At 39.3% G+C, this 288,358-nt stretch overlaps 1 protein-coding gene and 1 long non-coding RNA gene across 6 annotated transcripts; both read left to right on the plus strand.

The window, feature by feature from the left end:
* Positions 1-6,678: 6,678 nt before the first annotated feature.
* Positions 6,679-240,403, plus strand: LOC137250051 (glucose-induced degradation protein 4 homolog). 5 transcript variants are annotated; one of them, XM_067782279.1, is made up of 4 exons: positions 6,679-6,949; positions 9,687-9,849; positions 100,317-100,484; positions 239,950-240,403. In XM_067782279.1, exons 2-4 carry the CDS (start codon positions 9,706-9,708, stop codon positions 240,244-240,246), a joined length of 609 nt encoding a protein of 202 aa, XP_067638380.1. In that variant the 5' UTR covers positions 6,679-6,949; positions 9,687-9,705; the 3' UTR covers positions 240,247-240,403. The 5 variants fall into 5 exon arrangements, with proteins under 5 accessions (XP_067638380.1, XP_067638378.1, XP_067638381.1 ...); XM_067782277.1 differs by having other exon boundaries at positions 6,679-6,945; XM_067782280.1 differs by having other exon boundaries at positions 6,681-6,836.
* Positions 240,404-246,900: 6,497 nt separating this feature from the next.
* On the plus strand, positions 246,901-250,604 carry LOC137248058 (uncharacterized). The gene is made up of 3 exons (XR_010952040.1): positions 246,901-247,314; positions 249,866-250,208; positions 250,295-250,604. It is a non-coding gene; the product is annotated as an uncharacterized lncRNA (long non-coding RNA).
* Positions 250,605-288,358: the final 37,754 nt, after the last annotated feature.

Here is a 288,358-nt window from a genome sequence, read left to right on the forward strand (position 1 = left end):
GCAAATTTAGCAAATTTCTATAGCACTCTCACTTACAATTTACACATCTTTCAAAACTTTTATGCTCATAAATACCTATATAAATTGGCAACGATACACTTAAATTTCATTTTAGTATATTTCACATATAATTCTTGCATTGTTTTTACTTAATTTAAATGTTTTTATTAAATAAATCGCGCTTTTGTAGCAACATTCACATTTATGTATGTATATATTTTATCGATGACTTTACAAAGCTTTGCTGCCACATCAACAAAGAAAAAACAAATATTAATATTAACGTGCCACCTTTCAGTTAATAAAGAAAAAGGAAAATATATATTTTTACTACTATGCGTGGCTACCGCCACGGTTATACCACGCACCCGGACTTGGCATGGCGTAGCCCAGGGTTATTTTAAATAAGCGCGGCCGAAGGCCGCCTACGCGGAAAGGTGTTCTACGCAGAATTACTGTGCATGGCGCAGCCGGTGTTGGATCGGCTAACATAACAATAAACATAAGAGTTATAAGGTAATATGCAGAAGGACATCACCGTGGCGGTAGCCACGGTTATACCACACACCCGGACTTGGCATGGCGTAGCCCAGGGTTATTTTAAATTTATTTATTTAGCATTCTTAATGAGCAGACATGAAAACCTTTTGCACATTTTTCGAGCAGGAAAATTGTGGTAAAACATTTTAAAAAATTAATAAAAAGTTGTGCAAAATAAAGTGTTTTGTTCGCGCTTCACAAAATGTAACAAATAATGTAATAATACGGTATTGAATTCCTAATATAATAGGAGTTAACTTTGAGAAAAAAGACTCAAATAAATTTATTTAATAAACAAATTTAAACACATACATATACTAATAAACGGTGAAGTAAATCGAAATAAGGCAAAAGCAAAATGGGTATGTGCGCGAAATGCAATCACTCTATAAGAGGAGAGACAGGTATACGATGCGAGGGTGTGTGTAATAAAGTGTACCATTTAAGCCTTGCATGTGCAGGTGTTGATAAATATTGTGTTAAAATGTTTGAGGAAAAACCTATGGCACGATTTATGTGTGATGAATGTGTTACATATATTCAGAATGTAGACTTGGTGCTACAATAAATGCAAATGAGTGTGAAGAAAAACAATACAATATTAAATGAGTATAAATATGAGTTTGAAGAGGTGATGAAGAAAAGCCAAAATGAAATAAAGGCTTTATTGGAAGCTGTAGAGGGTCGATATACTCAAAGAGTAGCAACTATGGAAAGATCACAAAAGCTGTTTGAGAAAAAAATTGGTGAGATAAAAAGCTTATATGAAATGATAGAAGAAGTGAAAAATAAAACTGAAATAATCGGTAAAGACAATGAAAAGGTATGTAACGAAATAAAGAAAATTAGTAGTAATAATAAGGAAAAAGGGCTGTCATATGCAGAAGTAATGAAAAATAATAATAAAAAAGATGAAAACAAAAGCAAAGTTACTACAGTGCCTGAATTAAAGAAACGTAATCCTATTATTGTTAAACCGAAAGTAAAACAATCGTGTGAAAAAACCAAGAAAGATTTAAACAATAAAATTAATCCTAAGGAACTAAAGATAACAGATATTAAAGCTGGTAATAATGGTATTATGGTGATCGATAGTGTTGATGAAAATGAAAGAGACAAAATAAAAGAAATAATGGACAAAGAAATTAGCAATGAATATGAGATAAAGATACCTCGTGAATATAAACCAAGACTATTTATAACAGGTATGCAATTTGAAAAGAATGGTGATGAATTAACTGAATGTCTACGAAAACAAAATAAATGCTTTGAACAGGGTGAAGTAAAAATTATTAAGCAATATAATGTTAAAGTTAGTCACAAAAATTATTATAATGCAATAGTTGAGGTGGATGTGGAAATATTCACTGAAGCGTTAAAATTAGATAAACTGAATATAGGATGGGAAAGGTGCAAAGTATACGATGGTGTTGATATAACAATGTGTTTTAAATGTAAAGGATACAACCATAAAGCTAGTGAATGCAATAATGAAGATGTTTGTAGCAAATGCTTGGGTAAACATAAACCCATGGAGTGCAAGGAACAACCAAAAAACATGTGCATAAATTGTATTAGGGCTAATGAGAAATTAAATCTAGGGCTTGATACCAATCACCCTTGCAATAGCAGACATTGCCCTGTCTACTTAAAACACTTAAATGTAAAAAAACAAAGGCTAGGATACTAGCAACTAACAATCAGGCCACTGGCTCACCTGGAACATGCTAATGTTATGCAACGTAGAGTATCAAAGTACCAAAAACGATCCACAAAGGACATCAACAATGACTTTAAATGCATCTATTTAAACATAAATAGCCTAGTAGCTAACAAATCAGAGTTGGAAGTGTTGGCGGAAGTTCATAGACCAGGCATCATACTGTGCTCTGAAACTTGTACAACCAAAGATATTATAGACAATGAATTAAAAATAGCAACCTATAAAATGATAAGATGTGATTCCCACAGTAGGCACACAGGAGGTGTGTTAGTTTATGTACATAGTACAATTGCTGTTAAAGTAATCTATAATGATAACATAAATGAAAACGTTTGGTGCATTGTAATAAAACTGAAGAAGGTTGATAAAAAGTGGCAGATTGGAGTTCTGTACCACTCGCCGAGCACTAGTGATGCAGCTTTTGTTGAATACCTAAATGAAATTCTAATTGATAAATATGAAAAAAGTAACCATAATATAGTAGTCGGTGATTTTAATATTAACATGAACTGCATTTCGACATATAGTACTAAATTAAATGAGATATTTGCTGTGATGGGGATGAGCCAAAAAATAGAATTTAATACGCGAATCACAGATACAAGTGAATCGAAAATTGATCTATTATTTTCAAACTCGGATGAAATTCTCTGTAATAATTTGCAGGAATACAAAATATCTGATCATGAAACTATAAAATTTAATATTAAAACGTCCAAAGTATACAAGATGAGACTGACCAAAAAAATCATAGCATGGGACAAATATAATAGTGATATTTTAATAAGCGTCCTTAGATCATTTAACTTCAACTTTACTATAAACTTATCAATTGATGTAAAAGTCGAATTAATTAATAATATAATGATTCAGGCTATGGAAAGTTTAACCTACGAGAAAGAAGTGCATATTAAGTTAATGAATAAATGGTATGATAGAGAATTGGCACAAATGAATAAATATAAATACAATATGTACACGCGTGCGTTACAAACTGGAGAGTGGGATGAATATAAAAATATAAATAGGTCTTACAAAAAATTAGTCAAATTGAAAAAAATAAAGTATATGGAGAATAAAATCATTTTGAATGAATATAATGCTAAAGAAATGTGGAAATATCTCAAACAAACGGTTAACCAAACTAAAGATAACGAAGGGATAAAAAAGGTGATACTGGATGGCATACTGGTTGAAAACGAAACCGATCTGGCGAATGGTCTAAATAGATTTTTTGTAAACAGTGTGATTGAAATTAATAATAACATCGAAACCTGTCAAGTAGCACTAGAGGATACACAAGTCCATTCAAAATTAAAGTTTGCTGAAATTACCACCGATGATGTTATTAATATCTTAACAGACTTTAAATATAAAATAGGTGGAAGAAAACTGCTATCCGAAGGTGTACTAAAAGATTGTATATCGTATACCGGATATTTCTATGCTCAAATAATTAATAACAGCTTAGAAGATGGTGTAGTACCTGAAATGTGGAAAACGTCAACAATAATACCTGTGGAAAAAGTTAAAAAGACAATGCAACCTGAAGAACTTAGACCCATAAATACCCTGCCAAGTGATGCTAAAATTCTCGAAGTCGTTGTTAAGAATCAGTTGGTGAATCATCTTGAAGTAAATAATATATTAGTCTACCAACAGTCAGGATTTAGGAAAAAACACTCCTGTGAGACAGCGCTGAACTTGGTGATATCTGATTGGAAAGAAGAGCTAAACAACAAAAAAGTAGTGGTTTCAGTTTTCCTTGACCTCAAAAGAGCTTTTGAAACGGTGGATAGAGAGATATTAATAAAAAAAATGCAGCGGATTGGCATAACTGATATTGAACTTAAATGGTTCCGCAACTATTTGAAGCAGAGAAAGCAGAAAACAGTTATAAATGCTGTGACGTCGGATGAATTAGAGGTACCCATAGGGTTACCTCAAGGCTCAGTATTGGCACCTATATTATTTCTTATATACATAAATGACATAGTCAATGCTATCGAAGGTTGTGAAATTAGACTTTTTGCGGATGATGCATTAATTATGATAAGTGAAAATAATATTAATACTGCACTCGCCAAAATGCAACATGAAATAAATAACTTGTATAAATGGTTGTGTGGTAATAGACTGAAACTAAACATAAATAAAACTAAATATATGATAATAACAAGGAGGAATATCAATGAGGAGGATATAGCCGAGCTAAAAATAAATGATGAAATCATACAAAGAGTTAACAGTATAAAATACTTAGGAATAATAATTGATAATAAACTCAAATTTGAAGATCATATAAATTATACAATTAAAAAAGCTGCTAATAAAATAGGAGTGATGCAGAGAACAACGAAATTCATTCAGAAAAAGTACAAAATAATCTTATATAAATCAGTTATAGAACCGCACTTCGTGTACTGCCCGTCCATTCTATTCATAATATCGGATAAAGAAGTAGACAAGCTCCAAAAGCTTCAAAATAGATGCATGAGATTTATTCTTCAGAAACCTAGAGATACACGAACGGCTGACATGTTGAAGACTTTAGACTGGTTAAGTGTGAAACAAAAGATTTTTTTCCACTCCATGAAATTCATATTTAATATTAAACATGGAAATGTACCTGAGTATTTAAATAAAAATATAGCATTAGTTGAGCAAACTCACAACATAAATACGAGGAGCAAACATAATTTCAAATTGCCGTTTTTTAGAACTGAAATTGATCAACAGAACATTTTCTACAAGGGTCTGAAAAGTTACAATGAACTGCCTATGGATATAAAAAGTTGCAACCAAATAACAGTATTTAAAACAAAATTATATGAATATTGTAAAACCTTAGCTATAAGATAAAAAATTGTAATATTTTCAAATTTACGAATTAGGCTTCTGGCCGTAATAAATAAATAATCTAATCTAATCTAATAAGCGCGGCCAAAGGCCGCCTACGCGGAAAGGTGTTCTACGCAGAATTACTGTGCATGGCGCAGCCGGTGTTGGATCGGATAACATAACAATAAACATAAGAGTTATAAGGTAATATGCGGAAGGACATCACCGTGGCGGTAGCCACGGTTATACCACGCACCCGGACTTGGCATGGCCTAGCCCAGGGTTATTTTAAATAAGCGCGGCCGAAGGCCGCCTACGCGGAAAGGTGTTCTACGCAGAATTACTGTGCATGGCGCAGCCGGTTTTGGATCGGCTAACATAACAATAAACATAAGAGTTATAAGGTAATATGCGGAAGGACATCACCGTGGCGGTAGCCACGGTTATACCACACACCCGGACTTGGCATGGCGTAGCCCAGGGTTATTTTAAATAAGCGCGGCCGAAGGCCGCCTACGCGGAAAGGTGTTCTACGCAGAATTACTGTGCATGGCGCAGCCGGTGTTGGATCGGCTAACATAACAATAAACATAAGAGTTATAAGGTAATATGCGGAAGGACATCACCGTGGCGGTAGCCACGGTTATACCACACACCCGGACTTGGCATGGCGTAGCCCAGGGTTATTTTAAATAAGCGCGGCCGAAGGCCGCCTACGCGGAAAGGTGTTCTTCGCAGAATTACTGTGCATGGCGCAGCCGTTGTTGGATCGGCTAACATAACAATAAACATAAGAGTTATAAGGTAATATCAGCTTGTTCACGAATGCAAAAAAGAGCTTTTTCAAATTTTTGGTAAATAAAGACTAGAAAAGTTAAAGATATATATACATCAGATGAAAGATATTTTTATAATTTATTTTTCGATTCTGCACTTGTTCCGTTTTTTAGATGTGGCAGCACAGCTTTGTAATGTCATCAATAAAATATATATATACATAAATGTGAATGTTGCTACAAAAGCGCGATTGATTTAATAAAAACTTTTATATTAAGTAAAAACAATGCAAGAATTATATGTGAAATATACTGAAATGAAATTTAAGTGTATCGTTGCCAATTTATATAGATATTTATGTGCATAATGGTTTTGAAAGATGTGTAAATTGTAACTGAAAGTGCTATAGAAATTTGCTAAATTTGCAAACTTTAACATCAAATAACTCGTAAACTATAAGTCTGCGCACTTTAAGTTATATATATTTGTGATCGGGAGAACTCCCTCTTTCATTTGATACCAAGTTTAACCCCGAACTCGGGGGGTGCTATTCTAAAATTTTCCCCAAAATATTCCCCCAGCTGTTTTTTATGAGCAATTTTTACGTAATTTTCCTTTAGTTCTTGTTTTTCTCTCTTTCTTTCATTCGCTTTAGTAGTCAAGCGTGATGTAGGTGCGCAGAACGAAGCAATTTTGAAGTCGTGAATGCATAATCTTCAAACGTGATTTGTGATCCCAGAAAGTATCGCCATAAAACATCGGGCATATGGTATCGGTATCGAGGCGCAAAAGTATCGAAAAGTCGAAGTATCGTGTGTCTAGTACTTAAGGAAAGTATCAGATTATTTTTGAGGGTAAAGAAACGAGAAAAGTATTTGATGTAGAGTCGCGCGTGTAAAATTGCCTATCAATTAATGCCAATGATCAATATTAAAAATTTACGAAATCCATAGAAGTATATTTGTACCCCTTACAATAGTATACAACAAATAAAAAAAATTGGTAACGTTTTACAAGACGGTGCACGACCTAATTTTTATCAAAAAGATGCGTTTCGACCTCCGGTTGGTAATTGTTTACTTTCGCTCACAACTGCTAAAACCCGACCAAAAATATCGGGAGAAGTGTCAAAAGACGCGTTTTGATCCCAGCCCCACGAATCCTAGAGTGGAAATTCAAAATTTTATTTCTGTCAAATGTTATTTCCAAAAAAACGAAAAATAGACATGAGATAGTAGATTTTATGAAGGGGCACAACGTCCGCATTGCTGCGATTCAAGAAATTAAACTCACTGCAAGATCTGCATTGCAGACCTATTCTGGGTATAATGTCCACAGAAAAGATCGCGTGAGGGAAATGGAGGCGGCCTCGCATTTATCATACACCACTGTGCAATATCCTATATTTGATCCCGACATCGACCGCAGGGACAGTGTCTTAGAACGTCTAGGTTTATCTGTCCGGTCGGGCGATGCAAACCTAGAAATCATCAACATCTACATCCCTCCTGCCACCTGTTGCCCCAGTGGATTCCAACCTAATATCAGTGCCTTACTCACTGACAACAATCGCATCATCTTAGGCGATTTCAATGCCCATCACGATCTATGGCATTCAAACTTGCGGGTTGTTGTTGTTGTTGTTGTTGGTGTTGTTGTTGTTGTGGTTGGTGTTGTTGTTGTTGTGGTTGGTGTTGTTGTGGTTGGTGTTGTTGTTGTTTTGGTTGGTGTTGTTGTTGTTGTGGTTGGTGTTGTTGTTGTTGTGGTTGGTGTTGTTGTTGTTGTGGTTGGTGTTGTTGTGGTTGGTGTTGTTGTTGTTGTGGTTGGTGTTGTTGTTGTTGTGGTTGTTGGTGTTGTTGTTGTTGACAGTAGGGGTGAGATGTTGGCGGATCAAATAGAAGAAACGACGTTCTGCACAATAAACGGAGACGCCTCCAAACGTATGGAAGGAAGCTGTCACAGTTCGACGGATATTTCAATCGTGAGCGCAGAACCCGTAAACTGCGTCAACTGGCAGCCGATGGTAACATTGGCATCCGACCACCTGCCTATACCTATTTCGCTCGAGCGTTCCGCCGACTTCATCGTCACAGAAAAACGCACTTTCATTAACTTTAAAAAAGGAAAGTGGGACGAATACAAATCCTTTTCAGCAACCGCTTTCTGCCCTCCCTATCCCAAGTGATGCCCGCCAAGGGGAGCGTGCTTTCCGCAAGGTCACTGAATCCGCCTCGGCTGTTTTCATTCCCGCCGGTAGAATTCCCGCAATTCGGCCCCACTTCATGCGGAGGCAGTAAGTTTAGCGTGAGAACGTGACCTTATAAGACAGCTCGATCCCGGCGACCCCCAAATACGGGATATAAACCAACGCATCAGATGGCTTGTGGATGAACACAAGCAGGCGAAATGGGAGGAGCACCTAAGCGGTTGTAACCTCTCTGCGGGCGTAGGTAAACTTTGGTCCACCGTAAAGTCCCTATCGAATCCGTCCCTAAAAAGGAAAGTGGGACGAATACAAATCCTTTTCAGCAACCGCTTTCTGCCCTCCCTATCCCAAGTGATGCCAGCCAAGGGGAGCGTGCTTTCCGCAAGGTCACTGAATCCGCCTCGGCTGTTTTCATTCCCGCCGGTAGAATACCCGCAATTCGGCCCCACTTCATGCGGAGGCAGTAAGTTTAGCGTGAGAACGTGACCTTATAAGACAGCTCGATCCCGGCGACCCCCAAATACGGGATATAAACCAACGCATCAGATGGCTTGTGGATGAACACAAGCAGGCGAAATGGGAGGAGCACCTAAGCGGTTGTAACCTCTCTGCGGGCGTAGGTAAACTTTGGTCCACCGTAAAGTCCCTATCGAATCCTAGCCTTTGGCGATAAAGTGCTGTCGGATGCGAAAAAATGCGCGAGCGCTTTCTGTCGACAATATATAATGCATTCTACGGTCGACAAAGATAGACGGAGGGCCAACAGACACGCACATAAAGATAAATTCAGCGCTTCCCCAATTACCCTCACCGCCAAAGAGGTTGGGGATGCCATCAGTCATTCTAAACCATCCAAAGCAGTGGGCCCAGACGGCTTAGCCATGATGATGCTTAAAAGCCTAGGGAAAAACGGTTTCAAATATTTAGCACATGTCTTCAACCTGTATCTTTCCACCTTTGTCATATCCGAAAAATGGAATATGGCCAAGGTGGTCCCGCTACTAGGTCCTGGGAAACCAGCTAACATTGGAGAGTCATATCGCCCGATATCTCTCCTATCGCCAGTAGCAAAGATGCTTGATGCCATTTTGCTCCCCTACTTCAAAGCAAATTTTCGGTGAATCCAGTACTCAAAGAACAATACCCTGAACTTGCGGAAGAGGAACGCACACTCCCCAGGGAAACGCGAGTCATCCTGGCTCAACTTCGTTCTGGATACTGTAACCGGTAAAATCTTAAATATCCAGAATCAACCCCGACATACAAAATGTGTGCCCCGCTTGCAATGTGTCCCCACATGACACCAACCATCTCTTTAATTGTAATGTGGAATCAACGCCTCTAACACCCCTTTCATTATGGTCCACCCCTGTTAAAACAGCAAGTTTCCTTGGACTTCCGTTAGAGAAACGGGGGGTGGGATCCATAGTATTTTTGCGCTGAAAACCTTCTGCATTGGCGGCCTTTAAAACTTTTGCTTTCGGATTCTAAAAACGGAGATCGAGACGCGTCTCTTGGTACCAGCTCTGATAATTTTTGATAAAAATAAGGCGGTGTGCCGTCTTGTAAAACGTTACCAAAATTTATGTTTGTTTATAGACATCAAACTTTCGAAAAAATGCCGGTCAATTGTACGATGACACCTCTTCCATCTAATTCCACACAAGATGGAGTTCGTGAGACCATGTTGTATAGTGGTTCAAAGTTTAAAGGATTTCAAAAGTCTCAAGGCAATTCATATGACGTTGAAGTGGTTTTACAGGTAATTAATTTGGCTGCGATATAGTTACGCACCCCCCAGAACGGGGTCGAACTTGATATCAAATAAAGGAGGGAGTTCCCCTGATCAGAACAATATAAATTTTAAGGTGCGCAAATTTATAGCTTTATAGTTATTTTGTCAGAATTTGGCAAACTTTTAAAGAAAATTTAACTTAACTTAGAATCCTTTTCCTATATGTATACATATATAAGTATGTATATATGTGTGCTTCGCTCCATTCAATAGGTGACCAATCACAAATTGTCATCAATGTCCTCTAACGGGAGTCCAAGGAAACTTGCTGTTTCAACAAGGGATGATCATAATGAGAGGGGTGTTAGAGGCGTTGGTTCCACAATATAGTTGAAGAGATGGTTGGTGCCATGTGGGGACACATTACAAGCAGGAAATATATTTAGTATGTCGGGGTTGATTCTGGGTAGGTCAGAGTTTAACCTGTTGCAGTATCCAGGTCGAAGTTGAGCTAAAGTGACGCGCGTTTCCCTAGGAAGATTGCGTTCCTCCTCTGCTAGTTTTGGGTATTGTTTTTTAAGTACTGGATTCACCGGGCTACTCCTGGCATAGAGCTCCGACGCCTCTGTGGATTTTACTGAGAACATGCTTGTGCTTTTTAGCTTCATACGGCTGTGTTCTCAGATGCCGCATTTCCTCATAATGCTAACGGAGATGACAACAACAACATCACAAAATGTCATCAATGTCCTCTAACGGGAGTCCGAGGAAACTTGCTGTTTCAACAGGGCTGGACCATAATCAGAGAGGTGCTAGAGGCGTTAGTTCCACATTACAATGGAAGAGATGGTTGGTGTCATGTGGGGACACGTTGCAAGCAGGGCATACATTTTGTATGTCGGGGTTGATTCTGGATAGGTAAGAGTTTAACCTGTTACAGTATCCAGAGTGAATCAGTTGGTCAATCATCTTGAAGTAAATAATATATTAGTCTACCAACAGTCAGGATTTAGGAAAAAACACTCCTGTGAGACAGCGCTGAACTTGGTGATATCTGATTGGAAAGAAGAGCTAAACAACAAAAAAGTAGTGGTTTCAGTTTTCCTTGACCTCAAAAGAGCTTTTGAAACGGTGGATAGAGAGATATTAATAAAAAAAATGCAGCGGATTGGCATAACTGATATTGAACTTAAATGGTTCCGCAACTATTTGAAGCAGAGAAAGCAGAAAACAGTTATAAATGCTGTGACGTCGGATGAATTAGAGGTACCCATAGGGTTACCTCAAGGCTCAGTATTGGCACCTATATTATTTCTTATATACATAAATGACATAGTCAATGCTATCGAAGGTTGTGAAATTAGACTTTTTGCGGATGATGCATTAATTATGATAAGTGAAAATAATATTAATACTGCACTCGCCAAAATGCAACATGAAATAAATAACTTATATAAATGGTTGTGTGGTAATAGACTGAAACTAAACATAAATAAAACTAAATATATGATAATAACAAGGAGGAATATCAATGAGGAGGATATAGCCGAGCTAAAAATAAATGATGAAATCATACAAAGAGTTAACAGTATAAAATACTTAGGAATAATAATTGATAATAAACTCAAATTTGAAGATCATATAAATTATACAATTAAAAAAGCTGCTAATAAAATAGGAGTGATGCAGAGAACAACGAAATTCATTCAGAAAAAGTACAAAATAATCTTATATAAATCAGTTATAGAACCGCACTTCGTGTACTGCCCGTCCATTCTATTCATAATATCGGATAAAGAAGTAGACAAGCTCCAAAAGCTTCAAAATAGATGCATGAGATTTATTCTTCAGAAACCTAGAGATACACGAACGGCTGACATGTTGAAGACTTTAGACTGGTTAAGTGTGAAACAAATGATTTTTTTCCACTCCATGAAATTCATATTTAATATTAAACATGGAAATGTACCTGAGTATTTAAATAAAAATATAGCATTAGTTGAGCAAACTCACAACATAAATACGAGGAGCAAACATAATTTCAAATTGCCGTTTTTTAGAACTGAAATTGATCAACAGAACATTTTCTACAAGGGTCTGAAAAGTTACAATGAACTGCCTATGGATATAAAAAGTTGCAACCAAATAACAGTATTTAAAACAAAATTATATGAATATTGTAAAACCTTAGCTATAAGATAAAAAACTGTAATATTTTCAAATTTACGAATTAGGCTTCTGGCCGTAATAAATAAATAATCTAATCTAATCTATTCTAATCTAATCTAGAAGTTGGGTTAGAGTGACTCGCGTTTCGCTAGGGTGTGTGCGTTCCTCTTCCGCAAGTTCAGGGCATTGTTCTTTGTGTACTGGATTCACCGGGCAATTCCTGACATAGAGGTCCGACGCCTGTTTATGGAGTTAACCAAGGACCTGCTTATATTTTTTGGCTTCGTACGGCCGTGTTCTCAGGTGCCGTATTCCTCATAGTGCTTACGGAGGTGACTCCTTAAGCCCCTGGGCGGTGTTGGCTCATCGATTAGATGTCTGTTGGGATGCCCAGGTTTCTGGGTATTCAACAGAAACTGTTTGGTTAGCATTTCATATCTTTCCCTTATTGGGAGTATTCTCGCCTCATTATGTGGATGGTGCTCTGGAGACATAAGGAGACAACCCGTTGCGGTTCTGAGGACAGTATTTTGGCAGGCATGTAGCTTCTTCCAGTGGGTAATCTTTAGGCTTGGCGACGATATCAGGGACGCGTAGCATACAATCGGGTGGCCAATTGCTTTGTAAGTGGTAATGAGCGTTTCTTTATCTTTTCCCCAAGTACTGCCAGCAAAAGATTTGAGGATTTTATTACAGCTCTGGATTTTCGATACAATTGCGGTTGTATGCTCACCAAAATGTAGATCCTGATCGGACGTCACACCCAAGATTTTGGGGTGTAAGACAGTCGGTAGCGTAGTGCCATTGACGTGGACGTTCAAAATGGTCGACATTTGGGACGTCCATGTTGTAAATAAGGTCGCCGGTGATAATGTCAGGTTTCGCTAGGTGAAGAAACTGGAGAGATCGGGGAGGTAGCCATTTATTTTGTTGCATAGCTCATCGATCTGTGGGCCTGGGCCTGTGACCATTATTGTGCAGTCATCGGAGTAGGAAACGATAGTAACTCCTTCTGTTGGCCAAGGTAGCTTAGATATGTAGAAATTAAAGAAAAGTGGCGATACGACACCACCCCTTGTTTAATGTTTCTTTGGTTTTGATGTTTCGTTTCGGAACTGCACCGATGCCTGCCGTCCACCCAGATAATTTGTGGTCCACCTTTTAAGACTTGGGGGAAGGGTAGACCCTTCCAGGTCTTGCAGTAACGTGCCATGGTTGACCTTATCAAAAGCTTTTGATAGGTCTAGCGCAACGAGTACTATTCTATGATGGGGGTTTTGATTTAAACAGCAATTTATCTGGGTGCTAATGGCATTTAGCGCGGGGGTAGTGTTGTGCAGTTCTCTGAAGCCATGCTGATGAGAGGCTAGTGGCAAATTTGCCGTGCAATGGGGCAGTAAAATGGCTTCAAGCGTGTTGGCTACTGGCGATAGGAGATATATCGGGCGATATGACTTCTATGTTAGCTGGTTTCCCAGGCTTTAGTAGCGGGACCACCTTGGCCATTGTCCATTTTTCGGTTATGACAAAGGTGGAAAGAGACAGGTTGAAGACATGTGCTTAGTATTTGAAACCTCCTTTCCCTAGGCTCTTAAGCATCGGCATGGCTATGCCGTCAGGGCCCACCGCTTTAGATGGTTTAGCTTGACCGAAGGCATCCTCAACCTCTTTGGCGGTGATGGTAATTGGGACGCGTTGAATTTATGTTTGTGCGCGTGTCTGTTGGCCCTCAGTCTAGTTTTGGCCACCGCAGAATGCATTATATGTTGTCGGCAAAAGGCGCTCGCGCATTTTTTCAAATCCGACAACACTTTATCGCCAAATGCGATGGAAATTTTCTCGTTGTGCTTGGACGGATTCGATAGGGACTTCACGGTGGACCAAAGCTCACCCACACCGGCAGATAGGTTACAGCTTCTTAGATGCTCCTCCCATTTCGCCAGCTTGTGTTCATGTTGTTGTTGTTGTAGCAGTGCTTCGCCCCGCCTAACAGCCGCGACCGATCACAAATTGTCATCAATTTCCTCTAAAGGGAGTCCAAGGCAACTTGCTGTTTCAACAGAGGGGGAACATAATTTATTTATTTATTTATTTATTTATGGTTGGTGTCATGTGGGGACACATTGCAAGTGGGGCATACATTTTGTATGTCGGGGTTGATTCTGGATAGGTAAGAGTTTAACCTGTTACAGTATCCAGAACGAAATTGAGCAAGAGTGACACGCGTTTCCCTGGGGAGTATGCGTTCCTCTTCCACAAGTTTTGGGTACTTTTATTTCAGTACTGGATTCACCGGGCAATTCCTGACATAAAGGTCCGACGCCTGTTTGTGGAGTTCACCAAGGACCTGCTTGTGTTTTTTTGCTTCATACGGCTGGGTTCTCAGGTGCCGTATTTCCTCAAAATGCTTACGGAGATGACTCCTTAAGCCCCTAGGCGGTGTGGGTCATCAATCAGATGTCTGTTTGGATGCCCAGGTTTCTAGGTATTCAGCAGGAACTGTTTGGTTAGCATCTCATTTCTCTCCTTGATGGGGAGTATTCTCGCCTCATTATGTAGATGGTGTTCTGGGGACATAAGAAGGCATCCTGTGGCGATTCTGAGAGCATTATTTTGGCAGGCCTGTAGCTTCTTCCAGTGGGTAATTTTTAGGCTTGGCGACCATATGGGTGACGCGTAGCACGTAAACGGCTGGCCAATTGCTTTGTATGTAGTAATGAGCGTTTCTTTATCTTTTCCCCAGGTACTGCCAGCAAGGGAGTTGAGGATTTTATTACGGCTCTGGATTTTCGGAACAATTGCGGCTGCGTGCTCACCAAAATGTAGATCCTGATCAAACGTCACACCCAAGATTTTGGGGTGTAGGACAGTCGGTAGCGTAGTGCTATCGACGTGGATGTTCAAAATGGTAGACATTTGGGACTTCCATGTTGTAAATAAGGTCGCGGAAGATGTAGTCGGCGATAATGCCAGGTTTCGCGAGGCGAAAAAACTGGAGAGATCAGGGAGGTAGCCGTTTATTCTGTTGCATAGCTCATCGATCTGTGGGCCTAGGCCTGTGGCCATTATTGTGCAGTCGTCGGCGTATGAAACGATAGTGACTCCTTCTGGTGGTGAAGGTAGCTTAGATATGTAGAAATTAAACAAAAGAGGGGATAGGACACCACCCTGTGGCACCCCTTGTTTAATTCTTCTTGGTTTTGATGTTTCGTATCTAAATTGCACCGATGCCTGCCGACCACCCAGATAATTTGCGGTCCACCTTTTAAGACATGGGGGAAGGGTAGACCCTTCCAGGTCTTGCAGTAACGTGCCATGGTTGACCGTATCCAAAGCTTTTGATAAGTCTAGCGCTACGAGTAATGTTCTATGGTGGGTGTTTTGATTTAAACCGCAATTTATCTGGGTGCTGATGGCATTTGGCGCGGTGGTGGTGCTATAGAGTTTTCTGAAGCCATGCTGATGAGAGGCTAGCTGCAAATTTGCTTGGAAGTAGGGGAGCAAAATGGCTTCAAGCGTCTTTGCTACTGGCGATAGGAGAGATATCGGACGATACGACTCTCCTATGTTAGCTGGTTTCCCAGGCTTTAGTAGCGGGACCACCTTGGCCATTTTCCATTTTTCGGGTATGACAAAGGTGGAAAGAGACAGGTTGAAGACATGTGCTAAGTATTTGAAACCTCCTTTCCCTAGGCTTTTAAGCATCGGCAGGGCTATGCCGTCTGGGCCCGCTGCTTTGGATGGTTTAGCGTGACCAATGGCATCTTCAACCTCTCTGGCGGTGATGGTAATTGGTGACGCGCTGAATTTATGTTTATGTGCGTGTCTGTTGGCCCTCCGTCTATCTTTGTCGACCGTAGAATGCTTACATATTGACGGCAGAAAGCGCTCGCCAATTTTTTCGAATCCGACAGCACTTTATCGCCGAAGTCGATGGAAACTTTGTCATTGTGCTTAGACGGATTCGATAGGGACTTTACGGTGGACCAAAGTTTACCCACACCGGCAGAGAGGTTACAACCTCTTAGGTGCTCCTCCCATTTCGCCCGCTTGTGTTCATCCACAAGCAATCTGATGCGTTGGTTTATATCCCTTATTTGGGGATCGCCTGTGTCGAGCTGTCTTATAAGGTCACATTCTCTCGCTAAATTTGCGGCCTCCGCCGGGAAGTGGGGCCGAATTTCGGGAATTCTCCCGGCGGGAATGAAAAGTGCCGAGGCGGATTCAATGACCTTGCGGAAAGCATGCTCCCCTTGGCGGGCATCAGTCGGGATAGGGAGGGCAGCAAAGATTGTCTAAAAAGATTTGTATTCCTCCCACTTTCCTTTTTTAAAGTTTATGAAAGTGCGTTTTTCTGTAACGATGAAGTCGGCGGTACGCTCGAACACTTCCCAAGGCTGTCGGTTCTATGTACTGGAGCGACTCGGGACTTTTCCCGACAAAGGACTGTCATTTCAGTGTGACCCCATTTAATTTGTTGCGTGCCTCCCACAAATTGTCATCCTCCCAGCAGCTCCTTGCAGCAGGACTGCTCCATATTCTCTTACTCCGGGAAGGCATCGAATCCAATCCGGGTCCGTCTCCTGACCCGGTCCTGAGAAATGGTTTTGCTGTATCTGCTGGAACAGAATCTTTTTAGGACGGTCATACTCTGTTCAGTGTGTCACGTGCAAGGGATGGTTGCATCGGACAGGTTGTTCTGGGCTTGATCCCAAAACCCGAAGGCCACGTAACTTTTATAAATCTTTTGTGGCTCCTTGCTGTTCACGCCCAAGGGCGTCCCGTAGTCTACGCCTAAGCGCCCCACTACCTCCCAGCAGCCCCGCTGCTCAGCAAGCCACAACAAGTACCCGCTGCTGCTCGCGCCCCACGGCGCCAACAATTCAAACAGCTGCTACCACTCATAAGTAGGTACTACCTTCGTAGTAGAGTCGGTAGCAATGCTGAGCATCAGCCCCTGCCCCCGTCTTCTCCCCCCACCCTCTTTTCCGACAGCAATCGTGCAGGTCAGGGAAACAGACTCCCTACCTCCGTTTGCACCGTTTGTCAGCACAGAATATATAGGTTTGCGACATCCGCCCAATGCAGCTCCTGCCTTGGGTGGTGCCACTTTCCTAGATGTTCTGGTCTCCGCGACGGCAACCCCCTGGCGGGTTTCATCTCGCCACGTTGCCAGGTCGCAAACCCAAATCATCCGGGTACCCCAATGCTTGCCCAGGGACGCCCAGTCCCAGGGCCACAACAGCAATTGCGTCCTGGCCTTCCACAACCCAGGCGTAGTCACCCGTCACTTACCCCAGAGTGGCGGCGTCTCCCCTTATGCAGAGAGAGAGAGATAGTCGATTTCATGAAGCGGCACAACATCCGCATTGCTGCGATTCAAGAGACTAAACTCACAGCAAGATCTGCATTGCAGACCTGCTCTGGGTATAATGTCCACAGGAAAGACTGCGAGAGCGGAAATGGAGGCGGCCTCGTGTTTATCATACACCACTCTGTGCAATATTATATATTTGATCCTGGCATCGACCGGGTTTTGGGATCAAGCCCAGAACAACCTGTCCGATGCAACCATCCCTTGCACGAGACACACTGAACAGAGTATGACCGTCCTAAAAAGATTATTTTCCGGCAGATGCAGCAAAACCATTTCTCAGGACCGGGGTCAGGAGACGGACCCGGATTGGATTCGATGCCTTCGCGGAGTAAGAGAATATGGAGCAGTCCTGCTGCAAGGAGCTGCTGGGAGGATGACAATTTGTGGGAGGCACGCAACAAATTAAATGGGGTCACACTGAAATGACAGTCCTTGGTCGGCAAAAATACCGAGTCGCTCCGGTACATAGAACCGACTGCCTTGGGAAGCGTTCTTCCCCCTCTTTTCCGGCAGCAATTGTGTAGGTCAGGGAAACAGACTGTTGTGGCCCTGGGACGAGACGTCCTTGGTAGGCATTGGGGTACACGGTGTATTTTGGTATGCGGCCTGGCAACATGGCGCAATGAAACCCGTCGGGGGGTTGCCGTCGCGGAGACCAGAACATCTAGGAAAGTGGCACCGTCCATGGCAGGAGCTGCATTGGGCGGATGTCGCAAACATATATGTTCTGTGCTGGCAAACGGTGCAAAGGGAGGTAGGGACAAAGAGTCTGTGTAGGTCAGGGAAACAGACTCTTAGTCCCTACCTCCCTTTGCACCGTTTGCCAGCACAGGGCATATACGTTTGCGACATCCGCCCAATGCAGCTCCTGCCATCGACGGTGCCACTTTGCTAGATGTTCTGGTCTCCGCGACGGCAACCCCCGACGGGTTTCATTGCGCCATGTTGCCAGGCCGCATACCCAAATACACCGGGTACCCCAATGCTTACCCAAGGACGTCCAGTCCCAGGGCCACAACGGCAGTCGCGTCGTGGCCTTTCACAACCCAAGCGTAGTCACCCGTCGCTTACTCTCAGAGTGACGACGTCTCCCCCTATGCACTTCAGAATTCTGCAGTGAAACTGTAATGGATTAACTGGGAAGATCACGGAGATAGTCGATTTCATGAAGCGGCACAACATCCGCATTGCTGCGATTCTAGAGACTAAACTCACAGCAAGATCTGCACTGCAAACCTGTTCTGGTTATAATGTCCACAGAAAAGATCGCATGAGCGGAAATGGAGGCGGCCTCGCGTTTATCATACACCACTCTGTGTAATATTATATATTTGATCCTGGCATCGACCGCAGGGACAATGTCTTAGAACGTCAAGGCCTATCTGTCCGGTCAGGCGATGCAAACCTAGAAATCATCAACATCTACATCCCTCCTGCCACTTGTTGCCCCAGTGGATACCGCCCTAATATTAGCGCCTTACTCACTGGCAACAATCGCATTATCTTAGGCGATTTCAATGCCCATCACGATCTATGGCATTCAAACTTGCGGGTGGACAGTAGGGGTGAGATGTTAGCGGATCAAATGGAAGAAACGACGTTCTGTGCAATAAAAGGAGACGCCCCCACACGTATGGTAGGAAGCTGTCACAGTTCGCTGGATATTTCAATCGTGAGCACAGAACTCGTAAACTGCGTCAACTGGCAGCCGATGATAACATTGGCATCCGACCACCTGCCTATACTTATTTCGCACGAGCGTACCGCCGACTTCATCGTCACAGAAAAACGCACTTTCAAAAACTTTAGAAAAAGGAAAGTGGGACGAATACAATTCCTTTACAGACAACCGCTTTGCTGCCCTCACTATGCCAACTGATGCTCGCCAAGGGGAGCGTGCTTTCCGCAAGGTCATTGAATCCGCCTCGGCTCGTTTCATTCGCGCCGGTAGAACTCCCGAAATTCGGCCCCACTTCCCGGCAGAGGCCGCAAGTTTAGAGAGAGAACGTGACCTTATAAGACAGCTCGATCCCGGCGACCCCCAAATAAGGGATGTAAACCAACGCATCAGATTGCTTGTGGATGAACACAAACGGGCGAAATGGGAGGAGCACCTAAGCGGTTGTAACCTCTCTGCCGGTGTAGGTAAACTTTGATCCACTGTAAAGTCCCTATCGAATCCGTCTAGGCACAATGACAAAGTTTCCATGGCCTTTGGCGACAAAGTGCTGTCGGATGCGAAAAATGGCGCGAGCGCTTTCTACCGACAATACATAATGCATTCTACTGTCGACAAAAATAGACGGAGGGCCAACAGACACGCACGTAAACATAAGTTAGCGCGTCACCAACTACCATCACCGCCAACGAGGTTGAGGATGCCACTGGTGATGCTAAACCATCCAAAGCAGTGGGCCCAGACGGTATAGCCATGCCGATGCTTAAAAGCCTAGGGAAAGAGGGTTTCAAATATTTAGCACATGTCTTCAACCTGTCTCTTTCCACCTTTGTCATTCCCGAAAAATGGAAAATGGCCAAGGTGGTCCCGCTACTAAAGCCTGGGAAACCAGCTAACATTGGAGAGGCATATCGCCCGATATATCTCCTATCGCCAGTAGCCAACACGCTTGAAGCCATTTTACTGCCCCATTGCAAGGCAAATTTGCCACTAGCCTCTCATCAGCATGGCTTCAGTAAACTGCACAGCACTACCATCGCGCTAAATGCCATTAACACCCAGATAAATTGCGGTTTAAATCAAAACCCCCGCCATAGAACTCGTTGCGCTAGACCTATCAAAAGCTTTTGATACGGTCAACCATGGCACGTTACTGCGAGACCTGGAACTCCTCTTGTTGCGCCCTCCTTTAACGTAGGCCTGTAGGCAGCGTCTTCGATTGCAACGCGTTATTCTTCATCGTACCAGTTGTTTTTCCATGGCCGCCGGTAACCAATTTTTTTCTCGGCAGTACAAAGTGCTTTTGAGATATGCTCCCACTGGTCCTGCATTCCGTCAGGCTGAGTGGTGCTCTCAGAGAGCAGGGGGCCTACTCTGTATTGCGATGCGAAAATAAATTGCGATGCGAAAGGTGATTGGAACTCTGTAGCGCTATCGCATCGCTAACAATGCCGCTTTTTTATTTTTCGCAAATTTTTTGCCTGAGTATGCATCACTGACCAAACGTCAAAGAAAAAGAACGAAACAAGGCGATTACAATTTCAGCAAACGATTAATTTTTGTTGAACAAATTAAAAAATGGATTCTGTAGCATTATGGGACGATTTAAATGAAGAAAGGATTGATAGGAGGGTTATAAGAGACAACTCCAACATTATGAGCCTCAGCGATCAAAGGTAATTTAAACGTTACAAAATTACTCATATACTATTGCTTTATGTTCTATTCATTATTTTTGTGCAGAATTTTCGGCTTAATAAGGAAGCCTTTTTGCATGTGCTAAATAGCATTAAAAGTGAGTTGAAAACTCCACGGAGAGCAACGGCAGTTCCTGAAATAATCAGCCCTATTCTGCATTTCGACTTGGATTGGATTTTTTTTCGATTTGGCAATTTTGGTATTCTGTGTTCCAATCTCTTTCGATCCAACTTCGAATAGTTCGATTTTGTGTATTCTGCATTTCGATCGTAGTTCCGTTTTTCTAAGTTGCAAATTTGTTGGCGGAAAAATATTTTATTTTTATTTTTTTATTAATTTATTACAGAATTTTAACAAAAATGCAAGTAAAACTTGTTAAGAAACGTAAAAGGCTTGATGATTTTTTTTATATGTTTCCAGATCAAAAAAAACATATCGATGTCGAAGTCCTTGGACGTATTTGTCCCGCAAAAGTATCTAACACATACTTGAAAGCATCCTTATTAGGTCGTGATATATCGTAACGTGAAACTACAATACATCTTGCAATACACTTTTTTCATTGACGTTTTACTTCAGCCGTCTTTCGCAATCTGCCGCCTATTTTCGACGTCACTTCGTTTTTGCCTCCAACACGATAGCATATTTAATTCCGCTAAAATTCTTTTATTTATTATATTAATATTATTATAAATTGTAAACCAATAAAATAATCAACAATAAAGTAATATAGTGAAGTCACAACATCTGGCGACGAGAAAAAATCACAATGGCTGAGGGAATAAAGGAATTGCTAGAACAGCAGAAAACGTTCTTCATAGATGTGCTAGGAGCACAACGATCGTGGATGGAGTCACAGCTTGATATTCAAAGGAAAGAGTTCCAAAATATGGAATATAAAGCCGCAGCAACAGCGGGCACGCCAGGCTCCATTAAGCCGTCGATAGCAGATAACACTCATATCGCCGTACCAGCATTTGCACCATTTAACCGCGAGAAGCAGCAGTGGGAGTCATATGTTGCGCAGCTGACTCAACACTTCACGGCATATAAAGTCGTCGACGTTGATCAAAAAAAGGCATTTTTTTCTTTCGTGGATTGGCGGCGAAGCATTTGAACTGTTGGTTAAATTATTCGGCAGCATAGATGTGCAGTCGAAATCGTATGACGAGCTTATAGGAAAACTAACCTCACATTTTAAAGCAAAAGTGCATGTGCTCGCATCTCGGTATGAATTATTTAAGCTAAAAATTAAAACTAATCAAAAATATTCAGAGTGGCTAGCTGAGTTGCGCGGAGTGGCTCGTAATTGTAAATACTGTAACGAATTTGCTGCAAATCGTCTTATTTGCAATCCTCTGCTAAGTTCGAATCACTAAACTGTTGAATAAATAACTCCAATTTGTAATAATGCAAAATGGCCTTTATTAAAGTACTTCACAATAACAAACTGTGAAACGAATAACTTGCTTAATAACCACATTGATTGATAGCTCAATGAAACTCTACTATTCAAAATAATACTGCTATTGCTCGCTAGATATCGTCTTAATCAAACTGCTTAACAACTCGAATCAAACTGAATTACTTCTTACTCGCCTGCTCCGCTTTTATAGTTTCCGCTGCATACTTCTAGGCTCTTCTATTTCCAGAAGTTACTAGTTAGTTCGGCTACAAAATTGCCAGCCACAACTACGTGCACAAATTATTGCTCTCTCTATTGTGACAACTCAGATAAGATATATGCATGTGTTTGTGCATTGCCGCTCCGCTGCTCGTATACGTACATATGTGTAGACGCAATTATTTATTCGTTTATGTAGATACATAATGATTGAATTATTTATGTGAATGTTTGTAGTTTACAGTCTCTCGCGCATGCATAGGCGTATAAGTAAATGCATCTGTGTGTGACATCTTTCGGCTGCCTTATATATGTGTATACATGATTTGATTATTGACGTAAATACTGCTTATCGTGGCCTTGGCATCGCCTTAGTGATGGTATAACTTAGTGCTGTTAATATCCGTGACACTGCCCTCCACCTAAGTCTGATCGTCCCGGTCAGACAAATCTCTCGATCTAAACGCTGCTAATCTCTCCAAATGAACCACTTTCATTTTGGTTCGTGGTTTGTATGCGGTACACTACATCGTTGATCCGTTTTACAACTTTGTATGGGCCTTCCCAGTTACACTGCAATTTCGGGGACAAACCTTTTTTTCGTTGTGGGTTGTATAGCAGCACCAAATCTCCTTCCTGAAACCCTTCCGAATTAATTGCTTTATCGTACCTCGCTTTCATCTTGTCACTCATAATCTTTGCTCGTTGCCTTACCAGATCGTGTATCTCTCTCAGCTCTTCTTCCAAGACACCAGTGGATTTCTTGACATTCCTCTCCGCATCGGCATCTATCCCATACTTCAAATCAGCTGGCAGTCGAAGGTCATTGCCAAAAATTACCTTTGCGGGAGTTTGGCCCGTTGTGTCATGTACTGCCGATCGGTAGGCCATCAAGAATAATGATATGTGTGTATCCCAGTCCTTATGGTACTTGTCTACTACTTTCCTTAAATGCTCCTCCAATGTTCTATTGAAGCGTTCCACCATACCATCGGACTGAGGAAGCAATGCAGTTGTCCGTGTTTTTCGAATGCCCAACTTCTTGCACATTTCTTGGAACACAGCTGATTCAAAATTTCTGCCTTGGTCAGAATGTAACTCCATTGGTACACCATACCTTGCAACCCATTCGTTTTTAACCACTTCTGCTATTGTTTCTGCTTCTTGGTTTGGGATTGGGTATACCTCTGGCCATTTACTGAAATAATCCATAACCACCAGTACGTATTTGTTTCCGCGGTTGCTAGTAGGAAATGGACCTGCGACATCTATGGCGATCCTTTCAAATGGTGCACCTGAAATATACTGCTTCATCTGGCCATGACTTCGGGTTTTGGGCCCTTTCGCTCTGTTGCATACCTCGCAGTTGGCAATCCACTCGGTGACCGACTGACGGCAACCAACCCAATATAAGCTCTGCTTAATTTTCACAAGTGTCTTCGTGATTCCAAGATGACCTCCACTTGGACCATTGTGCAGCTCGCTGAGCACGTCAGGAATCCTCTTCCTGGGAACGACTACCAGTTTCTTCTTGCATTGACCATCTTCACTCTCCCATACTCGATGCAAGCAACCGGATATCAATTCTAAACTGTTCCACTGTGCCCAATATGACTTCGCAATGGGACTCTCTGCTGACATCTCCTCTCTGCTTGGTCTTTCGTTTCGTTCGAGCCCTTGCATAACATGTGACAGATCTGTATCTTCTAGCTGACACTTTCTTAGTTGTTCCTTTGGAATTTATTCAACAATTCCTCTTCTGACACCAATTGTAACGAATTTGCTGCAAATCCTCTTATTTGCAATCCTCTGCTAAGTTCGAACACTAAACTGTTGAATAAATAACTCCAATTTGTAATAATGCAAAATGGCCTTTATTAAAGTACTTCACAATAACAAACTGTGAAACGAATAGCTTGCTTAATAACGACACTGATTGATAGCTCAATGAAACTCTACTATTCAAAATAATACTGCTATTGCTCGCTAGATATCGTCTTAATCAAACTGCTTGACAACTCGAATCAAACTGAATTACTTCTTACTCGCCTGCTCCGCTTTTATAGTTTCCGCTGCATACTTCTAGGCTCTTCTATTTCCAGAAGTTACTAGTTAGTTCGGCTACAAAATTGCCAGCCACAACTACGTGCACAAATTATTGCTCTCTCTATTGTGACAACTCAGATAAGATATATGCATGTGTTTGTGCATTTCCGCTCCGCTGCTCGTATACGTACATATGTGTAGACGCAATTATTTATTCGTTTATGTAGATACATAATGATTGAATTATTTATGTGAATGTTTGTAGTTTACAGTCCCTCGCGCATACATAGGCGTATAAGTAAATGCATCTGTGTGTGACATCTTTCGGCTGCCTTATATATGTGTATACACGATTTGATTATTGACGTAAATACTGCTTATCGTGGCCTTGGCATCGCCTTAGTGATGGTATAACTTAGTGCTGTTAATATCCGTGACAATACGTATGCCACAATAAGGAATGCAATGAAGAATTTGTGGACGATCATCAGAGACATAATTACTTTAAATACACCTCATGAACAAGTGAGAACGTCAGCGCTCCAAAAGTTGGAGCCAACACTTGAAGATATTATGTTGATAGCCGAAGCATTTGAAGCAGCGCAAACCGTCAAGAAGCAGGTATCGGCTGAAAATGAAACGAAAAACGAAATCTTCCAATTAAAACCATCGCAAACGCAAACACAAACTCATAACAGTCAGTAATATCAGTCTTGTTCTGGATGAGGAACACATCATACATGCCGTATAATTTTTTTTTATGTATTGGTGTAAAAATTAAATTGTATATCTCTAAGCATAAAAGTATTAATCGCACTTTTATTGACCATTTATACAAATTTTCACATATTTCATAAGACCATTAGGCAAGCTCGTCACTTCAATTTGTATCAACAACCAAAGGCATCACATACTTAAATGATGAATGTAAATATGTTACAAGCATGTTACCCGTTACATAATGATAGTGAAAATAGAGCTAAAAGATTTTTAATGCTTGTCTTCTGGTCATATTTCATTGTAGTCCAACCAAGTTGTCCACCCTTCCCTATTTTATTGATATTTTTTATGCGAACTCATAGAAGTGTACCCAATGAACAATAGAATTGGTAACGTGCAATTACGCAAAAGCTCGACTGGTCCACTTAGTGTCGTCTTAAGGCAGAAGTTTCAGCCATCGTGAAAGCCGCAGCTAGGTTAGGGACACACAATGTCGGCAAAGAAATCTTAATTTTCAGCGACAGCCAGGCTGCCATAAAATCTCTTGGCTCCTACTCGTTCAATTCTGAACTAGCACTAAACTGTCGCCGATCTCTTCAAGAGATGGCCCAACAGAACCGTGTACACCTCACATAGGGTCACGAGGAAAACTGCATTGCAGATGAGCTCGCTAGGCTGGGTACAACCACGCAGATTCCTCCAGACAAAGAACGCTTAGGTATGCACCTTACAACATGCAAGCTAATGCTAAAAGAACACATCCACCTTCAAGCCGACGAAAATTTAGGAAGGCGCAATGCCGTAAATGTAAGCACTTTGGTCATATAGCGCCTGTCTGCAAAACTGGGTCGAAGGTAAATGCCATACCCAAGCAGCGAAGCGGTAGGCAACAAAGTATAAAAAAGTCGAAGAAAAGTCAAAACGGTGTTTTAGCAATTAATCAAGTCAACCCCCTTGGAAATGCAGTAAACAAAGTTAATCGTAAATTTATGGTTGAATTAAAAGTGAGTGGCACAACTTTACAATTTCAGCTCGACTCCGGAGCAACCTGTTATGTTATCGGAAAACAGGGCTACAAGAAACTACATAGTCCTCAATTGTTGCCATGTAATCAAAGTTACCTCACTACATACGGTGGTGGGCACGTAAAAGTTCTAGGGACTATCAATGTTATGCTTCAACGAGGAAAATTTGAAAGAATGGCTCAGATTATTGTCACAAATGTAGAGGAAAACGGCGAGATCTTAGGTACGGACCTTATAGAGGAGCTATGGTTGTGCACATGCCAAGCACACGTTAGAGCCCTAACTTTAAATTCTTCTGACGAACTTGTTAAAAAGTTCCCAACCGTTTTCACTGAATCGCTTGGTCACTGTAATTTTTTTAAAGCGCAACTACAGCTAAAGCCAAATGCTGTACCTAGATATTTTAAAGCACGCCCCTTGCCATTTTCGCCGCTGGAGCTTTTCAAAACCGAAGCACAGCGTTTAGTAGATAAGGGTATCTGGAAGCCAATAAATTTTAGCAACTGGGCAGCACCCATTGTAGTAGTACCTAAAGCAAATGGATGCATACGAATTTGCGGTGACTTCAAAGCTTTGAATGCACAACTAGATATCGACCAATGCCCAATTCCACGTATTGAGGAATTATTCCAATCATTGCGCGGAAGTCAATTCTTTGCCAAAATAGATTTGTCCGACGCATACCTTCAAATAGAAATGGACGACGCTTCGAAGAAACTTACGGTAGTCAACACACCAGCCGGTCTCTTCGAGTACCAACGACTGCCTTTTGGTATAGCTAGCGCGCCAGCCATATTTCAGCGGCTTCTATAGCAAGTAATTGTCAATATTCCCATGTGCGTTAACTATCTAGATGACATAATAATAGGAGGAAGATCGGTCGAGGACCTTAATTTAAATATGGAGCAGGCATTAAAACGCCTGGAGAAAAACGGATTTACGTGTAAGTAAACCAAATGCAGTTTTATGTAAAGTGATGTAGAATAATACCTCGGATTCGTCATTAATTCTAATAGAATAAGCCCCACCACCTCAAAAATTGCAGCAATAAAGGAGTTGCCACGGCCAAGCAACATTAAAGAGTTGCAGGCATTTTTAGGTAAGATTAATTATTACAACAAGTTTATTAAAAATTTTGCACAACTAGCAGCGCCACTTAATAAACTGCGCCGCATAAAGGCAATATTTAAGTGGGGAAAAGAGCAAGAGGAAGGATACGTGGAGTTGAAGAGACAATTATCAACTGATCCATTACTTTCTCATTTTGATGACAAATTACCTATTGTCCTTGCGACAGACGCGTCATCACATGGCATTGGCGCCGTCTTGTCTCACCGTCTCCCTGACGGCTCAGAAAAGCCAGTGGCTTTTGCTTCTAAAACTTTAGACGTGCATCAAAAGCGTTACAGCCAAATTGAGAAAGAGGCGCTTTCGATTATTTTTGGGGTAAACAAGTTTCACCAGTACCTTTATGGCCGATCGTTTACGCTGCTAACAGATCATAAGCCATTGGTAACAATATTCAGCCCGGATAAACAGCTACCGGTTCTAACGATTCAACGACTTCAAAGTTGGGCCCTTATTCTTATGGCATACAGTTATAAAATTCAATACAGAGCCACTGATAAACATAGCAATGCATATGCGCTATCACGCTTACCTAAAGGCCCCGATATAGCCTTTGATGAAGAAAATCTATGTTTTCAATTGGGAATTCAGCAACAACTAGAGGAATTTCCGCTAAATGCTTCATACCTTCGCAAGCTAACTCATCGCGATGCAGTCCTTAAAAGAGTAGGCAAGTTTATAGTAGAGGGATGGCCGGAAAAGCTCTCAAAAGCCGACGTGGCCTTGCAGCCATATTTTACACGCCGATTTTCTCTGAGCATCGAAATGGGGATTATCGTTTTGCAAACAAATTACAGTCGCGTCGTAGTACCAGAATGTGTCAGGGCTGCTGTTTTAGACCTGCTGCATGAGGGACATTGGGGTGTTACCCGCATGAAGCAGATGGCTCGTAGACACTGTTGGTGGCTTCATTTAGATTCAGATATTGAATAGCGCGTATCCGATTGCAAACCCTGTCAGGAAAATAGTGCTTCTCCAGCACGAGAATTCTCTTCGTGGCCTACTGCAGATCGACCCTGGCAGCGCATCCATTTAGACTTTGCTGGCCCCTTCTTAGACTCGATGTGGCTACTGTGTGTAGACGCATACTCTAAATTCCCGTTTGTTGTAAGGATGCAAAGCATAACAACCAATGCGACTATAGAAGCTTTAAACTCAATTTTCGCACTGGAAGGTTTTCCAGAAACAATCGTCTCGGATAATGGGCGACAGTTCACTTCCTCAACATTTAATGAATTTTGCAAACACCGTGGAATTAAGCACCTTACCACTGCTCCACTTCATCCAGCATCAAATGGTGAAGCCGAGAGATTTGTGCGAACTTTTAAGCAAAGTCTTAAGAAAGCTATAGCTGAGGGTAGAAACAAAACTGATGGCTTTATAACGTTCTTAACCACTTTTAGAGCTTCGCCAAATCCAACCACCAGTAAATCGCCAGCTCAGCTTTTACATGGGCGACAACCAAGAGGATTGCTAACGCTACTTCATCCGTCCCCAGATAATAATATTAGAGAGTGTAGTTCATCAGCAGTATTTGATACATTAGACTTGGTTTGGGTGAAGAACTTCGCCAGGGGTCTACCTTGGATCCCAGGGACCATTACTTCCAAATGTGGAAGTGTCATGTACAAAGTAGAGACTGATCAAGGCGTACTGAGGAGACACAAAAATCAAATTAAAGCCCGAAAAGCGAATGAAAGATTTGTCTCCGTAACTAAAGAACAGTCTAGTTCAGATGAAGTACCAATACGCCGATCAACCCGTATCAGGCAACGCAAAGGAACTCAAAAATAACTACGGAGGAGATGATATGTCCTAACAACTACAATACTTTACCCGTATTTCGCAACCTGCCGCCTATTTTCGACGTCACTTCGTTTTTGCCTCCATCACGATAGCATATTTAATTCCGCTAAAATTTTTTTTTTATTATATTAATAATTTTATAAATTGTAAACCAATAAAATAATCAACAATAAAGTAATATAGTTCTTACAATTCGTCACTCATCTCAAATGGATTACACAAATCTCGCAATATTTGCCTCTCCATTCTCGCCTGGCCATTTTCGTATGCGTTGCTTTCCAACTCCACAAATAATGCCGCGGCTATTGATTCCATTATAATAGACAGCTATAATTTGTGTCTGTTCGTTGGGTCCAGTTATATGCCAAAGCAAGCTGCCGGAGTAGAGGAAGTTGAAGCGAAAATGTAAACAATCCTTGCGGAAAGAATAAATAAATCTTCAGAAAGTATTTTAGGCCACTGCAATGAAATTAGCATCCATAAAATTCAGAAAATGGCAACTATATTCGTGCGGGAATCCGTTTTAACAAAACTTGGTGGCTACGGCAGGGAATTGGCCAAAAGATCGACAAAAACACACTTACAATTATGAAAGCACTTCACTCAAAAAAATATAACACTGCGGCAATATATTCTGTTCCTTTTTTTTGTACAAAATGGCTTAGATAATAAAATATAAACGTTTTTCAATGTTTTTTACAAATTTTCTTTAATTTATTTTGTTCCAATGTTCACACATTCCGTACAAACAGCTGATTTCGAAAAATCATTTGCTCTTCCTCTACTCGGTACGATTCCGTCGTAATGCAGAATACCCAACTTCGATTTAAGCGGAGCGTAGAACGGGAACCTAAACGAAATGCAGAATATGGGTGAATAAAAGTCTCTACAACGTTGAAGTTGTTTTCACGTTGGGTGTTTTAAGTAACCCTTTGGCCAAATCTGGGTGTATTGGCATGAAGTCCACTAGGATTTCAAATTGTTGCTTTTGTGTTTTGAGTTATCCTATATATTTTTAAAAGAATGTACAATGAATATAAAGATATCAATTTATAAAATCATCAATTAATACTTACATATTTGAACAATGCGAATGCCTATTACTTGTAGCAAGAAAAATGCGAAAATGAATGCTGTTTGACATTCGCTTTCGCTATACAGAGTGCTGGCAATGCAAAGGGATAAAAATTGCGAATGGGCAAAATGTGAATGCGAAAGTCAAAATATGCATGCGAATGTCAAGATACAGAGTACCGATTTTGCCGATTTCGCGTATTTTTTCTTTCGCATCGCAATACAGAGTAGGCCCCCAGGTGTGAGAGTTGAGTTGCGAAATCATTGTCAGTCTGTTGCGATTGCAGTCTTTCGACGTTTAGTTTTCCTTGTCTCTTTTGTTCCTTGGTTTTAGCCGCGCACAGGCGTGTGCGTATTTTGGCTGCGACGAGATAATGGTCCGAGTCGATGTTAGGTCCTCGGATCGTGTGCACATCTAAAACGCTGGAGGCATGCCGTCCGTCTATCACAATGTGGTCGATCTGATTGCGAGTATTTCGATCGGGGGACAGCATGAACCTCGTGCTGGATATGACCATGTTTCGACCACCGGTAAAATCAATCAGCCTTAGTCCATTAAGAGAAGTTTAATTGTGTAGGTTGAACTTTCCGAATGTGGGGCCAAAAACACCTTCCTTGCCCACCCTGGCGTTAAAGTCGCCAAGCACGACTTTTATATCATGGCCGGGGGCAGCGCACGGTGGGGTATTTGATCAATTTAGCTGGCCAAAAGTAGATTTTTCGAAATATTCCAATTTTTTTAAATATTTTCCCTGGGGTTCCGAGATGTCCACTGAATAGTATACATGTTAGCACGACGCACGCCAAATAGTAAAGCAAGAAGACACTTGTTGCACAAGCTGGTAAACAAAATTCCATAACGAAACATAACACCACGAAAATAACTAAGAATGCAGCAAGCGGTGAGAAATGCATCGTCAACATTTCAACCAAGTCATAACATCACGAAAATAAGCAGAAATGCAGCAAGCGGTGGGAAGCGCATCGTCAGCGAATTCACAAAGCGGCAACAGCAGCGCAGTCGGTAGAGCGGCGACAAAATAAGTTAGTTGTAAGAAAATAATATTTGTAAAAGTTAGTTCTATTTCTGACATTGAGTAATAAAGGAGCCATAGCTCCCAATAAAAACATTTTTTTTCAACTAAATAACCTTTAGTAATTTAACTGGCGCCCGAGCAGGGACCAGCGCGAGTGTCGGAAAGTAGTAGTGCCTGAAAATCAAAAAGTAAGGCCACGCGAGTGACGTATATAAAAAAAAAAAAAAAACGTTAAAAGTGCCTGAAAAATAACAAGTAAGGCCACGCGTCTACAGCGGCACCGGGAAGTGGAATAAGCAGTACGACCGAGGTACCCAAGTACCAGGAGGGAAAAGGGCGAACACCGAAGCGGCGAAAACCCCACATCCAGCGTTGGACATGATACTAGCGTAAGATTAAATAGCAATAAGTAAATAATTGAAAACAAAAATAATAATAACAATTGAAGGAAAAAGAGAAAAAGAAATTATTATGAAAAGTAGATCTAATTGTTCTTTGTGAAAGAAAAGAAAAATTAAAAGAGAAATTAGCATACAAATCCATAAAATCAAAGATAAAAATCTACACAGAAATCATTGCGAGAAAGTAAATTGAGTTGCGCTTGTGAAACAAAAAAGAAAAGGGAATTATTGTGAAAAGTAAATTTAATTGCTTTTTGTGAAAGAAAAATTAACTAGAAATTAGGAAACAAATCCATAAAATCTAAAGAAAATATTATACAGAAATCATTGTGAAAAGTAAACAGAGTTGTGCCTTGTGAAATAAAAGAAGAACTAAAAGAAATTAGCAATCAAATATAAAAAAAAAAAAAAAATCTTTAGGAAAATGCCAGGATCCGCGGAGGAACTCGTTGATCAATTGAACCAACTTAGGTTGGAATACGGAAATACCCGTCAGGGAAATCTTCCCGTCTCTAATACGACGGAATTAGAATCAGCAGCTATAGAAGCCTTAGATAGAATGAATAGGACTTCCCCTAATGATTTGCCACCAGACCATAGTGTTACATTAAATGCGCAAAATATAAACGATCTAGATAGGGTACCAGATATGGTAAAATGCCTTAGAGAATTCTCAGGACGACCAGGAGAATTTAGCTCCTGGAGAAAAAGTGTCGACAGAATATTAAAAGCATATGAATCTTTGAAAGACACACCTAAATATTTCGCCATACCACATACAATCAGACACAAAATTGTCGGCGATGCCGACACGGCTCTCGAATCCTATAGTACTCCACTAGAATGGACGCATATTAGAAAGTGCCTTATGATGCACTATTCCGACAAGAGAGATATTGGTACTTTAGAATACCAAATGACCACACTGGCCCAGCGCCACGATGATATTTCTACCTTCTATCAGAAGGTCTATCAACATCTTTCACTAATCCTTGACAAAATTTCCTGTCTCGACTTGGGCGAAGAGTCCATCAGAGCCATGACAAACTCCTACAGAGAGAAAGCTCTGGATACGTTTATTCGCGGACTTAATGGAGACCTACCCCGTCTCCTCAGTATCCGTGAACCAACCACCCTGCCACAGGCATTGCACCTGTGTCAAAAACTTGATAACATGTCCTTCCGAATGAACCACGCGAACACTGTGAATAGATCAATTATCAATGGACCGCAACGACTACCACGAAATACCACAAATTATAACAATAACAGACCCTTCTATCCCGAGCTGACTTATTCCTTAGCACCAAAACCTAGGTTTGCACCGAGGTTGCAACAGTTTAATCGACAACCAAATAGGTACCCAAATAATCCATTCATTCCACAGACAAATCGTCCTAGCAACTACAATTACCCCGGATATGACCAAGGATTCCGCACGGGATACTACGGCCAAACCAATTATCCCCAGTATAACCCAAATTTCCGTTCGAACCCAACAGGATACAACAATCAAAATAATTACTCCAATAGTAACAGAAATAATCTACCACCAAAACCACCAGTACCAATGGACGTAGACCAGTCCATACATTCCAGGCAGGTCAACTATCAAAACCGGCCGCAGAATAACCAAAACAACTTCGCGCAGAAGCGTCCCCTTTCTACCCAACATCCTCACGCACCAAATAAAATGCAAAGAACTTTTTACGCCAATACGGACTACACTAAACCGGATGAATACTACGATCAGGTAGATCCTCACCAAATCTACGAGGATAATCCCGTCCTAACTAATTATGGAAATGAAAATCAACCAGACCACATACCAAAAAGTAACCTTTATTTAATCACAAACAATAATCCGGCCCTGAACGGGCAGGATTGCACCGAACTAGATACTATTCATTTTTTAGACTAACTCCATCTTCACTCCCCTATTACGAGTTCATTGCTAGGAGCGGAGATGGACTAGACTTTCTAATAGATACCGGCTCGAATAAAAATTACATACAATCCTCGAGGATAAGAAATCCAATTCCTAATGAGCATACTTTTAAAGTTAACTCTGTCGCAGGAGACATAGAGATCACTCACCACACGTACGTGGATATTTTTGGACACGGCGTAGGCAAAATTAAATTTTTCATTTTACCAACATTAAACTCCTTTCACGGAATAATAGGTAACGACACGCTCAAACAACTGCAAGCAACAATCCACACTGATAAAAATATGATGACAATTTTCGAAAATATAGTTATCCCTCTAAAACAAAGGGTGTCACAAGAAGTGAATAATGTAGGAATAAAAATACCACATCTTTCTGCCGAAATTCAATCAAAAATTAATGGCATAATTGGGAAATGTCCCAATCTGTTCTCGGATCCCGACGAAAAACTAACATATACTACTTTAGTAAAGGGCGAAATCCGCACTACCAGCGACACACCCGTATATTCCAAGCCTTATCCTTATCCAATGGCGCTTAAAGAGGAAATAGAAAGGCAAATAGAGGAACTCCTAGATAACGGGATAATTAGGAGATCAAAATCCCCCTATAACTCACCAGTCTGGATAGTCGACAAAAAGTTGGACGCCTCTGGTAAAAAGAAATACCGGATGGTGATCGACTATCGAAAGCTCAATTCAATTACAATCCCCGATAAGTACCCTATACCAGAAATAAATGAGGTTCTTGCAAACCTCGGAAATAATTCACTATTTACCGTTGTTGATTTTAAAAGCGGATTTCATCAGATTCCACTTCGTGAGTCCGATATCGAGAAAACGACATTTTCCGTAAACAACGGAAAGTACGAATTTCTCCGATTGCCATTTGGGCTTAAGAATGCCCCTTCCACATTTCAACGGGCACTGGATGATATCCTCCGGCAACATATCGGTGTAAGATGTTACGTCTACATCGATGATGTAATAATATTTTGGAAAAACGAAGAGGAACACTTAAAAAATATTGAATTAGTGTTCAGAACCCTAGAGAGTGCAAACATGAAAATACAGCTAGACAAGTGCGAGTTTGCCAAACAGGAAGTAGAATTCCTGGGGTACGTTGTTACCCCGGAAGGAATAAAAACAAACCCAAAAAAGGTAGAAGCCATAGTTAATATGCCTCCTCCTAAAAATCTTAAGGAACTTCGTTCGTTCCTTGGCATGGCAGGCTATTATAGAAGATTTATTCAGGACTTTGCCAAGATCGCCAAGCCACTTACGGCCATTTTGCGAGGCGAATTTGGAAATATTTCCAAAAACGCATCAAGGAAGCAATTCATTACCCTAGATCAGGAAGCATTAAATGCATTCGACAAAATAAAAAACACCCTTACTTCACCGGACATCGTTCTGTCCCATCCGAATTTTGAAAAGGACTTCGAACTGACCACGTACGCATCCGACTTCGCAATAGGCGCCGTACTATCACAAAATAAAAAACCCGTAACATACATATCCAGAACCCTCAACAAAACTGAAGAATCTTATGCAACCAATGAGAAGGAGATGCTGGCCATTATATGGTCCTTAAGCTCCTTAAGGAACTACTTGTACGGGTCAAGAAAAGTAAATATATTTACCGACCACCAACCGCTTACATACGCTTTAAGTACAAGGAATACGAATAGCAAAATGAAACGATGGAAAGCAATCCTGGAGGAATATAATTACGAACTGAAGTATAAACCAGGGTACTCCAACTTGGTCGCAGACGCCTTATCAAGGATACCTCCCCAAATAAATTCCCTCACTCCCACAATCCACAGTGACGAGAGCTCAAGCCATAACCTCATACCATGTACAGAGGCCCCAATAAACGTTTTTAAAAATCAAATATTTTTCAAGCAAGACGAAACATCTTCATATCAATTTAAAATAATATTTCCAACAATCCATCGTCACATAATTACAGAACCCCAATATGACAATCAAATTCTCACTACGCACCTAAAACGATACCTTAACTCCTCCGTCATCAACGGAATCAACACAGATGAAAGGATAATGGGCATGATCCAAAACATCTATCCACTACATTTTAGTAACTATAAGATACGCTATACCCAAAAACTAGTTGACGACATTACCAACGAACAGGACCAGGAAAACACCATTTTAGACATCCATAAACGCGCACACAGAAATGCAGTTGAAAACAAAGTACAAATTCTGGAAAAAAGCTATTTCCCAGGAATGCTCAGCAAAATAAAAAGAATTGTAACTATTTGCACAACTTGCAAAGAAAACAAATACGAACGCCATCCCAACCAACCCAAAATTGGCGAGACGCCATTACCCACATATCCCGGACACACGGTCCACATAGACATTTTTTTAACAGAAGGTAAAGTAATTATGACTGCCCTGGACAAATTTACGAAATACGCACAAACAAGGAAGCTTGCAAGCAGGGCAATAGTAGACGTTAGAGGTCCTTTAAGAGACTTGATTTTCTATTTCGGAGTGCCAAAACTGATTGTAATCGACAACGAACCTTCATTGAATTCTAGTTCAATTAAATTTATGATGACGGACGAGTTGGGAATAGAAGTTTTTACAACACCACCATACAAAAGCCAGGCAAACGGGCAAGTAGAAAGGTTCCATTCTACTCTGGTGGAAATAATGCGTTGCCTCAAAGAGAATGGAGGACACAGGAACTTTGATGAGCTCCTAGAAAGAGCTGTGTCGGAATACAATCATACTATCCATTCTGTGACTAAAAAGAGGCCAGTAGATTTATATTTCGGTAGAAACGTTACGTTTACTCCAGAAGATATAGAAAGAAGTAGGCAAAGTAACTTAGAGAAACTGGCACTTAAACAGAGAAAGGACATAGAATACCACAACAGAAAGAAACATAACGTAAAATCATATTTACCAGGTCAAATCATTTACGTCAAGAAAAACAGGAGGTTAGGGACTAAATTAAGTAAGCCATATACTAAGGAAATAGTTAAGGAGGATCGAAATAGTACAGTAATTACCGAAAAAGGACAAATAGTACACAAAAGTAGGATACGCAACTAATTAAACGATGTGTAAAACTTCTTCTTTGCAGATTTTTCATACCGCTCTGCTTAGCAGAGGTACAAATACTCGACTACTCTAACTCCCAACTTGTAACAATAGAAAAAGGAACAGCCAAACTACAGACCGGAACATTTAGAATAATACACGAAATCGACATTGACAAATACAACGAAATCCTGGAGCATATAGAACTGAAAACACAAGCAGAAGAACTCTATAAAAATCCCAATTATCCCTTCTTACCCCTTCTCATATCACAAATTAAGGCTCATCTAAATAATCTAAAAATAGAAGGAAGATCGAAAAGGTCACTAAATTTCATAGGTAGTGCGTGGAAATGGATCGCAGGAAATCCAGACCACGAGGATCATGAAATAGTTTTGAATAAATTAAATAACGTCCTTGAAAATAATAACAATCAGGTTATTATTAACAAACTAACAATAAAAAAGATAAATGAAATTACAAATATTACAAACAATATTACCAAGGAATTGCAAAATGACAAAGGCAGGGAAATAGAAGCATTTTTGAAATTGAAATACAAATTAGAAATTTTAAAGGAAGAAATCATAAATATAGCATATGCAATTCATTGGGCTAAAGCCAATATAGTAAACTCATATATTATGTCAAGTGAAGAAGTAGACATTGCCAAACAGATTTTCGAAAAAGATAATATTCCGTTTATAAATTTGGATGAAGCTTTAGAATTTTCACAAATTAAAATAGCAACAAATGGCAAAATTATCATTTATATCATAAGTCTACCCACGGTAGAAGAACAAACTTGTAAAACAATAGACATTAGAGCAATAAAGAAAAACAATAAGATTAATAAAATAAATTTCGAATCAATACTTACCTGTGAAAGAAACCTTTATGGCATACAAAAAGAATGTAAACAATACAACTCAATTCAAATATGTTCAAAAAATAATTTATTAGATTTAAGTAGGGACTATTGTATAAGTAATCTCCTAAACAGCCGCTTGCCGAACTGCACAGTGACCAACAGTCAACACATACCGGAAGTTGAAGCACTCTCACCAGACATCCTATTTTTGAACGGCTTTAAAGGAGAAATCGTAATAAACGAAGAAACTACATCCCTTAACGGCACATTTATAATACACTACAACAACGCTACAATTATAATCAACGGGAAAAAATTTTCCAATACAGAAAAGAGCACAAGCAAGCCCCTACCCGCTATACTTCAGCCATTTTCAGAATCAAATAGAACCGAAGAAATATTGTCACTACAAATGCTAAAGCAGATAAACATAAATAACACCAAACTAATAGAATACACAAAATCTGCAAATCATTTCAACTATGCTACTAATATCAGTATCGCACTGGTAGCTATAATCATTATTATATCCATTACAAGGTCAAGATTACCCCCCAAAAAGGTCAACCAGCAGCAGCCCATCGAACTGACAGAGGCTGCAATAGAGGGGCTAAATCAAATATTTCCAAAACCCAGCACCTCAAACGCGGACGTTTGAATTTCAGGGGGGGAGCTGTTAGCACGACGCACGCCAAATAGTAAAGCAAGAAGACACTTGTTGCACAAGCTGGTAAACAAAATTCCATAACGAAACATAACACCACGAAAATAACTAAGAATGCAGCAAGCGGTGAGAAATGCATCGTCAACATTTCAACCAAGTCATAACATCACGAAAATAAGCAGAAATGCAGCAAGCGGTGGGAAGCGCATCGTCAGCGAATTCACAAAGCGGCAACAGCAGCGCAGTCGGTAGAGCGGCGACAAAATAAGTTAGTTGTAAGAAAATAATATTTGTAAAAGTTAGTTCTATTTCTGACATTGAGTAATAAAGGAGCCATAGCTCCCAATAAAAACATTTTTTTTCAACTAAATAACCTTTAGTAATTTAACTTACATACCCCAAAACCCATCTGCAACGTCAACGGAGCTAACCGCGCACACCTAAAGTTGTATACAAATTGTGTGCAGTTCGATGTATTTTTGGATTAAAAAGCAATATACAGTTCTATCCTAAATACTTGTTCACTTGTTTAGCCTTAATCAAATCTAGTTAAATTTTCTGTTAGGACAGGTAAATGTGTCTTTAATTCATATGTTAGATTTTTTATTCCGCATATTTTAACTGAGTTATTTTACTTTTAATGCTACTACTTTTCAATATTAAATTTTTTAAAACCCTTGCAAACAAAAAGATATATCTTTTTTTCATGGCATATCATGTCAGTAATTTTTTGACAATGCATTACCTAATGTTTGTTTCAAAGTTTAATACCAAAAGCGGCTGCGCATACCCGCGAATTTTTGAGTGGTGATCAATTTTGTAAGAGACTGATACCCCTTGTGAAAACATTCTCATTGGCAACACCTAGGGAAAAGTCTTAAAATGTAATACTATATCGATGTACCAAATTTGACTCAAATCTAAAAATGAGGCGAGGTGGCAACCCTTAGTGGTAGCCCTACTCACAGTGTCAATAGAAAAGCGGAGTAAAATACCTTTCGTTTGATACCCATATTGACATACAAATCTAATGCCAAAAAATAATCCCGGGTCCCTCCGAAACCGGGGCATCGATCCAAGTAATTCTGCGCGGAACACCGTGAATTTACTGTCAAAAATTTCTTTTCATAACAATGAACTTTTTTAACAGAAATAACTGCTGTTTTAGTTTTGGCCAGCTAGATTGATCTAATACCCCACCGTGCAGCGCTCTTATGTGCGTTCTAATTGTTCATAAAAAGCGTCCTTCACCTCATCGCCTTTCTCCTCTGTCGGTGCATGGGCGCAGATGAATGATATATTAAAACATTTTGCTTTTATTCGGATAGCTGCGAGACGTTCGGCCACAGGCGTGAACGCCAATACTTGTCGACAAAGTCTCTCTCCCACCGCGAATCCGGCGCCGAAACTGCTCTTATTTGTATGGCCACAACAATACATGTCACAATTTTTAATCTTATTTCTTCCTTGCTTCGTCCAACGCATTTCTTGGATGGCGATGATGTCAGATTTTACTTTGACGAGGAAATCAACCAGGCGGGCATCTGCACCAATCCCATTCAGGGAGCGGACGTTCCAGGTGCATTCACTTAATTCGTTGTCCTTCAAACGTTTGCCATGGTGTTGTTGTTGTTGTATTAACACTGCTTCGCCCAATTCAATGGGCACGACCACTCACAAATTGTCATCTAACGGGAGCCCAAGGAACTGGCTGTTTCAGCAGGGGCGGACCATAGGGAGATAGGTGTTAGAGATGTAGGTTCCACATTACAATTGAAAAGATGGTTGGTATCATGTGGGGACACATCACATGCAGGACATACATTACGTATGTCGGGGTTGATTCTGGTCAAGTAAGAGTTTAACCTGTTACAGTATCCAGAACGAAGTTGGGCCAGGGTGACTCGTGTCTCCCTTGGTAGTGTGCTTTCTTCTTCTGCAAGGGTGGGATATTGCATATTAAGAACGGGATTCACCGGGCGCGTCCTGGCGAAGGCGTTTACCGATTATGTGTGGATTTGGCTAAGGGTCTGCTTATGCTTGCCCAAACGGCTGTGTTGGCAGGTGCCGGATCTCGTCATAGTGCTTTAGGATGCCCTGGTTTGTGACAATTAAGCAAGAATTGTTCGTTCAGCATTTCGTTGTGCTCTTTAATATTGAACTCTTTGGCCTCACTATGTAAATGGTGTTCGGGGGTCATAAGGAGACATCCGGTGCCAGTTCTGATTGACAGGCCTATAGCCTTTTCCAGTGTGTATTTTTAAGACCAGCCGACCAGACTGGTGACGCGTAGCTCATGAGCGGCCGGCCAATTGCTTTGTACGTGGTCAGCAACGTTCCTTTATCTTTTCCCCTTGTGCTGCCGGCAAGCGACTTGAGGATTTTGTTGCGACTTTGTACATTAGAAACAATCTCGGTGGCATGAGCCTTGAAGGTTAGACTATTATCGAACGTTACCCCTAATATTTTTGGGTGACTGACAGTCGGTAGTGTGACACCATCAACGCGTACGTCCAATATTTGCGACATCTGTTCTTTCCCCGTCGTAAACATGGTGGCTGTGGATTTTGTCGGTGATAATGACAAGTTCCGCGAGGTGAAGAAACCGGAAAGATCGGGGAGATAGCTGTTTATTTCAGAAACTAATTCATAAATTGAAGGGCCAGGTCCTGTAGCCATAATCGTGCAGTCGTCAGCATAGGAAATGATTGTAATTCCTTCTGGCGGGAAGGGAGTTTTGATATGTAAAAATTAGACAGAAGCGGGGATATGACACCACCCTGTGGAACCCCTGTTTAATTTTTCTAGGTTTAGAAATTTCGTTCCTACATTGAACCGGCGGCTGCCGACTAGTCCATCTTTTTAGACAAGTGGGAAGGTGTGAGCTTTCTATGTCTTGGAGTAGCGTGCCGTGGTTGACTGTATCAAAAGCTTTTGCCAGGTCAAGTGTCAAGAGCACCGTCCTATGATGGGGTTTTTGCTCATTTAATCCGTAATAATTCTGTGTGTTAATGGCATTGAGCGCGGTGGTGGTGCTGTGCATTTTACGGAAGCCATTTGATGCGTGGCTAGGTGAAGATTTGCCGTGAAATGAGGGATCAGAACGGTTTCCAATGTCTTAGCTACTGGCGAAATGAGTGATATCGGTGAATAAGACCCGCCTTCGTTAGCTGTTTTGCCTGGCTTTAGTAGTGGGATTATCTTTACCATTTTCCATTTTACGGGAATAACGAAGGATTCCAGGGACAGGTTGAAAACAAGTGTGAAGTATTTTGTTCCCTCATCGCAAAGGAGTTTAAACATTGGCATGGTTATTCCGTCGGGGCCTATCGACTTGGAGGGCTTGGCCTTACGGATGACTGCTTCAACCTCTGTGCGCGTGATGGTAATGGGTGGGACGTCGTATTTATGTTTATGAGCTCGTCTGTTACCATGACGTCTGGCTTTGTCTACAGAAGAATGCATTATAAATTGTCGGCAAAAGCCGCTCGCACATTTCTTCGAATCAGGCAAAGTTTTGTCACCGAAGGCTATAGATACTTTATCGTTGTGTTTAGTTGGATTAGACAAGGATTTGACGGTTGACCACAACTTACCAACACCCGTAGAGAGGTTGCAGTTCGATAGATGATCCTCCCATTTGGTGCGCTTATGTTGATATACCAGCCGCTTGATATCCAAGTTAAGATTTCTTATAAGGGGGTCTCTAGGGTTGAGGTGTCTCGCAAGGTCACGTTCTCTTGCTAAATTTGCGGCTACGGCCGGGAAATGCGATATGATTTCAGGTATTCTACCGGCCGGGATGAAGCGTGTAGAAGCTGAAGCTATGACCTTGCCGAACGCACGCTCACCTTGCCGGACATCAGTCGAAACAGGAAGAGCAGCAAAAGATTGATTTGTAAAGGTCGTGTAGTCTTCCCTAATGAAAGTCCGTTTTTCAGAGGTGTTAAAAATGGCAGGCCGCTCAATTGAAAGGAGTATGGGCAGGTGATCAGAAGCTAAAGTAAGGATCGGTTGCCATTCAACGCAATTTATGAGCCCTGTACTGACGATTGAGATGTCAGGTGAGCTGTGGCAATTACCTGCAATTCTGGTGGGGGCATCGCCGTTTATCGTGCAGAAAGTCGTATTGTCTATTTGTTCTGCTAGCTGCCTGCCTCAGCTGTCGCCTGGCAAGCTGGAATGCCAGTGATCGTGGTGAGCGTTGAAATCGCCAAGAATAAGACGGGTTTCGCCACAGAGTAGCGTACTGATATCAAGGCGATAGCCACTTGGACAGCATGTGGCAGGGGGAATATAGATGTTAGTTATTTCTAAGTCAACATCGCCTGACCGGATAGTTATGCCTTGACTTTCTAAGGTATTATCCCTGCGGCTGATGTTAGCTTGAAATAGACTATATGCATGCGCGGTTCCATGGTGGGGGGGCTTTTTTTGTATTGACTGTAATGAAGTATTTAATACTAATCTACATACTAGTTTCTTATCATAAAACGGATTTTCACTAATTTTTAATTTTTCTTGCTTTTTTTCGTTTTGGGGGGAAGGCGGGGACATTTGTTTTAAATATATATCACAATAACGTAAAAAAGCAAGACAAATTCAAAATTAGTAAAAATCCGTTGTGTGATGATAACCTACTATGTATTATATACTTCATTACAGTTAATACCAAAAAAAAGTTAACCCCCCTGGAACCGCGCATGCTTTATTGCACGGTGTGATGAGTGATAAAGGCAAGGCCACCACCATTACCCCTTGTGCGATCTTGCCTATGAATTTTGTAGCCATCGCATGTTCGGAGGTCCTATCTGACAGTTAGCTTTGTGTCTTGAATTGCGGCTATACGGATATTATTTGTATTCATGTAGTCAAATATATCTGCGATCTTGCCAGTTAAACCGTTCCAATTGAGCTGTAGAATTCTGAAGTGCAATGGGGGGGAGGGGGGACAGTCGTCACTTTGGGAGTCTGAGATGGGTGAAGGTGCCTTGAATGATATAGGCTTTTTCGAGTGTGCTGTCCGATTGCTCCTGGTGTACCTGGTGTCAGTGAGTTGGTACTAGTCTTTTGACAGCAAGGTGGAACGAATGTACCGGTGGGACGGTTGCCGCTTGTAAGCCCAGAGCATCTATGAAAGTGGCATAGGACAAGGCATGAACTGCATTGGACCGATGCCGCGATCGTAAATATGGGGGGGGGGGGGGCAGTCGTCACTTTGGGAGTCTGAGATGGGTGAAGGTGCCTTGAATGATATAGGCTTTTTCGAGTGTGCTGTCGGATTGCTGCTTTGTGTATTGAATTGCGGCTATACGGATATTATTTTTATTCATGTAGTCAACTATATCTGCGATCTTGCCAGTTAAACCGTTTCAATTGAGTTGTAGAATTCTGAAGTGCATCGGGGAGGGGGGGCGGGGGAGGGGGGTGAAGGCGCCTCGAAGGATATAGGCTTTTTCGAGTGAGCTGTCCGATTGCTCCTGGTGTACCTGGTGTCAGTGAGTTGGTACTAGTCTTTTGGCAGCAAGGTGGAACGAATGTACCGGTGGGACGGTTGCCGCTTGTAAGCCCAGAGCATCTATGAAAGTGGCATAGGACAAGGCATGAACTGCATTGGACCGATGCCGCGATCGTAAATACTCTAAGCTGGCATACGGAACACACGTAGGGGAGAGGGGGGGGGGGGGGGGCAAGGAGTTGATGACTCCTTCTTACGCGAGTACGAGGAGGGAGGGGAGAGACGGGGGTAAAACTTGGTGCTCGGCATTGCTACTATCCATACTACGGAGATTGTAGTGATGGGTTGTAGCGGCTGCGTTAGGTGAAAGCGCTATTTGGCGCGAGCAACAGCGGGCGGTTGATGTGGACTGCTGAGCAGCGTCGCTGCTAGAAGGTGGCGTAGGTACGTTTGAGAGCGAACCGCGGGACGTCCTTGGACCTGAACAGCAGGGAGCCACAAAGGTTTTATAGACATTTTGTGAGCGATGCACGTTGGGTTCTAATCCAGAACAGCCCGAACGATGCAACAATCTTTCACACGTGACACACTGGCAAGAGTATGACCCGCAGCCTGGGATCGGGGCTAGGGTCAATGCCTTCCCGGAGCAGGAGGGGTATGGAGCAGTCCAGCTGCAAGGAGCTGCTCCGAGGATGACAATTTGCGGGATGGACGCAACAAATTAAATGGGGTTACACTGAAATAACAGCGGTCGGGAAAAAAATCCCGAGTCGCTCCGGTACGAAGAACCGGCTGCCGTGGGAAGGGCGTTTGCCATGGTCGTCATCAGTAAAGGGGTTTCTTTTTATCCGAAGCTTGCTGTTGCTTTTCATTGGAGTGTGGTTATCGTCTGTCCACCACGAGGTGCAGCTGCAAGCGAGCGTCTGTCTTTTATTAAGCGGCTCGCTATATAGACGTGCAAATAATATTATCACCCCCACTGAGCGGGTTGTGCGCTGGGCTTGGGACCCGCCACGTCAAACCAAGGTTACTTCTATGTACAATTACTAAAATTCAAAAAAAATACTCAAATAAAAAAGGTTATTTACAATTCAAATATATTAATCATATGATGGATAATGTCAGTTTAATCTTTCCTACCACCCTAATGTGTTATCCTACTAAAACCTATCTTAAAATCTAAAGATATGGAATTCAAACAAATTTATTTAATGTATACAATCCAAGACAGGGAAAAATAAATAAATGCAAAACCCTAATACCTGACCTACCGCGAATGCAGAAGTAAATAAAAAAATAAAGTATATATCTAAGAAAAGTAGGTCATCAAAAAAACTATATGAAAAAAAGTTATGCAAATATATATAAAAAAGTGTATGTACGTAAAATTGTATGTAGATATGAATTCATCTGTGGACATATGTACATATGTTCGTTGTTGCTGTACTTTGCTAATTCCTACTCTATTTTTTTCAAGATTAGGAATCTTAACCACTATACATATGTACATACGTATATTATCATTCGAGATGCACTCACCAATCTCTCGTTCTTCAACGGCGCCACTGCAGTTGAGTGGTTTTGCTGAAAATGCTGAAAAAATACTCTTTAACATGCATACATACGCTCACAGTAGCCACCCTCAGTGAGTCAGCCGAGATCACTCGCTAGCGATCTTTGGTAATGAGTACTTTGGTAGTAATAATTCTACCAACGTGATGGTAAAACGTAAAAATATTAAAAAAATGTATATTCAACAAAAAAAAAGATTCTTGGTGCTGAAGGCAGCCTATCATACGCAATATCGGTGTGCGGATAGTAAAGAGGTATGTGCCGGAATTATTATTGTAATCTTTTTTCAATAATCAATAAATAAAAATAAACAAAAATTCAAAATTCGACAATTTTTAGTTAAGACTACCCTACGTAGCCAAAAAAAGGGAAACATGTGCAAAAAAAATGTGTATGTGGTAAGGAATGATATCAAAAGATAAAGAAAAATAAAATAAAAAAAAAAAAATAAAAAAAGAAGAAAATTAATAAACGAAAGGAAAAAAAGGTGGAAGCAAAAGTGTCACCATATGGTGTTGCAGTGGAACTCAGAATTTTATATCTGAACAAAAAAATGCTTGGTCCCTGAAATAGAATGCCTCCCTTTTGCTCGTTTCCTACCAAAATTATGTCCCTTATAACAACACTTAAATAACAAATGTAATAATATATGAAAAAAAAAATGTATAAAAATAATAATATAATCGAGCGTGACGCCGGAACAGCTCCTCCCTCCGCCGGTGTTTGTTGTTGTTTGTGTTACCAAAGTATCTGAACTAGCACAAAAATGAATAAATGTTGCTGGCAACTTTGTTGTGGTTGTTGCTGCCGTCTTTCTTTATTGTAGTTGCTCGCGTTGTCCGCTTTACCCAAAATCGTCTTATATCTTTTTGTTGAATGTGGTGCCGTGGCTGTTGTTGTTGCGGCCCAATGCCGCCGGTGAAATACAACTTAGTGTGGTGATTGTGGATAGTGAATAGGTGTGTGAATTGTTGTTCGGCGGTATGTCGCCAAGATAAAAAAAAATATGCAATGGCTGTAGTTGGCGTTGTGCCGCCAGTCTAACAAAAATGATGCAATTGTTGCCGGGCGGTATGTCGCCAAGATAAAAATGTATACTCGTTGTTAAGGGTGTTGCGCCGCCAATATAACAAAGATGGTGTAGTTGTTGTTGAGCGGTGTGTCGCCAATATAATATAGTTGTTGTTGGGCAGTATGTCGCCAATATGAATAATTTGTTGTTGTTGTTGGTGTGGTGTGCGCCGGTACATAAAAATGTAGTGTAGTGCTTGTGGATGCGTGGTAATTGTTGTTGGGCGGTATGTAGCCAAGATGGTTTAGTTGTTGTTGGGTGATATGTCGCCAATATGATGAATTTGTTGTTGGCGTTGCGCGGCCAATGTAACAGAGAAGGTGTAGTTGTTGCCGGGCGGTATGTCGCTAATGACCGTGCCGGTCTTTTCCAAGAAAAATACATAAATTGTGTCCTGAAATTAAATATGACAGAAAATCTATTTAGAAAATTCAATTAATTTAATTTTAATTTAATTAATTAATTATGTCTGCATGGTCATATACCCTGCATACATATATTTTTATGTATGTAGGGGTGTATATGTTCATACAAGTTTTCTTTTGGATTGCTTGGGAGATAGACCAGGTTGAAGACCCAGCTCCCGTCAAGCATGCCTGGAAAACAAGTTTTACGTGCTCTTAACTCTTGCAAAATCTTCTTGCAGAAAACTGCTTCCCGCCCTTTAATTGTATCGCGGAAACTTTTCGACGCGCACAAATTTTTCTAACAACAAGTCAATTCGCGCACTACAAAATTTATTAACTCTTTCACTTGCGATTAAAAGCGCGCACTTCACTTTCGATTATCACTACTCACTTGCACTTGACTTGCACTGGGCACTGTTGAAACAAGACTATTATACTCACCGCCGTGGTAAGGAACGCTACCCAGAAACGGAAAATTTTTACCATTACATGCCAAACTTTCTTTTCGGCTTTCCCGTATTTTCCTTCCATACAATCATGCACTCATACATTCACACGCTTACCGCTCCACCAAACCAACACTTACACAGATACATTTGCTTCGTGCCTTGACCGCTCACAGTGATGCATTCACACGCTCATAACCTTGTACCAATACACATCTACATACATACCAGAACAAAACAAACTCATAGGTGAATGACATTCGTCAATTTTGCTAGGCTGTTAGCGACATGGTGACTGCTGATAATAACACGATGCCAATGCGCAACATTTTACTCTCGTAGCAACATTGTGTTCCTTTTAGACACAATGTTGTCATTACGCGAAGTTGTTAATTAGTTGCATCATTGTAGCCGAGACACGAAGCTAGATACTACACACAGGTACACGCTACCATTTCATTCAAGCCAGTATGGAGGACAGGCTGTCGTTACAATTGCTAGTGGTTTATTAGGGTTTATGGTACAATAATAATAGTGGTGATTGAGAGCCCTTCGTTCGTTAAGCTTGGCTTGGTGTTGTTTAAAACTGAATCTCGAGAAATTCTATCTCTCCACGATTGTGCTTGTGATTGTTGGGGTCTTGCAGGCAGACCTCTCTGCAGTGTCAGCTTTTTCGTTTCCAGTTATGCGTGTGTGGTCCTGGTACCCAGAAGAGCTTGGTATGGGAAAACTGGTGCAGAATGTCTCGGGTGGCGTTTATTGTATTCCAGTTGGTGTTGTTTTTTACAGCTTCTATGACTGAAATACTGTCGTTGAATATTATGGCTTTTTTCTTGCTGTTTTGAGCTATTTTCAAGGGCTTCGAGAATTCCAGCGGCCTCGACCGTAAATATCGATGCTGTGGGCTGCATTATGTGATATGGTAGGCGATTTCGTATTATCCTTTTGAGGCATCTGTGAAGTTGGGTGACGTATTGGGATAGTTTTTCTTTTAATAATTGTACATATACGGTGTTGGGGGTGTCGTCTTTTTTGTGTGTTTGTAATGGTTGATACTTTTCATGTAGTGTTTGTAGGTATCATTTATGTTGTAGTGATTTTTCGTGAATTATGTTGAGTATTGGCTGGTGGGACTTTTGGCATGTTTTTTATATGCCGTTTCCGGTTATTCTTTCCTCTAATGATGGGAGTCCTGATTCGGTTAACATGTTTACAGGGGTAGTGACGAAGGCGTATATGCTGCTCCTGACCGCTTGGTGTTATAGTAGTTTGATGATGTTTAGAGTGGTTTTTGGGCTGTTTTCCGTATAGAAGTAGCCCACGAGTGTTTTGCCTAAATATATTAGGGTGCTGATGTGGGTAAAGTTTTTTCCTGCTAGATACCGGATTAAGTTGATTCTAGTCGTGAGTGACTTTTTTATGTATGTGCAGTGGTTGTTCCATTTGTAGTTTTTGCTAAACATTATGCAAGAATTTTTAGTTTTCCGACGTAAGGTATGCAATGAGATTTTATTGTCACATCTGCTGGGTTGCAGTTGTGCTTTCCGGCAGATGTGTAGAATTCCGCATTTAGAAAAAGTTAATGTTTGCGGCCGCTGTGTTTACCCAGTTGCAAATTTCGTTTAAACACGTTGCTGAATAATGTGTTGTTGTCACTATTATTATTTCTTTTTGCTAGTATATATAAGTCGTCTGCGTATATGCAGTGATCTAAAAGCATGTATTTGTGAATAATGTACTTTAATATTTAACTCCCAATCCCCCAGGATTTTAGAGTGATAGAGCTTTGGAAGAGTAAAAGTCGATGTGGACAAGTTGTAGCATTACCTAAAATGCGCTTCACTTTCAATGCATTTTTTATGCATATCTACATATTGACCACACATTCAAGTCATAGCTACCCACATAAATTATTTTGAACTCAGCGGGAGTTCAACATCATATATATATGCCGACACACAAGGCACATATCTGTTTACATTTGTCAACCCTACTTGTCAACTCGTCTTGCATGACTGATCGACATTGCCGGTTTGTCAATGTGACTGCCAACATATTTATATGTACATAATTACATGTGTCCGTAAATAGGTCACTGTAATAATAATATGCTGACTTGGCATACATACACTAGGAATGTAGATACTTTTAGTTTGTAAGTATTAGTGTAAACTCACATTAGTCATGTAAGAATTCTCTATAAAAGAGAAAGGAATTTCTAATAAAAATTCAATTGATTGTTCACAACCAAACAACAAAGTTCTTTTTCCTTCGTGTTTATACTTCATGGCGATCCTGCCAGCCTGATCATCAATTAGCTGGAAATTTGCTAACAAGCAAAGCTTGCTAAAAAAAAAGATCTAGCTAACCAGAGATCCAGCCAAGTTTTTCTTTTCTCGCGAAGATAAAATTAATTAGATCTTGCCAGATCCTGCTAAAGATCTGAAAGGTCCTGCAATACTAAAAGTAAAGATTAATCAATATCCTGAAATCCTGAAAAAGGTGGTAAAATTTTACAAACTAATCGGGGGGCTAGAGGAGATTGGATGAGCCCATCAGTACATCCACAAATTATTTAGCGTGCTACTACAAAAACGGATGTCCCAAAATAAATAAGTACCAACATTTTTGAGGTCCTATAAAATTAACATGAAACCTGAAACATGACTGGCAGCATACAAGCATAAGGCGAAGTGGATGGAATAAGCGGACCTTGATTGACATGATATGGGTATCAAGCAGCAACATTCTGAAGGATTACACAAATGGCAGCATGACTGGCAGCAATTATTTTTAGAGTAAATAAGTACGTATAATTAGAAAAAATTTGGCGGCCTCACGGACGCTTAACCAAGAGCAAAAAATTTTGTTTTTGCTTAGGAATTGTTTTTGGAAAACTAGGACTTGTGTTTAGTTAGGAGAAAAGTTGAGAAAAATATATTAACATGTTGCATGTTGTATTCAAATGGGACCAGTATAACTTATTTACTGATATCTGGGGCAACCTCAAACCGTGGACTTGCCAGGTCCTAGCTTGGCAGGATCGTGGCAATTCCTCGATGAAAAGTCAAATTTCGGCGAAAATATGTTGCATAGTGTATTCAAATAAAATATTCAAATTTCTATCCTGGAAGAAACCCTTGGCAAGTCGGTTCAAAGAAGGAGCAGTTGCACCAAAATGTGTTGCATAGTGTATTCAAATAAAATATTAAAATTATAAAAGCTGGCAACCCCCCGACCCCAAAAGTACCGACTTGCCACCTCCTATCTTGGAAGAAACTCTTGGCAAGTCGGTTCAAAGGACACGGTATGCTTGACCTATGCTTTATTCCGATGTCATACTATCTCGGTTTTTTTGCGGATTCCTTCTTTGTGAGTTAAATTAAGCTCAGCAATAAAAGTGTACGAAAATTACCCTAACGCTTTTTGAGAAAATTGCATTTTAGTGCATCATCATGTAATATGAATTACACTGTTAGGCAGTGAAAATATTATTTTGACGAGATATACCTCATTTCGTTGGTCTAGTCGAGCACATAACAACTGCATACTTAGGGTTTCTAATAGACCCTCAAATTTTGGAGTTAGGGATCAAAACCCCTTTTTCATAGGTTGATTCATATAATATTCTACAAACACAACAACAGTGTACAAACTGTTAATATGTAAAATGTATATATATGACTTGTACATAATGAAATGTGCAACTTATTCTTTGCACTGAATCAGCCCAATTAATTGTTTAATTTAATTTATTTATTATTACGGCTGTTTAGGCCTAAAACTTAAACTACTAAGTACGATTCATTATTATATTATTTATTTCTATTGAATATGCTCTTGGAATGCCATGTGATTCCGATCAGCATATTTACTGGCGTGACAAACGGACGAGTCTGGGAGCAAGTCATTTAAGGAAGGTTGGAAAGGACGCGTTTCCAATCCTCCAGTGCTCCCAGCTTAAGGCAACAAAATTTGGAACTTATATTTTTCAATTCTATTTGTATTTTAAGCTGTCGGAATGTATTGGTCTCCGATCAACACAGCTAAACATGTCTTTGGATGTTGGAAATTGAAAATAAAGTGTACCCAATCACCCTTCAACTTTGTTTAGTAAATACGCTGTCGGAGTGCATGAAGATTCCGATCAGCACAGCTCAAAATATAATGGGAGGTTGAAAAGAACGTGTTTCCAATCCACCTTGCTCCAACTTTTGTTTGACCTTATTTTGGTTACACATCATATAATTTTATTGTTATATTAATGCTGTCGGAATGCGAGTGATTCCGATCAGCAACAGTAAATATAGGCTGAAAACACCGAATTCCAGCGAAATTAGTTGTTGGGACTGTCTGGAGTTACAGGTGGCGACTGATTTTCTTTTCCTTATATTTTTCAATTATATTTATATTTTAAGCTGTCGGAATGTATTGGTCTCCGATCAACACAGCTAAACATGTCTTTGGATGTTGGAAATTGAAAATAAAGTGTACCCAATCACCCCTCAACTTTGTTTAGTAAATACGCTGTCGGAGTGCATGAAGATTCCGATCAGCACAGCTCAAAATATAATGGGAGGTTGAAAAGAACGTGTTTCCAACCCCCCCTGCTCCAACTTTTGTTTGACCTTATTTTGGTTACACATCATATAATTTTATTGTTATATTAATGCTGTCGGAATTCGAGTGATTCCGATCAGCAACAGTAAATATAGGCTGAAAACACCGAATTCCAGCGAAATTAGTTGTTGGGACTGTCTGGAGTTACAGGTGGCGACTGATTTTCTTTTCCTTAGGGCCGGGTGCATTGTATTTTGCTGCTACCAATATTACCATTCCCTTTTCGCGCTCCAGTATAGGTGTATCATGTAAAAAATAAAAGAAAAAAAAAACGTTATCTTTATCTTATTGGAAGGGTTTTACAATGCTCCAATAAACTTTTTTTAAAAGTATTGGATTTATTACTACTTTTTATGTGATTAGGAACTTCATTGAAATATTTCAGGCCCTTATAAAATATATTTTGCTTGTCCACTTCTGTTTTGAAAAGAGGTAATTTAAATTATTGTTTTCTCTGATTACGTATGAATGTTCATCATTTACATATATAAGCTTTTCGCTGAGGTATGTTGGTAATTTACCGTGCTTAATATTAAATACAAATTTCATACTGTGGTAGAATATGAGCTTTTTATACTCAACCATTTTAGTGCTTCTATCATGTTATTAATGGGAGTATCATACCTCATGTTTAATATAAATCTCATAGCTTTATTTTGCATAACTTCTAGCTTATCTACCTGAGTTACATTGGCTATAAAGAATATTGTGGGACAATATATGAAATGCGGCTCTATGATGGATTTATACACTTTCAGTTTGTATTTTCTACTGATAAATTTGCATTACCTCTTCCAAAAACCAATTTTCTTGCCTATTTTGGCAACTATATAATCAATATGATCATTAAATTTTAATTTATTATCAATCTGAACCCCTAAGTACTTGAAAGTTTTAACTTCGTTAATGTTTGAGTTCATTATTTTTAGCTCGATATTACAAGATTCCTTATTCATCGCTCTAGATATGACCATAAAATGGGTTTTATTAACATTAAGTTTAAGCTTATTGTTACAAAGCCACCTGTATAGGGTGTTCAAGTCTTCCTGCATTTTGCTCCTAGCTAACATGATATCAATTTCACTTACTTCGAGAAATGCGTCATCCGCAAATAGCCCTATTTTACTATTACGCTAGGCTGATTTAAAAATAAAAATTTCAACTCTTATTGAAGTATTCAAACGTGGAGCGTTTGGTGTAAAGCGCACAAAAAATAAATTAGCTAGATCACCGGTGGACCTTACCCTTGAACCAACCATCGATGCTAATGCAGCGAACACTTGAACAGGTATAACCCACTTCACAAATTAGATTTCAGGCAGGCAACGATGGGCTCTTAGCCACAGTATGCGAACTAAAGTATTATCTCATGTATTCCAACAGGCCGTACTTACAAACAGTGATGATATTCATATGCTTTGCAAAAGAGTCGAATCTAAAAAGAACGAAATAATCTCGAAAGCATAATTTCGGTTGTGAAGAAGTTAACAAATCCAAATCAAATAATCACAAGGACGTTCTCTTCAATATCTAGTGGTAGAGCAGCTTCGTCTGAAGTTGCAGACTTCCTTCTAAACGTCGTGTCACTGGGGGAAAAAAAGAAGGTAATGTTTCAGCGGCCCTGGTAGTTTTGAAAAACCGAATAAGCGGAATATAATTTCCAATTTTTCCTCTCAGTGTGCAAAAAAGAAAATGTGCAGTAAAGATGGAGCAAAGCGGCTTTGCTTAAGATGGAAAGAGATGTTTTTGGAAGGCTTTTGGGTATAGCTGCGAAAAAAAGTAGATATTGAATTTTGTCTCACTTTTCCACTAGCTCCAGTACCTCCAGCATTATTTCAGTATTCGGGAGAAATGAATCGTACCGAAAAATCAGCGTTGGCAAAACTTTTGACATCTCGCGCCAACCCAGTGTGTCCCCTTCTGTTAATGTGGATATATATATATCACCTTGGAGCCTCACTCCCACAAACATGCGGAAAGTTGGCCGAATCCATCTTGCAAAGAGTATGTAGTACTTCGTCAACAGAAATACATCTAGTCTTCGACAGATACTTTCATCCATCTATCAAAGATCTTCAAAGACAGACGCATAAAGAATTTTACGTTCCATTCACTATACGTGGTCCGCTTCAACCACGTCCAAATTACTTTGTAGGTAGCTTGAAAACTTTTCGTTTTAAAGAGTGCTTTGTGAGATTCTTAGCAACTCATTGGGAGAATGGCGAAATCGCGGTTGTTCTTCCAGACAAGAAAGTTTTCATAACAGTTGAGGAGCAGTGTTTTTCGTTTTCCGTTTCAGACAACCACGTTGTTAAAAAAGTGGAAGGAAATTCAGAATGCCAGCAGGAAGAGGTAGATAATTGGCGGACACTGATGTTCTGATTATTTTACTAAGTAATTTATACAAAGTTCCTGACAAGTAAATTTGGCTAGCTTGTCTTCAATCAAGGAATCGCAACCTAGATGAAGAGTGCAATCATTGTTCGGAACTAGCGTCCATCCTTGGTTATACATTGTGCTTAGCTCTGCCAGCATGTCATGCTTTCACTGGATGTGATTATACGTCGTCGTTTTTTAATCGAGGGAAAGCGAGGCCTTTTAAAATTTTGGAAGGTAATAAACTTTTTCAACAAGCGTTCGCTTCTCTGACTGATTCAACCGATATATGTGATGAAAAAAAGATGGAAGTGTGAAAGATGGTAATGTGAAATGCTGCGTCAGTGTCAACAATGCATGGTTACAAATTTTCCAAAGGATGTACGGAACAACAAAAGATAATGAAAAATGTATGAAGAAAATTAAGGGCTTTGACTCAAGTACTATTCCACCATGCTGGAAATCCCTTAAGCAAAAATTATTAAGGACAGCTTTCGTCAGTTCCATGTGGCTAAACGCGACTGAGTCAACTTGTGTTAAGTTTCCTGCGGAATAATGTGGTTGATTTAATGATCACGGAATTTTTAAACCACGCTGGTTCGACGGTGAATCGGTAGCTCTTGATGTTGATGAGGTGTTGAGATTTTCTATAAACAGTTCAGAATAAAATGTGGAGACTGAAGACTTCGATGAAATAGTGTTGGCCGGAGATGAATCTGATATAGAATAAGTACTTTTTGCACAGTTAAAATAAAATAATGTAAATATATTCACTTTGAGCTAAATGAAACTAAAAAATATTTCAAAAAAACGTGCATTATGGTGCTCCTTATTTCGCAAATGTGACCTTTATTGGTATTGCAGCTCGCTAGGCGAAAAATTTGTTTCATATGCATATAACTATACAACAAAGGCGCAGACTAATGTAAACATTTTTTTTTAATTTATGATTACAGCCATTTTGATTATTTCATTATGTTTGAAATATGCATTAATAAATAATCTCTAAACCGTATGCGAATATAATCCTTAGTATTAAATCCTTTTGAAATAGTGCAAACAACTGTGAAGTTAAAACCTGCACATTTTTTTCATGCCTTCAGATCGGTAAAAGATGTAACATATAGTGAACCACCTTTGAACCGACTTGCCAAGGGTTTCTTCCAGGATAGGAGGTGGCAAGTCGGTACTCTTCGGTCGGGGCGTTGCCCGCTTTTATAATTTGAATATTTTATTTGAATACACTATGCAACATATTTTGGTGCAACTGCTCCTTCTTTGAACCGACTTGCCAAGGGTTTCTTCCAGGATAGGAGGTGGCCAGTCGGTACTTTGGGGTCGGGGCGTTGCCAACTCTCATAATTTGAACATTTTATTTGAATACACTATGCAACATATTTTCGCCGAAAATTGACTTTTCATCGACGAATTACCACGATCCTGCCAAGCTAGGATCTGGCAAGTCCACGGTTTGAAGTTGCCCCAAATACCAGTAAATGAGTTATACTGGTCCCATTTGAATACAACATGCAACATGTTTTTTGCAGTGGGCTCCTGGACTAAATAGCAAATCAAGAATTTTCATAATTTCTTTGAATGCTCTTGATATCTTTGAGGACAAAGATAGTCATGAAGCAATAGAAAATTCTTGGACGGTGGAAATATGTAAAACACTAAATACTAAAAAACCAGCCAATAATAACAACAAAAATGAAGAAAAGTCACAAAGAGCTCCGTAATATATATATATATATATATATATAAAGCGCTATATAAATTTGCAAAAATAAGACTAGTCGCTCTCTTTTTCATCTTAGGATAGAAAAATGTTAGCGTAGAAAATTTTTAAGCCCCCAGATTGTTGAGGAAGTTATTGACTTAGGTCAATATTCGACCATGCTGATCTAGGACTTGAAAATAAGAAAAAACACAGTTGTCCTGAGGGAAAAATTGGTGAATAATAATAGAATATATACTGCAGTAGGCAAATAAAAAAAATATTAATAATAAAAGGTACCCAAGTTCTCTAAGATCTAAGATTGCACTAACCCTAGAGGGTAGTGAAAGTGACAGATCCCGGTAAAAATTAAATAATTCTTCATAAATATCATGACGATTCTGCCTTGGTGGCAGCACAGAAATCGCATGACATATAAGATCAAAAACATTGCTGGAAAATACAACGAATATAAAAAGAATATTTAAAAATATGAAAATTTTTGAATCCGCTCTACCTTCCTTTTTACCCATTAGTTGAACTACTTCTAATACATAAATAGTATTTATTAAATACCCTGCTCTTCCATCAATTACAGCTCCCAAATTTTCTGGATAGTTACATATTACTCCTTTTATATGATCTAAGTTTTCAAATGGAAAGATACAACAATAAAAAATATTGTTTAATAAAAATAGTTAAAGTAAGGAAATATAAACCATTTATATTTATTAGAAATAAAAAAAGTTTGGGAGGCCTCAGTTAGGAAAACCTCGCCTTTTGGAGACTTCATAATTTTAGATAATAGGACCCCTTACGCTCATAATTTAGATAATAAATATAAAGGACATTGTAAAGTTAAAAGTATTGATAAAAACAACAGCTTTACGTTAATACCACATAAAATAGGAAATAGTGATAGGACCAATAAAAATAAGGACATAATAATTCATAAGAATAGACTTTAAACCGATATAAAATCTTTTGTAATAACAAAAGCAAAAAAAAAAAAACAAACAACCTCACCATAAGCACCCCACTTTACTCATAATAATATATATGCACACAAGCCAAAGAAAAAAACCAAAACCAAAAACTGCATAAACAAACTCATTACTTTCAATATCAAGTTACCACTATGCAATAAATTACAATAGAATACGAAAAACAATTAAAATTCTTTAAAATCAAGCAAACCTTAAGTGGGTCATTAAGTCGCTTGAATAGTCATATACAATTGTCTTCAATTATATACGACTATTCCTAAGGCGGATGGTGTAGCATTACCTAAAAAGCGCTTCACTTTCAATGCACTTTTTATGCATATACACATATTGACCACACACATTCAAGTCATAGCGACCCACATAAATTATTTTGAACTCAGCGCGAGTTCAACATCATACATACATGCCGACACACAAGGCACATATCTGTTTACATTTGTTGTTGTTGTTGTAGCAGTGCGTCGCCCCACCGAATAATTGCGACCGATCACAAATTGTCATCAATATCCTCTAACGGGAGTCCAAGGAAACTTGCCGTTTCAACAGGGGTGGACCATAATGAAAGGGGTGTTAAAGGCGTTTGTTCCAAATTACAATTAAAGAGATGGTTGGTGTCATGTGGGGACACATTGCAAGTGGGCCATACATTTTGTACGTCGGGGTTGATTCTGGATAGGTAAGAGTTTAACCTGTTACAGTATCCAGATCGAAGTTGAGCTAGAGTGACTCGCGTTTCCCTGGGGAGTATGCGTTCCTCTTCCGCAAGTTTTGGGTACTGTTCTTTGAGTACTGGATTCACCGGGCAATTCCTGGCATAAAGGTCCGACGCCTGTTTGTGGAGTTCACTGAGGACCTGCTTGTCTTTTTTTGCTTCATACGGCTGAGTTCTCAGGTGCCGTATTTCTTCATAATGCTTACGGAGATGACTCCTTAAGCCCCTGTTGGGATGCCCAGGTTTCTGGGTATTCAACAGGAACTGTTTGGTTAGCATCTCATTTCTCTCCCTGATGGGGAGTATTCTTGCCTCATTATGTAGATGCTGTTATGGGGACATAAGAAGATAGCTCGTGGCGGTTCTGAGAGCAGTATTTTGGCAGGCCTGTAGCTTCTTCCAGGGAGTAGTTTTTAGGCTTGGAGATCATAGGTGATTGAAGCCACAGCCGTTCTAGTTAAAAATGTAAAAGAAATTAATAGAGGAGGAATAGTTCTGGAATGTAAAAATAAAGCTACTTGCGAGCAAGTGCATCAAAAAATTAAAGAGAATATAGGAAAAGATAATGAAGTTCAAAAGCCAAAAGAGAAAAAAGAAATAAAGAAGATTTTTAAAGTGGTAGGGTTAACTGAAAAAATTAGTAGCGAGCGTATTATTGAATGCTTAAAGAAGCAAAATGACGAGTGCTTAGGAAAAGAGTTGAAAGTCCTGAAAGTGTATGAGAATAGAACCAGCAGAGCGGAAAGCTTCATTGTTTTAGTAGAAACAGACGCTGAAACTTATGAGGCTATTCTGAAAAAGCAAAGAGTAAATATCGAATGGGATACATGTTTGGTGTTTGAACATGAGATGTTTTAAATTTTTGGGTTATAGGCACAAGTCAAGCGAATGCACCAATAAAAGAGCATGTGGTAAATATGCAGGAAATCATGATACGAATGAATGTAGCTCTGAAGTTGTTAAATGTGTAAATTGTTGCGAACTAGTACAGAAAAAAGTAATTGACGTTGATGTGAACCATTCAGCATTTAGTCTGGATTGTCCAGCATTTAAAAAATATTTAAGTGCCAAAAACAGGACAAGAGTGTAGCAACGATTCCTAAAGGAATTTAGTTGTATTTATTTAAATGTAAGCAGTATCACAGCCAACAAGGGTGAGCTGGAGAAAGTAGTCGAAACTTCGATGCCACACTTAATTTTATGTTCGGAGACGTGTGTGACTGAAGATATTACAAATCAAGAACTGCAAATAAAATAATATAGTCTGATTAGGTGTAACTCTCATAGTAGACACACCGGAGGTGTCATAATCTATGCCCATAAATCAATTGAGTTTAACACTAAGATTAATTACTCTTGCGACAGGAATATTTGGTTTCTACTATTAGAAGTCCAAAACATCACTCCAAAATATCAAATAGTTGTTACATATCATTCGCCAAACTCGAGTGATGCAGATTTTATTGGGTATCTTAGCGAAATATTAAACAGCCATTACCAGGATGACGGATCACGAAACTATATCTTTTACAATAAACCTTGAAAAATCTTTAAGAATGCGCTTAAAAAGTATATTGTGTCTTGGGAAAATTATTCAAGTGAAAATCTAGTTCACCTTTTAAGTACCTATAACTACTCTGAATTCTCACAGTTAGAGCTTAATAATAAAGTCACATTTTAACAGCTATATTGACAAATGCTATGAATACTCTCACTTATCCTAAAGAAATAAGGGTTAAATTAATGAACAAATGGTACGATAGTGAGTTAGCTAATCTAAAATCTCAATTGGTGACACAATTTACACAGCTGAACGTGAAATTGCTCAATCGTTAAACAATTATTTTATAGACAGCATCACAGAAATCAATTCAAAAATAGAAGTTGTTGATAGGGAGTTTCCCACAGGCCAAACAATTACAAACAGTTTTAAGTTTGTTGAAATAGATACGGATGAAATAATAAGAATTGGCAGAAGTCTTAAATATAAAATAGGCGGAAATAATCTTCTAGCGGAAGGAGTCATAAAAGATGCGATAATTAATATATTTTGGGGGTTTTTTTACATGCAAATAATCAACGAGAGTTTGAAAAATGGGGTGTTTCCAGAATCGAATCTAGAATCGAACCAAATATTAATCCCGCAACAATCTGGCTTTAGGAGAAAGCACTCTTGCGAAAGTGCTCTAAATCTAGTCATTGCCCGTTGGAAAGAAGAGCTGAATTGCAACAAATACATCATAGCTGTTTTCTTGGATCTCAAACGAGCGTTTGAGACAGTAGATCAAAACTTGCTTCTAAAAAAGCTACCTAATATAGGTATAAGTGGTACTGAACTGAAATGGTTCGAAAGTTTCACAAAGAGTCGTAAACAAAGAACTGTAGTTGGTTCGTCAGCATCTAAAGATAAGAACATTACGATTGGACTGCCACAAGGATCATTATTAGCGCCTATATTATTTAATATATATATAAATGATATTTCAAATTGTATAAAGTATTGTGATATCAATCTTTTCACGGATGATACATTAATTAATAATGATAAGCGGTGGAAATGTGAGCGAGATGGCTGCAAAGCTACAATGATTTGGATGAAATATATAAGTGGCTGTGTTAGAACAAACTTAAACTTAATATAAGCAAAACAAAATTGATGGTCATATCGAGAAGAAATTTGCATGTAAATGACCTTAATAACATAAATATAAACCATCAAACATAGAAAGAGTATCAACTATTAAATATCTGGGTATTAAAATCGATGAAAAATTAAGTTTTAATGATCATGTCGATTACACCATCAGCAAAATTGCAACAAATGTATATTTTATGCAACGCACTTGCAAATTTCTAAAGAGGAAGTACAAAATAATGGTATACAGAGCAATAATTGAAACTCTATTAAATTATTGTCCAAACACATTTTTATAATGAATGATAGCCAAATTTACAAATTGCAAAAGCAACAAAATCGAGAAATGAGATTCATTCTTCGTATGCGCTATGACACGCCCATCAGGGACATGTTGTCGGCTCTTAACTGGTTAAGTGTTAAACAACAACATTGTAGATGGTACCCTACCAGACTACTTAACGGTCAATATAAAGTATGGCAATGATATACACAACATAGACACTCGTAGAAGAAATGATTTTAAATTACCTGCGTTCAGATGTGAGTCAGATAAATCTAATCTTTATTACAAAGGGCTAAAATGTTTTAATGAATCACCAAATAACATTAAGCAATGCAATAGCCTAACTAAATTTAAAACAAATTTGTTTGAATATTGTAAAAATATTTTTACTTCTTAGATTACAGCAAAGAGTTTATATCATATTTATAAATAATTTTTCCTCTCCCTCTCTGCAGTTATAAATATTTTTTCCCCTCTTCATTTATGTTTTACTTTTGTTTCCGTTTACTTTTAAAACTTATTATGAGTGCCTATAGGCTTAATTTACTTGTAATTAGTTTTAAGCCTATCTAGAAATTTGTTTTGATCTAGACTCAATAGAGTCGTAATAAATAAATAAATAAATAAATAAATATAGGGGACGAGTATCATGCAATCGGCTGGTCAATTGCTTTGTAAGTGGTAATGAGCGTTTATTTATTTTTACCCCATGTACTGCTAGCAAGAGATTTGAGGATTTTATTACGGCTCTGGCTTTTCGGTACAATTGCGGCTGCCTGCTCACCAAAACGTAGATCCTGATCGAGCGTCACACCCAAGATTTTGGGGTGTTAGACAGTCGGTAGCGTAGTGCCATTGACGTGGACGTTCAAAGCGGTCGACATTTGGGACGTCCATGTTGTAAATAAGGTCGCCGATGATTTAGTCGGTGATAATGTTAGGTTTCGCGTGGCGAAAAAACTGGAGAGATCAGGGAGGTAGCCGTTTAGTTTGTTACAAAGCTCATCGATCTGTGGCCATTGTTGTGCAGTCATCGGCATAGGAAACGATAGTGACTCCTTCTGGTGGGGAAGGTAGTTTTGATATGTAGAAGGTAAACAGAAGTGGGGATAGGACAGCACCCTGCGGAACCCCTTGTTTAATTCTTCTTGGTTTGGATGTTGCGTTCCTGAATTGCACCGATGCTTTCCGACCAGACAGATAATTTGAGGTCCACCTTTTAAGACATAGGGGGAGGGTAGACCCTTCCAGGTCTTGCAGTAACGTGTCATGGTTGACCGTATCAAAAGCTTTTGACAGGTCTAACGCAGCGAGTACTGTCCTATTGTAGGGGTTTTGATTTAAACCGCAATTTATCTGAATGCTAATGGCATTTAGCGCGGCGGTTCTGCTATGTAGTTTTCTGAAGCCATGCTGATGATAAGCTAGTTGCAAATTTGCTTTAAAGTAGGGAAGCAGAATGGCTTCAAGTGTCTTGGCTACTGGCGATGGCCATTTTCAAATTTTCGGGGAAGACAAAGGTGGAAAGGGACAGGTTGAATAAATGTGCTAAATATTTGAATACCTCTTTACCTAGGTTTTTAAGCATTGGCATGGCTATGCCGTCTGGGCCCACTGTTTTAGATGATTTAGCATGACCGATGGCATCCTCAACCTCTCTGGCGGTGATGGTAATTGGGGACGCGCTGTCTAACTCTGTCAACCGTAGAATGCATTATATATTGTCGGCAAAACGCGCTCGCGCATTTTTTCGCATCCGACAGCACTTTATCGCCAAAGACGATGGAAATTTGTTCATTTTGCTTAGACGGATATGGACTTTACGGTGGACCAAACCTTACCCACACCGGCAGAGAGGTTACAATTCCTTAAATGCTCCTCCAATTTCGCCCGCTTGTGTTCATCCCCAAGCAGTTTGATGCGTTGGTTTATAACCCTTATTTGGGGGTCGCCGGAATCGAGCTGTCTCATAAGGACACGTTCTCTCGCCAAATTTGTGCCTTCCGCCGGAAACCGAGGCCAGATTTCTGGAATTCTCTTGGCGAGAATCAGTCGGGTAGGGAGGGCAGCAAAGCGATTGTCTGTAAAGGATTTGTACCCATCCCACTTTCCTTTTTATAAGCTTTTATTTACTTTCACTTGGCTGTTGTTTGTAATCAAATCTTGCAAGTTAAATTTGATACACTTCCCGGTGTCCCATTGAGCTGAAATTTTGCACACATGTATAACTCCGATGACAATGCAATATTACTTTGCGATAATTCGATAAATTAATCGATAACAGAGTTATCGGTAAAGATTTGTGTTCACAAGGGAATAAAAGCCTAAATCTTTTGTTGAGAGGGATGGTGAATAACCTACAGCGGCTCAAGAACGAGGTAACTTCGCTGTGTTTGTGTATACAACGAACGTAGAAGTTAGGCTGTTATCGCCCAATGTTGCATACTTTTCTGGGCGCTTGATTTTGTTTTACAGATTTAACCCACAAAGCAGGGATCTGCAATAAGTAGTTGTAAAATGAACGCGACATAGGCAATTCGTATCAGTAATTTGGTTGAGAGTCTTTTTCATCCTGACACCGCGTTAGCGTTGAACGCGAAAGATTTGACAACCGAAGATGCTGATATCCGAAGCGAAGCCACTTTTGGCAAACACATACGATATGTTTTCTCGAAAATCTGTATATTCATATGTATGTATGTATGTATTTAAATACGCATATTGTCACTTGCGAAGCGAATGAAAATTTTGTCGAATTTCGCGGTCTCGAATTGCGAGATGCGAATCGCTAGCGAATTCGCAAAAAAAAGTCGAATGAGTGACGAAGATGAATTTGTCGAATTGCCACAAGCGAAAAAATCATATTCGCTTCGCCAAATCTGTCAAAATTTGTCGAATGCTTATTTTGTTCGCGCTTGAAAATAGAAAAGGACGCATTGGCATTTATTTGAATGTTTTCAATTGAAAAAAGTAAATAAATTGAATAAATAAATAAAAGTGAGTAATTCATTAAATTAAATTGAGTTATTTATTGGTTTGAATAAATGAAGTTTTCAGAATGAGAAGAACAACGCCGCAGCAATTCCAAAAGCTGGTCGAGCTGATGGAAAAAAATCCAGACGTCGCCAGAGGCATGGGGAATTTTGGAGAGACCAGGAGGAGCATGGCAGAATTGTGGGACCATTTCGCCACGGATCTTAACTCCATAGGTCCTCCAATACGTAACGGGCGCGAGTGGAACAAGGTAAGAAGAATATACCTGCGCGAATAATACAAAAGTATACATCGCAGAATCGTGGCATCGTAGCATCGTACGGTTACTGACTGGAGTTACTTTTGATACTTAAGGCTGATTTACACGAGTCGAATTAGTGATGGTTTTTTTGACTCCCAACTCAATTCAAACATCATATACAAGTAGGCACTTTGTTTGAGAAAATTTACCAGGAAATCGACTCGAGTAAAGCAGCTTTACCTGCTAATGTATCTACTCGGGTATGTTACTGGCATTGTGAAGGGTGCAGAGATGGGCCCTAGGTTTGGTTAGATCCTAGCTCCGAGCCACCACCTACTATTTTTCTGATAATACCCGATAAGATACTTGACCAGTTAGTTTCAAAAGTAACCGTACGATATCACGATGCAAGTTTCCAAAGTAACCGACAACGTGATAATTGTCAGAAGCTTTACTTAGTTATATACCCGAACCATCGTATCCGTGCAGGCCTCTAGTAGTAACTGAATTGTATTCTGCGTGTCAGTTCATACTTACCAATATATTTGTCCTAGGTTTGGTTAGATTATAAGTTGGAGCTTAAAAAAAAAGGTTTCTACAAACCGCAGCGAGACCGTAGCCACTGGAGGAGGACCGTACGCCCAGCGAAGTTTATCTGCGCTAGAGAGATCCGTGGATGAGCTACTGAACCTCCAAGAAGCCGCCAACCCGACAGGACAGTCGTTTGGAACCAATAATCCGGGTGATAACGGGCGTGGAAGCAATATTCCGGGTAATAACGGAAAAAAGATCAACGTTATAAAACATTTTTAACTTTATTTATTACTATTTAATAAACTTGTTTTTTACATTTCTGTTTGTGCACAAATAAATAATAAAAACAAATGACAGAAACGTCAAATTCGGATGAACTAATTAAATTTGTTTGAATGGCAACGACACATTGCAGTCGAATAAGTTCATTCGCCACTCACAATGCAAATTTGATGTGAATTCGCCAATCTGTTCGACTCGCCAAATATATTCGCTTCGCAAGTGACAATATGCGTAAAAGTTTTGTTGTTGCAAGAACACGTGAACATGTGTATGCAATTATATACAAATTCATTTGAATGCGTTGAACAAAGCATGGGGCGCATTCCAAAAGCACAACTGCTGGCGAAGTTAATTAGTGATAACTTCTTGGAACGCACAGTTGCAAGTTTACGATAAATTTGTGAGCATAAAAATTGGCGGCTCTATTCACTCAACGTTTTTATCGATTGACTGTTGACAGTTGGCTCAACGTATCTTCAAAAGCACAATTTCTTTCACTCAGCTGATAACTGATTATTAGCAAGATCAATTAATTGATGGAACACAAAAAAAAAAAAGATCAGATTGATGTTAATAATATAATACACTCAGACATTAGCAAAACAGGAGGTCTTCTAAAAGAACTAGAAACAGTGGCGGATTTACGGGGCGGTTCGGGTTCAAACCCCCTTTTCTTATTTACATGTTCGAAAGCATTTGGATTCACCATCTGAAAAAATAAGATAAATAAGAAATATAGCATACAAATTTTGTAGGTAATCATCAAAATTGTACCCACCTCAAGTGCATCAAACACGTTTTTAAAATTCTGATCATGGACTCTCCTTCTTCACATTTTGACTTCCATTGCAAACTCAGTTTTGGAACAATTGTTACGTGGCTGACTGTCTGGGTGGTGAGGAGCGGCAGCAAGCAGGTATGCTTGCATCCCAGGCTAGCTCATCGTCGGGGGTATTTCCCCACCGTCCTCACCCGCAGCAACATGAACAAAAAGGGTTCATATCTGCAAATGTGTTGGAAAGAAAAGCTGAAACAGATAGAAATGGACGTGAAGTTATAGAGGGGAAGCATAAAGATGAAGGCCTGTCCTGTCAGGTGGAGTCTACCCTCCCTCTGCAGTGCAACTTGCACCGCACCATTGGCACTGTGTTGACTCCTATCTACTTACAGTGCCCCCAAACCTGAGACTAGTCTGTACCCTGTCACTCAGTCATTTTCGCTAAACACTCACCTTCACCTAACCTTTCCCGCACAAGCGCAGCTCCAACACCAAACTTAAAACTATAGCCCTGCATTATGAAAAGATCTAAAATTTTCATCCAAACATAATTCTTATAATTTATTTACAAAGTTTTTGGTTTACAAATTATCAACTAACACCCTACTACTAGTTCAGCAATTTCTAAAAAAAAAAACTTTAAATTCAGAATTTAATACAAAATACTTTGACAAGAATTTCAAAATGCTTAACTAGGATCAACTTCTAAAGTACCTTTTTACTCAAAGTAACAATAAAAAAATTACTAAAACTTAATGCTAAACTTTATTACTAATTACCATAAAAATTCATGAGTGCAAGAAGAAGTAGATACATTTCAAATTCTATTCAATACAAAATACCTACGACTAATAGAAAAAGTGTCTGAACTCAAATAAAAAAATTAAAATTTGTGGGGCCACCCTAATGCACTATTATTACTAGAAGCTAATTCTAAATCCTAAAGATACAAATTCAAAATTTCTTAAACCAGTATATAATATAAGCTTAATAAACAGACTAAACAAAAAACAAAACCCTAATCCCGGACCTACCGTAAATGGACAAATACAAAGAAGTAGAGAAGAACTAAAAAGCAACTGAACTTGCAAGGAAATAAGTAAAATATGTATGTTTGTATAATTGTCGTAATTATGTATGGACATATATTCTAACCTTGTTTCTTCTTTCTTTAATGATCTTCTGTTTTCTCAAGATCCATAAACCGATCTCAATACATCTTCATACATATGTAAAACTATAGCCCTGCATTATGAAAGGATCTAAAATTTTCATCCAAACATAATTCTTATAATTTATTTACAAAGTTTTTGGTTTACCAATTATCAACTAACACCCTACTACTAGTTCTGCAATTTCTGAAAAAAATAAAACCTTAAACTCAGAGTGTAATACAAAATACTTTGACAAGGATTTCAAAATGGTTAACTAGGATCAACTTCTAAAGTACCTATTTACTCAAAGTAACAATAAAAAAATTGCTCAAACTTAATGCAAAACTTTATTACTAATTATCATTAAAAATTCATAAGAGTGCAAGAAGAAGTAGATACATTTCAAATTCAATTCAATACAAAATACCTATGACTAATAGAAAAAGTGTCTGAACTCAAATAAAAACTAAAATTTATGGGGCCATCCTAATTCACTGTAATTACTAGGAGCTAATTCTAAATCCTAAAGATACAAATTCAAAATTTCTTAAACCAGTATATAATATAAGCTTAAAAAAAAGAGGAAACAAAAAACAAAACCCTAATCCCTGACCTACCGTAAATGGACACATACAAGGAAGTAGAGAAGAGCTAAAAAGCAACTGAACTTGCAAGGAAATAAGTAAAATATGTATGTTTGTATAATTGTCGTAATTATGTATGGACATATATTCTAACCTTGTTTCTTCTTTCTTTACTGATCTTCTGTTTTATCAAAATCCATAAATAGATCTCAATACATGTTCATACATATGTACGTTGATATAAACATAAATACCAAATTCTTTGATTGCACTCACCGGTCTCTCGTACTCCAACGGCGCCGCTGCAGTTGAGTAGATACCTGTGCTGAAAGGGAAAAAAAGACTCAAACATACATTTGTCACTCAATGACTTAGCAAGATCACTCGATGGTGATCTTGGAGAATCGTTTAGTTGATAGTATGAAATCTATGCACGGGATGAACCATGTGCTAATTTTTCTTTTGATTGTTAGGACAGGAAAAAAATGTATATCTGTGTTCAGTCTTAAAAATTAGTTTTAATTACAAGAGGACCTATTTGGAAGAAGTATTCTCGCAAATATCTCCGTGTGGCAACAAGAAAAGAAAAAAGGCGTAGGTAGAAAAAAACTAATTGCAAAAAAAGCAAAGACAAATTCAAAATTTTAGGTTTTTGAGTTAGCCGCTTGGCAAACAAAAGTAAAAACCATGCGCTGAAGAATAAACGTGGGAAGCGTATCCCCATAAGAAGAGTAATTAAAAATTATCGTAATAATCTGTGGGGTAAGACAAAATAATAAGAAACCAAAAGAACTTCGTAATAATGAATAGGTGGAAGAAAAAAACAAAATTAAACTGAAAGTGAAAGGAACTAAGTAATTGGCAAAAAGGGAAATTGAAATTAAAGTGAAACTAGGAGAAATTTAAAGAAAAATGTTTGAACCGAATTAGAAATGTTTCCTTATGCCCTAACCCTTTCGTATTAAACTATTAATCTAAATATTTAAAAACGGTAATTTTTACAAATTAGAAAAAATAAAAAAAAAAACTATCAAAAATTGCTTCGCCCGGGGTTGTTGAGATGTTGCTGAAATGTACTCCTTGGTGGAATGCTTTGTATGTTGTTGTTGCTGCTACTACGAACTTGTGCAGTGTTAGTTTTGCCTGTATCTGTTGCTAGCGGTCGCTAACAGTATTTTTGTTGTTGCTGTCATTAATGCTCTGAACTTACGTGGTAGCTGTGTGTTTCTGGATCCGTGTTAAATGTGTTGTTTTTGCTATCTATGTTGCCAAGAAAAATATAGTGTTGTCGACGTGTCGTCTTACCACCGTGTTTTTGTTGTTTTTGACGTATTGTTAGCATAAATTCCTCGATGTTGTTGTTTCCAAGTTGTGTCTTCGTACAACCAAAGACAGTGTCCAGTGTGTTGTTTTGAGGTGATCTGCGAAAATTCAAAAAGCAAACTTATTAAAACAATAAAAAAACTGATGTTACAAAAAAACTGATATTACAAACGTGTGTCCATATGTTTGTTTCTTGTTTGCACGGTTTATGTTCACGCCTCCATACAGAGATATGTATGTAGGTGAGCATATAAACCATGCAAACAAGAAACAAACATATGGACACACGTTTGTAATATCAGTTTTTTTGTAACATCAGTTTTTTTTATTCTTTTAATAAGTTTGCTTTTTGAATTTTCGCAGATCACCTCAAAACAACACACTGGACACTGTCTTTGGTTGTACGAAGACACAACTTGGAAACAACAACATCGAGGCTTTTGGCTTGCTTGACAACTTGGCTATGTGGAAGCCAAGTTCCCAGTGGGCACGCCAGATGATAAAAATCGTGGCTAGACTTACCAAGAGTATTCCGGGTGTGAGTCTGAGTAATAGCCCGCTTGGCTGTTGATAGAATTGCCTTCCTTGGTTTTTGGTACGTTTCGCGAGACTTTGCGGCGCGCATAACACTGTCTTTAGGAACAGAAACCCTTAACTTGCGATTTTATTCGCGCACTTCACTTGAAAGCTTAAATTTTTCTTTTCTTTTTTTTCACTCGTGGTTAGCGAACTGGCACTTTTACTGGACACTGATTCAACCAAACTTTGGCCCGTTGTCTAACCTTCTGCCTTTTTATCTCTACCGGCGTGGTAAGGAAAGTTACCCAAAACGGATTGTTTTAACACATACATGCCACCTACTTTCGGCTTTCCCGTACTTTCCTTTATTCATTCACACAACCATACATTCGCACATTTGTACGTTCACACAAAATAACACCTACACAGATAGATCGTATCTTGGCCGCAATGCTGCTACGCCATCAGCAATGTTGCTACGTTGTCTACTCCAGACACAATGTTGCCATTGTGCTGTTGCGCCAGTCATTGCAACATTGCGGCCAACACTCGAATCTGGACACAAAACACATAAACACATAGACACCTAGACACGTAGACACATATACATGATGCCACTCATTCAAGCCAGTATGGAGACAGGCTGTCGTTACAGGCTCGCAACCGCCGATGGTGCCTGCACCATGGAGCGTGTGCGTAAAAAAATTCATACGCAGGCTGCAACATTTTGTTTCCCGTCCAACGTGTGGTCTCGACCCACGACTCAATGCTGGGCTTAATTTTATTGTTAGCGCTTGTTCTATTGCTACATCTACATACTACGCCACTGGGTCACTTCTACTCCTTATACCGTACATAACATATATCACAGATGGAATCTAAAATCTAGAATAATTAAAAAGAATAAAATATCACAGATAATAAAACTTAATAAAAACTTAACTTAACTTAATAAAATAAAATATCACTGGTAATAAAAAATATGCAAAATAAATAAATAAATAAAAAAATCGAATGCAAAAATAATCAAATAAATAAAAAAGTCAAGAAAAATAAAAATAATTTAATAAAATAATCACATACGTCAATAAATAAATAAATAAAATACGTCGATAAATAAATAAATAATATAGAACAAGAGTACTAGCACTACAAAAAACATTAAACTATTTTGCAAAAATATCTTTAGCGTGGTATACACCGATCTTTTTCCCATTGCTATCGCCAAGTTCATACATTGAGTTTCCTATAACGTTTAAAACAATACATCTTACTTGTTTTGGAGCTAATTTAGCGTTGTAATTTTCGGCTTGGGAACTTTGTTTGAAGTTTCGGCGATATACCACTTGCCCAATATTAAACTTCACATCTCTACTTCTAGTTTCATATACCTTTTGGCTTCTTTCATGGGCCAACTTCAGCTCTTTCATGATTTTGTCTCTGATGAGCTGCATTCTATCGCTGGATGCTTCTATTTCGCAATCAGCGTCCTTAACCGCCGCCAGCTTTCGGTATATCTCATACGATGCAGCATGCTGTATCATAGGCATCCGAAAGTGGCAAAATAAGGTGACATGTTGATTGCGGAGTGTGTAACGCTGTGGAGCGCAAATGCAGCATCGCTGATGCATTTGTCCCAATTCTTTTGATTGTCCTTTATGAAGGATCTAATTATTTGTAATACTGATCGGTTAACTCTCTCCGCAGCGTTACCCTGTGGCGAATAGAATGCAGTTTTTATGTATTTTGTACCATATTTTTCCAAAAATGTATTAAAAAGTTCTGACACAAACTGTTTTCCATTGTCCGAATGGACATATTCGGGCACGCCGAATATATGAAACACCTCCCTCTCTAAAAATTTGATGACTTCAGCTGAAGTGGCCCTCCTCATCGGTTTTAAAGACACAAACTGCGAAAAACGATCTAAACACACAAAGACATTAGCATCACTATAACGTGGATAAAATAAAAATCAAATCAAATAAAATCAATAAACAAACGTTGGAAGGGTCGCTCTGTGAGCTTTTGTTTGCCCATCAGATCTGTTTGTAGACATTTTGTGTTTTATTAATTCTGCAAGTTTCGCAATCTTTTATATGAGCGCATACATCTGTGACCATTCCTGGCCAGTAATATTTCTGACGTGTTCGGGATAGCGTCTGGTGTATGCCACCATGACCAGCGGACGGTGAGCTGTGAGCCGACCCTACCAGCCCCGGTCGCAATTCCGACGGTACCCAGAGCTTCCAGGTCTGGTCCGCTAGAAGATCGTCTCCGCTGTCGAATTGCGTCCGTTTATAAACGTAACCGTCCGATATGCATAAATCTGGTAACTTGTCTTTATTCTCGGTCACCGTCTTTTTCAACTCCTTATACTCCTCCGACTCGAAACACGGTGACTCGAGACACACGTCTATGGCCCTATTGTTCGTCAGTATTTCGGCCATGTGCATTCGTGATAGTGTGTCGGGAACCACGTTTGCGCACCTTTTCGATGTTGGATATCGAAATCATAACCCTGGAGTTTCAAACTCCGCCTTGCCAATCTCCCAGAAAGATCTTTCTTATTCATGAGCCATTTGAGGCTGGCATGATCAGTTATGAAGGTGAACGGGGTTCCCTCCACGTAAGGTAGGAATCTCTTGACACTCACGATGGCGGCGTAGCATTCAAGTTCCGTAATGCTATAATTTTTCTGCGCCTTATTTAATTTTGCCGAAACGTAGGCAATAGGTCTTTCGTTCTGGTCATCGTCCAACTGAAACAAAAACTTTCCCACTCCGTCAGTTGATGCATCATATTGAATATAATATTTTCTGTTGAAAACAGGGTGTTTAAGCACTGGTGCAGAAATCAACCTTTGCTTTGAAATTTCAAAAGAATTCATCGCTTCGTCAGTCATGGAGAATTTCTTAATTTTGTCCTTTTTGAGGTAGTCGTGCAGCGGAGCTGCAATTGTCGCATAGTCCTGTATGAAACTTCGGTACCAGCCCGACATACCCAGGAACCGTCGTAGTTGCTTCGGGGTTTTCGGAACTGGAAAGTCCCACACAGCTACCACTTTATTGGCGTCTGTTCTAATGCAACCATCCCCGACTACGTACCCTAGATATCGAACTTCTTTGAAACAGATCTTGCTATTTTCTACATTAATAGTTAACTTAGCCTCACGAAGACACCGAGCGACCTCTTTCAACAAACACATATGAGACTCGAAATCTACCGAACACACTAACAAATCTTCCAAATAAACAAAAGCACATTCACGTAAAGCGGCCGGAATGACCTTGTCCATTAGACGACACATTCGTTGTGCTGCATTGCACAACCCAAAAGGCATGACAGTAAATTGGTAAAGGGGTCGGCCAGGGACAGTGACGGCAGTCTTTTCACGTGATGTCCTCTCGAGGGGAATCTGCCAGAAAGCATCCTTCAAGTCGATTGCGGAAATATATCTCGTGTTTTGTAGGCGGCTCAAAATTCCCTCAATATGTGGTAAGGGATATGCATCATTTATGGTTCCTTCATTCACTTTGCGGGCATCTAGGCAAAGCCGATTCTTCGTTCCTTTAATAACCAGTGATACGGGGGAATTCCAACTACTGTTGGAATCCTCGATGACTCCCATGTCCAACATTCGGTCTAACTCTGCGTATATGAGTTTTTGTATGGCCGGCGAAATTGGATAATGGCGTTGCTTGACCGGCAGATTCTCGCCTAACACCTCGATCATGTGCTCCTCTTTATCTGTCAGGCCTAACCCCAATACCGCGAAAGACGGGAACTGGGCCTTCACACGCTCCAACACATGGTTTTGTTCCGTCGTCAAAACGTGTTGGACTGCGTCAAAAGAGAAGTCGCCCACGGCGGGCACGAGCTCCGCCACACTGGCAGCATTCACACTCCCATTCAAACCTTTACTCACAACACTCATACGGAATGCCTGCCAAAAGCCTATACCTAAATAAACTTGTTGTTGTAGACCTGGCACTATCAAAAATTCTAATTCTTCCGTCGAATTATCCCACACAACCCTAAATAAACTTGTTGTTGTAGACCTGGCACTATCAAAAATTCTTCCGTCGAATTATCCCACACAACCGGTAACTTTATTACTCCTACCACGGCGGTTTCCTCCCCGTTCGCGGTTCGGATATTTTGGCCCTTGATTGGAACAATCAAGGCCTCTTTACCGCATAGAAGTGCCGCTGAGCCTTTTCCTAAGCAGCTGACACTCGCCCCTGAGTCCAAGAGAGCCAGGACCTCGTGAGCTCCTATATTAGTTTTAGCAGAAAACCTGTTATCACCTTTCACGGTGACTATGGTTGAAACAATTTCCTTTTCTCCCTCATCTTTTCTATTTTCTGGAAATTTCTCTTCTTCCTATCCTTGTTCATCGACTCACAAAATATTCTTCGCCTAGCTTCCTCATATTCTAATTTTCGTTGGTGTAAGCTCTTCATTTCCTGCCTTTCGGTCACCTTTCCCACTACTTTAATTACATTCTCCTTCTTTTCCCTCTCCAAAATCTTTACTGATGGGTTGCCGGGTTGCGTGTCTCCTGGCTGGAGTCCCCGGTAACCTCCGCCAGGTTTCCCTGCTTGGGCTTAAAAACACAAACGGACGAATCATTACCACAAGCAAAACAGACAATATTGTGGAACGAGGACGAACATTTATTTGGTTTTTGTGTTTCTGCCGGGTTTTTCACGATGTGATCCACCGGCATACCGCACTAAAAACACAACATTAAATGGAAGGGTGATGCACAAAATGAATTGACGGTAGACGTGGACGTAGGCGGATTAACAGAGGGACTAGCACTACTAGGATTGACTGTGGTTTGGTGTTGGGGTGGGCGTTGAGGCTTTCTATCTTTCTCCCTTCCAGTATATCGGGCTGTTCAAACCCTATCTCATTAACTGCTCTGGACGGGCTCTTATTTTCCTTAATGCATTTTTCCGCTCTCTTGCACTCAGCTTTGAGCTCCGCCAACGAGTCCATTTCAATGGCGAAGGTCAGGTTGGCTAGGTACGGTTTAAGATATCCCCTAATTATGCCAACCAATTCCCTCTCAGGGATTTTCTTCCGCAAACAGAACGTCATGTTGTGGACTTCGGCATAAAAGTCGTCGAAAGCTTCCGCGGGCAGCTGTTTCCTCTCCATTATTTCGCGGATTATTTCATAGTCGGACTCGGCAGACTTGAAGTGGCTTAGCATCTCAGCCTTCAGCTCATGATAGCCGAAGTCGGGCTCGTCCGCATGGTCCTCGAGGACCTGCCAGTACCACTTCAAGGCACCGCCGGAAACCAGACTATGCAAGTCCGTGAAGAGCTGGAAGAAGGAAATATTATGCTGCTCGCGCATCCTCTCCACCCTGAAGATGAAGCTTTCGACGCTTATGCCTTTACTGGTCCCATCGAATTTGATGTGCCACTTTTCTAAATCTAACTTTTTCCACCTTGGGGGGTTACCACTATCTCTCTCGGTAGTCCGCTTGGCAATCGGAGTACCGCCGCGAGCAGTAGTCCCCCCCCCCCCCCCCCTCTGGTTCTGGGGCTCGGGGGTGGATGCCACAGCGGACCGGTGTCCCACCGCGTGACTGGATGCCTCCATCTCTGCCACGCGACCACCAAGATGAGCGACATTGGTCTAGATGCTTCGCACTTCACCCGCCATTTGCACCACCAAACCTTGTTGTTGCGCCATCATCGCCATCATGCGGCTCAGCTGTTCAACATTGGTTGCATGCATTTAGGCCGCCGTGAACCATTGCTGGTGCGTTTCGTGATGGAACATCGCCCCCTGTGCATCCACGTTCTCGCTATCGGACATTTGGCACACCCAATCGATTTTCTGTGAGAAGTTGAAACTGTCCCCCGTCTCGTTAAACGACACTCCGTTCGCGAAAGAGACCCTAAGCGAACGTTCAGGGCCAAACGAACCGAAAATCCGCGACGCACACCTATTTAAATAGTCCGTAGGCACAAAGTGTATGGCCCGCGAAATCCCTGTGTCGATTTGTGTGAAAAGAGAACCAGCAATCTGGTTATCAAGAGCCATGGCACGACTCCTCGTAACACGCCTATTGGAATCTAAAATTCCCAATCCCCCAAAAGGTATTTCCTCGGTATGTTTGTCCTGGCCTTGGTCAGACATTCACTGTCTGCAGCGGCAACAACTTTTAACCAAGAATCAAAAAAAAAAAAAAAAAAAACCCATGAACAATCGAAAAATAAAAAGAGCGAACTAGAGATTTAGTCCCGGACACCCTAATACCTCCAAGGACACGATATCTCGACCGCAACCCCAAATGGTGAAAAAAAGAAAAAAAAAAGAAATTATGCGAAAAAGAGAAAAATGAGACGCAAAGAAAATATTCCGATAAAAACAATCTGTTTGTATTTGCAGATCCAAATAATAAAAAAGTAAATAAAAGATCAATAATTATTGATTATAATAGGTCCAAATTCACCCAAAACCCAATAAAAAAATATATAAATAAAAGATATTAAATAATAGATATAAAAAATACAATATATGTATGTATATAAAAATTCAATCCAATTATTAAGTAATATGTTTGTGTGTATGTATGTATGTATATGGTAATTCAAGTAATTTGTGGGTTTATGCGTATGAAGGAAAAAAAAACTTACACGTTAATATCAAAAACAAAAATTTTGAAGTATATAAAAAAAATTGATTAAAACTGAAGTTAAATTCAGGGGCTATGTGCGTGTGTGTGTGTGAGAATTCAAACAATGTGTGTTTGGGTGTAATTATATTATGTATATGATAATCGAAACAATAGAAACTTAAGCCTTACAAAAGTGAGAATTCGAATTATATGTTGGCTTGTGTGTGTATGAGTAGCAAGAAAAACTTTTTTATTATTGTATTTTTTTTTATAATTTTTTTTTTTTTTAGCCTTAAATGTTTAGTATCCAACCCAAAAAATATGACCCAAAACCAAAAACAAAATAACTCAGATATCAAAAATTAAATGCAAATAACATTTTGATACCTAGTGATCTAGGTTTGACGATTTATGGGTCTGACCCAGAATCCAAAAAAAATACCTCAGGGATAAAACTGAAAACAAAATTAAACTATAACTAAAACTAAACCCAAACAATATGTTTGTGTGTGTGAACTAGTTAGATGTAGACGTTGTATGAGTTGATTAGCAGGAAAAGTCTATAAAAAAATTAAAAAAATTGAGATTGCAACCAAAAAAAGGTAAACGAAACAGTCTGTATGGATGAATACAACCAAGTAAACCAATAAAAAAAAAACTAATGGAAAAAATATTAAGATTACTTGAAACCAAAATTCAAACCTTATTTTTGTGGTTGTCTCACCCTAAGTATGTATGTTCGTGGTGATCGAAACCATTAAAGGCTACTATGAAATAAACTAAGAAAGTATTAAGTGTGGCTCAAAACCCCAAAATAAAAGCAACGCAAATGTTAGTATTTTTAACGATAATCGAAATATGCATCGAATGCAATTTACATCCAAACAAAAAAAAACATTTTTAAATTTTCGAAAAAAACGCAATTCAAACAAAATGTTTGGAAATAAGCCTACTAAGAAATAATCAATAAAAAAAATCGTTAATAACTTCGAAACTTCAAAAATATTAAATTTGATATTTGAAATAAAAAGTTAACAAATGAAATTTAATGTATTTGTATTGGTGTCTGTGGTGCTGCCTTGGCGAAGCTTCAGCGAAAGTGGTTAGTCCGTTTCTATGTATTTGAAGTCTGGTCAATCGTGCAGTCCGTGGAAGTGTGGCACTTCACGTTCAAGAACTTATTCCTAAGTGTGGATGTCACACATCCTACTCATAAATATCGTGGCGACGACTGCAAACCTCACTTACCAGGAATGCTGGATTCCCGGTAAGGTAGCTTGAACAGCTCGCCACGATCTCCTACCTAAGTCCGTCGCTAGCTAAGTCTCATGCCAGTTACCACTTTGTCGAACTGTTGAAGTTCAACAAAGGAACCCTGACATGGACACTCATGATGACTCTTGTCGATCAGGTGAACCCAATCGGCGTTGCCATCATGACTGTCCCTGTCCTGTCAAAAGACGGAAATAAGGATTGGGTTTGGAAGGGTAAAAAGAATTTAAGAAAAAAAAATTGGAAAATCTAAAGAAGGAAAGGTTGAAAAAAATTAAGGAATTTAAAAATGACAAATACGAAATAATTAACTAAGTTAAAAATGGGAAATTTAACATAAGAGATAATTAATTAACGTGGAAATAAAAACTTGATCGGGCTATTAACGTTGAGAATGCCAACGCTTAGAAGTGAAAGAAACTAAAAAGAATTAAAGCGGATTAATGTAGATCAAAAAAAAAAAAAAAAAAACAAACTTAAAAAAATTAACTACAAATTTAAAAATGACTAAAAAAAATAACTAAATGGCAAAACAAAAAAGCTAAAAAGATTATCGGGATATTTCCGTTGGGCGCCATTTCTACGTGGCTGACTGTCTGGGTGGTGAGGAGCGGCGGTAAGCAGGTATGCTTGCATCCCAGGCTAGCTCGTCGTCTTGGGCGGAGTATTTCACCACCGTCCTCATCCGCAGCAACATGAACAAAAAGGGTTCATACCTGCATATGTGTTGGAAAGAAAAACTGAAACAGATAGAAATAGACGTGAAGTTATAGAGGGTAAGCATAAGGGGCAGAAAAAGATGAAGGCCTGTCCTGTCAGGTGGAGTCTACCCTCCCTCTGCAGTGCAACTTGCACCGCACCGTGGGCACTGTGTTGACTCCTATCTACTTACAGTGCCCCCAAACCTGACACTAGTCTGTACACTGTCACTCAGTCATTTTCCCTAAACACTCACCTTCACCTAACCTTTCCACGCACAAGCGCAGCACCAACACCAAACTTAAAACTTTAGCCCTGCATTATGAAAACATCTACAATTTTCATCCAAACATAATTCTTATAATTTATTTACAAAGTTTTTGGTTATAAATTATCAACTAACACCCTACTACTAGTTCAGCAATTTCTAAAAAAAAACTTTAAACTCCGAGTTTAATACAAAATACTTTGACAAGGATTTCAAAATGCTTAACTAGGATCAACTTCTAAAGTACCTATTTTCTCAAAGCAACAATAAAAAAATTGCTCAAACTTAATGCTAAACTTTATTACTAATTAACATTAAAAATTCATGAGAGTGCAAGAAGAAGTAGATACATTTCAAATTCAATTCAATACAAAATACCTATGACTAATAGAAAAAGTGTTTGAACTCAAATAAAAAACTTAAATTTATGGGGCCACCCTAATGCACTATTATTACTAGGAGCTAATTCTAAATCCTAAAGATACAAACTCAAAATTTATTAAACCAGTATATCATATAAGCTTTAAAAAAAGAGGAAACAAAAAAAACAAAATCCTAATCCCTGACCTACCGTAAATGGACAAATACAAGGAAGTAGAGAAGAACTAAAAAGCAGCTGAACTTGCAAGGAAATAAGTAAAATATGTATGTTTGTATAATTGTCGTAATTATGTATGGACATATATTCTAACCTTGTTTCTTCTTTCTTTACTGATCTTCTGTTTTCTCAAGATCCATAAATCGATCTCAATAAATGTTCGTACATATGTACGTTGATATAAACATAAATACCAAATTATTTAATTGCACTCACCGGTCTCTCGTACTCCAACGGCGCCGCTGCAGTTGAGTAGATACCTGTGCTGAAAGAGAAAAAAAGACTCAAACATACATTTGTCACTCAATTACTCGGCAAGATCACTCGATGGTCATCTTGGAGAATCGTTTAGTTGGTAGTATGAAATCTAGGCCCGGGATGAACCATGTGCTAATTTTTCTTTTGATTGTTAGGACAGGAAAAAAATTTATATCTGTGTTCAGTGTTAAAAATTAGTGTTAATTACAAGAGGACCTATTTGGAAGAAGTATTCTCGCAAATATCTCCGTGTGGCAACAAGGAAAGAAAAAAAGCGTAGGTATAAAAAAACTAATTACAAAAAAAAGGAAAGACAAATTCAAAATTTTAGGTTTTTAAGTTAGCCGCTTGGCAAACAAAAGTAAAAACCATGCGCTGAAGAATAAACGTGGGAAGCGTATCCCGATAAGAAGAGTAATTAAAAATTATCGTAATAATCTGTGGGGTGAGACAAAATAATAAGAAACCAAAAGAACTTCGTAATAATGAATAGGTGGAAAGAAAAAAACAAAATTTAACTGAAAGTGAAAGGAACTTAATTGGCAAAAAGGGAGATTGAAATTAAAGTGAAACTAGGAGAAATTTAAAGAAAAATGTTTAAACCGAATTAGAAATGTTTCCTTATGCCCTCACCCTTTCGTATTAAACTATTAATCTAAAAATTAAAAAAAGTTAATTTTTACAAATTATAAAAAATATAAAAAAACTATCAAAAAGTGGCTCCAAATCTCATGTTACTGCGCCCGGGGTTGTTGAGATGTTGCTGAAATCTACTCCTTGGTGGAATGTTTTGCATGTTGTTGCTGCTACCAACGAACTTGTGCAGTGTTAATTTTGCCTGTATCTGTTGCTAGCAGTCGCCAACAGTATTGTTGTTGTTGCTTCTGCTTTGGATTCAGCAGATCGGTATTGGCCGTCATTAATGCCCTGAACTTACGTGGTAGCTGTGTGTTTCTGGATCCGTGTTAAATGTGCTGTTTTTGCTATCTATGATGCCAAGAAAAATATAGTGTTTCGACGTGTCGTCTTACCACCGTGTTCTTGTGTTTGACGTATTGTTAGCATAAATTCCTCAATGTTGTTGTTGCCAAGTTGTGTCTTCGTACAACAGGGTCCAGTGTGTTGTTTTGAGGTGATCTGCGAAAATTCAAAAAGCAAACTTATTAAAACAATAAAAAAACTGATGTTACAAAAAAAACTGATCTTGCAAACGTGTGTACGTATGTTTGTTGTTTGCATGGTTTATATGCTCACCTAAATACATCTCTCTGTATGGAGGCGTGAACATAAACCTGCAATTTTGCTTTTGGCTTGCTTGAAAACATGGCTATGTGGAAGCCAAGTTCCCAGTGGGCACGTCAGATGATAAAAATCGTGGCTAGACTTACCAAGAGTATTCCGGTTGTGAGTCTGAGTAATAGACCGCTTGACTGTTGATGGGATTGCCTTCCTTGGTTTTTGGTACGTATTGCGAAACTTTGCGGCGCGCACAACACTGTTTTTAGGAACAGAAACCCTTAACTTGCGAATTTATTCGCGCACTTCACTTCAAAACTTAAAATTTTCTTTTCTTTTTTTTCACTCGCGCTTAGCGAACTGGCACTTTCACTGGACACTAGTTCAACCAAACGTTGGCCTTTTTCTGTTGCATAGAGAGCTGCTTCGGCCGTTTTTGGTAATTGTTGTGTATTAATAAGTAAAACGCACCAACTTGACATCTAAACTTCGTTTTATTTAGTAAGAGTATTATAGTTCATAGGTATGATTACAAGAAGTGGTAACGAAACAAGAGAGAGTATAGTGCGTTTGTATATACATGTGTATGTAGCATATGTAATGTTCGTAAACTGAGTTGCCATTAACACATAATATATAATACCCAATACGCTCCCCCTTAGTTTTGCTTATATAAAATAGAATTTTAAAATATTTAAATAGAAATATTAAAAATGTACATTATATTTTGTTTGATTGTAATTCATGTATTGCTTAAATATGTAAATGCTTTTTAAACTTAGAAGAGTAAGTAATTAGATTAAATGTTAGTTGGATATGTACAACTTATTCTTGAGGTTTCACGACCTTGCCTGCTATCCTAGGTCTTAATTCTATTTTTGATCGCGTAACATGCTCGTCCGGATCATGTGCACTACCCTCAGCAAGGTTATCTGGATGACTGGATGAAGTGTGTGGTTCACCTACGCTTTCGCGCATTTCATTGTAAACGTTATGATTTCCCGTATTTTCTTGTGAAGAATTATTATCTCTTATTTGGTTCAAGTGTCTTTTTATTTCTCTATCATTGTGTACAATGATACAACTATATGATCGTGGATCCATTTGTTTGTTAATTTTTGCTGGAATCCAGCTCGTTTTATTTGGATTTCTGTAGTCGCGTATTAAAACATTTTGCCCTTTTTGAAAGTGCTCTTCCCGTTTGCCTTTGTAGTTTTGTTCGCTTTCAATTTGTTTTTTGATAATCTGTTTTTGAACTAGCGGGGGTTTCAAAAGATCGAAACGAGACTTTAAAGGTCGCGAGAGAAATAATTTTGCAGGAGATTCTCCCGTAGTTGTGTGAATTGTGTTTCGATAATCGAATAAAAACTTATTTAAAATGAATTCAGTGTCTGAGTGTTTTCTTTTTTCTAGACTTGCATATAGTGATTTTTTTAAATTCTTTACAAATATTTCAGCTTGGTCGTTGGTTGCCGGATGGCCAGGAGCTGTGAAGATGTGGTTAATGTTATTTGTTTTCAAAAATGACTTAAATTCGTCAAAAGTAAATTGACGACCATTGTCTGTGACTAGCGTGTCGACAATACCATAGCGAGCAAAAGTCTCTCTCATTTTTCCAATGACAAAGCTCGACGTTAAATCTTTTGTTTGATAAACTTCAGCCCATTTGGTGAAGGAGTCAATAATGATCAAAAAGTGAAAGTCTTTTATTGGTCCAGCACAATCAGCATGAATTCGACTCCACGGAGAGTTAGTTGGCTTCCACGAAATTAAGGAGCTTTTTTCTGGACTCGCTTGCAACTTTTGGCATGGGAGACAATTCTTTATTACATGTTCGATATCAGAGTTTATGTTTGGTCACCAGACATACGATCTGGCGAGAGCCTTCGTTTTCACGATGCCCATATGTGAGGCATGAAGCTCGTTTAATATATGAACTCGAAATTTTTCAGGTATAACGACTCTATATCCCCATAAAATACAGTCATATTCAACAGTTAGTTCGTTAATTTTATCCTTGAAAGGAATAAATTTTGCTCCAGTCAAATTGTTGACTTCGCCATGAAGAATAGCATGGGATACCTTGGAAAGTATTGGATCTTTTCTAGTTTCCCTACCAACGCTTTTAAAATTGATGTTCAAATAGTTCGAATTTTCAATAAAATTGACATAGGAATTTTCGAAACAGTCTTGTTGAATTGTCGCTTGCGGTATGCGAGACAAGCTATCAGCGTCGTTGGAAGTGCCCTTGACGTACGTAATCGTGTAATTGAACCCTGAAAGTATGAACGCCCACCGCTGCATTCGGGCAGCTGCCATTGCTGGCAAACCTTTATGTTCGCCAAGGATTGTCACTAACGGCTTATGGTCGGTTTTTAAAATGAAATGGTTTCCTAGTAAATATTGTCGCAATTTTGTCACGCAATATACGATGGCAAGAGCCTCTTTTTCAAGCGTGCTATAATTTCGTTCACTTTTAGAAAGAGATCTCGAAACAAATGCAATAGGTTTTACAGAACCATCTGAAAATTTGTGGGAAAGTACGTCCGCGACTGCACTATTACTAGCATCAGTTGAAAGAACTAAAGGCAAGTCGACATTAAAGTGAACCAGCACCTGGTCCGAAGTAATTTCTTTTTTTATTAATTCGTATGCTGCTTGACATTCATTTGTCCATTTAAATTGCACATTTTTTTGCAATAAATTATATAAAGGGCTTACTTTTTTTGCGAAATTTTCGACAAACTTTGAATAATGATTGACCATTCCTAAAAATGCCTTGACCTCTGAAACGTTCCCTGGAACAGGAGCATTTAGGACGCTCAATATCCTTTCACTTGTTTTGCTTAGGCCATGCTTATCTATATTAAAACCTAGATAGGATATTTTAGATTGAAAAAAGGCGCAGTTTTTTAAATTAGGTTTTAAATTTGAAGCTTTGAATTTTTTTAAAACTGCTCTTAAATTTTGTATGTGCTCATGAAAAGTTTTCCCCGTGAGAGTAATATCGTCTTGGTATGTGACAACATTTGGGATTTCTCGCAATAAATTTTCAATAGTCTTTTGAAAAATGGCTGCTGCTGGCTTTATACCAAATGCGCTTGACTCTCAACGTACCTATATGTGTGCTCAACGCACATAAAAGTTGTGAATCGTCATCCAAAGCTAATTGGTTGTACGTATTTGATAAATCTAATTTGGTGAAAAGTTCACCACCCTCTAGTGATGCAAATATTTCATCAATGCGCGGAAGTGGATATTTATAGTCACATAAATATTTATTTATGGTAGCCTTGTAGTCTCCGCATATTCTAAGTGTGCCGTCTGGCTTTGGGACGGGAACAAGTGGCGTTCCCCAATCAGAGTTATCCACGAGTTCTAAAACGTCGCCCTTGATTAACTCCCGTAATTTTTTCTCTACCTCTTCTTTCCAAGCTATTGGCAAAGGTCGAGGCTTGCAAAAAATCGGTTTTGCATCTTTCATTAGTTCTAGTCTTACTTTCTGACCGCTGAATTTTCCAATTTCTTCTCTAAAAACCCCGCAAAACTCACTTTTAAGCTGCTCTAATATGATTGTATGTTTTTCTTCAGTTGACACAAGGTTGATTTGAGTTAATTCAAAATTGAAAGCTCGCAGAAATGATCTACCTAGCAGTGGAGGGCTTTTAGTGTCTGATACGACTACAGAAATCTTTTTTGTAATACCGCGACATGTAATGGGTGTAGTAAATTTTCCACATAATTTTATTTGCTTACCATTATAGTCCACGTATGGAATCGAACATGGAAAAAGTTTTTCGTTTTTGCATAACTCCTTATACAGAGATTTAGGAAAAAGTGTACATGACGCTCCGGTGTCACACACCACATCCATTCTCCTCCCTCTGACCTCCACTGATAGGGAATACACACCATTCGGGTCGCTCGTGTTAACGCTGAAAATAGAAAAATTAAATGACTCGTCAGTGTGGCTTTGATCAATTTTATCTGAATCAGACACATAATTTACAGCCCTTTTCGATTTAGATCTGCATACCGAAGCTAAGTGTCCTACTTTGGAACATTTGTAACATGTGCTGTCTTTAAATTTGCAGTCCTTTGCCTCGTGATTCTTCCATCCGCAACGAAAACACTTTCGTTTCTTTTCGTCCTTAATTTTACTGCTGCTACCATTTTTATTCTTGCTTACTGTTGTACGTGTATTGTTGTTTTTTGTCGGGTATTTTTTTACCAAATTCACACTCGATCCAGTAGTAGAATCAGCAGTATTGAGTTTTCTTCACTGATGCGGTCAAAAATTTTATCTGGTAAGCTGATCACGAATTGATCTAGTACAAAAGTTTCAAAATGTGTACCGAATTGACATTTTGCCGCTAATCTCTTCACTCTTGCAAACCACTGAGAAACGGTTTCATCATCCGTTTTTCGTGCTTGATGGAAAATCTTCCGTTCTCGAAAAATAATTGTTGGTGGAGTATAATTCGCTTCCAATATTTCACACAGCTCTTTGTATGTTTTTGTTGCTGGAGATAACGGTGTGCATAAATCGTATAAAAAACTGTACTTTGCAGCACCAATTGATTTTAATAAAATGCGTTTTTTTGCGTTTTCTTCTACACAATTTATCTCAGCAAGATGATTTTGGGTCTCCTAAGCATTATCTAAGCGAGGATAGGCGTTTTTTTCACGCGCAAACGAAACGTATACGCGTGTAAAAAAACACGGCTAATAAACAAAGTGGGAAATATACTGCCTATGCAATACGGCCGCTAAGATGCTGGTTGCGGCTTTGACCTAAAATCTAAAACGTTTTTGGGACGTTTTTATTGTTTCGTTTAATATACAACGTGAAACTTTCCGATTCAGTCAAGTTGCATTTAAATAATAATAAACCAATTTGAAATAAGAGAAAATATAGTAAAATAAAATAAGAAATAAAATAAATTAGCATAAAAGGTAATATAAAAAATGTTATGTTATATTTTTATAACCTTTTTTTGTTCAGTATAAGACGTACTTTATCTAAAATTAGGATTAAATCTGCAAATGCAAAAACATTTTCGGGAAAATTTGTCATTAATTGTTATAAATAAATTAGTTTCAACAAAAGTTAACTCATTATTTGAGATTTCATGTTTTTTAAAGTAGCGTTACAATAGTACGACCCCCACTGTAACCCTTTCTCCTACGCCTGAGTGTATACATACATAGCACATTAACAGGTAGCCGACATCAGCAGTTACATACCAATGCATGCGAATAGCATTGAGCGATAACAATAATTTGCACACGGCACGCCAACATCAGCAGCCACATACCAACGCATGCGAATAGCATTTGGTGATACCAATAATTTGCACACGGCACGCCAACTCACAGCAGTATAAAAGAGGACGAATTGGCTGTTGTCATTTCATTCCTCGCAGGTCCCTCTACCGCTGCCACTGAGACAGCACCCGTATCGGAAGCCCCCCGCAACAGCCGCCATTGGAAACCCCCTCCGAGAAGGTAATCACGTGGAACGGTTGTCCTGACACCCCGCCCTGACCGCACCACTGGTACGCGCTCCGTTGTCTCTTTGTTGTTGTCGCTACCCTACCGCCGTTGCGCTGCTACCGTCAGTTGTCGCTATCCTACCGCCGTTGCGCTGCTACCGTCAGTTGTCGCTATCCTACCGCCATTGCGCCGCTGCTACCGTCAGCCGCTCGCTATCCTACCGCCGTTGCGCCGCTGCTACGACGACCGTCAGCCGCCCGCTATCCTACCGCCGTTGCGCCGCTGCTACGACAACCGTCAGCCGCCCGCTATTCGACCGCCGTTGCGCCGCTGCTACGACAACCGTCAGCCGTCCGCTATCCTACCGCCGTTGCGCCGCTGCTGCGACGACCGTTAGCCGCCGCTACTTTATCACCGTCCGTCCAGTTCGCTGGTGCCGTCACTACGTCCATGCCGCTACATCCATCCGTCCGCTTATACTGTCCGCCGTCCAGCCGCCGTTCTAATCCCGCCGCTGCGCACATACCGCTGTGCCAATTCGTCCGCTAATACTGTCCGCCGTCCAGCCGCCGTGCTACTCCTGCCACTGCGCCCATACCACTGTACCAATCCGTCCGCTAATACTGTCCGCCGTTCTGCCGCCGTTCTGATCCCGCCGCCGCTCCCGGACCACCGTACCGACCCCGCCGCTATTACTACGCCTGTTAGCCGCCGCTCGCCACCCTCCCCTGCCATCTTTGTACGGAAAGCTGCTACCCTCACTACCCTTCAAGCCGTGTGTGTGTGTGTGTATTCGTCATTAACACATAACTACTGTGTTCTTATTAAGTGGGGGTTTGTGGGACCTCTACTTGACCCTGGATTGACTGAGTGCTACCTCAGCCTACGACAAAAGCCACCTCATAGTTTTTTTGAAAACAACTAAAATAAAAAACAAAGAATCTGTTAAATAAAGACTTATGTATTTACGTGTAAGTGAAATTTGCCACAAAAAATGGGCCGGTCAAAAATTAATTATATTTAAGATTTTTTGGTACGCTACAAATTATTCTGGAACACATTTTTTAGGATTTTGGTAGAGGCTATTATAGGTAAGTGGCAACAATGGGAAACCATGTTTTAATCTTTCACCGTGTGGCGTGTACGCTTATGTAGGTTTGTGTCTTAGAGCACTTACATAATTGGTCCAAAGATGGCGCGCTTTTCTGCAAGAAAGTAAATATCGATATTTGGAGAGATTGTTGGATTTACAAAAACCTTATTCTATTAATTATAAACAAATAGAGTAATATGAGCAAATGAAATTTGCCGTCCCTAACCTTAGTCAGGCTTGGAAAGCATGGTCTCAAAAATTTAAGAATTACATAACTGCGTGTAATTTAGATGCGGAAGAAGATTCGCGAAAAATAGCAATTTTATTACATTTACTGGGTGATGAGGGCATCAAAATTTTCAACACATTTACGTAAAATTTAAGTTATGATCAAGTACTTGAAAAGTTCAACCTGCATTTCAAGCCAAAAAAGAATTTAATTTTTCAGCGCTATAAATTCCTTTCGTCACGTCAAAAAGCAGCTGAAACAATTGACTGCTTTCTAACTAACTTAAAGGAGAATGTCAAAGCATGCGAATACAATACTGACGAGTCTGAGATGGTCCGTGATGTGTTTATAATCGGATTATGCGATGACAAATTGCGCATGAAGCTTTTGGACATTGAAAATTTAACACTAGCGAAAGCTCAATCAAAGTCAAGCCAAGGAGATGTCCAGCCAAAAAGAAGTAGTCCATGAAGATGCAGTGAATATGGTAAGGAAATATACTGGAAAATCGAAGCAGCAAAATGAAAGTCGACGTACACCAAGGCCAACAACGGCAACGTCAAACCAGAAAAATATCGGGAAAAGTGAAAGCCAAAGTACGTGTCAAAGATGTGGTCAGCAGCATAGATCCAAATGCCCAGCACTAGGTAAAACATGCTTTAATTGTCAGGGTTCAAATCACTTCTCAAAATTCTGTAAAAAGAAAAAGATTAATTCCATTGCTTTAGGAAAAACAAAGAACAGTTTAGACGAGTTTGATAGTTCAGAAACAGAAAATTTTTTCATTGGCACTTTGAGTGTAAATATTAATAGCGTACATAGTTAAAACGCCAGTTTTACTAAAGAAATAGTTGTTAATAATAGAAAAATTCAATGTGAGATGGATACGGGTGCGGAAGCAAATGTAATGTCTCTTAATACATTAAAACAAATAAATCACAATAATTGCATTGAAATGAGTAAGACAAACGGTTTTCTTACTGCATTCGGTGGATCAAAGGTACCCATTATAGGAAAATGTAAAATTAATGCTACATTAGGCAATATATTAGCATCGTTTGAATTCATCATAATTAAAGAAAATGTCAGAGCTATTATAGGTAAAAATGACCTTATGAAATATGGTCTTATACAAATAAAACAGGCGAATATAGATACAGAACATTACCTTAAAACAAGCATAGATAAAGAGTACCAAAGTATATTTGAAGATCTCGTCACATAAATAGAAAGCCAATACATTTAAAAGTAAATGAGAACATTACGCCAGTTATAGATGCACCTCGTAAAATTCCGTATATGTTGCAAGACAGATTAAGAAAAGAGTTATTAAAAATGGAGACTGCTGAAGTCATTGAGAAGGTCACTGAACCAACAGACTGGATAAATTCAATAATTGTTGTGGAAAAACCAAACAAATCATTGCGCGTGTGTCTTGACCCAAGAAATCTAAATAAAGCATTAAAACGAGAGCACTATCCACTACCTGAGTTGGAGTTTATTAAATCCAAACTAATGGGTGCTAAGTACTTTTCTGCCCTAGATGCAAGTAACGGCTTTTGGATGTTAAAACTAGACGAACCAAGCTCTTACCTGTGTACATTTCAAAAGCCATTCGGAAGATATCGGTTTAAAAGAATGCCGTATGGTGTTAATGTGGCACCTGAAATTTTCCACCGGGAAATGTCAGAAATTTTTTCTGACTGTGACGTCATAACTTATATAGACGACATACTTGTGTATGGTAAAACAGTGAAGGAGCATAACAAAAAGTTACAAATGGTTTTAGAGAGGTGTAAGTTAGCAAACATAAAATTAAACGAAAATAAATGTCACATCGAAAAAGAGTATAACAATATCATGTGATTCGTCACAATTCGCCGTAGGAGCAGTCCTTATGCAAGATAATAAGCCGATAGCATTCGCCTCTAAAACACTAACTGAGACCCAACAAAACTACGCGCAGATAGAAAAAGAGTTATATGCAATTGTATATGCAGTGTCCAAATTTCATAAATTCGTGTATGGTCAAGATGTCGTTGTTGAAAGCGATCATAAACCTCTCATTCCGTTGTTTAAAAAACCGATAAGGTCAGTTCCTCCTCGTTTGCAGAGAATGCTACTTTCACTTCAATCGTATAATTTAAATGTGATCTATAAGCCCGGTAGAGAATTAGTCGTTGCAGACGCCCTGTCTAGAGCACCTTTAAATAAAACAGAAGAATATTTGATAGATAAAAAGATTCAAATACACGTAGGCATGTTTAAATGCAATTTAGCAATGTCCGGTACACTTCTTAACCTCGATAAGCGGAGTCGAAGTGTGACTCAGAGATAAAAACAATCAAAAAATTTATTAAAGAGGGATGGCCTGAACATAAAAGGCATGTACCCGATGACATACAGAAGTTTTGGAACTTTCGTTATGAATTCCACGAGATAAATGACGTTGTTTTCAAAAATGGGGCTATTTTTGTTCCCAAAGTGTTACAACAAAAAATGCTTCAATACATTCATGATGGTCATTTTGGAGTAGAAAAATGTAAAAGCCGAGCCAGAGGTCTGATTTACTGGCCAAATATAATTTACGATATTGAGAGATATATTGCCCAGTGCACAGTATGTCAACAATATCAAAATTCAAAGCCAAAGCAGATTCTCATGCCACATGATCTACCAGATTTACCTTTCGAAAAAGTCGGAACCGACATTTTTGAATGGCGGAAGAATCTTTACATACTTGTCGTTGATTATTATTCCAAATTTGTCGAAATCTCCAAAATTGCATCTACTAGTGCAGATAACGTAATCCCCCAGCTAAAACAGATTTTCGCTCGACATGGCATTCCTAAAACCTTAGTATCAGACAGGGGACCTCCTTTCAATTCAGCAAACTTTGAAAATTGTATGTCACAGTGGCAAATAGAGCACATTAAAAGCAGTCCGAACTATCCGCAGTCCAATGGATTAGCGGAAAGATCAATAAACACCATAAAAAAGATGTTAACTGTCATGAGTCAGGAACAGATCCATATTTAGGCCTACTAAGCCTTAGGACAAATACATTCCTAAAATATTCCCCTGCACAACTTTTAATGTCAAGGAACTTACGTACAAGGATTCCCAGCTCAGTACTTGAGCTTTATCCTAAAGTTGTGGATAAGAATGCGTATCGTGACCACCATAAATACTATACAATGAAAATGAAAGCATATTATAACAAAACTGCCACTAGTCGCAAAGAGTTTGAAAATAACATTCCCATATTTTTTAAAAAATCTACGAACGACAAAAGATGGGAGAAGGGACGAGTTGTTGAGGTATCGAAAGAGCCGAGATCAGTTATAGTAGTAGATAGTAATGGCAAAAGATTTAGGCGAAATGAGATCCACGTTAGGCCCGACACCTCCGAAAGCAGTGAGAACACCGGATCATTAAAAAGGAACACCTTCACCGCTCCCATGAAATTGAGATCAGGGCGACACATAAGAAAATAGCGTAGCTTAATTTGCATAAGAATATAATGTAATAACTTTGTTATGTAGATGAATTATTAAACCACTACGTAGCTTTTAAGACAAAAAAAAAAAAAATAATAAATAAATAAATAAAATAACAACAGCACAAAAAAGGGGAGAGATGAAATAAATATGTAAATAAAATATCTAAAAGGGGGCGTGTTGTATACATATTAAATAATGTACTTCTAATATTACTATATTACTAATAAGTATAATCTGGCTACCTTAACGAAACATGAATTGTCATAACTATAACATTTATTATATCTGGCAACCTTAATATGAATTTCAATAAAGATTGTCATTGTGTGGAACAAGTGATAACTAAAACACTACCTAAGTCCGTCGCTAGCTAAGTGTCATGCCAGTTACCACTTTGTCGAGCTGTTGAAGTTCAACAAAGGTACCCTGACATGGACACTCGGCTAATCACTATCCTCTGGTTATGATGACACTTGTCGATCAGGTGAACCCAATTGGCGTTGCCATCATGACTGTCCCTGTCCTGTCAAAAGACGGAAATAAGTATTGGGTTTGGAAGGGTAAAAAGAATTTAAGAAAAAAAAAATTGGAAAATCTAAGGAAGGAAAGGTTGAAAAAAATTAAGAAATTCAAAAATAGCAAATACGAAATAATTAACTAAAATAAAAATGGGAAATTTAACATAAGAGATAATTAATTATCGTGGAAATAAAAACTTGATCGGGCTATTAACGTTGAGAATACCAACGCTAAAAACTGAAAGAAAATTTTGGAAACTAAAAAGAATTAAAGCGGATTAATGTAGATAAAAAAAAAAAACAAACTGAAAAAATTAACTACAAATTAAAAAAATTACTAAAAAAAAAATAACTAAATTGCAAGACAAAAAAACTAAAAAGATTATCGGGCTATTGCCGCTGGGCGCCATTGTTACGAGGCTGACTGTTTGGATGGCGAGGAGCGCCGACAAGCAGGTATGCTTGCATCCCCTGCTAGGTCGTCGTCTTGGGCGGAGTATTTCACCACCGTCCTCACCCGCAGCAACATGAACAAAAAGGGCTCATACCTGCATATGTGTTGGAAAGAAAAGCTGAAACAGATAGAAATAGACGTGAAGTTATAGAGGGGAAGCATAAGGGGCAGAAAAAGATGAAGGCCTGTCCTGTCAGGTGGAGTCTACCCTCCCTCTGCAGTGCAACTTGCACCGCACCGTGGGCACTATGTTGACTCCTATCTACTTACAGTGCCCCCAAACCTGACACTAGTCTGTACCCTGTCACTCAGTCATTTTCCCTAAACACTCACCTTCACCTAACCTTTCCACGCACAAGCGCAGCACCTACACCAAACTTAAAACTTTAGCCCACAGTTTCGATTTATATCCGTCAATATTGACGTGGCCGATTCATTCTTGGATGACTAATCTGGAGAAGGCAGCCCTCCCGGCGCGTTTGCTAAAACCAATGTCTAATATCACTATCAGCAGCATACGTCAACAGTTGTACGCTCTTAGCATTAGGTTTAAAAAATTACATGAAAGACAATGGCCTTGTCTGAAGCATTACCGAACTCGTGGTGTTGCGCAGCATCATTTGGCAGAGCCTTGTTAACACACAGATGATGGTGGGGACTGGTCGATGAGTAGCGAGGAGTCCCTAAAGTTTTTACTGTACAATCATTTTCCCGATGTCCCAGTTGCGCAGGGATCTTCGCCTGTCAATGATTTGTGAGTGGGATGTTACTTTTAATTAGTACTCAAACTCCTTGCTTTCATACGTATTTATGGTGTGGTTGGTGAAGTAAGCTATGCAGTTGTTTGGTGGTATTGGGGTGAAGCCAGTGCGGCAGTGGTTTCCTGCATTGATATTAGTTGTGGTTGATGTTCTTTTCTGAAAAGCTCAAGGTAAATACTGTTGTTAATGAAACCGTTCATGTTCCCTTGCAAAATATTGAATTTACTTAGGATGCGTATTTTTTGTATTAGCTTATTTATTCGTTACTAGGCGTTTATGAATATAAACTAGTTTATGGGGATGTGGTTGGGTTTGTTTTATTTGTGTTTTTGTTATGGTTTCCGGTACTGTTTTGTTGTTGGAGAAGGATGTTTATTATGGTTGTTTTTGGTATTTTCTCGGAGTTGGATTTAGAGGGTGAAGCTGGGCGTTTTAGATGATCGACGGTAGTTGTTGTCTTGTTAGCATTGATTGACGTTGTTGTTTTTAGCATGATATTGTTGGATGTTCTTTCGGAATATTTTGTTGTGGTGGCATATGAGCTTTTGGATGTGTCATTGGATGGATTATTTAAGTTGTATTTTTTGAAAGCTTCTCCTAGTGTGCATTTGTGGATAGTTTTGATTTGTAGCACTTCTTTCATTTGGTTGAGACTCGGGCAGTTTTTGTCGGATGATGGCTGAGCCTATCCGCATTTGGCGCATATATGTCGAGTGCAATTACTCGGTTGGTGTGAAGGTAGGTTGCAACCATCGCAGGTTGCGGCGAAGGAACAGCGGGTTTTTGTATGTCCTAAGCGTTGCCACTTGCGACAGCGCATTGGGTTGGGGTAATATGGTCTGACCTTGACTTTGTACTGACATCGAGGTTTTTGGGAGATGATAGAGGTCGAAAGAGAGAACCATTTTGCCTGTGAGCGTAGTTTTACCATCTTATGTGGTGGTGAGTTTATAAGCGTTTGATACTCTTTGGTTTTGAGTTCTTGTACAATCTCTTCTTACTTATTTATTTATTTAATTTATAGGTTTTGGTTTTTAAAAATTTTTCGGCGACCCTTTCTTTTCTGGCTAGGACAAGCAGGGAACCATATCTCAGTTGCTTGATGCTATCGACATGCGTTGATATTGCGTTAATACATTTTTTTTTATAAATGGGCTGAGTTTTGAAAACCGATTATCAGGTGAGGGAAGTTTTAAGTATTTAGGATGGATAAAGGATGTTTTCTTATGGGTAAGGTCGGGAAAGGAAGTGGCGTAGTCACTTTGATCACTTAGAATAGAAAATCTGTTCGCGCCTCTGCCCGGAGGCTCAGTGGGCATTTTGTTGTTTACTTTCCTACGCTTGTGATTGGTGGAAATAGTGGAATGATATATAGCGAACGGTAAGGTAAAAGAAAAAATAGTAGGTAATCACGTTACGTCACGCACTTAGTTAAACGTCTGTACACAACGGGTGCTCCGCCTATCACACCTAATGTCCTGCGTCGTAGTCCCCGGCAAAGCAATATAAAAAGTTTTGGAAAGGTTTTTTTTCAATTAGGAAAACGTTTTTCTTAGCAGGGCCGTCCCTGGGCAGTGGTTTGGCAAACACTCCGATATCACTCCTTTCGCCAGTAACGAAGACATTGGGCACCGTTTTCTCCATCACTTCATAGCAAATCTTCGCCTAGCCACGCACCAACATGGCTTCCGCAAAATCACAGCACCGCCACCACAGCCGAGGCTCTGGCGACACCACGTTCCTCATGGAACTATGGGGTGGGGAGGGGGGTATGGCCTAGAAGGTTTAATGTGGTCATATAAATCGTTCCCGAGATGGTCGGGCTAGTACCTTAATAGTGCTTTGTTACCGGAAGGTACCGGACCTATATCCGGCAAAGGACCATCAACATCGATAAAACACCCCAAAGCCTTCGGTGAGTGTCTTTATCGTTAATTCAACAAAAACAACAATACCACCACAGCCCTAAATGCCATAACTGCCCAGATACGTTACGGACTAAATCAGGAATAACCCCATCATAGCACGGTGCTCGTGGCACTTGACCTTTCAAAAGCTTTCGACACAGTCAACCGCGGCACGTTACTCGAAAACATAGAAGGCTCACACCTTCCCCTTGTCTAAAAAGATGGACCGCAAATTATCTGAATGGTCGGCAAGCGTCGGTTCAATTTAGGAGCGAAATCCCAAAACCTAGGAAAATTAAACAGGGGTTACCACAAGGGGGTTTCCTATCCCCGCTTCTGTTTAATTTATACATATCAAAACTCCCTCCCCCATCAGAAGAACTTACAATCATATCCGATGCTGACGACTGCATGATTATGACACCAGGACCTGGCCTTTTAACTGATGAATTAGCTTCTAAAATAAACAGCTATCTCCCCGATCATTCTAGTTTCTCGCGCAACCTGCCATTTTCATCGACAAAATCAACGGTCACTCTGCTTACGACGTGGAGGGAACAGATGTCGCAAATATTGGACGTTCACGTCGATGGTGTCACACTACCGACTGTCAGTCACCCAAAGATCTTAGGGGTAACGTTCGATAATACTCTGACCTTCAAGGCGCATGTCACCGAAATTGTATCTAAAGTACAAAGCCGCAAGAAAATCTTCAAGTCGCTTGCCGTCATCCTTTGGGGAAGCGATACAGAAACGTTGATAACCACGTACAAAGCAATTGGCCGGCGGCTCATGAGATACGCGTCACCAGTTTGGTCGCCTGGTCTTAAAGACACATACTGGAAAAGGCTGCAGGCCTGTCAAAATGCTGCTATCAGAGCTGCCACCGGATGTCTCCTTATGACCCCCGAACACCACCTACATATTGAGGGCAAAGTGCTCAACATTAGAGAGCAGAACGAAATGCTGCTGAACCGGCAGTTTTTACTAAATTGTCATAAACCAGGACGGCCTACCAAACAACTGCTTGATCCAGCCCCGCCTCCACGGGGTTAACAAAACATCTCAATAAGCACTATGACGAGGTCCGGCACCTGCCAGCACAGCTGTTTGATTGACAAGCATAAGCAGGCCCTAAGCCAAATCCACACAGAATCGTTAAACGCTTTTGCCAGAACGCGCCCAGTGAACCCTGTTATTAATATGCAATATCCTACCCAATAACCTACTCCTGAAGAAGAAGGCCCACTATAAGAGGGACGCGAGGCACTCTGGCTCAACTTCGTTCTGGATACTGTAACAGGTTAAACTCCTTCTTGTCTAGAATCAACCCCGAAATACTTAATGCATGTCCTGCATTCGATGTGTCTCCGTACGACACCAACCATCTTTTCAGTTGTAATGTGGAAACTACGCCTCTAACACCAGTCTCCCTATGATCCGCCCCTGCTGAAACAGCCAGTTTCCTGGAACTCCCGTTAGAGGACTTTGATGACAATTTTTGAGTGGTCGTTCCCATTGAATGGGGCGAAGAACTGTTACACGTTACTGCTAGACTTGGAAGGGATCTCCCTTCTTCCAAGTCTCCCAACGTGGACCGCAAATTATCTGTTTGGCAAGCATCGGTGCGATTCAAGAACAGAACATCTTAACCCGGGGTAGTTTCCTATCTCCGCTTTTATTTAAGTTCTACTTATCGAAGCTGCATTCGCAACCAGAATGAGTCAACATGTATACTACGCCGATGACTGCACAATAATGGCCACAGGACCCGGCCCACAAATCCATATGCTACGTTATAAAATAAACAGCTATCTCTCTGCTTCCTCCCTGCTCATCGGCGACCTTATTTACAACTTGGACACTGCAAATGTCGCCAATATTGGACATCCACGTCCATTACGCTACCCACTGTACTGTGTGTGACGTTCGATCACGATCTACATGTCGGCAAGCATGCAACCGCAATTAAACCTAAAATCCAGAACCGTAATAAAATTTTCAAATCTCTTGCTGGAAGCACTTTGGGTAAAGACAAAGAGACGCTCATTAGCACCTACAAAGCAATTGGCTGGCCGCTTGCACGTTACGCGCCCCCGATATGGTCGCCAAGCCTAAAGGTTACTCACTGGACGGAAATACAGGCCTGCCAAAACACTGATCTCACACGGGCTGTCTTCCTATGCCCCCAGAACACCACTTACGCAATGAGGCGAGAGTACTCCCCATTAGGGAGAGACATGAAATGCTGAGCAAATATTTTCTGTTGAATAACAAGAAACCTGGGCATCCGAACAGACATCTGATTCAAGAGGCCACACCCAGGGGCTTAAAAAATAATCTCCGCAAGCATTATGGGGAAATACGGCACCCGAAAAGACAGCAATATAAAGAAAAAACACAAACAAGTCCTCAGTGATATTCACAAAAATGCGTTGGACCTCTATGCCAGGAATTACCTGGCGAACCCAGTCCTTAAAGAAAACTACCCTGAACTCGCAGAAGAGGAACGCACTCTCCCTAGGGAGACGCGCGTCCCTCTAGTTCAACTTCGATCTGGATACTGTAACAGGTTAAAATCTTACCTATCCCGAATCAACCCCTACATACGTAATGTATGTCCTGCTTGCAATGTTTCCCCACATGACACCAACCATCTCTTTAATTGCAATTTGGAACCAACGCCTCTAACACCCCTCTCACTCTGGTCCACCCCTGTTGAAAGTGCAAGTTTCACGGGACTCCCGTTAGATGATATTGATGACAATTTGAGAATGGTCACGCCTATTGCATGGAACAAAACAGTGCTACAACAACATCAAGTGCGAGTGGGCCTCCATTTCCGCTCTCGAAATCTTTTCTGTGGACGTTGTATCTAGAACAGGCCTTCAAAGCATATCTTGCCGCGAGTTTAGTATCTTGGATCATATCAATGCGGCATGGCACACTGGCAAGAGTGTGAAAAAGATTCTTTTCCGACACGCGCAGCAAAACCATATCTCTTGACCGGGATCAGGTACTGTCCCCAGATTGGGTTCGATACTTGCTGGGAGGATGAAAAATTGTGGTAGGGACGCAACAAATGGGATAACACTGATATGACAGCCCTTGGGACACATTTTTTTCACCCTTTTTCGGGTTTTTTCATTTTTGATGCAATCTCTATGCACTAATAAGCAGACTGCACCAAACCTGACATGCATCAGAATTGAAAGTTAATTATATGAGCATGCGTTTTATTAAATATCTTCAAAACTGACTGAGTTATTCAAATTTTCACGAAATAAAAATTTAAAAAAAAAAAAATACAGAATTGTTTAAAGACGGCTGAGAAATGTTTACTTGGCAATTGTTGTCTAATAGGACTGTAAAAAAAAATACAAAATTGTTTAAAAACGACTCAGAAATGTGTACTTGGCAATTGTTGTGTTGTTGTTGTTGTAGCGATAAGGTTGCTCGCCGAAGGCTTTGGGAGTGTTATCGATATGATGGTCCTTTGCCGGATACAGATCCGGTACAATCCAGTAACACAGCACCATTAAGCCCGACCATCTCGAGAACAATTTATATGGCCGCATTAAACCTTCAGGCCATCCTTTCCCCCGCTCTTAGCATTAGGTTTAAGAAATTACATGAAAGACAATGGCCTTGTCTGAAGCATTACGGAAATCGAGGTGTTGCGCAGCATCATTTGGCAGATGATGGTGGGACTGGTCGATGAGTAGCGAGGAGTCCCTAAAGCTTTTACTGGACAATCATTTTCCCGATGTCCCAGTTGCGCAGGGATCTTCGCTTGCATGGTCGGCGGTCGTTGGCCATGCAGAAGTGCCTGCCATTCCAATACGGGAAAGTCAAATAACCTGGGCTATAGGGTCGTTCAAGCCCTATAAGTCTCCGGGCCGGATGGAATCATTCCTGCGCAACTTCAAAAGTCTTTGGGGATTTCCTGCCGCTGGTTGGCTATCATCTACACTAACTGCCTCAAGCCTAACTATATCTCGATGTCTCGGCACACGGTTAGGGTTATTTTCATTCCGAAAGCCGGCAGAAGCTCTCATGTATCACGTAAGGATTTCAGGCCAATCAGTCTCTCGTCGTTTCTTCTTAAGACGTTTGAGCGGTTGATTGACCTGTACCTACGGGAAAGGATACCTCGGGGGTTACTCTCGGCTTCCCAGAATGCGTACTGCAAGGGCAGATCGACGGAAACGGCTCTCCATTCGATTGTAAAGCAAATAGGGGGTTCCTAGAACACAAAGGGTATGCACTGGGTGCCTTCATATACATCGAGGGGTGCTTTTAACAATGTCTTACCGGGAGCAATCGAAAGATCTATGTTGGGTTTAGGAGTCGAGGCGGCTCTGGTTGAATTTATTAGCAAACTTCTTTGGGGCAGAATTGTCGCAGTGGTGTGGGGAGGGGCCATAATTAAGAGGAAGGTGTGCAGGGGCACGCAACAGGAGGGTGTCCTATCTCCTCTGCTCTGGGGTGTGGTAGTCAACGAGCTTCTTGTGGAGCTGGATGCCAATGCTTGTCGGATGGTTGGCTATGCAGATGATCCCGCTATCCTAGACAGAGGCAAATTTCTGGGCACCCTGCGCGATGTTCTGCAGGGCTACCTGGATACTGTGGGTAGGTGGGCCGAATCATGTGGATTGGCGGTCAACCCGGGAAAAACGGAATTCGTTCTTTTTACAAGGAGATATAAGATGCCCGATTTCAGAACTCCCTCTATTGTCAAGAGCTAAATGTAAGCCGCAAGTTTAAGTTGGCTGATCACTGCAGTGTATTCCAAGCGGAAGTTGCTGCGATTATAGATGCGGTGGATGGAATGCTATCCAGTGCTACTACGGTTAGGGAATTTAACATCTATTGTGATAGCCAAGCGGCTACCAAGGCCTTGAGCTCAACTGCAGTGCGATCGAGGGTGGTCTGGGAGTGCCTGACCTCGCTTGCGATTGCATCGAATTATTTTACAATTAAGATTATCTGGGTCCCGGGCCATAGGTATATCCCGGGTAACTGTCAAGCGGATCTCTTAGCCCGCATCGGTACAACTGAACCGGATGAAGATGGCTGTAGGGATTTCGGGATTCCGCTGGCCACCTGTGGATTGCTCCTCAATAGCTGGGCCTCCAGTCAGCTCAGCAAAGGTTGGGCGGACACCACGTCTTGCAGGGTAGCAATATCTTTCTGGCCGAAAGTGGATGGGAGGGGGTCTGCTGAAATAATTGGGTTCACTAAGGCTCACCTATCAATGGTCATTGGCGTTTTGACAGGGCACTGCCCCATGGGTATCCATGCGGTACGTCTCAATATACTGGAAACTCCATCCTGCTGCAGCTGTATGGAGGATGATGAGGTGGAATCACCAAATCACTTTATACTTGATTGCCCAGAACTAGGCGAAAGTACTTCGGTCGCGACTCACTTGGATCTCCCGAGGATTTATCCAAAGTTGAGATCGGTATCATTCGGAGCTTTATCGTTGCTACCCAACGATTCTCTAAGTAGCTAGATCTAAGTCACCGTTATTTTTGATGTCTGTGGTATCACAAAGGACCTTCGTGTTATCCAAGTAAGCTATCCTTATCAGGGCAGCTAGCACCTAACCTAACCTAAATTCAGGCATAGCAGCATACAAGCAACTTCCCGTCAAAGGCTGATTTGAAGTCGACACGGTTTGGCGGATCGGCTTTGTTGTGGATTGGGCAGACACCATTCCGCGCTCTAGATCCATGGGGAACTTGGGGTCACCATAGCCTCGGTTGCTAAGGAAACATGGTTCGCCACGGGTAGATGAGGTTGAAAATTGGGTTGGAGAAGGTATAAATTGCTCTGGCAATTGTTTTCTAATAGGACTGTAACTATGAAGTTCTCAACATTTTAAGCTTATAAGATCCGGAAAGAAACTAAGAATCGGTTTATAACCAACAAAGTTACGCGTTCGTAAGGGTCCAATCGTACGAAAATCCGTTTTTTTACCCGTAACTCACGATGTGCAGGTGTCCAGGAAAATCTGTCTGCACTCATTCTTAAATCTACCAGATCTAATAAAAAAACGGTACCACTTCCTCAGGTGATCGTGTTCACAGACGGACGTACATGTCTAAATGAATTTATTTTTTCATTGTTATCATCTTGGCATTCGGAAGTCTATATTTAAATGGATTAGTTCAGTGGTGCACAACGCCAGCGGAGCTTTGAATACAAACGCAACTTTTAGAAGTGTGTGTTAACAGGGAGAATGTTTGAGCATAGAAGTCCCACGTGAGATGCCCTCTGTCGAAGCGCTCTCACCACATGTTGGTGAACGCCGAATAGTTTCCCGATGGTCTCGAGTGCACCACTGGTCTGGTTTATGCCGCTACAAGCTACCTTTATGCAAATAAAGTTAATATACTGACCTCTGTACAGCTGGATATAGAAATTGTTAGAAAGTGTAAACAAAAATAATAATTATATATATTTTCTTGTAATCCTTTCATTTTAGCATATAGATCTTCAAAATTCTTTTCTATGTGGATACCTAAAAATTAATGGGTTAACTTTCGAGTTTCCGACGCTAACTACATTTTTTGATGGAGAAATCATATCCAAGAAATATCCATTTTTAACAAGAAAGTGGGAGGCCGATGAGGACGTGGACAAAGGTCACTGGGTAAGAAAAACTAATGCTTCATTTTACGTGGCAAATATACTTTGGGTAAAAGTCTAGAACAGTGGTCAACTGCTAACACGCATCCACAAACAGTGGGAGGGGTGTCAAAAGACGTGCGCACTATACGAAATATCGACTCGGACCACTACCTTTTGGCAGCCAAGAAGATCCGTACACGACTCTGTACAGCGAAGCAATTCCGAGCAGTGCTAAAACTTTTTGTACGATGAGGAATGTCGTGCTGCCTATAGGCGTTTGCTGCCTATAGGACCACGCTCCGTGCGGGCGCGGCAACGCACGGTATATTAGAGAAGGAAAAAACATGAGGCCGAACGGCATGAGTGCGAGGAGCTTTAGATGCTGGCTGATAGGAATAACGCCAGAAAATTCTTCTAAGAAATCCGGCGGGCGACGGCAGGTTCAAGATCGAGGCAGATTCCTGCAGCAATGACAATGGCAACCTGGTAACTAATTTCCCAGGGGGTTAGGGCATAGAATATACCTGCGAAAGGTATGCCTGTCGTAAGAGGCGACTTAACTACCAAATTGATTCAAGGGGTTGTGTAGCACAACCCTTTCAAGGGGTTGCCACAGCAATTTATACCTTCTCCAACCCAATTTTCAACCTCACATACACGTGGCGAACCCTGTTTCCTTAGCAACCGAGGCTATGGTGACCCCAAGTTCCCCATGGATCTAGAGCGCGGGATGGTCTCTGCCCAATCCACAAGAAAGGCGATGCTCCAACCGTGTCGACTTCAAATCAGCCTTTGACGAGAAGTTGCTTGTATGCTGCTATGTCTGAATTTAAGTTCACTGCGAAGTTAACAAGGCTCTGCCAAATGATGTTGCGCAACACCACGAGTTCCGTAATGCTTCAGACAAGGCCATTGTCTTTCTTGTAATTTCTTAAACCTAATGCTAAGAGCGTACAACTGTTGACGTATGCTGCTGATAGTGATATTAGACATTGGTTTTAGCAAACGCGCCGGGAGGGCTGCCTTCGTCCAAGAATGAATCGGCCACGTCAATATTGACGGATATAAATCGAAACTGTGACGGACTTTGCCTATATGGGCATCAGCATTAACATCGAAAACAATGTAATCTTCGAAATCAAACATACATACATTAATCGTAATCACCGCATTTTTCAAACTACGATCCTAAACATTTTACGATTACAATTACTGTAATCGTAACATTTATGAAAATCTTTGTTTTTAGTAGATTCAGAAACATTGCAATTGCCCGCATCAGTGTCTGTGACACTTTCAATAAGTCTTTTTATTACAAAGTTATATGTATCTTGCTCAATATGCTTGGGTTCCCCTTTATTCCTGGTATTGGACCATCTCATTTAAATATCAGGGGACGACACTGCAGCTGTAATCGCATACTCGGAATTTGGTGTCAGCATAAATAAAAGTTGAACCTCTCTCTTAGATTAATATCCATTTGTTGTGCTACGTCTTTAACAAATTGATTTTTTTTCCTCCTCTAACTTCTTAAGTTTACCGCTTATAGACACCAAAGATGGTTGTTGTTGTAGCAGTGCTTTGCCCCATCCAGTAGGCTCGACCGATAACCAATTGCCATCAATATCCTCTAACGGGAGTCCTAGGAATAATGCAGTTTCAACAGGGGTGGACTATAGTGAGAGGGGTGTTGGAGACGTTGGGTCCACATTGCAATTGAAGAAATGGTTGGTATCATGTGGGGACACATCGCGTGCAGGACATACATGTTGGTATGTCGGGGTTGATTCCGGATAGGCAAGCGTTTAACCTCTTAGTGCTTACGAATATGACCTCTTGAGCCCCTGGGGGTGTGGCCTCATTAATAAGATGTCTGTTGGGATGCCCAGGTTTCTGGGTATTCAATAGAAACTGTTTGTTCAGCATTTAATTTCTCTCCCTAATGGGGAGTACTCTCGCCTCATTGTGTGGATGGTGTTCTGGTAGCGGTTCTGAGAATCGGGAAGGACCTCTCCGAGCCGTTCGAAACTAAACGAGGTTACAGACGGGGTGATCCAATATCGTGCGATTTCTTTAATAGCTGCAGAAATTGGAACAATTTTCCATAAGAGCGTGCAACTACTGGCATTTGCTGATGACATTGATATCATCGGCCTGCACATCTGCGCCGTTAGTTCTGCTTTCTCCAATCTGGAAAAAGCGGCAAAGATGGGATTGATGGTGAACAAAACGAAAGAGTAAAAGACTTCGATTATATGGGAACCAGCATTAACACTAACAAAACATCAGCTCTGAAATCAACCGAAGAATCACTCTTGCCAATAAATGGACTAAGTAGGCAATTGAAAAGTAAACTCCTCTCTCGGAAAACGAAAGTCATGCTCTACAAGTCACTTATCGTACCTGTCCTGCTATATGGTGCAGAAGCATGGACCATGACAACATCGGATGAAGAGACTCCGGGAGTTTTCGAGAGAAAAGTTCTTCGGCGATGGCGAATACCGAAGAATATTTAATGATGAGCTGTACGAGCTTTACGCAGACATCAAGATAGTTCAGCGAATTAAAACGCAGCGGCTACGCTGGATAGGCCATGTTATGCGAATGAAAGATGACGCTCCGACTAGGAACGAACTTTTATTTGGAACCCACCCATGGAAGCAGAGGAAGGGGGTGGCCCCACTCCACTAGAAGGACCAGGTGGAAACGATCTAAACTCCTTTCGTGTGACCAATTGGCGGCAGTTGCCAGAGAGTAGAAGCTGGCGCGTCATGTTGGACGGCTATAACCGTTTAAGCGGTTAAGCACCAATTAAGTAAGTAAGTTGGGATGCTTTCTCCGTGAGTTACAAAATTGGAGGTCCCGCAATTGGATCCTGGTATTCTAGTACCGCATGTCGTGCACCTAGCGGTTGTTATTAACTTGTTCGGTGAATCAGTAGCATTCTTTAATTCTTGGGATTAGGGAAAAAACCGAGTACATACAAATATTAATAAAAAAATCGGTATACTCAACCGAAATAGATATGTGGTTGTCTCTAGAAAATTTGCTGCCGTATCCTTTCCGTCCGATGGCTCCATTCTAAACAGAAAATATCTGGCGACCTATGAGGGTTTTCCACTAATCGTGGAAGAATGTCCTATATGATTGCGAGGTTCTGTCCCCTACCACTCGGGCAACAGGTAAATGTGTATTATTTCAAGGTCAAAATTGCCTGACCAGAAGGTTATTTCTTGACATTCTAAGTTTTTTTACCTTCGATGTGAAGGTTAAACAGATTTTACGGCCCAGTAGACATACATATGTACGAACGATTCGTATATATTTTACTTTCAGAAATTTTTTTCCTAATTAACATAAGAACGTCTTATACAAGGTATGCACTGTCGTATATATGATTTTAAAATATCTTCTAAGGTATATGAATATGTGAAGTGTTTCATATTCAGCAATCCCAAGTGACTTGTGATTTTTGAAATTTATCCCATTCTAAAAAAAAAAAGACTCGATGTCCTAGTCCTTATTACAAATTAAAGTTGACCTTCCACTACATCTTCCCACAGAAAAAATGAATAATATTATGTAACGACGGCCTTTGAAACTAAAACGATGAGGGTAATTTGCTACGATTTAAGCGTCACTAATACGATGACGTTAATATGCTACGTGGTATTCTGATTGCCTCTTACGATCGGTAATACATACCGCGGGTATATTATTGGCCCCTAAACCGCACGGGGGAATACGAGAGAAAGTGAGAAAATATGTGGAGAAGTAAAATAATAGTGGGCAATAAACAGTGCTACCAAACTTTCAAGTGATTGCCCGATTTACCGCCTATTGACAGCCGAGATAACAAACGGAAACTGTTACAGCATCCAGATCGAAGTTGAGCTAGAGTGACGCGCTTTTCCCTAGGGAGAGTGCGTTCTCCTCTGCTAGTTCTGGGTATATTTCTTTGCGTACCGGATTTGCCGGGCAATTCCTGACGTAGAGGTCCGACGCCTGTTTGTGGGTTTCACTGAGGACCTGCTTGTGCTTTTTTGATGGTGATCTGACCGTGGACCCTATTCCAAACAACCCTATTCCTAACGTTCCTGCGCCCCAAATGTTGAAATTTATTAATTTAGACTCCCCAAGTCCCCTTGCAGTAGAAGCTTCATCATTCAAAACACCTTCAACGAAACCTGCACCCTAGAAAAACCTTGATCCTAAGAGCAGCTATCAAGCGCCTGAGACTGACTCTAGGAAATTGGTTGTTGTCCCCCACAAAAAATCAGCTTTCGTGTCAAGGTTTAAAAAGGACACAACTGGAGAGGGTTTAAAATCATACGTTTTGTCCAAAATTAAAGAATTGATATATTGGCATAACATTTTGAAACGATATGAAATAGCTCCTTTTGGCCACCCGCGGCTTTTGTTCCTGAATTCGAATATAGGCTGAACTCAAATATTCCGAACGTAGCACAACTTCCTTCTACCAGTACTGATCCAAAAAACTGAATAAAAACATGCCTTAAATATACTTTATCAGAATGCCACAGGCTTAAACACCAAATCTACTGATCTCTTTTTAAAATCATTTCACTGTAGCTATGATATTATTGCTTTTACCGAAACTTGGCTTACGCCCCATGTCCTTTATTTTGAGATTTCCAGGAGTGACTAATAAGTATAAAGAAATGACCTCATGGACAGGGCTCGAATCGTAACATACCATCACGGATCGGCAACCATACGAAAGAAAATTACGTTATACGTCAAACGTATAAAAAAATGGGATTATAACATAGGATAGCAAACGGAACTTAATTTATTTTCAATTCACAATAAATTTTACGATCCACATTAGGTTGGATTGTATTTTTAGCTCACAATAGATTTTGAACTGTGAAATTGGTTGCCAAAAATATAAAAAATAAAATAAGTAACTGCGATAGATCCAATTTTATTGGTTTGTTTTTAATAGCGACCCTTTGGACTTATCGAACAAAGCGCAAGCATATCATTTATGTATTATTTCTTTGTAACAAAAAAATTTGCAAGTAAAAGTCTAGAGCAGGAGTCGACTGCTAATAAGCTACCAAAAATATCGAGAGAGGTGTCTATAAATTCCAAAAAAAACATAGAAAGCAAATAATTTTCGTATGTATTTTGTATGGAACGAACAAAGTGACTTTAGCTACTATGCTTATAACTGAAGAGCGCCTAGACCGATGTCGATGATTCACACCAATTGTTAATGATTATGACCAAAAGAATTAATCAGAAAAAAAATATCATAAATTAGCGAACATACTAAAAGGAAACTTAATTTCAAAGAAATTATTTCAATTTCTGTTGACAATGAATGGCAATTTGTCAAATAGTATGCAATTCTTGCGGTATGGCATTAGAGTTTACCGAATCCAAGTTTCAATTCTCCTGGCTTTTATCAGGACAATCAATAAATCTTAGAACCAATCGTTGAGTGTGGTCTGAATATGGGAAGTTAATGTTTTTCACACGGTCAACTATATTTCTCATGTTCGTATGTCGGAAAAAATTTGCTTTGATTGTTTTAAGAACTAAGAAAAGAGTGAAAAATATCGTTTATAACATGCATATTGCTTCATTATGAAAAAAATTACAAAATCGACACGGCCGCAACCCTACTCTGAAATTACCTTGAACGTTGGCATATAGTTGTCTCTTATTATATTGGTAGCTTCAAACGAAGTCATTCGGAAACTTGAATTGTACATTTGTATATTGGCTAGAAAATGTCTTGATTCCGCTGTTGAACCACAAATTAGTGTTGCTAATGGTTCTGGTGGGCATTGCAATTCCTCTAGCCGAACTTTTCCTGAGGCGCAACACATTCCAGGCGTTTTGCTTTTAAATTTTAGTGCACCGCGAACTATAATCGATATCGTTGTTATATTGAAATACGGCACCACTCAAAGGAATATTAATGTTGCGTCGACCTGGACGTGACCTGGCATATCGTTCCCTGTCAATGGCATTGTGATGCACTCGTTGTTCGTCTGATCGACGTTCTCTTTCGTTGGATCTATTTTGTGTTCTCCGCGACCGACGTCCAATAGTGCTACTTGCCTTGGAAGGCATTTTGTAATTCACTCCACTTTTCACGAAAACTAACAGCCCAAAACTTAAAAAAAAGATTGGTTGAATAAATGCTCTTTGCTATCACACCACTTTTCACTAAAAGAAACTCGTATGTAGCAGTACAAAAACTTTAAGAGTGACCTTGTAAATAAATTCTATCTTTTAGCACACCACTTTTCTCTAAAATAAATAAACACGTTTGTAGAAGCAGGAAAACTTTAAGAGTGACTTCGTGAAATAAATTTTATTTACTATTGCAAAAAGTAAAGCGCAATTAAAAATTTGTAATTTTAAATATTTCTATGTACATATGTATGTATGTCTTTGAATGAGTTTTCTTAATTTTAAATCGCAGGCGTCTACCTGCGGAACAGATAAAACCGAAAATATTCATACAACAAAATTGTTTGGAAACAATTTTGAAATTTGAAATATTTAATGTACATATACATAAGTAATTTGGAGGAAATTTCTTATTGTAAATTAAGTATACGAAATAAAAAAAAGTGCGGAAAAGGCAAAAAATATGTTTGTTCAATAGGAAAATGGATAGGGATAGGGATGGGGATAGGGATTTACCTTATATATCGCCTTACCAATTTTCAGTATTCTAACATTAATACTTCCATAGATATTGAGTATGAAATATCCTATTTGTATGGGAGGTACCACGCCCCCTTTTCCGATTTCAGAAAGGGATAAAATAAGGATAGATACTTACCTTATATAACGCCTTTCCAAATTTCAGTAGTCTAGCATTAACACTTCCAAAGATATTGAGTATGAAATATCCCATTTGTATGGGAGGTGCCACGTCCCCTTTTCAGATTTCAAAAAGGGATAAAAATAAGGATATATACTTACTTTATATAGTTACCTTATGTAGTCTAGGATTAATAGTTACATAGATATTGAGTATGAAAGATCCCATTTGTATGGGAGGTGCCACGCCCCTTTTCCGATTTCAAAAAGGGATAGGGACTTACCTTACATAACGCCTTACCAAATTTCAGCAGTCTAGCATTAACACTTGCAAAGATCTTGAGTATGAAAGATCCCATTTGTAAGGGAGGTGCCACGCCTCCTTTTCCGATTTCAAAAAAAAGTACATAAGAACCATGCGGGGTAGGCCGGGTCGATTTGTGGGGAGGCAAAAAATCGCCCATTGCTCTGTGAAAATCATATTCTAAGGATCAAAATAAGAAACTTTGCCGGAGGAACCATACCTCTAAAACGAATTCTGATGTCCCCCAATTTGGGTCGAACTTTTGGGTAGGGGCAAATTTTGAAAAATCCCACTTTGACCCATTTAGAGTGCTCCAATCGAGTCCGACCCACCGTTGCCAGTGGCACACCCCCTGGAACCCCCTGGGGGTTCACCATACAAACATTTCAAAAAATCGCCGGTTTTGCACTTTACATGAAAAAATCAGCTAAATGGCTATGTGGTAATAAGGCCAATTGACATTATGGCCGTTGACCTTATGTCACCACACCATCACATTAATGCATTGTCATCGAGCCTTGATAGGTGTGCAAAGTTGCAATCAAACTTATCGCCATTCAAAGTGGTGATAAGGCCAATTGACCTTATGGCCGTTGACCTTATGTCACAACACCATCACATTAATGCATTGTCATCGAGCCTTGATAGGTGTGCAAAGCTACAATCAAACTTATCGCCATTCAAAGTGGTGATAAGGCCAATTGACCTTATGACCGTTGACCTTATGTCACCACACCATCACATTAATGCATTTCATTGGTCCTTGATACGTATGCAAAGTTTCAAATTAATCAGACTTCTAGAAACCGGTGAATATTAAGCTCAAAGATTCCGTTACATACAGGCCAAACCAATAAAAGCGTGTTAAAAATGAATTTAACTTAGTAATAGAAAAGAAATTAAAAAAATTATTAGAAATTAGCGTTTTTACAACCCTTTTAAAACCAAGGCATCACTGTGATGCATTTGCATGTCGTAAACATAGTTGTGTGGGTTTTTTTTTCAACCGTTTTAAAAAATGAAGGTTCACTGTGACACAATTGCATATCGTAAAATTGCTTGTGTTGTTTTTTTTATGCCACCACAAGACACAGCAGGTAGAATTGAAATTACTATTTCATTCTTATTACCTCGTCGTGTGGTGACATAAGGTCAACGGCCATAAGGTCAATTGGCCTTATCACCACTTTGAATGGCGATAAGTTTGATTGCAACTTTGCACACCTATCAAGGCTCGATGACAATGCATTAATGTGATGGTGTGGTGACATAAGGTCAACGGCCATAAGGTCAATTGGCCTTATTACCACATAGCCATTTAGCTGATTTTTTCATGTAAAGTGCAAAACCGGCGATTTTTTGAAATGTTTGTATGGGGAACCCCCAGGGGGGTTCCAGGGGGTGTGCCACTGGCAACGGTGGGTCGGGCCTCCAAAGTTAGTGGAGGTCGGTCATAATTTGGACACGATTGGAGCACTCTAAATGGGTCAAATTGGGATTTTTAAAAATGTGCCCCTACCCAAAAGTGGGACCCAAATTGGGGGACATCAGAATTCGTTTTAGAGGTATGGTTCCTTCGGCAAAGTTTCTTATTTTGATCCCTAGAATATGATTTTCACAGAGCAATGAGCGATTTTTAAATCGACCCGCCCTAATGCGGGGCCATGTACCTGACCTGTGTGTAAGTTTGGTTAAAAACCGTCCACGCGTTTGAGGGTCAAGCGGCGACAGGAAAAAAGTGTTTACTTTTTATAATATGGATAGATTCAATATATATGCGATTACTTTAATTATATTTTCTATTTCATATAAGTAAAGATACATGACTACAATATAATTTAAATTGATTACGCGTTTTGACCGAACATATACCCGCCGTTGAAACCCTCCAGATTTTAAGAATCTTCGCTGAGAGGCGAAGTAGCGACCTTATGAATTGGCCTACGAAATGATCCCTTTGACGTTTTCAGTTGTACTACCTGAACTAAACCATCAGCGCCAGGTATATTTTGGGTTACACGTGCAATCATCCACTGCTGTGGTGGAAGATTGTCTTCGTGAACTATAATCAATTGCCCGACCTTTACGTAGTGGCGCCTCCATATTTCCCCAAATCGTTGTTTTAAGTAAGTTACACGCTGCCAGCTAGTTAGATAATATATATTCTTGCATTCAACTGTATCTGCTGGTAACGACTTTAAAGAGCACCCAATGAGCAAGTGCGCTTGTGTAATCGCTTCCCCATAATTTGGATCTTTTGACAAATATATGGTTGGACGGGAGTTAAGTATGGATTCCACCTCAATTAAAACTGTTTGAATCTCTTCATATATTAGGTTCGCATATGCCGCATTTTTAACTAAGAGCGTTTTGGTGGATTTGACGGCCGCCTCCGAGAACCCTCCAAAGTGCGGAGCGCGAGGAGGAATGAAGCGAAATTCAAACCCTGTTTGGCTCGAATAGGTCAAAACTTCGTCAAGTGATGTTTTAGTGAAGAATTTTTGGCGAAATTCGGTAAGCCTTGATTGAGCTCCAAAAAAATTGATTGCATTATCGCAATACAAACGTAGCGGTATGCCACGTCTACTGACGAATCGTTTGAGAGAAAGCAAAAAGCCGTTAGTGGACAAGTCGGAGACAAGCTCGAGGTGAACGGCCTTCGACGAAAAGCATGCATATATAGCTGCACACGTCTTGGAGGGCTGTTTACCCCGAATACGATATGAAGTAAAAAATGGGCCGCAAAAGTCAACACCACTTATGAAGAATGGACGATGAGCCTTCAACATATCTGCCGGCAGATCACCCATTACTTGATTCAATAACTTAGTTTTGTAGAAGAAACAATGTGTGAAATTCCTTACAATTTTACGTACGATTTCTCTTGCGTTCACGACCCAAACTCGTTGTCGAACTAGGCTTATAAGAATCTTCGGCCCAGCGTGAAGATTTCTTTTGTGAAGATACCATAGGTAAAGTTGGATGAAGCGATGCGTTTTGGGAAGAATAGCAGAAAATTTTGCATCATATGAAATTGGGGCCTTTTCTAAGCGTCCCCCTACTTGTAATAACTTTGCCGTCAAGATACATTTTTAGTAAAAACTGTGAAAGTTTGGCAAGACTTCCCTTAACTGGCTGATCGTTGGAATTACTTGATATTTCTTCCTTAAATTCAAGTCCTTGTATTTCAGATATAATTATCCAAAATGTTCTATCCAATTCTGATATGGATAAGTGTAAGATGTCCGATGCTGTTTGTTTTCTGTTTGCGGGACATTTATTAAAAATCCCGAATATGTATGAAAGTATGCGTAGAATTAGGTAGTAAGATGCATAGCGATTAATTATGTCGTGTATGATGTTTCCAACGGTGCCACTGTCACTACAAACACATATTAATACAACTTGTTTTCTTTTTTCTAATTCGCCAGAATTCGACATATGTAGCTCGCCTTGATTGGGCCGTTCCCTTGAATCCTTCAGGAGATAGCGGACCCTGTAAACCAAATAGTATTTTATAGGTCCGCCGCGCTGCATCCCCGAGATACTATGTCTGCGGGGTTCTCCTTTGATGTAACATGTCACGAAATATCATTGCAATCTTCTTGCAGCTCGGATACTCTATTATCAACGAAGCCGTTCAATGACGAGAAGTGCATCTTGGGCCATTGTAGGACAATTTTTGAGTCCGTCCAAAAATTTAGCTTTTGTTTGTATCTTGATAATTTGTGCGATATCCGTTTCCAAGTTTTATTGAGTATTACTGCAGCGCATAGCTCTAGCCTTGGAAGTGATTGTGCTTTTATTGGAGCCACATTTGATTTTGCTGTTAAAAGAGAGCTTTTGTATATACCATTTACGTTTGCCCGCATATATAAGGAGCAACCATATGCTCTTTGCGACGCGTCTGCGAAACCATGAATTTCGATAATGTTAGAGTTGGAAGCATGAACATAGCGTGGTACTTTTATATCGTTGATTTTTGCCAAGTCCGCTATTATGAGATTCCACATGTCGAGAAGATTGGGTGATAAAGGTTGATCCCAATCAAGATTTTGAATCCACATTTCTTGCAATAAAAATTTGCAACGAATGATTATAGGACTAATAAGGCCAAGCAAGTTGTAAATTCGAGATATAATCGATAATACAGAACGCTTCGATGGTGCATCGGGTGTTTGCAGATCAAATTGAACGCAGAAAATATCATCTTTCATAACCATAGCCCCAAGGCTTTTGCTATATCTTCTTCACCAGTTTGTAGTAATTTTTTACTGGTGCCCTCAGCAACTATATCTGCATTATTACTGTTCTATTTTGCTAATTCAAGTCCAGACGTAGCCAATATGTTTATAATTTCATTTTTCTTCCGTAAAAGCTCGGATGTCAGCTCCAGTCAACAAGTCATCTACATACAAATCCTCACGTAGAATCTGTGACCCGACGGAAAATTTTTCATTATAAATTTCCGAGATATAAAATAACGAGCGTATGGCCAGAAATGGTGCAGATGCCATTGTAGCCAACAATTTAAGGTCAAATATTTAAATCAGCTACCCTGTAACAAAAATAGTGTAAATGTTTATCAACACATAAAAAAGCATTTTCAATTCTTGCTGACATAGCCATTCACACGATTTAATACAGGTGTGTGTACAACACACAACCAAACAAATTTGCATTCAAGCAAATTTGCGAACGCTGCATTTCCCACAGAAGTCACAACTCAACACGGTGTGTAGGTGCATATTTTGTATCAAGTTGTATGTAGGTATGTAAGTATGTATGCTTAAGGTAAATATGTATGTGAGTATGTATGCTTAAATATAAATATGTATGTAAGAATATGTTAGAATAATTTTGTATAAATAAGCTGACAACATTTGAATAAAAGAGCAATTAAGCATTGAGCTTTGATCCCTCACAACGCAGTCTATTTTATTTAAAACCTTTTACATGGCGATCCTGCATATGATTCTTCTGGCTGATTTTTCAGCCTAATTTCATAGCTGGCAAGGACTTTACTGGCTGATTACAGCCTAAGCTTTATAAAAGGAACAAAGAGTGAAGCTATAAAACGAGTTTTTTACTCTAAATTTTATCCTTGAAGAAGAAAAGCAAAAAGGAGCTGATCAAACGAAATCTACTGAAAGCTAATTTGAATAAATTTGGAGCATTCAAAAATGACGCTATTTAGCAATTTTTATTATAATTTACGGGCTTTATAATCGAACTGATGCAGGGCAGTGGATATGACCAATTTGGAGTACTCAAAGATGATGCCATTTAGCAATTTTTATGACAATTTACGGGCTTTATAATCGAAATGATGCTGGAGAAGTGGATATGACCAGTAAAAATATTGATATTACCTTGGAAGGAACAAAAGAACCACATTCGGAATAAACAACAAGACTGGCAGCATAATAAGTATAACCATAATAAATATAATTACCTTAATTTTGAAATAGTTTTAACATTTTAGACATAATTTCTAAGCAGGAAAAATATTCGGGCAACCTAACGGCTGCCTATTAACAAGCAAAAATTCAAATTTCTGCTGTAAATACCTTTTTTTTTGCTAAATTTTGAGATATGTTCCAAACAAAAAAAAAAAAAAAGAGAACATACAAAGTCAAAGCCAATTTGATCAAATTTTGGAAAGATTAGTTAAACTAAATCTGAAGTTCCAAGAAGGTGAAAACAAAACACCTGAAATACCCAAGCAAGGCCCTAGGCCAATAACAATCGTGGAATATAGACAAAGAAATAAGATTCAAAAAATTGAGGAACCTAAAGTTCCAAAACCGGTAAAATTGAAAAAAAAAAGAGGAGGAAAGCAATTTGCCATTCGAAAAACAATAGCCAAGATTTATGAAAAAATTAATTTAAGCACAAATCAGGCAGAAAAAATTAAACTAAAACAAGAAATCAAGGAATTAAGGAAAAATAATTATCAAAATAAAAACCAAACCCAGCAATGTAAACATTAGGGTGTTGAAAAAAAAATAAAATTTTGTAAAATTATGGAAAGATCAAGAAAAATTAAAAGTTATGTAAAAGACCCACTTGAGGACCTTAAAAATGAAATTAAAATTGTAGATGAGAGGAAAAAAGTCTAGTATGGTTGAAAAAATTGTGGAAACTTATTGATATGCCTGGGGAACCAACAATATGGAATGTAAGAAACCCACTAGCAACAACACCCGAAGAATTATATAGGTACGAAGTCAAATTTATGGGAAGAACTGATTAATATATTGAAAAAAAAAAAAATAAAAAATTTTTTAATAAAGAAAAAAAAAAAAAAAACAAAAAAAAAAAATTTTGTTTGTCTTCATATTTTTTTACGATGGGAAGCCAAGAATCAAAAAAAGAAAAACCAACGGCAAACGTTGCAAACTTAGTCCAAGTAGTAGATCATACTGAGGCACTAGATACTATCAAAATCATTCTTCTAATAATCTGCGTAGTCAGTTGCATCAGTTTGTTTCTGAAACTCTACTCAACCCATAATAAATTCCTAAAAAAAACGATATACCAGCCGCGCAGACGGTTTAGATAAGGTTTAACTAAATTTTAACTACCATCCCCAATGGGCAAATGGGAAGATACCGTTAAACTACTTATAGAAGAAAAAACATAGGAGAAAAATCTTACAAATATATTAATAAAAATACAAAAGTAAAGGCAGAAACAGTAGTAAAGCATCTTAAAATAATAGTTGAAGGATTTAACAAAATAGGAAAAACACTTCAACAGTTGAATGGTACACTAGACGGCAATCGAAAGGACCAAGCATATCAAATTTTTTCCAGCGCTAGAGACAAATTGGTGTCCTCACTGGCAAGATATGATATAGAATTCAAAGTACCAACAAGTTTCAAGAAGAAAATAGAAATAGACTGTAGCACATTACTTCTGGAGTCAGCCTCCGATTTAGAAGAGGAACCAGAAATAGAACAAAAATTAAAAGAAGAAAAACAGGAAATTTTAACAGAGACATCAAACTCACAAACTGAAATAAACAAAATGTCACAAACAAGTCGAATTTTTAAAGACTGGTTCATCAGTTTTGCCAGAATTCGATGGTAAAGCTAAAAACTTTAATAGCTTTCTGGATGCTTTAGATATCTTAGACCAAATTAAGGATACCCATGAAGCTATAGCGGTTTCAATGATAAAAACCAAGCTGAAAGGAACAGCCAGAAACCTAATAAACACTGAAAGCACAATCGAAGCAATAAGACAAAAATTAAAAACAGCAATTAAAGGTGAATCAGTTGAAGTTTTAACAGCAAAACTCCTGAATATCCAACAGCGCAGTAAAACTGCAAATCAATACACTGCTGAAATTGAAAAGCTCACAAAATCGTTGGAAGGAGCATACATATCCGACGGACTAACACTAGAGTTAGCAGCCAAGTACGCTTCACAATCAGCTGTGAAAGCTATGTGTAAAAACTGCTCCAACGATAAAGTAAAAACAATTATGCAAGCTGGAACGTTCACAACAATGAACGAAGCCATATCAGAATTTATTAACAGTTGCACGGAAGTAACTGGAAATACAAATTCACTACTACATATTCGCCAAAAAAATTCCAATTTCCGAGAAAACTTCCGCAGGAGTTACCAAAACAATAATTATAGAGGAAATTATAGACTTTCTTTCAATACGTATAATAATAATAATAATAACAATAATAATAATAATAATAATAACAGACAAAATAACCAAAGACCTGGTCGAAATTTCGGATCGCGAGGAAATACCCGCAATAACACCAGAAATGTCCGAAATGTTACACAACAGGAAAGCAAACAAACTCCACCTCAATAAATTACAAATTATATATTTTCAGTTTACATCTTAATAGCTACATATCTTCCAGAACAACTCTAACTCTGAATGATTCCATATCAACCCTCCTAATCGATACGGGAGCGGATATTTAAATAATAAAAAAGGGGCAGATTGACAGTAATATCACGATAAATAATTCTCAAAAAACAGATCCAAGAGGAATTGGTCAAGGAATAACAAGCACTATTGGCACGGTTAAAGCAGATTTAAAAGATGATTACTTATTAATTAGACACAAATTTCACGTAGTAGAAGACACTTTCCCAATCCCATGTGATGGAATATTAGGATTAGATTTCATTAAAAATATAATTGCATTTTGGATTATCAAACAGAAGATGACACTCTAATACTGCGACCATATGACTACCCAGAAAACATAATAATTCAGATAACTTACAAACAACAATCAATAGTATTTCCATTCCCGCACGATCAGAAGTAGTTCGACAAATTCACATATAAAATAAAAATTCAGATTTATTAATCCCACCACAAGAATTGTCTGAAGGTATTTTTATTGCAAACACACTAGCAAATTCACAACAAACATTTGTTAGAATTATAAATACAACAAATAAAAATGCAACACTGCAAGATTTTAATATACGTACAGAAGACTTGAATGATTATACAATATTTAAAAATAAAAAACTCGAAAATGAGGCCAACAATAGGGAAAAATTAGAAAGATTAAATAAAAATTTTCCAAAAATTGCAAATAAATCACTTAATGCATTATGTGCAGATTTCATTGACATTTTTTCATTGGAAACAGAACCAATTACTACTAATAATTTTTACAAACAAAAACTGCATATGAAAGACAACAACCCAGTCTACGTAAAAAATTATAGAATACCAGAAGCTCATAAGAGTGAAATTAATAAACAAGTAAACGAATTAGTTAAAGATGACATAATAGAACCTTCAATTTCAGAATTCAATAGTCCAATTTTTTTAGTACCGAAAAAATCACTACCGATTAACCAAGGAAAAATATGGAGAATGGTTGTAGATTACAGACAGGTAAATAAAAAATTCACCGCAGATAAATTCCCTTTACCAATAATTGATGACATACTAGATCAATTAGGAAGAGCTAAATATTTTTCATGCTTAGATTTAATGTCTGGATTTCACCAGATTGAACTCAGCGAAGAGTCAAGAGATATCACATCCTTTACAGCAGATAATGGTTCTTATCGTTTTAAAAGACTACCGTATGGCCTTAACGTAGCACCGAACTCATTCCACAGAATGATGACATTGGCATTTGCATGCTTAAAACCTTCACAAGCGGATAATGGTACTTATCGTTTTAAAAGACTACCGTATGGCCTTAAAGTAGCACCGAACTCATTCCACAGAATGATGACATTGGCATTTGCAGGCTTAAAACCTTCACAAACATTCTTATACATGGACGTTTTAGTCGTATTAGGATGCTCCAAAAATCATATGATTAAAAATTTACGAGATGTTTTCGCAACTTGTAGAAAATATAATTTAAAATGACATCCGGATAAATGCTTATTTTTCAACCAAGAAGTAACTTACCTTGGTCATAAATGCACAAGCAAAGGAATTTTGCCAGACCCCAATAAATTCGAAATTGTTAAAAATTTCCCAACACCTAAAAATGCGGATGAGGCGAAAAGATTCGTTGCATTTTGCAATTATTACAGAAGATTTATCTCAAATTTTGCAGAATATTCTAGAATAATAAGAAGACTTTGCAAGAAAAATGTAGTTTTCGACTGGACAGAGGATTGCAAAAAATCCTTTGAAAGCTGCGTTAATAAGCCCTAATATCCTACAATATCCCGATTTCAATAAACAATTTTGTATAACAACTGACGCAAGTGGATATGCTTGCGGGGCAGTATTAAGCCAAGAGTATGAAGGAAAACAATTACCAATTGCCTATGCATTAAGATCATTTACTAAAGGAGAAATTAATGAAGCAACAATTGAGAAAGAATTAGCAGCCATTCATTGGGACATAACATATTTTAGACCATACGTTTACGGTATAAAATGTTTGGTCAAAGCAGACCACAGACCCCTAGCATTCCTATTTTCGATGAAAAATCCGTCATCAAAATTAACTCGAATCAGATTAGATCTGGAAGAATATGATTTCGATGTGGAGTATATCGCAGGTAAAGAAAATTATGTATTCGACGCATTATCACGCATAGATATTAAAGACCTGAAACAAATATCGGTAGAAGCGTGTTAAATATTAAAAGTTACGACTAGATCGGAAACTAAGAAAAATTATAACAATAAAGATTCCAGTAGTAAAAATGAAGAAATAAAAAGTCACAAAGAGAACCCAATAATATTTGAAGAGCTAAATAAATGTGAAGTAAAGAGACTAGTCAAGCTCGTTTTCGCTCCTCCGAAATTACGTTTCAAAAAAGGAAAGACAATTTGTAGCGAAATTAATATAAAAAATCTAATTGTTGAGGCGAAGATTGATTTAGCTCAATTCTTTGCCAGGCTTCTAAAAGAAGCCGGCAATTTAGGAATTAGAAAAATACAGTTGTCCTTAGGAGACAAATTGTTTAAAGATAATTATGCCCGGGTAGACACATTTAAAGAAATTGGTACCAAAGTTCTCAAAAATCTAATTATAGCATTAACTGCAGAAGTTATGCACGTGGCAAATAATGAAAAAATTAAAGAAATTCTTCACAAATTTCATGACGATCCTGTTTTTGGTGGCCACCCAGGAATAAATCGCATGACAAATAAAATAAAACAAAAATACTATTGGAAAGGAATGAAAAACGAAATCAGAAAATATATCAAAAAATGCACTCATTGCAATAAAAATAAAATAATAAAAAACTTGAAAGAACCTATGATTATAATATAACCGAAACGCCCACAAAAGCGTTCGACACAGTACAAATAGATACGATAGGCCCTCTTCCCAGGTCGGAAAATGAAAATGAATATGCAGTTACTATGTATTAAAAAAAATAATAATAATAAATGTAAGGCGCGATAACCTCCGAAGAGATCTAAGGCCGAGCTTCTCTTCCAATTTGCGTCGTGCTCCTTTTTATTTTCCCTACAAATTGGCCGGACGGGACTTAAATGTTTTATGCCGACTCCGAACGGCATCTGCAAGGCATCTGAGTTTTCACTGAGAGCTTTTCATGGCAGAAAATACACCCGGAGCGCTTGCCAAACACTGCCGAGGGGCGACCCCGCTTAGAAAAATTTTCTTCTAATTGAAAAATCTTATTTCTAAAATTTTGATATTGCTTTGCCCGGGGTGTGATACCAATACCCAGCTGCAATACCGATACCCAGCAAAGACGCAAAAACAATAGCCAAAGCGATATTCGAAAATTTTATCCTAGTTTATGGTTGCATGAAAACAATTACAACAGATACGGGAAGCGAATATAAAAATAGCTTATTTGAAGAATTATGCAAACTTCTAAAAATAAACCATAAAACGTCAACACCTTACCACCATCAAACTTTAGGCACAGTTGAACGTAGTCATAGAACATTCAATGAATATGTACGTTCCTACATATCCATTGACAAAAATGATTGGGATGGATATCTTAAATATTTTGCGTATTGTTACAATACTACCCCATCTACGGTTCATAATTATTGTCCATACGAATTAGTATTTGCAATAAAACCCCAGACTTACGAATTTTTAAGAGAAAACACAGTAAGCCCATTATACAATTATGAGGCTTACGACAAAGAAATTAAGTATTGGTTACAAATAGCGCAAGATAGAGTATAGAAATTAGTAAAACAGGCTAAAGAAAAACAAAAGATTAGTTATGATAGAAATATTCACTATAAGGAAATAAATATAGGAGATGTATTGTTAGTAAAAAATGAATCAGGACATAAGTTAGATAATAGATATAAAGGGCCCTTTAGAGTAGAAAATATCTACAGAAACAATAACTTTACTCTAATTCCATATAAAGTAGAAAATATCGATAGTAAAAATAATGACACTTTAATCCCATCTAGAATAGGAAAGGAGGATGAGCAAAAATTTCCCAGTAACATAGAGAATAGCAATATCATAAATAATAAGAAAATAATAATTCACAAAAATAGACTTAAATTAATAGAATAAGTAAATTTTCAACCTACAAACATAAAATACAAAATATAGAATTAATTTATACTAGAATGCTCATGCATTCTCCAAATGCATAAGCATTCTAAGAAAAAGGGAGATGTAGTGTAAACAGCCAACAATTTAAGGTCAAATATTTAAATCAGCTACCCTGTAACAAAAATAGTCTAAATGTTCATCAACACATAAAGAAGCATTTTCAATTCTTGCTGACATAGCCATTCACACGATTTAATACAGGTGTGTGTACAACACACAACCAAACAAATTTGCATTCAAGAAAATTTGCGAACGTTGCATTTCCCAAAGTAGTCACAACTCAACACAGGTGTGTAGGTACATATTTTTTATCAAGTTGTATGTAGGTATGTAAGTATGTATGCTTAAGGTAAATATGTATGTAAGTATGAATGCTTAAATGTAAATATGTATGTAAGAATATGTTGGAAGAATAGACAACATTTGAATAAAAGAGCAATTAAGCATTGAGCTTTGATCACTCACAATTTATTTAATTTTTTAATTTTCAATTTTATTTCAAACCTTTTACACCATACCATATTTTACCGTATTTAGTTGGTATACTAGTAAGGGATCATTTATTTCTTTTCTCCATAATATTAGTTGGAACATTTTATCATCTTTGTTTATCAAAAACTGCCTATACATTTTTCTTATATCAACAGTTAAAGCAAAACGCTGAAAGCGTTAAGAGATCGATTTGACGAAGTATGAGCAGATGCATCAAATACATTTCGCATTTTTGTAGTGGAGCTTTGTGTTCGAAGTAGATACACATGGTGTGGAATAAAATAATGGATCGTTTTGCAAGAGAAGTTTCTCAAAGGTGACATGTGGCTTAAAGCGAGGTATTCTTCCATAAAATCGACATACATGTTTTTCAAAAACTGTGACCGTTCACAGTCCCTTTCTTCCGGCGACAACTTATCTTTTGGCTGCGAGACCTCTTCAATTTCCCAGAATCGTTTTAAGTTGGTATCTATTTTAGAAAACGACGGAGACCCTACCACTACATTGCAAGTTCGGGTTAGGTTTTTAGAGGTTGCCTCGAACTTCCCTCCGACAATCCAACCGAAAACTGTATTCAGGAATCCTAAGCTCACCTTCCATCAAGTAACAAACTAAAAAATATCCCGGTACTTATAAGTATGTCTATTCGCTGAGGTTTGTAGAACAATGGATCTGCAAGTTCTATGTTTGGCGGAAGCTGCCAAGCGAATACATCGATATTTTTAGCTGGTTGTTTTGCAGAAATAGATTTTGTGATGTGGAAAATTGAAGAACATTCGAAGTCTGTCACACGAGACCTTGTGGTTGCGTTTACTTTTAATTTCAGCAATTCCGGAAACCTCTTGAATATCTTTGTTCCATTTAAGCTGCAGGCGTTTGGCAGTTTCCTCAGTAATAAAGTTGATTTCAGAACATGAGTCCAATAGTGCACGTACTGGCTGCAACTTACCATATTTGTCCTTAATAAAAATTACAGCAGTGGGAATTATTGAACGTTTATGCATGTATGTAATTAACGAAATAAGTGTGCTCTCAAATGGTTTGCCTTACGCTCCAGACATTATCCGGAGAAATGAAGAGGGTTGATCAGGTGACGATGAAGCGGATTTGATATGTAAATGCGTTTGATGTGATGCTTTACAAACATGGCAACGTGATTTTGATTGGCATTTAGATACTAAGTGTCCCTTACGTAGGCAATTTATACAAAGCGAAGACCGCTTGACGAAAGCGAAACGCTCAGACACTGGTAAGTTCAGAAATTGTAAGCAATCGGTAATTGTGTGTTCATTGGTCTGGCAATAACTGCACTTGCCTTGGAGTTGGTGTGAACGAGTGTGATTGCCTTGTAACGTAGCAAAATGCTACGTCACAATAACCTACTCACAGCCCTAACATTAAATATATACATACCCTAACACTAAATTTATACATACCCTACGTTCGCCTTGCATAGCGAACAACCATCCGCACATAATATGCCAATGAAATATACATACCCTACGATCGCCTTGCACAGCGAACAACCACCCGCATATGGTATGCCAAGTACCAACAGCAAACAACCGTCCGCACATAATATGCCATTTAAATATACATACCGTACGATCGCCTTGCACAGCGAACAACCACTCGCACATAGTATGCCAAGTACCAACAGTGAACAACCAAACATACTCAGCACGCGTGGTACTGACTATCTGGCGTGCATTTTTCATTCGCTATCATAAAGAGGAGTTATTGATGAGCTGAATTCTTAACCATTTTATTCGCTACCAAGTATGAAATGGCAAGCGCCATCACTCACTGCATACTTCACCTAGGTAAGTAAGGCTGAGGCCAACTTACAATGGTAGGTATCAAAGGGGTCCCAATGTGAACGGGGAAGACTCTCAGCGAACACATCGGGCTCATGTATCTCCCCCCCCCCACCTATGGGAAACCAACCTTTGAACAACGTCCCATGGGGTAGGAGGGGATACGCTCCCCTTCTACCTTGAAGGACGGATGGGCACGGGTAATTCCCCCAAGGCGCGTCCAGGACCAGTCCTGGGCTCCACTTGAGGGACATGCCAGGCCCAATACATATCAATACGGGTGGCATTTGTCGCGGACAGTTCACCCAGGGTTGCCGAGGATCATCTCGCTCCCCCGCTCCCTGGGTGAAGTGCCGAGCCATATGCAACGGTGGACCTTACTACACCACTCATGGTCGCTAGGACTCTTGTCCGAGGCTCCCTGAGAGGAGTACTGAATCTACCCAGCACCCATGTATACACATACATCTATACGTTGGGTATTACTAATAGATATACTTCACCTAGGTGAAACTGCGCCCTTCTTGCCCGCCGCCGTCAATCGTTAGCCGTAGGAGCACCACCGTAATCCGCCTGAACCAATCCGAGTAAACTTTCTCTGGGGGTAAGATACTATTTGATGATCATCACCACCGTTCTCTGAGAACCGCGACCCGTACCGTCATTTTCGAGACCCGCTTCCGTCGCTCCTGCGCTATCAACCGTGGCATCTCCCTCTCTCTCTCTCTGGGATCAAAGGCTGCCGGAATCGAAAGGCAAAAGCCGCATCGTGTGTGTATACGTGTTCGGAACAAAACAAAAACTACTTGTGTTATTAATTGGAAAAGGTTAGTGGGACCTTCGCCTGACCCTGGAGCGGCTGAGCTTACCGCAGCCTTCGACAAAACCCACTTCACATCCTTTTATTTGCTGGTTTTGCTTGCCTTTCTTCAGGTTTGTTTCCCTGGCTTTCAAGGCATTGTTTTTCTTTGTAAGTAGATGTTGAATGGGCATCTAACTTAGAAGTAACTATATGAATTATGATGGCATTCATGACGTCTACCTCAGCTCGCGAAGCGAGCTTGGATCATCTCGTACCATAACAGGTAGATTGAAAAGTGTGTTGATGTGGTCGAGGAAAATGAGCACGTCGTTGTCATAACGCTCCTTTAAGCGTTGAAATGCATTTTTTCCTCAGTCACTTGATATGCTTCAACTACGGCAAGTGTTTGCCCAGATAAGCAGTTTAATAGATAATTGAATTTATCAACGGTGGTAATTGATAAAAAAGCGAAAAGGACGCAGTTTGTAATTTGACAATTATAAGTGAGGCACTGACATGGATTTGAGGTGCGGAAAGTGTAAATGTGGGTCGCGGGAGGCCACTATTCCGTGCAGTGGTGTATGTGGAGGCGTATTTCACATTAAATGTATTGGTTTTTCCAAGTATGACACGGATGTCTTGTTAAAGTTAAAGCATTCAAACTTAAAATTTGTATGTGATGCATGCATTGATTATATTAATGGTGCGCATAATAATTACAAAGAGTTGATAAGTTTAATTAAAGATAAAGAAAAAAATGTGAAAGTATCGTGGAGGAAAAAATAAGTAAAGTGAATGAAACTGTTAAGCAAATTAAAAAGATAATCACAGACCAAAATAAAGAGAGCCGGTTCGAAGTAAGAGCGACTTACGCAGACAAATTAAAAGGTAGAGTGGCGGGAAAAGCACCTGTCATATTAAAGCCAAAAGCAAATCAAGAAAGCGAAGTAACGAAGAAAGAAGTAAAAACAATAATTCAGAATTCAAAATTGAGTGTAGGTGTGAGCGGAATAGCTAATAGACAAAACGGAGCAGTGGCAATACGATGCGAAAGCGATAAAGCAAGAAAGATATTAGTTAACGATATTAAAGAAAAAGTGAGCGAAAAATATGATATCCAATTACCAAATATGAGAAAACCAAAAATTTTAATAAGGGGTCTGAGTGAAATGCTGGAAGGAGAGGTAATCGTAAACGCCATAAAAACCAAAACAATTTGAAGGATAGCTATATGAAGTGTATAAAGATATATAAATCCCACAAAAATCGATGGGTTCACATTGCATTACTGGAAATAGATGGACAGGTGTTCGAGAAGGTCATGAGTTTGAAAAAAATAAACGTTGAATGGGATAGATGCAAAGTGTATGAGAGTAATCATATTTTAAGATGTTTTATGTGCTGGGGTTTCAATCATAAAGCTGCAGTATGTAAAGAAAAGGACCAAATATATACCAAGTGTGGTGAAAAGGGCCATACGCATCTTCAGTGTACAAATAATGTGTCAAGATGTGTTAATTGTGTGAAGGCAAAACAAAGGTTTAATCTAAGTAGCTTGTGCATAAATCATGACTGCAGAGATACTTGTTGTGAATCATTACAAAAAAAAATTAAAAATTGAATCTGAAAGGATTCAGTATTAGCAATTAACGTCTAATATAAAATGTTTGTATTTGAACATTGGCGGTATCAGGGCGCATTTCAATCTACTCGCATCCATCTCAGTTGAAGAGCAATTTAAGTTTATTTGCGTAACTGAATCCCATCTTACAAATAACATACAAAACAATGAAATAGAACTCAGTGACTATAAATTAGTGAGATGTGATAGTATATCGAATCATACAGGAGGAGTACTTTTTTATGTAAGCACGCAGTGGCAATTTGAAATGATAGAAGAAATTGCAATCGGAAAAAGTATATGGTGTCTAACTATAAAAGTAACACGTAAAAACACAAATTTGACTTTGGTTGGACTGTATAGATCGCCAGACAGGCAAAACTGTCCAGAAAGGGTATTTTGTGACTTTTTCAACGAAAAAATAGATCAATTGAGTGATGTTGCTAGTGAAACGCTAATAAGGGGTGAGTTTAATATAGATTGGCTAGTAAACAGCGCATACAAGCAGCAAATTTTTCAAGCAGTCTCAGACAATGCATTTACGCAAGTTGTTTCAGAACCAACAAGAGTTACGAATACTAGCGCTACATTGATTGATTATGTAGTGACTAATATGCCTGATGTTGAAGCTAAGGTGAACATGAACTATAAAATAAGTGACCACGAATCAGTTGAGATAAATCTAACAAACCGGCAAATTAACCGTGATAAAATAAAAATTACTGTTCAAAAATTCAAATTTGATAAGGATCTTTTGATAAGACAACTTCAAGATACAAATTTTGAAAATATTATGAGGAGCAATAGCGGTCTAAGCGACATGGCTAGTATTTTATGTAATAAACTAAAAGAGTCCATTGATAAAATGATCACTACTAAAATGGTTACAAAAAAGAAAAAGTTTGATGGGTGGTTTGGGAACAATCTACACAAAATGAAGCATACTAAAATACAATTATACAAGTTAGCCAGGTGGAACAATTCGTTTGTGGATTGGCAAAATTATAAAGATTATAGAAACTACTATACTAAAGAGCTCCAAAGTGCGCGAAACAAATATATATCTAATAAAATTGATACTTCAAAAGACCAAAAATCAATGTGGAGAATATTTTAAGTAATAAACTAAAAGAGTCCATTGATAAAATGATCACTACTAAAATGGTTACAAAAAAGAAAAAGTTTGATGGGTGGTTTGGGAACAATCTACACAAAATGAAGCTTACTAAAATACAGTTATACAAGTTAGCCAGGTGGAACAATTCGTTTGTGGATTGGCAAACTTATAAAGATTATAGAAACTACTATACTAAAGAGCTCCAAAGTGCGCGAAACAAATATATATCTAATAAAATTGATACTTCAAAAGACCAAAAAGCAATGTGGAGAACAATGAAGCAACTCGTATTAAACGAAGAAAGAACTGAAATAGACAAAATAATTGTGAAAGGCCATGAACTAAAAAATAAAGTGGAAATAGCTAATGAGCTTAATACATTTTTTATTGAAAGTGTTGAAGAGCTCAACAGAGATATTTCCCAAGTGTCATATACTAACTATGTTAAGCCATGTGGAACGCAATTTAAATTTAAAACATTGGACTTAAACGATCTCTTTAGCGTTATTAAAGTCATGAACAATAAAAAAGATTACAACCGCGTCTCGACAAAAATTATACTGTGCGCCTGAAAATTATTAATAATTCTCTAAAGAGTGGTGAATTTCCCAGCAACTGGAAAATGTCCATGGTGGTACCAGTGGAAAAAGTAAAAATCGCGGTGAATCCAGAAGAGTTTCGACCAATTAATATGTTAATGACCGAGAGTAAAATACTTGAGAAAGTGATACACAAGCAACTGGAAGCCTATATGGAGAAGAATCAACTGCTATCCGAAAACCAATCAGGATTCCGGCAGCGACATAGCTGTGAGACAGCGTTAAATTTATTAATTTTTCACTGGAAATCAGAAATGAATGAGGGAAAATGTATAGCTGCTGTATTTCTGGACTTCAAGCGAGCATTCGAAACAATTGACAGGTGTATTTTGGTAGAGAAAATGAGAAGGTATGGAATTGATGGAGTCGAAAATCAGTGGTTCGAAAGCTACTTGAGTAACAGATGGCAACGCATTAAAGTCGCAGAAGGCATCTCAGAGCCTGCACAAATAACACTAGGCGTACCACAAGGTGCAGTGCTTGGTACTCTTCTGTTCCTAATATATATTAATGATATGGAAAATATACTACAAGGAGTTGAAATCTGTCAATTTGCAGATGATACACTACTATATACTACCGGAAATTCATGTCAGGAGTGTATTGCTAGGTTGAACTATAACTTAAAATTTATCTATAACTATATTAGTATGAACAAGCTAAAACTCTACGTTAAAAAAACGAAAGCAATTGTAATCAACGGCGGAAATCGGAAGATAATATTATAGTTAAAAATAAATAAATGTAAGGCGCTATAACCTCCGAAGAGATCTAAGGCCGAGCTTCTCTTCCAATTTGCGTCGTGCTCCTCTTGATTTTCCCTACAAATTGGCCGGACGGGACCTACATGTTTCATGCCTATTCCGAACGGCATCTGCAAGGCAGATGAGTTTTCACTGAGAGCTTTTCATGTCAGAAATACACCCGGAGCGCTTGCCAAACACTGCCGAGGGGCGACTCCGCTTAGAAAAATTTTCTTCTAATTGAAAAATCTTATTTCTAAAATTTTGATGTTGCTTTGCCCGGGGTTTGAACCCAGGGCATACGATGTGGTAGGCGGAGCACGCTACCATCACACCACGATGGTTAATGATGAAATAATAGATAAAGTTGACGAAATTAAATATCTAGGCATTGTCATCGACAAAAAATTTTATTTCGATAAGCATATAGATTATATCTGCAGTAAAATCACGAAAAAAAATTGAATTTTTCCGAAGAATTCGCAAAAATATACCTATCAACAGCGCAGTAAAGATATTTAATGTAATGATCAATCCACATTTTGAATACTGTTCGACCATTTTATTCCTGGGATCCACACAGATGAAAAACAGGCTGCAAAAACTACAAAACAAAGGGATGCGGTGCATACTATTATGTAATAGGCTGACACCAATCACATACATGTTAGAAACTCTAAATGGTTAACGTACTTATTTTTGTGTTTAAAATGAAATATCACCTACTACCAAAGTACTTAACGAGCCAAATAGCATATGTAGAAGATGTGCAACGCTACGGCTTAAGGAACAATAATGATTTTAGAATTAAATTTTATAAATCCAATAAGGCACAAAATGTTTTAATGCATAAAGGCCTAAAACTTTTTAATGAATTGCCAAGCAATATAAAAAACGAAAGAAATATTAATTTATTTAAAAGACTGATAATATATCATATTAGAGAACATTATAGCTCACAATGAGCCAATTAGCTATTGCTAAGATTACCGATTTTGTATTACTAAACTGTACCTGAAAGTTTTAAATAGCTACGGCTAAATAAAGAAGCTAATAATAATAATTGTAGAATTGTCGTTTACCAAGTTCGAAAATGCGCTAATAAAGCGTTTGTAATCAGCATATTTGCCACTAATTGCTTTAACTTGGGTAAACGATTCTGACGATAGTTAAGTCAAAAAGGCTGGTAGCATGCAAATTTTTATCACGTTCTGAATTAACAAATGATAAAAGTTTAGATTTGACCACGATAAATAAATCCTCCAAATCGCCACGATATAATGGCACCCTACGGTCAAACTCAACACATCAAGCACACATCAGCTGATGTCGCAAATGCAACCCGGCGCGTGAGCGCCGAAAGATACATGTTTTTAATCAATCAATTTTACACACGACCGAAGTGAACACGCAAAAAACTAAGAAGTGTTAATTGATATAAAACAAACATTAATAAATCAATTAAAACATTTTTTGAACAATTAAATAGACAAAATAAATAAAAGTTAAAATTAAAAATAGCTGCGTTTGTTTGTTGTTGGTGTGTGAGCGTGGGACTGTAAACCCAAAAATAAGTGGCATCAAAAGGCCACTTTACATAGCGACCGTGACATCGGGCGCTTCCCAAGGCAGTCGGTTCTATGTACCGGAGCGACTCGGGATTTTTCCCGACCAAGGACTGTCATTTCAGTGTGACCCCATTTAATTTGTTGCGTCCCTCCCACATCCTCCCAGCAGCTACTTGCAGCAGGACTGCTCTCTTACTACGGGAAGGCATCGAATCCTATCCGGGCCGGCTCCTGACCCCGGACCTGAGAAATGGTTTTGCTGCATCTGCCGGAAAAGAATCTTTTTAGGACGGTCATACTCTGTTCAGTGTGTCTCGTGTAAGGGATGGTTGCATCGGACAGGTTGTTCTGGGCTTAATCCCAAAACCCGACGTCCACGTAACTTTTATAAATCTTTTGTGGCTCCTTGCTGTTCACGCCCAAGGGCGTCCCGTAGTCTACACCTAAGCGCCCCCCACTACCTTCCAGCAGCCCCGCTGCTCAGCAAGCCACAACAAGTACCCGCTGCTGCTTGCGCCCCACGGCACCAACAACTCAAACGGCTGCTACCACTCATAACTACTACCTTCGTAGTAGAGTCGGTAGCAATGCTGAGCATCAGCCCTTGCCCCCGTCTTCTCCCCCGTCTTTTCCGGCAGCAATCGTGTAGGTCAGGGAAACAGACTCTTAGTCCCTACCTCCGTTTGCACCGTTTGCCAGCACAGAACATATATGTTTGCGACATCCGCCCAATGCAGCTCCTGCCTTAGGTGGTGCCACTTTCCTAGATGTTCTGGTCTCCGCGACGGCAACCCCCGACGGTTTTCATCGCGCCATGTTGCCAGGTCGCAAACCCAAATCATCCGGCTACCCCAATGCTTGCCCAAGGACGCCCAGTCCCAGGGCCACAACAGCAATTGCGTCCTGGCCTTCCACAACCCAGGCGTAGTCACCCGTCACTTACCCCCAGAGTGGCGGCGTCTCCCCTTATGCACTTCAGAATTCTGCAGTCAAACTGTAATGGACTAACTGGGAAGATTACGGAGATAGTCCATTTCATGAAGCGGCATAACATCCGCATTGCTGCGATTCAAGAGACTAAACTCACAGCAAGATCTGTATTGCAGACCTGCTCTCGGTATAATGTCCATAGGAAAGACCGCGAGAGCGGAAATGGAGGCGGCCTCGCGTTTATCATACACCACTCTGTGCAATATTATATATTTGATCCTGGCATCGACCGCAGGGACCATGTCTTAGAACGTCAAGGCCTATTTGTCCGGTCAGGCGATGCAAACCTAGAAATCATCAACATCTACATCCCTCCTGCCACCTGTTGCCCAAGTGGATACCGCCCTAATATCAGAGCCTTACTCACTGGCAACAATCGCATTATCTTAGGCGATTTCAATGCCCATCACGATCTATGGCACTCAAACTTGCGGGCGGACAGTAGGGGTGAGATGTTGGCGGATCAAATAGAAGAAACGACGTTCTGCACAATAAACGGAGACGCCCCCACACGTATGGTAGGAAGCTGTCACAGTTCGCCAGATATCTCAATCGTGAGCGCAGAACTCGTGAACTGCGTCAACTGGCAGCCGATGGTAACATTGGCATCCGACCACCTGCCTATACTTATTTCGCTCGAGCGTACCGCCGACTTCATCGTCACCGAGAAACGCACTTTCATAAACTTCAAAAAAGGAAAGTGGGAAGAATATAAATCTTTTACAGACAACCGCTTTGCTGCCCTCCCTATCCCGACTGATGCCCGCCAAGGGGAGCGTGCCTTCCGTAAGGTCATTGAATCCGCCTCGGCACGTTTTATTCCCGCCGGTAGAATTCCCAAAATCCGGCCCACTTCCCTGCGGAGGCCGCAAACTTAGAGAACGTGACCTTATAAGACAGCTTGATCCAGGCGACCTCCAAATAAGGGATATAAAACAACGCATCAGATTGCTTGTGGACAAACACAAGCGCGGGGAAATGGGAGGAGCACCTAAGAGGTTGTAACCTCTCTACCGGTGCGGGTAAACTTTGGTCCACCGTATAGTCCCTATCGAATCCGACAAAGACAAAGTTTCCATCGCCTTTGGCGACAAAGTGCTGTCGGATGCAAAAAAATGCGCGAGCGCTTTCTGCCGACAATATATAATGCATCCTACGGTCGACAAAGATAGACGGAGAGCCAATAAACAAGCACATAAACACAAATTCAGCGCGTCACCAACCACCATCACCGCTAAAGAGGTTGAGGACGCCATTGGTCGCGCTAAACCATCCAAAGCAGTGGGCCCAGACGGCATAGCCATGCCGATGCTTAAAAGCCTAGGGAAAGAGGGTTTCAAATATTTAGCGCATGTCTTCAACCTGTCTCTTTCCACCTTTGACATACCCGAGAAATGGAAAATGGCCAAGGTGGTCCCGCTACTAAAGCCTGGGAAACCAGCTAACATAGGAGAGTCGTATCGTCCGATATCTCTTCTATCGCCAGTAGCAAAGACGCTTGAAGCCATTTTGCTCCCTTATTTCCAAGCAAATTTGCAGCTAGCCTGTCATCAGCATGGCTTCAGAAAACTCCATAGCACTACCACCGCGCTAAATGCATTAGCACCCAGATAAATTGCGGTTTAAATCAATACCCCCACCATAGAACAGTACTCGTAGCGCTAAACCTATCAAAAGCTTTTGATACGGTCAACCATGGCTCGTTACTGCAAGACCTGGAAGGGTCTACCCTCCCCCCAAGGTGGACCGCAAATTATCTGGGTGGTCGGCAGGCATCGGTGCAATTTAGAAACGAAACATCAAAACCAAGGAGAATTAAACAAGGGGTGTCACAGGCTGGTGTCCTATCCCCATTTTTGTTAAATTTCTACATATCTAAGCTACCTTCACCACCGGAAGGAGTCACAATCGTTTCCTACGCCGATGACTGCACAATAATGGCCACAGGCCCAGGCCCAAAGATCGATGAGCTATGCAATAAAATAAACGGCTACCTCCCTGATCTCTCCAGTTTTTTCGCCTCACGAAACCTGGCATTATCACCGACTAAATCTTCCGCGACCTTATTTACAACATGGACGTCCCAAATGTCGACCATTTTGAGCATCCACGTCGATCGCACTACGCTACCGACTGTCCTACACCCCAAAATCTTGGGTGTGACGTTTCATCAGGATCTACATTTTGGTGAGCACGCAGCCGCAATTGTTCCGAGAATTCAGAGCCGTAACAAAATCCTCAAATCCCTCGCTGTCAGTACCTGGGGAAAAGATAAAGAAACGCTCATGACTACATACAAAGCAATTAGCCAGTCGATTACGTGCTACGCGTCACCCATATGGTCGCCAAGCCTAAAAATTACCCACTGGAAGAAGCTACAGGTCTGCCAAAATACTGATCTCAGAATTGCCACGGGCTGTCTTCTTATGTCCCCAGAACACCATCTGCATAATGTAGCGAGAATACTCCCCATCAGGGAGAGAAATGAGATGCTGACCAAACAGTTCCTGTTGAATACCCAGAAACCTGAGCATCCCAACAGACATGTGGTTGATGAACCAGCACCGCCTAGGGGCTTAAGGAGTCATCTCCGTAAGCATTTTGAGGAAATACGGCACCTGAGAACCCAGCCGTATGAAGCGAAAAAACACAAGCAGGTCCTTGGTGAACTCCATAAACGGGCGTCGGACCTTTATGCCGGGAATTGCCCGGTGAATCCAGTACTTAAAGAAATGTATCCAAAACTCGCGGAAGAGGAACGCATACTCCCCAGGGAAACGTGTGTCACTCTTGCTCAACTTCGTTCTGGATACTGTAACAGGGTAAACTCTTACCTATGCAGAATCAACCGCGACATACAAAATGTGTTCCCACATGACACCAACCATCTCTTTAATTGTAATGTGGAACCAAAGTCTCTAACACCCCTTTCCTTATGGTCCACCTCTGTTGAAACAGCAAGTTTCCTTGGATTCCCGTTAGAGGATATTGATGAAAATTTGTGATCGGTCGCGGCTGTTAGGTGGGGCGAAGCATTGCTACAATAACAACACCGTGACATCGGGCCACACCGCGTGGTGCACAAAATGGCCGTCAGTAAATTTTGCTTCTACCAATAATCAACTGGCAGGCTGTGGAAAAGACGAAAAAGCGGAGTTTAAGAAATCATTGACAAGTGTTAGTGCAATCGTAAATAGCTCCAACATTTTTTAAACATCTTTGCAAAAAAAAAAAGCAAAAAACTACAAGTAGCGATATTTCAATAACATTTTCATCGTCGTTAAATTGACTGGTACCTCCCAAAATGAATAATGGAGTGCGTCTGGATACACAGCCGGTGTTAGCGGTAATGCTGTAATGGAATCGGGCGGATAATGTCTTCGCGCATTTATATTCGTTTCACCTGAACAAAGTTGCTCATATGGATACGGCTACAACGCAGATGGCATTTCTATCATCCAACGAGTTTCAACATCATCGTAATCTATCCACCGAATTTTCACTTGTAACGCTGGTACAGCAACGTGTATGTATTTATATGTGTTTATACGTATATAAAAAAAAACTATTATTTTCATACGTATATTTCAAAATCTAAATAATTTCATAATTTTTTATAAAAGAAAAAAAAGTTATATACGGCAAATTTGTCATACATATATTATAAATTTCAACGCATTCACTGTGTTTTACATAACACGTGGACAGCCTCTTTTGCTTGAAACATCCAAACAATTTTTTTAAGTTATTTTGCAGACGGTACTTTGCGGAATTTGGGAATTGCAATATATATCGAATATTTTAAATGTTATTTCGGGTTTTGCATATGAGTATAATTGCCAATTTATACACTCTAGTGCGTTTTAACTGACATAATTTAATTAATTCTATCGAAATTTTTCTTTTCGAACACGAGTTCCTAACAAACCTCTTATTAAGTCCGTGCAAGTTCAAAAGTTTCCAGCCTTATGAAACCCTTATTAAACCGTACTTAATAAATCAATACAATGTGAGATTTTTTTTATAAACGGTGGTTTGTTAAAAACCAATTAAATTTGTTTGATATATGCGGTGGTTCCGTTAAAAACCAATTTAATTTTTTTTGATATATGCGGTGGTTCCGTTAAAAACCAATTAAATTTTTTGATACATGCAGTGGTTCCGTGAAAAACCAAATTAGATTTTTTTTTAACAGAGCGGTGCATCCGTGAAAATGTATAAATTTTTGAACTGATTACCACATTTTTGAGATTTTTACCTATTCATGCCTATATACTTTTGTGTCATTTTAAATTCAATCACTTCTTACAGATTGAACAAACTTCACCTGGTCTTTATTCGCTACACTCCACAGTCGGGAATAAAAAAGGGTTAATAGGTTTTTTTCCGAAAACGTTATAAATTCACTAATTTTATTACTTTAATTGTTATAAATTAATTTCAAACTTCAACTTTTTACTTCTTACAAACTCAAAGCCAATAGGTATAGAAATATTCAAAATAAGTACAAAGATATGCAAAGTATTGAGCGCGTCCGCGATTGCCGGTTAATAATGCTTGACTGCCTTGACTAGCTTATTGGAAAATTGTTGATTCGTCTCTTCGTTGGCGCCTTTCCACTCGCCGCGCACGGCTGCGCATATGCATTTCGACGCCGCCGTCTAAATGGCAGGGAGGTGCTTGTGAGCACCTTCTGCAGTTCCTGCAAGGCGCGGATGGTAGTATCAAGGCGCGATTGGACGTCGTTGGTATTGCGCTATTTGTAGGCCTTGTGGGGTGCGCGTGATCGTGCGCTTGGCCATCCGTTCCGGTTTGGTGGTTGCCGCTGGTTTCTTCTCTTGTTCGATCCGCTGCGCGTGGTAGCGGTGGCAGAGACGACACTGCAGGCAGCTGTCGGTCTCTGCCGTGGGAGCCAGATGGGTGTCGTGCTGGAAGTATAAGAGCAGACAGAGAAACGAGAAGTAGTTGGATACAGCGGATGATAAACGGAAAGTTAATTATACAGGGGAAACGTATATAAGTTGAGCGCTGTGCTCGAAGGGTGCTCCATTGGAAGGGAGCACAGTTTAACTAAGGGGCGTATAACAAGCCCATTTTGGGTGCGAATCTCTACAACCCGAACATGGTTTTCAGGTCCGAGGCGAACGTTCTCGATTCGTCCCAGACGCCACTCGGTGGGTGGGAGCGAATCTTCTTTAATTGCGACGAGGTCGCCTGGTTGAGGATTTCGCTGTGGCGTTTGCCATTTATAGCGCTTCTGAAGGTCCTTCAGATAATCCTCTTTCCAGCATCGACTGAATTGGTGATGAAGCGATTTAAGTTTTTCTCATCGATTTATCCAGGAGATGTCTTCCGCGTTTGGCTCAGGAATGGCTAATAGCGTTGCACCTCGAAGGAAGTGACCCGTAGTGAGCGCTGTGAAGTCAGCTGGGTTCTGGGATAGTGAGGTTATATGCCTCGAATTGAGAACTGCTTCGTTAAGAAATTTAACGAAGTCGCGTTCGAGTGCGCGCTGAGCGCCAATGAACGTTTTACCATTGTTGCTCATCATTTTTGAGAGATAACCTCGTCTGCCAACGAATCGGGCGAATGCTGCTCGAAAAGCTTCGGTGGTAAGGTCCGAGCATAGCTCGAGGTGTACTGCCTTTGTGGAAAAACAGACGAATACAGCCACGTACCATTTTATGATAGTGGTCGACCTCAGAACCGATGCTTTTATTTGGAATGGACCTGCAAAGTCTACTCCTGTTGTGGAAAAGGGGAGCGAGAAATTGCAGCGCTCAGGTGGTAGCGGTGCCATTATTTGCGTGCGCGTTTTCTGTTTGAAAAGCGTGCACGATTTGCATTGAAAAATGCATTTCTTTATAAGTGGCTTTAGTTTTGGTACATAGTACTCTTGCCTCACCATTTGGAGCATTAACCGTATTTCTGCATGAAGAAGCAGGCGGTGTAAAAACTCCAGATACAACTTGCATAACCTTGAATCCGGAGGAAGAATTACTGGATGCTTCTCGTTGTATTGCATTGTAGAATGTTCCAATCGGCCACCGATACGTAGGAGTCCGTATCCATCCAGAAATGGTTCAAGAGCCAGAAGCGAACTCTTTTTGCTTATTGGAATTTTGTTTTGTAAGGCGCTCTTTTCCGCACCGAAATAGCGAGATTGTGCCATTGTCACAAGCCGCGTTTTCACATGTTGCAACTCTTTGTACGTCAGATGGGGATTATGTGTTGTTGCCACCGATTTGGATTTGTTGCAGGTATTGTTCGCAAAGCGGAACACGTATGCAATCACACGGAGAGCTCGAGAGTGTGAGGAGAAACGTTGAAGAATATCGTCCTCTTCCTCGAGTGCGTGATATGCTTCGACCTTGCGTTTCTCGGGTGGAGAAGCGCTACCTGCTTTCGGCTTTGGCCATACTGAAATGTGGCAAGAAAGCCATTGTGGTCCGTGCCACCAAAGTGAGGAGCCTATCAAATCATGCGGCTTGCAACCACGTGCGCCAAGATCACCAGGGTTGTCATGGCGCCAGGTGCCGCTGGGAAGATATTCTCGAATTTGAGAGGTACGGTTGGCCACATATGTCTTCCAGGTCGATGGAGATTTTTCTAGCCATGCTAGTACAACCTCAGAATCTGACCATAATAATGTGTTGCATGCTTGTAAGTCGAGCTGTTTTCGAACAGTTGAAGCCAGTTTTGCGAGTAGGACTGCACCACATAGCTCTAAGCGGGGTAAGCTTACAGTTTTTATGGGGGCAACTTTGCCTTTCGCAACCAAAAGAGAAGATTTTATTTGGTTGCCCACATGTGTGCGGATATAAATCGCTGCGCAATATGCTTTTTCCGAGGCATCACCGAACCCGTGGATTTGGGTGTCTTGCCCTGGAACGACATTAACCCATCGAGGTATTTCGATGTGGCAAATGGCTGGCAGATTTTCTGCGAAATGTTGCAATTTTGATAATGTTGCGGGCTTGGCGCTTTCATCCCAAATGCTGCCATCCAGCCAGATTTCTTGGAGAAGCATTTTGGCTTGGATCATAACTGGCGACAGCCACCCTGCCGGGTCAAAAAGTTTTGCAACAGAAGATAAAATTTGTCCCTTTGTGACCGAATTTTGGGTGTGTTCCGGCAGAATGATGTATGAAAATTTGTCCGTGAGCGCGTTCCATCGAATGCCAAGAGTTTTGGTATTGGAAATGCTCTCAAATTTCAAGAAGTTGGAGTCTAGAAGATCCTCCTTCGGAAACTGTTCTAATATGGCCGGGTGATTAGCCGTTAATTTGTTTAGTATGAAACCAGCTGATTTTAGGGCTTTAATCACTTGAACGAGTGAGTCAGTGGCGTTATCGATGGTGTGACTTCCTGATAGGATGTCGTCGACATACGTCTGCGTCTTGAGAATTGTTGCAGCCAACGGAAATGTCGCTTTCGTGTCATCGGATATTTGATGTAACGTACGAATAGCGAGATATGGTGCACAATTGACGCCGAATGTAACCGTTTTCAGATTAAAATCGCTAACAATGGAGTTGGCCGATTTGCGAAATAGAATTCGCTGAAAATCTTTATCGTCCTCGTGTATGAGGATCTGACGGTACATTTTTTCAATGTCTCCATTGAACACATACTTATGCATGCGCCACTGTAGAATTGGTAGCATGAGATCTGGTTGGAGAGTTGGACCAGTGTATAGCACGTCATTCAGGAATTTTCCTGACCCAGATTTTTTAGAGGCGTTGAAAACCACACGAACTTTGGTGGTGACCTTATCTGGTTTGACTACCGCATGATGTGGCAAGTAAAATGAGAAGACCTTGCCATTCGAAGTTATTTCGCATGGGTCGGTAGATTCCATGTGATCAAGGTCGAGATATTCTTGCAACACATTGTTGTACATTGTACCTAACTCCCCTTTTTCTGAAGCGATCGCTCCATGCTGAAAAACTGCTGCAGGGCAGCCGGGCGGGATTTGCCGAGAGAGAGTTTTTCACGAAACTCTTCCTTGAATGGAAGTCGCACAATGTATCGACCGTTTGGTGCACGTGTTGTGGTTGTTGCATATATCTGCTCACACGCTTGATCCTCGGGAGATATCTGTGGAGGTTGTGGAATTTCCTCCTCTTCCCAAAATTTTCTCAGTTGAGAACTGAGTGTCTCGTTTGACGTTTGGACTTGTGTCGAGAATGACACAACATTTTCAGTTATTAGACCACTGAGAATCCAACCAAAAATGGTTTGTTGCGCAAGTATGCTACCGCACACCTTTTTTATACCTTCCAGCAGAATTTGTGGAAGTATGTCGCTGCCAATGACCATGTCAATCTGACCCGGTATGTGGAGTGCGTGATATGCTTCGACCTTGCGTTTCTCGGGTGGAGAAGCGCTACCTGCTTCCGGCTTTGGCCATACTGAAATGTGGCAAGAAAGCCATTGTGGTCCGTGCCACCAAAGTGAGGAGCCTATCAAATCATGCGGCTTGCAACCACGTGTGCCAAGATCACCAGGGTTGTCATGGCGCCAGGTGCCGCTGGGAAGATATTCTCGAATTTGAGAGGTACGGTTGGCCACATATGTCTTCCAGGTCGATGGAGATTTTTCTAGCCATGCTAGTACAATCTCGGAATCTGACCATAAGAATGTGTTGCATGCTTGTAAGTCGAGCTGTTTTCGAACAGTTGAAGCCAGATTGGCGAGTAGGACTGCACCACATAGCTCTAAGCGGGGTAAGCTTACAGTTTTTATGGGGGCAACTTTGCCTTTCGCAACCAAAAGAGAAGATTTTATTTGGTTGCCCACATGTGTGCGGATATAAATCGCTGCGCAATATGCTTTTTCCGAGGCATCACCGAACCCGTGGATTTGGGTGTCTTGCCCTGGAACGACATTAACCCATCGAGGGATTTCGATGTGGCAAATGGCTGGCAGATTTTCTGCGAAATGTTGCAATTTTGATAATGTTGCGGGCTTGGCGCTTTCATCCCAATTGCTGCCATCCAGCCAGATTTCTTGGAGAAGCATTTTGGCTTGGATCATAACTGGCGACAGCCATCGTGCCGGGTCAAAAAGTTTTGCAACAGAAGATAAAATGTGTCGCTTTGTGACCGCATTTTGGGTGTGTTCCGGCAGAATGGTGTATGAAAATGTATCCGTGAGCACGTTCCATCGAATGCCAAGAGTTTTGGTATTAGAAATGCTCTCAAATTTCAAGAAGTTGGAGTCTAGAAGATCCTCCTTCGGAAACTGTTCTAATATGGCCGGGTGATTAGCCGTTAATTTGTTTAGTATGAAACCAGCTGATTTTAGGGCTTTAATCACTTGAACGAGTGAGTCAGTGGCGTTATCGATGGTGTGACTTCCTGATAGGATGTCGTCGACATACGTCTGCGTCTTGAGAATTGTTGCAGCCAACGGAAATGTCGCTTTCGTGTCATCGGATATTTGATGTAACGTACGAATAGCGAGATATGGTGCACAATTGACGCCGAATGTAACCGTTTTCAGATTAAAATCGCTAACAATGGAGTTGGCCGATTTGCGAAATAGAATTCGCTGAAAATCTTTATCGTCCTCGTGTATGAGGATCTGACGGTACATTTTTTCAATGTCTCCATTGAACACATACTTATGCATGCGCCACTGTAGAATTAGTAGCATGAGATCTGGTTGGAGAGTTGGACCAGTGTATAGCACGTCATTCAGGAATTTTCCTGACCCAGATTTTTTAGAGGCGTTGAAAACCACACGAACTTTGGTGGTGACCTTATCTGGTTTGACTACCGCATGATGTGGCAAGTAAAATGAGAAGACCTTGCCATTCGAAGTTATTTCGCATGGGTCGGTAGATTCCATGTGATCAAGGTCGAGATATTCTTGCAACACATTGTTGTACATTGTACCTAACTCCCCCTTTTTCTGAAGCGATCGCTCCATGCTGAAAAACTGCTGCAGGGCAGCCGGGCGGGATTTGCCGAGAGAGAGTTTTTCACGAAACTCTTCCTTGAATGGAAGTCGCACAGGCATCGGTGCAATTTAGAAACGAAACATCAAAACCAAGGAGAATTAAACAAGGGGTGCCACAGGCTGGTGTCCTATCCCCACTTTTGTTTAATTTCTACATATCTAAGCTACCTTCACCACCGGAAGGAGTCACAATCGTAAAAGACGATAAGTTAAGTTATATCTGACTTTTATTAATATATGTAAATGAAAAATGAATTGGAAAATTATTAAATTAGTTTGAGTTAAATAAAAACGCTGTATCTCCCGACTACGAAGCCGCAACGACAACTCTCAAAATCCAACTGTTCTTTTTCTTGCTCATCCTTTTGGGTTGCTAATTATGTTGCGTAAGGGATGCATTTTAGTGGCGTGCGTAGGGTTTACGCAGGTTTGCATTTTATAGTCTTTCATTCGGCCAATCCTGATTATTGGAGGCGCCCTCGTCTCCGTCGCTATCGTCATCAAATCCGTCGAAATTTGGCAATTTACACCACGGTTTCAATTTATCAGACGCAAAAACCGATGTGTAATGCCGCTGTTTACGTTTGGACCCTGGTAAATCTTCAATTATATATCGGTCATTTCCAATAACCTTTGTGATGATAAATGGTCCCTTGTACAATGGTTCCAATTTACGAGAACCACCTGTACTAGCCGGTTCGTTTTGAGCAACAACTAAATCGCCAATACTATACTGAATTGGTTTACGGTGTTTCTTGTCGAATATCTGTTTTGCTTTCTTTCGTTGCTGATTAATTCGCTTAGCTGCTTCTTGTTGAATTTCTTTAGTACTAGCTTCGTCGAATACCTCATCTCTGTGTAATGCCAAAATTAATTTATTTTGCAGGATGTCTCGGGGTTTGAAACTAAAGAGTAGTTCCTGCGGTGTACATTGCGTTGTCTTATTCTTCGATGTATTAAGTGCCCATTGTATACCCCGAAGCTGATCGTCCCAATTTCTATCATTGCTACTCGATGGCAGTAACATACTCAAAATCGTCCTATTAGTGCGCTCGGCATGTCCATTTGCACGCGGTGTTCGTACTGCATTAAGGATGTGCCTAATATCATTCTCGGTACAATACTGTTTAAAATCGTTGGAGGTGAACGCAGTTCCGCGGTCAGTAACTACACGCGTCGGGACCCCAAAATAACTGCTTACCTCATTTAAAAGTACTAAAACGTGTCGTGTCGCGGTGCTCTTAACCGCCCGCGCTACTGTGAATTTTGTAAAAGCGTCTACTAACACTAAAATATGTTCATTCTGTTTCTTGCTACGAGGGAAAGGCCCTAGGTGATCAAGATGTACTGTCTTGAACGGTACTGGCTCTATCTCGTCGTAATGATATTCTCCTTCGATCTTTCCACCTCGCTGTTTGTTATACGTGCATTCAACGCACGATTTCACATACGACTTTACAAAATTGCGCATACGAGGAAACGAAAAGAACTTTTCAGCTTCCTCTATTGTTTTTTCTATGCTTAGATGCTTTGTTTTTTCATGTATATCTTCGATTATTTTATATCGCATAGCCTTTGGTACAACCCATAGCTTCTTATCTTTAACCTTGCGATATAAGCGTCCGTTTTCTATTTTATACTCTTTTTCTAAGATTTTGTCACCTTGCAATAATTTCTCAATAATTTCACGTATATTAGAATCTTGATGTTGCATACAATATACCCAATCGCCTATTTCTATATCTGCCTTTGCAATCTTCAGCGATGCAGTATCAAAATCTACACTTTCTTCATATGGCATTCGGCTCAAAAAGTCAACGTGCTCCATGCGTCGTCCTGGTCGATGTTCTAATTTTATCGCAAAATCCTGGATTCGTAGAAACCATCTTGCAATTCTGGGTATTAACTCTCGCTTATGCATTGCTGACGTTACCGCATTGCAGTCTGTCACAACCACAACTTCTTTACCTTGTATATAATATCGAAACCTTTCTAAGCTACTCACGACAGCTAGAGTTTCAAGCTCATAGCTATGGAATTTTCGTTCGCTCTCGGTTGTTGATCTACTATAATAAGCGATTGGCTTCCAGTCGTTTCCCTCGCGCTGTAATAATACACCTGCTATTCCTACCGAACTAGCGTCTGTGTGAACTTGGTGATCTGCTTCAACTCTATAACCTGCCATCACCGGTTTGGTTGTCAATGCTCGTTTCAATGCGAGAAAAGCTTCTTCCTGTGGCTCAGCCCATTCAAATGGCTGATCTTTCCGCAAAAGTCTACGTAGAGGCTCACTAATAATCGAATAACCTGGTACGAACCTACGGAAATATCCACTGAGACCAAGAAAACGTCTTACGTCTGTCACTGATTTAGGGGTAGAAAAACTATTTACCGCTGCCGTCTTTATGCTTCCAGGACTTATACCACCTGGGTGCAGTTTATGCCCTAAAAATTCAATCGATTGTTTGAAGAATTCGCATTTATTTAAATTTAGTGTAAGATTCAGTTTTCGTAAAGTTTCAAAAATACGCGTCAGCTTTTCGATCATTTCTTTAATTTCGTTACTTCCAACTAAAATGTCGTCCATGTAATGTATCATATCTCCAGGTTTTGTATTATCTTTAATAATTTGCATTAGGCGTTGAAATACCGCCGGCGCATTCCGCAGCCCAAACGGCATTCTCTTAAACTGGAATAAGCCCTCAGTTGTTACAAACGCGGTATATTTACGACACTCTACTTCAATTGGCACTTGATAATAGCCACTATTTAGATCCAATACAGAGAAATATTTAAATTTCATAGCTTCGCTCAGTCTTTCTTCAATGTTGGGGGTTGGATAAATTTCTTTTGCTGTGTACTGATTTAATCGTCGATAATCTACGCATAATCGTTCGCCCCCTGTTTTCTTTTTGACCAATATAATTGGACTTGCGTACTCTGATTCAGATTTCTCGACTATATCGCATTCCAAAAGTTCATCAATCATCTCTTTTACTAACTGCTTTTTAGGTTCTGGTACTCTGTACGGTTTCTGTGCTACTGGTACGTTAGTAGTCAGTTCGATTTTCATGTGCATTGCATTAGTTACTCCTATGCCCTTCAGACTTTCAGCGAAAACGTCATTATATGTTTCGAGTACTTCTTGTAGCTCGCTTTTAACTATCTCATCTTCAATACTACATGTAACGTCACGTACATTTACCTCTGCATGTTTGTTTTCTACTCTCGCCACCTGCGATGTGAACGTTAACTTGTCGCTTTTTATTTCTACTTTGACGTCTTGATTTTTAAATACGTCCTGCCCCAAAAGAATATCTGTTGTCAGCATATCGTCGTCTACAATCAATAAGTCTATTTTGATAGTGACATTATCAATATCTACTATGGATTCGATCTTCTCAGTCAAAATTCGTTTACCGCCGCATATACCTTTAATTTCCATTGCGCATTGATGTCGTTTACCATTCATATTGTCTACTATTGAGCGTCTTATAAGGCTACATTCACTCCCAGTATCTACGAATGCTAATAATGACTTACCATTAACAGTGATTATCTTTTCGCAAACGTTCTGGAGTTGCAGATATTGAGCACACTTAACATTAGATTTTTGCTCAGATTTTACAATTTCATTACTATTATTGCTCGCCCGGCGCTGTTGTCTTGGCTTTGGACAATTACGAGCTATATGACCAATGTCATTACAATTATAGCACGTCACAATTTTCTTTTCACTCACATTTTGATTCGCGTCTTTTGCACTGTTCGTATTTGATTTATTTACATATTCGCTTTTTACATACTTTGATACCGACAAATTTTGCAAATAATTTTCTATCGTCTCGCGCATCTCTTTTATAGAGTCAAACCGTATAGCAGCGATTGCTAATTGCAATTCCCGGTGCTTTAATCCGTCACGAATATATTTTATTGTTGCTTTTTCGCTAAGCTTATAACGACGACTTAGACCACTCATACGAAAACAATAATCTAAAATCTTCTCATTTTGTTTACGCGTCATATTTGCCATCTTCTGATGTACTTGAGCTTCATTTAACTCGACACCGAATTCATTTATTAAATCAGATGCTAATGCACTCCAGTTAGAATAAAACGAAGGAGCTGCATCTAACCACATTCGCGCTACGCCTTTCAATTTGCTATACACGGCTAGTATCAAGCACTTTTCGTCCCATTCATACGCGTTTATGGCACTGTTAACGCGATCAATAAATTGTTCGACGGTTAATGAATTTTCGTCTGTTGGATTAAACTCAGGTATTGTTTCCGCAATAACCTTCACACTAGCATTTCGCCCCACTGTGCTTTGTGGTGACATATTGACACGCTCACTTGTTACATTGTTTCCACTCGATTGAGTTTGACTCGACAAATTATTCAACATAGCCCTCATGTTTTCTAACATTCCTCGCAATTCGTTTACTTGAGTTTGCAAATTACCCACGGATTCACTCATTTCAATCTCATCACTGTTCAAATGCTCACTCAAACGTAGCACCAATTCTGCTTTTGTTCCCGTAGTTGGCAAGTCATGCCCACGTAGCTGCTCTTTCAGCTGATCAACTTTCAACTCAGCAATTTTCATCTTGAACTTTTTTTTCGGTTACAAAGTTAAATTAGAAAACTCACTCACGTTCTTTTGATGAATTCTCTCAATTTGCGTATTCTGTTTACGTTTCGTTTTCATGCGTTACACTACAACGAATGCTGTTTCTTTACACTTTGCTTTGCTATTCTACACAATGGTTACTAATATTCAAAATTCTCTCTTTGTGTTGTTGCTTTCGACCGATCGTCCATTCGTACGCCCGATTTACCACGACATAAACTAATGAATTCAAATATTAACCGACGCTTTGTACATATGTTTCGTTTACTTTTTCTCATATACATATATTATTTGCTTTTGCTTATACACAAGCGGCCATTCGTACACTTGCTTCTTTACAATAACAACAATACATTCAAATTCAACCGACGTTTAACTTGTCCTGTCTTGCAATTCACATGCTCGTCCATTCGTACGCGCACCCGATTACAACAACAACACAGTTCTATATAAGATGCAGATTCAACAATTTTTGTTGGAATTTTTGTGCATTTCTATGCGCTATTCTATTGCGCAATACATTTACTGTAGCGGCTATAGATTTTCACACTCGTGTACTTCTACAAGTTTTCACGCTTCCCAAAATTTTGATGCACTACTTATGTAACTTGCAGGTTTTTTTTCATGCTTTTGCACAACACTTTTTATTCGAAAATAATTGTCACTGTCCATTAAATTTGTTTTTCTGCGCACATTCACATGAGTTCCGTCTCACTTCTGAACTAAAAGACGATAAGTTAAGTTATATCTGACTTTTATTAATATATGTAAATGAAAAATGAATTGGAAAATTATTAAATTAGTTTGAGTTAAATAAAAACGCTGTATCTCCCGACTACGAAGCCGCAACGACAACTCTCAAAATCCAACTGTTCTTTTTCTTGCTCATCCTTTTGGGTTGCTAATTATGTTGCGTAAGGGATGCATTTTAGTGGCGTGCGTAGGGTTTACGCAGGTTTGCATTTTATAGTCTTTCAATCGTTTCCTACGCCGATGACTGCACAATAATGGCCACAGGCCCAGGCCTAAAGATCGATGAGCTATGCAATAAAATAAACGGCTACCTCCCTGATCTCTCCAGTTTTTTCGCCTCACGAAACCTGGCATTATCACCGACTAAATCTTCCGCGACCTTATTTACAACATGGACGTCCCAAATGTCGACCATTTTGAGCATCCACGTCGATGGCACTACGCTACCGACTGTCCTACACCCCAAAATCTTGGGTGTGACGTTTGATCAAGATCTACATTTTGGTGAGCACGCATCCGCAATTGTTCCGAGAATTCAGAGCCGTAACAAAATCCTCAAATCCCTCGCTGGCAGTACCTGGGGAAAAGATAAAGAAACGCTCATGACTACATACAAAGCAATTAGCCAGCCGATTACGTGCTACGCGTCACCCATATGGTCGCCAAGCCTAAAAATTACCCACTGGAAGAAGCTACAGGCCTGCCAAAATACTGCTCTCAGAATTGCCACGGGCTGTCTTCTTATGTCCCCAGAACACCATCTGCATAATGAGGCGAGAATACTCCCCATCAGGGAGAGAAATGAGATGCTGACCAAACAGTTCCTGTTGAATACCCAGAAACCTGAGCATCCCAACAGACATGTGGTTGATGAACCAGCACCGCCTAGGGGCTTAAGGAGTCATCTCTGTAAGCATTTTGAGGAAATACGGCACCTGAGAACCCAGCCGTATGAAGCGAAAAAACACAAGCAGGTCCTTGGTGAACTCCATAAACGGGCGTCGGACCTTTATGCCGGGAATTGTCCGGTGAATCCAGTACTTAAAGAAATGTATCCAAAACTCGCGGAAGAGGAACGCATACTCCCCAGGAAAACGTGTGTCACTCTTGCTCAACTTCGTTCTGGATACTGTAACAGGTTAAACTCTTACCTATCCAGAATCAACCCCGACGTACAAAGTGTATGCCCTGCTTGCAATGTGTCCCCACATGACACCAACCATCTCTTCAATTGTAATGTGGAACCAACGCCTCTAACACCCCTTTCCTTATGGTCCACCCCTGTTGAAACAGCAAGTTTCCTTGGACTCCCGTTAGAGGATATTGATGACAATTTGTGATCGGTCGCGGCTGTTAGGTGGGGCGAAGCATTGCTACAATAACAACACCGTGACATCGGGCCACACCGCGTGGTGCACAAAATGGCCGTCAGTAAATTTTGCTTCTACCAATAATCAACTGGCAGGCTGTGGAAAAGACGAAAAAGCGGAGTTTAAGAAATCATTGACAAGTTTTAGTGCAATCGTAAATAGCTCCAACATTTTTTAAACATCTTTGCAAAAAGCAAAAAACTACAAGTAGCGATATTTCAATAACATTTTCATCGTCGTTAAATTGACTGGTACCTCCCAAAATGAATAATGGAGTGCGTCTGGATACACAGCCGGTGTTAGCGGTAATGCTGTAATGGAATCGGGCGGATAATGTCTTCGCGCATTTATATTCGTTTCACCTGAACAAAGTTGCTCATATGGATACGGCTACAACGCAGATGGCATTTCTATCATCCAACGAGTTTCAACATCATCGTAATCTATCCACCGAATTTTCACTTGTAACGCTGGTACAGCAACGTGTATGTATTTATATGTGTTTATACGTATATAAAAAAACTATTATTTTCATACGTATATTTCAAAATCTAAATAATTTCATAATTTTTTATAAAAGAAAAAAAAAGTTATATACGGCAAATTTGTCATACATATATTATAAATTTCAACGCATTCACTGTGTTTTACATAACACGTGGACAGCCTCTTTTGCTTGAAACATCCAAACATTTTTTTTAAAGTTATTTTGCAGACGGTACTTTGCGGAATTTGGGAATTGCAATATATATCGAATATTTTAAATGTTATTTCGGGTTTTGCATATGAGTATAATTGCCAATTTATACACTCTAGTGCGTTTTAACTGACATAATTTAATTAATTCTATCGAAATTTTTCTTTTCGAACACGAGTTCCTAACAAACCTCTTATTAAGTCCGTGCAAGTTCAAAAGTTTCTAAGTCTTTTTTTGCATTCAGTATCCGTCCTGGAATTCATTAGGCCATAAATTAATCAAATTTAAAAATTTCAACTTTATAGATTTAATTTTTGCATGTTAATACCCGCTGCGAAACTCCTTATGAATTCCCTGCCAATAAGGCGTAAAACCAGCCTTATGAAACCCTTATTAAACCGTACTTAATAAATCAATACAATGTGAGATTTTTTTTTATAAACGGTGGTTTGTTAAAAACCAATTAAATTTGTTTGATATATGCGGTGGTTCCGTTAAAAACCAATTTAATTTTTTTTATATATGCGGTGGTTCCGTTAAAAACCAATTAAATTTTTTGATACATCCGTGAAAAACCAAATTAGATTTTTTTTAACAGAGCGGTGCATCCGTGAAAATATATAAATTTTTGAACTGATTACCACATTTTTGAGATTTTTACCTATTCATGCCTATATACTTTTGTGTCATTTTAAATTCAATCACTTCTCACAGATTGAACAAACTTCACCTGGTCTTTATTCGCTACACTCCACAGTCGGGAATAAAAAAGGTTTAATAGGTTTTTTTTCCGAAAACGTTATAAATTCACTAATTTTATTACTTTAATTGTTATAAATTAATTTCAAACTTCAACTTTTTACTTCTTACAAACTCAAAGCCAATAGGTATAGAAATATTCAAAATAAGTACAAAGATATGCAAAGTATTGAGCGCGTCCGCGATTGCCGGTTAATAATGCTTGACTGCCTTGACTAGCTTATTGGAAAATTGTTGATTCGTCTCTTCGTTGGCGCCTTTCCACTCGCCGCGCACGGCTGCGCATATGCATTTCGACGCCGCCGTCTAAATGGCAGGGAGGTGCTTGTGAGCACCTTCTGCAGTTCCTGCAAGGCGCGGATGGTAGTATCAAGGCGCGATTGGACGTCGTTGGTATTGCGCTATTTGTAGGCCTTGTGGGGTGCGCGTGATCGTGCGCTTGGCCATCCGTTCCGGTTTGGTGGTTGCCGCTGGTTTCTTCTCTTGTTCGATCCGCTGCGCGTGGTAGCGGTGGCAGAGACGACACTGAAGGCAGCTGTCGGTCTCTGCCGTGGGAGCCAGATGGGTGTCGTGCTGGAAGTATAAGAGCAGACAGAGAAACGAGAAGTAGTTGGATACAGCGGATGATAAACGGAAAGTTAATTATACAGGGGAAACGTATATAAGTTGAGCGCTGTGCTCGAAGGGTGCTCCATTGGAAGGGAGCACAGTTTAACTAAGGGGCGTATAACAAGCCCATTTTGGGTGCGAATCTCTACAACCCGAACATGGTTTTCAGGTCCGAGGCGAACGTTCTCGATTCGTCCCAGACGCCACTCGGTGGGTGGGAGCGAATCTTCTTTAATTGCGACGAGGTCGCCTGTTTGAGGATTTCGCTGTGGCATTTGCCATTTATAGCGCTTCTGAAGGTCCTTCAGATAATCCTCTTTCCAGCATCGACTGAATTGGTGATGAAGCGATTTAAGTTTTTCTCATCGATTTATCCAGGAGAGGTCTTCCGCGTTTGGCTCAGGAATGGCTAATAGCGTTGCACCTCGAAGGAAGTGACCCGTAGTGAGCGCTGTGAAGTCAGCTGGGTCCTGGGATAGTGAGGTTATATGCCTCGAATTGAGAACTGCTTCGTTAAGAAATTTAACGAAGTCGCGTTCGAGTGCGCGCTGAGCGCCAATGAACGTTTTACCATTGTCGCTCATCATTTTTGAGAGATAACCTCGTCTGCCAACGAATCGGGCGAATGCTGCTCGAAAAGCTTCGGTGGTAAGGTCCGAGCATAGCTCGAGGTGTACTGCCTTTGTGGAAAAACAGACGAATACAGCCACGTACCCTTTTATGATAGTGGTCGACCTCAGAACCGATGCTTTTATTTGGAATGGACCTGCAAAGTCTACTCCTGTTGTGGAAAAGGGGAGCGAGAAATTGCAGCGCTCAGGTTGTAGCGGTGCCATTATTTGCGTGCGCGTTTTCTGTTTGAAAAGCGTGCACGATTTGCATTGAAAAATGCATTTCTCTATAAGTGGCTTTAGTTTTGGTACATAGTACTCTTGCCTCACCATTTGGAGCATTAACCGTATTTCTGCATGAAAAAGCAGGCGGTGTAAAAACTCCAGATACAACTTGCATAACCTTGAATCCGGAGGAAGAATTACTGGATGCTTCTCGTTGTATTGCATTGTAGAATGTTCCAATCGGCCACCGATACGTAGGAGTCCGTATCCATCCAGAAATGGTTCAAGAGCCAGAAGGGAACTCTTTTTGCTTATTAGAATTTTGTTTTGTAAGGCGCTCTTTTCCGCACCGAAATAGCGAGATTGTGCCATTGTCACAAGCCGCGTTTTCACATGTTGCAACTCTTTGTACGTCAGATGGGGATTATGTGTTGTTGCCACCGATTTGGATTTGTTGCAGGCATTGTTCGCAAAGCGGAACACGTATGCAATCACACGGAGAGCTCGAGAGTGTGAGGAGAAACGTTGAAGAATATCGTCCTCTTCCTCGAGTGCGTGATATGCTTCGACCTTGCGTTTCTCGGGTGGAGAAGCGCTACCTGCTTTCGGCTTTGGCCATACTGAAATGTGGCAAGAAAGCCATTGTGGTCCGTGCCACCAAAGTGAGGAGCCTATCAAATCATGCGGCTTGCAACCACGTGTGCCAAGATCACCAGGGTTGTCATGGCGCCAGGTGCCGCTGGGAAGATATTCTCGAATTTGAGAGGTACGGTTGGCCACATATGTCTTCCAGGTCGATGGAGATTTTTCTAGCCATGCTAGTACAATCTCGGAATCTGACCATAAGAATGTGTTGCATGCTTGTAAGTCGAGCTGTTTTCGAACAGTTGAAGCCAGTTTTGCGAGTAGGACTGCACCACATAGCTCTAAGCGGGGTAAGCTTACAGTTTTTATGGGGGCAACTTTGCCTTTCGCAACCAAAAGAGAAGATTTTATTTTGTTGCCCACATGTGTGCGGATATAAATCGCTGCGCAATATGCTTTTTCCGAGGCATCACCGAACCCGTGGATTTGGGTGTCTTGCCCTGGAACGACATTAACCCATCGAAGGATTTCGATGTGGCAAATGGCTGGCAGATTTTCTGCGAAATGTTGCAATTTTGATAATGTTGTGGGCTTGGCGCTTTCATCCCAATTGCTGCCATCCAGCCAGATTTCTTGGAGAAGCATTTTGGCTTGGATCATAACTGGCGACAGACATCCTGCCGGGTCAAAAAGTTTTGCAACAGAAGATAAAATTTGTCGCTTTGTGACCGCATTTTGGGTGTGTTCCGGCAGAATGGTGTATGAAAATTTGTCCGTGAGCACGTTCCATCGAATGCCAAGAGTTTTGGTATTGGAAATGCTCTCAAATTTCAAGAAGTTGGAGTCTAGAAGATCCTCCTTCGGAAACTGTTCTAATATGGCCTGGTGATTAGCCGTTAATTTGTTTAGTATGAAACCAGCTGATTTTAGGGCTTTAATCACTTGAACGAGTGAGTCAGTGGCGTTACCGATGGTGTGACTTCCTGATAGGATGTCGTCGACATACGTCTGCGTCTTGAGAATTGTTGCAGCCAACGGAAATGTCGCTTTCGTGTCATCGGATATTTGATGTAACGTACGAATAGCGAGATATGGTGCACAATTGACGCCGAATGTAACCGTTTTCAGATTAAAATCGCTAACAATGGAGTTGGCCGATTTGCGAAATAGAATTCGCTGAAAATCTTTATCGTCCTCGTGTATGAGGATCTGACGGTACATTTTTTCAATGTCTCCATTGAACACATACTTATGCATGCGCCACTGTAGAATTAGTAGCATGAGATCTGGTTGGAGAGTTGGACCAGTGTATAGCACGTCATTCAGGAATTTTCCTGACCCAGATTTTTTAGAGGCGTTGAAAACCACACGAACTTTGGTGGTGACCTTATCTGGTTTGACTACCGCATGATGTGGCAAGTAAAATGAGAAGACCTTGCTATTCGAAGTTATTTCGCATGGGTCGGTAGATTCCATGTGATCAAGGTCGAGATATTCTTGCAACACATTGTTGTACATTGTACCTAACTCCCCCTTTTTCTGAAGCGATCGCTCCATGCTGAAAAACTGCTGCAGGGCAGCCGGGCGGGATTTGCCGAGAGAGAGTTTTTCACGAAACTCTTCCTTGAATGGAAGTCGCACAATGTATCGACCGTTTGGTGCACGTGTTGTGGTTGTTGCATATATCTGCTCACACGCTTGATCCTCGGGGGATATCTGTGGGGGTTGTGGAATTTCCTCCTCTTCCCAAAATTTTCTCAGTTGAGAACTGAGTGTCTCGTTTGACGCTTGGACTTGTGTCGAGAATGACACAACATTTTCAGTTATTAGACCACTGAGAATCCAACCAAAAATGGTTTGTTGCGCAAGTATGCTACCGCACACCTTTTGTATACCTTCCAGCAGAATTTGTGGAAGTATGTCGCTGCCAATGACCATGTCAATCTGACCCGGTATGTGGCAACTGGGATCAGCGAGCTCAAGGAGTTTGAACTGCTGCCAGATTTTTTGACTAATGGTGGATGTCGGCAGATTTTTTGTCAGTTGCGGCAACACAATGGCATGAGCCTTTATCCTTTTCATGGCCTTGGATGCAACCAGTGTCAAAGGACAAAGCTTGGAGGACTTTTGTACGACTTGTCCACCTATGCCAGAGATTTCGAACTTTGAATGTTCGAATGGAAGTTTCAACCGTTTTTGAACTTGCGAGGAAATGAAAGTTCTTTCCAAGCCCTGATCAATAAGGGCTCTCAGTTGAAATAATTCCGCTTCGTGCTCGACTGCGACCATAGCAGTAGGAAGGAGAATTTGGTTATCATTGGATGCATGCAATGATTGAACCGGTGCGTGTTTTGAACAACACGGTAGCTCGCTAGAATCGGAGCTATTCTGCGTTTTTCGAACGGGAGATGTTGACTCAGCAGTTGTGTGCTGCACGTTTGGTGCATTCGTTCGCGGGGTGGAACGTTGAGCTTGTGGGCTCGCATGCAACAGCGTGTGATGCCGTTGATGACATGTCGAACATGACCACTTGCTCGTGCACTTATTGATGATATGAGTGCTGCTAAGGCAGTTTGTACCCAGCTTAGCTTGTTTTACGAATTGTGTCCGGTTTTGCACAGACATTCGTTTGAAACGTGGACAGAATCTAATAAGGTGCGGGGAGTTGCAACATTGGCAAGTTTCCTTTTTAGATTCTGCCACAAGGGTTTGCGTCCTGTTGAAGGACCTGTTTTGCGACTGGTTTTTGTTTGCTTGGTTGAAGCCTATTAACCCTTTCAACGACTTCATATCTCGAGGTGAGAAAGTCGTTCATTTGTGACCATGAGGGTAGATCTCTTCGAGAAGAGAGAGATTGTTCCCAAAGTGACAGGGTTGTTTCTGGGAGCTTTGATGAACAAATGTACACCAGAATCGGATCCCAACTGTCTGTCGTATCTCCTTGGGAGTGAAGGACGGAGAAGCAGTTGTTGATTGTATTTTGCAATTTCTGAAGTTGGTCACTGTTTTCGGATGGAATAGTGGCAGGAGTCAGTAAGGATTTTATCTGGTTGTCAACCAGGATCCGCTTGTTTTCGTATCGTGACCGTAAAGCTTCCCAGGCAAGGTCAAAGTTATCATCGCTCAACGCATATAGCTTGACGATGGAGCCGGCTTTTCCTTGCGTTTTGTACCGGAGACGGTACAATTTCTGAGCACGGGAGAGCCTTGGGTGGTTAATGTACACCGCTGTGAACATATCACGAAAAGCGGGCCATTCTTCATAGCCACCATAAAAGGTCTCCGTGTCGCATGCTGGGACTTTGAGGTAAATATTTGCCTCAGCCGGGGGTTGTTCGACGCGGGGTGGTGGACTCTGCGTTGCTATCATTTTGATCAACGAAAGTTGATCGGCAATCTTTGCTTTTGTCACTTCATACGTATCAAGGCAGGCGCATTGTTTGCCTTGTACTGAACTCTTGAAGTCTTCAGGGAAACTTTCGTCTGGTTTCGAAAATACCAGATCGTAAACCGATTGAAGCCGTGCCCAATAATCATCTAGTGATTTGTCCTTTATCATGGGATACGATTCAGTGTGATCCTGAATCGGTGCTTCGTTAAATTTTGCACAGTATCTCATCAGATTGTCACTTTCCGCAATGAACTTTTGCGCGGATGGGTCAACAGATTTGGATTTCCGGCGGGGGATGTTGACCTTTCCTTGGCCGGTTCTTCCTTTGGGCCACCTTTTGGTTTTGTCCCGGTTTCGGACGCTTTTGGGGGACTGAGAGGCATTTTATGCAAACTTTTGGGTTTTCACCAAAAAAACCGAATAAAATATTTGTCCGCTCAGAGAACGTTCGCAAAATTCAAAGATGGAAAACTCTTCGTGCCACAGAAATTTAAAAAAGGGAATTATATTGGTGGCGGGGTTTGTGTTTTTTTTTTTTTTTGAAAAGTAGAGCCAAGCACGGACAACGGGACGTTCCTTAAATGATTTAAATCCGCGAAATTCGGAATTTAATAGGATGTATATTGTTTTGTAAAAACAAAAAGTATAAAATTTAAAAAAAAAATCACAAACACTTTTCACTAATATATACGTGTGGAAATAAACTTGTATTTGTAAATTACTGGTATATATAGGAATGTATATATTAGAAAATAATAATACTTCGAGGTTTGTAGGGATACTTTTTGAAAAGTTCCTATAGGGACGCAAATATCTCAAACTTGGTTTTGTACGCCAGAATAAGTACAAATATACGTGCGCAATATACAAACGTATGTATATATGTTTGTTTGTCCGAACGTATGCACGTGAATCAGATGAGCTTCTCTGTTTATGTTTATAAACAGAAGAGTTTGTTTTGATTCGCTTCTTCGTCGCTTTAAAGTCGCGTTTCTTTTGTGAAGCTGAGTGCGCTTGATTGCACTGTTGGGAGAGTGCAAAGAAAGATGAAAAAATTGCAAATATGAAAGAGGTTGAGAAATTTGATCAGCAGTACGCAACTCTCGTTGCTAATGTAGCTCTATGTGCTGGGAGAATGTCGCTGGAAGAGCGACTTGAACGTGTGAGTAAACACGTATGATGTTATCTGATGGAGAAGTATGAATGCTGGAAAAGCAACTTGAAATTATTTGTACATGTATGTAAGTATGTACATATGAATATTATGATTTTTATATATGCTGACAAGCAAGAAAAAATGACTTGGAAGAAGTTGAACTGTATCGACAAGTTCAACGCTCTGTGCGAACAACGGGGTAAACTCAGCTGTAGAAGAAATTTTTGCTGATGTTGTTCTTGCACAGTGGGTTTGAGTAGGCAAGTAAACTGCAATTTTTTTGTTGGTTAAATACCACTAGAACTATGTATACATATATATATATATATATATATATATATATATATATATATACATATATATATATATATATATATATATATATTTGGCGGATTTTGCCTATTGGTATAGCGGAATATGTTCTACCAATTTTTGGTTGCAAAAGGGTTGCAGTAAAACCAACGGTAAGAAAATTTCCGCAATATTCATGTATATATGTGGATATATATATATATATCCTTTTGCAGTTTACAAAAATAATCTAACTTTTGTGGAAAAAAGTTGTATTATTTTCTATCTTTTTTTATGGAAAATAAAAAAACTGCCTACTCACCGATTCCTGTATTTTGTTGCTCCTTATTTATGTATGTTGTTGTGTTGCTGCTGCTTGGCTGCTGGGTAAAGATGATTTTTTCAAAACAGACACTTAGGATAAGTGCGCCCACAATTTTCAAAAATTGTGTTCGCTTTTTTTTCGCAATTTTTTATAAATATATGTATTCGTAGTTTTGTTTGTGTTTTGCAACAAAGCACTTGACACTGGATGAGGATTGGTTTAAAGAAATTTTCTTTTTGTAATTTTGTATTTGTATTGTCACTTGAAAATCTTCAAACCATTCGTTTGTATATTTCTTATGTTTGTTGCAAAAATTTTTTTCCAATTTATATATGTATATATATTTTTTTTCACTCAGTTTTCCTTTGTTTCAAATGTATATGCTTCTTTGTATATTTTTGAACACCCACTGTTTGCACATTTGTGTATTTTTGTTTTATTTTAAATTAAGAAAAAATTTATCATAACAATAATAATGATAAAAAATTATTGTTAGGCCTTGAGCTCGATTCGAACCCGCGATCTTAAAATCAGTAGGCCGATATAACAACAAAAATTGTTATTTTAAAATGTTTATTTATTTTTCAGGCGAACGTACATATATCCGATTTTTAAAATTTAATCTTAATTAAATTTTTTAGGGGCGGGCCAAAGATGGCTGCGAAGGACCATGAACAAACTTCACCTGGTCTTTCTTCGCTACGCTTCACAGTCGGGAATAAAAAAGGTTTAATAGGTTTTTTTCCGAAAAAGTTATAAATTCACTAATTTTATTACTTTAATTGTTATAAATTAATTTCAAACTTCAACTTTTTACTTCTTACAAACTCAAAGCCAATAGGTATAGAAATATTCAAAATAAGTACAAAGATATGCAAAGTATTGAGCGCGTCCGCGATTGCCCGTGAATAATGCTTCACTGCCTTGACTAGCTTATTGGAAAATTGTTGATGCGCCTCTTCGTTGGCGCCTTTCCACTCGCCGCGCACGGCTGCGCATATGCATTTCGACGCCGCCGTCTAAATGGTAATGGAGGCGGCTTAAACACAGATTTTTCATACAATTAGATTTCAGTTTCAATTTTTAAATATTTCGTTAGCGACAATTCACTGTAAATCAATTCCCCTTTCCCAAAATATTTTTTCTCTTTTTACCATTTACCATTTATTTATTAAGTCTATGAACACATGTTCTTACAAACTATCAATGAAAAAACTATACAGCATATTATTACCAAAATTCTTACAGACTACTAACAATTTTCATACAATTAAAAAACAGATTACAATTAAGAAATACAAAAAGTTAACAAGTCAGTGAAAAACTAGCACTTACAGACTAATATAAAAGAATTGATAACTAAAAAACACACTTTAATAAATTAATAAAAACGTTCTTCTACAAAGAGAAATCAAGTTCGACAAAATATGAGATCTTATTAAATTCACTCATAGCGCGGGTAATTGGGGCATTTCTTGCATAATTAGTTCTACTATTAATACCATAAAAAGGGTAAAAGCTTCTAAGTTCTCTTCTTGGAACATTAAAATTAATTTTCTCAAGAAGAGCAGCACAATCTGTATCCCCATGGATGATGCAGTATAAAAAGGTCAAAGAAAGAATAGACCTTCTCGCTTCTAAAGTTTTAAGATTTAAAAGAAGTAAACGTGCATTATATGAGGGAAGAGGGCTAGTAAATCTAAGTGACCGCAGACAGTATTTAAGAAAAACTTTTTGAACTCTCTCAATCCTGTTAATTGCAAACTGTTGGAACGGTCGCCAAATGATAGTGGCATACTCGAGATGAGATCGTACAAATGAATTGTAGAGCAATTTGAGTGTATACGGGTCAGAGAACTCTGCCCTATTACGCCGAATAAAACCAAGCATTGCATACGATTTGGCTATGATAAAGTTTACATGGCTGTTGAAAGAATATTTGGTATCATAAACCACACCAAGGTCCTTGATTTTATCAACAGTCTGCAGTGGTTTGTTATCAATGGTATATGGTATATGAACTATTAAACTTAAAGCGCAATTTAGAGTAGGTTACGTGAAAGCATTTATCAATATTTAAAGAAAGGTGCTATCTAACGCACCAGGAATATAGATTATTAATTTCACACTGAAGTTCGAACATATCACGCGAAGACTTTATAATGGAGAAAACTTTAAGATCATCAGCGTACAAGAGAAACCTACCATACGAAAAGCAAGTGCTGATGTCATTGATGAACAGGACAAAGAGCAAGGGTCCAAGAATACTGCCTTGCGGAACGCCGGAAGTTGCAAGGTATGGATCGGATGATACACCATCAATGCAGACAATACACCATCTGTTAATTAAATAAGATTTTAGCCACTGCAGAAAATTTGAGTGAAAACCAAGACAGGAAAGTTTATGAATAAGGATCTCATGTGATACCTTATCGAAGGCTTTGGAAAAGTCAGTATAAGTACAATCAACCTGGTATCCAGATGCAAAAGCAGATATACAATACTCACTAAACTCCACTAGATTGGTGACCGTCGAACGTCCCGCAACAAAACAATGCTGCTTGGCACAAATTAGGCTCTTCACTGAAAAATATAACTTGTCTTTTACAACACATTCAAATAACTTCGAAACAGTAGTGAGCTTTGATATAGGTCTGTAGTTACAGACATCATTCTTATTTCCAGATTTGTAGATAGGAGTTATCGATGCAAGTTTCCAAGCATCAATAAACTCCCCGCACTGAAGTGACATATTAAACAGGATCTGAAGAGGCAAAACTACGGCCGGACAACCTTTAATCAAGGCACTTGAGAGACCATCAGAATCTGTCTTGACCGATTGCTTTAAATTAGTAATACCACTTGAGATATCGTCACATGAAATCGACATTGAACCGAAATCCAGAGCAGAATGTAAATCAGATGCAAAGTCGGACGAAGGGGCATCATCATAGGATGCAAAATTAGCACTAAAATAGTCCGCAAACAGGTTCACTACCGCATTAGGATTTGTAGCTACGTTATCTTGGTAAAAGACAGAAGCAGGAACCGAGGAGCAGGTCCTTTTAGATTTAATAAAACTCCAAAATGTTTTTGAATTGGACTTAATATTTGTCTCAAAGCTAAGAATATAGTTTTTGTAAAGAAACTTATCCAAGCAGTTAAACTCTTTTAGATACTGCTGATACTTCTCGTAAAATAATAGATTCTTGGTCTGACTAAACTTTTTGTAGTATTTGTTTCGCACATTCTTCAATTTTTTTGAACCCTTAGTATACCAAGGTAATTTATACGGGTTTTTCTTAAAGACTGGAACATGCCTTAAACATAGATCAAAAAGCGCAATGCTAACATCTGAGGAGGAAAAAAGATCAACCCAGTTAATTTCCGAGAAAACATGGTTAAGTATAGACATATCGCACCGTGCAAAATTAAAAGCGATATCATCATTTACAGAGGGTACACAAAACACATAAAACTCAAGTTTAAGAACAATAGTAGTGTGATGCATATCCGACGGAGCAAATGGTGCATAGCATTCGGAAATGTTAAAATTAATATTATCACTGAGGAATATAAGATCTAATATTCTGTCAAGCCTGTTAGTGAAGTTATTGATTTGCAGCAAGTTTAAGCTTAGCATGTTATCTATAAAATAAGTCTCATAGGACTTCGATATATTATTTGGCATGAGGCCCGAACCACAGAAACCCTGAGACCAAGTGACATCACTTAGATTAAAGTCACCTAAAATACATACATGATTATCACCAAGCTTATTAAGAACTACAGATGAAATATTGTCAGCATGAGCTTTATAAAGATCTTCAGAACTATTCGGCGGAATATAAGATGTCATCAAGAATAGAGAGCCGGTGTACGTAGAGCCACTAACTTTAACACAGAGTTGGTCAAGTAGGGAATCGTTATTATCCAGCTGAATTAGCGAAGCATTATACTTGCGTTGAGCTGCAATAAGAACACCTCCACCTCGAGAACGCCCACATTTTTCCGCATCCCTGTCTTTACGGAAAACGACAAACAAATTGGGATCGAAGAATTCGCCATCAAAAAAATCTGGAGTCAGCCAAGTTTCAACAATGACAAAAATATCGTACTCTAACTGCGAGCTCAGCGACTTAACATCATGCGCTTTTGTTCTGATGCCAGAAGCATTTTGAAAATAGATATTTAGTTGCTTGTTGACAAGATTAGTATTGCCACTGGCAACTAAGGGCAATTCGTTTGCCTTACCTCTTTGGGAAAAAAACGAAATGACCGAACGTTCACCCCAGCAGGCCACAACTCTGGTGATAAAACGTCATCATATAGTGTTTCTGTAACACCAAGCTTAAAGTTGACTTTTGTTAATGGGTCAAGCGGAGTGTTATTTTTTATAAGCCTTTTGTAGGCAAAGTTAGACTTATCAGCCTTCAGATGTCTTACCAGATAACTAATGATATCGTTAGAGGAAACTGATGGCTGAAATGATGATAAGTGCAGCCAACTCATACTAACTACACCCAATTCTGTACTTATATTTGATCCAACAAAATTTGGCTTACGGCGGTTAAAATTTTCGTTGCGTTTACTTTGTGCAGAAGGAGTTGTAGTTACAGACTTCAAAGTAGTAGAAGATGCAGATGCTATAGTTGATGCCAAACTCGAAGACGAATTTGAAATTGAAGTCGAACACGAAGCAGCAGTATTCAACTGCTTGTGACGTTTAGTTACAGCATTACGCATTTTATTATTATTTCCATCACTTTCACAAGTATCTATCATTGGAAATGGTCGGATCAGATCTGAGTACCGAAGAAAACAAGCTAATGTTATTAGCGGAGGCATTAACAGTATTTGACTGTAAGTTCGGATTAGAAGATGGAGCATTTATGTTGTCAGCACCTTCTGTTGCTAACGTATTAATGCTTAAATTATCAACAGTAAAAGCATTCATGTTGACAACAGTACCAGCAACATTAGATGTTACTTCATTAATGTTAGCAGCAGCGTTTATATTTTCAACAGCACCAGCCATGTAGTCAGGACTACCGTCAACAGTATGAGCACACTCCGCAACAGTTTGTTTAGAAACAGAGCCAAAAGCAGAATTCGAGAAAGCGTAGGTATTCCAAGGCAATTCTGCATTAAATTTAGCAATATCAGCTTTTAAGTGCCTGAGCTCATTAGAAACGACTGTGTTATTGTCACACAGTGACTGGTACATAGAGCGAAGCTTAATTTGCAAGTCACTAACTTGAGTACGTAGGTGGGTACCTTCAGTTATCGATGATTCAAGCAAACACAAGAGCTTTGCATTATTAGACTTTAGCGAAGTAATTTCTCTCATTAAGCATTTAAGTGTTGATTCGACACTGAACATATTATTAGTATTATTGCTTTTGATTACAGCATCACCATCCGATTCCTTCGAAAAAGTATTGTTTAGAGAGAGAGGCGGTGAGCGAATAGAACTGCGATGCTCACACGCACAAGCATTACAATAAAAAGCACTATTGGATTCGTTTAAAAAGTCGAGATCGGTCTGCAACACACTCACACAAGGCAGATGAAAAAAATTGCAGCACTTAGCACATTGAACCTTTGGTTGAGTGCGATCAACCCTAAGACCACAACTACACGGCATTTTAGGAGTATATATGTAAATACTTAGAAAATTAAAACAAAAAGGCGCAAGCAAGCAATTACAAAACACGTCCGTATTGCTGCGAGTATGGAACTTACTCAACATTTCAGCTTCAATAATAAATTCCTACATTCAGATAAGTGCTTCATAAATTTCATAGTAGTTAAACTAAATTCTTTCGCTATTCTGATAACTAAATATGTACAACCTTAGAGATAGGAAGAGAGTTCACAAAGCTTCAAATTCAGAATCCGCCTCAAGTTACGAAAGTTTAACTTCATCTTCGACCGAAAAAGTCACCAAATAGGAAAATAGATTATCTTTGACAACAGATTTTCCAGGCTTCGAAGATTCTTCCAGTAAAAATTTACCTTCCAATTTAGCTTCGAATCTTAACGACTCAAATAATGCAAAATTAACTTCAACTTCTTCTACTTTAAAATCAGAGCTCGACAACTCAAATAGTACAAACTTAGTTACCCCTACTTCTAACGTAAACCCAGATCTTAACGATCCAATTAGTACAAACGTTGCCTCACCTTCTTCTATTTCAGCTTCAGATCTTAACAATCAAATCATGGCAACACTTGAGGAAAAGAAAATTTTCATTAACACATGTGCTAATTCTATTAGAGAAAACTACAGTGGTGATCCTCTAGCACTTGATGCTTTTATAGACAAAATTGAATTACTTGAACAGTTCGCTCCTGCAGATTTAACTGGTACCAAGATAACTAACTTCAGTCTGGTACCAAGGCAACTAACTTCAGTCAACGAAATTAAAACAGCTCTACGTAGTAGGATCAAACCAGACAACTCGAAAGTTGTAGCAGGGAGAATTGCAGTGTTGCACGTTAGCAATAACAATTACACAGATTTTGCAAAAAAAGTTGAAGATTTAGCTGACTCACTTGAGCGGTCTCTTATTATTGAAGGGATCACTCAAGCGAAAGCTCATGAAATTGCAGTGGAACAAACTGTTAACGTGTGTCGTTTAAATACAAAATCCAATTTAGTCAAAACTATTTTAGCCTCAACGGCATTTAATTGTAGAACAAAACAACGAAGTAACAGAGCGTCAGGTTTTAGCTTTTCGATCACGTGGTAACAATACATTCAGAAATTCACGTGGTAGTTATCGTCGTTTTTACCCAAATCACAGCTACACTGGTTATAGAAATAACAGTACATTTTCATACAATAGCAACCGTTACGGTAACAATAGTCAGCGATATCGATATGACAATAGAAATAGATACCAAAATAGTAACAATAGCAATACACGTGCAAACTCAAATTCAAATAATAGTAACAATAGAAGCAACAATTCAAGGCCGTCAAAATGTAGAGGTAGAAACGCAAACGTACGCGCTTTAAACGCGAGTGCCCCTCAGGAGCGAACACTGAGGGAGGACGAACTAAGCGAGTAAGCGAATTTCCTTCACCAGTAGGCATATACTGTTTAAATTTAAATTATTCAGATTTCATAGAATTACAACTTAACGGGTCACAAAAATGTTGTTCTTTCTTAGTAGACACTCAAGCAGACCTTTCTTTAATAAAAATATAATGTCTAGACAGTAATATTTCAAAATACAAACGAAATTATCAACATTATCGGTGTAACTTCCAATTCAGTTTCGACTTTAGGTACAATTACCGTAAATTTAAAATTTTTCAAACTTTTCTCTTAAACATACTTTACATGTTGTAAATGAAGACTTTAATATTCCATCCGATGGCATATTGGGTAAAGATTTTCTGAAAATTAACAAATGCATTATTAATTATGAAAGAAACAGAATTTCCTTGGGGTAGGTAATGAAAAAGTCGCGATACCAATCCTACATGGAACAGAAAACGACAGTTGTATCATTCCTCCCAGATGTGAAATATTCAGACTTTTTGATTTAGGAGATTCACCCGAGCCACTTTTCGTGGACTCGCAGGAAATTGAAAAAGGTGTTTTCACAGCCAGGTGCATTGTTAATTCCAGTAACCCAATAATTAAGGTCATAAATACCACGGATGATATAAAGTATGTGAAAAGAAACAGTATTCGGACAGAAAAACTTTCAAACTACAATGTTTATACAATTAACAAGACAGAAACAGCAGACAAACGTACGAAAAAACCAATTTCTATTTTTAAAAATCAAATACCTAAACATGCTCATAGTAACTTAATTGACCTTTGCATAGATTATGCCGACATTTTCGCTCTTGACACGGACAAAATGAGTTTAAACAACTTCTACGAGCAAAAATTAAGATTGACAGACAACGAGCCGGTACATGTAAAACTATCGATTGCCGTACTCTCAACGCGAAGAAATAAATCGCCAAGTAAATAAACTGTTAGACAACGATTTGATTGAACCCAGTTACTCTAATTACAATAGTCCTTTGATTGTAGTCCCAAAGAAAGATACTACGGGTCAAAAAGCTTATCGTATGTGCGTAGATTTTCGCGCAGTAAACAAAAAATTCATTGCTGATAAATTTCCACTAGCTAGATTTGACGATATTTTAGATAATCTCATACAACGACAAAGATCTGTTGGAGAATATGTCTCTATTTGGCTCAGAATGTGCATTATTTGCTTGAAGTATGACTCTAATGCTTTAAACCTACACTCTAGAATAGTTAGGTCTGGTTTATTACCCTCCCTTTCTATTTTTGTTTTGAGGTTGGAAATATTTCGCTTCATTATTGATCGCTGCTGTTTTAGCGGAGACAAATCAACCCTACTTCATTTGTTATGGGCGAAACGTAATTTATCGTGTTATTAGTAAGTTCTAGAGATATTTGACTTTCAAATAAATCTAAAACAACAAAAATTTGTCAAATAATATAAAGTCATTACTTCAAGAATGTGTATATAATGAGTATACGTAAACGAATTTGTTTCACTTTTTTTTTATTATAACCTTTTTTGAAAATACATTTTTAAAACATATACATACATATATCTCGTGAAACTTTATCTGACACGTATATAATATGATATTATTTCCTAGGATCTAATTAATGTTGATATATTATGTGATTCAAATTGTTTTTTGTAATCATTTGTAATAAATATTGTTTTTCTTAGTTTGCTGGGTAGCGCTTGTAAGGCCGTTTTAAATAAGTGCACTTTGTTGTTGTTGTGTTACTTTGACACGTTTCGACACTTACTGCGTCATCTTCAGAAAGATTGATTATTTAACTAATTATAATATCACAGTATAAATACAAACAAACATATTTACATATTACTAACTAGCACTGATTTGTGATTGTCTCTTCGCTCTTTGTACAACTGCAGTTCTAGTTAGTAATATGTAAATATGTTTGTTTGTATTTATACTGTGATATTATAATTAGTTAAATAATCAATCTTTCTGAAGATGATGCAGTAGCGTCGAAACGAGTCAAAGTAACACAACAACAACAAAGTGCACTTATTTAAAACAACCATAAAAGCTCTACCCAGCCACCCATATAGTTTCAAATTGGTCTAAATAAAAATCGTAAAAGTATTGTTTTTTGTTCGTCATTTGTAAGTATCCTACTATATTCTTCCATAAGTTTTACTCCACGTTCTGCTGTGTCGTTAACTACTTTTATATTTATAACATTATCCTTAGCTTTTTTATACGTTTCTGTATCCCCCCAGTATAGTGGATCTACTTTCAGAAATTGAGATGATATCCCAAATCGACCAAAAAATCAATTGTATTTCCTGTTACAAAATCGTGTAGTTCTTTTTTATGAATTTATTGATTTCACTGGGCCTTAAGTGTAACCTCTTTAAAATTTCTGTTTCCTTGTCGCAGTTGTCTATGCTTTTGATTTTTTCCACAATCTTTTTTTTATTGTACAAGAGACGTCATCATCGAACAATGCCAATGCAATACATTCTTCAGACAGGTACCATAGGTGGTTACAAAACTTTTTTATTGCAATGATAGATATTTTTTTATTAACATTTATGTATTTATAAATTTCTTTAATAAAAGATAAGTCTAGAAGAGGTGCTCTATGAGTATTGGTATAGTTAAACCAAAGCTTAACATAGAATTGTATAATAAACGCGCATATACTTGCTATCGAATTCTCTTCATACTCCGTTAGTTTAAGCTGTTCACGAAATAAGCAATACAATGCCTTAGACATCCATCGAGCATGATGAGTGGGCCCTGGTACACAAAACTTTATGCCATCACTTGCTCCTAGACATTAATATTAATAATACGTTAATTCCAATAATTCCCTATAGTCATCTTTTACTATTTTCTTTTTCAACTCTCCCTTAGAGAAATTCAGCATAGTATCTTTGCTATCGCTTAAAAGTAATTTCAATCCGTTATTTTGTAGCAAATCTTTAAAACTATTTTTGTCGATGTTTTTCCAATTTTCTTGAAATCGCCCAAATAAGTGGACGTGCTTACTAGTATTTACTGGAAAATAACATTCGAAAACCCCTCTCAGCAAAACTTCAAAAATATGATGACGACAAGGTAGATACAAAAGCTTTCGCTCAAGTTTATTTTCTATCTCCTCTTATAACGCCTGTGTTAACCGATGTCGTATCAAAACAATAGGCCACAATACCATCCCTCAGATCCCATTCAAATAACAGTTCATGCAACGTATCAGCTATTTCCAAGCCTGTTGCAGCATATAATATTGGAGCTCCTATTAACTATTCGCCAATCCTGTAAGTAACAACAACTGGAAGTTGTTCCACCTTTTCACGACCTGTTATTTCTGGAAGTAGTTTTCCATCCCAATGCAAAGTGCCGCAATTTATCTATTTAATAAAACTTACTATTAAAAACTTGTTCATTCAAGAGCAGTATAATTTTAATAAGAAAACGTCGAAAGCAATATATATTTTGCCCTGTAACTCTGTTATTGATCGACTGATTTCGAAGATTGTGGCCATTTTAGAAAAGTAAGAAAATAAAGATCTAATTACGATATGGAAAAGCAGTAAATTTTCGTAGGGTTTAGAAATATGGAAGCCTGAAACACGAAATTGTAAAAATTCGTAATTTTACAGGATTTAAAGCCCTTTGCGCCACCTCTAAATCTTTCTTGATTGGCCTAAAACTTTGTATATATTCGCTTTTGAGCTACTCGCATATTTTTAGGGGGTGATATCAAGAATCCAAACACTTTTTTTTCCTCCATACAACGAAGCGCCACCCTAATGGTTCAACATGTAAATATGTATGACGAACGATTTCGCTCACCTGATTATTTTACTATTTGCAACTTGAAAATCTTATTAGCAATCACGAAAAATCGCAGCTGTAAGTCCCTCGATGAATTTTATGAAACTTTTTGTTGCTGAACTGGTCTTCCCCCCACTGCCTTGTTTAATATATGTGACCCGGCCTATGAAAAGGTGGCTTATGACTCAAAAAAGAAATTGCGAGAAACAGCTGTTAACAGCTGTTTTTTTGAGTCATAAGCCACCTTTTCATAGGCCGGGTCACATATGTTGGTACTTACAATTTGTGAAGCCTTTAGATGCGATGAACTTGCAGCTTGAATCAACAATAATTTGTAGGATATGTAGGTACCCCAACAATAATATCAGCTTGGACAGTAGCAGCAAAACTTTATTTACTTTACTTTTGTAAATTTGATTTTATTTTATTGTAACGAATTTAGTGCAATTCCTCTTATTTGCAACCTTCTACTAACGTTCGAATCACTAAACTGTTGAATAAATAACTCCACTATTCAAAAATGCAAAATGGCCTTTATTAAAGTACTTCACAATAACACTACTACTTCTCGACAGATAGCGTACTTAAATCAAACTGACTATGATTGCTCAGATTGCGCTCTTTTATACTCTTCGATTTCCTCGTTCCATACTTCTAGACGTTTCCAGAATTTACTTAGTTACCAGCTATAAAATTATTACTGCAGATGCACGTGTATAGCTTCTCATATGCGCGTGTATATGTGAGTGAGCTGCTTGTATGGACATATGTGTAGACATAATGATTATTTTGGTTATGTGCATACAAGTCACTGCTTAGTATTGGCTTAGAGATGATAGTATCCCTTAGCGTTGCTAATATTCGTTACCATATAAAATACAGGCTACGTCCTGAAGTGAAGTTAAAATTCAAAGAGGTATAGCAATAAAATTAAGTAGTACATATTGAGAAACAGCTTGCGGTATTTTTGAAGTTAGTGATGTTAACAATTCAATATATAACCGATTACTTTAAATGTATTTACTATTTCGTATAGGTAAAGATACATGACTACAATATAATGTAAATTGATTATGCGATTTGACCGAACAGACATAATTGTTAAAAAGAAGCCAAAAATTCAAACAAATTTAATAATTTACATGCTGTGCTCTTCCTCAAAGCTACGACAATCTTCCCCAAAATCATGACGATCACTAATAACATTCCGTTTATTTTGAACGATTATCGTCTCTATTCGTCTTGTACTCGAGATACAAACGACCTACCTAAACAAAAACAACGTAACGATCAGCAGTTTTCGTGTGACCAGGGGCCAAATCGTAACATCCGTGATCGTATAACTCGTCACGTTAAAATATGATTTTCGGATTATGACATACGTGAACGTACTACTTCGATCGTAATTTTGGATCGTAAAATACGTTACGAGTGACTGAACGTACACGTTCCGTTCTACTTTCATTCGAACACAAACTGACGATCGTATACACACGAATTTCATTGAAAATGTAAAAAAATTGCTAAAATAGATGCATAAGTAAAATATAACAATAAATTTCGAACTGTTATTATTAACAAAGGTCGAAATCCAACAAACTTAATCCAAGCCAAAAGGAAATATTGGCGGAATTCATGGCGAGACAACCGCTTTGGTATCGACTTGCTTTAAATTTAACTTCTCCAGAAAGTAACTAAAAGCTTCTTAAGTTAAGCACAATCTCTTCAAGAAACTGCAATAATTATTTGTTACAAATATATAATACATAAATGATATGCTTGAGCTTTGTTCGATAACTCCAAAGGGTTACTGCACTCTCTTAACCGCCTTTGGACTATCTTTTCATCGCCTTCGCTATTACTTGAGCTCAAACAAAGCAATAAAATTTGATCCATCCCAGTTATTTATTTTTTTATATTTTGGCAACCAATTTGACAGTTCAAAATCTATTGTGAGCTAAAAATACAATCCAAACTAATGTGGATCGTAGAATTTATTGTGAATTAAAAATAAATTACGTTCCGTTTGCTATCGTATGTTATAATCCCATTTTGTTTATACGTTTGACGTATCACGTAATTTTCTTTCGTATAGTTGCCGATCCGTGATCGTATGTTACGATGAACGTTCACTCACACAATACAAATATGTGCGCATTAAAGCTAATGAGGAGGAGCCAAAGCCATTGAGCAGCATATCCGAGGTGAATGACCTTATTGGCACTCACACCCAATAACAAAAACTAATATATATAGGTCTTCTTTACTCGGTCTTATGCTTTATTTGTATGTTATGATTGTTTTTATATTATAATGTCACCTCTTCTATTCAAATGTTCCTTGCTTATTATTCTGTTTCTATTTACCGCGTTCGCTGTATGTAAACCTGTTTTCTCTTTATTATCGTTTTCATGTCACTTATTATCATCCTATTTTACCTTTTTTCTTAATTTAATTGGACGCAGTAACACTGTAACACTTATCTGTTCACAAAGCTTTTATTGTGATGTATGCATTTTGTAGTTGTCTCACAACTTGGTGGTCTTAAGCTCTAGTAGGAAATATATCTCCAGGCCCGACGAGAGGGGAGGGGGAATGGGGTATTCCCCCGGGCCCGGGGTTTCTCAGGGGCCCTCGACTTAGATGTACTAAGACATTTTTTTTAATTCAGGAGAGTCTTTAGTTGTTTCATGTGCAAATGTATGTTTACATGAATCAGAAATCGTAAAATTTTCGTGGTGACACTGATGAAGGTTCATCTTCAAAAAGTCTTCCAACAATACCACCAACTCTGTATCAAAGTCCATGTTTAGGCAGGATGCCTAACTTTTCCGCATCTGATTGCGACCCCCCCAATGCAACTCTGCAAATCGATACTCGAATTAATTTATAACCACCCACACCAGCACCCTCATGCATGTGCATGCATGTACATGCACGTGTATGTGTGCTTTGTGTCAGCACTCATGCATATGCATGTCGGGGTTGATGTGTGGGTGCCTTTCCCCTCCAAAACGGAGGATTTTGCGGGTCAACGGTTGTAGCTTGCTATACGACCGGCCTCTTTGATTTCAACAGCCAACCAGTTAACATCTGCCGCCAACGATCTCTGCCGTTCTTTTCTACAATACATTCAGGTAATATTGTAACCAGTTTGTTTTACTTCTACCTAATAAAACAGATTATTATAACGAGGAATTCTCGTCTTCATTTTTCTTCTTTATTCCAAAAACCCAACCCGTTCATTGAGATCGACCCCGGTGCGCCCACCTCTCCAGGATTAGACGCACACCGGCCGAACATTTGGTCCTTCTCCCCGAGAAAGGAATTAAAGCGCATATACAGTCCACATTACAAATAATCATAGCTGACCGTACCACAAAATCACAAATAAAGTCATCCGAAAAAGAAGTTTGCCCACCAACGAAAAGTTTATGATATCATACCAGCGTCAAAAAACACCGAGTTATCTTCTCACATCATCGCACATATCACTACATAACACCAAAACGTGAAAAGAAAAAACACTGAGCCAGCTGAAGCCACTACAATACCATAAGCTACCTGCCACATCACCAGTATACAAGTCACCAAAAAATACCTGAGTAAGTGCAATATTTCTTGCCACATTTTTTTTGGTTAAAAACAACAAATAAAAAGTGCGAAAAATCAATTTAAAGTGCGTAGTGATTTCTAATTAACCGCGAAAAGTGTAAAAAATTTAGTGCCGAAAAGGAAAATAAGTGCAAACGCGTTGCATAAACCACGTTTAACATTCCTTGTGACTATCTGGTCTGTCCCCCCACCAGCGGTAAGGCTCTCCGGACACAGCACAAGGAAGAGGTGCACATAACCTCACATTCACATTAAAATCTCACGCCATACGGCTGTGGCAATTTTCATTTTCTTTTCAAGCACTTTAATTTTCACTAATTCAATCGACACAGTTTTTACAACAGTTTTCACTGAGTTTTTACACTTTTCGTCGAGTTGTTATATCAGCGCGCGCACTTATTTATAACAAATTTGAACGTTGAAGTGGCGAGTGGCCTTTAATTCCACAAAAGACGTTGTTGTTGCTCTCCCCTTCTCCCTGGTTTTCGGCACAAATAAGCTGCAAAGTCAGTGAAAAAAAATAAACAAATTGAAAGCGTTAAATAAAGTTTTTTCTATATTTTAATCATTGTTGGTTGGGTGATTCGCACAGGTTTTTTCAGTTTTACAACCCCTTTTTAATTTGATCACAAATTTTAATCCATGAACATGGAATCATATATTAGATTGGCCGATCGAATAATCGAATTCGAGGCCGATTTTAATGACATCAATGCGGCTCTGCACACTGTGCACACTCTTGCAATACAGCAAAAAGAGTTGCAAGCTAAGTGGGAAAAAGCAGAGAACGCCCTAGAGGAGTTGCTTGGCTCTGACACGCTCGACGCAAAGAAAATTGCAGCGGTCAAGATCAAGCATAAAGCGGCATATGCCGTATTCCTGAGATGCATGTCAAACATGGCTGAACTTCAAGCCAAATTGAAGGAGGAAAAAGATAGGGCAGTCAAACCTGAGGGAGAACGCGGGCGCGAACACAGTATCCGCCTGCCAGCTTGCGATACTGAGGTATTCAAGGGCGACTACCTATCTTGGCCAACGTTTCGTGACCTGTTCACGGCCATCTATAAAAATAACAGTCGCCTAAGCCCGGTAGAAAAGTTGTTCCACCTCAATCAGAAAACTCAAGGTGAGGCAAAGGACATCGTCAAGAAATGTCCCTTGACAAATGAAGGCTTCGAAACAGCCTGGAAAAACCTATGTGAGAGATACGAGAATAAACGGATTCTCGTAAACTCACAACTACAAATTTTGTTTAATTTAAAAAAGATAGATAGTGAGTGCGGCAGCTCTATCAAAACCTTACAGCGCGACATAAATAATTGCTTGGCATCTTTAAAAACACATCAGATCGATGTTTCAAATTGGGATGCGATTATTACCTATTTATGTTCGACAAAATTACCTGAAAACACGTTGGCTCTATGGGAGCAGAGCATTGATCACAAGACGGACATATCCAAGTGGGAGGATATGGACAAATTCTTGTCAAATCGTTTCCAGACACTTGAAACCGTGTCTGGTTTTACAGGGAATGCCACTTCTAAAGTGCAAAAATCAAACACGTCGCGCCAGTCGACGGAAAACCCTACAAAAAGACTTGGTGCTTTTCAAACCAAAGTAACCAAGCAAACAACAAAATCAATGTGTAAAATGTGCAAATCTACGGAGCACAGATTACGCAACTGTTCACGTTTTTGCGATTTAAATCCGGTAGAAAGGATTAAATTCATCAAATCCACAAACGGCTGCCTGAATTGTTTATCCCCAGGACACACAGTGACGAGGTGCACCAGTTCGTACAACTGTTCCAAATGCCACTCTCGTCACCACACGCTCCTGCATGCGGACACACTTCAGCAACCGGCAGTACGAAATCCCTTCAAAGATGCGGATAATCCCCCATCAACTTCGGCACAGGCAAGGAAAAGACAGGAATCGGGACAACCACCTTCCTCGGCGAATCAGAATGTCAAATCCTGCCATGCCAATTCCAGCACAGGCGTGCTATTAGGAACTGCTCGTGTACACATTCACCATAATGGTACCGACTTCTCCGCGCGGGCATTAATTGATTCTGGGTCTGAATGTTCCTTTATAACTGAAAGACTGAAACGCAGAATCAATTTGCCAGCGAGGAAAATGCATGCCCATGTTTCAGGCATCACAAATGCGGTGTCAGCTCAGGTGAAAGAAGCATCCAACATCAAACTACGTTCACCAGTGGATCCCTGCTTCAGCCTGACTACACCCGTACTAGTTCTAACGAAACTCACTGGGAATCTTCCATCCTGCCATATCAACGCAATGACTATGCAGGCATTCCCAGACTTGATTTTGGCAGACAAGAGGTTCTACGTCAACGAAGACGTAGACCTCATACTTGGCGGCGACATATATCCCCACATTATAATGAGCGGTATAAAGAAGAATGTGCTAAACACACTCTTAGCCCAAGAGACAGTGTTCGGTTGGATACTAACCGGTCGTATCGAATCACCGAATCCAACGAAGAGCATTATGTCTTTTTACAACGAGGTTGCGTTAGACAATCAACTCAAAGCTTTCTGGGAGGTAGAAAATGTACCCAAAAATAAAATATTAAATGAGGATGAAAGGTACTGTGAACAAATATTTAAAGAAACAACGCAGCGAAGTGAGAATGGAAGGTACACCGTGTCACTACCATTCCGGCAGGATTACCCTAACAATATTAACTTAGGACCATCCCTGAAGCGTGCATGCTCTCAATTCTTCCGGAATGAGGGGCGGCTAACAAAAAACCCAGATTTAGGAAACGAATATGTTCGAGTGTTGTCAGAATATGAAACGCTCGGACATATGAGAAAAATTGAAAAGAATATTCCATCCGACGATTCGGATAATTATTTCCTGCCCCACCACGCCGTTGTAAAAGCAGAAAGTACAACCACCAAGGTACGCGTAGTATTTAACGCCTCGAGCCCTACGGCCAACGGCAATAGCTTAAACGATATTCTCCTCCCAGGCCCAGTTCTACAAGCCGATTTACCCATACTTATCTTACGATGGAGACTATGCCGCTTCGTATTCAATAGCGACATCGAAAAGATGTATCGACAAATTTGGGTGAACGAAAATCACACCAAATTTCAACGTATTGTGCATCGCGCTTCCCCGAATGACCCTATTAGTCTTTACGAATTAAAGACGGTTACCTTCGGAGTGAATTGCGCTCCATATCTCGCGATAAGAACGCTCCTACAACTAGCAGACGACGTCTCAAACTCGCACCCTACAGCGGCTAGCATACTGCGAGAATACATGTATGTAGATGATGTGTTAGCGGGTGGACATACGATCACATCGACTATTAAAGCCAGAGATGAAATTCGTCAAGTCCTACAATCAGCGGGCTTTCCACTTCGCAAATGGACTTCAAACTGTAAGGAAATTCTAAAGGACATCCCCAAAACGGACTTGCTCAGCGAGGATTTCTTAGCGTTCGAAGAAGCTAGTTCGGTAAAAGCCCTGGGAATACGATGGAACGCTCACTCAGACGTATTTTATTTCAAGGCAGGAACTCTGGAAAATGGTGCAAACATCACCAAACGAGCAGTCCTATCCGCTATAGCCAAACTTTTCGACCCTTTAGGCTGGCTTGCGCCTATGGTCATTGTGGCAAAAATACTCATGCAGAGTATTTGGCTGGAAGGCACCGCTTGGGACGAACCAGTATCTACCAGTACGCTGCAACGATGGAAAACCTTCACCGACCAATACCATGAAATCGATAAAATCCGGATACCTAGATGGGTCAACTTTTCTCCAGGAACCGACATCGAGATCCATGGATTTTGTGACGCATCCGAGAAGGCTTATGCAGCAGTCATTTACATGCGTGTCAAAACGGATGATAATGTCTGCACAAACCTACTTCTAGCCAAAACCCGAGTAGCCCCAGTGAAAACTCTTTCTCTTCCACGATTGGAGCTTTGCGGAGCCGTGTTGTTAGCGGAAATCACCGAATCAATTTTCAGGAATCTCAAGTTGGGACCAGTGAAAGTGCACCTTTGGACGGATTCAACTATCGTCCTCGCATGGATAAGGAAACCGCCGTGTTCCTGGTCCACTTTCGTCGCACATCGGATCACCAAGATCATCGACATGGTCGGAAATAAGGACTGGCTGCATGTAAACTCAGAATCTAACCCAGCAGATTTAGGTAGCAGAGGATTACCTGCGTCTGAATTGGTCAACAATTCGTTGTGGTGGCAGGGACCTTCTTGGCTGCAAGAAGACACTTCCCAATGGCCAGCACAAGAAAGTGACTACATCACCTCCGTAGAGGAAAAGAGGGCGAAGACCTGCGCAACAACAACAGTAAATACTATCGATGTTCTTCAACGCTTTTCAGACCTACCTAGGGCTTTACGGGTGCTCTCATACGTAATGAGGTTCTACCGAAGAACTCACCCCAGAACAAAAAAAGCATTTCAGGTCAAGTCACATTTAATCTCTCCGGATGAGATCAAATCAGTAACCCAACTCTTAATTAAAATCTATCAGAAACAACATTATAGTTCCGAATATAATGATCTAAAGGCCGGAAAACCAATTGGAGGGAAAAGTGTAATACTCTCACTTAATCCCTACTTAGACCAAGATGGCATCATTCGGGTAGGAGGGCGACTCGGGGCGTCAAAGGACTTAGCTTTTACTGAACGCCACCCAATCCTCCTCCCATACAACTGTCGGTTATCCCGGCTGACAGTCCTAATGTTTCATCAACAAAGTTTGCATGGGGAGAACCAACTCATGTTGCGTCTGATACGCACCCAATACTGGATACCTAACATCAAAACCATGATTAGGGCTACAATTCACAATTGCAAAGTTTGCACTGTACACCGAAAGCGTGCTCAGACCCAACTTATGGGTATTCTCCCTCGCGAACGCACGACATTCAGCCGTGCATTCACGAATACAGGAGTCGACTTTGCCGGACCCTTCGACATTAAAAGTTACCGCGGCAGAGGGTGTCGACTATCCAAAGGCTATGTCTGCCTTTTCGTGTGTTTTTCCACACGAGCGATTCATCTGGAGGCCACTACTGACCTCAGCACCCCATCATTTCTTGCGGCTTTTTCCCGTTTTATATCTAGACGCGGATGTCCCAAAAACGTCTACTCCGACAACGCTACAAACTTTGTCGGAGCGTCAAGATCTTTACGATCCGAGTTTAAAGCCTTCCTGGCAGAAAGCCGAGACAAAACAGTCTCAAAGTACAATCATCAAGCATTAAGCTGGCATTTTATTCCCGCCGCTGCTCCACATATGGGCGGCTTGTGGGAGGCGGGAGTGAAGAGCTTCAAAAGCCACTTCAAAAAGATCGCGTCTCCCCATAAGTACACCATGGAGGAGTTCCAAACCCTTTTGTGCAGGATTGAGGCGTGCCTCAACTCGCGCCCACTTAGTCCAGGGTCGAATGACCCAACGGATCTGGAACCACTAACCCCAGGACATTTCCTAACGGGCAGCCACCTACTGGCTCCGCCAGAACCAGAGGCTAGTGAAAGCTCTGCCTCGATGATAAATCGGTGGCAGAAACTCAAAGCCCTCCATCATACTTTCTGCAAGCGATGGAAGGCGGAATATCTATCCGAACTTCAAAAACGAGTGAAGTGGAAGCATCCCAAAGAAAATATAAAAGTGGGAGATCTCGCTGTCCTCAAAGAGGACCACTTATCTCCCAACGAATGGAGGTTAGGTCGAGTTGTCAACGTACACCCCGGCGAAGATGACCGAGTACGCGTAGTCGACCTCAAAACCGAGAAGGGTCAAGTCAGACGACCTTTGGTCAAACTGATCCTTCTTCCAACGGAAGAGACGGATTGCGAGAAGGCTAAGTGCTCCTCCTAACAATCCCTCCGTTCCTCCATATCCCTACTTTCAAAAAAAAATCAAACCCAGCTCTGGTTCACCCGGAACGAGGCCAACCAACTATCCTAATCAGATCGCCCATCTGTCACAACACTATTTCCCCCGACTACCTACAACTAGAGGCCCACGGTTAGTGATAGCATCGAAAGCATATTAAGGAACCCACGTCTTCGTGTCTCTCTATCCCTAAGCTTGTGTTTCTCCCGAGCCATATATTATCATCAACCCCCCGGTCTCGTGAGGGTGCGAGTCTACCGGAGGGGAAACCTAAGGCGTACCACGCGATGGCAATGGGGAAAGGGAGCGCGGGACATAAAGACGCGTTCAACCACGCGCCGTGATGCCCCGCTATCCCTAAGCTTGCGTCGCTCCCGCGGCCCTAATTATAACCAACCACCCCGGTCTCGTGAGGGTGCGAGCCTACCGGAGGGCGATCCTACATCTTATTTTTCTTTTTTTTTCTCACCCCCGGTCTCGTACCGAGTCTGCCGGAGGGGGAATCCTACACCTAGCTACTTGTGGGCAATGGGGAAAGGGAGCTAGAGACACGAGGACGCATGGGAGCTTACCAAAAGCTCGCAAAACAAAAAGCAAAACTGAGGCTTCATAATCATACTAACCGGGGGCCCCTGGCAAAAAACCACCCCAAATTCACTCGCTCACACCGAGCGAGGACACCAAAAACACCCAATTTCACCCGCTCCCCAGAGCGAGGACACCAGAAAATCCCCGAATTCACTCGCTCACCCAGAGCGAGGACACCAAAAACACCCAATTTCACCCGCTCCCCAGAGCGAGGACACCAGAACCCTAACGCAGACCCAGGATCTGCCACAGAAGCTAAGGGCCTTCGGCCTTTTATAATTCTTAAATTCCCAACAAATCAACCCAAGTTCACTCGCTCACCCCGAGCGAGGATCACAGAACACAACAGCACTCGGCTAGAAGCACGAAGGCAACCGAATTTCTCAAACTCCCACATCACACAACCAAAAAAAAAATGTGTGGATGCAATCGCAATTTCGTCTCAAAAAAATTCCCCCAGCTAATAACGGTCTGTGAAGCCAAAGCTTTCCCACACTTACAACGACATAATATGGTCTACAACAAATATCTACAGATAACAGGCAATTACTCACATGTTAGTCTACTCTGCTTGAACTTTCGCCAAAGCGCTGCGAGGTGCCATTTCGAGTCCTTCGTCTTTATACTATGCAGAGGCAGGAGTTTTTCTGTTCTTTCCTGACGGTCGTTGAACTGGGTATCCTTTTCATCAACCGCCCTTACCAGCTGTACTACGAAAAAAGGGGGGCATTGATGACAAATATTTTTAAACCGATGTAGAGATATGTATAGGTACTTACACTCACGATTCGAGGTGGCAGGATCTCTCTACAACAAACAACATCTTTCTGATTATTGACAGGCCTGTGTCGTAGATAAGGTTAAGAAAGATTACCTTCATTACGGTTTGGCTAACACTCCATGCACCCCTCAACCCACTAATCAATGAAATAAATAACAAGCTAATATAATTTCAAATAAACCGCGTTCGGCACGATAAAGTTATATTAAAATTCACAGTTTCAAATTAAGTTACATTCTTTCATTGTCTCCTTTTTTAATACATATTAAATTAAAGAAATCAGAGCTGTCGGCCCCATTTTCACATCCGCCACATTCGGCAGGATATATATTAATTTCTCTGCTAAACCTAAAACTACCTTCATTCATTTGTACTCTATCTATAAACCTTAAATTGATTTAATTTTGTACTTTATTCATAAACATTAAATTGAAAAAAAAATCGAGATTTGTGTACACTGACACTACTTAAACTCAAAGGTTTCGTTCCGTGGCGAATAGTTCTCGTCCGCGACACCCTCCCAGGTTAGATGCGCCTGATAAAATTCTATGATGAGTTGCGGACATACAACATTGGCCTGTTTGGCCGGCACCCAGTCGGTCCCGTTCAGTCCCTTCCACTTCATTAGGAGCATCAGCTCACCAGATACATCCGCAGCGCCTAAAACTTCAGAGGGCTCAAGCGCCCGATAAAACCCCGTGGCCCGACAGTTAACTCGCTCTTCACCACCAGTTCTTCGTTCAACTGAGAGTAAAAAGAAAAAGAAATAAATAGGCTGACTGGCGAAGTAGTTGAGCGTGTCTTACATTGTTTGGCAGTCAGCGATTCTTCAAATGCCGAAATAAGTTCCGGGCAATTCACATTCTCCGCCGGCTCCCATGAATTTTCCCACTCGATACAGTATTCAGTGCGGCCATTCTCCGTGCGCTTGGCTACAATGCGTTTCACCGAATAGTCTTCCGTTACGGACATGGTATTATCATCCACCAAGTAACCTGCAAATCGATACAGGATTACGTCTGGGCCACATGTATATTTACTATAACCGTCTCAGTTTACAATTGGCTGGTTGGAAACAAAAAAAATACTATGGCCAGCATTTGGGGCAATCTGCATAATCATGCGTAGAAGGCTCATGGGAGAAATGGAAACTGGGAAACGGTTCCCGAGCCTTGCGTAGTATCTGATACCCCTTACCACTGGTGTCGGGAAGTGCCAGACTTGAACGAGGTTTAACAAAAAAAAAAAAGGGTTAATCACTTCATTATATTACTTCACGCAGTATCTGCTACCCCTTACCACTGGTGGGGGGAAGTAGCAGACCGACGCAAAGTTTCCCTTAGTTGGTAGTGGCGAGAGGAGCCACACGAAGGATGACACCCAAAATCGCCATCTAATAGCCACGTTTAAAAAAAAAAAAACCAACAGTAGCAGCAAAGCAGAATAATGCAACCACAAAATTATAACCATCAATGAAGAAATAAGATTTTACACTATAAACAAATTCTGTGGTGATACACACATGTAACTAAAAATATATTAAATTTTCAAACAACATACATATATCAGCTCATCCTGCGTGATACGGAATAGAAATATGATATAAAGTAGTTTAAAAAATATATTAATGTACATATCTCCATTTTTACAACAAATGTAAAATGTGCTCCAACATTAAATATAGAATAAAGAGGAAAACTATTGTGGGATCGAAAAGAAACGCATCTACACATATACAGATCCGTCGCTACAGTTAATATTTCATACTTACAACCAGAAAATATTTAAAGTTAAACTGAAAGGGAATTATTTCTTGTATATATCGCATATCGAATTGAGCTATACAAAAGACAAGGAGCAGGATCTTGACTTGATCTCTAAGAAATTCGTCAAGAATGTTTAAACACTACACGCTTTAGAATGGCATTTAAACGCAAAATTTTTCTGTTTATTTCACGAAGATGAACTTCTACATACTAAGCTTTGCATCTATACAAATTGTGACAACGTATGACTTAATGCGTATGCCTTTATATAAAGGACCAAACGCATGTTTATACATATCCATCAAGCTCTATAAAGTGAGGAGGTCTGCATGGAAGGGTTAAAAGGGTTTGCATTCGCAATCCATTAAAACGGCCAACACAAAAAGGACCAAACGCATGTTTATACATATCCATCAAGCTCTATAAAGTGAGGAGGTCTGCATGGAAGGGTTAAAAGGGTTTGCATTCGCAATCCATTAAAATTTAATTATGTTAGGTGACGAAACCCATGAATCCAATGAGTATGTTCTATTAAGTCTCACTAAATGGCCACTTGCTAGATATTTTCAGGTCCTTATCGAATATGGTTATGCCAGCCAGCAGTACATTATTCTGCATATTAGTGTGAATTTCGAATTTCACACCCGCTAGTTGTGTTGAAGGCAAAAGTCGTACAGCATTTTTCAATAATAGCTGTTCACTGCAATTGGTGGCTCACACAAATGTTTGGTCAAGTTCAATTTAACATTTTTGTAATCATATGAGTGTTTACGTTCCATCGTTAAACTCTCGGTATCCTCCTCCATATTATTATCTTGATCGGCTAGCTTTAGCTCATGCTCTAAGACATTAAAAGATTCCAAGAGTCCTAAATCGATAAGTGATTATGTCAATTCGTGCCTTTGCACCAGCTTACATACGTTGCTAATGGAATCACGAAGCGTAGCCCTATGATCAAAAAGCCTAACAATTACGCTATTGATTTGGCTCGTTGCTAATTTGAAACAGAACTTAAACTCCTTTCAACCCAACTTTCGTCAACGCAGTCAGAGAGATTTTCCATAATCAATATATATGTTGGTATGTCTACAACTAACTGTTCCAAAATTTGATCAATTGTGCTCCGTTTACTCAGGTAGTCCATTTCGCAACATGAAGCTTTTTTACCCTTCACTATTCCATGTGCAGTAGAGATCCGTCCATAAATATCACGCATCTTTCGTACTTCATACAGTGCACATGGAACCAAAAAAAAAAAAATGTTCATTACGAACATATGACATGATATGTACGAATAACCCCACTAGTAAGTAAACTCAAATATGCCAAGTTAAATTTAAGCATTTTTTCGTGCGATTACAGCGCACCTATATACACTACACCCTTGTCCACCATGCCAGCGCTTTATGAAATCCATTAAAGCAATCATATAATGCAATAACCGGGGGAGATGTATGGATACAAATCTAAATACATATATCACACTAGGGGTAGAGAATGTACCTTCCAAAATTGCAGTTTCTTCTCTTTCTACTATCGACCGGTCGGCGTAATTCCAAGTAAATGAAGGTTCCAAATTAATGATAACTGCAGTACCGAAAGAGGCAAGACCGTATTCCAAACTTGATAAAAGCTAATCTAGAATAAATAAAAGGAACATGATTAGTATTAGGTAAATTAAAAATCATCGTCTACTTACCCTTTTTACTCCAGCCACGCATAAAAATGAAATGAATGAACGAAACGGCAAAGTTATTTACCGTTTACTTCAATTCCATTCTCTACACGAAATGAATGCCCATTTGCTTTGTCTTTTTGCCGTTGGCATATTTGTAACCAACGTATGTACATATGTATGTATGTATGCCCACTTGTTTCGGCATATCATATTAGTGCTGCATCAAGTGACGCACACTGGTACCGAACACCCGCAAAAGGAACAAAATCGGGATCGGCTTTTTTGACCCGGGCAGTCCCAAAAAATACTTACACACAAAAAAAATAAAGGCGAACACCTCCCTACAAATAACCTGCTCGCATCTACAAACAAACAAAAAAAAAGGGACCAAAAAAAAAAAAAAATTATTTTTTCCTTTTGATTTTTTTTGCCGTCGGTACTGCCTGCTTTCTGGCTGGGGGGCAGGACTTGTTGTTTTTCAACAACAAACATCACAAACAGTCATTATAAGGGCTCGGTACAAAAACAATCCGGGTCCCGAAATAAAAGAATCCCGACACGACAAAATCCCGAAATGGGAAAAAGTCAACTGTTTCTACCGGCCTAGTGTGCTACTGCCCCAGTGACCTAGTTTTTTTTCAAGGGCAAGCAAGTACATATATGTATATATCTATATATTCGCACACCACAAATTCACCATACCAGCTGTCAGCTAACCAAGAAATACACGACAGGGTTGCATGCAATCTCAGAATGGTACGTGCAGATAGAACGCGTTGCGGAGAACGCATCGCCAATCTGCATGTCAGCACCGGCAGTTGGTACATTTTTGAATTTAATTACAATGTTCGCTATTCGTCATGAGCTGTCGCACAAAATTAAATTAATACCGTCGTCAGCCTCTACGGTTCGTTTTTAAACTCGGTTTATTCATATAGTTTAACGTACGTTTGTTAATAAAACACCACGCGTATCACGAAACCAAGTAATTTTGCGCGGGTGGCTTGGAATCACGTCCGCTCCAACCTCACACACACCGCAATCTTGCTGGTTATGTTGAAATATATAAGCTGCTCGAAATCACAGCACTAACTATTCTGCAAAACGCTCTCGTCACTCCACGTCATTTGACTAGCCATTTTACGGTGACAGGTTATATTCGTAGTCACATTTTGCATGGGCGTGGGTAGGTTTGTTACCAGGTGTTTTGTAGGGTAATAATATAATACACAACTGACGAAATACATGCGCTGCGGCGAAAACGCGCATCACCCAACCAACCTCACGGCCACTCGCCCTGGCACATCCATAAAATGCCACAGTCGCCCTGAGAGCGACACGACACGTTATACGCTGGAACGGAGACCTCGGCCTCTTCGTCCAGCCCAGAAAAACCTCAAAACCCTCGAGTCTGGAACGGAGACCTCTGCCTCTTCGTCCAACCAACAAAAAAACCGCAAATCTGGAATGGAGACCTCGGCCTCTCCATCCGGACCGACAAAAAAAACCAAAGAATAACAAACAATGGTGCCACTCTGGAACGGAGACCTCGGCCTCTTCGTCCAGCCTTACTGGCCATCGACAATACACATAATACATTCTGAATTTCTATATTTAAGAATTATGTATAATTCAATGGCAAGAAATATTCACTTCACTGTTCATAACCCATAATTCTTTCATCTTAGCTCAGGTGGCATGCTAAGCAAGTCGAAAGGGATTCCCGGCCATTTTGCGTCGCAGACGAACTCTTCATTTAGATTAAGTTTAGTGTGTAAGTCTTATAATAATTTTTCTCGTTTCAGCGGAGGTCATTGGCGGAAAACGATGTTGCGTATCGCAAGGGGGGCCGGCATGTTTAGGCAGGATGCCTAACTTTTCCGCATCTGATTGCGACCCCCCCAATGCAACTCTGCAAATCGATACTCGAATTAATTTATAACCACCCACACCAGCACCCTCATGCATGTGCATGCATGTACATGCACGTGTATGTGTGCTTTGTGTCAGCACTCATGCATATGCATGTCGGGGTTGATGTGTGGGTGCCTTTCCCCTCCAAAACGGAGGATTTTGCGGGTCAACGGTTGTAGCTTGCTATACGACCGGCCTCTTTGATTTCAACAGCCAACCAGTTAACATCTGCCGCCAACGATCTCTGCCGTTCTTTTCTACAATACATTCAGGTAATATTGTAACCAGTTTGTTTTACTTCTACCTAATAAAACAGATTATTATAACGAGGAATTCTCGTCTTCATTTTTCTTCTTTATTCCAAAAACCCAACCCGTTCATTGAGATCGACCCCGGTGCGCCCACCTCTCCAGGATTAGACGCACAGCGGCCGAACAGTCCAGATTATTTAAACGACTTCGATATCGGTACCGTGAATAATGAGTTTTTGCGATCTGAAGAAGTCAACGAAATAAGGCAAGAAAGCCAAGTATTTTGCTTTTATCGTTGATGCTATTTTGATGTATTTTGCTATCACGTTGACTACGTTCATTTTGCGCTAACTCCATTTCAATTCGAAAACAACAAATTTTACAATTCAAGAACGGTTTTTGGCTTTCCGGAATTGTAACCAAAAAACTGGTCAGAAAATCACTGATCTAATTTGCCATACTCTAGGTAAACATGAAATCCCGTTAAAAGATTGTCGTGCACAAGGGTACGATAATGGCGCCAATATGAAAGGAGCTTACAACGGAGCACTACGTCACATTCTCGACAAAAACTCGAATGCTGATTACTCGCCTTGTGCAACCCACAGTCTCAATTTATGTGGTATTGATGCTGCAGAATGTTGTACGGCTGCAATTACTTTCTTCGTAGTTGTACAAAAATGTTTTACTATTTTCAGCAGTGGTCCACAACGATGGGACAAATACATTCCTGGTGATCGTTGATTCGGTACCCAGCCAGCATTTTTTGAAAATTTTTATCAAAAAATATTCAAAAATCATACCCCCACATGATTGAAAACGTTGAAATTTAAAAGTATTTTTTATTCCAAAATCAATGCATCGTGGTGAGAAAAGTGTACCTCAAATGTGGTTATTCTTGAATAATCATTTATGATTCATATTTTTAAACACTTTTTATTCTTTTTTTCATCATATTTGATATTGTTGAAAGATTGTGCTTTACTTGTTTTGGAATATTTTGATTACTTTTCACAATCATTTTTTGATCATATCTAAGAAAATTTTTCAATCATATTACATTATGTTTTGGAATCATTTGTGAATACGATTCTGATTCATTTTTCCATCATATTTAATACATAATTGAATACTATATAATAATCATATTTCATCAGCGGATGAAAGCATCTGAAAGTTCGAAGATGGGCTATTTGAACAGCAGGTAATTGGCAACAATTAACTTGAGCGATGTTCTCACACGACTACAACATCCAACATCATCTATGATCATCATCTTAAATAATAGTAACGTGATGTTTTTGACAATCGTAACTCATGGGGATGTTGAAGCCGGGTCCAGGCATATCGCGCTTAACTTACCAGCGTTTGAAATACCACAAAACTTCCATATACCGGTTCCATACAGTATGCCTTTTCTGGGAAGACGCATCTCGAGAACTGCTAGGGGATATCTTAGGTTAGGAACATCATTTACATTTCTTTAAGTCTTGAATATGTTTTTTTTTTGTGAATTTTTTGATTGAGAAAATGTGAGCATATGAAGAAAAATCAGATTTTTAATGAAAAGTTTAGCTTCAACAAGTAAAACATTCATTATTTAGTCAACTAGAGTAGTCTGAAAAGATTAATAAAGTTGATTGAAAAATAATTTAAAATTTTGGATCACCGAAGGTAAACAAATTTAATTTAAAAGTTATTCCAAAATATGATTGACAAATTGTTTTCAGTTATTGATCATCAAAAGTAAACTAATTTTATTATTCTCTTTGTTCATTTCAAAATTTAATTTAAAAAGTGATTCAAAAATCATTTCAGAAAGTGATCAAAAAATGGTTTTCAGTTCTTGATCATTAAAAGTAATAATTTTTTATTATTTGTTTTGTTCAAATGTATAAAAAATCAGTATTTAGTCGCAAGGAGTAATCAAATTGTATTGATATGTAGGGAAATTTAAAATTTAATTAATTTAATGCTGAGTGGTAATCACTGGCATTACTGAACGATTTACTATGAGAAATTTGAGCGAGACGTTTTCCTTTTTGTGGCAATTGGAAGACATGGATGTAAGTACGGTTCGGGCGAGCGCAGCAAAATTTGTCGAAAAATACAAGTCGGACACATCTCAAAGCTTAGACCTTTATCAAAATTTGTGAGGTGAATTATTTCGCATTCTGTCATCACCGTCTATGTTCAAAATCTGTACACTATTTTCCCAAACATTTGTGTTGCTTTACGTATATTTTGCACTATACCTGTCACTGTAGCTAGTGCAGAACGTTCCTTCAGTGTCCTTTCAAGAATCAAAAACTTTCAGAGATCGTGTTCATCTAAGGAGCGAGTTTTAGGACTTGACACGCTTTGTGTTGAATCCCTTTTGCCAACACAGTTAAATTTTGATATTATTATAAACAATTTTGCAGCGAATAAAGCAAGAAAAGCCACTCTTTCATATCCGAACCTTCTATTTGAATAACTAAAATTTATAGTCATCATTAAATTTAACAGAAACGTATTAAAATGTTACCAAATAACTAGAAAAGATTATTTGAAACAATATGTGGCTGTTAAAAGAGAATTTTATTTCTACGTTACAATAAAATAGTATAAATAGTAAATATTCTGTGTTAATTTTATTTTCAGCTCTTAGTCCAAAAATCAGTTAGTTGATGTGTCAAACATTTTTTTTGGTGTAATCAATAACGATTCATGAATGAGACGTCATTAATTCAAATTAATCAAATGTATTAGTGGATGTTTTATAGGGGGCCCGTAAATTGTTTAGTCCCGGCCCGGATTTTCTCTCTACGGCCCTGTATATCTCCGCCATTGAAGGCAACCACAAGATTATGCATAATATTTTATGCAAATAGTCCAAAGGCTTTAAGGTGGTACGCGAAGCCTTAGTGGTGGCAAACTTGACTATGTAAGGAGCATTTTTGAAGAGTTGAATATTGATCTCATATGTGTTTCAGAAACGTGGTTTACATCGTACGACATGACCGAACTAGTAAGAAAGGGGGAGGCGTTGCAATTTATTGCAAATCTAGCCTTAATATAAAAATTCTATCAACATCGGATATCCTAGAAACCGAATTTATTGTTGCTGAAATTTCAGATGGCGTTGCAGGCACTAGTTGCTTGTGTATATAACCCTCATAAGTGTTTCATATTAGATTATTTTTTTACTGAGTTATCTGTGTTTTTACTTGAATATGAACGATATGTGTGGGGACTTTAACGTAAAGCTATTTATGAAAGAGCCGTATTCCACGAAGCTATTGGACCATGTCTCTACTGCAGGCCTTGAAGTAGTAAACATGACTATACCAACAGGTACTCCAATAATTGTAATTCCTCGCTGTTGGACCATGTAATCATCTCTAATCTTGACCATGTCCTTAAATTTTACGAAATGTGTTTTATCCCTGACCATGATCTTCTTTTTTGTGCATTTGATGTTGCGTTTAACTATTCTCCTGGGAATGTTAACTTTTTGTATCGTGATGTGAAAAATGTTAACGTTGGTGTACTATTCAACGAGCTGTCTAATATTAACTGGGGTGATTGCTGGTTTCTTCCGCCAGTAGACGAAAAACTAGATTTTTTCAAATAAGACGTTAAATAATGTTCTTTGTAGTCATGTTCATAGTGTTAAATTAGCTATTAAAGTGCGTAATATACTTCACCCAAAATGGAAGAGAACCAAAATTGACGTTGCTTGGGCACAGTACAAGACCGCCCGAAACTGAGTTACTGCCATTACCAGAGGGGCCAAGCGTAAATACTGTTATTTTAAGTTGAACCATTCCCTTTCATCAAAAGATATATGGCGCAATCTAAGAAATTTTAATGTACATGGAAGACTGAAGTCAGAATGTAGTATTGACCCTAATGTACTAAATGAATATTTTAATAGCGCCAGTAAAAACAGTGATAGTCCTCGGGGCCAAAACTTCATAGTGCAGCATGAACTGAGTGAGGAGTTCAATTTCGTTGGCGTCACTGAGACAGAAGTTGTTACTTCAGTCATGCCCATTAAGTCCAATGCAGTTGAAGAGCACGGAATTTCCTCAAATAAATTTGTTAAACTGGTATTGCCTTTCATCCTGGGAACGCTAACATATGTAATTAATCATATTTTCACTGTCTCATCTTTTCCTTCTGCTGTGGGGCCAAATATAAACCATTAATTTGGCCCACAGAAAACCACCGCCCCCAACACAGACAACGCAATACAAATGAAACTCTACATAAGAACACGATCAGCAACATAGCCAACCCAACACGAAACACAAAAAAGTCTCTGAAACATCACTAGCGCAAAAAGTTACCGCAACGCTCCACAGCAACACCGTAACCATGGCAACGCAACGAACTAAGCTAGCAACATCAAGAGCATTGGCTATGAAAAGGGCAACACAACAAGACAGCAGGCAGTCAGCACGCGGTTGTGGTTTCGACCGGAGCTACTACCGAAGCGTTCTGGAAGGCATATCGGTTTTAACTATTGCAAGCCAGTGCGACTCAGGGGAGAAAGTCGTGGACTGAGAATTGTGGGTAAGCTAGTTTTAACCGCTCTACAATGCTTTAGACAACGCTCGCTCCCTCGTAAGCAAACGTCTTCCACCGCATCGTGATCCCGCGCTCAGCCAAACGCCAACCGCGGCAGAAGTACGAAGTACGTCGGCATCCGTAGAAGTGAAACGTCAAACGTGTCTGCACCGAGGCTAAGGGACCTCACCTAACGGGACGCGAAGTGCGATCGTGACCTGAGCAGCAATTGAAGGGCATCTCAAAGGCGTATCGGTTTTAGCCATCGCCAAACAGTGTGTTTCATAGGAGAAAACCGTGGGCTGAGGATTGTGGGTAAGCTGGTATTAACCGCTCCACAATGCCTTAAACCACGCTCACTCCGTGCTAAACGAAGGCCCACAGCGTCATGAATCCGCGCACCACCGCCGTAAGCCTCGGCAGAAATAGCCTACGCCGTTACCCTTAGCCGCAGCAGAGTTACGCAAGCATACGACGTTGGCCGCAGCAGAATTACACAAACATACGACGTTGGCCGCAGCAGAGTCAGCGCCGTCGCCAGCCACACCAGAGTAACACTTACGCAGACGCACCGACATAAGCCTCAGCAGAGACAGCGCAGTCGCTAACCGTAGTAGAAACAAACATTTTTGAATATAAAGATATTGCATGCGCGAACTTCGGTGGAAAGCAGCGGAGCGTAACAAAATTCTAGTAGGTCACTTTCACCACACCAAATACTTTAACACAATTTTTAACATTTAAGCACAGAAATACACTGATTGGAGTTTAAGAGAGTAAAAATGTGAATTTTGAACACATTAGCTGAATAAAAAGTGTACAAATAATTGTTAAATAACAAATACAGACAGTGGTAGTTTAACAAATTCTGCTGTGGTAAGTGGTGAATGTGACCTACTAGAATTTTGTGAAGCTTGCCTCACACGATTTTTCGTCTATGCATTGTCTCTATATTATATCGTTTCTGGTAGAAACACGCCGACGCAAGGCGTCACTGAGATACATTTACGCATACCTAGGCAGGGGCCAGTGAGGCGCCCTAACGGAACGCTCCTAACGGGACACGAGGGACCGTTAGCCCACCACTAATCATACAGGAAGCAGCAAATTAAGTGAAGAATACGTAAATATTTTTATAAATTTTATATTATAGTTTAAGGAGTTAATAAAGTGAATTTTTACATGAAAACGATTTGCAAGGTACCCCGAAATACAAATTTATTGTAAACGAACCTTGGACACGGCGAGTATACCCCGGCAATTACTGAAGAAGCACCGGGGCAAGGAAAAGCTTCGTTACAATTGGCGCCCGAGCAGGAACCCTGCAAATCATACAACGCCAGAAGGAACATTCCACCACCCGACAAATCCTAAAGCGCATAGCAGCACTGGCTTCGAAACCAAATTTTGACTCGGAAATACATGCAAAATTTTTATCCCTAGAAGCCGCTTACAAGGAGACCGTAGACGCGAGTGAGGTGTTAAATGAGGTTAAGACACCGATTCCGTCGAACGGAGGTGGAACCACGAACATCCCCGATAGACTATCAGAACAAAATCAGTTCGCATTTCATCCCAGGAACATAGTACCCCCACAACAGTGCTCATCGTCAAGAATTTGGCGAAGTTTACTCGCTAAACGTGGACCTGCCCCCAAAAACGATGCCCGAATTGCTAGGTGGCACCGCCCTTCAATGGTATAGCAATAACATCGTACACTGGAGCAACTGGATAACCTTCAAGCACGACTTTTTAAACTTCTTCCTACCAGCCAGGGACTTCGAGCGTCTCGAGGACGAAATACGGCAACGAAAGATATAAAGACTATGTACTAGCGATACAGAGCATGATGAGACACGCCGGATACAGCAACGAGCAGCGCCTGGAGAGAATCTTCCGCAATAGCCACCCCGATTATTTACTCTATATTCGCCGAAGGGATATCAGCACCATAGGAGAACTCCTCTCCCTCGCCGAGGAATACGAGAGTATCCACGAAGGTTGCCGACGGAAATCAGACGGATCACGTCGCGAAGTAACGAGGCACGTCGTTGGTGAAAAAACTACAGGTTCATCACTGCGGTCGGAACGATCATCCCAACAGCAGCCATCGAGCGTACAGCGCCACTCACCACCAGACACTTGCGTTTCCGAGCCGAACAGCGTCTGTAGAAGATGTGGCCAAGAAGAACACTATGTAAGGAGATGTCGTAACCCACGGAACATTTTTTGTGGGGAGTGCGGACGATATACGCACAATTGAATGCTGCCGGCGGCGTCAGGGAAACGACGGAGGGCTGTACCAAGGACAAGGCGCGGTGAGCCCACCGAACCCAGCGCCGAATCAGCAGTAGTCATGTACCAGGAACACGATCGCTTTTACGCCCTAGCTCAGCTTGCGGCAGTATCATCGGTGGCAGTTATCGACACAGGGGCCTCAAGGAGTTTCGTTTCAACCACCCTAGCGAATCACGTGGTGAGGTCTGGAAGCGGAGAGAAGGTAAGAGTGGCCATCAAAATAACAATGGCCAACGGAGTTAGCACTAGAATCTTCGACGCCGTAAGGACAGAGGTACGCCTCGGAGACTCGTCACTTCACACAGTCCTACATGTGATACCCGGGGCAATTGACAACATTATACTTGGCCTAGACACGATAGGGAGCATAGGAGCAGCCATATCATGTCGAGGAGGCCACCTCGTGCTAACCAGACCCCTTGCTCAGCATACACCGCCTCCCGTCAGAGACCATTCAGAGTATAACACCACCGAGTACGAGTAACGACAGGTACGACATAATTGGAGGCACGTCAGAGGCTATTCAGAATATAACACCACCGAGTACGGGAAACGACAGGTACGACATCATTTATCGAATTAACGCCGACATACCCAGCAATGAACACAATGGTATAGAAGGCGAGGCGGATCGCAGGAGAACTCCAAAATTTCGAGGCCATGAGCGGAGTGACGACCGGTAGGCGAACACAAGATCATCCTGACTGACGACCGTGCCATCAAGCAACGGTATTTCCCACACAATCCAGCGATTCAGAGCATAATCAATAACGAAATCGACGAACTCCTCGCGAGGGGATGCATCGATCCATCCTGCAGCCCAGAGCGCCTCGATCGCTACTGGAAAATACCACTGGATTCAAACAGTCGCCCCTACACGGCTTTCACAGTACCAGGACGCGGCCTAATCCAACTGCGTGTTATGCCCTTTGGTTTGCACTCGGCACCCGCATCGTTTCAGAGGGCGCTCGACCAGGTCATTGGGCCAGAAATGGAGCCCCATGCTTTTGCGTATCTGGATGATATCATCGTCATAGGCGCCACTTTGGTGGAACACATCCGAAATTTACGCGAGGTGATGTTACGACTGCAGCGCGCTAACCTCAGGATCAATCCAGAGAAGTGTGATTTCTTTAAGAAAGAACTCAAGTACCTATGTCACGTTAGGTTAGGTTAGGTTGAACTGGCCGGTCCATGAGGACTTCACATAGACTGATTGAGTCCGTAGTGTTATCAGAAGTTTGCTTTAACGACCAAACTGAAAAACTCTATCAAAAACCAGGACCTATGTTATAAAATAACTCCGTCCTCTTGGCAAATACTAGAAGCTTTCTAGGACTTAAGCCACTTGCTTCTTCTAGATCAGACAGCTGTATCACTCCTAATAGCTGGAGTCTTAGCCTGGCAAGTGCAGGGCACGAGCACAGAATGTGCTCGATCGTTTCGTCCTCCAACCCGCACTTCCTACATCTGCTATCACTGGCCAAGCCTAATTTAAAGGCATGTGACGCCAGAAGGCAGTGTCCAGTCAGTATACCCGTCATGAGTATACAGTCCTCTCTTTTTAATGATCCCTAGGTCACGTGGTTAGCGATAAAGGGATTCACACGGACCCAGAAAAGGTTGCCGCTATTCATGAACTGAAGCCACCGACCAACGTGAAAAAGGTACGCCAATACCTAGGTATAGCCTCCTGGTACCGCCGTTTCGTGCCCGATTTCGCCACTATAAGCCAGCCGCTCACCGCCCTGTTAAAGAAAGGCAAGCATTGGAAATGGGGAACCGAACAATAAGAAGCCTTTGTCATTATCAAACGGAAACTCACTGAAGCACCCATACTTGCATGTCCGGATTTCACGAAAACGTTCACCCTGCAGACGGACGCGAGTAAATACGGTCTGGGGCAGTGCTGACACAGGAATTAGAAGAGGGCGAGCTGGTGATCGCTTGCGCCAGTCGGAAGCTCAACAAGGCGGAGGCCAACTATTAACCCACCGAAAAGGAGTGTCTGGCAATCGTTTGGGGAATCCGTAAGATGAGGCCAGACTTGGAAGGCTACAGGTTTAAAGTAATAACCGACCACTCGTCACTGTAGTGGCTAAATTCCATTGAGTCCTTTTGGCCGTATTAGAGTCGGGAGCAATGCCGAGCATCAGCCCCTGCCCCCGTCTTCTTCCCCTCTCTTTTCGGGCAGCAGTCGTGCAGGCCAGGGAAACAGCCTCTTAGTCCCTACCTCCTTTTGCACCGTTTGCCAGCACAGAATATATATGTTTGCGAAATCCGCCCATTGCAGCTCTTGCATTAGACGGTGCCACTTTCCTAGATGTTCTGGTCTCCGCGACGGCAACCCCCGACGGGCTTCCATGTGCCATGTTGCCAAGCCGCAAACCCAAACACACCGGGTACCCCAATGCTTACCCAAGGACGTCCAGTCCCAGGGCCACAACAGCAGTTGCGTCCTAGCCAGGCGCAGTCACCCGTCACTTACTGCCAGATTGACGGCGTCTCCCCCGTTGTACTTAAGATTTCTGCAGTTAAACTGTAGTGGATTAACTGGGAAGATTACGGAGATAGTCGATTTCATGAAGCGCCACAACATCCGCATTGCTGCGATTCAAGGGACTAAACTGACAGCAAGATCTGCTGTGCAGACGTATTCTGGGTATAATGTCCACAGAAAAGATCGCGAGAGCGGAAATGGAGGTGGCCTCGCGTTTATCATACACCACTCTGTGCAATATCATTTATTTGATCCCGACATCGGCCGCAGGGACAGTGTCTTAGAACGTCAAGGTTTGTCTGTCCGGTCAGGCGATGCAAACCTGGGAAATCATCAACATCTACATCCCTCCTGCCACCTGCTGCCCCAGTTGATACCGCCCTAATATCAGTGCCTTACTCACTGGAAATAATAGCATTATCTTAGGCGATTTCAATGCCCATCACATGAGATGTTGGCGTATCAAATAATAGAAACTACGTTCTGCACAATAAACGGAGACTCCCCCACACGTATGGTAGGAAGCTGTCACATTTCGCCGGATGTATCAGTCGTGAGCGCAGGACTCGTAAACTGCGTCAACTGGCAGCCGTTGGTAACATTGGCATCCGACCACCTGCCTATACTTATTTCGCTCCAGCGTACCGCCGACTTCATCGTCACAGAAAAACGCACTTTCATAAACTTTAAAAAAGGAAAGTGGTATGAATACAAATCCTGTACAGACAACCGCTTTGCTCGCTCCCTATCCCGACTTATTCTCGCCAAGGGGAGCGTGCTTTCCGCAAGGTCATTGAATCCGCCTCTGCTTGCTTCATTCCCGCCGGTAGAATTCCCGAAATTCGGCCTTACTTTCCGGCGGAGGCCGCAAATTTAGCTAGAGAATGTGACCTTATAAGACAGCTCGATCCCGGCGACCCCCAACTAAGGGATATAAAGCAACGCACCAGATTCCTTGTGGATGTACACAAGCGGGCGAAATGGGAGGAGCACCTAAGCGGTTGTAACCTCTCTGCCGTTGTAGGTTAGCTTTGGTCCACCGTAAAGTCCCTATCGAATCGAGAAGAATTAAATAAGGGGTGCCACAGGGTGGTGTCCTATTCCCACTTTTGTTTAATTTCTACATATCTAAGCTACCTTCGCCACCAGAAGGAGTTACTATCGTTTCCTACGCCGATAACTGCACAATAATGGCCACAGGCCCAACAACAGAATAAACGGCTACCTCCCTGATCTCTCCAGTTTTTTCGCCTCGCGAAACCTGGCCTTATCGCCGACTAAATCTTCCGCGACCTTATTTACAACATGGACGTCCCAAATGTCGACCATTTTGAACATCCACGTCGATGGCACTACGCTGCCGACTGTCACACACCCCAAAATATTGGGTGTAATGTTTAATCAGGATCTACATTTTGGTGGGCATGCAGCCGCAATTGTACCGAAAATCCAGAGCCGTAACAAAATCCTCAAATCTCTTGCTGGCAGTACTTGGGGGAACAAACAAAGAAACGCTCATTACCACTTAAAAAGCAATTGGCCAGCCGATTGCATGCTACGCGTCCCCTATATGGTCGCCAAGCCTAAAAGTTACACACTGGAAGAAGCTACAGGCCTGCCAAAATACCGCTCTCAGAACCGCCGCGGGCTGTCTTCTTATGTCCTCAGAACACCATCTACATAATGAGGCGAGAATACTCCCCATCAGGGAGAGAAATGAGATGCTAACCAAACAGTTCCTGTTGAATATCCACAAACCTGAGCATCCCAACAAACATCTGATTGATGAGCCAACACCGCCCAGGGGCTTAAGGAGTCATCTCCGTAAGAATTATGAGGAAATACGGCACCTGAGAACTCACCCGTATGAAGCCAAAAAACACAAGCAGGTCCTCAGTGAACTCCGCAAACAGGCGTCGGACCTTTAAGCCAGGAATTGCCCGGTGAATCCAGTACTCAAACAACAATACCCAAAACTTACGGAAGAAGAACGCACACTCCCCAGGGAAACGGGAGTCACTCTAGCTCAACTTTGATCTGGATAATGTAACAGATTATATATCCAGAATATACCCCGACATACAAAATGTATACTCTGCTTGCAATGTGTCCCCACATGACACCAACCATCTCTTTAATTGTAATGTGGAACCAACGCCTTTAACACCCCTCACATTATGGTCCACCCCTGTTGAAACAGCAAGTTTCCTTGGACTGACGTTAGAGGACATTGATGAAAATTTGTGATTGGTCGCACCTATTGGGTAGGGCGAAGCACTGCTACAACAACAACAACAACGGAGCCACAATGGAAGTGGTGACACAAGCGTGTCGGCGAAGTGCGCTCCAACCCGGAAAAATACGCTGACTATACCATACAGGATGAACAGTTATACCGCCATATTCCCGGCCGGCCACACGACGAAGAGGCGGTACCATGGAAATTGTGTGTGCCCACACCACTCAGACAGCGAGTGTTACAAGAAAATCATGACATACCAAGCGCGGGACACATGGGTATCCGCCGGACAGTAGCACGAGTCGCCAACCGATATTATTGTCCCGGTATGTTCCGTGACATCAGCCGGTATGTACGTGAATGCGAATCCTGCCAGAAATACAAGGAAACACAACAAAAGCCAGCCGGAAAGATGCTCTCACAGGTAGCCCAGGAACCATTTGCCACGGTCTGCGTCGACTTCGTTGGACCCCTACCGCGGGCTACACACGGAAATACTATGTTACTGGTATTTTTCGACCGACTCAGCAAGTGGATGGAATTTATCCCCATGAGGCGTGCTACCGCAGACGGCCTTCGCCGGGCTTTCAGGGAATGGGTCCTCGCAAAGTTTGGCGTCCCGAAAGTACTCATATCCGAAAACGGCGCACAGTTCGGTAGTAGGCTCTGGCAACGCTACCTCAATGAAGTCGGGGTACGACAACTATACACCGCACCCTATACCCCCAAGAAAACCCAACCGAAAGGGCAAACAGGACCATTAAACGGATCATAGCGCAGCTCACCAACTCAAAATACAAGCGATGGGACGACCTTCTCCCAAAAATTGAGCTAGCGATAAATACCAGTGTCAACGCCTCTACAGGCTACAACCCAGCTTTCCTCGTGCAAGGACGGGAGCCACGACTGCCACAAGCCCTATTCGATGAAGTCAACGTTGGGACAGGTGGAGCTCTCACCACGATCGAGGAGAAGTCCAACAGAATGCAGGAAGCCTTTACAATAGTGAGGCAGAAAATGGAGCGAGCTGCAGTAGACCAAGCACGTCATTATAACATACAGCGGAGAAAATGGATCCCCGTAGTCGGCGAATTAGTCCTTGCCAAGGAGCACCACTTGTCCAAGGCAACGGAGGGATTTGCAGCGAAATTGGCCCCTAAATGTGACGGCCCCTACCAAATCCTGGGGTACGTTTCACCAGTAATTTCGAAATTGAGAGAAATCGACGGCTGGAAAGAGAAGGCGGCAAGCATCGCCGAGCTGAAGGCATATCACTCATCTGAAACAGGCGAAACCACGAAACAAGGAAATAATAAGAGTAATCAAAATTAAATAAACCTAAAAAAACGAACATGCATGAATGACAGGACACCGGACTGGTACCAGTCGTTCGAGCGCAAACCATCGAGGTGATAACAAGTCATTTGCTAAGAATATTCCAAACAAGTCAAAACCACGTTTAATCAAAACCCAAGATGAACAGAATTGAAAATTTTGATGAAAAGATCGCTGAAATCAGAACCAGAAGCGAGCCCAACAAAGGGACCTGAACACGTGCAGGGAACGACAATATACGCCGAGGATGCGGAGGGCCCGGCAGTAGACCAGTTCCCAGAGATAGCAACCAAAGTACGGGAAGTGTTTATCGCCATGGCCGAAATACAATTTGATTGTAATCGAACCTTGGACACGGGGAGTATACCCCAGCAATTACTGAACAAGCACCGGGGCAAGGAAAAGATTCGTTACACTGCATGGAAAAAGGCTATCATAGTCCCTGTTGCGAAGAAGAATACCCCGACTAACCCTTCTGATTACAAGCCGATAATTATTTTGCCGACCTTTTTTAAAGTGTGTGAGTCTTTGATGGCCTCTCCAATATCATCGTTTATCTTTATATATAAAAATCACGTGTCACATTGTTTTTCCGCGATGGACTCCTAAACTACTGAACCGGTTTTGAATTTGTTTTGCACCCCGTGTGTAGTTTGATCTAGCTTGAAATATAGGATAGTTTATATGTCAGTTCATAGTGGCAAAATTATTTTATTGCAAAGTTTTTTATGTGTTTATACGTAATAATAAAATTTTACGTATACGCTCCGGCACTCATATTTTCAGGTGGTGCGGATATACTTCCGTGGTTGGTGTTTAATTAAACAACGTGCTTATCAATAAAAAATATTATAGCGAATAATATCAAGTATAGAACATCACCTGGCCCGAGGGTGCGGATTAGCCCCGGGCCCGGGGTTTCTGAGGGAGCCCGTGATTTAGAGGTACTATTACATTTTTTTTAATTCAGGAGAGTCTTTAGTTGTTCCATGTGCAATTTTTAAGCCGAATTTCAAAAGCAACGAAAATCTGCATTTCGTTTTAATATTATAGTGAAGTGTGAAAAATAAAAATCTATATATGTGACCCGGCTGATGAAAAGGTGGCTTATGACTAAAAAGAGTCATAAGCCACCTTTTCATAGGCCGGGTCACATATATAAAAAGAAAGGCTAAAATGTGTGTTAGTTGGTCGCCGGTGTTTGAAGAGATGCGTCGGTCGATTTTGTTCAAACTTTCACACAAGTAGCGTATACCTCACGCGGGTGGTTACTACATAGGTTTGATTGCGATCGATGTACTGGCTCTCGAGATATAGGCCGAAACGTGGACCCGGGTACCCCTAGAATGTGTTATAGTATATGGATAACAAATGAGAGCTGTTGGTGAGTGCTTTAGTAAAGGGTAGTTTTCATACCCCTGGGTGACTATGGTCTCGAGATATAAGCCAAAACGTGGGGCCGTGAATGCCTAGACAGTGTTTATACAATATGGATATCAAATAAAATCTGTTGATGAGTGCTTTAGTACAGAGTAATATATTATAACGCTGGGTGACTAGGGTCTCCACATATAGGCCAAAACGTGGGCCCGGATACCCCTAGAATGTGTGGGTATATTGGATATCAAATGAAAGCTGTTGTTGAGAGCTCTAAAGTAATTTTCATTGTGATATTCGATTTAGTCGCATCAACGTGGTAAAACTGATAAAAATGCATGCGAAACCGAAATAAAGACATGAATTAATAATACCCACATACCTATTTACATACGTCCTGCTCGATTTCCTGAAATTTGGTATATAAATTTGCCTATATTACTGTAATGGTTGGGAAATGAAAATAAAGTAATTTAGGTTGCAGTGGCCATTTAGCGGCACCAGACGGAATTGACTTCTTTATTAAAAAGCTGTTTCTTTTGTACAAAATTTCTATAAGCTAAAATACCTACTTACGCTAATACTTACAAACTAAGTGTATTACATAGATATACATTCAGTTCAGTTCCCCGGGAACTGCATTCTATGCTTAAATAAAATTAGCTGTGGAATCTGCAACGCAAGCACAATTGAATCATGTTAATAATTTGTATAATTTTTATGTTGCGAGCCAGCTCCAAACAGTAGCATACCAAGGTTCAGGTTACCAGATGATGCACAGTGTACAAAATATAAAAAAGAAAAAAATAAATGTAAGGCGCGATAACCTCCGAAGAGATCTAAGGCCGAGCTTCTCTTCCAATTTGCGTCGTGCTCCTCTTGATTTTCCCTACAAATTGGCCGGACGGGACCTACATGTTTTATGCCGACTCTAAACGGCATCTGCAGGGCAGATGAGTTTTCACTGAGAGCTTTTCATGGCAGAAATACACCCGGAGCGCTTGCCAAACACTGCCGAGGGGCGACCCCGCTTAGAAAAATTTTCTTCTAATTGAAAAACCTTATTTCTAAAATTTTGATGTTGCTTTGCCCGGGGTGCGAACCCAGGGCATTCGGTGAGGCAGGGGGAGCACGCTACCATCAAACCACGGTGGCCGCCAAACAAATATATGTTTGTACAAATGAATGAAGGGGTCAATAGAATCTCAGGCCGTACCAAAGCGAGCCAAAATATATGTATGTACAAATGTATTAATATGTATGTAAGAGTCAATGCATTTTAAGACATTCCAAAACGGGTTGAAATATATGTTTGTACAAATGAGTGAATAACTTAATGAGTGAATGCTACACCATCCGCCTTTTGAAAGAGTAGACATATATAATTTTGTACACGAATTATCTATGGCTACTCAAGTTATACTATTAATTTTTTAATTCGTTTGTGCTTACTTTGTTTGTTGGGTTTTCTTTTTTTTTTGTGTGTCAGTATTTTATGACATTTAGCTTGATTTCCAAAGAATAGTTTACATCTGTTTTTCTCTTTTGTTTTTGTTTATTATTGTATTTTTCTTTTGCATACAATAAAAATTTTCTTTGTGTTTACAAAATTAAAGTGCTCTTATTCTATGAGTTTAAGTGTATTTTTATGTATTACAATTTTCTTATTTTTATTGTTTTGATTTATGTTTTCTATGTTTCTATTTTCTACATTGTTTTTATCGATATTTACTACTCTAAATGGAATTATAGTAACATTATTATTTGTATCGATTTTTTCTACCTTATAGGGCCCCTATATCTACTACACTAAATCTCCTAAATTTATTTCTTTATATTGAGTTTTCCTATCATAACTAATTTTTTGTTTTTCCTTAGCCTGTTTTACTAATTTATATGCTCTATCTTGCGCTATTTGTAACCTATACTTAATTTCTTTGTCGTAAGCCTCATAATTGTATAATGGGCTTACTGTATTTTCTCTTAAAAATTCGTAAGTCTGGGGTTTTTTGGCAAATAGTAATTCGTATGGACAATAATTATGAACTGTAGATGGGGTAGTATTGTAACAATACGCAAAATATTTAAGATATTCATCCCAATCGTCTTTGTCAATAGATATGTAGGAACGTACATATTCATTGAATGTGCTATGACTACGTTCAACTGTACCTAAAGTTTGATGGTGGTAAGGTGTTGACATTTTATGGTTTATTTTTGGAAGCTTGCATAATTCCTCAAATAAGCTATTTTTATATTCGCTTCCCATATCTGTTATAATTGTCTTCATGCAACCATAAACTAGGATACAATTTTCGAATATCGCTTTGGCTATTGTTTTTGCGTGTTTGCTGGGTATTGGTATTGCAACTAAATACTTAGTCAAGTCACATACTATAGTAACTGCATATTCATTTCTATTTTCCGACCTGGGAAGAGGGCCTATCGTATCTATTTGTACCGTGTCGAATGCTTTTGTGGGCGTTTCAGTTATAATCATAGGCTCTTTCAAGTTTTTTATTATTTTATTTTTATTACAGTGAACGCATTTTTTGATATATTTTCTGATATCGTTTTTCATTCCCTTCCAGTAATATTTTTGTTATATTTTATTTGTCATGCGATTTATTCCTGGGCGGCCACCAAAAACAGGATCGTCTTGAAATTTGTGAAGAATTTCTTAAATTTTTCCATTATTTGTCACATGCATAACCTCTGGAGTTAATGCTATAATTAGATTTTTGAGAACTTTGGTACCAATTTCTTTAAATGTGTCTACCCGGGTATAATTATTCTTAATCAATTTGCCTCCTAAGGACAACTGTATTTTTCTAATTCCTAAATTGCCGGCTTCTTTCATAAGCCTGGCAAAGAATTGGCCTAAGTCAATCTTCGCCTCAACAATTAGATTTTTTATATTAATTTCGCTACAAATTTTCTTTCCTTTTTTGAAACGTAATTTCGGAGGATTGAAAACGAACTGGACTAGTCTCTTTACTTCACATTATTTATTTAGCGCTTCAAATATTATTGGGTTCTCTTTGTGACTTTTTATTTCTGCATTTTTACTATTGGAATCTTTATTGTTATAATTTTTGTTAGTTTCCGATCTAGTCGTAACTTTTAATATTTTGCACGCTTCTGCTGATATTTGTTTTAAGTTTTTAATATCTATGCGTGATAATGCGTCGGCTACATATTTTTCTTTACCTGCGATATACTCCACCTCGAAATCATATTCTTCCAGATCTAATCTGATTCGAGTTAACTTTGATGATGGATTTTTCATCGAAAATAAAAATTTTAAGGGTCTGTGGTTTGTTTTGACCAAAAATTTTCTACCGTAAATGTATGGTCTACAGTATGCTATGGCGCAATGAATGGCCGCTATTCTTTCTCAATTGTTGCTTTTTTAATTTCTCCTTTAATAAATAAATGATCTTGATGCATAAGCAATTGGCAATTGTTTTCCTTCATACTCTTGGCTTAGCACTGCTTCGCAAGCATATCCACTTGCGCCAGTTGTTATACAAAATTGTTTATTGAAATCGGGATATTGTAGGATATTACGGCTTATTAACGCAGCTTTCAAATAGTCAAAGGATTTTTTGCAATCTTCTGTCCAGTCGTAAACTAAATTTTTCTTGCAAAGTCTTGTTATTATTCTAGAATATTCTGCAAAATTTGGGATAAATCTTCTGTAATAATTGCAAAATGCGACGAATCTTTTCGCCTCATCCGCATTCTTAGGTGTTGGGAAATTTTTAACAATTTCGAATTTATTGGGATCTGGAAAAATTCCTTTGCTTGTGCATTTGTGACCAAGGTAAGTTACTTCTTGGTTGAAAAATAAGCATTTATCCGGATGTCATTTTAAATTATATTTTCTACAAGTTGCGAAAACATCTCGTAAATTTTTAACCATATGATTTTCGGAGCATCCCAATACGACTAAATCGTCCATGTATAGGAATGCTTGTGAAGGTTTTAAGCCTGCAAATTTCATCATTCTTTGGAATGAGTTCGGTGCTACTTTAAGGCCATACGGTAATCTTTTAAAACGATAAGTACCATTATCTACTGTAAAGGATGTGATATCTCCTGACTCTTCGCTGAGTTCAATCTGGTGAAATCCAGACATTAAATCTAAGCATGAAAAATATTTAGCTCTTCCTATTTGATCTAGTATGTCATCAATTCTTGGTAAAGGGAATTTATCTGCGGTTAATTTTTTATTTACCTGTCTGAAATCTACAACCATTCTCCATCTTTTTTCTTGGTTATTCGGGAGTGGTTTTTTTGGTACTAATAAAATTGGACTATTAAATTCTGAGATTGAAGGTTCTATTATGTCATCTTTAACTAATTTGTTTACCTGTTTATTAATTTCACTCTTATGAGCTTCTGGTATTCTATAATTTTTTACGTAGACTGGGTTATTGTCTTTCATATGAAAATTATTAGTGGTAATTGGTTCTGTTTCCAATAAAAAAGTGTCAATGAATTCTTCACATAATGCATTAAGTGATTTCTTCGCAAAATTTGGAAAATTTTTATTTAATCTTTCTAATTTTTCCTCATTTTCGAGTTTATTATTTTTAATTATTGTATAGTCATTCAAATTTTCTGTACGTATATTAAAAACTTGCAGTGTTGCATTTTTATTTGTTGTATTTATAATTCTAACAAATGTTTGTTTTGAATTTGCTAGTATGTTTGCAATAAAAATACCTTCGGACAATTCTTGTTGTGGCATTAGTAAATCTGAATTTTTATTTTCTATGTGAATTTGTCGAACTACTTCTGATCGTGCGAGAATTGAAATACTATTGATTGTTGGTTTGTTAGTCATCTGAATTATTATGTTTTCTGGGTAGTCATATGGTTTCAATATTAGAGTGTCTACTTCTGTTTGATAATCCAAAATGCAGTTATATTTTTTAACGAAATCTAATTCTAATATTCCATCGCATGGGATTGGGAAATTGTCTTCTACTACGTGAAATTTGTGTCTAATTAATAGATAATCATCTTTTAAGTCCGCTTTAACCGTGCCAATAGTGCTTGTTATCCCTTGAAAAATTCCTTTTACATCTGTTTTTTGAGAATTATTTATCGTGACATCACTGTCAATATTACCCTTTTTTATTATTGAAATATCCGCTCCCGTATCGATTGGGAGGGTTGATATGGAATCATTCAGAGTTGTTCTGGAAGATATGTAGCTATTAAGGTGTAAACTGAAAATATATAATTTTTTATTTATTGAGGTGGAGTTTGTTGGGTTTCCTGTTGTGTGACATTTCGGACATTTCTGGTGTTATTGCGGGTATTTGCTCGCGATCCGAAATTTCGACCAGATCATTGGTTATTTTGTCTGTTATTATTATTATTGTTATTATTATTATAGGTATTGAAAGAACGTTTATAATTTCCTCTATAATTATTGTTTTGGTAATTCCTGCGGAAGTTACCTCGAAACTTTTGGCGAATATATAGTATTGAATTTGGATTTCCAGTCACTTCTGTGCAACTGTTAGTGAATTTTTATATGGCTTCGTTCATTGTTGTGAACGTTCCAGCTTGCATAATTGTTTTCACTTTTTCGTTGGAGCTGTTTTTACACATAGCTTTCACAGCTGATTGTGTAGCATACTTGGTTGCTAACTCTGGTGTTAGTCCGTCAGATATGTAAGCGCCTTCCAACGATTTTGTGAGCCTTTCAATTTCAGCAGTGTATTGGTTTGCCGTTTTACTACGTTGCTGAATGTTCAGGAGTTTTGCTGTCAAAACTTCAACTGATTCACCTTTAACTGCTGTTTTTAATTTTTGTTTTATTGCTTCGACGTAATAGGTTTCTGGCTGTTCCTTTCAGCTTGGTTTTTATCATCGAAACTGCTATAGCTTCATGGGTATCCTTAATTTGTTTTAGGATATCCAAAGCATCTAAGAAGCTATTCAAGTTCTCAGCTTTACCATCGAATTCTGGCAGAACTGACGAAGCAGTCTTTAAAAATTCGACTATTGTTTGCGGCATTTTGTCGCTTTCTGTTTGCGAATTTTTATCAGTAATTTCAATTTTTAGTGTCTCCCGTGACTTGGGTTGAGTCTCTGGTAATAGCGCAGCAAAATCTATTTCTATTTCCTTTTCAAATGACGTTGAGACCAATGCCTCAACGTTATATCTACTCAGTGGGAATACCAATTTATCCCTGACACTGGAAAAGATTTGTTGGGCTTCTATCTGATGTTTAGCTGTTAAATTGCTATATACCCCTTGTATGATTTTTCCTATATTTAACGACTGTAATATTGTCGTGAAGTGTTTCAACACAGTAAATTTTAGTATGGTTGTATTTTTGTTGATACACTTATAACATTTTTCCGCCAAGGTCTTCTCTTCCACAAGCTTATTCAGAATGGTTTCCCGTTTCTCCATTGGGGTATATATTTGTCCCTTAGAATTAGACTTTGTCTAGGCCATCTGCTCGGCTCATGTATCTTTTCTTTAAGAATTTATTGTGAGCTGAGTATAATTTGAGAAACAAATTGAGGCAAGTGCAAATTGTTAATATTATCAACAAGATTTTGATAAATTCTAATGCTTCACTATGGTCAATGACCTGAATGGAATTAATTACGTTCGCATTGGGTTCTTCTACTTTGAAATATATGTTTGTACAAATGAGTGAATAACTTAATGAGTGAATGCTACAATACATACCACCCTCTGGGACAGGCAATAAGGGATGAAGAAGAATGAGAAGAGCGTGAGAGAAGAGAGAAGAGAAAAGAGAGAAGGAGACTGAGAAAGAAATAGAATGAGACGAATATGGAGATAGATGAAGCGAAAAAGACGGAGGGTGAAGTGAAAAAAAGGAACAGGAAAAAGTGAAGAGGGGTGGGGGGAGGGCAGAGTTAGACGGAAAAATATTATTAAAATATATGCAGATAGGCCACATTTAAGGCAGAACAACGTCTGCCGGGTCTGCTAGTACAAAAATATAATCTTTTGTCTCCTTTACAGTCAGGGCTTAGACCTAAGCATATATGTGCTATGATGAAAATAATGGAAGATATTCGTATAAAATTTGATGATGGAGATCTGACACTTCTTTGCCTTTTGGATTTTTCCAAGGCTTTTGACTTGGTAAGTCATGATCTAATTTGTAAAAAGCTGAAATATTACTTTGCATTTTTTAATAGCGCTGTTAAACTTATGGCCAGCTGTTTACAGGATGATTTCAAAAGGTTAAGGGTAGAGCTGGGTCATCGTCGTCAACTTGTGTTGAATCCGGAATTCCACAGGGGTCTATACTTTAATTTATGCTTTAAAATAAACTGTGATCTGCCATTCTGTATGGGCCCGGAAAAATGGCCTCCGTCTAAACGCGTCCAAGTCGTATGTGTACCCATCAGTAATAGTACGGTTCATGTTGAAGATATTCCCCAGGTTTTTGTTGGTAATTACCAGGGTTAGGATTTTAAGGCATATGCCAATTTTTTTCTGCTTGGTCCTATCTGTACATGAAATCAAGAATTACGCGTTTGACGTCTTTTTTATTAAAAATATACATTTTAATTTTGCCTTTTTTGATTTTATCGCCTTTTTCCGCCTTTTCAATGTGCTTTGCCTTTTTCTTGCCTTTTTATATTTACCATGCATTGTCTTGCGGACTATTTATATAAAATCGTTTTAATTTCAATATTTTCAAGTGCAGAACACATTTTTATTTCAGGACGATTTTAAATTACTTAAAAGTTGGATTTTAGAACATAGATTTGGCATTTTTTTTTATTAAAAATATAAATTTTTATTTTGCCTTTTTGTGCCTTTTTTGATTTTATCGCCTTTTCTAGGTGCTTGGCCTTTTTATATTCACCATGCATTGTCTTACGGACTATTTATATAAAATCGCTTTAATTTCAATTTTTTCAAGTGCAGAACACATTTTTATTTCAGGACGATTTTAAATTACTTAATAGTTGGATTTTTGAGAAGCTCGGCCTTATATCTCTTCGGAGGTTATCGCGCCTTACATTTATTTTTTTTTAATAGTTGGATTTTAGAACGTAGATTTATACCGATTTTCTCCTTTAAATAATAAATGTCTTTTTTTTGGCCTTTTTTGAAAAAAATTCTAGTTCTGTTCAATAATTTTACCCGCTACGTCTACGCAATATGACCACATCTCCTTTCAGAAAAATAAACTTCTCTTATGCAGTATCTTAGATTATCTTTCAGCTAGAAGCTGTATATTCCTGTATAAGCTTATTGAATTCAAAACTCCTATCTATCTTTGAGAGAAGCTAAAATTCACAAGATCTAATAGGCATCATAATTTGATTCTCCCTAAATACTCCTACTTGTCTTCTTCGAAGTTGTTCTTTGTTCATGCTGTGAGACTATGGAACTCCATTCCTGAATCTATCAAGGCAATCATAAATCGAGGTAACTATAAGATCGTTATACATATATATGTAATTACTTTGGTACTAGTGGGTGAATTTCTGTGTGCTATTCCAAATCCATACTTCCTTCACGTAAAATGTTATTTTCTTCAACAAATACCGGGTGAAATTCTTATACATTATTCTGTAAACATACGTAATTAGTTATATATAAATATTTTTAAGTTAGTATCTTTTGTAATTCTTGTATTTGCCTGTCAACCCAATTCTAAACAAAAATTCCGTGAGAGTTTTTTCCCTTCTCCCATTCCTCGTATTCTAAATAAAAATTCCTTGCGAGTTTTTTCACTTCTCCCGTTCCTCCTATTCTGAACAATGTTCGAAAAAGCGGAAACCGGTTATGGGGGAAAAGTAGGTATTATGAATGTGAGTGAGAGGGAGATTTCTCTGCCATTTCTTAGGAGTTTTTTCACTTGTTAAAGGGAATCCATTCATTTATTTAAATCATGCATCAAAATAGTTAAAAGAAATTGGTTCTTTTAAGAAATAACACTTATTTGTACAAATTTGTGCTAAAATATGTACATTCTACCACTATATTCTTTATTTTAAGTCGAAAAGTGTATCATAAGCAACGGAAGAGCTTTTAGTATATTTGATGCAGCCATCCAGAAATTGCGCAAGGATATTTTAAGAAGGCTTAATTAGCTTTTGGCATATGACGAATTCAACTCGACTTGGTCGCGAGAAAATTGCTTTGCTGAATGGAAGCAGGCGACTCCGACTGATTTGTGATATCCCGCCGTCTTCTTCTTATTATGCTCCTTTGTTGATGTTGCTGTGGCACCAATTAATTACTCATTTCAGTGAATACCACATGAAATGCAATACTGTGCATTGTTTATACTTTATTTCTTAATTTCAATCAAATTCGCAACAATAATTAAAGTTTTAAAGTTTTTAAACAAAATAAGAAATGCGTAACGAAATTTCAAATGAAAAACAGCTGACTTCGAAAATTCGAAATTCATATTCCCCAATTATTGTTCTCCCTAGGAGAAAAGAATTGGATGAATTTTTCCGCGGGAATAAAAAAATCCGCGAGAACAAAATTGCGAGGGAATATTTAGAATTGGGTTGTATAAGTTGATGTACTATAAAAGTCTAAGTCGTAATGATACAGCCAAGCTTTACTATATAAATAAGTAAATAAATAAATAAATAATATGGTTTGCTGGGTAGAGCTTTTATGGTCGTTTTAATAAGTGTACTTTGTTGTTTTTGTATTCTTTGACGCGTTTCGACGCTTACTGCGTCATCCTCAGAAAGCTGTTTTATTTGAAAATATATCAAATATATAAAAACTAACTACTTTTTCCAACAATAAACATCAAAATTCAATCTTGACAATTGTTACTTACATTGATTATTTAACTAATTGTAATATCACAGTTTAAAAACACACACACATATTTACATATTATCAAGTAGCACTGATTTGCGATTGTCTCTTCGCTCTTTGTACAACTGCGGTATAAAATGTTGCTTACAAAGAGTGGTTTTTTTGGTACTAATAAAATTGGACTATTAAATTCTGAGATTGAAGGTTCTTTTATGTCATCTTTAACTAATTTGTTTACCTGTTTATTAATTTCACTCTTATTAGCTTCTGGTATTCTATAATTTTTTACGTAGACTGGGTTATTGTCTTTCATATGAAAATTATTAGTGGCAATTGGTTCTGTTTCCAATGAAAAAGTGTCAATGAATTCTTCACATAATGCATTAAGTAATTTTTTTGCAAAATTTGGAAAATTTTTATTTAATCTTTCTAATTTTTCCTCATTTTCGAGTTTATTATTTTTAATTATTGTATAGTCATTCAAATTTTCTGTACGTATATTAAAATCTTGCAGTGTTGCATTTTTATTTGTTGTATTTATAATTCTAACAAATTTTTGTTTTGAATTTGCTAGTATGTTTGCAATAAAAATACCTTCGGACAATTCTTGTTGTGGCATTAGTAAATCTGAATTTTTATTTTCTATGTGAATTTGTCGAACTACTTCTGATCGTGCGAGAATTGAAATACTATTCATTGTTGGTTTGTTAGTCATCTGAATTATTATGTTTCCTGGGTAGTCATATGGTCTCAATATTAGAGTGTCTACTTCTGTTTGATAATCCAAAATGCAGTTATATTTTTTAATGAAATCTAATTCTAATATTCCATCGCATGGGATTGGGAAATTGTCTTTTTTATTATTGAAATATCCGCTCCCGTATCGATTAGGAGGGTTGATATGGAATCATTCAGAGTTGTTCTGGAAGATATGTAGCTATTAAGGTGTAAATTGAAAATATATAATTTTTTATTTATTGAGGTGGAGTTTGTTGGTTTTCCTGTTGTGTGACATTTCGGACATTTCTGGTGTTATTGCGGGTATTTGCTCGCGATCCGAAATTTCGACCAGATCTTTGGTTATTTTGTCTGTTATTATTATTATTGTTATTATTATTATAGGTATTGAAAGAACGTTTATAATTTCCTCTATAATTATTGTTTTGGTAATTCCTGCGGAAGTTAACTCGAAACTTGTGGCGAATATATAGTATTGGATTTGGATTTCCAGTCACTTCTGTGCAACTGTTAGTGAATTTTTATATGGCTTCGTTCATTGTTGTGAACGTTCCAGCTTGCATAATTGTTTTCACTTTTTCGTTGGAGCTGTTTTTACACATAGCTTTCACAGCTGATTGTGTAGCATACTTGGTTGCTAACTCTGGTGTTAGTCCGTCAGATATGTAAGCGCCTTCCAACGATTTTGTGAGCCTTTCAATTTCAGCAGTGTATTGGTTTGCCGTTTTACTACGTTGCTGGATGTTCAGGAGTTTTGCTGTCAAAACTTCAACTGATTCACCTTTAACTGCTGTTTTTAATTTTTGTTTTATTGCTTCGATTGAGCTTTCGGTACTTAATAGGTTTCTGGCTGTTCCTTTCAGCTTGGTTTTTATCATCGAAACTGCTATAGCTTCATGGGTATCCTTAATTTGTTTTAGGATATCCAAAGCATCTAAGAAGCTATTCAAGTTCTCAGCTTTACCATCGAATTCTGGCAGAACTGACGAAGCAGTCTTTAAAAATTCGACTATTGTTTGCGGCATTTTCTCGCTTTCTGTTTGCGAATTTTTTTCAGTAATTTCAATTTTTAGTGCCTCCCGTGATTTGGGTTGAGTCTCTGGTAATAGGGCAGCAAAATCTATTTCTATTTCCTTTTCAAATGACGTTGAGACCAATGCCTCAACGTTATACCTACTTAGTGGGAATACCAATTTATCCCTGACACTGGAAAAGATTTGTTGGGATTCTATCTGATGTTTAGCTGTTAAATTGCTATATACCCCTTGTATGATTTTTCCTATATTGTTTAACGACTGTAATATTGTCGTGAAGTGTTTCAACACAGTAAATTTTAGTATGGTTGTATTTTTGTTGATACACTTATAACATTTTTCCTCCAAGGAATGGTGTCCCATTTCTCCATTGGGGTATATATTTGTCCCTTAGAATTAGACTTTGTCTAGGCCATCTGCTCGGCTCATGTATCTTTTCTTTAAGAATTTATTGTGAGCTGAGTATAATTTGAGAAACAAATTGAGGCAAGTGCAAATAGTTAATATTATCAACAAGATTTTGATAAATTCTAATGCTTCACTATGGTCAATGACCTGAATGGAATTAATTACGTTCGCATTGGGTTCTTCTACTTTGAAATATATGTTTGTACAAATGAGTGAATAACTTAATGAGTGAATGCTACAATACATACCACCCTCTGGGACAGGCGATAAGGGATGAAGAAGAATGAGAAGAGCGTGAGAGAAGAGAGAAGAGAAAAGAGAGAAGGAGACTGAGAAAGAAATAGAATGAGACGAATATGGAGATAGATGAAGCGAAAAAGACGGAGGGTGAAGTGAAAAAAAGGAACAGGAAAAAGTGAAGAGGGGTGGGGGGAGGGCAGAGTTAGACGGAAAAATATTATTAAAATGTATGCAGATAGGCCACATTTAAGGCAGAACAACGTCTGCCGGGTCTGCTAGTACAAAAATATAATCTTTTGTCTCCTTTACAGTCAGGGCTTAGACCTAAGCATATATGTGCTATGATGAAAATAATGGAAGATATTCGTATAAAATTTGATGATGGAGATCTGACACTTCTTTGCCTTTTGGATTTTTCCAAGGCTTTTGACTTGGTACGTCATGATCTAATTTGTAAAAAGCTGAAATATTACTTTGCATTTTTTAATAGCGCTGTTAAACTTATGGCCAGCTGTTTACAGGAAGATTTCAAAAGGTTAAGGGTAGAGCTGGGTCATCGTCGTCAACTTGTGTTGAATCCGGAATTCCACAGGGGTCTATACTTTAATTTATGCTTTAAAATAAACTGTGATCTGCCATTCTGTATGGGCCCGGAAAAATGGCCTCCGTCTAAACGCGTCCAAGTCGTATGTGTACCCATCAGTAATAGTACGGTTCATGTTGAAGATATTCCCCAGGTTTTTGTTGGTAATTACCAGGGTTAGGATTTTAAGGCATATGCCAATTTTTTTCTGCTTGGTCCTATCTGTACATGAAATCAAGAATTACGCGTTTGACATCTTTTTTATTAAAAATATACATTTTAATTTTGCCTTTTTTGATTTTATCGCCTTTTTCCGCCTTTTCAATGTGCTTTGCCTTTTTCTTGCCTTTTTATATTTACCATGCATTGTCTTGCGGACTATTTATATAAAATCGTTTTAATTTCAATATTTTCAAGTGCAGAACACATTTTTATTTCAGGACGATTTTAAATTACTTAAAAGTTGGATTTTATAACATAGATTTGGCATTTTTTTTTATTAAAAATATAAATTTTTATTTTGCCTTTTTTGTGCCTTTTTTGATTTTATCGCCTTTTCTAGGTGCTTTGCCTTTTTATATTCACCATGCATTGTCTTACGGACTATTTATATAAAATCGCTTTAATTTCAATTTTTTCAAGTGCAGAACACATTTTTATTTCAGGACGATTTTAAATTACTTAATAGTTGGATTTTTGAGAAGCTCGGCCTTATATCTCTTCGGAGGTTATCGCGCCTTACATTTATTTTTTTTTAATAGTTGGATTTTAGAACGTAGATTTATACCGATTTTCTCCTTTAAATAATAAATGTCTTTTTTTGCCTTTTTTGAAAACTCATAAAATTCTAGTTCTGTTCAATAATTTTACCCGCTACGTCTACGCAATATGACCACATCTCCTTTCAGAAAAATAAACTTCTCTTATGCAGTATCTTAGATTATCTTTCAGCTAGAAACTGTATATTCCTGTATAAGCTTATTGAATTCAAAACTCCTATCTATCTTTGAGAGAAGCTAAAATTCACAAGATCTAATAGGCATCATAATTTGATTCTCCCTAAATACTCCTACTTGTCTTCTTCGAAGTTGTTCTTTGTTCATGCTGTGAGAATATGGAACTCCATTCCTGAATCTATCAAGGCAATCATAAATCGATGTAACTATAAGATCGTTATACATATATATGTAATTACTTTGGTACTAGTGGGCGAATTTCTGTGTGCTATTCCAAATCCATACTTCCTTCACGTAAAATGTTATTTTCTTCAACAAATACCGGGTGAAATTCTTATACATTATTCTGTAAACATACGTAATTAGTTATATATAAATATTTTTAAGTTAGTATCTTTTGTAATCCTTGTATTTGCCTATCAACCCAATTCTAAACAAAAATTCCGTGAGAGTTTTTTCCCTTCTCCCATTCCTCGTATTCTAAATAAAAGTTCCTTGCGAGTTTTTTCACTTCTCCCGTTCCTCCTATTCTGAACAATGTTCGAAAAAGCGGAAACCGGTTATGGGGGAAAAGTAGGTATTATGAATGTGAGTGGGAGGGAGATTTCTCTGCCATTTCTTAGGAGTTTTTTCACTTGTTAAAGGGAATCCATTCATTTATGCATCAAAATAGTTAAAAGAAATTGGTTCTTTTAAGAAAGAACACTTATTTGTACAAATTTGTGCTAAAATATGTACATTCTACCACAATATTCTTTATTTTAAGTCGAAAAGTGTATCATAAGCAACGGAAGAGCTTTTAGTATATTTGATGCAGCCATCCAGAAATTGCGCAAGGATATTTTAAGAAGGCTTAATTAGCTTTTGGCATATGACGAATTCAACTCGACTTAGTCGCGAGAAAATTGCTTTGCTGAATGGAAGCAGGCGACTCTGACTGATTTGTGTTATCCCGCCGTCTTCTTCTTATTATGCTCCTTTGTTGATGTTGCTGTGGCACCAATTAATTACTCATTTCAGTGAATACCACATGAAATGCAATACTGTGCATTGTTTATACTTTATTTCTTAATTTCAATCAAGTTCGCAACAATAATTAAAGTTTTCAAGTTTTTAAACAAAATAAGAAATACGTAACGAAATTTCAAATGAAAAACAGCAGACTTCGAAAATTCGAAATTCATATTCCCCAATTATTGTTCTCCCTAGGAGAAAAGAATTGGATGAATTTTTCCGCGGGAATAAAAAAATCCGCGAGAACAAAATTGCGAGGGAATATTTAGAATTGGGTTGTATAAGTTGATGTACTATAAAAGTCTAAGTCTTAATGATACAGCCAAGCTTTACTATATAAATAAGTAAATAAATAAATAAATAATATGCTTTGCTGGGTAGAGCTTTTATGGTCGTTTTAATAAGTGTACTTTGTTGTTTTTGTATTCTGTGACGCGTTTCGACGCTTACTGCGTCATCCTCAGAAAGCTGTTTTATTTGAAAATATATCAAATATATAAAAACTAACTACTTTTTCCAACAATAAACATCAAAATTCAATCTTGACAATTGTTACTTACATTGATTATTTAACTAATTGTAATATCACAGTTTAAAAACACACACACATATTTACATATTATCAAGTAGCACTGATTTGCGATTGTCTCTTCGCTCTTTGTGCAACTGCGGTATAAATGTTGCTTATATTGTTAGCGTACTCTTTGAAATTGTAATGTATTTTTTGTTGTATTCTTAAGCCCTCCAAAGTTAGTCGTGTTTTTTCTCTTTTTTCATGACATGGAAAAAACTCATCAAAAAAAGCTTCAAAGGCAAATATCTAGCAACATTCAAAAGTTTGGGATCCGATTCAATGAAGACAGGTTCATAAATACTACGAAAATCGAAATACCGCAAGAATATCGTTGGTTGCTTTCGCTAGGCTACAAATTCTCACTACCGGTTTCAAACAAAAATGTCTCACCATTGCAAGTTATCGCGGAACTGGAACAAGGAGTACAAGAAATCGAAGATGACAGAACTAAGGACAGTGTAAGAAGCCACATCGCAATGAAGATAAATAATTACCAGAGTAGGCGCAACAATAACGCAAAGGATAAACTTTTGCTAAAAACTTTTGAGAACACAAAAGAGTTCATATCTAAATACAAAGATCAGATAGTTTTAACTCAGGCTGACAAAGGAAACAAGACAGTCTTGATGTACAAAAATATTTATGAGGAAAAAATTAACAAATTGTTAGATGACCGTAAAGTATACAAAAAGATACAGAAAGATCCCACACAACAGCTTATGAGAAAGAACAACATAATTATAAATGAAATGTTTAAGCAAAACGAAATCGAGCTAAAACAGAAATTTCAATTATCTAGTGTTGCAGCCATCGCTCCTAGAATATACGGTCTTCCAAAAATACATAAGAAAAACATGTCCTTAAAGCCAATTCTATCGTCGACAAAAGTACCATGCTACAACTTATCTAAGCATGTTGGAGTTGTACTGAAGAATATAATATCTGAAGAATATAATATAAAGAATTCATTTCAATTAAAGAAAATCTTAAAAATATCCATATAGAAGATGACGAAATTCTAATATCTTTTGATGTAGTTTCAATATTTACAAACATCCCAATACATTTAGCAATACGAACAATAAAGAAAAAGTGGCCAGAGTTTGAATATCACACAAAAATTTCAAAGAAACGTTTCCAGACTATACTCGAGTTTATTCTAAGAGAAAATAATTATTTTATGTACAACTCGACTTTTTATCAGCAAATATACGGCATGATCATGGGCAATCCCCTATCGCCAACCATAGCTGACATAGTTCTTGACAAAATACTTGACGACAGCATAGCTGAACTTAAAACCCATGACATATATATCAGATACATAAAAAAGTATGTAGATGCAATAACCGCAGTTATAAAGAAAAAGGACGTGGAAGACATCTTGAAAATATTGAACGCACAGCATACTAAAATAAAATTTACAATGGAAATAGAACAAGAAAATGAAATAGCCTTCCTAGGCCTAAAAGTAATCCATAAAAATAGAAAATGTACAACGAAATGGTACACGAAAACCATTGCATCGGGGAGAATAATTAATTACCATTCGAACCATCCGTGGAAGCAAAAGTTAAACACAGCGAAGAACCTAATTAGAAAATCAATATTACTCACAGACCACGAGTTTATGTCAGAAAACAAACAAAAGATTAAAAACATTTTGTACAACAACAGCTATCCACACAAGCTTATTGATAAATTAATACAAAATGTAACAAATAAAATTCGCGAAGATAAAAAGGAAACACAAAAATCCGAAGAAATTCACCAAAAATACATATGAGTAACATTTATCCCGGGTTTAACGGACAACCAAAATCTGCATAAAATAATGAAAATTAAAAATGTGAACTATGCACACAAGCCAAACTTCACTCTAAGAAATATTTTTACAAAAACAAAGGATCCGGTGGAAAAAGAGCAACAGAACAACGTAGTATATCAAATAAAATGTAATGGCAAAGTAAGTGAAAAATGTGATCAATACTATATAGGCACAACAAAACGGCAACTGCGTATACGGCTAAATAAACACAGAACAGATGCGAAAAATAAGAAGATGACAACGGCTCTCGCACAGCACCTTACAAAGAGTAACCATACAGCGGATTTTGACCATGCACAAATATTAGACATAGAAAAAAGAGAAAAAACACGACTAACTTTGGAGAGCTTAAGAATACAACAAAAAATACACCAGGTTATGAATTTCAAAGAGGACGCTAACAATATAAGCAACATTTATACCGCAGTTTTACAAAGAGCGAAGAGACAATCGCAAATCAGTGCTACTTGATAATATGTAAATATGTGTGTGTTTTTAAACTGTGATATTACAATTAGTTAAATAGTCAATGTAAGCAACAATTGTCAAGATTGAATTTTCATGTTTATTGTTGGAAAAAGTAGTTAATTTTTATATATTTGATATATTTTCAAATAAAACAGCTTTCTGAGGATGACGCAGTAAGCGCCGAAACGCCTCAAAGAATACAAAAACAACAAAGTACACTTATTAAAACGACCATAAAAGCTCTACCCAGCAAACCATATAGTTTCAAATTGGTCTAAATAAAAATGGTAAAAATAAATAAATAATAGACGAACGAATCGTTTGGCGGACGAAGCGATCCACATATATAGATTTTAGACATTTAGGCGGCCATAATTGAATTTCTGAAAGTTGCCACAATTACAAAAAAAAAACCACTGCCATAGCTTAAGAATAGGCAGGGAAACAATAATTCTACCCCTTCCCATCCATCGCATATTTGGCGTTAGCTGTCAAGTAACCGGAATTTAGCTATTTCTGAAACGCGTGTTATGTTGTTTTTTTAACCTATGTGAAATCGCATGTTTTAACGTGAATATTTTAAGTTTTAAGACAATTAAATTGAGTAATTGTGACGGATTCTGATATTTCAGGTAAATACTAACATTATTAATGGTGTTTGTGATTTTTAAGAGTTATAAATGGATAAATAACCTATTTTATTTAGGATGTTAACATTTTTGATGTTAACGATTTTTGGTGTTCAAAACCAGTTTTGTTATGCTTCCAAGGCAGTCCAAGTGAAAATAGTTTTGAACATGGTACTTGGCACAATTAGCTTGCCAACTGCATTAAATTTAGCTGCAGATTCTTGCAGATAGTGGGTTAGATAGAGGGTTTGATACAACCTTGTACAACATGAAAAATGCTGTACAACATGAAAAATAGCCTCATTGCGTAGGTATTTTTTAGTGTTATACAGTGTAATATCTATTCTAATATAACCGATTAGTAATACAAATTATTATAATTTTTCATAAAACCTATAAAAATTTACCCTAGATAAAGGCCGAACTAAGTTATTACACTTCTTGCTGTACAAAACGAAAAATGGCCTCACTGAGCAGAACTTTTTTAGTGCTACACAGTTAAATATCAATTTTTTAATATAAGCGATTAATTACACAAATTATTATAATATTTTCATTTATTAAACAGTTTTACGAAGATATAGGAAATAAAATATTTTTGGCCGCCTAAAACTTGAAAATCTACTGTGAGGACCAAATAAAACCTCATTAATTTGGCCCACACAAAACGACCCTACAACATATTTAACACAGAACTAACACAACAGCCAGTCACAAAAGGCCCTAGCAACACGACAAACCAACAAGTCTCAGCAACACAACTAGCGATCACAACACTTAATAGCAACACGACAAACTAACAAGTCTCAGCAACACAACGAGCGATCGCAACATTTAACAGCAACACGGTAACCATGGAAACGCAACCATTTGAGCTAGCAACACCAAACACAACAACCATAAAAGGAGCGAAACAGCAGCACAGCAGTTAGTTAGCACGGAGCTGTGGTCGTGACCAGAGCTACCAGTGAGCGCATCTCGAATGTGTCGGTTCTACCACCAGGAGAGATCGTTTAATAGGAGTGAGTCGTGGCCTGAAGTTGTGAATGCATCGGTTCTACCAGCAAACACGGCTTGAGACTTCGTTCACACCCGCGTAAGCAAAGGGCCTGCCACAGTAACGCGCACCCGCGAACAGGTGACGTCCGCCCGCCTGCGCCGACGGGGACCGCGCCGCGACAGTAATAAACCACACCGCAGCGACGCGACCGCCCTAACGCCACCGAGACGCCAGCAAGACGCCGACGCAAAGCGCAACAGAGCACAGCAGAAGAATCACGCAAACATACGACGCTGGCCGCAGCAGCGCTATGCAAGGATAAGACGTTGGCCACAGCAGAGTCACGCAAACATACGACGCTGGCCGCAACAGCGCTACGTAACATGCGACGTTGGCCACAGCAGAGTCACGCAAGCACACGACGTTGGCCGCAACAGGGCTACGCAAACATACGACGTTAACCGCAGCAGAGTTACGCAAATATACGACGTCAACCATACCAGAGTTACACTCACGCAGACGCACCGACATAAGCCGCAGCAGAGATGCGCAGTCGCTAGCCGTAAGAGAGACACGCCGACGCAGGGCGTCACAGAGATACATTTACGCGCACCCAGGCAACGACCAGCAAGGCGCCCTAACGGTACGATCCTAACGGGACACGAGGACCGTTAGCCCACCACTAATCATAGAACAAGCATCAGACGAAGTGAAGAATACATACATATATTTCTTTTATTACATTTTTCTATTATAGTTATAATATGCAGAGTTAAATCAATAAAGTGAATTTTAGGTGAAAACCATTTGCAAGGTGCCCCGAAATACAAATTTATTGTAAGCGAACCTTGGATACGGCGAGTATACCCCAGCACTTATTGAAGAAGCGCCGAGGAAAGAAAAAGCTTCGTTACAATTGGCGCCCGAGCAGGAAACTGCAAATCGTACAACGTCAGAAGGAACATTCCTGGCTAGAAACTTAACCGTAAAATGGCCGACCAGATTGATACCACGTGGTTAGACAACATTTCAAAGGAGCGGTTGATATCCATCACACAGGAATTGGGTATTGAGCAGACAGGCACCACCCGGGAGATCCGAAAGCGCATAGCAGCACTGGCTTCGAAAAGAAATGTTCACTCGGAAATACACGCAAAATTTTTATCCCTAGAGGCCGCTTATAAGGAAACTACAGACACGAGTAAGGTAAATGAGGCCAAGACACCGATTCCTCCTCCTCCTGTTCCTCCCAGGAACACAGCACCCCCACAACAGTACTTACCATCGGGAATAACGGTATCAGCCATAAATTATACATCTCGTGTAACTCAAGCACCGACCGTTGTGTTCGCACCCATCATCGACCAAGTGCGGTAGTGGTCAGTTAAGTACGACGGTGGACGGGATCCGTTAGCGTTCATCGAGCGACTAGAGGAGTAAGCCAAAGTGTACGAGCTAAACGTGGATCTCCTACCAAAAACCATGCCCGAGCTACTAAGGGGCACCGCGCTACAATGGTATCGCAATAACAATGCGCACTGGGAAAGGTGGTCAAGCTTCAAAAAGGATTTCTTATGTTTCTTCCTGCCAGTCAGGTATTTCGAGCGTCTCGAGGACGACATACGCCAACTAAGGCAGCATAACAGGAAAAAGTACAAGGATTACGTGCTAGCGATACAGAGCTTGATGAGCCACGCAGGATACACCAGTGAACAGCGACTGGAACGAATCTTTCGCAATAGCCACCCCGATTACCTACTTTACATCCGTCGGAGGGACTTCACCAATCTCGTGGAACTCTTAACCCTTGCTGAGGAATACGAGTGCATACAAGGGGACTATCGAAGACCATCAGGCGGACATCGCCGCGAAGTTACGCGACAAATCGCAGGTGACACGACCCTAGTATTACCACCGAAACCTGCACCCCCACCACTGCCACCACCACCGAAACCTGCACCCCCACCACTGCCACCACCACCGAACGTACCACACCACACGCCTCCAGGCAATCAGAGATTCGACGCCAACAAGGTATGCGGGAGGTGCGGTGAACAAGGACACTACGGCAATAGATGCCGAAACCCACGGAAAATATTTGCTGGGAGTGTGGCCGCAGTGATATACGCACAATCGAATGCTGCCGTCGACGTCAGGGAAACGACAGAGGGCTTCACGAAGAACAAGGCGCAGTGAGCCCAAGGAACCCAGCGCCGAATCGGTAGTAGTAATGTACCAAGAGAATGGCCGCCTTTACGCCGTAGCCAGGCTCGGCGCGGAATCAGCCGAGGCGGTCATCGATACAGGGGCATCGAGAAGTTTCGTTTCGAGCAGCCTTGCAGAACGTATGGTAAACTCTGGGAGCGGAGAAATGGTGAGAGTGGCCATCAAAATAACAAAGGCAAACGGGACTAGCACCACAATCTTCGACGCCATAAGGGCTGAGGTACGCCTCGGAGAAGCGTCACACCACACAGTTTTACACGTCATACACGGGACAATCGACGACATCATACTGGGCCTAGATACGCTAAGGAGCATGGGAGCAACCATATCCTGCGGAGGAGGTCATCTCGCGTTATCCAGGCCAGTTACACATAATACATTGCCACCAGCCGAGCCGACACATAATACGGAGGAGGTAACGCCACCAGGCAAGGACAACAATAACATAGATGATAGGATCAACAGTGCCTACGATGAGGACGAGTCGGAACGAGTGCGCGGTTTTCTGGCAAAGGAACTCCGAAAATTCGAGAGCATGAGTGGGTTGACGACAATAGCCGAGCACAAGGTTATCCTGACGGACGACCGCCCTATCAAACAACGTTACTTCCCACGCAACCCTGCTATACAAACCATCATCAACAACGAAGTTGACGAATTAATTCAGAAAGGATGCATGGAGCCATCCTGTAGTCCACACAGTGCACCAATCGTACTAGCCAAGAAGAAAAACGGGAAGTGGAGGTTATGCGTGGACTATCGGCAGCTCAACGCGCGATCCGTACCAGACGCATACCCCTTACCCAGAATACAACACATACTGGAAAAGCTACGACGAGCGAAGTACATCAGCAGCTTGGACCTGAAAAATGGCTACTGGCAAATGCCCCGGAGCCGTCCCTACACAGCTTTCACGGTAGCGGGACGCGGTTTATTCCAGTGGCGCGTTATGCCGTTCGGCCTACACTCCGCACCTGCAACATTTCAAAGAGCGCTAGATCGGGTTATTGGGCCGGAGATGGAACCCTACGCTTTCGCATACCTCGATGACATAATCGTCATAGGATCCACCTTGGAGGAGCACACTCGCAACCTGAAAGAAGTAATGCTACGACTGAAGTGCGCCAACCTCAGAATAAATCCGGAGAAATGCGAATTTTTCAAGAAGGAAATCCGATACCTAGGACACGTAGTAAGCGACAAGGGAATTCACACCGACCCCGAGAAATTGCAGCCATCAATGACCTGAAACCACCAACGAACGCGAAAGAGGTGCGTCAATATCTCGGTATAGCATCTTGGTACCGGCGGTTCGTACCCGACTTCGCCACGATCAGCCAGCCACTCACAACCCTGCTGAAAAAGGGCAAACACTGGAAGTGGGGGGCCGAACAACAGGAAGCCTTCGAGGTCTTAAAGCAAAAGCTCACGGAAGCACCGATACTTGCCTGCCCGGACTTCACCAAGACCTTCACTTTAAAAACGGACGCATGCAACTTTGGGCTGTGCGCCATTTTGACACAGGACTTGGAAGGCGGAGAACGCGTGATCGCCTACGCCTGCAGGAAACTCAACAAAGCGGAAACCAACTACTCGCCCACCGAGAAGGAATGCCTCGCGATAGTCTGGGAATACGTAAGATGAGACCATACTTGGAAGGATACCGATTCAAGGTAATCACGGACCATATGTCCCTAAAGTGGCTAAACTCCATCGAAAGACCCTCCGGCCGTATAGCAAGATGGGCCTTGGAACTTCAGCAACACAATTTCGACATCGAGTACAGGAAAGGGAGGCTGAACCTGGTAACGGACGCACAATAATGACAGCCACTGGAGGCCCGGCGAATGGCAACGGCAACAGAGCGACCATGCAAGTGGTGGCACAAACGCGTGAACGAAGTGAGCACTAACCCCGAGAAATATTCTGACTACATAAAACAAGATGGAGAACTGTACCACCATATTCCCTGTCGGTCACACGATGAAAAAGCGGTCCCTTGGAAATTTTGTGTACCCACACCACTGCGTCAACGAGTATTAGAAGAAAACCACGACATCCCGAGCGCTGGACACATGGGTATCCGCCGGACGGTAGCGCGAATTGCCAACCGGTACTACTGGCCCGGCTTGTTTCGGGACATCAGTCGATACGTACGACAGTGCGAGTCTTGCCAAAAATACAAGGAAGCACAGCAAAAGCCGGCTGTAAAGATGCTCACACAGGTGGCCCAAGAACCATTCGCCACAGTATGCGCCGATTTCGTTGGACCACTCCCACGATCCACACACGGGAACACGATGCTATTAGTATTTTTCGACCGCTTCAGCAAATGGGTGGAACTGGTCCCCATGAGACGTGCTACAGCATAGGGCCGTCGCCGCGCATTTAGAGAACGCATCCTCGCAAGGTTTGGTGCTCCCAAGATACTGATATCGGACAACGACGTTCAGTTCATCAGCACAATGTGGCAGCGTTACCTCAAGGAAATGGGTATACGACAACAATTCACGGTGCCCTACACCCCGCAAGAAAACCCAACGAAACGGGCGAACAGAGCAGTCAAGAGGATCATAGCACAACTCACCAGATCACAGCACAACAGATGGGACGACCTTCTCCCAGAGATCGAGCTGGCCATCAACACCAGTGTGGCCGCGTCCACAGGATACAGTCCAGCTTTCCTCTTACAACGACGAGAACCACGACTACCAGGGGCATTGTTTGACGAGGTCAACCTGGGGACGGGCACAGCCACCACCACGGCAGAAGAAAAATCCGACAGAATGCAAGAGGCATTCAGAATAGTGAGACAGAACATGGAACGAGCGGCGGCAGATCAACACGGCACTACAATCTACGGCGGAGAAAATGGACCCCCGTAGTCGGCGAACTAGTGCTCGCAAAGGAACACCATCTCTTCAAGGCCGGGGAAAATTTCGCGGCAAAGTTGGCCCCCAAATATGACGGACCCTCCCAAATCCTAGGATATGTATCCCCAGTGATACTCAAAATACGAAAATCCAACGGCGGAAAGGAGAAAACGGTCAACATCGCGGAGTTAAAGGCATATCATGCAGCAGATACCATGGGTGAAATTAAAATAAATTCAAAGAATTTTAATATCAAGGATGGGAGGATAAGCAAGCACCGGTCATTCTATCGCAAACCACCGAGGTGACAACGACGTTTTCTTTTGCTACGAACTTTTTTCTATAATCAACACTCTACAATGGAGAGCTATAACGCTAAACTGACCAACAGCGTCAAGCATATGCGCCAGCGCTACGAAGAGGAGGAAGAAAAACGTCCTAAGGTCGTACTGCTGGAAGGAGCCACTGGCGCCAACGACAGCAACATGCGTGCAACTACACCCGCAAACAGGTACGCTGACGTCGCACGCATCATCACACCATCAAATACTACTGGCGGCGACGTCAACAACATGCGTGCAACTACACGCGCCAACACGTACGCTGACGTCGCACGCACCATTACTCCAGCAAACACAACCAAGCACCGAAGACAACACTCACTGTCTAACACCGGACACCGAAACAAAGCCACAACCGACAACAGAAGACCACCAAGTAGTGACGATCGAGGTTCGGGACGCAGATGGACCAATGCTGGACCTATTCCAGGAGATAGCAACGGAAGTACGGGACATATTCCGACGCATCGCCGAATGCAAAGCCTGCTCCCGAATACGGTTCCAAACAGAGAAGTACAAGGTCACCATAGTGAAAAGCAGGGCACACATTCGGATACGGGATACCGAGGGCTCACCCTCCGAAGTGGGGGGGGGGGGGGGGGGAGTGTAAGGACCAAATAAAACCTTATTAATTTGGCCTACACAAAACGACCCCACAACGTATTTAACACAGCATTAACACAACAGCCAGTCAAAAAAGGCACTAGCCACACGACAAACCAACAAGTCTCAGCAACACAACTAGCGATCACAACACTTAATAGCAACACGAGGTTCTGCCAGAGTAACGCGCACCCGCGAACAGGTGATGTCCGCCCACCTGCGCCGACGGGGACCGCGGTGCGACAGTAATAAACCGCACCTCAGCAACGCGACCGCCCTAACGCCACCGAGACGCCTGCAAGACGCCGACGCAAGGCGCAACAGAGCACAGCAGCAGAGTCACGCAAACATACGACGCTGGCCGCAGCAGCGCTACGCAGGCATAAGACGTTGGCCACAGCAGAGTTACGCAAACATTCGACGCTGGTCGCAACAGCGCTACGTAACATACGACATTGGCCGCAACAGCGCTACGCAACATACGACGTTGGCCACAGCAGAGTCACGCAAGCACACGACGTTGGTCGCAACAGAGCTACGCAAACATACGACGTTGACCGCAGCAGAGTTACGCAAAAATACGACGTCAACCATACCAGAGTTACACTCACGCAGACGCACCGACATAAGCCGCAGCAGAGACGCGCAGTCGCGAGCCGTAAGAGGGACTCGCCGACGCAGGGCGTCACAGAGATACATTTACGCGCACCCAGGCAACGACCAGCAAGGCGCCCTAACGGGACACGAGGACCGTTAGCCCACCACTAATCATAGAACAAGCATCAGACGAAGTGAAGAATACATACATATATTTCTTTTATTACAATTTTCTATTATAGTTATAATATGTAGAGTTAAAGCAATAAACGGCGAGTATACCCCAGCACTTATTGAAGAAGCACCGGGGCAAGAAAAAGCTTCGTTACACTACATATGTGCGATCGTGCGCATCAAAAAAAAATCTTCACACTGATTTCAGAAAAGCATTTGACAAAATATTCCATTATCTACTTGTTTACTAGCTTGGTCAGCTTGGATTTCAACCCTGTTTTACCCGTTTTATATCTTTCTATCTCGGAGATCGTTCTCAAAAAGTAATTTATAAAAACACACATTCCGTCACGTTAGACGTTTCCTCTGGTGTTCTTCAGGGCAGCCATCTTGGCCCAATTCTGTTCTTACTCTTCATAAACGATATTGCTAATACAGTTAAGTTTTCAAAAATCTTTATTTATGCTGGCGATATAAAACTTTTTAGGTCCTACTCTTCGATTGAGGAACATTATTTAGTTCAAACGAATTGAAACAATTTAGTGACTTGGTGAAACGTAAATTATATTCCGCTCAATCAATATGTGTTTTTCTCGAAGAAATTCGCCACCAGCTTCACATACAATTAAGCGCAATAGTCTAGAGATTGCAAATAATTTTGTTGACTTGGGAGTCTTGATGGATTCCAAACTTAGTTTCAACCTTCGTATTAATTCGAAGTCAATAAAGCCAAGAGTGTTTTTGCTTTTGTAAAGCTGTGGTCTAAAGAGTTTAACGACCCATATGTAACTAAAGCTCTTCTCAACATCAGTTAATTCAATATTAGATTAGGGCTCGATTATCTCTATGTAGACAAGATCGAATCAATACAAAAACTATTTTTAATTTTTGCAAGCTCACTTAGTAATTAGTGTAATATTTGTATGTTTTCACGTGAGGCCTATCGCCCAAACTCTCATTGGGTATTTACGGGAATTGTGAAGCCCATACTTTACTATGGAGTTCTTGTTTGGTGGCCAGCCACACAAAAAAGTACGTATACCAAAAAACTTGACAGGGTATACAGAGTATCAACGATTAGCATAACGGGAGCCCTAAAAACTACCCCGATAGCAGCATTGTACGACATTCTACACATCCTGCCTGCAGACCTGATGGCCAAAAACATCGCGTTAGCAACTGCAACAAGGCTTAAGGCCTCGGGACAGCTTGAGTGCAGGCCATGTGGCCATATCAGTAGGGCGCCATCTAATAAATGCTTGAGCTTCGAAAGAGATCTTAGGGCCACAATTGAGCCGGAAGGTTGGTGCCATGGTGCAGAAATGGCAGAAAATAATATACATGTGTATACGGATGGTTCCAAATTAATGAAAGAGGTCGGGTCTGATGTTTACAGTGTCGATTGAAAAAAGGAGAACCTCCCTCAGGCTGTCGGATTACTGCAGCGTCATTCAGGCGGACATTATAGCCGTGAAGAAAGCAGCAGAACTTATGGAGAACGTGCTTAAGCTGCAGTCACGTCAATATATTGTAACGAATTTTACGAAATTCCTGATTATTTTGCAGTTTCTGTTAACGATATTTTTTTCTTAAAACAAGTCAGAAGTACTTATGCTACCAATGCACCTATCCATAGAGATTTAAGGGAACTTAACACTCCATCGGGTTCTCTTGCCTCTGATTTATTTAGCTCTAAAGCCAAATTTTGATTAATGTTGTAATTGTATAATCTTGTAATATTTATATTGTTCAATTAACATTTATTATTTATGATTAAAATATGATTGTAACGACCTTTTTGCTTTGATTTTATCAAACTGTGATTTTTGCCGGCTCAAGGTCCAATGTAATAAAACACTTTTTTAAATATTTTCCAATATATTTCAATCTCCTTCGGAGATCATCTTCAGCGGCTATAACAATAACAAACAAATATTCACATATAAAACTGAATACAATTGGGATACAATTTTTCATACATACATACATTAATTATCTTGTCCGATACACGGCACTTGTTAGTTCGCCATGCAGTTCAGAACTAATTTTTTCGTGAGTCAAGTAAGTGTCTATAAATATGTGAGCAATTTTCTGTGTCCGTTTTGTAGTTGAGTCTCTTGCTTGGTGGTGTATTTGCTATTTGTAGCATTTCTAACGTAAACCTTTTGCTATAATTTGCCTCCTGCTCTAGTATGCTCACCGCTTTAAAATCTGGTTAGTGTCCGTTCTCCGTACAGTGGGCCGCAAGTGCTGTTTTTTGAATGTTGCCAGATGTTCTACATTTAATATCAGATCTGTGTCCTGCTAGTCTTGTTTTTGATTTGTTCCTTGTTGTACCCACATATTCTTTTCCACAGTTATTATTTTCATTTCCCGCACACGTAATCTTATATATTACGTTATGTTTGTCTGAGTTTGTTATTTTGCTTTTCATGTTATTAAAAAATATGTTTGTTGTGTACGATGGTTTGTGTGCAATTCTTATATTCTCCTTGTCGTAGATGTCTGAGCCCTACAATCTTTCTGAAAAATCTGGTATATATACTACATATCTATATTTTGTAGCCGTGTTCTTCCGGCATTTATCTTACGGGTATTCCTTTATTAACCTCTGTATTGCATTAGGAGGGAAGTCGTTCATCTTTAGTATGTGTGTTATACGTTTTTAGACGGTTTTATTTAGGTTAACTTGACAGGCACGCCGCACGGCCGCATGCACGGCCGTTGTGAACGAATTTTGTAATTGAATTTTAAGTAACTTCCCGATAAGCTACAAGCTTGAAACTTGGAATATAGTTCAGAACCCGATGACAATGCAATAATAAAAAAAGCGCAAGGATCGAAATATTCGCAAAAATCGTATTTGTGGTCCGATTTGGCTCATATTTGGAACACATAATACATGCATGAATAGAAAACGACCTATGATGCCCGATTTGGCTCATATAGCCAGGTCTGTTGGTATACTTGGAAATAGTGACACTACATCAAACGATACGAGGCGTTCATCATCATAAATGTAGGAGTCCTTGACCTTGTCTTTGACTTCTATTGCACTTTTTACATTAAACTTAGATTTCGTCGTCAGATTTTTAAAAATATTAGTCAGGTATTTACATAAATTATAGGACGGAGCATTTAACATAGAATAGATTGGTCTTAAGGGCATATTCTCTATATGGACCTTTGGTAATCCATATATACGGGGTGGGAGAGCTGTGTGTGCAGACATTTTGAGTTTTTCGTTGTTCGTTATAAGACCTAATTTGTGCAATTTATCTACCAACTGATTATTTTTCGTTTGTAACTTTAACGTCGGATACTGGCGTAGTCTTCGGTACGACGACTCGGGCTTGTTTTAAGAACAGTTTTTCCAAGCATACCGTTCGTATTTTATGACCACTTGGTGGTCATACGACGATTTGTGGTCGACTTAACAGTTTTCGTTCTCAATTAAAGAACGGGTTGTGCTTGATCATTGGTGGGAGTGGGAAGGTCCCATTTATTCTTTTTTTATTAAAAAATACTTTCTTTGTCATTAATAAAAAATATTATTAACATAAAAACTATTATTAAAACCAAAAAGATTAGAAAAAAATGCATAATATGCACTTTTTCATATATTTCTCTTATTGAGAAATTCTTCTTATTTGATGATGCAATCTGAATATATATTTAAAACATTTCATAACAAGTTTGCGAATTACCTGGGCATATGTGAATGGAACTGAACGAAAAATAAGAGTTAAAAAAATAGAATATAAAAAAATTATTTAAAAAAACTTCAGAGTTCGACGGTGATCAAACCCGCGCCACACGATCGCAACCGCAACATCATAGCCGCTGGGCCACTACAACTGTACACGAATTATACCGTTTCTTTTTTCTTAAACTTAATTTAAGAACATTGTTCAAAGGTATAATGACACACGGGAGACACAAATTTATTATAATCTGAAGTTAAAGTGTCGAAACTGTTATAAGGTGACACTATGCTGCTGCATAAACTAGAAAGCAAATATAAAACCTCATGACCAAGTTTATCGATTAAAGTTTTTGTTATCAGTCGATTTAATAATTTTCGGTCTCAATTCAAGAACGAGTTGTGCTTGATCATTGGTGGGAGTGGGAAGGTACCATGTATTATTTTTTATTAATAAATAATATCTTTGTCATTAATAAAAAATATTAAAATAAATAAATATAAGGCGTGATAACCTCCGAAGAGATCTAAGGCCGAGCTTCTCTTCCAATTTGCGTCGTGCTCCTCTTGATTTTCCCTACAAATTGGCCGCACGGGACCTACATGATTTTATGCCGACTCCGAACGGCATCTGCAAGGCAGATGAGTTTTCACTGAGAGCTTTTCATGGCAGAAATACACCCGGAGCGTTTGCCAAACACTGACGAGGGGCGACCCTGCTTAGAAAAATTTTCTTCTAATTGAAAAACCTTATTTCTAAAATTGTTGATGTTGCTTTGCCCGGGGTTTGAACCCAGGGCATCCGGTGTGGTAGGCGGAGCACGCTACCATCACACCACGGTGGCCGCCATAAAAAATATTAGTAACATAAAAACTATTAATAAAACCAAAAAGATTAAAAAAATGCATAATACGCAGTTAAAGAACAAGGTTGTTGTTTTGAGAACAGGTCGTTCGTTTTTCAAGAAGAAAGAAGTAAGAACATGAAAAGCTTGAATTGAGTCCGGTGGTGCTGGATTTTAGAATGCCGTTTTTCTCTGAGTGTAGCACTTAATCCATAAAAGAAACGAAAAGTGGAAACCAAGGCAAAATAATTTTTAAATTAAAACACTATTAGGGATTCTGTCGAAAGCTTTTGAAAAGTCAGTATAAATGCAATCAACCTGAAAACCTGGAGAAAAAGATTCAACACAATATTCACTGAAAACAGCAAGATTAGATACTGTTGATATGCCAGCGACAAAGCCATGCTGGAAGAGAGATATTAAAGACTTAACAGCAAAACTCAACTTGGCGTTAACAGCATGCTCAAAGATTTTGGAAATGGAAGATAGCTTTGATATATGTAGCTATGTAATTTCGCGAACATCTGCTTATTTATTTATCCTGTGTGTATCTGATATTCACGTTCAGTGTCTGCAGAAAAAATTTCTTTGGGGCTAGAATCCAGAAAAAAAGCGCTAGAAAGAGCTAAATTTCTTCAAGAAAATCCAAAACCCCTTTGCAAAAAGAGCTAAAAGTATAGTTTATTTTTCAATGTAAGTTTTCACATTTACAAGAGAGGTACATAAATAACATGCCTACCTAATAAAAACGCATTGCCTTTGCGTAGGGCACGCACATAAACTACTTTTTTTGCCCCAACCGAAATAAGCATGCGTTCCGACAGTGTAAAGCATGTGTGCATACGTCAAACTGAAATCTCACGCAGAACAAAAATTGGAAATCGAGTTAGGTTTTCACGCATCAAATTCAATTTCGGTTGCTCTCATACAAGTTGTATGTGCATGGGAAATTTTTTACAGAAAATGACTTGCGTGCGTTTATATTAGGTTGACTTCTAGTACTGTTTTTTATAGTTCATTTTATATTTTTTAATAACAAAAATACGTTTTTTTAACCTTTGTTTTGCCATTTGGCGGTAAAGTATCGTTAAAAAGTAAGAAGTATTTTTCACACTACTACAATGACGGCACGGCTATAGCTTCGCCAAATATACAGCTTGCCAAAATGTTGGCCGATGAAAATTAATTAAAATTTTTTATGCAATTTTCAACGTCCTACGGGCGTACAAATCACCATAAAAATACACGTGTGCAATATTCAAGTTTATGTTGGGACGAGAAATGTTTGAAGGGCCTTTGACATCAAAATCTATGATTTCGTCCTCAGAAGATGAATTATTATTTTTGCATAAATATTTTTTGTACTCCTTAATTTTAAGAAATCGTTGTTTATTTCAAAGTCGTGACAGCATTTCTTCAGCCGTTTAAGACCACTTCTTATTGTCAGCAGCGAATTCAACATAACTAAACTAATTTTGTTTCTGTGTTTGCTTTTAATCAAACTCATGTTTGAAAACGTTCTTGCAACTTCAACATTACTTAGTGGCAGCACAATATCGGCAAGCTTTTGGAATTATACTGTTTAACATCAAACCAAAAACTTATTGTTGAAGTAAAATTTTTCCTGTTTTGGAGATAGATATTTTTCCACTGCATTTGTAATCTCGTTATTTCATCAGTGCTAAGTATAGTTCCTTCATTTCTGAAATATGAAAACCTTTGACGTTTTACAATTCTCAATGTGTTTTCAACCGAAAAGAAATATATTTTGTAAGCGTTTCTATATTGTGTGGCAAGCGTTGCCTTAATTGCTCTATTACTTTAATTAAGAAGTCGCGACATATATTTCGTATCTTTCTTTCATTGGATACCTATATATATTTATCTTCTTTTTTAATTCGTATGTATTCTTCAAAGGTATAATGAGAATAAGCTACGGGAGACAAAAATGTATTATAATCTGAAGTTAAAGGGTAGAAACTCTTAGAAGGTGACACTATGCTGTTGCACAAGCTGGAAAGCAAATATACAACCTCATGACATTGTTTATCGATTAAAGTTTTGTTATCAGTTGAGTACCGAGCTGCCAAACACTTTACAAATTTCACAATACATATTGCCGAAATAAATTTGGAGCCAAAAAGGGGCAAACATTTTAAAGAGGACCAAAAAAGAGCTAGGGCTAAGCCGGAATTTTTGGAGCTAAACGCAAAAAAAAAAACAAGTAAAGGTGTCTAAGTTCGGGTGTAACCGAACATTATATACTCAGCGTGAGCTGACGTGTGGCATCGCCCGTTCTAAAGAAAAATGTCTCCCCATTTCCTCTTACAGTAAAAATTGATAAGTGAAATATCATTGATTAAAAACTATTTTTTGCTAAGTTATGGCTTATTATTCTAGTCTACGACCCTTTTAAACTTGTTTTCTATCTAAGTCCATTTTTACTAGAAATATTTTTTGCTATATGAAAATATGTGTACACAATTTCATTACGATATGTTAATTTTTCTTCGAGTTATGGCTCCCGAAACACAGAAATCGCTTAGTCATAAAGGGGCGGTGCCACACCCATTTTCAAAATTTTCAGTGTTTTCCAATTCAATGTTATAACTCAATTTACAAAGTAAAATTATATTGATACAAAGCTCTTTTTCGCTAAGATATAGCTTATTATTTTCGTCTACGACCCTTTTAAAAATCTTTTATATAAAAGTGGGCGTGGTCTTTAACCGATCTCGTCCATTTTTCCTAGAAATTTTTCCTGCTATAGGAAAAATTTCTGTACCCAATTTTATTACGATCGGTTAATTCGTCTTCGAGTTATGGCTCCCGAAACATAGAAAATTGCTTAGTTATAAAAGGATCGGTGCCACGCCCATTTTTTTAAATTTGAAGGTTTTCCTATTTATTTTTATAAATCCACTTGGGAAATGAAATAGCATTGATATAAAGCTGTTTTTTGCAAAGATATAGCTTATTTTGTTCGTCCACGACCTTTTAAAAATATTTTATATAAAAGTGGGCGTGGTCCTTAACCGATTTCGTTAGTTTTTCTTCAAAGCATTCCTTATAGTAAAGGAAACCTCTCTGCCGAATTTTGTTGCGATAGGTTTAACCATTTTTAATTTATGAGTAATAATATTGTAACGTAGCGTTACAATAACATCACCCCCCTGTATTCCCTTATTCACTTAAACCTGAACCTCTCTGTACTTATTTTTTCTATAGCATAGCCAACAACCACTATGGTAAATTACCACACGCAACCAAAGACTGATAGCAAACCAATGGTGTGTTCCGTCAACACAAGAAAATCCCAATAATGGTGTATTGGTTTCTCAACCAGTTTGCGGCACCACCCATATAAACAGCGAATTTGCATTTTTGCAATTCAGTCCTCACAGGTGAGCCAGCGGGAGTGGCTGTCTTTTTAAAGACATACATTTCCCTCCTGCTAGCTAGCTGTGGGGAAGGGGCGCTGTCATGGCGCGGGTCACCCTTCACCCAGGTAAGGACGAGCGGGGCGGATGCCTTTGTGCTATTGCCACCTGTCGCCGTCCTGGGTGTTGAGCGGCCCGACGCCTTAATGACTATATAACCCAGCCCTCTCAGCTCTGACTTCGGCTAATTGAGTGGAAGGGGCGCCGTCATGGCACGGGTCACCCTTCACCCAGGTAAGGACGAGCGGGGCGGATGCCTTTGTGCTATTGCCACCCGTCGCCCCCTGGGTGTTGAGCGGCCCGACGCCTTAATGACTACATCACCCCTCCCCCTCAGCTCTGGCGTCGGCTAATTGAGTGGAAGGGGGGCCGTCATGGCACGGGTCACCCTTCACCCAGGTAAGGACGAGCGGGGCGGATGCCTTTGTGCTATTGCCACCTGTCGCCGTCCTGGGTGTTGAGCGGCCCGGCGCCTTAATGACTATATAACCCCTCCCTCTCAGCTCTGGCTTCGGCTAATTGAGTGGAAGGGGCGCCGTCATGGCACGGGTCACCCTTCACCCAGGTAAGGACGAGCGGGGCGGATGCCTTTGTGCTATTGCCACCTGTCGCCGTCCTGGGTGTTGAGCGGCCCGACGCCTTAATGACTATATCACCCCTCCCCCTCAGCTCTGGCTTCGGCTAGTTGAGTGGAAGGGGCACCGTCATGGCACGGGTCACCCTTCACCCAGGTAAGGACGAGCGGGGCGGATGCTTTTTTGCTATTGCCACCCGTCGCCCCTCTGGGTGTTGAGCGGCCCGACGCCTTAATGACTACATCACCCCTCCCCCTCAGCTCTGGCGTCGGCCGTGGACCGATGCGTGCGCATAAGGGGCTACCGCTGTGCCGTTAAGGTGCACTTCCCCTCCGCCCACGGATCGATCCGCGGTGTTCCAGCTGGTACAGCCCCGCCCCCCTTAAGCACTTTCTATCTAGCGTGGAAGTAGGGCGGCGGGGGTGTCCACCGGTGAAGCCGGCACTAACGAGTCCTTACAGTATCTTCCCAAGGTGACCGACCCCGCGGACTACCGATCCGGCCGAACACTACCGATCAATCCGATACCGTCAACCGACCCCGCCCGGAACGAGCCGCCGCTGTCCAGGCTAACACCATCGCTAGCCTACTTCCCCTCTCACCACGGCCCTGGTACGCGCTCCGTAGCCCACCACCGCTGCCGTCGCATCGTCGCCCCTCTGGTGCCGCCGCTGCCACACCAACCACTGGCCGTTCGCCGTCCTATCGCCATTCAGCCGCCGCTGCTACGACGACCGTTGGCCGTCCGCCACCCTACTACCGTTAAGCCGCTGCGTCCGTGACGGCTCTGCTACGACGACCGTTGGGCGTCTGCCATCCTACCGCCGTTAAGCCGCTGCTACGACGACCGCTGACCGCTGGCCGCTTGCCATCCTACCACCGTTAAGCCGCTGCATACGTCACGCCGCTGCTACGACGACCCTTGGCCGTCTGCCATCCTACCGCCGTTAAGCCGCTGCTTCTATCCCGCCGCTGCTTCCGATCCGCCGTACCAATCCGCCCGTTACCCGACCGTTCAACCGTCCTACCGAACCTCCTCTACTCCACCGACCGTTAGTAGCCGCTCCGCCCCCTCGCCATCTTGCGACGGAAAGCTGCTGCCCGCACAATATCTCCAGCCGTGTGTGCGTGTGTTCGTAACACATAAATATTGTGTATTTATTCAGAAGGGGTTTGTGGGACCTTTACTCGACTCTGGATTGACTGAGCGTTACCCCAGCCTTAGACAAACCCCACCTCATAATATTTGTAACATTTTTTTCAAGAGTCTCAATATCAGTCCACACGCCCGGAAAGCCAGGCACTGTCTAGATAAAAACTTTATAACAGGTATGATTCGTTCTAGCACGTCGCACCAGGCCCGATTCCGATTAAAAAATTAAAATATCTATTAGTTAGGAAAAATTACATCATTATGTATGTGAGCGTAGTACTGGATTTTTTAATTTTGTTTAGAAACCAATTGGGATTTTTTATTATAATTTTTCCAATAATGCAATAATATTAAATTCCACAGGAATAAACAAATTTTTGTCATTTATATCACGATCCATAGATATTGCTACACCGTCAATAAATATCGCGATCCGTGAATCACGTCAGTATTTATTGACCGTGTGACACACGCCACACACTTCACTTTTGGACCGCAAGCATCACAGCAACCCATTTAATCTTATGTTTTTGTTTACATTTTTGTTCGGCTTTGTTAAGTGATTGTGTAAAAGTTGAGTTTGAGTTGCGAAAAATAAAAATGTGTGAAAAACGGCAAACATTGTTTGCATATGGCTTTAAGAAACAAAAAATTGGGAATTTTAGTGTTGAAACTGTAACTATAGAAGAACAAGCAAGTTTTAGTGGAAATCAATTGTGGTGGATGAAACTAAAACAGAAGTTCCTATACAAAGTTTTAATAAGTGGGATGTTAGTAGTACAGATATTGGTGTCTTTTTGGGAACGCAAGTTGAAGACGATAAGAAGTTCCAACTTTTAACAAATCCTTGGACTCCAGATGAATCCTTCAATTTTGTTAGAGATTGCAAAAGAAATCTTAAGTTTCAACTTCATTGGTTGAAAAGGTGCGAATGAACGTTAGGGTGTCTGTTATTTGTCAAGTTGATTTTATTTTGTACTTTTGTACAGAACCTGAAAAAATAGATTAGCTTGTAATAACAGGCATCCTAATGACAATCAAATTAGTCATTATTTAAAAATGAATCTTATCACACAGGTATGAATGGCTTGTGTACACCGAAGCTAAAGGACAAGGGGCTCTTTGTAAATATTGCGCACTTTTTTCTTACGAGAGCGCGGGCAAAGGCGCACACCAAAAATTGCGGTCGCTTATATGTGAACCGTTTACTAAATGAAAGAAAGCAATTAAAGCCTTTGAGAAGCATTCAAAAACCCAATACCATTTGACTAGTGTCATCTTTGCGGATAGGTGAGGTTGACAATTGGGTTTGGAGAAGCTGTATATTGCGCTGGCAACCTGAAGGGTTGCGCTACACAGCCCCTTGAATCTGGTATTTTAGTCGCCTCTTACGACAGGCATACCTACCGCGGGTATATTCTGACCCCCTAACCCGCTGGGGGAAAAAGTTTTTAGTGTTAATTCCCTATTATTTCTCATTCTACTTAGTTCATTTAGTGACTCATTATTACAAGGACTGTTTCCTGCCAATTTTTTACAATCTAAGTCCTCGAATTCTAAAGTATTTTGATGTCACTTCTACCGGACTGCCAAAACGGACCACAGATACGAGTATTTTTAATATCTTGATCCTTGCCGCACTTAGCGGGTTTTTGTTTCATAAAGCGATTTCTATTTCTGTATGTAATATGTGTTCCAAATATGAGCCAAATCGGACCACAAATACGATTTTTTTACCATCTCGATCCTTGAGCCACCTTGCGGCGATATTATTTTTCATATGTGGCTTTCTATTCATGTATGTAATATGTGTTCCAAATATGAGCCTAATCGCAGCACAAACGCGATTTTTTGAAATGTTTCGATCCATGCACTCGATATCTGCGCCAGCTAGCGGCGGTTTTGTTTCATATGTCGCTTTCTATTCATGTATGTATTATGTGTTCCAAATATGAGCCAAATCGGACCACAAATACGATTTTTTTGAATATCTCGATCCTTGCGCCACCTAGCGGCGATTTTTTTCATATGTCGCTTTCTACTCCTGTATGTATTATGTGTTCCAAATATCAGCCAAGTCGGATCACAAATACGATTTTTTGAAATGTTTCGATCCATGCACTACCTATCGGAGATAAAATGAATAATAGAACGAACTTTGGTTTGTATATTACATTTTTAAAATAAAAAACTCCTGCTTAAAAAGGAGCAAAACATAACTACATTTTTTCATATTCGGACTTAACTACACTCCCTTTTGTGATTCAGGAAAATTTCGAAAAAAAAAACGAAAATTATTCCTTCATTATTCATATTATATTTCATTCGACTAACTTCTTTTACTGCCTTCCACTCTATTCGCAACAAAACCTCAATTTAAGCTGCCAAACCATACATATAGTAAACAATGGTAAAATTCTACAAAATTGAAATTGGGATAAAAAACTGCAATATCATAATGAAAATTGAATAAAAATTTTTAATTTTCCATGACAGTTGATTTCTGGATGTAGTTAAAATGTTTATCTGCCTATTTTTTTATCATCAGTGATGAGTAGATATATTCTATTGAATTGAAACTACAAAAACTTCAGCAATAGCATTTTTTCTGAAAAATCGCTGTTTTTCCTATCTTAGACCTCAGTGAGGCACGTGTTAACATTATCGGATTGGTCTGAAACTTTGTATGTATCATTTTCTAATCTCTTGGCATATTTTATGGGGGTGCCGCAGCGGAAAATCTAAAATTGATTTCTTGTGGTCATGGCGGGTATTCTGACTGGACACTGCCTTCTGGCATCACATGCTTTTAAATTAGTTTTGGTCAGTGACAGTAGATGTGGGAAGTGTGGGTTGGAGGAGGAAACGATCGAGAACGTTCTGTGCACGTGCCCTGCGCTTGCCAGGCTAAGACTCCAGCTATTCAATTTATTTATAAGACTCGTTGGTTGAGCGTAAGACTAATGTCTTTTAAGCCCATCATCATTAATTAATTTACAATAGTTTCATATTTAATTAATAATAATAATATCTATATATATATATCATAAAAAATTGCATTAATTTAAATCATAATTAACAACTTATAACAAATATTTTAGGTATAGAAAGATTTATTCCTTAAAATATGAAAAACAGAAATTAAGGTCATAAGAATGAAAAAGTAAAAGAAAATAGGAAGAAATATTTAGATATTTAAAAACTTAAACACTTCCAATTTAAAGCGCATGGGATTTGTTTGTTTGGTAAAGAGTTCCAGAGTTTGACAACACTGACAAAAAACGTTCGTGATGAAGTATTATAATGATGTTTTGGTACGATGAGATTGCGTGTTCTAATCGAATGCGCAAAAGCCAACTTTTCAAAAAGGTACTTTGGATTTCTCATATTAATGAGCTTATGCATATATATAAGATTACGGTACTTCAAGTAGCAAGTCAGATTGCAATCGAGTATCTTGTAACTAAATTGTGAGATGTGGTCATACTTACGCCTACAAAACACATACCTAGCACAGCTGTTTATGGCCATTGCAAGTTTTCGCTCAGATGCGCTATCTAGGTGCCCGTAGATGAGTTCGCCATAAGAAATGAGTAGAACTATAAAGGTTTTCACCAAACGTAATTTTGTGTCCTGCGGGACGAAGTTAGCTGTGTACCACAGCTTTCTTAGAATGAAATAAATTCTAGATATGATTTGGTTTATATAATCGGAGCACCCAAGGTATAAATTAACTTTGTAACCAAGGCTAGTTACCACTGACTCGAAATTTATAGACGAGTCCTCTAAAATTATTGGGGGAAAGAATTCCTCACAATTAGACCTGTGTGAAATACATATGGCTTTGGTTTTTTTTGCGTTAAGAATCAAATTATTACATTTGGCCCAAATAGAGATTGATTGCAAATCATCATTGATTCTAGCTATCAAATCTTCACATAGTTCTGTTGGACGGGATAGATATACTTGTGCATCATCCGCATACAGGTGTATGGACACATTTTTACAGCAGTAGACCATATCATTAATAAAAATACTGAACAAAATCGGGCCCAAAATGGATCCCTGAGGTACCCCCGAATGCAATCTTCTTAGCTCAGAAGCCATATTTTTAGTCACAACCTTTTGCCAACGATTACTAAGGTAATTTTTGAGCAGATTTACCGCGCTTTCAGAAATCCCAAAATACTTTTCAAGCTTGTGCAAAAGTATTGTATGGTCAACTTTGTCAAAAGCCTTGGAGAAGTCCAATAGAGTTAAAACAGTTAAATCACCTTTATCGAAGGACGGTCTAATATCATCAATTACTTTAAGCATAGCAGTTGCACAGCTGTGACCCTTTTTATATCCTGACTGGTTTTCGGCAAGAAGATTATTGTTGTATAGATAATCAACTATTTGCGTAACCATTAGCCTTTCCAAAACCTCTGACAAAGAAGGAAGTATGCTAATTGGCCGAAAATCTGATGGAATGGCACCCGAACGATTTTTAGAGATTGGATTAACTTTAGCTATTTTCCAGGAGTCCGGAAACGTCGAGGTAGTGAGGGAAAAATTCAAAATGTGTGTTAGGGTTGAAAGTATGAATGGAATTATCAGCTTTATAAATTTTAAGCTTACGTTGTCCTCTCCAATGGCATTCGATTTAATTGAAAAAATACTTTTTAGAATATCATACTCAGTCACGGTTGAGAAGTCAAATGTTTTTTCTGTTGCAAGTAGTAAGCTTTCATTCAGTTTAAAATCTCTGCTGCTTTGGATAATGTTTGATTCTAAGAAGTAATCATTCATAGAGTTGGCGTCTAAATTGCATTCTATACTAGTTTTACTCGCAATTCCAACAGACTTTAGATGGTTCCACAATACTTTGTCAGATAAGTTTACATCTAACTTGGTACGGTAGTGCTGGCTTTTAGAGTTTTTCGTGGTCATATTAGCTTTGTTACTGGCAACGCGGTATGCTTCCCAGTTTTCGCGCGTTGGTGTACGTTTCCAACGTATGTATAGCTGGTTTCTCGTTTTTATACTTTGTAATACCACTCTTGTAAACCATGGAGGTTTTTTATTGGGAGCTTTGGCCATTCTTACAGGGATATATTTATCATAAAGATAATTTAAGCTTGAAGTGAAAAAGTCTAGTTTTTGGTTTATATCTGGAAAGAACCAAGCAAGTTCCAATCAAGGATGCCAGCCTCATATATTAATGCATTAATATCAACAGATTTAAAATCCCTGTAATAAAATTGTTTGTGTACATCAGTATTAAACTGTAAATCATACGCTAAAAACATCATATCGTGATCTGATACACCTGGAATGGAAAACTGATCACAATGAAGTACGTTTGAACGATCAGACACACATATAATGTCAAGCAGACTTGATTTACAATTATGACCAAAGCGGGTGGGAAATTTATTTATTACTTCCAAACCAGCAGAAATCAGCCTATCTGTTAAATCAATGGAACTGCTATCACTATTGAGAAGATCAATATTGAAATCCCCACATAACAAGACATGCTCATATTTGGGAGCTAACTCAGCAACTTCACTGAAAAGGCCACTAAGATCAAATCTTCTACTAGGATTGTAAACACATACGATCAAACATTTCCTGCAACCATCTCCAATTTCTACCACCAAATACTCAACCGGATCATCACAACTTGATTTAAATATAATTTTTCGATTAATCCCGGATTTGCAGTAGATGCCGATTCCACCACCTTTCGACCCCGTTTGCCTATCATTTCTTAATAGTTTATAGTCACGCAGTACACAAGTATTATCACATACGGACTCACTAAACCATGTTTCCGTTATGCATACTACATCAATATCAAGGCCCTGCAAAATATAATTAATGTAGTCAACTTTTTGATTATTAAAGCTTCTAGCATTACAGTAGCATAATTGCAACCCGGTATACTTCCTTTTAACAAGCTTCAAGAGAAAATTTAAACATCTTTTGTCAGCAGTAAAACTCATATCTGCGTTAAACGTGCTGAGATCCAAAATCGGCGCAATTAATTTGGAAGTTTACAGTGTCAGCAATTGAGTAATAGAGAAAAATACACAATATAAAAACAAAAGAAGAAATTAAAGGGAAAATAGGGAAAAATGAAGAGAATATAATATATATGTCAACATTGTTTGTCTTAATTTTTACGTAATGTGACTTGACTGGCTGACAAGTGCATCAACGCTCTCTTTGCTGTCCATAAAAACTGCCTCTTTTCCGTGATGTACTCTCACATAGATTCTCCCTCTAATGCTAAATGCCGACGAAATGAGTTTTTGACGTTTCAGTTGAGTTGCGTAATGCATTAGAGCTCTATTTGCTTTTGTCAAACTTTCATGTATGTAGAAATTACCCTCACCGCCTTGACCAATATCGGATAGCATCATTGATCTCTTTTTGTGTTTACAAAAAGCAGCGACTGCTTTAAGAAACTCTCGCCTATCATATTGGCAATTGAGTTTAAACAGTATTGGCGCTGAGCTCGCTTGGCTTTTGTTTTGTCGCATACGAAAACACTCACGTACACTAGGCATGGCAAAACCAATTGCCCGGCATACATCACCAAACATCTCACTCAAGTTTTCTTCATTACATTTTGGTATGCCATTTATAATGAGATCTGTTGACACCGCCGCACTCTCAAACTGCTCAATTGTTTTTCGCGCCTTTTCTGCTTCCGCTTTGAGCGATAAAAGCTCAGATTGGTTGCCATCGACTGCTGTTGATCTCAAGCTCTCAATAGCAGTGACTCTATTTTCAATCACGTCTATTCTTTTCTTTGTACTAGACAACTCACCAGCTATTTCACTCAACCGCTGCATAAATCTTTCTTCCAAACCACTCATGGAGTCGTTTAGCCGTATGATTATATTGTCCTCGTGTTTATTGAGTCTTTCTTCCAGCAATTTCATAAATTCAGCGCTTCGCGTGCCCGACATTTGTTCAAACAAATATATATATATAAATATATGTAATTAAATTTACAGAAAAATATAAAATATTGCACGATAAACAATCGGTGGCCCCTCTTAAAAACTTTTAAAATGTTCAACGCGGTTTTATGAAGCTTAAAATTGTGATTTCTTATTTGAATACTTTGTTTAGACACACAAAAAGTCGTGATTTATTGCCAGCCAACACACGCACGTCTACTCTCTTTGCATTCCCGTTCCTAATATGTGGAGTGATACAGCTGTCGGATCTAGAAGCAGTAAGTGGCATTGGTCGTAGAAAGCTTCTATTATTTTCCAAGAGCCGGAGTTATTTTTGAATTTAGGTCCTGGTTTTTGATAGGGGTTTTCAGTTAAAATAACTTCAGGTAAAACTACGGACTCATACAGTCTATGTAAAGTCTTCTCGGGCCAGCCAGTTCAACGTAACTTGATTCAGGTTACCATACGGAACCCCAGATGCCGGAAACATTTTTAGCTAGGCATCTCTGATTCCGAACCTAAGCCTATTTTCCCTCTATTTCAGCGACTTTTACCAACTTAACTAAAATCAACAGTAGGTATTTAAAAAAGAAAATCTAGAAAAAGGTGTATAGCTGGAAAAAATAATCCGCATAGCTAATCTGAGAAATATACAGCTAAATCAAGTAAAAAAGAAAAATAACAATTGCAATAATACTTCTAAAACTATCTCTCAATTTAGTATTTCTTTATTTTTTCGTCTTTAATTACAGAGCAAGTTTGCAGCATTTGCGGAATATGAAGGAACGTTTAATTCTGATAGTTTCGACTTTCAAAATTTATCGAATAGCGACTATGTTTTCATGCGGTGGAAAGAACACTTTCTTGTACCTGATCATACCATAAAGGACATAAACGGAGCTTCCTTTGCAGGATTTTATTACATATGCTTCATAAAATCTACCGGTAAAGTCGAAGGGTATTACTATCACCGCTCTTCTGAATTATATCAGTCCATTGAATTGGAGCACATATTTGAAAGTGCGTCGGAAATATATGAATTTAGATAAATATACGTTTGTAAATAGATGTGTTGATGAATATGCTTGCTGGTTGAGGTAAATAAAATAAGAGTTTGCAACTACTTAGTAGTGGTATAATTGCAATCAGCGAAAGTACTTACCGATTACAATTCCTTTTACAGAATAAAATCAAAATGCGAATAAATTTTAGAGGTGTCATATTATTTAAACATTTTGATACACTACACCTTTTCTAACACATCTTTAAATTCGAAAATGGTCGTCTGAAGGCGTCAAAGAACCGTTTTTCCAAGCACACCGTTCGTATTTTATGACCACTTAGTGGTCATACGACGATTTGTGGTCGACTTAACAGTTTTCGTTCTCGATTCAAGAACGGGTTGTGCTTGATCATTGGTGGGAGTGGGAAGGTCCCATTTATTCTTTTTTTATTAAAAAATACTTTCTTTGTCATTAATAAAAAATATTATTAATATAAAAACTATTATTAAAACCAAAAAGATTAGAAAAAAATGCATAATATGCACTTTTTCATATATTTCTCTTATTGAGAAATTCTTCTTATTTGATGATGCAATCTGAATATATATTTAAAACATTTCATAACAAGTTTGCGAATTACCTGGGCATATGTGAATGGAACTGAACGAAAAATAAGAGTTAAAAAAATAGAATATAAAAAAATTATTTAAAAAAACTTCAGAGTTCGACGGTGATCAAACCCGCGCCACACGATCGCAACCGCAACATCATAGCCGCTGGGCCACTACAACTGTACACGAATTATACCGTTTCTTTTTTCTTAAACTTAATTTAAGAACATTGTTCAAAGGTATAATGACACACGGGAGACACAAATTTATTATAATCTGAAGTTAAAGTGTCGAAACTGTTAGAAGGTGACACTATGCTGTTGCATAAACTGGAAAGCAAATATAAAACCTCATGACCAAGTTTATCGATTAAAGTTTTTGTTATCAGTCGATTTAATAATTTTCGGTCTCAATTCAAGAACGAGTTGTGCTTGATCATTGGTGGGAGTGGGAAGGTACCATGTATTATTTTTTATTAATAAATAATATCTTTGTCATTAATAAAAAATATTAAAATAAATAAATATAAGGCGCGATAACCTCCGAAGAGATCTAAGGCCGAGCTTCTCTTCCAATTTGCGTCGTGCTCCTCTTGATTTTCCCTACAAATTGGCCGCACGGGACCTACATGATTTTATGCCGACTCCGAACGGCATCTGCATTAATAACATAAAAACTATTAATAAAGCCAAAAAGATTAAAAAAATGCATAATACGCAGTTAAAGAACAAGGTTGTTGTTTTGAGAACAGGTCGTTCGTTTTTCAAGAAGAAAGAAGTAAGAACATGAAAAGCTTGAATTGAGTCCGGTGGTGCTGGATTTTAGAATGCCGTTTTTCTCTGAGTGTAGCACTTAATCCATAAAAGAAACGAAAAGTGGAAACCAAGGCAAAATAATTTTTAAATTAAAACACTATTAGGGATTCTGTCGAAAGCTTTTGAAAAGTCAGTATAAATGCAATCAACCTGAAAACCTGGAGAAAAAGATTCAACACAATATTCACTGAAAACAGCAAGATTAGATACTGTTGATATGCCAGCGACAAAGCCATGCTGGAAGAGAGATATTAAAGACTTAACAGCAAAACTCAACTTGGCGTTAACAGCATGCTCAAAGATTTTGGAAATGGAAGATAGCTTTGATATATGTAGGTATGTAATTTCGCGAACATCCGCTTATTTATTTATCCTGTGTGTATCTGATATTCACGTTCAGTGTTGGCAGAAAAAATTTCTTTGGGGCTAGAATCCAGAAAAAAAGCGCTAGAAAGAGCTAAATTTCTTCAAAAAAATCCAAAACCCCTTTGCAAAAAGAGCTAAAAGTATAGTTTATATATCAATGTAAGTTTTCACATTTATTTGAAATCAAACTTTAACAAAGTTATAAAAAAGGTACAGTAAACTAACACAAAAAAAAAAAACAATAAGGCACAAGAGAGGTACATAAATAACATGCCTACCTAATAAAAACGCATTGCCTTTGCGTAGCGCACGCACATAAACTACTTTTTTTGCCCTAACCGAAATAAGCATGCGTTGCGACAATGTAAAGCATGTGTGCATACGTCAAACTGAAATCTCACGCAGAACAAAAATTGGAAATCGAGTTAGGTTTTCACGCAGCAAATTCAATTTCGGTTGCTCTCATACAAGTTGTATGTGCATGAGAAATTTTTGACAGAAAATGACTTGCGTGCGTTTATATTAGGTTGACTTCTAGTACTGTTTTTTATAGTTCATTTTATATTTTTTAATAACAAAAATACGTTTTTTTAACCTTTGTTTTGGCATTTGGCGGTAAGGTATTGTTAAAAAGTAAGAAGTATTTTTCACACTACTACAATGACGGCACGGCTATAGCTTCGCCAAATATACAGCTTGCCAAAATGTTGGCCGATGAAAATTAATTAAAATTTTTTTATGCAATTTTTAACGTCCTACGGGTGTACGAATCACCATAAAAATACATGTGTGCAATATTCAAGTTTATGTTGGGACGAGATATGTTTGAAGGGCCTTTGACATCAAAATCTATGATTTCGTCATCAGAAGATGAATTGTTATTTTTGCATAAATATTTTTTGTGCTCCTTAATTTTAAGAAATCGTTGTTTATTTCAAAGTCATGACAGCATTTCTTCAGCCGTTTAAACAACTTCTTATTGTCAGCAGCGAATTCAACATAACTAAACTAATTTTGTTTCTGTGTTTGCTTTTAATCAAACTCATGTTTGAAAACGTTCTTGCAACTTCAACATTACTTAGTGGCAGCACAATATCGGCAAGCTTTTGGAATTATACTGTTTAACATCAAACCAAAAACTTAATGTTGAAGTAAAATTTTTCCAGTTTGGAGATAGATATTTTTCCACTGCATTTGTAATCTCGTTATTTCATCAGTGCTAAGTATAGTTTTTTTTCATTTCTGAAATATGAAAACCTTTGAGGTTTTACAATTCTCAATGTGTTTTCAACCGAAAAGAAATATATTTTGTAAGCGTTTCTATATTGTGTGGCAAGCGTTGCCTTAATTGCTTTATTACTTTAATTAAGAAGTCGCGACATATATTTCGTATCTTTCTTTCATTGGATACCTTTATATATTTATCTTCTTTTTTAGTTCGTATGTATTCTTCAAAGGTATAATGAGAATAAGGTACGGGAGACAAAAATTTATTATAATCTGAAGTTAAAGGGTAGAAACTCTTAGAAGGTGACACTATGCTGTTGCACAAGCTGGAAAGCAAATATACAACCTCATGACATTGTTTATCGATTAAAGTTTTTGTTATCAGTTGAGTACCGAGCTGCCAAACACTTTACAAATTTCACAATACATATTGCCGAAATAAATTTGGAGCCAAAAAGGGGCAAACATTTTAAAGAGGACCAAAAAAGAGCTAGGGCTAAACCGGAATGGAGCTAAACGCAAAAAAAAAACAAGTAAAGGTGTCTAAGTTCGGGTGTAACCGAACATTATATACTCAGCGTGAGCTGACGTGTGGCACCGCCCGTTATAAAGAAAAATGTCCCCATTTCCTCTTACAGTAAAAATTGATAAGTGAAATATCGTTGATTAAAAACTATTTTTTGGTAAGTTATGGCTTATTATTCTAGTCTACGACCCTTTTAAACTTGTTTTCTATCTAAGTTGCCGTGGTCTTTAACTGATCCCGTCCATTTTTACTAGAAATATTTTTTGCTATAAGGAAAATATGTGTACACAATTTCATTACGATATGTTAATTTTTCTTCGAGTTATGGCTCCCGAAACACAGAAATCGCTTAGTCATAAAGGGGGCGGTGCCACACCCATTTTCAAAATTTTTAGTGTTTTCCAATTCAATGTTATAACTCAATTTACAAAGTAAAATTATATTGATACAAACTCTTTTTCGCTAAGATATAGCTTATTATTTTCGTCTACGACCATTTTAAAAATCTTTTATATAAAAGTGGGCGTGGTCTTTAACCGATCTCGTCCATTTTTCCTAGAAATTTTCCCTGCTATAGGAAAAATTTCTGTACCCAATTTTATTACGATCGGTTAATTCGTCTTCGAGTTATGGCTCCCGAAACATAGAAAATTGCTTTGTTATTAAAGGAGCGGTGCCACGCCCATTTTTTTAAATTTGAAGGTTTTCCTATTTATTGTTATAAATCCACTTGGGAAATGAAATAGCATTGATATAAAGCTGATTTTTGCAAAGATATAGCTTATTTTGTTCGTCCACGACCTTTTAAAAATATTTTATATAAAAGTGAGCGTGGTCCTTAACCGATTTCGTTAGTTTTTCTTCAAAGCATTCCTTATAGTAAAGGAAACCTCTCTGCCGAATTTTGTTGCGATAGGTTTAACCATTTTTAATTTATGAGTAATAATATTGCAACGTAGCGTTACAATAACATCACCCCCCTCTATTCCCTTATTCACTTAAACCTGAACCTCTCTGTACTTATTTTTTCTATAGCATACCCAACAACCACTATGGTAAATTACCACACGCAACCAAAGACTGATAGCAAACCACTGGTGTGTTCCGTCAACACAAGAAAATCACAATAATGGTGTATTGGTTTCTCAACCAGTTTGCGGCACCACCCATATAAACAGCGAATTTGCATTTTTGCAATTCAGTCCTCACAGGTGAGCCAGCGGGAGTGGTTGTCTTTTTAAAGACATACATTTCCCTCCTGCTAGCTAGCTGAGTGGAAGGGGCGCTGTCATGGCGTGGGTCACCCTTCGCCCAGGTAAGGACGAGCGGGGCGGATGCCTTTGTGTTATTGCCACCTGTCGCCCTCCTGGGTGTTGAGCGGCCCGACGCCTGAATGACTATATAACCCCTCCCTCTCAGCTCTGGCTTCGGATAATTGAGTGGAAGGGGCGCCGTCATGGCACGGGTCACCCTTCACCCAGGTAAGGACGAGCGGGGCGGATGCCTTTGTGCTATTGCCACCCGTCGCCCCCTGGGTGTTGAGCGGCCCGACACCTAAATGGCTATATCAACCCTCCCCCTCAGCTCTGGCTTCGGCTAGTTGAGTGGAAGGGGCACCGTCATGGCACGGGTCACCCTTCACCCAGGAAAGGACGAGCGGGGCGGATGCCTTTGTGCTATTGCCACCCGTCGCCCCTCTGGGTGTTGAGCGGCCCGACGCCTTAATGACTACATCACCCCTCCCCCTCAGCTCTGGCGTCGGCCGTGGACCGATGCGTGCGCATAAGGGGCTACCGCTGTGCCGTTAAGGTGCACTTCCCCTCCGCCCACGGATCGATCCGCGGTGTTCCAGCTGGTACAGCCCCGCCCCCCTTAAGCACTTTCTATCTAGCGTGGAAGTAGGGCGGCGGGGGTGTCCACCGGTGAAGCCGGCACTAACGAGTCCTTACAGTCTCTTCCCAAGGTGACCGACCCCGCGGACTACCGATCCGGCCGAACACTACCGATCAATCCGATACCGTCAACCGACCCCGCTCGGAACGAGCCGCCGCTGTCCAGGCTAACACCATCGCTAGCCTACTTCCCCTCTCACCACGGCCCTGGTACGCGCTCCGTAGCCCACCACCGCTGCCGTCGCATCGTCGTCCCTCTGGTGCCGCCGCTGCCACACCAACCACTGGCCGTTCACCGTCCTATCGCCATTCAGCCGCCGCTGCTACGACGACCGTTGGCCGTCCGCCACCCTACTACCGTTAAGCCGCTGCGTCCGTGACGGCTCTGCTACGACGACCGTTGGGCGTCTGCCATCCTACCGCCGTTAAGCCGCTGCTACGACGACCGCTGACCGCTGGCCGCTTGCCATCCTACCACCGTTAAGCCGCTGCATACGTCACGCTGCTGCTACAACGACCCTTGGCCGTCTGCCATCCTACCGCCGTTAAGCCGCTGCTTCTATCCCGCCGCTGCTTCCGTTCCGCCGTACCAATCCGCCCGTTACCCGACCGTTCAACCGTCCTACCGAACCTCCTCTACTCCACCGACCGTTAGTAGCCGCTCCGCCCCCTCGCCATCTTGCGACGGAAAGCTGCTGCCCGCACAATATCTCCAGCCGTGTGTGCGTGTGTTCGTAACACATAAATATTGTGTATTTATTCAGTAGGGGTTTGTGGGACCTTTACTCGACTCTGGATTGACTGAGCGTTACCCCAGCCTTAGACAAAACCCACCTCATAATATTTGTAACATTTTTTTCAAGAGTCTCAATATCAGTCCACACGCCCGGAAAGCCAGGCACTGTCTAGATGAAAACTTTATAACAGGTATGATTCGTTCTAGCACGTCGCACCAGGCCCGATTCCGATTAAAAAATTAAAATATCTATTAGTTAGGAAAAATTACATCATTATGTATGTGAGCGTAGTACTGGATTTTTTAATTTTGTTTAGAAACCAATTGGGATTTTTTATTATAACTTTTCCAATAATGCAATAATATTAAATTCCACAGGAATAAACAAATTTTTGTCATTTATATCACGATGCATAGATATTGCTACACCGTCAATAAATATCGCGATCCGTGAATCACGTCAGTATTTATTGACCGTGTAACACACGCCACACACTTCACTTTTGGACCGCAAGCATCACAGCAACCCATTTAATCTTATGTTTTTGTTTACATTTTTGTTCGGCTTTGTTAAGTGATTGTGTAAAAGTTGAGTTTGAGTTGCGAAAAATAAAAATGTGTGAAAAACGGCAAACATTGTTTGCATATAGCTTTAAGAAACAAAAAATTGGGAATTTTAGTGTTGAAACTGTAACTATAGAAGAACAAGCAAGTTTTAGTGGAAATCAATTGTGGTGGATGAAACTAAAACAGAAGTTCCTATACAAAGTTTTAATAAGTGGGATGTTAGTAGTACAGATATTGGTGTCTTTTTGGGAACGCAAGTTGAAGACGATAAGAAGTTCCAACTTTTAACAAATCCTTGGACTCCAGATGAATCCTTCAATTTTGTTAGAGATTGCAAAAGAAATCTTAAGTTTCAACTTCATTGGTTGAAAAGGTGCGAATGAACGTTAGGGTGTCTGTTATTTGTCAAGTTGATTTTATTTTGTACTTTTGTACAGAACCTGAAAAAATAGATTAGCTTGTAATAACGGGCATCCTAATGAAAATCAAATTAGTCATTATTTAAAAATGAATCTTATCACACAGGTATGAATGGCTTGTGCACACCGAAGATAAAGGACAATGGGCTCTTTGTAAATATTGCGCACTTTTTTCTTACGAGAGCGCGGGCAAAGGCGCACACCAAAAATTGCGATCGCTTATATGTGAACCGTTTACTAAATGGAAGAAAGCAATTAAAGCTTTTGAGAAGCATTCAAAAAGCCAATACCATTTGACTAGTGTCATCTTTGCAGATAATTTTATGAAAACGGTTGTTGTTGTGGCGATAAGGTTGCTCCCCGAAGGCTTTGGGGAGTGTTATCGATGTGATGGTCCTTTGCCGGATACAGATCCGGTACGCTCCGGTAACACAGCACCATTAAGGTGCTAGCCCGACCATCTCGGGAACGATTTATATGGCCACATTAAACCTTCAGGCCATCCCTCCCTCCCCACCCCCAAGATCCATGAGGAGATTGGGGTCGCCAGGGCCTCGTCTGTTAGTGAAACAGAATTCGCAGCGGATAGGTGAGGTTGACAATTGGGTTTGGAGAAGCGGTATATTGCGCTGGCAACCTGAAGGGTTGCGCTACACAGCCCCTTGAATCTGGTATTTTAGTCGCCTCTTACGACAGGCATACCTACCGCGGGTATATTCTGACCCCCTAACCCGTTGGGGTAAAAAGTTTTTAGTCTTAATTGCCTATTATTTCTCATTCTACTTAGTTCATTTAGTGACTCATTATTACAAGGACTGTTTCCTGCCAATTTTTTTCAATCTAAGTCCTCGAATTCTAAAGTATTTTGATGTCACTTCTACCGGACTGCCAAAATAGACCACAGATACGAGTATTTTTAATATCTCGTTCCTTGCCGCACCTAGCGGGTTTTTGTTTCATAAAGCGATTTCTATTTCTGTATGTAATATGTGTTCCAAATATGAGCCAAATCGGACCACAAATACCATTTTTTTACCATCTCGATCCTTGAGCCACCTGGCGGCGATATTATTTTTCATATGTGGCTTTCTATTCATGTATGTAATATGTGTTCCAAATATCAGCCAAGTCGGATCACAAATAGGATTTTTTGAAATGTTTCGATCCATGCACTACCTATCGGAGATAAAATGAGTAGTAGAACGAACTTTGGTTTGTATATTACATTTTTAAAATAAAAAACTCCTGCTTAAAAAGGAACAAAACATAACTACACTTTTTCATATTCGGACTTAACTACACTCCCTTTTGTGATTCAGGAAAATTTCGAAAAAAAAAACGAAAATTATTCCTTCATTATTCATATTATATTTCATTCGACTAACTTCTTTTACTGCCTTCCACTCTATTCGCAACAAAACCTCAATTTAAGCTGCCAAACTATACATATAGTAAACAATGATAAAATTCTACAAAATTGAAATTGGGATAAAAAACTGCAATATAATAATGAAAATTGAATAAAAATTTTTAATTTTCCATGACAGTTGATTTCTGGATGTAGTTAAAATGTTTATCTGCCTATTTTTTTATCATCAGTGATGAGTAGGTATATTCTATTGAATTGAAACTACAAAAACTTCAGCACAAAAAACATTTTTTCTGAAAAATCGCTGTTTTTCCTAACTTAGACCTCAGTGAGGCACGTGTTAACATTATCGGATTGGTCTGAAACTTTGTATGTATCATTTTCTAATCTCTTGGCATATTTTATGGGGGTGCCGCAGCGGAAAATCTAAAATTGATTTCTTGTGGCCACCCTATTGTAGACTCATGGCGGGTATTCTGGACACTGCCTTCTGGCATCACATGCTTTTAAATTAGTTTTGGTCAGTGACAGTAGATGTGGGAAGTGCGGGTTGGAGGAGGAAACGATCGAGAACGTTCTGTGCTCGTGCCCTGCGCTTGCCAGGCTAAGACTCCAGCTATTAGGAGTGATACAGCTGTCGGATCTAGAAGCAGTAAGTGGCATTGGTCGTAGAAAGCTTCTATTATTTTCCAAGAGCCGGAGTTATTTTTGAACTTAGGTCCTGGTTTTTGATAGGGGTTTTCAGTTTGGTCGTTAAAATAACTTCAGGTAAAACTATGGACTCATACAGTCTATGTAAAGTCTTCTCGGGCCAGCCAGTTCAACGTAACTTGATTCAGGTTACCATACGGAACCCCAGATGGCGGAAACATTTTTAGCTAGGCATCTCTGATTCCGAACCTAAGCCTATTTTCCCTCTATTTCAGCGACTTTTACCAACTTAACTAAAATCAACAGTAGGTATTTAAAAAAGAAAATCTAGAAAAAGGTGTATAGCTGGAAAAAATAATCCGCATAGCTAATCTGAGAAATATAAAGCTAAATCAAGTAAAAAAGAAAAATAACAATTGCAATAATACTTCTAAAGCTATCTCTCAATTTAGTATTTCTTTATTTTTTCATCTTTAATTACACAGCAAGTTTGCACCATTTGCGGAATATGAAGGAACGTTTAATTCTGATAGTTTCGACTTTCAAAATTTATCGAATAGCGCCTATATTTTCATGCGGTGGAAAGAACACTTTCTTGTACCTGATCATACCATAAAGGACATAAACGGAGCTTCCTTTGCAGGATTTTATTACATATGCTTCATAAAATCTACCGGTAAAGTCGAAGGGTATTACTATCACCGCTCTTCTGAATTATATCAGTCCATTGAATTGGAGCACATATTTGAAAGTGTGTCGGAAATATATGAATTTAGATAAATATACGTTTGTAAATAGCTGTGTTGATGACTATGCTTGCTGGTTGAGGTAAATAAAATAAGAGTTTGCAACTACTTAGTAGTGGTATAATTGCAATCAGAGAAAGTACTTACCGATTACAATTCCTTTTGCAGAATAAAATCAAAATGCGAATAAATTTTAGAGGTGTCATATTATTTAAACATTTTGATACACTACACCTTTTCTAACACATCTTTAAATTCGAAAATGGTCGTCTGAAGGCGTCAAATGTAGCTAAGAATTATCAACTGTATCCTGGAAATTATAAATTTCGATTTTAAAGACTGTTTTATTAATTATTATTTTTAGAAGTAAGTGGGTCTGATCATTATGAATAAAGTGTTAGAGAGTATGGCATATTCTGGTTTTACTATTAGATTATTCCCCGATAGTTTTCATAGTTGTCGCTGTACCACGAATTGAAGAACAACAGCATAGCTAAGCTTTTTATATAACTTTTAAATTTATTTCTATAGATTCACATCTTGTTGGTTGTTTGGAAGAAGTACCTTAGCAAAATTAAATAAACGAATTTTAATAAAAGTAATAGTAGCAGTATTTCTGTGTAAGCTAGGCAAATTGGCGAATTTCATAGAAAGCAGCAATACAAATTAAAGGCCGCGGCACAATGAAAATTTTATACGCTTAACACAAGCTTATGCATTCCAGTAACATCGCCACGATCAACCAAGATGTTGCGTTTATAAATATGAAGGAACTTCAGGCTTGGCAATTGAAGTTTACTCCGCCTTGCCCATTCACATACAAAATTGCGCGAAACACTGGTTTAAACATTCTCCCTATGCAACAAAAATACTTGCTAACATATTTTCTGTCGTATTCATTTGTGATATTGCAGTTTTTAATTGCGAAAAATGTTACAATGGGAAAAATAATTTCACTTGCAAAGTGTGCAGCCTTAGCCAAAGCAAATGTCAAATTCTTCTTCTTATGCTTTGCTTGCAAGAAAATTTAAGAGTTGGCTACTTTTTCATGTCAGATGGCGCCAGGTTCGCTCGATCTGTCGTTCTCCATAAAAATACGTGCAAACAACACATGCATACGTTTGTGTTAAACTCATCTATATGAAAAACTGCTTATTTGACGGAGCTATAAGCCAGTTGAGTTGGCTAAGTAGTTGAAATGAAATCGCTTAAGCAAGAGTTCACAAAAAAAGGACTATTGTGAACGAGCAAATGAAAGGTACATAGATACGCATATTCATACAAACGAAAATAACAAGGTAGTGGCAGGGCGACATACGTACAAACAAATGTATTTTGTTTTTGTAACTCTCTGGTTTAGTGTAACAAACGTACTGTGCCAAAAATTTAAATGTCGAAGCAGATAAAAAATGTACCAATAAGTGATTTGCTTCCGCCATAATGAAAATGTTTAGCTAGTTGGAGGGGTTTTTCAGGCTCCGTAGTGAAAAAATTTTGAAAATTGTCTGCAAACGACAAATCACCCGAAAAATTGATGGCGCAATATGGGGTGAAAGGGGAAAAGTTGTCCTCTTTAGCGGTTAAGACTAGAGTTTTCGAACAAGGAAAACTTGATAGCTCAATTCTTTGCCGTTATGAGAAAAGTCGGATATTGATAAAAATTTCAAAAAACTTTTTAAAAACTATTTAAAACCTTTTTCAAAAAATATCATTTTTCGTTTTTTTGCCGTTTTATAAATATTTAAAATTAAACTAAAAGATTACTTTTCTTTAAAATCAATCGTACTATTAAATTTGAGTTGCTAATCTACAATTTGTAAACGGAAGTATAGGTTACAACAGAACTTTTCACTTTAAAGGTCGCCAAAATGCATGCGACTGATAGATTTTCAGTGCATTTTATATGAGCGAACGTTTAATTCGTTACAAATTAACCAAGAAATCTAAGGAATATTTCACACATATAAATTACACCTAAAACGATGGCACACAGTTTGTTGGTACTTTTCGCGAAAATTATTTGAGCATTTATATTTTTTTACAAATTCGAGTTGAGAATCGCAAAATCTATAAAAAATTAGATTTGGAATTAAAAAATTTTCTTTTTTTCTTGATTTACAATTAAAAACTGGTAAAAAATGGCAAAATATGTGAACTTTAAGGCGGTATTTGAAAATTCTTAATATAATAAGTAATTTTTTACAATATAAAAATTGGGGCATATAAAATGTTCCACAGTACTTCCTTCGTAGTTGGAAGGAAGAAAGCAAACCGTTGTGTTTAACAATTGCTTGTCTGAATTCATCAATGTATCTTCTGGAGTTCCCCATGTCAAACTGGTTATTGCCATACGCTCACATGAAGATAGGGCACTTCTCCAATCGGATCTGAATAGCCTAGTTGAGTGGTGTGATGTGAACGTCATGTCACTAAACTTACCGAAGTGCAAGTTTATGTGTTTTACGAGGACATCTTTTAAATCCCATCAGTACTTGAATATGCGATTATATCACTAAACAAATCACAAACTTTACTGATCTTGGCGTTATAATGGACCCTAAACTGGACTTCAAATTGCATATCGAATCGTGTGTGAATAGGGCTAGAGGGACTTTGGCTTTCGTAAAAAGGTGGTCAAAGGAATTCAATGACCCCTATGTCACTAAAACTCTTTTTTTTATCGTTAGGAAGACCTATATTGGAATATGCTTCCATTATCTGGAAACCGTGCTATCAGATTCACAGCGAAACATTGGAATCGGTCGAAAAACAATTTTTGCTTTAAATCATTTACCCTGGGATCCATCAAGGAATCTACCGCCCTACTGCAGCCGGTTAAAACTTTTACAGCTGCTTTCACTACAGAACCGTAGGGAGATGCTTGGCATTTTATTCATGGTAAAGCTATTAAGAGGGATGTTAAACAGTCCATTTCTGCTTGGCGAGGTTATGTTTATTGTCCCTTTTAAGCCCTCTCGGTATTTCCACCCGCTATATTTAATTACATGTAGATCGAATTTTCAAATGCATGAACCTCTTCGTTGTCTGTGTCAAGATTTCAATAATCACTACAATAATATTGATGCTTGTGCCACACTAAAGTATAAAAAAATATATACTCACTGCCTTGAACTCATAACTGTTTTAAAATTAACATGTTAAACTAAATTCTGTTATTTCTTTTTTTTTCCAAATTCTTTTGTATTTAGAATGATAAGCATAAGATTTGCCAATCTGTAGATTAATAAATAAATATGGAATCACGTCCTTTCCAACCTCCCATACATCGCGGCCCTGCTTATTGTGTGTTATATATACATCAGCTGATCGAAATCACGTGCATGCAGACACACATATGTACATGTAAACATCAACAAGGAAGAAGAAAGAAGTGAAAGCGAACGGCTGTGTTTAATTTTGGTTGTTGAAATTTTATAAAAAAATGGTAAAAATATACGAAAATATTTGCTAAAATTGTCTAAAGCGTGAGAAAAAGACTCAGTAAGCTGTTCTATAAGTTGTTTTCGACACTTAATGTAGTTAGAGTTTAAACTTTTTAATTTAAACATTTTCGTGAGATAGTGACTCTAATTAAAGGAAAATATACACAACTGTGCAATATACGTAAATGTAAGTGCGAGATATTTAAATAAAAATGGAACAAAATGCGATAAGTGCAAAAGTACGATTCGCTGAGAGGTAACGAAGATTCACTGTGGAGGGGTGTGTGGTAAAAATTACCATCCAACACCAAAATGTTCGGGCTTGGACCAATACAGCATAAACAAAAACTGGAGGATTGTAAAATGTTGAGATTCGTGTGTACCTGGGCCCGTATTACGTGCTACGATCCGTGATCGAAACTCATTCTTTAAATCACAATAGATCCGAAATGGTGGACCGAATTAATGGCATATGCGAACTAGCGACAAATTGTACACGTTAGATCCATAACTTATTACAATTTTTATAAATAGTTTGACATTTGCATAGTTATCGCTTGAGTGAAAATGGTTTTCAGTCACTGATCGTAACACGTAATACGGACGGGCCCTGATTGTGTGCAATATGTACATAACGTAGATGACATTTTGAAAGACATGCAACTGGTAGTGAAGCAAAATGGACAATAACTATCCGAGTACAGAAGTGAATTTGATAATGTACTAAAGAAAAATGAAAGAGAAATAGAACATAGGCAATGCAAAAAGCGCCAGAATCTTGTGAGTAAAACGTCAAAGAAGTTAATAAAATACGTGAAATAGCGGAATGATTCAAGCGAAGTAGTGAACAGGTATGTGACGAGATAAAAATAAAGACGACAATAAAAAAATGATCGAAGCAATAAGTATGGAGAATAAACAAATGTGTAAAGAACTAAAGAAGAATGTCAATAGTGTTGAAGCCAAAATATGGTATGCGAATGTAGCAAAAAGTGATAAGCAAAAAAAAGAATCGTTGCCAGATATAAGAAAACACAATCCCTTAATAGTGAAACCGAGCAAAAAGCAAGATGTTGAAAGGACCAAAAATTACCTAAACTCGAGAGTTGATCCTAAGGAGCTACAAATAATTAATATAGTAGCCAGGCAAAGTGGAGTAGTCATTGTAGAAAGTGAAAATGATCAAGAACGTGATAAAATAAAAAACGCCATCGAAATAAACTTGAAAATAATTACGAGGTAAAGATCCCGAAAAAAAATGAAACCAACGGTTATTGTTACGGGTATAAACTTTAAATATAACAGCAATGAATTGACACAACGGATTAAGCGGCAAAATAATTGTCTTAATGAAACGGATATCAAAGTAGTAAAGCAATTTCAAAGAATTGATTTCAATACGAGAATAACGGAGTACTCGTCTACGAAAATTGATGTGCTTTTTTTTAATAATGACCTGGTTAAAGTGGAAAATATAGGTGAATATAGAATTTCGGATCATGAGACAATTTTTGTCAAAGTTGCAACAACTAAGTTTTGTAAAATGAGGAAATATGCTTCGTTCACATCATGGGAATACTATACTGCTGAAAATTTGTTGAATCTACTGCGCGCATGCGATTTTAGCTTTATGTGTAATGGGGTTGTAGAAATTAAAACATCAGCTCTGACCAACATATTAACAGAAGTCATGCAGACACTGACGTATTTCAATTTAATAATAATAATAATAATTAGTTACATTAGCGCATTAAGACTAAGTCTTTTATCACACAATACAAACAGAAATCTTACATTAAAGTAAGGGATTTTTAACACAATGTATGTAAAATAAAATATAAAAAAAGAAAAATTAAAACAAAATAGAATAAAAATAAAAATTAAAAAAATATATATAAAAAATATATTAAAAATACAGAAAAAATTATAGCTAGATAGAAAATTATAACCACCTCATTATGCAATTTCATGAGTGAAAAAGCCAAAAAAAAGTTTTTTAAATTATTTTCCCGCAACGAATTCCTGGTAGATTGAGGGATGGAGTTCCAGAGTCTAACACCATATATAAAGAAAAGCCTAGAAGATTTGAATTTCCGCAGAATATTAAGTTTGTTGAACGTCTGCTTATGGAAAACCTTAGCTTGTCATAAAGATATTTCGGTTTTTTATAGAGTAGCAATTTAAACATAAAAACACAATTTCGTGCTTGCATAAAGTTAGACAGTCCACATCCAAGTATTGAATCTCTGAAAGTAGATATATGATCGAACTTCTTCAATCCATGAACATATCGGATAGCATGGTTAAATGCATCATCAAGTTTGTGCAGGGAACCCCAATCAAGTTTACTGTAGACGACTTCGGAGTAGGTTATAAGGTGAACGATCAGACTGACGACAAGCTTCCTTTTCGTGTCAGAGGGAACAGAAAGGGAACATAGCTTAAGTCAACGCAAGGTATAATAGATTTTTCCCACTACTACATTGATATGATCGTCACAAGTTAATTAAGAATTGATAACAAAGCCAAGGTTTCTTACCTTGTCAACCAGCTGAAGATTTGCAGATCCAATATAAAGGTGGGGAATATCGGAAAGATGGACTTTATCTTTACATAGGAAGTACAAAGGATTTCAAAAGGTCAAGGTGCAGTTGGTTTGCAGTAGACCACTCAAGAATTCAACGCAAGTCCTCGTTGAGCTTTGATTTTGGAGACATAATGAAATGGTTTGAGACGTGTAGTTACACATCATCAGCGTAGGCGTGCAATTGAACATGAGCGCAAGTGTTGAGTATGTCGTTAAGAAAAATACTGGAGAGGAGCGGACCCAGAACAGAGCCCTGAGGTACTCTAGGGCTGGTGTGTCCCACTCTTGAATAACTGTTACCGACTTTGACTTTCTGCGCTCTGCCACTTAAATAACTATTAACAAGCATCACGGCACTATCACAGAATCCAAAATATTTTACTAGTTTGACACAAAGAAGACTATGGTTTACAGTCAAATTCTTTCGATAAATCCAAAAGACACAACAATGTCAGCTGACCACGGTCAAATTCCGGGCGGGCATCGTCTAGTACCTTCGTGACAACAGTCGTTCAAGAGTGACCAGCTCGAAAAACGGATTGAAGCGGACTTAGAAGATTATATTCCACCACAACAGCTGTAACACCTTTGCCAACCCTGATAGCATGCTTATTGGTCTAAAGTCAGGCGGCTCAAAAGCCCGTGGTTTCTTCGCTAAGGGGATGACAATTGCTGCTTTCCACGCGGAGGGGAAAGAGGAGGCAGTGAAACAGTGGTTGTTGTTGTTGTTGTAGCAATGTTTCGCCCCACCTAATAGCTGCGACGGATCACAAATTGTCATCAATATCCTCTAACGGGAGTCCAAGGAAACTTGCTGTTTCAACAGGGTGGACCATAATGAAAGGGGTGTTAGAGGCGTTGGTTCCACATTACAATTAAAGAAATGGTTGGTGTCATGTGGGGACACATTGCAAGCGGGGCATACATTTTGTATGTCGGGGTTGATTCTGGATATGTAAGAGTTTAACCTGTTACAGTATCCAGAATGAAGTTGAGCCAGAGTGACTCGCGTTTCCCTGGGGAGTGTGCGTTCCTCTTTCGCAAGTTTGGGTACTGTTTTTTGAGTACTGGATTCACCGGGCAATTCCTGGTATAAAGGTCCGACGCCTGTTTGTGGAGTTCACCAAGAACCTGCTTGTGTTTTTTTGCTTCATACGGCTGAGTTATCAGGTGCCGTATTTCCTCAAAATGCTTACGGAGATGACTCCTTAAGTCCCTAGGCGGTGATGTCTGTTGGGATGCCCAGGTTTCTGGGTATTCAACGGGAACTGTTTGGTTTCTCTCTCTGATGGGGAGTATTCTCGCCTTATTATGTAGATGGTGTTCTGGGGATATAAGAAGACAGCCCGAGGCGGTTCTGAGAGCAGTATTTTGGTAGGCCTGTAGCTTATTCCAGTGGGTAATTTTTAGGCTTGGCGACCATATAGGGGACGCGTAGCATGCAATCTGACTGGCCAATTGCTTTGTATGTGGTAATGAGCGTTTCTTTGTCTTTTCCCCAAGTACTGCCAGCAAGGGCCTTGAGGATTTTATTACGGCTCTGGATTTTCGGTACAATTGCGGCTGCGTACTCACCAAAATGTAGATCCTGACCAAACGTCACACCCAAGATTTTGGGGTGTAGGACAGTCGGTAGCGTAGTGCCATCGACGTGGATGTTCAAAATGGTCGACATTTGGGACGTCCATGTTGTAAATAAGGTCGCGGAGGACTTAGTCGGTGATAATGCCAGGTTTCAAGAGGCGAAAAAACTGGAGAGATCAGGGAGGTAGCCGTTTATTCTGTTGCAAAGCTCATCGATCTTTGGGCCTGGGCCTGTGGCCATTATTGTGCAGTCATCGGTGTAGGAAACGAGAGTAACTCCTTCTGGTGGCGAAGGTGGTTTAGATATGTAGAAGTTAAACAAAAGTGGGGATAGGACACTACCCTGTGGCACCCCTTTTTTAATTCTTCGTGGTTTTGATGTTTCATTTCTAAATTGCACCGATGCCAGCCGACCAACCAGATAATTTTCGGTCCACATTTTAAGACATGTGGGAAGGGTAGACCCTTCCAGGTCTTGCAGTAATGTGCCATGGTTGACCGTATCAAAAGCTTTTGATAGGTCTAGCGCAACGAGAACTGTTCTATGGTGGGGGTTTTGATTTAAACCGCAATTTATATGGGTGCTGATGGCATTTAGCGCAGTGGTGGTGCTATGGAGTCTTCTGAAGCGATGCTGATGGCAGGCTAGCAGTAAATTTGCTTTGAAGTAGGGGAGCAAAATGGCTTCAAGCTTCTTGGCTACTGGCGATAGGAGAGATATCGGGGGATATGACTCCTATGTTAGCTGGTTTCCCAGGCTTTAGTAGCGGGACCACCTTGGCCATTTTCCATTTTTCTGGTATGACAAAGGTGGCATGAGACAGGTTGAAGACCTGTGCTAAATATTTGAAACCCTCTTTCCCTAGGCTTTTAAGCATCGGCATGGCTATGCATCCGACAGTACTTTATCGCCAAAGACGACGGAAACTTTGTCATTGTGCCTAGACGGATTCGATAGGGACTTTACGGTGGACCAAAATTTACCTACACAGGCAGAGAGGTTACAACCGCTTAGGTGCTCCTCCCATTTCGCCCGCTTGTGTTCAACCACAAGCAATCTGATGCGTTGGTTTAAGTCCCTAATTTGGGGGTCGCCGGTATCGAGCTGTCTTATAAGGTCACTTTCTCTCGCTAAACTTGCGGCCTCCGCCGGGAAGTGGGCCGAATTTCGGGAACTCTACCGGCGGGAATGAAACGAGCCAAGGCGGATTCAATGACCTTGCGGAAAGCACGCTCCTCTTGGCGGGCATCAGTCGGGATAGGGAGGGCAGCAAAGCGGTGGTCTGTAAAGGATTTGTATTCGTCCCACTTTCCTTTTTTAAAGTTAATGAAAGTTCGTTTTTCTGTGACGATGAAGTCGGCGGAACGCTCGAGCGAAATAAGTATAGGTAGGTGGTCGGATGCCAATGTTACAATCGGCTGCCAGTTGACGCGGTTTAGGAGTTCTGCGCTCACGATTGAAACATCCGGCGAACTGTGACAGCTTCCTACCAAACGTGTAGGGCGCCTCCGTTTACTGTGCAGAACGTCGTTTCTATTTGAACCGCCAACATCTCACCCCTACTGTCTGGCTGCAAGTTTGAGCGCCATAGATCGTGATGGGCATTGAAATCGCCAAAGATAATGCGATTGTTGCCAGTGAGTAAGGCGCTGATATTAGGGCGGTATCCACTGGGGCAACAGGTGGCCGGAGGGATGTAGATGCTGATGATTTCTAGGTTTGCAGCGCCTGACCGGACAGATAAGCCTTGACGTTCTAAGACACTGTCCCTGCGGTCGAGGTAGGGATCAAATATATGATATTGCACAGAGTGGTGTATGATAAACGCGAGGCCGCCTCCATTTCCGCTCTCGCGATCCTTTCTGTGGGCATTATACCCAGAACAGGTCTGCAATGCAGATCTTGCTGTGAGTTTATTCCCTTGAATCGCAGCAATGGGGATGTTGTGCCGCTTCATGAAATCGACTATGTCCGAGATCTTCCCAGTTAATCCATTACAGTTTAACTGCAGAATTCTGAAGTGCATAGGGGGAGACGTCGTCACTCTGGGAGTAAGTGATGGGTCACTACGCCTGGGTTGTGGAAGGCCAGGAGGCGACTGCTGTGATGGCCCTGGGACTGGACGTCCTTGGGAAAGCATTGGGGTACCCGGTGTATTTGGGTATGCAGGCTGGCAAGATGACGCGATGAAACCAGTCGGGGGGTTGCCGTCGCGGAGACCAGAACATCTAGGAAAGTGGCACCGTCCATGGCAGGAGCTGCATTGGGCGGATGTCGGAAACATATATATTCTGTGCTGGCAAACGGTGCAGGGAGGTAGGGAATAAGAGTATGTTTCCCTGACCTACACAATTGCTGCCGGAAAAGAGGGGGAGGGGGGGGGGGAGAAGACGGGGCAGGGGCTGATGATCGGCATTGCCCCCGACTCTACTACGGAGATTGTAGGTATGAATGGGAGCAGCCGTGTGAGTTGGTAGGGCCGATATGACTCCTATGTTAGCTGGTTTCCCAGGCTTTAGTAGCGGGACCACCTTGGCCATTTTCCATTTTTCTGGTATGACAAAGGTGGCATGAGACAGGTTGAAGACCTGGGCTAAATATTTGAAACCCTCTTTCCCTAGGCTTTTAAGCATCGGCATGGCTATGCATCCGACAGTACTTTATCGCCAAAGACGACGGAAACTTTGTCATTGTGCCTAGACGGATTCGATAGGGACTTTACGGTGGACCAAAGTTTACCTACACAGGCAGAGAGGTTACAACCGCCTAGGTGCTCCTCCCATTTCGCCCGCTTGTGTTCAACCACAAGCAATCTGATGCGTTGGTTTAAGTCCCTAATTTGGGGGTCGCCGGTATCGAGCTGTCTTATAAGGTCACTTTCTCTCGCTAAACTTGCGGCCTCCGCCGGGAAGTGGGCCGAATTTCGGGAACTCTACCGGCGGGAATGAAACGAGCCAAGGCGGATTCAATGACCTTGCGGAAAGCACGCTCCTCTTGGCGGGCATCAGTCGGGATAGGGAGGGCAGCAAAGCGGTGGTCTGTAAAGGATTTGTATTCGTCCCACTTTCCTTTTTTAAAGTTAATGAAAGTTCGTTTTTCTGTGACGATGAAGTCGGCGGAACGCTCGAGCGAAATAAGTATAGGTAGGTGGTCGGATGCCAATGTTACCATCGGCTGCCAGTTGACGCGGTTTACGAGTTCTGCGCTCACGATTGAAACATCCGGCGAACTGTGACAACTTCCTACCATACGTGTAGGGCGCCTCCGTTTACTGTGCAGAACGTCGTTTCTATTTGAACCGCCAACATCTCACCCCTACTGTCTGGCTGCAAGTTTGAGCGCCATAGATCGTGATGGGCATTGAAATCGCCTAAGATAATGCGATTGTTGCCAGTGAGTAAGGCGCTGATATTAGGGCGGTATCCACTGGGGCAACAGGTGGCCGGAGGGATGTAGATGCTGATGATTTCTAGGTTTGCAGGGATTAAGAGTATGTTTCCCTGACCTACACAATTGCTGCCGGAAAAGAGGGGGGGGGGGGGGGGGGTAGAAGACGGGGCAGGGGCTGATGATCGGCATTGCCCCCGACTCTACTACGGAGATTGTAGGTATGAATGGGAGCAGCCGTGTGAGTTGGTAGGGCCGTGGGGCGCGAGCAACAGCGGGTTCTTGCTGTGGCTTGCTGAGCAGCGGCGCTGCTGGAAGGAAGCGAGGGGGGGGGGGGGGGCGGCGCTAAGGCGCAGACTACGGGACGTCCTAGGGCGTGAACCGCAAGGAGCCACAAAATATTTATAGAAGTTACGTGGACGTCTGGTTTTGGGATCTAGCCCAGAACAACCTGTTCGATGCAATCATCCCTTACACGAGACACACTGACAAGAGTATGACCGTCCTAAAAAGATTCTTTTCCGGCAGATGCAGCAAAACCATTTCTCAGGACCGGGGTCAGGAGACGGACCCGGATTGGGTTCGTTACCTTCCCGGAGCAAGAGAATATGAAGCAATCCCGCTGCAAGGAGCTGCTGGGAGGATGACAATTTGTGGGAGGGACATAACAAATTAAATGGGGTTACACTGAAATGGCAGTCCTTGGTCCCGAGTCGTTCCGGTATATAGAACCGACGGCCTTGGGAAGCGAAACAGTGGTTCATCAGATGCCTTATACAACTAAGAACATTAGGTACCATTATTAACTTAATAAATTTCAATGGAATTCCATCGGCTGCGATGGCATTGGATTTAACACTGTAAATACATTTTGCTATTTCCATTTCGCCCACCGAAACAAACTGAAAGTTCGCAACGGGCTAGGAACTGGAGGAAGAGATCACGGGCAAAGATCGATTGGAAGCAGTTGAACTAGATGCAACAAAAAACTCGTTGAGGAGGTTGGGATCTAGAGAACAGGGAACTTCAGAACAAGGCCTTACGCCCAACCTTTTCAAATTAGACCATAGCTGTTTGGAAGGCAGATCAGTATTAAGCTTACCACAGAAATATTTTTTTTAGCTAGTAGAACAGACGACGAGGCTCTGTTCCGAGCCTGTTTATAGGCAATCCAGTTAACATTAGTCGGTTGCCTCTTCCAAACTTTTTATGCGATATTGCGGCATTTTATGGTTAACTACACGTGTGAACCACGGACAAGAACGTGGGCAAACCGTGAGCTTACGAAGCGGTACGTGCTTGTTCAAAAAATAAAGTATAGATTATATTAAGAACTGTAATCTGTCATCAGAGGAGACTAAATGCCATATGAAAAATTGTTCAAATCAGAAAATAATCTATCAAATTGAATGGCATTATAGTCACGGTCGTAGAAACTAGTAGATACATCATCATTATGTTGCAATTTAAAATGAATGTACAAAAATCAAATCATGATCCGAGATGAAGGGCAATTGATCGAATAGAACCACTCCAGTGGAGGGAGCGACGATAAACATATCCAAAAAGCTCGGACGTATGTTATAAGAGAACCTGGTAGGTATCTGGTTATTAATGATAGACATACCAGTCGACGCGACAGTGATTACGAAATTGACCAGTGCAGGATTTAGTAAATTTATGTTAAAATCACCGCAAACAATTAAATGGTCAAAGTCAGTTAATCGAATCGAAAGATCATCAAAGAAGGGTTGATAAGACGAGCTTTTGTTGGGATTATATACACATGCCACAAGACCTTTAGATAGTGTATCCGACAGAGCTAAAGAAAGAAACTCAACTTCAGATATAGTTGAACGACTTTCAACTTTCACATCTTGGTAATCTCTATAATAAATAGCTGCTCCACCTCTCTTTTTATTGAAGCTGTCATTTCTCAATAGCTTATAATTTTCAATAGAGTAAAAACAGTCTGGAATATCAGAGTTAAACCAAGTTTCCGATACACAAACGACATCAACTGAAGATAGTTCAAAGATACTTCTAACATAGTCTAGCTTTTCCGTGTTCAGACTAGAGCATTAAAGTGTACAGCTCTGAAGCCATCTGCTTGTTTACATAGCACATTCAACATAACAGACTGGTCAGCTGTCATTTGAATAATTGATGATACTGAATGCGCGAAAAAAACATAAATTAAACAACACAACGGCAGAAAACGGATCGTGTTATGTATGCATAAATGTACGTAAGGTAGAAAAGCAGCATAAGTGAGGTAAGTATAAATTTCTAGTACAGAAAGTGGGATTCAGGCAAAAGACAATATGTGTATGTATATGTCTATATATGTAAATAAGATGGTTTGGAAAAAAACAAAACAAAATAAAATAGAAGGGCAGTAACAATGTATGTAGGTAAGTATATAAGTAAATGCACGTAAAAATAAGGTATGTAATGTGTTTAACAGCAGGGGCATATGCTTAAAATAAAACGAATAAAAGAGCATAAACAAAATATAAAATATTAAGAACAATGCTGTTATCGTTGCTTGTTACTTTGACAGGTTCACTGCTTCTCGTGACGCGAACGAAAATTTCTCCTCGCCTTGAGAAAACACTGCTCAATTTATTTGACTTCTTTAATTAAAGAGCAGCTTGCAGAATATTTCTATTGGCAGCGGAGAGGCACTCAAAGATGTTAAAGTTGGTGTCAAAACCAGCAAGTCTTGGAGAAACAGCAGAGTTGTGTGTTTTTCGATACTCAGAAAAGGCTGATAGTGTGCGAGTGCGATCATAAGATGAGAAGAATTTGACTATAACAGCACTGTTCGGGCGCTCAGCTGAGTGTTTGGTGCGAGAGATATCACGAAGAGGGGGTGGGTTCAACTCGATAGATTTGTACATCTTCTCGAAAATTCCAGAGAGATTTTCTTCGCTTACTAATGGAAGGCCGAATATGACAGCGTCAACGGATTTAGTATTTACTCCTCTCTCACTTTTTAGTTTCGCTAACTCTTCTCTACCAGCTTCCAATTCTAAAGACAAGCCGCGGGTAGTTGAAGATTCCCCTTCAAGATTGCGTTCAAATTTCTCAATACGCAGTGAAAAAGCTTCGATGCTCTCCTCAGCTTAGCCGTAAATTTCCGCTCAAGAGAAGCAATTTCTTCAGATAGTATAGAGTATACGCCACTGATTCTCTCACGAAGTCTCTCTTCCATTGACAGAACTTTATCCTCAGTTGATTGCAAATCAGCGGGTATTAACTCCGAGAGAGATCCGTTATTCTCAAGCCGCAAAGTTTTTGATGCTGGCGAATCTTTGTTTGTTGATTTAAGTTTTCGCTTACCAGCAGAATCCATGGAAAATTATTGTAGGTGTAATACTGATAGGTAGCAATTGCAATTGGCGATAAGCTTGTAGACAGAAGCTCCAACCAAACACCACTCACAAGCACTTTATAAACAAATATGCCGAGTTAAGACTTATACCACGGGAGCACAATTAAAACACGTCCGCCTCTCACAACATCGAATTATCGAAAAGAACGCAAATACAACTTAGAAACAAGAGTTATGACCGGGAGCTAACGAAAAAATTTGATCTTTATAATATTGCTAAAATTACTAGATACTGGGATGGTTATAATGCTATTAAGAAAATATACAAAGGCACCATTAATTATAAAAAGAAGTGCATGGAAGACAGAGTGCTCAACAATGGCGGAAACATGAAGCAGATGTGGAAGTGTCTTAAAGACCTTGCAGAGCTTACATATAATAAAAAACATATCACTAAAATTGTAATTAATGGTGAATGTCTAGAAAAGGAATATGATATAGCGAATTCCCTAACCAACTTTTTAGGGCAGAGTATAGTAGAAATTAATCGAAGAATTGCCCAGAACGGACGAAATATACGCAAATCATTTTACCACAATTGAATCATTTCATTTCAGAGCCATTGAGTTAGATGACAAAATGCATGCGACTGATAGATTTTCAGTGCATTTTATATGAGCGAACGTTTAATTCGTACAAATCAACGAAAAGATCTAAGGAACATTTCACCCATATAAATTACACCTAAAACGATGGCACACAGTTTGTTGGTACTTTTCGCGAAAATTATTTGAGCACTTATAATTTTTTCCAAATTCGATTTGAGAATCGCAAAATCTATAAAAAATTAGATTTGGAATTAAAAAATTTTCTTTTTTTTCTTAATTTACAATTAAAAACTGGTAAAAATGGCAAAATACGTTTTCAAACACGTTTTCAACGCTAATTTTTCAAATTTTTAATTGCATTTGCCTTTTTTCATATTGGAAAATATGTGAACTTTAAGGTATTTGAAAATTCTTAATATAATAGGTAATTTTTTACAATTTAAAAATTGGGGCATATAAATTGTTCCACAGTACTTCCTTCATACTTGCAAGGAAGAAAGCAAACCGTTGTATTTAACAATTGCTTGTCTGAATTCATCAATGTATCTTCTGGAGTTCTCCATGTCAAACTGGTTATGCCCATACGATCACCTGAAGGTAGGGCACTTCTCCAATCGGATCTGAACAACATAGTTGAGTGGTGTGATGTGAACGTCATGTCACTATACTTACCGAAGTGCAAGTGTATGTGTTTTACGAGGAAATCTTTTAAATCCCATCAGTACTTGAATATGCGATTATATCATTAAACAAGTCTCAAACTTTACTGATCTTGGCGTTATAATGGACCCTAAACTGGACTTCAAATTACATATCGAATCGTGTGTGAATATGGCTAGAGGGACTTTGGCTTTCGTAAAAAGGTGGTCAAAGAAATTCAATGACCCCTATGTCTCTAAAACTCTTTTTTTTTATCGTTAGGAAGACCTATATTGGAATATGCTTCCATTATCTGGAACCCGTGCTATTAGATTCACAGCGAAAAATTGGAATCGTTGCAAAAGCAATTTTTGCTTTTTGCCTTAAATCATTTGCCCTAGGATCCATCAAGGAATCTACCGCCCTACTGCAGCCTCCCACACATCGCGGCCCTGCTTATTGTGTGTTAAATATACATCAGCTTATCGAAATCACGTGCATTCCGACAGCAATAATAACCAACTCCGTTGCTCGGCATCACAGTCCATCCCGACAACTGATTTAATAGTATATATATATATGCTCACTATATATGTTTCTGTAATCCGTAATTATGTTTAGTGTGATAATTTGGTAAATTTGTAGACTAATAAATAAATAAAGCAAGCAGACACACATATGTACATGTAAACATCAACAAGGAAGAAGAAAGAAGTGAAAGCGAACGGTTGTGTTTAATTTTCCTCGTTGAACTTTTAAAAAAAAATGGTAAAAATATTCGAAAATATTTGCTAAAAATGTCTAAAGCGTGAGAAAAAGACTCAGTAAGCTGCTCTATAAGTTGTTTTCGACACTTAATGTATTTAGAGTTTAAACTTTTTAATTTAAACATTTTCGTGAGATAGTGACTCTAATTAAAGGAAAATATACACATACTACTGTGCAATATACGTAAATGTAAGTGCGAGATGTTTAAATAAAAATGGAGCAATATGCGGTAAGCGCAAAAGTACTATTCGTGGAGAGGTAACAAAGATTCGCTGTGGAGGGGTGTGTGGTAAATATTACCATCTAACATCAACATGTTCGGGCTTGGACCAATACAGCGTAAACAAACTGGAAGAATGTGAAATGTTGAGATTCGTGTGTACTGGGCCCGTATTACGTGCTACGATCCGTGATCGAAACTCATTCTCTAAATCACAATAGCTCCAAAATGTGGATCGGATTAATGGCATATGCCAATTAGCGATAAATTGTACACGTTAGATCCATAACTTATTACAATTTTTAGAAATAGTTTGACATTTGCATAGTTATCGCTTTAGTGAAAATCGGTTTCAGTCACTGATCGTAACACGTAATACGGACGGGCCCTGATTGTGTGCAATATGTGCATAACGTAGATGACATTTTGACAGACATGCAAATGGTAGTGAAGCAAAATGGACAATAACTATACGAGTACAGAAGTGAATTTGATAATGCACTAAAGAAAAATGAACGAGAAATAGAACATGTATTAAGGCAATGCAAAAAGGACAAGAATCTTGTGAGTAAAACGTCAAAGAAGTTAATAAAATACGTGAAATAGCGGAGGGTTTAAGAAGAGTAGTGAGCAGGTATGTGACGAGATAAAAATGAAGACGACAATAAAAAAATGATCGAAGCAATAAGTATAGAGAATAAAAAAATGTGTAAAGAACGAAAGAAGAATGTCAATAGTGTTGAGGCCAAAATATCGTATGCAAAAAGTGATAAGCAAAAAAAAAAAAAAGAAGCGTTGTCAGATATAAAAAACACAATTCCTTAATAGTGAAACCGAGTAAAAAGCAAGATGTTGAAAGGACCAAAAATTACCTTAACTCGAGAGTTGATCCTAAGGAGCTACAAATAACTAATATAGTAGCCAGGCAAAGTGGAGTAGTCATTGTAGAAAGTGAAAATGATCAAGAACGTGATTAAATAACAAACGCCATCGAAATAAACTTGTAAATAATACGAGGTAAAGATCCCGAAAAAAAGTGAAACCAACGGTCATTGTTACGGGTATAAACTTTAAATATGACAGCAATTAATTGATACAACGGATTAAGCGGCAAAATAATTGTCTTAATGAAACGGATATCAAAGTAGTAAAGCAATTACAAAGAATTAATTTCAATACGAGAATAACGGAGTACTCGTTTACGAAAATTGATGACCTGGTTAAAGTGGAAAATATAGGTGAATATAGAATTTCGGATCATGAGACAATTTTTGTCAAAGTTCCAACAACTAAGTTTTGTAAAATGGGGAATATGCTCTGACCAATATATTAACAGAAGTCATGCAGACACTGACGTATTTCAATTTAATAACAATAATAATTAGTTACATTAGCGCATTAAGACTAAGTCTTTTATCACGCAATAAAAATAGACATCTTACATTAAAGTAACGGATTTTTTAACACAATGTATGTTAAATAAAATATAAAGAAAAGAAAAATTAAAACAAAATAGAATAAAAATACAAATTAAAAAATATATATATAAAAAACTAGCTTTACCGGCGTACGTTGAAGCGTCTGAGATCGAATGAATGTTGCGTTATTTTTCTGTTTTTTTTGTTGATAATTTTATTTATTGTTCTGTAAATTGAATTGAATTTTGTTCGCATATTTGGTGAAATTTTCGTTTAAAACATTTTATTATTGTATCTTATTGTAATGCGTGTGGGTACACAATATTTTTGGTTTTTTCGTTCGGTGCAAAGATAAACAATTTTTTTTTCTTTCCAACTCTAGAGCAAGCAACATATACATACATAGCGGGCCATGGGAAAAGCACGGACCCTCCAAATTTAATCCTGCAACAGTAAGCGATTGTCCTTGTGCTTTGTTGATTGTAATTGCAAAATAAAGGCGTACAGTAAACTGTAAGCGCTTAAAATTGAATGGCAAAACTGTAGGAATCATTGGGATCCGTAGTATGAGCACACCTTCACCTTTGATTTTACCGCGGATGATTGTTGCTTCGATTACATTCGGCACTAATTTCTAAACGCATTCCATTGCACAATTTCTGTGGGTTTAAATTCCGAAGAAGCATGATTGGTGAGCCAATTTTCAAAGTTGTTATATGCGCAGGTATTCCAGGTGGTTCTTCCAGGTGGTGGTGTTTAGAAATTCAATTTGATAATTTACAATTTTATCTTCATCTGTAACTGTATCGATCGATTTATATTTCATCACTTCACTAGGAATTTTTTTGTGAATGCGATCATTGATTTTATTAACATTATCATTTTTTGAAATTAAGATTGCTCGTTCGAATAGCCAAAAAAAAAAAGGAATTTATAGCCAAAATTTGGCGATGGTTGAAGTGTGGGAAATACGTTTCCATAGGCAACACACACACATAATTTTTATTATTATAGAAGTTGTAGATAGACTGAAGCTAACAATTTTTTTTAACGACGGCAGATTACTAAACGTCCAATAGGAATAACAGCCAAACTCAACAATGCAGTCAAACTTTAGGTGTTAAAATAATCTAAGTTTGTACGGCAGCCAAAGTTCTAAAAAATACCATTTGTTGCGAAGGTGTCACGCCCCTTTTTTCCCCATTCCACTTTTTACTGGAGGTGTTAGGACTTAACGTCATATAGCTCCATACCAATTTTCATTATCCTACCATTACTACATCCAGAGATATACAGTATGATATATACCATTTGTATGGGAGGTGCCACGCCCCCTTTTTTGCAATTCCACATTTTCTTGGTGGTGTTAGGGTTTGACCTCATATAACTCCTCACTGAATTTCAATGTTCTGGCATGCATACCTTCAAAGTTATGCAGTACCAAAGATTCCAGTTGTATGGGCGGTGCCACGCCCCTTTTATATATCGAAATAATTTTTAGCCTAAAACCTTCTCGTTGATCGAAGGAACCTATAACCAAAATTTGGTGATGATTAAAGTGTGGGAAGTACGTTTCCATAGCGAACACACACACACACAGAATTTGATTTATATATATATATGGCTAAACCGATTTGGGATTTCAAAATCAACTAACCATCATCTCTCCTTCCTGTATCTTTCCTAAAAATTTCATGGCAATCTTTCTATCCGTTATAGAGTTATGGAGTGACAATCAAAATGTACACTTCTTTTTATATATATAGAAGATATATTAAAAATACAGAATAAATTATAGTTAGATAGAAAATTATAACCACCTCATTATGCAATTTCATGAGTGAAAAAGCCAAAAAAAAAGTTTTTTAAATTATTTTCCCGCAACGAATTCCTTGTAGATTGAGGTATGGAGTTCCAGAGTCTAGCACCATATATAAAGAAAAGCCTAGAAGAGCTTAAGTAGTTGAACTTTGTTAGAATAAAGTTTGTTGAAAGTCTGCTTATGGAAAACCTTAGCTTGTCATAAAGATATTCCGGTTTTTTATGGAGTAGGAATTTAAACATAAAAACACAATTTCTTGCTTGCATAAAGTTAGACAGTCCACATCCAAGTATTGAATCTTTGACAGTAGATATATGATCGAACTTCTTCAATCCATGAATATATCGGATAGCATGGTTAAATGCGACATCAAGTTTGTGCAGGGAACCCCAATCAAGTTTATTGTAGACGACTTCGAAGTAGGTTATAAGGTGAACGATCAGGCTGACGACAAGCTTCCTTTTCGTGTCAGAGGGAACATAAAGGGAAGATAGCCTATGGCAACGCAATTTATAATAGATTTTCCCCACTACTACACTGACATGATCGTCACAAGTTAATTAAGAATTGATAACAAAGCCAAGGTTTCTTACCTTGTCAACCAGCTGAAGCCTTGCAGATCCAATATAAAGGTGGGAAATATCGCAAAGATGGACTTTATCTTAATATAGGAAGTACAAAGGATTTCAAAAGTTAAGCTGCAGTTGGTTTGCAGTAGACCACTCAAGAATCAAACGCAAGTCCTCATTGAGCTTTGCAGATAAGTCCTGTAACATATTAAAATGGTTTGAGACGTGTAGTTGCACATCATCAGCGTAGGGGTGCAATTGAACATGAGCGCAAGTGCTGAATATGTCGTTAAGAAAAATATTGAAGAGAAGCGGACCCAGAACAGAGCCCTGAGGTACTCCAGAGCTGGTGTGCCCCACTCTTGAATAACTGTTACCGACTTTGACTTTCTGCGCTCTGTCACTTAAATAACTATTAACAAGCATCACGGCACTATCACAGAATCCAAAATATATTACTAGTTTGACACAAAGAAGACTAAGGTTTACAGAGTCAAATGCTTTCGAGAAATCCAAAAGGCACAACAATGTCAGATGACCACGGTCAAATTCCGGCCGGACAACGTCTAGTACCTTCGTGACAACAGTCGTGCAAGAGTGGCCAGCTCGAAAACCGGATTGAAACGGACTTAGAAGATTGTATTCCTCCACAAAAGCTCTAATTTGTCGAGTCATAAGTAGCTCAAACACCTTTGACAACCCTGATAGAATGCTTTAAAATCAGACGGCTCAGAAGCCCGTGGTTTCTTCGCTAAGAGGGTGACAATTGCTACTTTCCACGCGGAGGGTAAAGAGGAGGCAGTGAAACAGTGGTTCATCAGATTCCTTGTACAACTAAGAACATTAGGTACAATTATTAACTTAATAAATTTCAATGGAATTCCATCGGCCCCGAAGGCATTGGATTTAACACTGTAAATACATTTTGCTACTTTCATTTCCCCCACCGAAACAAACTGAAAGTTCGCAACGGGCGAGGAACTGGAGGAAGATATCACGGGCAAATATCGATTGGAAGCAGTTGAACTAGCTGCGACAAAAAACTCGTTGAGGATGTTGGGATCTAGAGAACAGGGAACTTCAGAACAAGGCCATACGCCCAACCTTTTCAAATTAGACCATAGCTGTTTGGAAGGCAGATCAGTATTATCTAAGCTTACCACAGAAATATTTTTTTTAGCTAGTAGAACAGACGACGAGGCTCTGTTCCGAGCCTGTTTATAGGCAATCCAGTTAACATTAGTCGGTTGCCTCTTCCAAACTTTGTATGCGATATTGCGGCATTTTATGGCTACTTTTACTACACGTGTGAACCACGAACAAGAACGTGGGCAAACCGTGAGCTTACGAAGCGGTACGTGCTTATTCAAAAAATAAAGTATAGATTGTGTTAAGAACTGTAATCTGTCATCAGAGGAGACTAAATGCCAGTAAGAATCCCATGAAAAATTGTTCAAATCAGAAAATAATCTATCAAATTGAATGGCATTATAGTCACGGTAGTAGAAACTAGTGGATATATCATCATTATCAAATCAAATCATGATCCGAGATGAAGGACAATTGATCGAATAGAACCACTTCAGTGGAGGGAGCGACGATAAAAATATTCAAAAAGCTCGGACGTATGTTATAAGAGAACCTGGTAGGTATCTGAGGTATCTGGTTATTAATGATAGACATACCAGTCGACGCGACAGTGATTACGAAATTGACCAGTGTAGGATTTAGTAAATTTATGTTAAAATCACCGCAAACAATTAAATGGTCAAAGTCAGTTAATTGAATCGAAAGATCATCAAAGAAGGGTTGATAAGACAAGCTTTTGTTGGGATTATATACAAATGCCACAAGAACTTTAGTCAGTGTATCCGACAGAGCTAAAGAAAGATACTCAACTTCAGATATGGTTGAACGACTTACAACTTTAACATCTAGGTAATCTTTACAATAAATAGCTACTCCACCTCCTTTTTTATTCAAGCTGTCATTTGTGAATAGCTTATAATTTTTCAATAGAGTAAAAACAGTCTGGAATATCAGAGTTAAACCAAGTTTCCGATACACAAACGACATGAACAGAAATAGTTCAAAGATACTTCTAACATAGTCTAGCTTTTCCGTGTTCAGACTAGAGCATTAAAGTGTACAGCTCTGAAGCCATCTGCTTGTTTGTATAGCACATTCAACATAACAGACTGGTCAGCTGTCATTTGAATAATTGATGATACTGAATGCGCTAAAATAAAGCATAAATAAAACAACACAACAGCAGAAAACCGATCGTGTTATGTATGTATAAATGTACGTAAGGTTGAAAAGCAGCATAAGTGAGGTGAGTATAAATTTCTAGTACAGAAAGTGAGAATCGGATAAAAGAAAATATTTGTATGTATATGTCTGTATATGTAAATATGACGGTCTGGAAAAAAACAAAATAAAATAAAATAGAAGCAGCAATAACAATGTATGTAGGTAAGTAATATATAAGTAAATGCACGCAAAAATAAGGTATATAATGTGTTTAACAGCAAGGGCATATGCTTAAAATAAAACGAAAAAAGAGCATAAACAAAATATAAAATATTAAGAAGCGCCAACAATGCTGGTATCGTTGCTTGCTACTTTGACAGATTCACGAAAATTTCTCCTCGCCTTGAGAAAACGCGGCTCAATTTATTTGACTTCTTTAATTAAAGAGCAGCTTGCAGAATGTTTCTATTGGCAGCGGAGAGGCACTGAAAGATGTTAAAGTTGGTGTCGCTGTCAAAACCAGTAAGTCTTGGAGAAATAGCAGAGTTGTGTGTTTTTCGATACTTAGAAAAGGCAGAGAGTGTGCGAGTGCGATCATAAGATGAGAAGAATTTGACTATAACAGCACTGTTCGGGCGCTCAGCTGAGTGTTTGGTGCGAAAGATATCACGAAGAGGGGGTGGGTTCAACTCGATAGATTTGCTCCCCTCAAAAATTCCAGAGAGATTTTCTTCGCTTGCTAATGGAAGGCCGAATATGACAGCGTCAACGGATTTAGTATTTACTCCTCTCTCACTTTTTAGTTTCGCTAACTCTTCTCTACCAGCTTCCAATTCTAAAGACAAGCCGCGGGTAGTTGCAGATTCCTCTTCAAGCTTGCGTTCAACTTTCTCAATACACAGTGCAAAAGCTTCGATGTTCTACTGCAGCTTAGCCGTAAATTTCCGCTCAAGCGAAGTAATCTCTTCCGATAGTATAGAGTATACGCCGCTGATTCTCTCACGAAGTCACTCTTCCATCGACAGAACTTTATCCTCAGTTGATTGCAAAGCTGCGAGTATTAACTCCGATAGAGATCCGTTATTCTCAAGCCGCAAAGTTTTTGATGCTGGCGAATCTTTGTTTGTTGATTTAAGTTTTCGCTTACCAGCAGAATCCATGGAAAATTATTGTAGGTGTAATACTGACAGGTAACAATTGCAATTGGCGATAAGCTTGTAGACAGAAACTCCAACCAAACATCACTCACAAGCTCTTTATAAACAAATATGCCCACTTAAGACATATACCACGGGAGCAAAATTAAAACACGTCCGGCTCTCACAACATCAAATTATCGAAGAGAACACAAATGCAACTTAGAAACAAGAGTTATGACCGGGAGCTAACTAAAACATTTGATCTTTATAATATTGCTAAAATTACTGGATACTGGGATGGTGATAATGCTATTAAGAAAATATACAAAAGTACCATTAATTATAAAAAGAAGTGCATGGAACACAGAGTGCTCAACAATGGCGGAAACATGAAGCAGATGTGGAAGTGTCTTAAAGACCTTGCAGAGCTTACAGATAATAAAAAACATATCAGTAAAATTGTAATTAATGGTGAATGTCTAGAAAAGGAACATGATATAGCGAAATCCCTAAACACTGTTTAGTGCAGAGTATAGTAGAAATTAATCGAAGAATTGCCCAGGACGAAATATACGCAAATCATTTTACCACAATTGAATCATTTCATTTCAGAGCTATTGAGTCAGATGACAAAATGCATGCGACTGATAGATTTTCAGTGCATTTTATATGAGCGAACGTTTAATTCGTTAGAAATTAACCAAAAAATCTAAGGAACATTTCGCCCATATAAATTACACCTAAAACGATGGCACACTGTTTGTTGGTACTTTTCGCGAAAATTATTTGAGCATTTATATTTTTTTACAAATTCGAGTTGAGAATCGCAAAATCTATAAAAAAATAAGATTTGGAATTAAAAAAATTTCTTTTTTTCTTAATTTACAATTAAAAACTGGTAAAAATGGCAAAATACGTTTTCAACACTAATTTTTCAAATTTTTAATTGCATTTGCCTTTTTTCATATTGGAAAATGTGTGAACTTTAAGGCGGTATTTTGAAATTCTTAATTTAATAGGTAATTTTTTACAATTTAAAAATTCGGGCCTATAAATTGGTCCACAGTAGTTCCTTCGTTCTTGGAAGGAAGAAAGCAAACCGTTGTGTTTAACAAATGCTTGTCTGAATTCATCAATGTATCTTCTGGAGTTCCCCATGTCAAACTGGTTATGCCCATACGCTCACCTGAAGTAGGGCACTTCTCCAATCGGATCTGAATAACCTAGTTGAGTGGTGTGATGTGAACGTCATGTCACTAAACTTACCGAAGTGCAAGTTTATGTGTTTTACGAGGAAATCTTTTGAATCCCATCAGTACTTGAATATGCGATTATATCATTAAACAAGTCACAAACTTTACTAATCTTGGCGTTATAATGGACCCTAAACTGGACTTCATATCGAATCGTGTTTGAATAGGGCTAGAGGGACTTTGGCTTTCGTAAAAAGGTGGTCAAAGGAATTCAATGGCCCCTATGTCACTAAAACTCTTTTTTTTTTTATCGTTAGGAAGACCTATATTGGAATATGCTTCCATTATCTGGAACTCGTGCTATCAGATTCACAGCGAAAAATTGGAATCGGTCCAAAAGCAATTTTTGCTTTAAATCATTTGCCCTGGGATCCATCAAGGAATCTACTGCCCTACTGCAGCCGGTTAAAACTTTTAGAGCTGCCTTCACTACAGAGCCGTAGGGAGATGCTTGGTGTTTTATTCATGGTAAGACTATTAAGAGGGATGATAAACAGTCCATTTCTGTTTGGCGAGGTTATGTTTAATGTCCCTTTTAGGCCCTCGCGGTATTTCCAACCGCTATATTTAATTACATGTAGATCGAATTTTCAAGTGCATGAACCTCTTCGTTGTGTGTGTCAAGATTTCAATAATCACTGCAATAATATTGATACTTGTGACACACTACAGTATAAAAAAATATATACTCACTGCCTTGAACTCATAACTGTTTCAAAATTAACATGTTAAACTAAATTCTGTTATTTCTGTTTTTTTTTTTGCAAATTATTTTGTATTTAGATTGATAAGCATAAGGTTTGTCAATCTGTATATTAATAAATAAATACGACATGAGTTGGGTGGGTGGCTTGGTACCACGTCCTTTCCAACCTCCCACACATCGCGGCCCTGCTTATTGTGTGTTAAATATACATCAGCTGATCGAAATCACGTGCATTCCGACAGCACTAATAACCAACTCCGTTGCTCGGCATCACAGCCCATCCCGACAACTGATTTAATAATATATATACATATTTTATAATATAATTTTGCTCACTACGTAGGCTTCTGTAATTTATTCTGTAATCCGTAATTATGTTTAGTGTGATAAATTGTTAAATTTGTAGACTAATAAATAAATAAAGCAAGCAGACACACATATGTACATGTAAACATCAACAAGGAAGAAGAAAGAAATGAAAGCGAACGGTTGTGTTTAATTTTGCTCGTTGAACTTTTACAAAAAAAGGGTAAAAATATACGGAAATATTTGCTAAAAATATCTAAATCGTGAGAAAAAGACTCAGTAAGCTGTTCTATAAGTTGTTTTCGACACTTAATGTAGTTAGAGTTTAAGCTTTTTAATTTAAACATTTTCGTGAGATAGTGACTCTAATTAAAGAAAAATATACACATACAACTATGCAATATACGTAAATGCAAGTGCGAGATATTTAAATCAAAATGGAAAAACTGCGAAGTGCAAAGGTGCAATGTTTAGGTTCGTGTGTACTGGGCCCGTATTACGTGCTACGATCCGTGATCGAAACTCATTCTTTAAATCACAATAGCTCCGAAATGGTGGATCGGATTAATGGCATATGCGAACTAGCGACAAATTGTACACGTTAGATCCATAACTTATTATAATTTTTAGAAATAGTTTGACAATTGCATAGATATCGCACGAGTGAAAATGGGTTTCAGTCACTGACGGACGGGCCCTGATTGTGTCCAATATGTGCATAACGTAGATGACATTTTCAAAGGCATGCAAATGGTAGTGAAGCAAAATGGACAATAGCTATCCGAGTACAGAAGTGAATTTGATAATGTACTAAAGAAAAATGAAAGAGAAATAGAACAAGTATTAAGGCAATGCAAAAAGCGCAAGAATCTTGTGAGTTAAACGTCAAAGAAGTTAATAAAATACGTGAAATAGCGGAAGGATTCAAGCGAAGTAGTGAGCAGTTATGTGACGAGATAAAAATAAAGATGACAATAAAAGAATGATCGAAGCAATAAGTATGGAGAATAAAAAAAATGTGTAAAGAACTAAAGAAGAATGTCAATAGTGTTGAAGCCAAAATATCGTATGCGAATGTAGCAAAAAGTGATAAGCAAAAAAAAAGAAGAGTTGCCAGATATAAGAAAACACAATCCCTTAATAGTGAAACCGAGAAAAAGCAAGATGTTGAAAGGACCAAAAATTACCTAGACTCGTGATTTGATCCTAAGGAACTACAAATAACTAATATAGTAACCAGTCAAAGTGGAGTAGTCATTGTAGAAAGTGAAAATGATCAAGAACGTGATAAAATAAAAAACGCCTTCGAAATAAACTTGAAAATAATTACGAGGTAAAGATCACGAAAAATCCCACGGTTATTGTTACGGGTATAAACTTTAAATATGACAGCAATGAATTGACAACGGATTAAGCGGCAAAATAATTGTCTTAGTGAAACGGATATCAAAGTACTAAGGCATTTACAAAGAGTTGATTTCAATACGAGAATAACGGAGTACTCGTCTACGAAAATTGATGTGCTTTTTTTTAATAATGGCCTGGTTAAAATGGAAAATATAGAATTCCTGATCATGAGACAATTTTTATGTGTAATGGGGGTGTAGAAATTAAAACATCAGCTCTGACCAATATATTAACAGAAGTCATGCAGACACTGACGTATTTCACTTTAATAATAATAATAATAATTAGTTACATTAGCGCATTAGAACTAAGTCTTTTATCACACACAATACAAACATGGATCTTACATTAAAGTAAGGGATTTTTTAACACAATGTATGTAAAATAAAATATAAAGAAAAGAAAAGTTAAAACAAAATAGAATAAAAATAAAATTAAAAAAAAAATATATATAAAAAATTTATTAAAAATACAGAATAAATTATAGCTAGATAGAAAATTATAACCACCTCATTATGCAATTTCATTAGTGAAATACAGCGGTGATTTGTTTGACTAGCAAATTTGCTACTTCTATTCCTTTTTACCAACTATATTTATTCAGTGTTGCGCTATCTGGTGCAAATCACTGATAATGCTGGATTTTTGTTTATTGTCAATTACTTTGTTTGACATTCCCAAGTGCTCATGGTTTATTAACAATTGTTTTTGTTTTTATCGGCCTATTGATAAATGATTCCAGGTTCGATTCGAGCTCAAGGCCAGAACCATAATTTTTTTCTAATGATAATTATTGTTATTTTTTAATTTTTCTAAATTTGAAAAATTGTATTTTGTTTTTGGAATAGTAAGTAGAAAATTTTCCAGTCAAACAAACCACCGCTGTATAGCTAAATGGTTAGCGCAGCATGCCTAAAGCAGCATACCGATGATGAAGGCTTAGCACCCTTCGAAATGGATCTATCTGCGCAGCTATGGCAGGTTGTCTGAAAAATTTTCTACTTACTATTCCAAAAACAAAATACAATTTTTCAAATTTAGAAAAATTAAAAAATAACAATAATTATCTTTAGAAAAAAATTATAGTTCTGGCCTTGAGCTCGAATCGAACCTGGAATCATTTATCAATAGGCCGATAAAAACAAAAACAATTGTTAATAAACCATGAGCACTTGGGAATGTCAAACAAAGTAATTGACAATAAACAAAAATCCAGCATTATCAGTGATTTGCACCAGATGGCGCAACACTGAATAAATATAGTTGGTAAAAAGGAGTAGAAGTAGCAAATTTGCCAGTCAAACAACCCACAGCTGTATAGCTAAATGGTTAGCGCAGTATGCCTAAAGCATACTGATGATGAAGGCTTAGCACCCTTCGAAATGGATCTATCTGCGCAGCTATGGCAGGTTGTCTCACAAATTTTCTACTTACTATTCCAAAAACAAAATACAATTTTTCAAATTTAGAAAAATTAAAAAATAACAATAATTATCATTAGAAAAAATTATGGTTCTGGCCTTGAGCTCGAATCGAACCTGGAATCATTTAAAATTAAATGTACAAAAAATCAAATCATGATACGAGATGAGGGACAACTGATCGAATAGAGCCACTCACTCCAGTGGAGGGAGGGACGATAAAAATATCCAACAAGCTCTGACGTGTGTTATAAGAGAACCTGGTAGGTATCTGGTTATTAAGGATAGACATACCAGCCGACGCGACAGTGATTACGAAATTGACCAGTGTAGAGTCGGGATTTAGTAAATTTATGTTAAAATCACCGCAAACAATTAAATGGTCAAAGTCAGTTAATTGAATCGAAAGATCATCGAAGAAGGGTTGATAAGACGAGCTTTTGTTGGGATTATATACACATGCCACAAGAACTTTAGATAGTGTATCCGACAGAGCTAAAGAAAGAAACTGAACTTCAGATATGGTTGAACGACTTACAACTTTCACATCTGGGTGATCCCTACAATAAATAGCTACTCCACCTCCATTTTTACAACTTTCACATCTGGGTAATCCCAACTATAAATAGCTACTCCACCTCCCTTTTTATTCAAGCGGTCATTTCGGAATAGCTTATAATTTTCAATAGAGTAAAAACAGTATGGAATATCAGAGTTAAACCAAGTTTCCGATACACAAACGACATCAACAGAAGATAGTTCAAAGATACTTCTAACATAGTCTAGCTTTTCCGTGTTCAGACTACGAGCATTAAAGTGTACAGCTCTGAAGCCATGTGCTTGTTTACATAGCACATTCAACATAACAGACTGGTCAGCTGTCATTTCAATAATTGATGATACTCAGTGCGCGAAACAAAACATAAATAAAACAAGACAACAGCAGAAAACCGATCGTGTTATGTATGTATAAATGTACGTATGGTTGAAAAGCAGCATAAGTGAGGTGAGTATAAATTTCTAGTACAGAAAGTGGGATTCAGACAAAAGAAAATATTTGTATGTATATGTCTATATATGTAAATAAGATGGTTTGGAAAAAAACAAAACAAAATAAAATAGAAGCGGCAGTAACAATGTATGTAGGTAAGTATATAAGTAAATGCACGTAAAAATAGGGTATGTAATGTGTATAACAGCAAGGGCATATGCTTAAAATAAAACGAAAAAGAGAGCATAAACAAAATATAAAATATTAAATATTAAGAAGCGCCCACAATGCTGTTATCATTGCTTGTTACTTTGACAGGTTCACTGCTTCTCGTGACGCGAACGAAAATTTCTCCTCGCCTTGAGAAAACACTGCTCAATTTATTTGACTTCTTTAATTAAAGAGCATGGCGCAACGATACAAGGTGGCAGCATGGGACAGCTGATTTTAAGCATTTTTTATTTGATTTGATACATCAAAATACGGCGCAGTACGATTTTGACATTTGTCCATCGAATTTACAAAAACAAAGTACATGAAATTTTTATTTATGTTTGTAGGTATGTCACCATGCTGCCACCTTGTATCGTTCCGCTATGTTAAAGAGGAGTTTGCAGAATATTTCTACTGGCAGCGGGCAGTCACTCAAAGATGTTAAAGTTGGTGTCGCTGTCAAAACCAGCAAGACTTGGAGAAACAGCAGAGTTTGTGTTTTTCGATACTTAGAAAAGGCAGAGAGTGTGCGAGTGCGATCATAAGATGAGAAGAATTTGACTATAACAGCACTGTTCGGGCGCTCAGCTGAGTGTTTGGTGCGAAAGATATCACGAAAAGGGGGGGTGGGTTGAACTCGATAGATTTGCACACCTTCTCAAAAATTCCAGAGTGATTTTCTTCGCTTACTAATGGAAGGCCGAATATGACAGCGTCAGCGGATTTAGTATTTACTTCTCTCTCACTTTATAGTTCCGCTAACTCTTCTCTACCAGCTTCCAATTCTAAAGACAAGCCACGGGTAGTTGCAGATTCCTCTTCAAGCTTGCGTCCAACTCTCTCAATACGCAGTGCAAAATGTTCTCCTGCAGCTTAGCCGTAAATTTCCGTTCAAGCGAAGCAATCTCTTCAAATAGTATAGAGTATACGCCGCTGATTCTCTCACGAAGTCCCTCTTCCGTCGACAGAACTTTATCCTCAGTTGATTGATTTTTGATGCTGGCGAATCTTTGTTTATTGATTTAAGTTTTCGCTTACCAGCCGAATTCATGGAAAATTATTGTAGGTGTAATACTGACAGGTAACAATTGCAATTGGCGATAAGCTTGTAGACAGAAGCTCCAACCAAACACCACCCACAAGCACTTTATAAAAAAATATGCCCACTTAAGACATATACCACGGTAGCACAATTAAAACACGTCCGCCTCTCACAACATCAAATTATCGAAGAGAACACAAATACAACTTAGAAACAAGTGGTATGACCGGGAGCTAATAAAAAAAGTTGTGATCTTTATAATATTGCTAAAATTACTGGATACTGGTATGGTTATAATGCTATTAGAAAATATACAAAAGTACCATTAATTATAAAAATAAGTACATAGAAGACAGAGTGCTCAACAATGGTGGAAACATGAAGCAGATGTGGCAGTGTCTTAAAGACCTTGCAGAGCTTACAGATAATAAAAAACATATCACTAAAATTGTAATTAATGGTGAATGTCTAGAAAGGGAACATGATATAGCGAATTCCTTAAACAACTTTTTAGTGCAAAGTATAGTAGAAATTAAGTGAAGAATTGCCCAGAACGGACGAAATATACGCAAATCATTTTACGGAATCATTTCATTTCAGAGCCATTGAGTTAGATGATATAATGAATATCACTAAGACATTTAAAAACAAATATGGCGGAGAAAAGCTCCTATCTGAGGGTGTCTTCAAGGATGCCATGGTGTACATTGGTAACTTTTACAAAGATATTTAAATGAATCCCTAAACAGTGGCATTGTTCCTAATTGCTGGAAAGTGTCATCAATAGTACCTGTGCAAAAAGTAAAGAGCACAGTGAAACCGGAGGAGCTACGCCCAATAAATATATTACCCGCAGATGAGAAAATTATGAAGTAGTGCTGAAAAATCAACTGGTGGCATTTCTACACCATTTCCAGTTGTATTTTAGAAAGCGTGAAGTGGATTTTAGGAAGCGTCAATTGGATTTTAGAATAGTCAATTGGATTTTAGAAAGCGTCAGTTGGATTTTAGAAATCATAAATTTGATTTTAGAAAATTGGAAATTGTTTAGTTGGACTTTGGAAAGAGTCAATTGGATTTTCGAAAGCGTCAATTGGATTTTAGAATTGACAATTGGAATTTGAAAGGCGCCAATTGAATTTTAGAATACGTAAATTGGATTTTAGTAAGCGTCAATTGGATTTTAGAAAATTTTCACTTCATATTCCAAAAACATATATGTATATACTTTGCGAAATAATTTTGTTTATGCGGTTTTTGTCAATGTAATTTTTTTCAAGAGAACATTGTATCGTTATATGCACTATGTACAATGTTCAAATTTTTTCATCCAACTCAAAAAAAGTTATGAATTTAAAAAAACACCATTTTTGTTTTCAAAATGCTATAACTTTTTCAAAAATTGACCGTTTGGGATCTTTTTTTTTTAAATTTGTTTTTAAATGTACTTTTCGGAAAAAATTCAAAAAAATTTTTAAAGTTTTTTTTTGTAATTTTTCAGTTTTTCGAGATTTTTCGAATTTCGCCCTTTTTTTCTCATAAAAAACTTCAGTCAATTCTGCAATCATCCCTACTAATCCCGGAGTGGGCCGAGAATTTTTAATTTTTTTTTTTTGTTTAATTGAAAAAAAACTTTAAAACTTTTTTTGTATTTTTTCCGAAAAGTACATTTAAAAACATATTTAAAAAAAATGATCCCAAACGGTCTATTTTTGAAAAAGTTATAGCATTTTAAAAAAACAGCGTTTTCCAACTCAAAATAAATTTTAAATATTTTGTGAAAAACGGTGTTTTTTTAAAATGCTATAACTTTTTCAAAAATTGACCGTTTGGGATCATTTTTTTTTAAATATGTTTTTAAATCTACTTTTCGGGAAAAATATAAAAAAATATTCAAGTTTTTTTTTCAATTAAATAAAAAAAAAAAAACTAAAAATTCTCGGCCCACTCCGGGATTAGTGGAGATGATTGCAGAATTGATTGAAATTTTTTATGAGAAAAAAAGGGCGCAATTCGAAAAATCTCGAAAAACTGAAAAATTACAAAAAAAAAACTTTAAAAATTTTTTTAAATTTTTTCCGAAAAGTACATTTAAAATGAGAATTTTGAAAAAAAGATCCCAAACGGTAAATTTTTGAAAAAGTTATAGCATTTTGAAAACAGAAACGGTGTTTTTTTAAAATTCATAACTTTTTTTGAGTTGGATGTAAAAATTTGAAAAACTTCTGAAAAACGTCTTTCGTAAGCTAGAAAAAGAAGAAAAACTTTCAGCCAATTCTAAAGGAGTCGGGTTCAAAATTGGTCGAAATGGGATGGAATACCCCATATATAAACCCACATTTTAAATAAAATTTTCAACTGCTTTTCCATGTTCATTATCGTCTTTTTGGAATATTACATTGATGTTATAAAATAAAAAAAATAAATGTAAGGCGCGATAACCTCCGAAGAGATCTAAGGCCGAGCTTCTCTTCCAATTTGCGTCGTGCTCCTCTTGATTTTTCCCTACAAATTGGCCGGACGGGACCTACATGTTTTATGCCGACTCCGAACGGCATCTGCAAGGCAGATGAGTTTTCACTGAGAGCTTTTCATGGCAGAAATACAATCGGAGCGCTTGCCCGACACTGCCGAGGGGCGACCCCGCTTAGAAAAATTTTCTTCTAATTGAAAAATCTTGTTTCTAAAATTTTGATGTTGCTTTGCCCGGGAGTTGAACCCAGGGCATACGGTGTGATAGGCGGAGCACGCTACCATCACACCACGGTGGCCGCCAATTGTTATGCTGTTATCAATAATAATTTATTTATGTTGAAAAAAATTCGAAATAAATAGGGTGTGAAATAATAAAAATTTACTATTTCTAAAATCCAATTGACGTTTTCTAAAATCGAAATTGCGTTTTCTAAAATGCAACTGGCGCTTTCTGTGTTTCAACTGACTACCCTAAAATTCAATTGACGCTTTCGAAAATCCAATTTACGTTTTCTAAGATCCAATAGGCAATTGCAAAATCCAGTTGACGCTTTCCAAAGTCCCACTTAACAATTTTCACTTTTCTAAAATCTAATTTACGTTTTCTAAAATCTAATTTACGTTTTCTAAAATCCAATTTACGTTTTCAAAAATCCAATTGGCAAATCTAAAATCCAACTTACGCTTTCTAAAATACAATTTGAAATGGTGTAGACAAACACAAAGTGATTATACCAGATCAATCGGGATTCAGAAAAAGCCATTCATGTGAAACGGCGCTTAACATGGTAATTGCAGAATAGAAAGAGAATATATCAGACAAACAAGTTGTGGTGCCTGTCTTCTTAGACTTGAAACGGGCCTTCGAAACAGTTGATAGATTGAAATTGTTGGACGTTATGTCCAAAATTGGCATCAAAGGCAAGGCCCTGGAGTGGTTCCGAAGTTATTTGAGTGAAAAAAGCCAAGGACAATAAACGGAACGGTTGTGGACGTAAATATTGGATTGCCACAAGGTTCGGTATTTACATTGTATATCAATGATATTAAAGGATGTTTCAAATATTCTAAAATACGCTTGTTTGCAGATGATGCTTTGCTCATCATCAGCGATAAGTATGAGGGCTGTGCTATGCAAAAAGTACAAGATCTTGACTCCTTATACAAATATTGTGCCTTAGAAAATTTAAGTTAAATGTTGATAAGACTAATTTCATGATATTTTGCAAAAATCAGAACGTCATACGCCACAACGATTTAAACAATATAACTTTGAAAGTAAAAAACAGTGAATTTCAAAGAATAAAAGAAATGAAGTATTAAGGAGTTTATTTAGGAAACTATATTTAAAAAAAATTTGCTTAGAAAATAGGATTCATGTACAGACCATGTAAACATATTATCCAACGTCACAAAATTTTGGTGTATCGTTCAACTATTGAACCACATCTTATTTTCTGCCCTACAATCCTTCTGTTAGCGAATGAAATGCAAATTAAAAAACTGCAAATACAACAAAGCAATACGCTTCATTTTACGATGCCCTCCTAGAATAACAAAAATTATAATGCGCAATAGGTTAAATTGGCTCAGTATAAAACAGTCAATTACTTATTTTTCATTGAAGTTTATACACCATGCAAGATTAGAAAGGTTACCGAGCTACCTTAGTAATAAAATAAAATATAATCATGAGATCCATAACTATTGAACTAGGTACCGCAAAAATATATGACTGCCTAGAGTAGGAACTGAGTTTGCAAAGAAGACCATATAATACATAGGGTATAAAATGTATAATGAATTACATACTGCGATAAAGGACTGAAAATATTAAGAAGTTTAAAGACAATTTATTTATATATTGTAAGAACCTTAACAGGTAATGAAACAAATTTTAATTTATTCTAAACTATGTCTTGAAGGTCGTAATAAAACAAAAACAGTGAAGATAACAGCGAAGAGAATATTTCACATACATACACGTAGTCAGCAGCTAGAGCTAAGAGGTAGAACCCCTCTACCAAGCTCTCCGTCAGTTGGAGTGGAAGCTCCCTACTGAATTGAATATAAAAACTAAGCAAGAAATGAAGTAGACACCTTCAGGTCGTGTTCTGATCAGTGGTAGCAGCCCACTGCCTCTTATGCCTATCTTCTAGCTTCTGATCTTACAAGCTAATTTGTCGCCCTTATATACGATGTCGTAAGTCGGCGGGCCGTTATTTTCTAAAAACAATTCATTAGTAACAATTGCCCAGTTATAAAATTATATAGGACAGCGCGCAGGCAGTCAGTAATTTTACAATAACAATTATAAAAGGTAGAACTGCAAAAATCGAATACTAGTCTAACGCTACTTTCACTGTATTCTATTAGTATATACATACGCTTACATGCTAACATACGTTTTCCCTTCTTCCATTATCATGCCTATATATATATATATATATATTTATGCATACTTTCGATCATGTAGGATAATTCGCTATCCCGGGATTTAGCTTTACCCCAATTTTCGGGAGCCCTAATATACATAAAAACCAGTGTACCTAGTGTCGTACATCTGTTTGTATGCTTGCCCATATGCATGCCGTACTTTCCAATGCACTTGACAATTTTCATGCGTGTCTTCGCTGTTGCTTTCAGTTTGGTAGCGGCACTCCGCTTTACTATTGTTCGTGCGTATGTTCGCTGTCGCCAGATTTTAATGTTGCGTTTGCCTTGCTCGATGCTCCTCACTTCTGTTGTTCGGCGCGCTGGTGTGTCGTATGCTTGTGCGTAAGTATGTATAGCAAAATTCCAATTAGTAGCGGCGCTTATTTTTGGCGATTTGCTGCTGATCTCCGTTTATTCAAATTATTATGTATGTTGTATTTGTAGTTGAGTACATTGGATGCGCAAAAGGTTGGTTGACCGATGCATTTTTATGTTTTCTGCTTATCCACTTCCCTTCCAAATGTTTTAGGGTATGTTAGGGTGACCTATATTTGAAATTTATGTGGGCGAAAATATAAATATTTTGTTTGCGCGAAAAAGTGCGCAAGTCTGATTTGTCCTTAAATTTAGTAATTATTAATTCAATATACAACAGAATATATCTATTTTGACGTGTAATTCATAAAGATATAGTACATGTCGTAAAAATGTATAAATGGTAAATTCAGGGTTATAAATTCAATTATTGTATTACAAAATGTATGTTGAAAATGAATATGTGAGTATATGTTGTGAGGGTACAAAACCCTCGGTTTTGGGGTCCTCACACTTCCCCCTCACCTACCGCAGCGAAGCTTACGGTCACCATGCCGGTGCGCGTGATCCGTACGCGGAAGTATTGTTCGCCCACACTGCCTTCGTTGTCGCTGTCGTCATGGTTGTCATGCTGCTGTTGATGCTACCACTGGCCTCGCTGGCCGTCAGGCTCAATATGCCGCTGTTGTTGTCGTTGAGGCTGCCCTTGACCTCGCTGGTCACACGGCTTAATATTTCGCTGTCGTCGTTGTGTTCGTTGCTGGCGTTTCGCTGCCCTTCCCATCGGTGGTGTCTGTGATGCCAGTCTATACTGTAAATAAAAAACTGGTGGATTTTCCTTAGGGTGCTCCCACCGTATATGGTGGATGTAGACAAAGATGTGGTATGGCATGAGCCTAGTTACATTGTATATTTATGTGATTATGCAATTGTGGTTAGAGTTTACCGGGCTTTTAGTGGTTGATCCGACGTCCGGGTACTTCTTGAAATGAAATTTCTTCGTGTATGATTTGACACTGTTCTGGTTGTTCCATGTATCGGTCCTCTGGCGATCTGTACCTGGGTTCCTCGAGCGACCTGTACCTGATTGTTTTGAAGTGTGCGTACCTGATTTTCCGTAATATTTTGCTCTTGACCGTCTATGTATGCTACCAGCTGTTGGCTTGTACTTTGGTTCTATTCGTGTTGTCTCTCGGTCTCTTCGTTGACTCGCGTGAGCGTACCACAGATGACTACCTCGCTGTTCTCTCTCTGTTGTTGTACCTCAAAAATATTGTTTGTTGTTCGATTGGACGATGTTGACGGGATTTGATCTTCACTAGCGTTCTTCTTGTTGCTCTGTTTATGCCTTTGCTTCCTGGATTCGTTGTTGTGGGCGGCATCGGTTGCGTGGTATGCTTTCAGCCCACTTAAGTGAGCTGTCCTCCTTCCTCTGAAAACTTTGTCTAGCTCCACGATGACTGGTGATACAATGTTCGTTACCCGGTGAGGTCCAATGTACCTCGGCGCTAGTTTGGCTTCAAAATTATCCACCGCCTTTGACAGCTGATGCTCCATTGTCAGCACTAGGTCGCCTCTAGCCGGCCGCCACTGCCTCCTTCTTAAGTTATAATGCCTTGCCTGCTCTGTTGATGATCGTTCTTTCTTCCGTCGTACCATCTCGAATATCTCTTTCATCTTCGTCGCTTTCTCCGCTGGATTAGCTACTCTTTCACCTGTACCGAATGTATGCTCGTCATACAGGTTATTGGGGATCCTTGGTTCTCTGCCTTGTACTACATATGCTGGACTGTACCCCGTCGATTCACATACCCTTGTGTTTAATGCGAGTGTTATCTCTAGTATCAGTTCGTCCCATGTTCTCTGCTCATTCCCTGAACTGTGCTATCATC

Source organism: Eurosta solidaginis, chromosome 4 (assembly GCF_040869045.1).
Source record: "Eurosta solidaginis isolate ZX-2024a chromosome 4, ASM4086904v1, whole genome shotgun sequence".
NCBI lineage: Eukaryota > Metazoa > Arthropoda > Insecta > Diptera > Tephritidae > Eurosta > Eurosta solidaginis.

Excerpts from the sequence above, each read along its gene's own strand:
- LOC137250051 (XM_067782277.1), top strand. Across the intron at positions 9,850-100,316 it reads ACGTTGAAGTGGTTTTACAG|CATATAGATCTTCAAAATTC; the intron begins GTAATTAATTTG and ends CTTTCATTTTAG. Across the intron at positions 100,485-239,949 it reads ACGTGGACAAAGGTCACTGG|AGCAAGTTTGCAGCATTTGC; the intron begins GTAAGAAAAACT and ends CTTTAATTACAG.